Source organism: Cibotium barometz, chromosome 18, assembly GCF_041138505.1.
Source record: "Cibotium barometz isolate CiBa-2024 chromosome 18, ASM4113850v1, whole genome shotgun sequence".
NCBI lineage: Eukaryota > Viridiplantae > Streptophyta > Polypodiopsida > Cyatheales > Cibotiaceae > Cibotium > Cibotium barometz.
Window position 1 is genome coordinate 57234484 of NC_141063.1, and position 271256 is coordinate 57505739.

General features: G+C 43.0%; 2 protein-coding genes and 1 pseudogene across 2 annotated transcripts; 2 read left to right on the top strand and 1 right to left on the bottom strand.

Annotated features, from left to right (window-relative positions):
• The first annotated feature begins 44532 nt into the window (after window positions 1-44532).
• PDE318 (P-loop containing nucleoside triphosphate hydrolases superfamily protein) lies at window positions 44533-164596 on the top strand. The gene is made up of 15 exons (XM_086812774.1): window positions 44533-44766; window positions 53987-54126; window positions 55469-55589; window positions 55807-55871; window positions 56090-56203; window positions 56283-56357; window positions 91398-91436; window positions 91552-91623; window positions 105521-105634; window positions 105763-105834; window positions 105983-106019; window positions 106122-106234; window positions 140664-140858; window positions 163539-163672; window positions 163792-164596. The coding sequence occupies exons 1-14, from the start codon at window positions 44658-44660 to the stop codon at window positions 163620-163622; spliced, it is 1350 nt and encodes a 449-aa protein (XP_086668900.1). The 5' UTR covers window positions 44533-44657; the 3' UTR covers window positions 163623-163672; window positions 163792-164596.
• On the bottom strand, window positions 47842-52850 carry LOC147629516 (uncharacterized; annotated as a pseudogene).
• A 40773-nt stretch (window positions 164597-205369) lies between the features above and the next one.
• On the top strand, window positions 205370-208069 carry LOC147629517 (uncharacterized). Its single transcript, XM_086813023.1, has 3 exons — window positions 205370-205660; window positions 205807-205851; window positions 205957-208069. The coding sequence occupies exons 2-3, from the start codon at window positions 205846-205848 to the stop codon at window positions 208045-208047; spliced, it is 2097 nt and encodes a 698-aa protein (XP_086669149.1). The 5' UTR covers window positions 205370-205660; window positions 205807-205845; the 3' UTR covers window positions 208048-208069.
• The last annotated feature ends 63187 nt before the right edge of the window (window positions 208070-271256 follow it).

Sequence of the window (271256 nt, forward strand, 5' to 3'; positions counted from 1 at the left end):
TTTTTTTATTATAAAAGTGTTACTTTCACCAATATTGATTTTATGCATAAATAGATGCATAAAAGAATTTTTTTATTATAAAAGTGTTACTTTCATCAATATTGATTTTTATGCATAAATAGATGCATAAAAGAATTTTTTTAATTATAAAAGTGTGACTTTCATCAATATTGATTTTTATGCATAAATAGATGCATAAAAGATTTTTTTAAATTATAAAAGTGTTACTTTCATCAATATTGATTCTTATGCATAAATAGATGCATAAAAGATTTTTTTTATAAAAGTGTTACTTTCATCAATATTGATTTTTATGCATAAATAGATGCATAAAAGAGTTTTTTTTTATAAAAGTGTTACTTTCATCAATATTGATTTTATGCATAAATAGATGTATAAAAGATTTTTATTATTATAAAAGTGTTACTTTCATCAATATTGATTTTTATGCATTAACAAATGCATAAAAGAAATTTTTTTATTATAAAAGTGTTACTTTCATCAATATTGATTTTTATGCATGAACAGATGCATAAAAGAATTTTTTTCTTAGAAAAGTGTTACTTTCATCAAAATGGATTTTTATGCATAAATAGATGCATAAAAGATTTTTTTATTATAAAAGTGTTAGTTTCATCAAAATTGATTTTTATGCATAAATAGATGCATAAAAGGATTTTCTTTTATATAAAAGTGTTATTTCCATAGAAGTTGGATTTTATGCATAAATAGATGCATACAAAAAAAAAATTAATCAAAATGAGAGTTCTCTTTAATCATTCTTTAAATCCGATGAATATTGGTAAATGAATAAGTAAATACTTTGTGAAGGAAAATTCTACTGTTTCATATTCTCTAGGATGGTAATGAGAAAATTCAGAAGATCTATCGAAGTCGGGATTTTAGATAAATGATTAATTTATTCCTCATAGGAATACGTGTTTAGTTTTGAATTCAGTTAAGCAAAATACTCAATGAATGAAATTCAATAAAGTAGTAATTGAAATATTACCCTTCGAGAAAGATAGTTAAGGGAGAACCTTTCAAGACTCGAACCCTGAATAGACTATGACCATGACTTAATCTCCTTCGTTAGTTTCAAGAAAAGACGATGTGACCAGTTCAGGAAAATTCAATCAAATCACCCACCGAATCTGAAATTAAATTGAGACCTTTGATGCGGTGGCTAACCCATGGGCCGGATGGGGTTAGGCTGGAATCAATAGAGTTTTAATAATAAAATTGTTCAATAGGAATACGCTTAGAACTCGAGTAGTTAATTAAAAGCCTGAAGACTTCTCTCATGACGGTTGTGCCTGATTCAATTAGGAAAAAAGCGTTGATTCCTTCAAGTTAAGTCTGTAATAGTTTCCCTTCTATATCAGATGAAGGTTGGTTCAGTATCTTGACCTCGTTAGAGAAATTCGTTAAGAAAATAAAAATTGTGGGATTTTTTCCGTTTTTCGGGTAGGGGAAATTTTCTCGGTTTCGGTTTTCGGAATGACCACCAGCTTAGTCTCATGCCCGGACATTCGAGGGCGAGGCCTCGAGTGAGAAACCCTGCCCCGCGCAAGAGGAAGCTACTTTTGTTGCTACCATCTGAGAATCCGACGCGCAGAGGGGGCAGTGGGATCTCACAGAGAAAAATAAGGAATTGAAACATGAATTGTAGGATGCCACACCCACGCAAGAATACGCCAAAATTCTGAGGGAAGCCTATGAAGTGAGAGACAAAGAAAAAGCACAAGCAGAAGAATACAAGGAAACAAAATTTGAAATGGACATAATAAGTGAGTTTAATGCCCTTGAATTGGAAATGCAACACTATCTAGAAAACAAAGACCAACTCAGAAGAGAGAGGCCCGGAGACTGGGAAGAATACAAAATAGCCCTCTAGAGGCAAATAGAAAAGGCACGACCGGTGGTGGAAAGAGTGCAACAGACCTAGAAAATGAGATTGCAGTGGAAGCTGGAGTTGCAGGAAGCAAAAGAAGAGGTCGCCAGACTCCAAGCAAAAATTGCCAATGTGAAGGCCAATGCAAAACTAGCCACAGAAAGCCCAAAGATGCTGCTAGCCGGAGTGCCAAGAAAAGAGTGTGGAGAGTTACTGGTTGAGGTCTGGAAATTGTAGGATGCCAACCAAGCCCTGAATAAAGAAAATGAGCACCTTAAAGACCGATTGGTCAACAGCTTATTGGTCAACAGCTCAACTGCTCCATGGGCTAGCACATATAATCCATTTTTTGAAGCTTCTCATGTGATGTTCTCAGAGTTACTGAAGGACAACAAAGAGCTACCACAATACTTTAAAAATGTAGACAGAATAAAATCCATACTGATCGGGAAACCCCTCCCTCCGGAACATCCATGCTCTCATTCTTGTTCTCTCAGACTCCGAAGGGGGAGGAAATTTCCCCCAACAAGGATGCAATCACCAAGTAGCACTGATGCCTAGAAGTGGGATACCAGAGACCCAAATGCAGAAAAAACACAAAGCCCACTTCTAGAGAATTCAGAATGTTGAGATGTCAAGCTCAACATGAGCTGACACTCACGAGGCACATGATCATTTGATATTTAGGTGGAAGTGTGTTGTAAGATTCCTCCTCAGCCTGAATAACTAATAAGCCTCTAATACCTCAGCAAATTTGGTGTGCGGACCTCGTGAGTTGCTGTTGGACTCTGTGTCAGTGTTTACATCGAGTGGTTTGATGTGAACGTGAAATTTGGACTGCGGGCCGTTTATGAAATAGGCATTGGCGGACGAGGAGTCGCATGTGGGGTAAAATCATCGTTTGTCAACATCATGTTGGTGAACGGATCGTCCTCAGCCTTGAGCGTTTGCAAGGGCTCCTACCTGACTTGGTGCAGAAGTTCAGGTTCAATGGGGGATGGCGCCCACTCAGGTATGGCTCAAAGGTTATGAAAATGGGTGGCAGTTCAAGTTGAGATTAGTATTGCTCTACCGTGCTTGGGCCTCCTGAAGACATTGCTTCTCAAGGATGGCACTGGGATAAGTGGCCAGCCGTTTTTTCCCGTTTGGTGAGTTTTTGGTGCGCTGCATGGGGGAGTGGCAATTCGGCACAATCATCACTCCCTAAGAAGGAGGATGTGGTCTTTGTTAAGCTCGTGTGGATGCTAACCCAATCATCTCAATGGCCAACGTGCTTAGAGCGTTGTTTCTTTTGGAATGTGACCTTCTTTCGCTTGGCTTGCAAACCATGTGATGGTCAACATTCAATGGGACAATGGATATCTTCCCATGTTGAACACTCATGCCTTCGACTGTGGAATAAGAAACTGATTGTAAAGGGAAATCCTTATTATAATGGTCAATTCCACAGCCACATGACATTGTGGTTGCATTGGTATATGTTTCTTTTGACGGCATTCCACTAGTCTATGGGGTCCATGGCAGAGGAAACATAGAAGAGGTGGTTTCCCTCGGGTGCACCTATAGTGTGCACAAGTGGTTTAGGGCCATGTGAGGCACCAACAAAGGGAGATGAGGTGTTAGGGGTGCCTCAGGGATGGTGGAGCGCATGGGCTCCACCATGGGCATGACATTGTGGTTGCATTAGCAGATGTTTCTTTTGAGGGGTGCCTCAAGGATGGTGGAGCGCATGGGCTCCACCATGGGCATGAGATTGTGGTTGCATTAGCAGATGTTTCTTTTGAGGGCATTCTGCTAGTCTATGGGATCCATGGTAGAGAAAACATAGAAGAGGTGGTTTCCCTGTGGGTGCACCTACTATAGTGTGCACAAGTGGTGGATACAGAAGAAGGTACGTGAGTACTCGGGGCATCTATCCACATCGAGCTGCATGTATGGAGGGGCCCCACTAGATGAGGGCTCTTCAAAGATCGTTTCGCCCTCTCGACCAAACATGTGTGGCATGGCGACCACATGTGAACGTGCAATTGTTGAGGCCACGGTGTCGCCGAATGGAATGGAAGATTGGGGGCATGCAGCCATGACCGAAAGGTGTCCATGATGTGTGGGAAAGCTTACAAAAGCTTCAATGGTGCGCGCACAGGTGTGTATAAAAACGACCCTAGTGAGTCGGGGAGGTAGACCAAAAGCACCTCTAAAGATTTGGAAATTTTGAAAAAAAAATTATAAATTTTTTTGGGTTTAGTACTGCCATACGCTTATAAGCATACGCTTGTGGCTTTAGTATGGAACAGTGCAACAAGTCTGGAACAGCCGTTCGGATTTTTTTGGGAAAAAAATTATTTTTTGGGTTTGGTACGGCCATATGCTTACAAGCGTACGCCTATGGCTTTAGTATAGGACGGCTACAGAGCAAGTGTAGAACAGTCGTTTGGAATTTTTCTATTTTATTTTATTTTAAGCTTTTTAGGTTTGGTACGGTCATATGCTTACAAGCGTACACCCATGGCTTTAGTATGGAATGACCATTTGGGATTTTTTTAAGTTTTTTTGGTTTGGTACGGCCATACGCTTACAAGCGTATGCCCGTGGCTTTAGTATGGAACGATCATGGGGTAAGTGTGAAACAATCGTTCGATATTTATTTTTTTGGTTTGTTATGGCCGTACGCTTACAAGCGTATGCCCGTGGCTTTAGTATAAAACGGTTGTTCGAAATTTTTTAATTTTTATTTTTAAAAAAAAGTTTTTTGGGGTTTGGTACGACCGTACGCTTACAAGCATATGCCCATGGCTTTAGTATGAAACGCCCGCGGCAAATATGGAACAACCATTCGGATTTTTTTTTTTGAAAAAAAAAAGTTTTTTTGGGTTTGGCATGGCCGTACGCTTACAAGCGTACGCCTATGGCTTTAGTATGGAACAATCGGAAGCAAGTGTGGAACAGCTGTTCGAAAAAAAATAACGGGATTAAGCTTTTTTTGTACGACCGTATGCTTACAAGCATACGCCCGTGGCTTTAGGTTGGTACAGCCGTGGCAAATGCGGAACAGCCTTTACAAGTTTGAATTTGAAATTTGGAATTTGAATTTGAATTTCAAATTGGAGAGAAGTGAGTGGAAGACAACTAAGAACCCCTCATTAATGCTAAGTACGTGGGAAAGGGCTAAATTTAGAGACTATCTCTAAATTAGTGGATTTCAACTAATCTAGAGGCACTCTAGCTTAACTAAAGATTAATTCTCCTAATCCCACTCTTAATCACTCCCTAACCCTCTTCTTTGCCCTCAAATTACTCCTAATTGGTGAGGAGTTTAAGCATGGGATTTTGATAGGTGGATTAGCAATGTTTATGCTAATCCAAAAATATGATTACCCCAAAATAATTTCACTAATTAGGTCACTAATTAATCCACTCAAAAGAGGAAAAATTAGACAAAAGAGACCAAATTAGTGCTAATTCTTACCAATTAAGGCCTAATTGGAGTGAACTAAGCATAGATTTGAGTAAAGACAAGTGTTTATAACACTAATGCCACTTCAATTAGTGTAATTGCAAGAAATTAGGCTCAATTTTTTAGTTTTTTGCTCTCTTTAAGTCCACTAATCACACTAACCAATAGGCTAGTATGATAATTAGTGAAAATTAAGAGATAGTTTATGGTTTTTTTGTCTGATTAGTGTTCTATCTAGTAATGTTAACCTACCTATGCAAAGGGATTAAGCAAAAGAAAAAGGACTAAGCTAAAAATTAACAAAAAAGAGTCTAGGTTTAAGCAAAAGCCCTCTTGGTTAGGCTCTCTAATCACCCAAATCTCAAGTTTTTTCCACTCAAACAAGTGATAATCCTACTCTAAACACAAAGCCATACATGAATCTCAACAAAAACATCAAAAACAACCAAATAAAACATCAAAATACAACAAAAAATCAAAAAACCGCACCCTACCTAGCACCGGGCTATGGAGGCTCCATTAAATTCAAATCAAAGATAGCGTAAACAAGTAGCAGATGGCACTCCCCGGCAATGGTGCCAAAGATGTTAAGGAAACTCTACCCTAACGTGTCATGGAAATTTGCCTAGCCACCAAGCTCGAGCATGGCTCAAGAGCTCCACCATAGCTGCTAGTCACTGTTGTCCTTCCGCGCTCATTGTCACACCGAGGCGGTTGCTCTAATCCAGCAGGTGATGCAAGCTCTCTCGTGAAGATCATGTGAGATCTCCGTGGAAGAGGATTGCGTTGGTTAGCCTAATCTCACAAGAGAGAGAGAGAGAGAGAGAGAGAGAGAGAGAGAGAGAGAGAGAGAGAGAGAGAGAGGAAGCAAGAGAAAACAAGTGATTAGCATCACTCCCAAACCCTAACCCTAAACACACCACACATACTAGGTTAGAGTTGCAAGAGAGAACACTCCACTTCTATTGCACAAATGGAAGAAAGAGTTTCAAATAAGAGAAATTGGCTTTTATACTTCCAAGTCTTTCCCCACACTAGGCCGCTCGAGAGTAACTGAGCCGAGCACCCAAAACATAGTTACAAGGCTTTTCTCTATGGTTTGGCCAACTAACCAAGATCCTCTTGTTTTTCCTTTGAAGCTCAATACTTGGGAGCATCTTTAGGGTGTTGCCCTCATTAAATGACAGGATTTACAATATAGTACAGGCGCCCATTACATAAGTGTGCGAACATAGTTGTCATAGGAATGTGGTAACCAATATGTGGTTAAGAAAGTGGCAAAAGAGGCTCCTCTTTGAGGAGAACTTGCCAACTTCATTGAAAATTTAGGGTAGCCATAGTAGTCTAAGATGATAGTTGAGGTCCCACATGCATTCATGTATTGTTGCTTGTGTTTAATATCTCGTAGGTGTTTGTCATAATATGATGTAGTCTTGTAATTTTTCTTTGGAATATAATGGAAGTTTCATCTTTCTGTGGTGTCTTTGTAAAAGAGTAGCAATAATATTGTAGTACATTGAGGGAAGATAGAGAGAGAAAGATGATGAGTCCCAATAGTATTACAAGGTCTCAAATGCTTTCTTATATTATTGCTTGTGCTCAACATCTCGTAGGTGATGGTCATAATATGCAAAATTCTTGGAATATATTAGAAGTTTCATCTTTATATGTTTTTTTTTAAATGCTATAAAATCGGAGTAAATTGAGAGAAGAGAGGAAGAGAGAGAGAAAAAGAGTAAAGAGACACACAAAGAGTAGAGAGAGAAACCACTTGCCTTAAAACCAAAAAGAGCTCGCCAAAAAAATACAGCCCAAAAGATGCCTCTTTTGGTTGTTTAGGGGTACAAAGTCTAAATACGTCTCATTGGGTATCCATACATTGGTGTTGCAAGAGCTATTAGTACACTTGAGGCCCTATAGTCGTGGCTCTCAACTCTTGCGATTCCTTGTCCTAAAACGGAATTGATATTACTCATTCAACTGGGGTTACCGATCTATCTCTTTCCAAAGGCCTAATGGTTCTTATCCATGTGGAAGCTGAATGTTCCTCCCATGTCGAGTCTAACGTAGAGGGAAGCCTAACTTCAAATTTGGTTATGCGGGTTGTTTCCCTTGTGGAATAGAAAGAAAGTTCTCCTCTCACCTTGTTGTGCTTCCTGGTCTTGAGGTAATTTCCTCAAGAGAGGTCCTCACTTCATTTAGCCTCAAATTCCTATTCTCTTGATCTGTATTAGATGGAAAAACTCCCCCTATACCCTAGATCTTTCCATCCTTCTCACTTCCTCAATCATTCCTAGGTTGTTTAATCACTGATGAAATTATAACATTTGTTGAGTAGAGGTGCATCCATAAATTTGTGGTTTCCCTCTGCATCCCTCTATACGTGGGCCTTGGCATCCTAGTATTGGCCTATATTGCCTTGACTGACTAGAGCTCTCCTCAAAAACGATTTGACTATCACATTTGGGGTTTTAGTCACAACTAGCTCTATCCGAGCTCTTGAACTCTCAAGGAGTCTATGAGAATTTGTGCCCTATTGGCACACTAAATGATCAGTTACAATGAGGTTTTAACCATTGGCTTGTTAAATGGTCGGTTACTATGAGGTTCTCTTACCATTGGCATGCTAAATGGATGGTTACTAGAGGAGTCTTCCATAGAGATATACATATTTCCCTCTGGGTCTCTATAGAATTCATGTCCATTGCACAAATGGATGGTTACTAGAGGAGTCTTCCATAGAGATATATATATTTCCCTCTGGGTCTCTATAGAATTCATGTTAATAATCGTAATGCTATAGCACATTTCATTTGTAGTTTAGTTCAAACTTGCTCCCTAGCATTATCACTAAGGGGTCATCTTTCTCCACTAGTATGATGAGCTACTTGAGCTCTTTCAGGCCATCTTGATGATTCACCCATGAAAGCTCACTCATCTTCATTCTCACCTATACGGAAGCTCTACATATTTTTTACCCCACAATATTGATCTTGTGAATTAGTTTCTGGCACAATGAGGTCAACTCCACACGTGGTTTAGAACCACTTCCTAATGTAGGAGCATAAGAGACGTCTCGTAGTCAAAGGTTGGGTTAGAATATGATTGGGCAATGGTTTGACCTGATCGTAAATGCATAAGCACTTGATCTAGTGTCAAAATTTCTTGCGAAAGCTCTTTTTATGAGAATTTTATGATTTTTAAAGTTTTGTTAGACTTTAATGATGTTTTTTAATATTTTTCAAGGCTTTTGAGATGAGAAAACAATAAACTTACATAAGAAGAGAAAAAACATGCAAGATGCATGCAAACAATAAAATTATGAATTTGTTTTCTTATTTTTCCTACTCTTTAGGAATCCAATGAGATCAACAATCTAGATGTCAAATGTACAATTTGAGTTGGTGATGATCTGAATAACAGGCAGTGTAAATATCTTGACGGTTGAGATGTTGGATTAACGATCTAAATAGAGGCTGGGATCTAGATTGTAAACAATATGGAGATAGGATTGACGTTCAGATATGGCATGATCTGACTTTTGGAATTGCCATGTCTGAATATCTTGGCAATCTAACTTTTGTATGATGTGGTTTCTATGACTATCTTAGAGTAGGTTTTATGATCTATACTCTTGAGCTAAGATCCGCAAAATTAGGATATGCAGGCTAGGTCCACATATCTTGATTTTGGATCGATTATCCAACACTTGAGCTGAGATCCGCAAAATCAAGATACGCAGGCTAGCCAGTTTATATGTACTTTTTTAGGGGTCTTTACTCAACTTTATACCTTCTTACAAGAGAATATCTGATTGATACTTTGACAACCCTCTTTCTTAACACTCAAGTGTGCGGCAATGAAAATCATTTACCACCACACAGACAACCCCTCATTAACCACTTTTAATCCCTCGTCATCAACAATCTAGTTGCGGATTCAACGATTTGAATTTGATTTAAATCTAGACGATCTCGATCCTAGTTTATGCTCAATCACACTCTCACTCAAGCTAGCAAGCATACACACACTCAACACATTTCATCCACACATAAAAGCATGCATCCATAACCAAGCAAGCAAGAAGGTAAGAGATCAAGAGAAGAAGGAAGCTTTGCACTTAAGAAATGATTGACTTCCCCCCTTCACATTATCAAAAGTTGTATATATACAAATGGGCTTTCCCTCCTTCACATTATCAAAAGTTGTATATATACAAATGGGCTTTCTCTCCTTCACATTATCAAGTTTCCCTAGTTGCCTAACTTAAGTGGGTGCCCATTGCCTATCTTTGCCCATATATACAAGGCTTATGGGTAGCTTTTGGTGGGCCCATGGCCATACATAATATGAACTAATCCTAGGTTAGAAGTGGGGATTTTGGATGTATGAAAAGAGTTAGTTTGTCCATCAGGCCCTCACTCCATTGCAAACCGGAATGCTCCATAGCTATGCGAGTGAAGGACGAGCTCTCTTGACTAGATAGAGGTATGAAGAGAATGGCCTTCTCATGATGGTTCTCTATCACAAAAGGTGGATGGAGAAGAAGCTAATGAGAGGGAGAAGCCTATAAGAAAGCCTACTCAATAAAGCAATCCATCTGTTCATGTCAAATAACCTTATTGCCCTCATGTAAGGAATCATAGGATAGTCGAAAATGACTTATCTTGGATCATGAAAGTCCCAATAGGAGAGGCAAAAGTCCAAGAGGAGTGTCAATCCCTCTTGTTTTAACCTTCCTCTACTCTAAATCCTCCATCGCAACCCTTTCAATGGCAATGGTTAAGCTAGCAAGCTTGAACCACTCTCCACTCTAGTCTAGCTCAATCACTCTCTCACTCAAGCTATCTACACACCACAAGCAAGCAAGAGGGTAAGAACTTAAGAGAAGAAGAAATCAAGAAGAAAGCTTTGCAAGTGAAATTGATTGTTCTTCCCATTAAAATTTTTAAAACTTGTTTGTATACAAGGGGCTTTGCTCGGCCACCCAACTTAAGAGGGTGCCCATAGCCTATCTCTACTAATACATACAAGCCTTATGGCTAGGAATTTGTTACATCACTGGGGCCCATGGCCATACATAATGTGAATTGTTATTAGGCTAGAGGTGGAGATTTAAAAGTGTATAGAAAGTGTGAACACCCCCCCTTTCTAGCCTTGCTTCTGTCCTTAGAAGTTATGAGGAATGGTCTTTGCTAGTGGTAGCATCTTTAGCTTTATCTTTGCAAAGATCTCTATACATGAAAGTGTTACACCACCTTCAAGAATTGGAGTGGCTTGGAGAACATCTCTTGAAAGACTTGTATCTTGTAGGCTTTGTGAAACTAGCCACAAAAGCTTCAATAGTGCTTAACTCTCTTATTCTCACCTCTCCCCAATGAACCACTCTTAACTCTAGCAATTTATAGAGCTTGCTACTAAAACTCTCCCTCTTGCTCCTAATCTCCTCACTAATGTGCTCACACTCAAATGCACATTAATAACTCACTTATAATCTTAAGCTCTGATACCATGTTTGAGAATGAACAAGAATGAAGGCTCCTATGTGGACACACAAGCCACTACACCACTTAAGTGAAGTGCTAGTTTAATGGACAAGTGCAAATAGGTGATTAACCTAAGTGAAACACTTAATGAGATACCTTAAGAGAATGAGTTACATATGTGATTAGCAACATAAATGAACTCTAAAGTGGAGACATTAAGCACCTTAATGACCCAAGATAGACACAAGATGTAGCCCACAAAAGGGTAGGCACATAGCCCTGCCTTTATGCTTTTATTCAAGTGTTAATACAAGAGTCATCTAAGATGATTGCAAGAGCCTTTGTTGCCTTTCATTATATAGAGAGGGGCTTGATGAGGGCACCCAAATGAGTGACATCATCGATGATGCAAATGCCCCTTGAGAGCATCTAGAGCCACCTTCTAACTCCCCTCAGTTCGGGGTGCCACCTAGTACCATACCATGTGACTCCCTTGCCACCTAAGCTTCTAGAAATGACTAGCTTACCTAGTCCTTTTACTCCTTGTAAAAGCACCCACCACAAAGGTTAAAGATATATCAAAGCTAAATCATATTCTCAATAAGATTTATAGGACCTATTTGTAATAAAGTGAGCAATTTATGGATCTCTGAGGAGATTTGCCCTTTTTCCCTTCTGTGCGAGAAGATTTATCTTGGTTTCCCTTTTACGAGAAGAATTCACAATCCATCCTCTTCCAAGGATGATTCATTATGGCATTATTCTTGTGGTCATGAAAAGAAACTAATGAGATCCAAGTCTCATAGGTTATCAAGTTCCTACCTGCTTCTATATCCTATTTTGCAATCCATCCTGTTCCAAGGATGATTCCTCATGATGACAAAGAAACTACCTTCAAAACGGGATAAGAGTTAATGCGAAAATTACGCTTTACAAACCTTCACATTCCTTATACACTCCTAAAACAATTTGCACTAATACCTTTGTAGGCTCAAGGACTGGTTTCCCTAATGAGATCCAACTCTCATACAACATTAAGTTCCTACCTGCTCTCTTATGCCTAACATCGAAAGTTTGGCTATACTCTTTTCATTTGCCTTGAAGTCTAAGCAAAGCCTTATGGGCTTCACTTCTTCTATTATGTCATCATTGTTTACTAGTCTAGAGGTATAATTGGTCTTAAAGCTTGCACACTAAAGCCTTTAAGTGGCATGGATATGTTCTCTTTGGAAGAAATTTCTTCTCCCTTTATATCTATCATCAATTTTTAGGTTATGGAATCCCTTTCAGATGAAAGATTTAGTTCTGATAGGAATGATGTCATTTCCATCTTCGTCACAAAACTGTGCTCCTATAGTTCTTGGACAAATGCCCACTATAGCCAACATATGTATCCAGTTTTCCTCTTCATCAAGGTCAAGAAATGAAGCGATGGAAGTTTCCTCCTCATGCTCACACCTTTTACAACTATGTCCATTTACATGACATATGTTTATGATTTTCGAATGTGTGGTTGTATCAGTCCCTAATTCATCAATTGGCACTTTGGTTTAATCTCTGTATGAATGGTTCTTTAAGATCACCTTAATGGTACTATCATCTTGTGGGAGTGGATTAACATCATTTGATGCATGAATGGGCATCCAAGAATCACACCCTAAATAATGAGCCTTCGAAAGTCGACAACAACAAATGTATGCTCATAGGCTAGGCCACAATACATTGCTTCTATTTCCTTAAAAACTCCTATGGATGTGTTCCTAAGTTGCCATCAGCTAGTTTGAGGATAATTTTTAAAGGTTCGATGGGCTTCCTCCCCCATCTTTACCACATGTCTTTGGTGACTATGCTTACTCTTGGGCATTCATGTCATCACCTTCAAAATATTTACCCACTACACTGATTAGTATGTCTTTGTACATCTTCTGTGGGTTTTCCTCACTCTCATGGTCCGTCTCATTTAAGTCCCCTAATGGCTTGGGTTGATTTCTCATCCATTAATGGACTTCATTCCAAGCTCCTAGTTTCCTTGTCAAGTATTTAGCGAACCATAGTTATAGTCACAAGAGCAGAGAGGATTTCTCTCAAGGCTCCCATTACTTTTTAAAGATCTAGCCTTATCGAAGGCTATGGTTACAAACTCATTATCTAAGCTGATATATAGAGGCATGGTCTGTAATGAGTTTCTTTTAAATCATTGTGACACCCATGCCCATTCAAACAACACAATATCTTTGGTGTTCCCTTTAGCGCTCTCTCCTAGCATTGATTCCAACACAATATCTTTAGTGTTCTCTCCTAGCATTGATTTAAACACAATATCTGTAGTGTTCTCTACTAGCATTGATTCAAACACAATATCTTTAGTGTTCTCTCCTAGCATTGATTTTCTAAGCGCAAGTTGCCTCTCATGAAGCACTCGTTCCCTCAGCAAGTGGTCATGTAACATTTTCAGATACTCTACATCTTTGAGCTCTCGTTAGAGATTTCTTTCTCTTTTTCAAGATCTTTCATAGTTTCTTGAGTTTCCAGTGGTTGTCTTGAGTGTCTTTCCAGTTAATCCTTTTTTTATTCCTGGCTCAAGACATTACCTTCATGGAATACTTCTAAGACTGGCTTTATTGGTCTAGGTTTATAATTTTTGTGTGGAAAACAACAAGATTGGTCTTTTTGTTTCTAGTTGGATTTGCTGGCTCAAGACACTACCTTCATGGAATACTTCTAAGACTAGCTCTAATGGTCTAGGTTTATAAAACAAGATTGGTCTTTCTGTTTCTAGTTGGATTTGCTGCATCACTTCCTCTAATGGTCTTAATTTAGGAATTTTACGTGGAAACAACAAGATTGGTCCTATAGGTCGCTCTATTTCTAATTTGTTGCATCGCTTCTTATGTTTTGTTTAACCTTGAGATCTTCTCTCTTAGATTAGGGTATTCTTGAAATTTCTTTGGATGGGGTTCATCATATTTAGGCCTTATCTTGTAATTTCCTCCTTCCACTGCCTTCTTGGCCACCATTTCCAAGAGTTCATTCATCCTATCCCATCAGGATTGAACAATCATGCTGCTTTTCGTCCCTTGTTCCTCCTCTAGAGTGATTTGAATTCGAAGTTTTGGAACATATTCAATTTCACTGTATCCCAGATCATCTCTTGAATCCTTGGTTTGCATGCACCTCTCATCCCTATGAGCTTGTGATGCTTTTGGGTTTCTCCCTAAATTATTCAATTTGTTTGTTAGGATTGGCCTGTCTAGGTTTTCTACTCCTCAACCTTCTTCTAAGGTGATTTGAATGGAGAAATCTTGAACATCCTCAATCTCAAAATACCATGGAAGGTCCCTTGAATCCTTCTCTTGTTGTTTCTTTTTCTTCCTTAGGACTCTGAGAAGTCCTTGGTCTCATTGGCTTGGTTGGAGGCTCACTTCGGTTACCTTCCCTTTATTACAGTCATGTTTCTTCTTTTCCTTTTTTCCTTTTTCTTAGGGGATTCTGATGCCCAAGATATTGTGGATAGGGTGGCGTGATCTTGCAATTGGCTTGGACCCTTGTCATGACCTTCAATGGAACTTCCTTTTCTTTGTCCAAAGAAGACGACAGACATGTTACACTAACGATTCCCAACCTAGTGGTGGTGGTGGGTCAATGATGTATTCATTGGAGGATTTGAATTTGTTGGTTTAAGAGGGAAACCACAAATCAAATAATCAATGATATCCAATGGCAATGGGTTAGTCGTTGGCTTCTAGGATGGCTCTCATTGGGCAGTTAAAGCCACTCTGTAAGGGACTTGACATATAATGAAGCATGCTAAGGGATCTTTCCTTGGTGCATTGATGTCTCTTACTCTAGGGTTTGATTTTTTTGCGAGCTTTATTTGGTGAGCTTTTTGGAGATAAGAGAGTTTTATGCGAGCTTGTAAGAAAAATGATACATTTTGGTGAGCTTTTATATAGTAAGTATTTATGAAAGAGAAATAAATACATTCACATACATACATACATATATACATGCATATTCTCAAACACACCTACCTACCTTCCTTCCTACCTACCTTCCTACATATATACATGCATATTCTCAAACACACCTACCTACCTACCTACCTACCTACCTACCTTCCTACATATATACATACATACATATATACACACATTTGTACAATACATACATACATGCATGCATATTCCGAAACATATACATGCATGCATACATACATACCTACATACCTACCTACCTACCTTCCTACATATAAACACACATTTTATGTCAAAGAAACTTAAATATAGGCACAAACATACCTATCTATGTACCTTTCTTCCAATATTTATTTCAACACAAGTAAAAATAAGTATACCCGGCTAAGTAAAAACAAGTATACCCGGCTCATATTTTCTTACAAAAAGATTGAGTTCACATTTTCTTATTACAAGAAGATATATGGTTTGTACAACTCCTTTACCATAGCATCACAAGCTATGGTTGGTACAACTCCTTTACCATAGCGTCGCAAAATACCTACAATAAGACTTTAGAGTACGTGACAGTATACTCCATCCCAAAGCAAGACAAAAATATTGGGTTCAAATTTTCTTACAAAAAGATTGACTTCACATTTCCTTACAAGCTTAAGTAGGCACCAACATGAGAGGCTTGATTAAAGCTTAAGTATAGGCACAAACATCCTTGCTTCGAGGATGTGATAGTATATTGCCCACTTCCTCTGGTGATAGTGTCGGTTGATGCATTACCATATCCTCATTCTTATGTAATCCCAAAACTCGCAAGAAGACAAAATAGATATGTTTACATGCAACGTAAGACTTTCCTCTAGATTCTCTTCGCATGAAATCAGGACATGTATACCAAGGTTGTACCTTGATGTGTATAAATAGTCCTCTCCACTCTCACATGCTAAATGAAAAATAGAGTAGGGGGATGGCTGCATTGCACTCTCATTAAGGACTATCGCTGTCATGGCCTCGGCACTACCAATCCTCTTTTCTGCTTCTTTGGAAATCCAATGCCGCCACTTGGTTGATCTCTTTGTATTCTGTGTAGCATCATGTGGCCTCTTGTCACTTTCTTTGTTGCCCGCTGCTTGTGTGGACGTTTCTCTCACCCTTGACACAAAAGGTTCTTCATGAGTAACATCTAACTTGAACCCTGCCTTTACTAATTTCTCTACCTCTTGGCTGGTTATGTTGGTCCCAACATCCACTTTCCACATATCTGGGTATGATGGCTTGTATATTATGTTTGGATCTACATGCCATGTGTGTGAAACATCTGAAGGACAAAACCACATCATTTGAGCCTTTGGCCCTCCCGGACCAGGATGTCGTCGCTCTGAGTAGAAGCTAGGGGCGACAAGTCCAATAGAGCTTCCATGTATGTATGAGTTGCACTTAAGTCTTCCATCAATACCTCCCAAACATTTGACTTTTGAGTTCAATGGGGTTCGTCTAATGGCCCACATTGTGCGTCCAACGGCCTCTTCCTTTACATGCATTTTTCCTCCACTCATTGTGCCATAATGTTGTTTAGGCTCTTCATGTCCGACATCTTTATTTCCTCCAGTCATTGGACTTTTTGGTCCTCCCATTGAAGCGTGACTTGATGCACTGTTTGTTCTAGATCTATCTCCAAAACTTACTCTTCTTACTGTTCCCCGATTTTGACAATGTCTACTCTGCATGACATAACCTGGACGATGTGAGCATTGGTTTACTTCCGTTGTCCTCACCATCTTCCGTTGAATAGTCTCCTTATCTCCATGTAGAGGCCTTGATTCCTCATACATAGGAGTATTTGCTACTGTTTCATGGACCATGCGAGCCACTTGTGGTGGTGTCAGTCTTGACCTTGCTGCCATGAACGATGATTTCCTGTAGGCTTCCATTGGTCCTAGTAGCTTTCACTCCAGAAAGGGCATGTGATGAAGGCAGAAACCCTTGTAGATATCCATGACTGACAAGCGTAGTCTGGTGAAGAAGTATTAAAGTTTGAGATTTTTTGCTGCAGCCATCAAAGGTGACAGTGTACTCCATAGGGAAGGCAATACAAAGATGCAGAAAGTACAGGAGAGACGAAAATGTGAAATGAAAATATAAAAACGAAGGAACAGGTGGACTTTATGAAACAAAAATAGAAGATCAGGTATCTAGGTAGAGCAATCACGACGATTGAGAATGAAGGCGGTTGAAATGATTATACAAGGTGGAGCAATCACGATTGAGAATGAAGGCGGTTGAAATGATAAAACAAGGTGGAGCAATCACGATTGAGAATGGTCACGATAATTTTTTTTTTATAAAAAATATACAAATATATATGTATCTACAAATATATAAAAAATATACAAATATATATGTATCTACAAATATATAAAAAATATACAAATATATACATTTATTGGTAAGTAGTATTTTTATAAAAGGCTAGTCTCTTTGTAAATACACACACACACATATGTCTATATTTATATATTATATTGTATATATTTTAGGCTAAGAATCTATTAGGATATATGTATTTTAGTGTGTGTGTGTGTGTTTTACAAAGAGACTAGCCTTTTATCTATTTTAGGATATATAGATATATTAGACTATATATCTATTAGGCTACACACACACATACACATTTATTAAAATACATATAGCTTAATATGTGTGTGTGTGTGTGTGTGTGTAACCTAATAAATACCTAGACTAAAATATATATATACACATCAATATATATATATGTACATATATACATAGCCTAAACTATATTCTCTCTCTCTTTTGAGCCTAAATGTTTAAAAAAGTTTTAAAAGAGGATGATAATGGAGATGGTAAGAAGGTTTTCTGCAACCTTCGTATTAGAATATCCTTGAGTACATACACCTAAAATAACCTTCACATTAAACAACATCCATATAGATTGTTATGATTATAAAAAAATAATTATAAAATCTTAAAAAATATAGAAGGTATTGGATTTATGGTGATTCTAGAACCACAAGATGCCCACCAATAGTGATTCCTTTTCATGAAAATAATGTTGTTGAAGGGTTTTCCTAATATATACTATCATGCCTACTGTTAGTAAAAATTTATGAAAGCCTTAGAGAATACAAAAGGTAATTGATCTTACAACAAGGAAGTTTTAGAAAGATAATCTTACAATTGCATATCTTCCAAATGCATGCCACTTTTTCCAAGTCCAAGCATCCCTCTAGAGTAACCTTAGAAATATGCACGATGATAAGATCACATGAATTGGGGGCTTGTAAGATCATTTGTTGGACCACCTTGTTAGGTCTCATAGTACATAAGGGTAGATGAATTGAATGATGACAATGGTAATAAATCTACTTTTCTAATGTACCTTCTAAGTATACATGGTCATCACAAGTGATCGAGGCTCCCACTTTCATGTTTGATGATATTGAGTTATCTAAACATTGTGGAGAATTGACTAGGACTCCCAACATATTGGAGCATGCCTGAGTACATATACTTAAGATAACCTTCAAATACATATAATAACATCCATATTGGAGAATCCTTCAATACATATACCTAAGGGAGCCTTCATGAAAAACATAATAGCCTCCATATGGGATCTTATGGCTATCATAAAAGAATTGTGAAAGCCTTAAAGAGTATAGAGGTCAACTGATCTATGATAATTCAAGGACCGCAGGATGATACCCTTTCATATAAATAATGGTGTTTAATGGTCTCCCCAATATGGATTGTTATGGCTGATAGAAAAAAATTGTGAAAGGCTCCTTAAATAATATAGAATGTAACTGATATTACAAGGAATTTTTCTAAAAATATGCTCTTACAATGTCATAGGACTATTTTCTATATATCTAAATGCATGCCACTTTTTTCAAGTCCAAGCTTCCCTCTAGAGTAACCTTAGGAATATGTAAGAGCATATGAATTGGGGGCTTGCAAGATTATGTGTGGGACCGCTTTGTTGTAGCGATCAATTAGCTAAGTCTCTTAATACTCAAGGGTAGATGGATTGAATGATGACAATGTAGATGCTAAGGATGAAAATGGTATATTGAATCCTATTTTCCAATGTATTTTCAAAGTATACATGATGACCGTAATTGATGGAGGTTCCGACTTTCATGTGTGATGATATTGAGTATTCTGGGCATTGTAATCAAAGTGAAAATTTGACTAGGGTTCCCAACATATCTGAGCATTGTTGAGTACATATACCTAAGATAACCTTTACATATATACAATAACCTCCATATCAAATCATCTTTGAGAGAATCTTTAACCGGTCATGATGCCTCCCATGCCCCCGTTGCTCCAGCCACTCCAGGCTCCCGGCAGAGCCTGGAGTGGCTGGAGCAACGGGGGCAAGGGAGGCATTGTCCAAAGACCACTAGGATGGAGAGCATTAAAAAGACCCTATACAAAGATAAATATAAACTTGTCTATAAAGCTCGTCTCCTAGTAGCTAGTTTGTCTTTACATTCAATTCACGATGATGCAAATTCATATTTGTGAAAAAAAACTTATGTGTGAACTTGTAAAATTTACTACTTACACTCAATACATAATTGAAGACAAAGTAGATGTGTTTGCATGCCATGTAGACCTTCAATTGACCAAAAAGGGCTATATGTGAGTAAGTACCCCCTTGCTCCAGCCACTCTAGGCTCCCGACAGAGCCTTGGGATGGTCTGCGCTAGCGCAGACCATCCCAAAGCTCTGTCGGGAGCCTGGAGTCCCTCATGCGGAGAGCGCTGAGCGCAAGGTGCTGGTGTACGTCGACCCCACAAATGGCGTTCCTACGAGCAGCCATGTAGACCTTCAATTGACCAAAAAGGGCTAAATGTGAGTAAGTGCCCCCGTTGCTCCAGCCACTCCAGGCTCCCAACAGAGCCTGGGGATGGTCTGCGCTAGCGCAGACCATCCCCAAGCTCTGCAGGGAGGCTGGAGTCCCTCATGCGGAGAGCGCTGAGCGCAAGGTGCTGGTGTACATCGACCCCACCAATGAGGCCGTGCATTCCTACAAGCAGCTTCAGCAGAGTCTTTTGGGGCTGGGATGGCGCTGGTACCCTTACGAGCAGGCGGGCAGAGCGTACCTCAGCCTGAAAATCATTTTTTCCAGAAAACGCTTCGCGTTTCCTATCCTACGGGCCTTTCCCCGCCACGGTTAAATCTCCGGATTTTTTCTATCACCCGTCAATCGAGCTCGTTATGGTAGATACTTGCCAGTATTATCGGGGATATGTTATTTCCCTGCAGAATCTCTTTTTTTAAACTTCGAGTGGAGCTGATCTCAGTTTTTGAGACATAGGCCACAAAGAGTAAGATTGATCGGCCAGCATCTTCCAAACAAAGCTGAGCGCAACTGCTGGTGTACCGCCCCACCAATGAGGCCATGCGTTCCTACGGGCAGCTTCAGCAGAGGCTTTTGGGGCTCGCCGGTACCCTTACGAGCAGGCGGGCTATACCCTTTTTCTCTTCTAAATAAAATTTCACATAATATCCAAGCAAGGCCTAAGTGTTTAGGGGAGATAAGAGAGTAAGCGCAAATAATACGAGGAATACAATTTTCATTAAAACTAAAGTAGCTTATCTCTTAGTGCAACCAAACTCAAATTATTTGCTTTACTAGAATTACCATGCATAGCTATTTATTATCAACATGGAAAGCTTCACCACTAACATGATGTTGTCCATTCAAAATTAAGTACAATAGTCATAACCACCACTAGGATGGAGAGCATTAAAAAGACCCTATACAAAGATAAATATAAACTTGTCTATAAAGCTCGTCTCCTAGTAGCTAGTTTGTCTTTACATTCAATTCACGATGATGCAAATTCATATTTGTGAAAAAAACTTATGTGTAAACTTGTAAAATTTACTACTTACACTCAATACATAATTGAAGACAAATTAGATGTGTTTGCATGCCATGTAGACCTTCAATTGACCAAAAAGGGCTAACTGTGAGTAAGTGTCCCCTTTGTTCTCATGCCCCCCTCATGAGGAGTCACATCCTCATGCAAAACAAACCCCAAAATGAGCATCTTCGCTCTCTAATTATGTAGATCTTAACTTCTTTATGATATTCTAAAAGCAACAAGATCCATTCCCAAAGTTGAATGGTCCAAAATCCAAAATCCAAGTGTGACAAAATAAGCTATTATGTAAAGTCCTCCAGTCTCAATCCATTGTGATGTTATCTTCTACCTTTAAAGCATGACATGGCTAGCAAGCCTTGTGCTGCCTTTTTTCCAAGTACTATTATTGAAGTTCCATAAGGAGCATTGGCTTGAGCCAAGTAACCTAGTTACGTAATCATTTTATTGGACTCTAGCCTTCTTATAGCCTAATTAAAATCATTTTCTCCTATCATTCATACATGCCACATTCGTGAATGCCTTTTTATCTTATTGAAGAAAGTTTCCTTTTATCGAATGGCCCCCCTTTTTTGTCTTTATTTTAATACTTCTATCATCAAATAGTTTCTTCTTTATCTCAAGGGACTCCATGTAAACTTCTTCAATTATCACCATGTGTGTCAAGTCTACCAATTTCACGTTGGACGTAGAAGTTATCTCTATCGACATAAAATGCTCTCAAAGTTTCTCTAAGATTGGGTTTATCAACCAAGTGCATACATGTCAAATAGGAATCTCAATATGAACTTGGCATCTGACCATTCCTAGATCCATTGAAGCTTCATATATAAGCATATGTGCGTTCCAAATTATGAGTATACTCTAGGGTACTTTGTCTATGTCACATTATCAGTTAGTGGCAAATGCTTCATTCTCAAATGCCTATGAGGACCATCCTTTACAATGCAAAGAGCTCTACATCCTAGTGTGCACTATTACTACTCTTCAAAGAGGGTAAACTTGCCATCCCTCACTCACATGAGTGGTGTTGCACCACTTACATATAGGATATTTGTAAATGTCACATCAATTTAATGGTGTAAATTTCTACTTGTAACGCACGACTTTATGATCTTATATAGACGTACCTGCTTATTACATATATTTGCATGATCCCTCTTGAACAAATGAGGATTATTAGCACCCTATAATAAATAATACTCTCTATAAAAATGGGATATCTACATGTTATCTCAAAGTCTATTATCCTTTTTTTGAAAGGAATGTAATATTCTCCAGGCTTTCTTCAAGAGAGTAATGGTGGAGCTTAACATCTTTTGTTTTGAAAGGGATGTAATGGTGTCCAAGCTTTCATTGACCTCTACTAAAGAGTAATGGTGGAACTTGGCATCGTTTTTTTTGAAAGGGAGGTAATGGTCTCCAAGATTTCTTGGAGGCGGACTCTATTTTGGAGGGTTTATTGGTATATGATTATGTTATCTACATCCCACCATTTATGCAATGGGTGGTGCAAGAGGAGCGATCGAAACACATACCATGGGCCTTCCATGCGGTGTGGGCAAAGATTGAAAAAGTGAAGAAAGGCGAAAAGCAACCTGAGGTGGAGAATGCCGCAAAGAGGGTTATCTACAAGTATATATCTTCTAATGCCATTCTATTTTTGTAAAAAATACATATACGCATTTAAAAAAATGCAAAGGAGATGCTGTCCAAATTTTTTGCAAATTTGTACATATGTACATACGTACGTACATACATAGTTCATGTTACATTTAAGGTTTGGCATATCAGATTTTAAAGAAATGTTGTTAAGTTTTGATATATACATACCTACATACATATATATATAAATAGATACATATACCTACATACATATATATACACATACATATACATAGATACATACCTACATACATATACATATACATATGCATATACACATAGATATACATGTACATATACATATACATCTACATACATATACATCTACATATACAAAAAGGTCTGGGGATTTCTACCTTTTTACTAAAATTATCTTGATCTATTTCTTGAAGAATTTAAGAATTACCAATCTAAGCTTGAAAGAGAGCCCCCAACTCAAGAAGACTCTAGAATACCTTCCCCGCAGAGCAGCCAACAAACTTGACCCAGTCTCCAGTAGTTGGATCCTCGCGCATGGCCCCAAAACCATCCACACCACTGTCACGAGTGGCACAATCACACCAAGAGCATACATCTACATCGTCTCAAGTGCAACGTGAGAGGCGAACAAAGAGACGTCTTGACATTATGCATGATGTTCAAGAGAGAGACCCCACAAATGAAGATCAAGAGAGAGACCCTCCAGAGCATCTTCAAGAGGGGGAGGTGTTAGGAAAACGTGACATCATGGACATGACTAGTAAGAGTACTTTCCATCGCAAATTTATTTTGAGAAGTGTGTGCTTTCGAAATGCATCTCATTTTTTGTCTTGTTTACTTGCAGGTGAGAGATGTTCTTCACACATATTGCTGGTAGACGTCCACACTCTTTCGGAGGGCTCAGATAGGTAAAAAGAATAATTTCACCATATAATTAGTTTTCCAAGTTATACTTACCAAAACCAAACGTCATAAATCTTTTTTGTAGTGTGGAAGAATTCTTGATGAAGATTCCCAAGGCTCTATCTCATAGAGGTGCTCCCTCAGATACAGTGGCTCGCCTCGTATGGGCTGACTTTCCTATAGGTTTACAAGTTGTTGATGTAGATACAGATGGGTGTCCCTCATGGAATCAAGTTTCTTCATCATTGATACGTGCCACACTCAGTTTTGTTGGTTTGTTTGTGGGCTGATGAGGGTTGGTTTGTGTGTTTGAGTCTAATGGATCAACTTCCTAAAATATATTCCATGGGAAAGAAAGTTGGATTGGTCATGCATCGAACAATGTCTGTTTATGTGGAATTAAGTTATTTGTATGAGAATGGAGAACGGGTAAGTCATAATCTCTCAAATATTTCCCTTTATGTATACATGTTATGTGGTATGGATATCCAAACATAATGTTTTCTCGTTATGGTAGGTGGATACATTGGCGCTTAGTATGTTCTATCGAGTAAATTGCCATGTCCCTATTATTGATCATGAGGCTGGGCAAAATGTTTCAAAGAAGTTATTCAATGCTCAACGAAATTTCATTTTTGAGAAGAATAAGAAGTATCCATTCCAACGCACGATGGTCTTGGAGCGCTACATTCGAGGTGGTGCAGAAAGATCTCCTATGTTCTTTAGGTGAGACAATTTTCATTCTGTTCATTTTCATAGCTACTTTTTCAAAATACTTAGATGCACGTTTATGATTGCATTTCATTGTAGGTGGCTAGTGGAGACCTTCTCAAATGAAGGAGATGGTGTCTTGGACGTTTTTGCGAGATGTGGAGGCTTGGGACGTGCATGCCAAGAGTTAAAAAGGCACTATATGGGGATAGAGAATGACATGGAGATAGCCAAAGCATGTCTGGGAGATTTCTCATTAGGTCGGGATGACACGTAGAAGAATGCTACAATTTGTGGACCAAAAGATTTTGTAATCGAGATTGTCATGGTTTGGAAGTTTAAAGATCGATATATACATTTTTGATCTTTAAAAGATTGTGTTATATATTTAAGTAAGTAAGAAAGTATGTATGTAATGTATGTATATATGTTAGTGCTGCATAGGTAGCTCTTGTATGTATGTATGTATATGTATATGTACGAGGTGTATAAATTTAGGTAGATATATGTATATATATAATTATATAAATAAGTATGATGTGGATCAAAAGACTTTGTAATCGATATTTTCATGGTTTAAAGGATTGTTTTTTATATTTAAGTAAGTAAGAAAGTATGTATGTATATATATATGTTAGTATGTAGGTAGCTCTTGCATGTATGTATGTATATGTATATTTTGTATGTGTATATGTATGAGGTGCCTGAATTTAGATAGGTATATGTATATGTATATTTTGTATGTTGATCTTTCAAAGCTTGTTATTTATATGTAAGTAAGTTCTTGGTCCTTTACAAAGCTCATAGTAAGTTCATGGTCCTTTGCAAAGCTCGGACTCCTTGTTCATTGCTCCAAAAAGCTCGGCAAAAAAAGCTCACAAAAAAAATCCCCCCTTACTCTATAAGATCCCTTATGTTATTTGCATTAATGTTGTTAGGTGTGTGTCTAGCATCCAATGTCATGGCTGGGCCATGTGGTGCTTACTCATTGGGTGGGCTTCCTACCACTGATGACTCAAGGTATTCCACATAGAAACTGTGGCTAGGTCACTTTCTTCTCACTCCTTGGTGGGCTTCCTAATACTACCAAGCCAAGGTATTCCACATAGAAATCTAGTGGTTAGGAGGTTCTTCTATGATAGGTTCAGTCTCGGACTAGTCTTGTAGGAGTTGTTCCTAGTGGGGGTGGTTGAGGTAGGAACACTGAAGACGTGAAATCTCCATGTCTCTATAAGGATTCCTAATAATGATATGATTTCTATTGGCATAGGTTGTATCAATACCATTGGGAGATGGTGCTGGCAATGCTAATGGTTGAGGAGACATGTTGGTAAAGGTGGCACTCTCGCTATTCTCATCATTCTTTGGGCATGGTAGTAGTTAGATGATTTGTGATTTCCATATCTTCCAAAGTATCCACACCACCGGTTTACTTTAGCTCTTAGAATTGGACATTCATGATTTCCATATCTCCTGTAGTATCCATACCATTGGTTTGTACTAGCTCTTAGAACTGGACATTTATGAGCCATGTAGTTGCTTCTACAAATAGCACACCATGTCATTTCTCATCTAGGAGCCAAATGAGGATGGCCATTCTCTCTTAGAGAGCCACTTTGAATATCCCTTTGAGTCCCTTGATCATAGCATTTTCTATGTCTTTCGTACTCTTGGGCTCTTCAACCTTCTTTGAATCATAGCTTTTGACACAAGGCTTGGTTTTAGTGATGGGTCCAACCTTAAGCTATCTGTGGATGGGATGCCCATAAAGTTATTATCAAAGTCTATGGCATCCAAGCAAGAGTCCACTAGCGTTTGATGCATCTTGGCATATAATGCACCCTGTAGTTTTGTCTGCTTCTCAATCCTTTAAAGAACAAAGAGATTAGCCTAGTTCAGCTTGGTTTCTTCTTAGCAGGAGGACACTTGTTATTCACAAGTTCTTAAGATGATTGATATAGTCTCTCATTGTTTCGTGTTCAAGCTACTTGAATTGATATAGCTGTGTTGTAGAGATATGCTTAGCACCTCTCTTGGAGAAACTTGCTGTAAACGCTAGCTCCAAGTCTTCCACAGTTTATTTTTGTGGAACTTCTAGCATTTGAAACCAAAGCAAAGCATTACTTTCCACCAAGGTCAACAAGCCAAAACCATCTATCTTTGTTTTAGGATTGGTCACCACCTTTCGGTTGCTTTCTGCAGTATAGACTTGCATTTTTTGTAGTATAGACTTGCTTGAAAGCAAGTAAATGGCTATAAGGATCTCTCATTCTATCAAACTTGGAAGTTAGCTTGGTTATGAGAGAGGATCTTATCCTGGGATGGCTATACTTCACTTTCTCCATCATTCCCCTTGTGGGTCCAGAACATCGCATGTCGTTCTTCTCATTTCATGGGCTATGAGTTTGGGCCCTTGTTTTAGTAGGTTATGCTATTGGCTTAGGAGGAGTCATTGTAGCCACGTTCCTTAGTTCAACTCTTACAGTTCCCCATCCTAAATGGATTGGTACTAGTGGTTTGACTATGGTTACCGATCTGGTTCTTTCTAAAGGTGTAGTTTCTCACCTAATGGTTGTTCCTCCCATATAGGTTCTAATGTGGAGGGAAGCTTAACTTCAGCTTTGGGTCTGCAGGTAGTTTCCCTTGTGGAATATAATCAAAAATCTCATCTTGCTGCTGCTGCAGAGATTCTTGGTCTTGAAGTGGTTTCCTCAAAAGAAGCCCTCACTTATCCTCTAAGTTATATGCTCTAGGTCCGTATATTAGATGGGATGACTCCCCTTCCTAGACTTTTATGCACCTCTCACTTCTTTGAAGTTCTTCAATCGTTCTTCGAATGCATGCATTACCATCCTTATCCTCATACGTAGTTTGCTCACTGGTTAGATGATAATACCTCTACTATGACTAAGGGTGCATATAGAAACATGTGGTTTCCATCAAGGTTGCCAAGGGCATCCTCATATATGCCTATATCACCTTGATTTGCTCGAACTCTCCTCAAGAAGAATCTATCCCACTACATTTGGACCTTGAGCCTCGATAGCCCTACATGTGAGCTCTTAAAGTTTCGTGGACTTTATGAGGTCCTTGTGCTCTAGTTAGTACACCAAACGACGTGAAATTGGAGGATTTTAGCATGGGGATATACATGTTTCCTTTTATATCTACATAGAATTTGTGTACATTGCACATAGCAAAATGACAACTTTTGGGTTGTCAAGGATCTCCAATTCACAACCTGGCAATGCCAGAAGTGATCATCACTCCAAGAGTACCTCGTCATGGTCAATGTAGATTGGAACTTTTATAGTTTCATGATAGTCATAGCACTGTAACACATAGGTTTCAACACAGGTTTCACCAGCTCATTGACTTTGCACTCATTCCTTGCATTCTTAGTGATTTCTTGTCTCTCCATGGTTTTGGTGAGCTACTTAAGTCTTTTTTTAATCCCTTCTTGATGATTCACCACCACCAATGAATACCTAACACTCACGGACTTCAATCTTGCTAGTGGAAGCTCTACATGGTTTATACCCCATAGTACTGATCTAGTCTCTTTCATTGTAAAGGACTCTTGGCCTGCTTTCGAGCTAGTGTCTAGTGTAATCAAGGAGGCTAATTCTATGCGTGATCCAATACCACTCCCTAGCAAGCAGAGGATGAGAGACGAAGTGTAAGATTCCTCCCTCCAGCTTTTGAGGTGTGCAGGTGTAAGAACCTCCCCTTCTGATCTTATAATTATTCCCCTCTGAAATAAAAGAAAGATCCTATTTTACCCTAAATTGGCCTGGAGAGAGAAAATATCTAGAGGGAGGTAATTCGAAATTGAGATATTTTTGGATATCTAAAATGGTTTCCCCTGAAACAGAAATTCAAAAAGAACTTTCCAATGTGCAATTGGAATTAATTGATAATAGGTAAAAAGGACACCCTAAGGGTCCATATTTTTTAAAAAAATTGATTATGGTCCAATTAAGGTTCCTATGGACCAAAAAGATTAATCCAAATGTAGGGAGGAGAATAAAAGAAAAACCCCCAAAAATGAGTAAATGCTCACATAAGATGAAGAGTTGACTGAGTACAAGGTTATTAGTTAAAAATTAAGAGATATTTAGAGGAAATGATGCATTTTTGACACCTCAGTGTGGGGTTCTCCCCTCATGAAGGAGGCGCCTATTTCACATGTGTGGAGGAGTTTTAAACTCAGAAATAATGAGATATTTTCATCTCTCCTCTCTCCTATTTCAACTAGATCCAAAAAGTAAGCTAAACTGACCCAAAAATGGTCAAAAATTGACCAAACTGATCTGAAAAATTCTAGAATCAGTTTGCTTGGTTAGAGGCTCACTTTTTCCCATAAATAGAAGCCTCCCCCTTTTTGTAAAAGCTTAATGGTGTTTATGCACTGTTTCTCTACTCCTATACCCAGAGCCATTTACATTGAATTTTCTTGATAATTCAATTGTTTTTGGCTTAATCCTCTCCAAAGTAATTGGTGGCCACTCTTGCTTCAAACAAGAGTAGAACCCTCAATCCCTCAAGCCAAAGGAAAGGCTACAACTCCATGTAAGTTAAAATTTTCTTGCTTTTTAATTTTAAATCTATGGTTTTCTTGATTTTCTTGTTTCATAGTTGATTGAAGTAAATTCTAATGATATGCCTTGATGAAAAGGCCACCCCCTTCTCTTCTTTACAATTCAGCCCTTTTTTATTCTAGAATGATTAACATAAAGATTAATTAAACTTTTCTTATTGTTTACTCTCTTGAAAATTGAAAATTGTGTAGATTAGAGTCCTTTACATCTAATTGGGGTTAATTTAAGTTGAAAATAGAATGATAAAAATGAGAAATGGTCAGCCATACAAAGGAGGTTATTTTCTAGAATTTTGTGGAAAAGAAAGTTTATTTTTATGTTATTCTAAAAGAGTAATTCTCACCATTTGTGTATTCTAAAAGAAATATTCTAATTACTCCATGTACATATTCACCTATGAATATGCATGGACATCACTAATATTAATTATTAAAATTAATTTCTATGCATAGAAAGATGCATAATGGAAATTTTTATTATAAAAGTGTTATTTTCATTTTCATTGAATTAAATTTCTATGCATAGAAAGATGCATAATGGAAATTTTTTTATTATAAAAGTGTTGTTTTCATTGAATTTAATTTCTATACATAAAAAGATGCATAATGAAAATTTTTATTATAAAAGTGTTGTTTTCATTGAATTTAATTTCTATGCATAGAAAGATGCATAATGAATTTTTTTTTATAAAAGTGTTATTTTCATTGAATTTAATTTCTATGCATAGAAAGATACATAATGAAAATTTTCTTATTATAAAAGTGTTATTTTCATTGAATTTGATCTTATGCGTAGAAAGATGCATAAAGGATTTATTTTTATTTCAAAAGTGTTATTCTCATTAAAATTGATTTTATGCATAGAAAGATGCATAAAGGATTTATTTTTATTTCAAAAGTGTTACTCATTAAAATTATGTAGATTAGAGTCCTTTACATCTAATTGGGGTTAATTTAAGTTGAAAATAGAATGATAAAAATGAGAAATGGTCAGCCATACAAAGGAGGTTATGGCAAAATTTTCTAGAATTTTGTGGAAAAGAAAGTTTATTTTTATGTTATTCTAAAAGAGTAATTTTCACTATTTTTGTGCATTCTAAAAGAAATATTCTAATTATCCATGTACATATTCACCTATGAATATGCATGGATATCACTGATATTAATTATTAAAATAAATTTCTATGCATAGAAAGATGCATAATGAAAAATTTTATTATAAAAGTGTTGTTTTCATTGAATTTAATTTCTATGCATAGAAAGATGCATAATGGATATTTTTATTATAAAAGTGTTATTTTAATTGAATTTAATTTCTATGCATAGAAAGACGCATAATGGAAATTTTTTTATTATAAAAGTGTTGTTTTCATTGAATTTATTTCTATGCGTAGAAAGATGCATAATGGAAATTTTTATTATAAAAGTGTTGTTTTCATTGAATTTAATTTCTATGCATAGAAAGATGCATAATGGAAAGTTTTTTATAAAAGTGCTATTTTCATTGAATTTAAGTTCTATGCATAAAAGGATGCATAATGAAAAAAAAATTATTATAAAAGTGTTGTTTTCGTTGAATTTGATTTTATGCATAGAAAGATGCATATTTTTATTTCAAAAGTGTTATTCTCATTAATTGATAGAGTGTGACATCAAAGTGATCTCCAGCATCATGAAGACTCAACTTCAAACCTGTCTCCATTGGAGTAGTAATAGGCTTGCAGTCCTCAAGCCCAAATCTCCATAACAATGTCTCAATATACTTTGTCTGACACAAAGCAATACCTCCATCACACTGCTTAAATTGTATCCCCAAATAATGATGCAAATGTCCCAAATCTGACATCTCAAAAGAGGCATTCAAATCAGCCTTAAAATCAACAATATGGCTCTCATTTGGTCCTGTGAGCAGCATGTCATCGACATAGAGAGCAATGATTAGATGTACATCATCCACACGTTTAACATACAAGGTGCTTTCTGTTGGACTATTCTGAAAACCATGTGCAGTCAAATATGCATGCATCTTTTCATACCAAGCTCGTGGAGCTTGCTTTAAACCATATAAAGCCTTTTTAAACCTGCACACTTTGTTTTCCTGCCCTCTTTGAACAAAACCACAAGGCTGCGATATATACACCTCCTCATGCAAATCTCCATTCAAGAACGCAGTCTTTATGTCCAACTGATGTACATTCCAACCATTATGAGCTGCCAATGCACAAATGCTACGAATGGTAGTCATACGACAAGTGAGAGCAAAGGTCTCATCAAAATCAATGCCCTTTTCTTGAGCATAACCCTTTGCGACAAGTCTAGCCTGATAGCGATCAACACTGCCATCTAGCTTTCGTTTCAACTTAAAAACCCACTTACATCCAATGGCCTTTTTACCAATAGGCAAATCACACAAAGACCATGTACCATTCTTCATTATAGCATCATATTCACTTTGCATTGCAGCCAACCAATTTTCTAATTTTTGTGCCTCATCAAATGAAGGAGGTTCTTCCTCTTCACACATACTAGACACAGCCAAAGCATAACAATCTGATGCATAAGAGGCATGCTGAAAACCTAAACGAGTACGACTAGACATAGGTGTATCAATTTTACTATCATGCAAGGTTTGCACCAGCCATTTAGGCATACCTCTAGCCTGCTCATTTTCAGCCCTATCTTCAAAAATTACATCCTGTAAATCTGCATCAGAAATAGGCTGATCTATGATGTCGTTTGAAATCTGCATAGGCTGAATATTTGCCTCATTAGGACTTACATTTGAATTCCCACCTGTAAACAGAGGCAACAGTGTATCAAATACATCCCGTGAGCTCACACCTGTCTCTTTGGTACATGATAACAAAGGCTGCACAGCATCTTCCACAAAAACATCTCGACTAATCAAGATACGCTTTGACTGCGGCGGCGGATGATACAACCAATTTTCTACGTTGTTGCATAGGCACTAAAGCATAGGCCAAGCAACCAAAGACACGCAAGTGACCAATAGAAGGCTTCCTACCATGCCAAGCTTCGTATGGAGTAACAGACTGCAAGGCCTTAGTGGGACACCTGTTGAGTACATATTCAGCACACATGACAGCCTCAAGCCAAAACGCATGTGGCAAAGCTTGGCTCATCATGCCATCTCCATAAGTGACCTGTTTTTCCTCTCATCAGCAACACCATTTTGCTGAGGGGTATACAGCACTGTACATTGGTGTTTTATCCCATGACTAGCCAGAAATGCATCAAACTCTTTAGACATGTACTCCCCCCCTTGATCAGAACAGAGGGTGCCCACATTACAATTGGATACATTTTCAACCATAAGCAAAAACTGTTTGAAGCACAAAAACACTTCGGACTTTGCCTTCCATGCATGCCTTGAGTAATCATCAATGAAAGTCACAAAGTACAAGTGTTTACGAAATGACGGAGTTTGCATAGGCCCACATACATCACTATGTACAAGTTGCAATTTGCGATTGGCCCGCACCACAGAACCATCCTTTAGAAACGCAGAACGCTGCATTTTGCCCAAAATACAGCCTTCACAAACATGTTTCAATGGTGCCTTAAGAGGGGGCAATGAAGCAACCATATCAAATTTCTGCAAACGCAGCAAACTAGCAAAGTTCAAATGACCAAAACGAGCATGCCACAGTTTAGCATCTGAAACTGCCTTTTCATCAGAAACTGCATTTGTTGAATCTTCCACACACTTGTCATAAGAATTGAGCCTATACAGTCCACGAAACAAGGTGCCAGATACAATAATCGTATCACTAGAAGTCAAATCATGAACAGTACATCTGTCATCCACAAATTTGACTACAAGTCCAAGTCTAGCAAGCGCAGAGACAGACAATAGATTCTTCTTTATCCCTGGCACATACAAAGCATCTAAAAGTGTGAAAGCGCAGCCATTTGCAGCAGTAAGCATAATTTTACCAATGCCCTTCACTGGGTAAGAAGCATTATTGGCACATGTGACAGTATTCCCATTTGGGACAGCCTCAAGACAAGTGAACATATCACGATGCGAGGTAATGTGCTCTGTAAAACCACTGTCAAAATACCATACGTGAGAGTCAACAGAAACTGCTAAACATGCATCATGTACAGATGGATCATACTGGCAATACACGCTAAACGCCCATTCTATATCCTGCACAACATTTGCAGAATCTACATTTGTAGAAGCATCCGCTATTGTGGCTGCATTTGACTCTTTCTTCTTTGCCTCTTTAGCCTTTAGCTTAAGGCAATTCTTAATGACATGATCAGTTGCCTTACAATAGTTGCACCTGATCTTTTTCTTGCCTTTATCATCAAGAGCCTTCTCAGACTTATTGTTGCTACCTATGGAAGGAGAAGAAGTTGCAGACCTATAATAGGAGAAGAAACAGTGGAAGGGGCTACCTTACCACTTCTTCTCTACTGGGTAGCAATAAATGCCTGATCAACTGCACGCTGCCTAGCCCTGTTTTGCCTAGACTGCGCTTCTTGCAAGAGCTTGTTGACTAAAGTATCATACTTGACAACATCAGGTCTGTCCTCATCAGTAATAAGTCTCCACGTGGAAGCAAAAGTCTGATATGACTCAGGTAAAGCATCAAGAACAGTCTGCACAAGAGAATGATCAGGAATAATCTCACCTGCAGAAATCAATTGTTCCTTGAGATCTTTGATCTCAGCAAGAAAAACATTCATGTCATCATCTTCCTACATAATCTTCGATTCTAGCTCTTTACGCAGGTAAGAGATTTTTGTCTCGTTATTACGACCTGCATACAAACCAGCTAGAATATCCCAAGCCTGTTTTGCGGTTTTAGCTGAACGAATATGTGGGGTGATGTTACGTTTGACAGAAAGTGCAATAAAGGCATGAGCCTGCGTATCTTTACCATCCCAACGAGCTTGTTCAGCAGTGGGTAAAATAGTAGCAACAGTAGAGCTGCTAGAACCCGCAACATCCTCAACAGATCCTACATCCACAGAACCTGGACGTACATCCATACCTTGCACAATGTTCCACACTCCTTTTGCAACCAGAACATGCTCCATCATGTATGCCCAAAGTGGGTAGTTGCTGTCTCCATCCAATTAAAGAGATGTGATGTGACATGAATATATGTGGATATGAAGTGATAGATATGGATGTATGGATAGATGTGAGAAGTCGTACATGTGAACGATTGAATGGATGTGGATGAATGAGATGAGATGTGTATAAATGAGATATGATGTGGATAGAAGTGATGTGGATAAAAGTGATGTGATATAATGTAGATAGAATGTATGTGATGGGATGGTTATGAGAATGTATGTGGTGGATATGAACGAATGAATGTGATGGATATGAATGAATGTGATGTGACGTAAATGGAGATAGATGTGATGTGTGATGTGAACGAATATGATGTGATGAGATGTGGATATGGATAGATGCGAATGGATGAGATCTGATGAATGTATGTGGTGGATATGAACAAATGAATGTGATGGATATGAATGAATGTGATGTGACGTAAATGTAGATAGATGTGATGTGTGATGTGAACGAATATAATGTGATGAGATGTGGATACGAGTAGATGCGAATGGATGAGATCTGATGAATGAGAAAAGATGTGATGAGATGGAAAATGATGTGATGAGAATGAAAAATGATGTGATGAGAATAGGAATATATATGAAATAAATAAGAATTGATGTGGAACAACATGGAAAGACGAGAGTTCATTTATAGAAACTGTATTTATGACCTGTTTTTAAATGACTGTTTTATGTCAAGAATGCTGGGGAAGCATTTTGACCGTCTTGTGAATGAGGTCGTGGGGAGACCTAATCTGATAAAGTTGCAACAGCTGACGGAGAGTCAATGGAGGATGTCTCGCGTAGCAAGGTCGGCAAAGGTCTTGACCAACCTCGATTCGATTTAAATGGTGAGCTTCCGGTACGGTGGATGAGGGACCAAGGAAGCGGCCTAGGAGTGAAGCACTAGGTGACCTGCGAAGGATCCTAGAGGGTGTTGACCATACGGTGCTCAGGCTTTAGGTCACCGAAGATACCCACACGTGCGTCGTGGAAGATATTGGAACAAGGAGTAAGAGTTGTTTTCTGAATTCGGGCATGAATCTGGTTGATTGACCTTGCTGGTCCTCAACGGATAAGTCCATGGCTCTTTTATATGAATCTGTTGGTTGATCTTGCTGATCTTCAACGGAGATTCCATTTTGATTTTTATAAGTGAAAATATTGCCGGTTACTATGAGCTAGGAACTATCGAAAAGGCCCCTAAGTGGACAGGTGGTGAGCGTTCTGGTTTCCACTGATGCCATAGGTACACCGATGAAGGAAAATTTGGAAATTAGGATTCAACCGGATACTTTGGAGGAATGTGATCAGTTGAATGATTGTTTTAAAGACAGCTGATTCTGTGAAAAAGGCAATTTCATATTGGGTGTTTAAGTGGTGTGACTAGTTTTAAGTTTGCATGAATATCCGGCTAGGGGGCCTGGGAACTCTTTTCCCTAGTACCCGAGACAAAACCTAACCAAATTCTTAAATTGATCCCATCACTACAGTGGTTGGGCGGTTGGCTAACCCACGGGACTAGGCTGGACTGATGGATCCCTAAAATGAGACTCAATTCTGTTATGGTACGATAGATGAAGTAAATCTCAGATAAAAATTGTTCTATGGAAAAGAATCAACGGCTGTGCCACTCAATGAGGAAAAAAGCGTTGGTCTCTATGCTCCAAGTGCAATATTTTCCTTGATCTGACTATGGGACTTACGAGTTCAGTCACATCAGTTCATTTAGTTAAGGCTTTTGACTACGTTAGAGGAAAAATATTCTGGAGGAATTGCCCGTGCTTTCTGTGTAGCGAGGGAAGTTTTTTCGAGTTCGATTTTGGAAGAACTGAGGGATTAGTCTCTTGTGCGGATATCCATGGGCGAGGCCCCGAGTGAGGGACCCTAGGCCCCGCGCAAGAAGTGCTACTTCCGCTGCTAGCACCCCTGAATTTGTTGCGCGGTGGGGACAGGGATCTTTCAGCTAGTATTAGAGCAAATTTGGCTAATGTGGAGGATCAACCGTGAAGCCAAAAATGTCAAAAACTTATGAAGTAGCAGTAAAAGGTTGTAATTGTGTGATGAAATTCATAAAAATTGATATTTAGACTAGAATTCATAAATTAGTAATTGGGTCTTCAGATGGAAGTACCGTAATTGCATGGAATCTCTGACTTGCTTAAGGCCTAGACATAATGGTATTTACCTTACAATTCCAAGGACCGTGACTACTCGTATATACCGAGGATATAACTGCAGCTCTTTACTGGCAGTATATACGAGTAAATCTAAGACTTGAAATTATAAGCAAAAATGCTATCCAGATGATGAATTCGAATGTAGTTGATATGATTTTAAAAACTCTGGTTGAGAACTGATGAGTTGATTTGGATTCTGATTGAAAAATGATGATTCCTGAGTTTTGGTTCAAAGGCGATAAGCTGAGCAAAACCACAATGAGGATGAATGGGACGAGTTCCTGTGATGATGTTCGTAACTGGAATGATGATAATGACTTTAGCAAATCACTATGAGATTAGTGGATTGTGCTGAATGACTGCTACTGTTAACACTTGACCCAGTGGATCAAGTTAAGGGATGTCAAATTAAAAATCTGTATAGTTGAAATTCCCATGAAGGACTGTTCAGATGGAAATTTCGGTCTAATGAACCATTATTGTGATAAGGATTTGAATGATATGATTTGAGTGAAGTGTTATCTGATGATGAGTTCTATATAAGGGATCTTTTTCCCAAGATTATGTTGGGTTCACCCCAGACTACTATATGGACCCCAGAATCAATTGGATCTTAAGGGAAAGAGTTGTCCCTCTAGTTTGCGAGATGACATCTCGCGTTTTTTTAAGTGGGGTGGGATGTAAGATTCCTCCCTCCAAATTTTGAGGTGTGTAGGTGTAAGAACCTCCCCTTCTGATCTTATAATTATTCCCCTCTCTGAAATAAAAGAAAGATCCTGTTTTACCCTATTTTGGCTTGGAGAGAGAAAATGTCTAGAGAGAGGTAATTCAAACTTGAGATATTTTTGGATATAAAAATCCTCCTAGTGTCTAAAATGGTTTCCCCTGAAACAGAAATTCAAAAAGAACTTTCCAATGTGCAATTGAAATTAATTGAAAATAAGTAAAAAGGACCTTAGCCTAGGGGTCCAGATTTTCAAGATCCAATTAAGGTTCTTATGGACCAATAAGATTAATCCAAATGTAGGGAGGAGATAAATTGAAGAATAAAAGAAAAACTCCCAAAAATGAGTAAATGCTCACATAAGATGAAGAGTTGACTGAGTACAAGGTTTATTAGTTAAAAATTAAGAGATATTTAGAGAAAATGATGCATTTTTAACACCTGTGTGGGGATCTCCCATCATGAAGGAGGCATCTATTTCACATGTGTGGAGGAGTTTTAAACTAAAAAATAATGAGATATTTTCATCTCTTCTCTCTCCAATTTCAACTAGATCCAAAAAGTAAGCTAAACTGACCCAAAAATGGTCAAAAATTGACCAAACTGATCTGGAAAATTCTAGAATCAGTTTGCCTGGTTAGAGGCTCACTTTTTCCTATAAATAGAAGCCTCCTCCCTTTTTGTAAAAGCTTAATGGTGTTTATGCACTGTTTCTCTACTCCTATACCCAGAGCCATTTACATTGAATTTTTTTGATAATTCAATTGTTTTTGGCTTAATCCTCTCCAAAGTAATTGGTGGCCACTCTTGCTTCAAACAAGAGTAAAAACCCTAAATCCCTCAAGCCAAAGGAAAGCTTATAACTCCATGTAAGCTAAAATTTTCTTACTTTTTAATTTTAAATCTATGGTTTTCTTGATTTTCTTGTTTCATAGTTGATTAAAGTAAATTCTAATGATATGCCTTGATGAAAAGGCCACCTCCTTCTCTTCTTTACAATTCAACTCTTCTTTATCCTAGAATGATTAACAAAAAGATTAATTAAACTTTTATTATTATTTACTCTCTTGAAAATTGAAAATTGTGTAGATTAGAGTCCTTTACATCTTGGGGTTAATTTAAGTTGAAAATAGAATGATAAAAATGAGAAATGGTCAGCCATACAAAGGAGGTTATGGCAAAAAAATTTAGAATTTTATGGAAAAGAAAGTTTATTTTTATGTTATTCTAAAAGAGTAATTTCCACCATTTGTCCATTCTAAAAGAAATATTCTAATTACTCCATGTACATATTCACCTATTAATATGCATGGATATCACTGATATTAATTATTAAAATTAATTTCTATGCATAGAAAGATGCATGATGGAAATTTTTATTATAAAAGTGTTGTTTTCATTGAATTTAATTTCTATGCATAGAAAGATGCATGATGAAAATTTTTTTATTATAAAAGTGTTGTTTTCATTGTATTTAATTTCTATGCATAGAAAGATGCATAAAGGAAATTTTTTTATTATAAAAGTGTTGTTTTCATTGAATTTATTTCTATGCATAGAAAGATGCATAATGGAAATTTTTATTATAAAAGTGTTGTTTTCATTGAATTTAATTTCTATGCATAGAAAGATGCATAATGGAAAGTTTTTTATAAAAGTGTTATTTTCATTGAATTTAATTTCTATGCATAGAAAGATGCATAATGAAATTTTTTATTATTATAAAGTGTTGTTTTCATTGAATTTGATTTTATGCATAGAAAGATGCATAAAGGATTTATTTTTATTTCAAAAGTGTTATTCTCATTAAAATTGATTTTATGCAAAGAAAGATGCATAAAGGATTTATTTTTATTTCAAAAGTGTTATTCTCATTAAAATTGATATTATGCATAGAAAGATGCATAAAGGATTTATTTTTATTTCAAAAGTGTTATTCTCATTAAAGTTGATTTCTATGCATAAATAGATACATAAAAGGATTTTTATAAAAGCGTTATTTCCACTAAAGTTGATTTTTATGCATAAATAGATGCGTAAAGAATCTTTATATCAAAATTAGAATTCTCTTAAATTCTATAAATAGATGTGATCTGAATCAGATGGATGTGAATGAATGGATGGATAGATGTGATGTGAATAGAGGTGATGAGATATGAGGTAAATAGATGTGATGAGATGTGATGTGAATCAGATGGATGGATAGATGTGATGTGAATAGAGGTGATGAGATATGAGGTAAATAGATGTGATGAGATGTGATGTGAATCAGATGGATGTGAATGAATGGATGGATAGATGTGATGTGAATAGAGGTAATGAGATGTGAGGTAAATAGATGTGATGTGAATCAGATGGATGTGAATGAATGGATGGATAAATGTGATGTGAATAGAGGTAATGAGATGTGAATCAGATGGATGTGAATGAATGGATGGATAAATGTGATGTGAATAGAGGTAATCAGATATGAGGTAAATAGATGTGATGTGAATCAGATGGATGTGAATGAATGGATGGATAGATGTGATGTGAATAGAGGTGATGAGATGTGAGGTAAATAGATGTGATGTGAATCAAATGGATATAAATGAATGGATGGAAGGATGTGATGTGAATAGAGGTAATGAGATGTGAGGTGAATAGATGTGATGTGAATCAGATGCATGTGAATGAATGGATGGATGAATGTGATGTGAATAGAGGTGATGAGATGTGAGGTGAATAGATGTGATGTGAATCAGATAGATGTGAATGAATGGATGAGATGTGATGTGAATCAGATAGATGTGAAGGAATGGATGAGATGTGATGCCATGTGAATCAGGATGCAAATGAATGATATGGGATGTGAATGTGTATGTGAAGAATGGATGTGAATTTATATGTGAAGAATGGATGTGAATGTGTATATGAAGAATGGATGTGAATGAGTATGTGAAAAAATGGATGTGAATGTATGTGATGAAAATGGATGTGAATGTGTATGTGAAGAATGGATGTGGATGTATGTGAAAGAATGGATATAGATGTGTATGTGAAAGAATGTGATGTGATGTGACATGAATATATGTGGATGTGAAGTGATAGATATGAATGTATGGATAGATGTGGGAAGTTGTACATGTGAACAACTGAATGGATGTGGATGAATAAGATGAGATATGTATGAATGAGATATGATGTGGATAGAAGTGATGTGATATAATGTGGATAGAATGTATGTGATGGGATGGTTATGAGAATGTATGTGGTGGATATGAACGAATGAATGTGATGGATATGAATGAATGAATGTGATGTGACGTAAATGGAGATAGATGTGATGTGTGATGTGAACGAATATGATGTGATGAGATGTGGATACGGGTAGATGCGAGTGGATGAGATCTGATGCGAATAAATGAGAATTGATGTGGAACAATATGGAAAGACGAGAGTTCGTCATAGAAACTGTATTTGTGACCTATTTTTAAATGACTGTTTTATGTCAAGAATGCTGGGGAAGCATTTTGACCGTCTTGTGAATGAGGTCGTGGAGACCTAATCTGATAAAGTTGCAATAGCTGACATAGAGTCAATGGAGGATGTCTCGCGTAGCAAGGTCGCGGCCAAGGTCTTGATCAGCCTCGATTCGATTTAAATGGTGAGCTTCCGGTACGGTGGATGAGGGACCAAGGAAGCGGCCTAGGAGTGAAGCACTAGGTGACCTGCGAGATCCTAGAGAGTGCTGACCATACGGTGCTCAGGCTTTAGGTCACTGAAGATACCCACATGTGCATCGTGGAAGATATTGGAACAAGGAGTAAGAGTTGTTTTCTGAATTCGGGCATGGATCTGGTTGATTGACCTTGCTGGTCCTCAACGGATGAGTCCATGGCTCTTTTATATGGATCTGTTGGTTGATCTTGCTGATCTTCAACGGAGATTCCATTTTGATTTTTATAAGTGAAAATATTGCCGGTTACTATGAGCTAGGAACTATCAAAAAGGCCCCTGAGTGGAGAGGTGGTGAGCGTTCTCGTTGCCAATGATGCCATAGATACACCGATGAAGGAAAATTTGGAAATTAGGATTCAACCGGATACTTTGGAGGAATGTGATCAGTGACACCATGGTTTCATTAAATAATTATTTTAAAGACACTTGATTCTGTGAAAAATGCAATTTCATATTGGGTGTGTAAGTGGTGTGACTAGTTTTAAGTTTGCATGAATATCTGGCTAGGGGGCCTGGGAACTCTTTTCCCTGGTACCCGGGACAAAACCTAACCAAATTCTTAAATGGATCCCATCACTACAGCGGTTGGCTAACCCACAGGACTGGATGGGGTTAGGCTGGACTGATGGATCCCTAAAATGAGACTCAATTCTGTTATGGTACGATAGATGAAGTAAATCCCGAATAAAAATTGTTCTATGGAAAAGAATCAATGGTTGTGCCACTCAATGAGGAAAAAAGCGTTGGTCTCTATGCAATCTTTTCCTTGATCTGACTATGGGACTTACGGGTTCGGTCAGATCAGTTCAGTTAGTTAAGGCTTTTGACTACATTAGAGTAAAAATATCCTGGAGGAATCGCTCGTGCTTTCCGGGCGAGGGAAATTTTTTCAAGTTCGATTTTGGAAGAACCGAGGGATTAGTCTCTTGTCCGGATATCCGTGGGTGAGGCCCTGAGTGAGGGACCCTGCCCCACGCAAGAAGTGCTACTTCCGCTAGCAGTAAAAGGTTGTAATTGTGTGATGAAATTCATACAAATTGATATTCAGACTGAAATTCATAAATTAGTAATTGGGTCTTTAGATGGAAGTACCGCAATTGCATGGAATCCCTGACTTGCTTGAGGCCTAGACATGATGGTATTTACCTTATAATTCCAAGGACCATGACTACTTGTTTATACCGAGGGTATAGCTGCAGCTCTTTACTGGCAGTATATACGAGTAAATCTAAGACTTGAAATTATAAGCAAAAATGCTATCCAGATGATGAATTCGAATGTGGTTGATATGATTTTAAAAACTCTGGTTGAGAACTGATGAGTTGATTTGGATTCTGATTGAAAAATGACGATTCCTGAGTTTTGGTTCAAAGGCGATAAGTTGAGCAAAACCACAATGAGGATGAATGGGACGAGTTCCTGTGATGATGTTCGTAACTGGAATGATGATAATGACTTTAGCAAATCACTATGAGATTAGTAGATTGTGCTGACTGATTGCTACTGTTAACACTTGACCCAGTGAATCAAGTTAAGGGATGTCAAATTAAAAATCTGTATAATTGAAATTTCCATGAAGGACTGTTCAGATGGAAATTTTGGTCTAATGAACCATTATTGTGATAAGGATTTGAATGATATGATCTGAGTGAAGTGTTATCTGATGATGAGTTCTATATAAGGGATCTTTTTTCCAATTTTCTGTTGGGTTCACTAGACTATAAGGAACCCCAGAATCAGTTGGATCTTAAGGGAAAGAGTTGTCCTCTAGTTTGCGAGATGAGGACATCTCATGTTTTTTAAGTGGGGTAGGATGTAAGATTCCTCCCTTCAGTGAAATTATAATTATTCCCCTCTCTGAAATGAAAGAAAGATCCTGTTTTACCCTATTTTATCCTGGAGAGAGAAAATGTCTAGAGGGAGGTAATTCAAAATTGAGATATTTTTTGATATAAAAATCCTCCTAGTCTCTAAAATGGTTTCCCCTGAAACAGAAATTCAAAAAGTACTGACCTTAGCCTAAGGGTCCAGATTTTCAGAAATTTTTCAATTATGGTCCAATTAAGGTTTCTATGGACCAATAAGATTAATGCAAATGTAGGGAGGAGATAAATTGAAGAATAAAAGAAAAACCCCCAAAAATGAGTAAATGCTCACATAAGATGAAGAGTTGACTGAGTACAAGGTTTCTCCATTTCGTATTATCTTGAAGCTCACCCACAATGTATCCACCCCTACCACTTTATTACCAATCCCACAAGCCTCTTCCAATCCATCAAGGGGGATGGGAATAGAAACATTTGGATTAAGTTTAGAGAAATCAAGCTCAAGCTGGTAACTCACACCACACCAAGGTGGCATTCTATCGCTGGGTTTCCTGCCTCACTATTTCTCCATCAAATGATCACTCACCCGGAATTAACTAACTTGGAAGTCACAACTTTGCCAAACCCAATAAACCGATCGGATCCTAGGGTTTTCTCTAGGAATGAAGATCTGGTGTGATCAAAATTCGATAGGGATGGGCAATCCAAAAGTGCATTTAAGATAGCAGTCCTCATTGTACTTTCCATGTACAATAAGGGTCTTTACACCACTTTATACTCCCTTAAAAGAGAATATCTTATTTGTACCCTTGACACTCTCCTTTTTCTAGCTCAAGTGTGTGGAAATGAAAAATATTTACCACTACTTGTCTCGCAACTCTGGTCAACAATTTGGACCTCGAAGATCGATGATTTGGATGGTGGATGATTCAAAAATTGATCGATGATTCCTCCAGATAGCAGAAATACATAATTTTTTTAATGTTTTTGGCTTTTTCAGGCTTTTTGAACTTTTTTTAAAAACGTTTTCTAACATTATATCCATGCATAGCAACACCTTAATGCCACGATTATCTACTCAATGCATCTAAAAACAATTACTATAAAGATTAATGGCTAGATTAAGCTACGTTTGGCCAAAAAAAAAAAATACTAATGTACACTAATTACCTAATTAACTTAAGGCTAATGCTCATGATAATGATGAAAACACCAAATGGAGAGATAACCTATCTCAGTCACACTTGGGAGAGCTTGAGATAAAGAATAGATCACATTAACAAAGAATAACAAAAAAGGTTAGTAAGAAAAGCTACTCTAATCTAATCATACAAATCCATTCTCATGCACACAAATCACACACACTAACACTCTAATCCACTCAATACCCTACTCACCAAGATTAATCACACACACTAACACTCTAATCCACACAAATCACACATAGTAATAATCTAATCCACTCAACACCCTTCTCACTAAGATTAATGCTTCCTCGGTAGAGTGATGCCATTTGGCATGCTAAAGAACCTTCTTACCCCCATGCAAGGAATCATAGGATAGTGGAACACCACCACAACCCCATTCGCCACGCCCTATGAGCATCCACAAATTTTTTTACAAGTACAAATTTGAAACCATGTTTAATCAAAATTTTGAAACCATGTTCAATAAAAAATTTTCAACACTTTAAAATAAGCGAGCATAGCATAACATGCACAGTCCACATTGCCTGGCACGATAATGTTAGTTATCTTTTGAAATTAATGTGTTCACTTGTGTTAGAGGACTTAATGAATCTCTCATCAAGTTCTAGCATTTACATTAAATTTGTACATGCTTGTGTATTGTTTTGCAAATTAACAGGCCTAGACCAATTTGTTTCAATGTCATGAGTTGTGATTGTAAGCACACTTTGGTGCTACTTGTACATCTGGGTTCCACTTAATGAAAAATTATCTCTACTAGTTCTATTCCTAAGGGTGTTTACAGACTATGGGCCTGCCCACAAAAAAGGTTGCGAGCTGTGGGCAAACACCTTTTTGATAAACAATTGCTGGGCGACAATACTCTTTACAGACTGCAGGGATGCCCACAGAAAAAGAGTCCTGCAACAACTGAGAGCTGTGGGCAGGCTATTCTACTCTAAACTGGAATGATGGTTGTTGGGGCTCCAATCAACAAACACATCAACGTTGAGGGTGGATAGGCATGGTCACAATCTGTAAAAAAACGTTGAGGGTGCATAGGCATGATCACAATATGTAAAAAAATGTCAAACGGGCAGGTGATTGTGGTGATCTAATTGGTTGGGCAAAACTTTTTCGTGGCCTTCCACCACCCAAGTGTGTAAACACCCTAAGCTCCTTTATATATGTACCAAAATTGAGTTCAGCTTCAGAGAAGGTTCCTTCCTTTGTCTTAACACTCGGGCCTACATGAACCGAATGTATATATTTTCAATGGCAAAAAATAAGGAACGCTAGCGTTCATTTGATTATACCCCGTCAATTGGTTGAAGACATGATGTTCTGTATGAAGATGGCTGTGGCATCGCCCTGTCGTCTCGCTCCGGCAAATACCATGCTTCTGGTTCCTGCACTTGCCAAAATGCAGCTCAGATTCCGTCTAGGTTTGTACTTGCTCGTTTGTGTGTGGTGTTGAGATGGAGAGAGAGAGAGAGAGAGAGAGAGAGAGAGAGAGAGATTGCTTGACGTCTTTGAAAGGCCCAGAGGGTCTCTGAGACCAAAAAGCGTAAAATGTATCCATGATGAATACTGAACCATGGAAAAGATAAACTGAAGCTCCAAAGTCTTGAAGATTTTTTCTTGGTTGGTTGATTTGTGTCGTGTGAAATGCTGTTTTCATTATGTATGTAGCTTGCTAAAGTATCATTCTCAAAGCTTGAAAATACCATTAAAATGGGATATCTCTCTCTGATGGCTGCATTTGCATACATAATGCTCCTCACTCTCCACCTCCTCTCTGCACAATCTGCATACCCTCTCCTCTGAGGGGATCCGTGCTGCTCTGCCAGTCTCGATCTCCAATCGATGTGATGAGACTCTAAGCTGACCAACAGCTACTCGGGAGCCGTGTGGTAAAAAGCCCTCCATGTATCTAGGCCTCTTTTTAAATCCATCATCAGTGATGAAGTGATCTCTGGAGTACAGCATCTTCAGTGGAAGAGGCTGTGTAGGCGATATCCATGTCTCTCGTGTATAGAGCTGCCATAGGTCTTGTCTCAATACTCTGTTCCTCTCACTATGAGAGAGACGGATATGTGGTGCATCCCTGTCATACTGGAATGGTGGTAGATGATCCATGTCTAGGCCATGCTGTGAGAACCAATGTGTGACCTGTGCATACCATGATCCTCTGTCTCCTGCCTCAGCCAGTTGTCTAGATGCCTCAAAAGCTCTGTATGACAATCTGTCCTGTGGCATCTTTCTGAATCTCTCTAGCAGGCATATAGTCTGGAATATGGCCTCTACCATCATAAGAAGCGCAACAAACTCTGCTTGGATAATGTCATGAGGTACCGACGGTTTGTTGCGTATCATGCGTGCCATCATGAGGGCCTGTGGTCTCTCTATGTGTGTCCACCAATGGGTAGCAAGGCCTGGCGCCCATACCGCTGCTCCATACATCAGTGCCGGTGTGACTAATGTGTCAAATAGCCACCCCTTTGTCCGGGGCTCGTGAAAATGCGCCTAGTGGCACTGTCTCTCTAGCATAGCCAATGCTGCATAAACCCGTGTCAATCTAGCTCTGGCTGCTGAACCCATGGTGAAGCGCATGGCTACTGCAGAGAAGGTAACCCCTAGGTACACGTATGATGTCACCACCTCCACCTGGCGTCCTGCGAGAGTGAATGTCAGCTGACTCTTGCCCTGTCTTGATGTATGAAAGACCATAACCTTGGTTTTCCCAAAGTTCACAGTAAGATCCCTCTGTGTGCAGAAATCATCGAGTGCATGTAGATGCTGCTGTAGACCTCCTGGAGACTCAGACACTAATACAATATCATCAGCATAAAGCATAATATGTACTAAGGTACCTGCTAGAACAACTCCATCTCCGCCTCCCCGTGTAATGAAGTCAGCCACCTCATCAATGTATAACCCAAATAGCGTGGGGGAAAGTGGGCATCCTTGCTTCACACCAATGGTGCTAGCAATAGTCTCGGGCATACCTCCTGGGCATCTGACTTGCCCAAAAACCTGCTCATATAATGCATAGATGCCCCGTGTCATATCTGTTGGTATGCCAAGAGACTGCAAGCGCTGAAAGAGCCTCTCTCGTGGTACTGTGTCAAATGCCTTGCGGAAATCCACAAAGCAGCAATAGAGCTTTCTCTTCCTCACTCTGGCCTAATCAATCATACATCTCAAAGTGAATACATGGTCAGTGGTAGAGAAAGCTCTTCTAAAGCCTGCCTGCCCTGATGAGCGTAAACCTGCTCGCTCAGCATATAAGCTAAGCTCTTGCCCCAACACTGCACCATAGAGTTTGGCCAACACGTGGCCAACCATAACTGTCCTGTAGTTACTCGGATCGAGCATATCCTTTGTTTTGTGGATCGGCACAATGGTGTGCATCGTCCACTCCGTGGGCAAACCCTCTGCTAGTGCCCTGTTAAACAGGTGTGCAAGAAAAGGACCCAAAGAATCTATTGTATATATGAGATGCTCACCCTGTAGGCCCATATGGTCGGCGGCCCGTCCATGCTGTAGGCGGCGGATAGCTTCCTTTACCATCGAGTGGGTAAAGAAGCTAGCTGTGGTAGGTCGAGGCTCCGGCTGAGGTATAGGTGGTTGCTGTGGGGCATGGTATAGGCCCTGTGCATATGTGTGCCATGTCTGTGGGTCTGCAATGGGTGTCGGTGTTCGGGGCTCTCTGAAGTGCCGCCATGAGATAGGGCTATCTCTACTCATGAAGAAATGGAAGATGTCTAGCTCCTGTATGTCTACGAAGGCCCGCCTTTTGCGGCGAGTAAGTCTCCTTATCTCTCTTCTTGACTCCTGCTCTGTGATGGCTCCCAAGGCTCTTTGTATACGGAGCCGTGAGTATAGGGCTCTGCACTCGTCATCATACCATTTGTTCTGGGACAGTCCCAGATCTCGCTGGCTCTCCTGAGTGGACATGATTTGGGACGCTCTGTAATGCAGCTGTGTATAGGAGTGATGCCAGCTGGGTTGTAATGGTATCCATAGGTGCCAGGGGATCCATGAGTAGGAGCCCATCCCCTACTCTGCCAGTGTATATGTTTGCCATGTCATGTGTGAAGTAGATGGTAGTGTGTGGCGTCGATATGTGGTGGACTGGTGATACTGGTGATCCGGCTAGTGAAAATGCCAAGTATGTATGATCTGCCCCGATAGGACGAGGTGGGATGGAGAATGAGGTGACAAGCTGTGATGCCTCCAAAGACCCCATAATGTAGTCTACCACCGTGCCTCCGGTCCGTGTATGAACAACATGTGGGAAACATGTCAGCCCTCCTGATCCCGGCCACGGTAGCATCCCGTTATAAATAACGAGACGATGCCTGGCTCCCAACTCTAGTAAGTGGTCCCCATAATGTCCTCTGATGCCCGACTAGCCCCTATCTTCTCTGGATCCACAGGGTGGAGGATCTCCATGTCATCATAGTCATACACCTCACACTGTCTGCTTTGTGTGTGGGCATTGAAGTTACCCGTAAGAAATACCTCCCCTAGTGTAGAATAATGCATAATCTTCTCTGACAGACAAGTGTATGGCGAGGCTCGTCTCCTCCTCCTGTGGCATGTCCTCTGTAATGACATAGGAGGATCCTGATGGAGGAAAGTAACATAGGGCTATGTATATAACCCTGTCCTGTGAGAGCTGTAAGCTGATCCACATGTATCTGGCCTCTGGATCCTGTGCTACCACTCTCAGTCTCCCCTGTAGCTCCCGTCTGAATAGAACTGCTACTCCCCCCGACCCTCTCGAGGTACCCTGGCGTGTGGTCCTCCTGTATGCTGACTCCCACTGGAATCCCTCTACTCAAGGTAGCCCTCTCTCTGGGCTCTGATGTGTCTCTGTCTGAAGTATCATGTCTCTCCTCACCATAACATGCTCCAGTCGTCCAGGCTGCACCCATAGTGAACCATTACAATTCCATACTGCCATGTGTATCTTTGTCAGTGGCTTGGTCTGTGTCCCACAGGCCCCAAACCGCTAATCCATGGGCCGGCCATCAATGATGACCCGACCATCTCGATAGAAGGCCTTCTTGCCTTCTCTCCTCGTGTGTAAGACTTGTGGCATGCAAGCTCTCCTATGCTCTAGTTGCATCCTCGTGAGATCATCATCCAAGAAAATAGGAGCTCCCTCTAAGCCTCGTAGTATGACCCTCTTCCTCATGAAGATGGTGCGTGCCTCCACATCCCGAAACTGTATGATGAGAGCTCTCTTCTTTGTCATGTCTTTCCCGGCCCTCCAAGCTTTGAGGAAGGGGGGGGTCCCTCATGTGAGTATCCAAGTCGTGTGCATAGTGTCCGCCCATCCCCCTTGGGGGTAGAGTCGGCTACCTCGAGAATCCTTGTGACTCTCACATTGAGTCTACGAGCATGTCGCATCCGCTCCTCCTCAATGGTGGTGTTGATGATTTGGAGCCCTTCTTTTTGGGCATCCTCCTTACTTCCTTTTTGATGTTCCTCTTCACCACTTCTACCCAACCCTCCCTTGTTGCCTCCATCTTACCTTCTAGGCTCTTGGTGATTGCCTTGGTGAGTTCCTCTTTGATGGCCTCTTTGTCAACTTCCACAATCTCCCCCTCCTCTCGTGGTGGTCGGTCCCGTAGAGAGATCACCTCCGTTTTGAGGATGTCGATTTCCTCCTTCATAGTGTCCCGTTCCTTCTTCCATCCCTCTTTCTCCTCTTTCTATGCTAAGATGCTTCTTTCTCCTTCTTCCCTCCTTCCTTCTCTTTCTCCCTCTCCTTCTCCCAAGTCTCCTTCTCCCTTTTCCAAGCTTCCTTCTCTTTTTGTAAAGCTTCGATCTCCTTCTCGACTTTGGAAAGTCGGTTGATGATGTTGTTGATGGCGGAGTCCGTCGTCTTCTTGTTTTCTCTGATGGAGATGTTCAGCTTATCCTCCATTTTGACTATCGTCTCTTTGCTTGCACCCTTTATGTTGATGTACCTTGGAGAGATAGAACCCTAACACTTATGTTGCTGCCTTGGAGGCCTGAGCAAGGGCGTGTGGGGAAAGGGTAGCGAACATAACCTGGATTGGCCGGGGCTTCACATGGCGGCAGCAGTAGCACAAGCGGCGACCAAAACGAAGTGACGGGGAGAGAGAGAGAGAGAGGCGACGGGGAGAAATGAAATGAAATGAAATGTAATATTAACGTCTTCAAAAGGCCAAAGTGACCGAAGGTGACGGGAGAGAGAGAGAGAGAGAGAGAGAGAGAGAGAGAGAGAGAGAGAGAGAGAGAGAGAGAGAGAGAGAGAGAGAGAGAGAGAGAGAGAGAGAGAGAGAGAGAGAGATGGGAGGGGATGCGCAGGTGGGAGAGAGAGAGAAAGAAAGAAAGAAAGATTTTATTAACGTCTTCCAAAAGACCGAACTCGGCCTATGAGACAAATGAGAGAGAGAGAGAGAGAGAGGGCAGGGGGGTTGGTAGGAGAGATGGCGGAGGGAGGACTGGCACAGAGAGGGTTGCTCGCGGGAGGGGGGGCAGAGGGGGGCGAGGGGCTGGCGGGAGCGGGCGTAGAGGGGGGCTGGCGCGGCAAAGGGGGTTGCTGGCGGGAGGGGGGGCAGAGGGGTCTCGCACAGAGGGGGGCAGAAATGAAATGAAATGACATGATATATTAACGTCTCTAAGAGGCCATAGTGGCCTATGAGACCAAAACTGAGAGTACATCTGAAGCTGGTGTCTCATCAAAGAGAACAACTAAATGAGACTAAAAAGTACAATAAACTGATTGTCCTACAGTTATAAGAACAGAACTGTAAGACTCTGAGATGATACTGAGTAGAAAATACTGGAAAATACTGAAAAATGTATATCAGGTAGATCCATGTATGCTGATCAGTTGAAGTGTTGCCCTCTCCTTTTAGATCAAGTATCTCCGCCATGGGGTTGTCTAGAATGGAGAGGTCGTAGAAGCGAGGTAGGCGCCTCCGATGCCGAGCAATAATGGCTCTGATCTGGCGATGGTAAGGATGCCGTGGTCGGGATCCTGGTGGGCGTGGCCGACGAGCACGACATAAGATAACTGCTCTATCAGTGGTGACTCCCTGGGAGCGTGGTCGGTGCCCTGATGGCCCAATGGAGGAGGTATCAGGAGGTGTGTGGATTGGGTTGCTGGTGCTGGTGCCGAAGAAATCTGTCAGGGTCCTCTGTCTAGGTACATCATGGCTCGGCCTCTTGTCTGCCAAGAGGGTCTCTCTGTGTCTCTTGAGCTCAAGTAGAAACAATCCAAGGCATCTCTGACTCCATGACCCTGCGTAATGGCCCAAAACCCTCTTGGAAGAGGCAGTGATATCTCCCTCGGATCTCATAATAGACTGTACATTGGCAAATCTCCTGGTAGCATAGCTGACAAATGCGGTCATCCACGATCTGATGCACATATCGCCTTGTCTCAATCCGCAGCTGGTATGATGAGGTCCGGATCTGTCCAATGCACAACGTATCCCATGTGATAGGTGTACATCCATGTATGTTGGGCAGGTGATAAAATCATCCGGTGAGAGGTGTAGAAAATGGCTCTTGTAATGAGCCATTTTCGTGCCCAAGGGCTCAAGGGGGCTAGTCCATGTTCTTTTTGTGTCCACTCTGATGATATCCATCCTGATCATGCGGATTTACTCTGAGTGGGTAAAATCCAAAAAATGGACAATCCAGACTGTACTGAAAGGGTGGTAGTGCCTCTATACGCAAACCATGTAGGTCAAACCATGATCTCATCTGAGTGTACCAACAATGAGTATCTCCATCCTCTGCCAACTGTATGGATGAGGTCAATGCCAATCGGGAGTACCTCTGCTAAGGAAGCTCCCATAGCCGCTGTAAAAAGGTAACTGCCTGCGGGAGTACCTCTGCTAAGGAAGCTCCCATAGCCGCTGTAAAAAGGTAACTGCCTGCGGGAGTACCTCTGCTAAGGAAGCTCCCATAGCCGCTGTAAAAAGGTAACTGCCTGGGATAGGGCCTCGGTTACTACTGGTGGGGCACCCAGCTCAGCCCGAACAATCTCGTGTGGTACTGATGATTTGCTCCGAATCATGCGAGCAATCATCATAATTAGTGGTCTCTCCATTTGCCTCCATCCCTCATCTGTTCCTCTCTGAGATCTGTGATGTATACTGGGCCCCCAAATTGGAGCTCCGTATAGGAGGGTCGGTGTGACAAGCGTATCAAATAGCCCGGTACTCCGATTACTACACCTGAGGATGGCATACTTATGCTAGAGAGCTATATGATGCACCAGGACAGCCCCCCACCCCCCCTCCACTGGGAGCTAGACCGCCTAGTAGCACCTTTTTTACTATGCGGATGGTGGTAGATGCGATAGACAGGTTACAGAATGGAAAGGCACAGGATCATGATGGGCTAGTTGGAGAGCACTTCTCATATGCACGAGACACTTTGGCTCCGCTCATCGTACATGTGTTTAATCGTGCCATTTGTGAGGGTTTCTCGGCAAGCTGGACAGAGCATATCATTGTACCACTCTTTAAGGGTGGGGACCCCATGGTACAGGCAACTACACGACGATCATGATTGGTCATTACTTGGCCAAATTATATGGCTCTATATTGGAGTCGGAGCTGAGCCGATGGGCAGAGAGACATGGTCATCGAGCGCATGGACAAGCTAGCTTCAGGAGAGGATTTACTACCTTGGATCACATACTGACACTTCGGGCACTTATTGAAGAAGGCAGGGCACAGAAGAGAAGGATATACTGCTGCTTTGTGGACTTCCGCAAAGCCTTCGATACCGCACCACGCGCCAGGCTTATGCACAGATTGCATGACATTGAGGTACCTGAGGATATGCAGTGGGGGATATATGCTTTGTATGAGTCTGTATGACTATCTGATAGGGTGACGAGCATGATAGGGGTGAAGCACGGATGCCCACTATCGCCCACCCTCTTTGGACTGTACATTGATGCGGTCTCTGATTATGTAGACAGATTGGGAGGCCCAGGGGCATGCCTGGCAGGGGTGTTGATACCCATCTTGTTATATGCTGATGATATTGTTCTAATCTCAAACTCTCCGGAAGGATTACAGAGATAGCTGGAATTTGGATGCATTACAGGCTTTCTGTGCGGATAGAGATCTGACAGTGAACCTTGGGAAAACCAAGGTTATGGTGTTTAACACCACACAGGCATGGGTGACGAGATCAGAGCCTCAGTTCACTTTTCGAGGGGAGCCGATAGAGTACGTTAGGTCATATGTCTACTTGGGAGTTACTTTCACAGGACCGCGTTTCTCCCTGAAGGAGGCAACAGCAGCTAGATTAGCTCGAGGGCATGCAGCCTTGGGGGCACTTGAGAGGTAGTGTGCACACATACAGTCTCATCCTGTGCTGATCTCTGCAACCCTACATCCTCTGTCATGATCTCCCGGTACATAGCCTCTTGAGTATCATACAACTCTGTCTGCTCTGTGCCTGTACGTGCATTAAATTCTCCCAATAGTAATATGTCTCCCATGTTGGCAAACCTCATGATATCATCATATAGTTGGTATATAGGGTGACTCTCCTAATGGTGCAAACCTGGAGTGGGTTGGGGGAAAGTAGCATACCGCCACATATAGCTCGCGGAGCCCCCCTCTGCATATTCGGACCCACATGTACCTCGCATCTGCATCTTTATGTACCACATGTATTTTGTCACGAAGCTCCTCTCTGTCAAGTATTGCCACTCCTCCAGATCCTCTGGTACCTCCCACTGTGCGTGGCTGAGGGCGGAAAACTGATTCCCATCTATAACCCCGGACGTCAAGAATCCTCTTGTTTGTGCACTGATGGGTCTCCGTATACATAGCAATATCACTGTGTCTGAAAGTATCCTCAAAGTATCCTGCATCTGTTCTAAGGGCTCCGTTGCAATGCCACACCGTGATACGCAAGGAATCATAGGCCGCGCACCGTCAAGCGGGGCTTCTCTCCGTAATGATGACTCGGCCATCTCTGTATACCGCCAGAGAAAGAAAGAAAGAAAGAAAGCTGTATTAACGTCTACTAGAGGCCGAACTCGACCTATGAGACAAATCAATGTACAACTGTCAATGTCTTCTGGATGTCCAGAAAAAAAAAGGACAAAATGAACATGAATTAAAGTATGAAAGTACTGAGCTAGTGGGGGGGTGTGATGGATGGAGCACTACTGCCAGAGGCTCAGTATGCAACCTATATGCGTAGGGTATACAAGAATGCAATGCAGATCTGTCTAGCTCCAACCAGTACCATAATGGGGGTGTAATATGTGATACATAGGCGATGGCGAGGGAAAAAGAGAGAGAGAGAGAGACCCAAGGGTCTATGAGACCAAAAGTAATGCATGTGATCTCTGGGTAATTACATGCCAACAAAACCATGAAAGGAAGAAGACGAGCTACTCAACGATTAGGACCCACGTACTACATGGGCATTGCATGCTCAATGTGGCCACGAGAGAGAGAGTTGTATTAACGTCTACAAAAGACTCCAAAGGTTCTATGAGATGTTAAAAATGTGCTACAATAGTTTCATGAAGGAACTGATTCATGGAAAATAAAAGAATAAACTAACTAGCTAGCTGTACAATGGTAATCACGTGAGAGAGAATATGAATTTATCAATGTGAGTTGTTTTGGACAGGGTCCATGACTTGTGAGTCAAGTGAAGTCAACAAGATTGGATTGGCAGAAACTCTCAAAAGCACATTAGTAGCAAAGGATGTGGAAAGATCTAATTTGGCATATGATGAAGCATTCATAAAGGAGGAGCCATTGAAGCAAGTATGGTCTATCAAATCACTTGTGCTTTTTAAGGTTTATTGAAGTTTGATTGAAGTTGAATGTGTCTTTAATATGAGTAGAACTCTCAGGTCTTTTTTTTAGTGAATTGTTCTGTAGGCTGTTTGTTTCAGAAATCAGTGATCCTTTTTTTAAATGATTTGCATGGGTTTTGTCTCGCTTGTCTAAGGCTCTAGTTATGAGGAGAGACCAAGTTTGAGATCATAGATTGGATAAATCTGTGGAGATATCTAATGATAGATGCATGGTTGCATTCTGTACTCGTACTCAACCTCATGTTCTGTACAGTACATTGTGTACCGTACAAGCATTCCGTACGCTGTCCAAAATGTACAAAATTATATATTAATTTTGAAGTTCTTGTTTGTCCTAGACCTTTTTAGGCGGCCTCTATTCCTCATCCATGCATCCCGTATGCTTTCCCATACTGCCTGCATGCATTATGTCTACACAATTGTTTTGAATTTACCATATTTCTACTTGTATTCAAACTAGAAAAAATGTGACTAACCACCTTGGGTAGATGATGGTGCTGGATGTGCACTCCTAGGACCAGCGGGAGAAGTGGATATAAGTGAGGGCTTGGCACATAGGAGAGATCTAGCTGGCCAGATTGCTTCTGGTTGACCAACATAAATGGCTAGTGAGGCTGCCAGGTAGGCCAGCATCATGTTAAAAAATGCAGGGAACATAGAGGTCCTATATACAGGCTCACCGCCTCCTCACTTCATACATGTCTCAAACCTCAAATGTGTGATACAAGAACCATCCATGCTCAATGCTATTAGAGGGGCTTATTTTACAAGTGCAAGTGATTTAAGTGTGGCTTTCATTGGCATAGCGGGTGGCATTTTCATGGACAAAGCATCAAACAGCTGGCTTCTTTAGTGAGGGCTATTCATTTTACCTTTTGGTTGTCATGATTTTTAATCTTCCAGCACATGTTTCTTAAACACTTGATGTGGTCTTGCTTTTACGATCTACTTATCATGTTATTTAAAGTGGTCTCTTTGGACCCTCATGTATCAATAAGGGCTTTGTTAAAGTGAATGTAGTATGAGTATCATATGCAGGCACAGTAAAGATGGAACCTATTTTGCCTCCTGAAACTTCTTTGACGTAATATGGCAATAATTAGATGATTAAGTTTATACTAAAGTTAAAATTTCATTGACCCCATTTAAGTGCATGAAGTGAAAGGTAAAAGCATGTAGCACATCATTGGATGTCCTTTCTAAAGTCAACAGCTCATAACTTGCCATCTTTCTATGGTGGTGTTTTGAGATCACTTTGTTCTTTGATTAAGCTTTTTGATTGGTGACAGGACCCAGTCAAAGTTCCACCAAAAGAACTAGGCGCTTTCCAACACATGCCCATGGTGCTTTGCTCAAGTGAACTCCTTGGATCTGCATTGAGGAAGGCCAGGAATGTGGGACCCACAAGAGGTAAAATTATTAGCTTGTTTGACTTCTTTTGTTAAAATTTGAGACATATGGGTGTCAGGGTTCAAATTAACATCCCCTTCTGGGCAGTGTGTTGTGATGGTGGCTTGGGCAAGCTTTTTTTATTTTTAAACTATGCGAAAATGATGATACTATTAAGTGTGAACATATAGAGGTGTCATGGATGGAAATTCTAATGTAAAGTTTGGACTTGTGTCAGGCATAGCGAATATTGCAAAGCGGGAACGGAATAGAGGTGCCAAGCAGCTAGATGCTTTGACCAAGGCAAGTGATAAATAGTTATTTGCTTTGCATCTCGTTTTTGAGTTTAGGGGCTTTACAAACTTTTTCCCATTCCCACCATTGGATAGGCAGGGGCTGGGTGGGGAAAGATCCCATGCCCATTTGAGATGAGCGGGTGAGATTTTACCTTTTTCTGGGAGCGCATGATGTGTGCAAAGCCTTTCATATCAGCTGTGCTAACTTATGGAAACTGTATGTAGGAGCTTGCGCTTCCCTTGAGGGTGTACATCGAGAAGTTTCCACGAAAGCACCACCTGCATGCATATGAGTACTCTCTCATTGACCTGACGTTTGGAACCGGCAAGTATGAGGAGGTATAAATGTGTGAATGGAAAGATCTTTAGAAGCTAGAATAACATCAACGACAAACTTATGACATTTTGGGGTAAACAGGTCTTGGAAAGTGTGAATACGTTTCGAAAAAAAATCCTTGATGTGGGGAAAAATTATGCGTCTCTATGTGCCAAGGTATGACTTCAAAGCCTACGCAAGAGAGCGTTGTTGCTGAAGCTGTATGTTCTTTATTCTGGTTATTCATTATATTCTTCAGTACAAGGGTGCACTTACATAGGCAAGGTTAAACATTTGGACCATTGGTACACTGTTTGTATACAAGTGTGCAATTTGTGAAGGTGATCTGAAAGTCAAAGAGCTTACCCCTGCTTGCTTCCATGGGTGGCACGGGGATTGAATACATCAGGGCAGTGACTTTGAATTTAAACCAATTTCCATGCTTGCTTTTGGGATCATGTATGTGGTCCTATGAGAACACCGTCACTTGGAAAGCTTATGTACTTTGTAACGTTCATCGATGATTACTCCAAATTTGCTTGGTTATACCCTTTCAAAGCAAAATCAGAGGTTTTTATGCGTTTTCAGCATTATGTTGCAAGGGATGGAAAGTTGCAAAGTGCAAACCCTCCGTACAGATCGAAGGGGGGGGGGGGGGGGGGAGGGGGGGGGGTGTAGTAAATGTCTGATGCTTTCAAAGCATACTTGGCTGAAAAAGGCATTAAGCACGAGTGTACCATGCCATACACACCACAATAGAATGGTGTTGTAGAAAGGAAGAACAGATTCTTCATGGAGATGGCCATATGTATGGTTAAGGGCAAGGGTTTGCCTCATAAATTGTGGAAGGAGGCAATCATGTGTGCTATGCATGTTTTGAACAGATGCCCTACAAAAGCATTGAAAACCATCACTCCATATGAGTCTTGGTATGATAAAAAGCCTAAAGTTGATCACTTTGGGGTTTTGTTGTCTTGCATATGTCCATGTGCCTCAATAGATGTGAAGAAAGTTTGATGACAAGGCAACAAAATGTATTTTTGTGGGGTACAATAGTGGTAGCAAAGGATACTGTCTCTATAATCCACTCAGTCGGAGGATTTTTGAGAGTAGAGATATGATGCTCCTATTAAATGTCCTAAGCTATGGGGGCTTGAAGAGCATCATGGCTATGGCTGTGTGAGCAGCAATAGGGAGAGATAGAGTTAGAGAGAGGAGACAATGCTCAAGATGGAAAGTGTCCTACATGACTCAATGATGGGATTGTTATGTATTTGATTCAATACCTTTATAGGTTACAAAGGTTGCCTTAGTGACATCGCCGATTATGTCATAACACACAAATATCTAGATATTATTATTATAACTCCTTTAAGAGGTGGTTTACACACAAACATACTACTTGGCTTATAAGAGTGGATTCACACAGGTAAGACCTTGATTCCCAACAAACTCCCTCTCAAGGGATTACTTCATACTCTCATGCCAGATTTCCTAGTCAAAGATAAATCACATGGCTCTAATTTCACAGGATCCCATGAGTAAGGACGAGGTAAGGACAAATAAGAATCAAGTCACACACTCACAAGAGAAACAACATAGAATTGAGCAGAAAACAACACATAACTTGGACTTTAAAAAGTCCAATCATCACAATAATAGTTTGCTTCCTTTGGGGAAAGCTCTGTCTCCTCCATGATATTGGTCTGTACTTTTTTGTAAAAGCAGTTCTTCTCATTGTGGTATTTTTCCCACAATGTTTGCACGGCTTCTTTGAGTAACAATCTTTTTCTGTATGATTGTTCCTACATAAAGTGAACATTTCATACTTTTGAAGTTCTTTGTGAAGGAGTTGTCCTTTCCTACTCCTTTGTTCATCTTCTTCTCCTCTTCCTTGAAGGAGGTTATGACCCCTTCCAAGGTAAGATTGGGCAAGTTTTCGAGATGGATCTTCACAGAGATGCAGGCCCGCGGTTTTAGTCCAGCTTTTGAGAAGAGATTTGCAGCCGATTTACTTTAAGCCTGGGATCACCTCAGGCCGGCCCTTAGGCAGATTGCTCCAGTAGCCTTAGAGGAGCAGCTTAGGTAGCCATTGGTCTAGAGCCCCGTGATTCGTTTACCCAGTGGCCACATGTTTGGGGATCGACCTCAATGTTTCATGGGGTGCGTTGAGTACAGGACCTGCTAGGTCCCTTGGCGATTGGATCGCACACTGGCAGTTACTCCCGGAGGTGCAGGAGAGAGGCCTAACAGGGATTGTAAAAGCTCAGAAGAACATATCGCTCGCTGAAGCTACGCTCCCCCCTTCCTGCCCGCGCTTGACTGCACGCCTTCCCCCTCTCCCGCCATCGCGTCTGCTCACCCCCCCCTCCCCCCCCGCCTGTACTCGCGTTTGCCCCCCTCCCCCGCCTGGCTATCCTGCGCGCCCTAGCGTTGCAGCGCCCGCCCCCTGCTCCTTCTCCTCTACTTCGCGCCCTCCCGCTTTTCTTCAGCGCCCCGCCTCCCCTTTTTTCGCCGCCGTCGCCTTATCTTCCCCCCCGCCCCCTGCTACGCGCTGTTTCCGCCTCCCCCCTTGGGTGTTTTTTGTCTTCGCCGCCTTTCCTCCCCCCCCCCCCCCTTTTTTTTTGATTTTTCCGTCCCCTGGGGTCTTCCTTTTTTTTAAATTTTTGCCTTCCGCCTTCCCCCTCCGTCCTTTGTGTGCAGCTCGGCTCTTGCAGGACTCTCCGCTTTCACTCCGCCTTCGACTTAGCTTCAGACAGTGATGGAGGCTCCTCCCGCCCCACCTCAGAGGGACTCTCCCGCAGCCCCCTCACCCGCCCCTGAGGATACCCCCATCAGGCTTTCTCTTTCGCCAGAAGAGGAAGCGAGCCTCGCCGCAGAGGTGGAACGCCACCAGGCACACTCCACCATCTGCCGTATAGTCGGCACTCGCCCCAGTAGAGGGGAGATCCGGGATCTTCTCCAGGCCCGCCTTCTTGCAGATGTGGGCAAGATCTTGGACGTTCAGCTACTGGGCTGTGGTCACTACCAGATCGAGTTCGAGATTGCCCAGAGCGTGGCCAAGGTCCTAGCCATGAGTCCCCTAGACATCAGGGGTGCTCGGGCATTCTTCGGACCTTGGCAGCATGGCTTTGACCCATCATCAGCCGAGCAGGGAGAGCGCCTTTTCCATGTTACAGTTTGCTTCCCTGGACTCCACCGTGAGTACCTGCCACTCCTTTCTAGGCTAGGAGCATTGGTGGGTTCGGTGCTAGAGACTGGCCCCACAGCAGCTTTAGTGGTGGCCAGAGCAGCTGGCCACCTTCCGTCAGAGTTTTGGTTCCTGACATCTCCTCCCTTCCGAAGGTCATTCAGCTACCTAGGATAGGGGGGGGATGGATTGATCAGAGAGTGGAGTTCTCGGGGCTCCCGAACCAGTGCTTTATTTGTAGGCAGGTCGGCCATCTGGCCAAGGCCTGTCCTCGCAGGAGACCCCGACCCTCACCGCAGCAGCAGGCCCCTGGTGGCCCGCCCACAGATGCGGCTCGGCAGGCAGCCTCCGGGACACCTGCTCAGGCCACAGAGACCTCGGAGTGGCAGCCTGGACAGGGGCGCCGTCGAGGGAGACAGCCACAGCAGCACGCCCCGAGACCGATGCAGTAGCAGCCACAATCCCAGCATCACTGGTTCCCGTGAGGAACAGCTTTGCTCCCCTATAGGAGGAGACCCCTGCGCGACGACTGAGGGCTAGGAGATGCCAGCACCCCCTCCTTCACCCCCCCCACCCCCATCCCCCCCTACCACCTCGCTTCCACCTTCCCCGCCTCCCGTCCCCGCTCCGGTTTCAGGAGCGGCTCCTTCTCCACCTCCCTCGCCCCCCCCCTCCTCCCTCCCCGCCCACCTCAGCTCCCCGGGAGGCCCTGGCAGTCCCCTGGCGTTCACCTGCAGTCAGGAGGGCTCTGAGCACCGATCTTGATCGAGCACCACAGAGGAGACTTACCATGCCGATTCGGGCTTCACGGATATCATCTATCCGCAGTCGGCTAAGTAGACAGCGCTCGGAGGCTTTTGATTACTCCTTCACACGGCTTTTTGGAGTAGAGGGCCCTCATGAGCCAGCACCCATCCGAGTTCATGTAGTGATACCTCCGGCCTGCGGGGAGGAGGCACTTGATTCAGCGGTGGCCTTCTCGTTCCCTCTCTGTGGCCCATGTGACCGGGAGTGGACTCTGGAGCTCGCTCTTAGCACCTTGAAGACTTACGCAGTTGAGTTTTCTCACCATGTGAGCGATCTGGAGGTGACAGATGTGATAGGCCGACTATGGGAGTTGGCTTATTTTTTCTTGGATCCCGGGAGTGTGGATGCCTCAGGGATTCGTCATTTGGTCGTTCGCATAGTGGCAGACTTAGCACGCGATCCTGGATATGTATGTATACACGAGGTTGCTCTGTCTGAGCGGGAGGCAGTCGCCATGGGACACAGCCACTGGCGCCTGATTCGTGATTCTTGCAGTACACCGGGTGGGCAGATTCGCAGCCGCTCGGATGGGGACTACTCTCCATCCAAGCCGCTTGCGAAGGCCCGCCGTACGGCTGAGACAGCATCCACCTCAGCAGGTCATCCATGAGGATCATCTCATGGAATGTACAGGGCCTTGGCGGAGCACATTTTATATGCTATCGTGGTTGCTTGAGGCAGGAGCTTCAGAGATGCCTGGTTGGTGGCAGCATTGATATTTTGATGATGCAGGAGCACCACTTGGGTGAGAGCAGGATCCGGAGATATGGTTCGGTGATGCCTGGTAGATGGGACACCTTTTGGTCTGCAGGGTTTGGTCCTTTGGGTGGACAGGGAGGGGTATGCATGGTCATTGCAGATGTATGGCGGCAGGCCATTGTGGATCGAGGGATCATTGTGCCTGGTAGAGCACAGTATGTCATTCTGAGGATGCATGATGAGCTATTGGGCGTGCTCAACGTCTATGCGTCCAACCATGCTAGTGCCAGAGCAGAGTTCTGGACCCAGGTTACGGATGCATTGCCAGAGGCCGCACATTGGTGTGTCGGGGGAGACTTCAACATGCTTGAGGATCCGGCCGATAGGGTGGGAGGCAGTCATGTTATAGTGCATGTCACCATTTGGCCACCCGAATGGTTCACTCTTGCTTTCACACTATGTACATATTAGATTGGTGTCCATGGCTTATGGAATGTGCCTATGCATGTGATTGACACGTGTCATGCTGTATAGTTGGATATGATATTCCGCTGGGACTTGATGTTATCATGCTCGGAATATCTGGAGGACTTGGCTTTCCGCTGGGACTTGTGCCTTTGTGTACATGCCCGGAAACGCCTGGAGGACTTGGCTTTCCGCTGGGACTTGTGCCTTTGTGTACATGCCCGGAAACGCCTGGAGGATTGGCTTTCCACTGGGTCTGGTATCGCATATACTTGCTTGGAAACGCCTGGTCTTATATGGTTTCATGAACGGAAATTGCTCATGCCAATGCTGCATTGCATAGCATCTTTATGTGCTTGCCTGCAAATGAAATTGCATGCTGTTTTCATGCCTGCATGACCTATGTGTAGTTCCGGGCTAGGGGACGCCCGCCCATGAACCGTGCGTGTGAAACTATCTGCTGACATGGTTGTGTGGCATATGAACAGGTGGTAAGTATTACCCAATCTAGGCTCAAATAGCCCTTAGGACTTAGCCAATATTTATAAGTGAGTGCGTTCCCATTTCATTAAAGTTTGGGCGCCCAAAAGTCACTTATAAATTATGACCGCTTCCAAGTTCACACTCACTGAAGTCCCGAGGCGGACAAGACTCAATGTCCAGGACTTGATCCTCCCCTTTTACTCATAAATGGGCATCTCCCCATGTCCCTTCACCTGGTTGGACCCCAATTCACTTACTTATTAAGAGAAATTCGTGTTTTCTCTTCATGAGGATTTTTGGAGGCTGAAAACTCTGTTTTTCCACCATTTCTCTCCATTTCCAAGCTCTCCATAGCCATACCCAACTTGCTAGGGTGTTTTCCAAGCTTCCAAGAGTGTTTCCAAGTGCTAATCACTCTCCTACTCACTCCCAATGACTGAAATTCAGCAAAACAGCTCTCATTTTTGTTGTAATTTCTGGTCTTTTTGCTGAAAACCCTAATTTCAGTCTTCCTTTCTCAAGTTGAACCATAGGGGAAGCTTTCCCAGGGTTCCCTTCATCCTCTTGAAGACTTTTGTCGCGAAGGATTGCAGCAAATCGAAGATATCAACACTTCTAAAGCTTCCAACGCGAAGGCTTCCGCTTGCAACAACTTCTATGAAGACTGGTAAGCTAATTGGACAATGTGTTGTCATTACTTACTCAGTAGAAGGACAGGACTCCTTGTTTAGCCGCCCTGTGTAGTATTTCTCTTGTCCTATGTGCTCTTGAAGATGTTGCTACCTTGCTTGGTAGAACATAGAGCCAATGGTAGAGAATATGGGCACTGAAGTCGGGCCGGGCATCAAGGCAGCTCCTTGGTGATCTACATCGACATACCATTGTTTTCTAAATGCTGAATTTCATATGCATTGGCATGGAGGATTTGGCAATGGATGCCCGTGAAACTATGTATTGAATTTCTCCAATAGTAATACAATTTACTCAAGGGAGGGGTCGGCCGTTCCGGCTCATTGTGTGCCTCTTGTCAATTCAGCAATTTACTTCTTGTATTTGAGCAAGTGTCCTTCAAATCTTAGTGTATTTAAGTGTATTGATTAGCATTGTGTTCAACCAAGTTACATTGGTATCAGAGCATACGGTTCTCTTTCACTTCTATCGTGAGAGACGATCACCGTGAACACTAGCTATCTCTACACTTGGAACATTATGGACAGCCATACAATGAATGTTGGAGATGCTAATACAAGAGGCAGGGACAATGAAATGCATGCCTCCAATGCTTTACAGGATGAGCAAACTCATGTGGTGCACAATAGGGAACATGAATATGTGGGACAGCCGTCCCGTGGCAAAGAGAAGATGCAAGAAGAAGAGTCCATAGTCTTGAGGGCTGAACTTACTCGTATGCAGGCTCTTCTCCATGCACAACAAGAAGAATTGAATCTCTATCGCCGCAACATGACCGTTTGAAGGCCAAGAAAGCTGAATCTTATATGGATCATGCAATGGCAATGATTGCTCAAGAGTTGCACATGCAACCGAGGGATGCAGCACGTGCATACTTGGCTCGTACCGAGGATGCCTATGCAGAAAAGGCAACCATCCCACATGTCTTGGAATCCCCACAAGTGCCCGAACAAGAAGTTATGTCTAAGAGGATGAATCTCCATGCTATGGGAGAGGAACAATCAGTGACTTCACGCCATGCAGGAATACCTCATGTAGCCCGTGAAGGATACAATGTTTATGGCAGTGGTCAAAATGTATGTCAAATGCCATTGCCGGCTGAAAATGTACATGCACAACACATGCAACATGGGCTGCAATTTTCTGTTGGTGCAGGTATTCCGCGTATCTCTCATGCCACTCATGCCTTCGAGTGTGCTCGTGAGGGAGAAGCTATGGCTGAAAATGTATCAATGCATGTTGAGGGGCCAGCCATGCCTCATGCTTACAGGGCACATGTATCTATGCCTTATGCATCACCTTTTGGTCCAAAAATGATGCCAATTACAGGGACTGTCCCAATGGACAAACATGGGGGAAAACATGTTGAGATGCACACACATGCATCAAAGTCTCGTGACTTCAAAGCCGGAGACAAATCTGTGAAGTTTGACACATATCATGGGGAATACGATGCATCAAAGGCACTTGCTTTTATTGCCCAGTTTGATATTGCTTTCAGTGATGAGGATTTCACTCAGAAATCCATGATCCGGCATGTAAGCATGTTCATGAAAGGCATTGCTGCCCATTGGTGGCTCACGGAGAAGCTCTCACCGAATCCCGTTAGATCATGGGAAGAGTTCAAGGAGAGGTTTTATGCTCAATTCTTGCCTCCCAATGCATTGAATGAGATAACAATGAAGTGGGATTGGGTAAAGCAAAATGAGGGGGAATCGGTAAATGCATATGTACAAAAGTTTTGGAAAGTGCTTTTGGAGGTGTCTCCATTTATGCATGTCACCGAGGCGGAAAGGAAGAGAAGGTTTCAATCGGGATTGCAACCCGTGTACAAAGCGGGATTACAAATGTATCCTGGTCATACCTTACACCAATTAATCGCAGCCGCCACCGCCACCGAGCAATTGGAACTCAAATTGAGTCGATCCAATAAGGCTAAACCCTCATTTCAAGGCAAAGAGAGGGCTGTCCAAAACCTGCAAAATGATGGACAGCCACCTAAAAGGGACCAAAACCAAGCCAAATCAAGTCCAAAAGCTGAAAATAAGTTTGCTAACAAGCGTCCTTATAAGCCGGCAAACTTTGGTCTTAGTGCTGAGAAGAAGGAGCAATATATGCGTGAAGGGAAATGCTTTACTTGTGGCAGCACTGAGCACATGGCAAAAGCATGCCCAAATAAGAAGAACAAAGCTGAAAATGCTAATGTACCGAAGCCTAATGTGCATATGGTTCCAGATGTGCAGGGCAACACTTCACATGATAGCAAAGATAGGGTTGTATGTAAAGCTTGGGGACAGCTCAAAGATCAGCCCGCTTTGTTCATGTTTGATGATTGTGCATCTGAAAATTTCATATCCACTCAGATGGCAGCTGCTTTGGGTATTGAAGTGGAGGACATGGGTCCTCAAATTGAAGCAGGGGCTGCCTTTGTTGGTAGAGAAGTGCAGGTCATGCCTATTTTTGGCAAGTTGCGCATACACATTCAAGGCTATGTGGATCATGAGGATTTTCTTGTGGCGTCTTTGAATGGCTGTGATGTATTGCTTGGAAAGCCTTGGCATACACGTATTGATCCATGCAAGGCTTACAAGACTAACAGGATCACCTTCATGCATAAAGGCAGAGAACATGTAATTGATGCTGGTGAAGAGGGTGATACTATTCCCCTTGTATCTCATGTACAAATTAAGAAAGTAATGAAAAAGAGTGTTTTTGCGTACTTGATTTTTGTACGAGATCATGTTGAGAAAAATAATGTACATGTAAACACTCTTAGTAATGATAGGCTGAAATTTTTGCAAGAGCACAATGATTGTTTTGCTGATGAGTTACCAAATGAGTTACCACCTGTACGACCGGAAGATCATCGCATTGATCTTGTGCCGGGTAGCTCACCGCCTAATAGGCCAGCCTATCGTGTAAGTGCATCCCAAAAAGAGGAGATCATGAAGCAAGTAAATGAGCTTCTTGAGAAGGGTTTAGTTCAGCCAAGCTCTTCCCCATATTGTTCACCCGTCCTCTTAGTTCAAAAGAAGGATGGATCCTTTCGTATGTGTGTGGATTATAGAGCTTTGAATAAGCTTACCATCAAGAATAGGTTTCCGATTCCATGCATAGACGACATCCTTGACAAGTTGGATGGATCGGCATGCTTTAGCCGAATTGATCTCAAGAGTGGATATCATCAAGTGCGTGTAGTGCCTGGGGATGTACACAAAACTGCTTTCAGGACAGCATTTGGGCTTTATGAGTATCTTGTTATGCCTTTTGGTCTTACAAATGCCCCGGCTACATTCAATAGAATGATGGATCGCATATTCCGTGGGTACAGGAAATGTACAGGTGTCTTCTTTGATGACATCCTAGTCTTCTCGAAGACCGAAGAAGAGCATAAAGCTCATTTGGCTATTGTTTTTGAAGAGCTCCATAAGCATAAACTCTTCATAAATGCAAAGAAGAGTGAGTTCTTCTTGTCAGAGATACATTATCTTGGACATATTGTGTCCAAAGATGGAGTGCGGATGGATCCTGCAAAGATTGACACAATACGGAATCGGCCCGAATTGAGTTAGGTGCATGAGATCCGTAGTTTTCTTGGATTATGCTCTTACTACCGCAGGTTCATTCGGCACTTTGCATGGATTGCTTCTCCTTTGCATGATTTGACAAAGAAGAAGGCCGTGCTCAAATGGACTAATGTAGAGAGAGAGGCATTCCTCAAATTGAAAGATGCAACTACTCATGGTCCAGTGTTGATCGTTTCGGATTTGCAGAAGCCTTTTTGTGTGGAATGTGATGCATCTGGAAATTGCATAGGGGCTGTCCTCAATCAAGAGGGACATGCCGTGGCTTATGAGAGTCGTAGGTTGCATGATGCGGAGCTATCTCTTGGCATATATGAGAAAGAGCTCTTGCCTGTAATTCATGCACTTACTATATGGAAACATTACCTTCTTGGGGCTGATTTCACTGTGAAGACAGATCACCAGAGTTTGAGGTATTTTCTTACTCAAACTAAGTTGTCAGAGAAGCATATGAGGATGGCCAATTTCCTCTCTATGTTTCATTTTCAGATCTTGCACACCCCGGGAAAGAAGAATGTAGTGGCCGATGCATTGTCACGAAAGCCGTATGTAGCAGCTATCTCGGTTGCCTCTCATGGGGACTTGTCTACCATGCGTGATTTGTATCATACGGATGCTGATTTTGCCACTATTTGGGCTGATTTGATGGCTGGTCATGCACATGCCTCATATGTGATCAAAGAGGGTTATCTCATGAAAGATAATTGTCTATGTGTGGTGTCTGACATGAGGCAAAAGGTTTTGGATGAGTGCCATGCTCCTCCATATGCTGGTCATAGAGGCATAATGCCTATTACGCACATGATTGAGCGGTATTTCTTTTGGCCAGGTATGCGGAAGGACATAGAGGCACATGTACGTGCATGTATCACCTGTCAAAAGGTCAAATTTGATAGGCAAAAGGCACCAGGTTTGCTTTAGCCATTGCCTATTTCTACGCAGCCATGGGAAAGTATTACAATGGATTTCATTATGGACTTGCCACGTACCCAACAGGGTAATGATGCAATTTGGACAATTGTGGACAGGTTTAGCAAGCAAGCTCATTTCTTGCCGGTCAAAAAGACCATCAAAGCTGAGCATATGGTTAAAATATATCTTGCAGAAGTGTTCAAACATCATGGAATGCCGAAGTCCATTGTGGGGGATAGAGATCCCAGGACTACAAGTCTCTTTTGGCGGGTCTTATTTGATAATATGGGCACCAAATTGGACTTCTCATCAGCTTATCACCCTCAAACGGATGGGCAAAGTGAGGCTGCAAATTCAGCCGTGTTGGATCTCTTGAAATGTTATGTGGCGGATCAGAAGTCTTCTTGGGAGAAGTACTTATCCCTTGTGGAATTTGCATACAACAACACGGTGCATGCATATACGGGAAAGGCCCCGTTTGAGATTGTTTATGGTAAGGTGGTTTTGCCACCCATCCTTTGCACAAAGGATGAGATATTTGCAGCTGATGGGTATGTAAGAGACTTGGATATTGCTTTTGCTCAGGTGCGGACAGCCATTGCAAGGTCACAAGACAAGCATAAAAAGACTGCCGACAAGCATAGAAGGCAATTGGATGTTAAAGAGAATGATTGGGTATTGCTGAAATTTGAGAAAGCAAGACTTGCAAAGAGGCCTGGCAAAGAGGGTGTATATCCTAAGCTTGCAACCAGGTACTATGGGCCTTTTCGAGTGATCGAGAAGATCAATGAAGTGGCTTTCAGATTGGCATTACCTAGTCATTGGCACATACACAATGCTTTTCATGTGAGTCTCCTTCGAAAGTATGTAGGGCCGGAGCCCAGTGAAATGGTCATTGAGGATCCACCAGAAGTGGATGAGCTTGAGGAGATCTTGCAGCCAGAGCAGATTGTGTATCACAAGGAACGCAAGCTTGCTGCAGGCAAAGTTGTGAGGCGTTACCTTGTGAAGTTTAAGAACTATCTTCCCATTGATGCTAAATGGGTAGATGAAGAGTTCTTCAAAGATTGCCCGCATGTGCTTCAGACATATTTGGATGCATTTCAGTTGCGGACAACTGTTTAGAAGCGGGGGGGAATGTCACCATTTGGCCACCCGAATGGTTCACTCTTGCTTTCACACTATGTACATATTGGATTGGTGTCCATGGCTTATGGAATGTGCCTATGCATGTGATTGACACGTGTTATGCTGTATAGTTGGATATGATATTCCGCTGGGACTTGATGTTATCATGTCCGGAATATCTGGAGGACTTGGCTTTCCGCTGGGACTTGTGCCTTTGTGTACATGCCCGGAAACGCCTGGAGGACTTGGCTTTCCGCTGGGACTTGTGCCTTTGTGTACATGCCCGGAAACGCCTGGAGGATTGGCTTTCCACTGGGTCTGGTATCGCATATACTTGCCTGGAAACGCCTGGTCTTATATGGTTTCATGAACGGAAATTGCTCATGCCAATGCTGCATTGCATAGCATCTTTATGTGCTTGCCTGCAAATGAAATTGCATGCTGTTTTCATGCATGCATGACCTATGTGTAGTTCTGGGCTAGGGGACGCCCGCCCGTGAACCGTGCGTGTGAAACTGTCTGCTGACATGGTTGTGTGGCATGTGAACAGGTGGTAAGTATTACCCAATCTAGGCTCAAATAGCCCTTAGGACTTAGCCAATATTTATAAGTGAGTGCGTTCCCATTTCATTAAAGTTTGGGCGCCCAAAAGTCACTTATAAATTATGACCGCTTCCAAGTTCACACTCACTGAAGTCCCGAGGCGGACAAGACTCAATGTCCAGGACCTGATCCTCCCCTTTTACTCATAAATGGGCATCTCCCCATATCCCTTCACGTGATTGGACCCCAATTCACTTACTTATTAAGAGAAATTCGTGTTTTCTCTTCATGAGGATTTTTGGAGGCTGAAAACTCTGTTTTTCCACCATTTCTCTCCATTTCCAAGCTCTCCATAGCCATACCCAACTTGCTAGGGTGTTTTCCAAGCTTCCAAGAGTGTTTCCAAGTGCTAATCACTCTCCTACTCACTCCCAATGACTGAAATTCAGCAAAACAGTTCTCATTTTTGCTGTAATTTCTGGTCTTTTTGCTGAAAACCCTAATTTCAACCTTCCTTTCTCAAGTTGAACCATAGGGGAAGCTTTCCCAGGGTTCCCTTCATCCTCTTGAAGACTTTTGTCGCGAAGGATTGCGGCAAATCGAAGATATCAACACTTCTAAAGCTTCCAACGCGAAGGCTTCCGCTTGCAACAACTTCTATGAAGACTGGTAAGCTAATTGGACAATGTGTTGTCATTACTTACTCAGTAGAAGGACAGGACTCCTTGTTTAGCCGCCCTGTGTAGTATTTCTCTTGTCCTATGTGCTCTTGAAGATGTTGCTACCTTGCTTGGTAGAACATAGAGCCAATGGTAGAGAATATGGGCACTGAAGTCGGGCCGGGCATCAAGGCAGCTCCTTGGTGATCTACATCGACATACCATTGTTTTCTAAATGCTGAATTTCATATGCATTGGCATGGAGGATTTGGCAATGGATGCCCGTGAAACTATGTATTGAATTTCTCCAATAGTAATACAATTTACTCAAGGGAGGGGTCGGCCGTTCCGGCTCATTGTGTGCCTCTTGTCAATTCAGCAATTTACTTCTTGTATTTGAGCAAGTGTCCTTCAAATCTTAGTGTATTTAAGTGTATTGATTAGCATTGTGTTCAACCAAGTTACATTGGTATCAGAGCATACGGTTCTCTTTCACTTCTATCGTGAGAGACGATCACCGTGAACACTAGCTATCTCTACACTTAGAACATTATGGACAGCCATACAATGAATGTTGGAGATGCTAATACAAGAGGCAGGGACAATGAAATGCATGCCTCCAATGCTTTACAGGATGAGCAAACTCATGTGGTGCACAATAGGGAACATGAATATGTGGGACAGCCGTCCCGTGGCAAAGAGAAGATGCAAGAAGAAGAGTCCATAGTCTTGAGTGCACGGCACGGAGCTTGCAGCTTGGGAGCGATTTTGCATGTCACTGAGGATCACTGATGCATGGCAGCATGGGGCCTTCTCCCGCTCTCAGGACAGTCTTAGTTCCTCTCGGTCGGATCGCCGGCAGGGAGGGACTAATCTATCACGGATTGATCGCTTTTATGTGGGCGACTGGTTAGGGGAGCGAGGGGAAGCCCAAGTGTGTGTCAAGTCCTTGTCCAAGTCCTGGGCAAATGTGTTGTGCCAAAGTGTCAAAAGGCAGCCATTTATATGGTCAAAAGCCTTAGTCTTTGGAGGGGCATGTGCCAGCCCATGGGCACCCTTGGTGTGGAACAAAAAGGGGCAAAGGTGGACAGTTTATTGGGCTGATAGAGGCGCCAATGGAAAGAGACTTTAAGGGCACGTCTTTTGTGAGAAACCCTAGCACTTGATGCCTATAGAAGAGCAGCCAGCCAAGGGCATAAATCATCTTGCAACCTGTGACTTCAAGGGTCAGCCTAAGCATGAAGAGGCACCCTTGAATAGCTTGCATAAGGGGAGCATAGATAGAAGGCTGTCCAGCCAGCCTGTAGCCCTAAAATGCAGCTCATCAAGAAGGCCATCTCTGGGGCCCTAAGGTGCCCTGAATCAGCCCCAAGCTAGAGGCTCCATGCAGCCCAAAACAGTCCCCAAGGTGTCTCTGTTCACTGTTTAGTGGACAGCCAGCAAGTCAATCTTGTATTTCATTTACGTCTTGCGATACATAAGCAAATACACCTGGCAAACAGGCAGGGGCCTTTAAGAGGGTGGTTGTGTGCTATCTCTATCTCTCCATCATTTCTACAAATTGTAGCAAGAACTTTAAGCAATCTCTTCTGTATTCCATTGAAAGAATACTTCTGCATAAGTTGCATATCACACTGGTATTAGAGCTTCATCTTTGGTAAAAGAGAGTGCTAAAATTTTTCTTCCTTGTGTGGTTGGTTTTCAGGCTCTAGGGGGACACCCAAGTACCGGAGTGTGGCTCCCATCCCTTGTAGGTGGTGGGTTTACTAGCCTACCAAGAAAGCCCCTGAAATAGCTTCCCTCACCCATGGTGGATGGTTTTCTTGTGCTTGGGCTTGAACACTTGCACTCCCACCATGAGTAATCTAGAATACTCAACCTCACCACGGTTGCAGCTCACTACTCCCCTTGATTTCATCGTCTCCACGGAGCATCCTTCTTCTCTGATTGTCTCTTCATGTGGACCTGAGCCTTCCATGACTTCCATTTTTTCCTTGATACAACAGCAGATGCAGCAGCAACAACCATAGATGCAACAACAGAAACAACAGTAATAGGACATACAGAAGTTACTTATTGCCGTCCTTCAGCCTTCAGCTGAGGTATCCCCGCTACATCGAGATCTGGAAGCCGATCGTCAACAACGAGCATCCACCCCCGGCGCCCGCTACTCCCCTGGATTCATCTTCTCCCACGTAGCGTCGTCCTTCTTCTCTGATTGCCTCTTCATCTGGACTTGAGCCTTCCATGACTTCCATTTTTTCCTTGATACAGCAGCAGATGCAGGAGCAACAGCTGCAAATGCAGAAGAAGATACAACAGTAGTAGGACATGCAGAAGTTACTTCTTGCCGTCCTCCAGCCTTCAGCCTAGGTATCCCTACTACATCGAAATCCGGAGGTCGATCGTCAGCAAAGAGCTATGGAGTTGGAGTAGTTCTGTCACTCTCTCCAGGAGGAGTCCCGTGTAGTGGAGGAAAGGCGTGAGGTGGCCGCAAGGGCCGATGCATTTCATTGAGAGATCGAGCTTGAGAGGCTGCGGGCTTCCCTCGCAGCTGAATGGGCTCAAGAGCAAGCCATCGTTCAGGAACATTTTCAGCGGTTGGAGGAAACTTGGCAATGGGAGTTCGAAGCCTTGTTTCTCACTGTACGACCCGAACTGGCAATGACTACAAAGACAACCAGCATTCACGAGCGGATCCGGTTCAGTAAGTATGATGGTAAGATGGATGCCAATGTTGTTCATCTTCATGGTTGCATCAGTTTACTTCTTATTTTTCTGATGTTCCGAAGGATGACCATCATGAAATTGTTTTAGCATCGGTGTGCCTCGCAAGTGATGCCACCATTTGGTGGAATGACTGGCAAGGCGAGCATGTCGAGGGGGGGCGTACTCACGGCAAAGTGGGAAGCCTTTATGGAGGATTTCAAGACCAGATTTTTAGCTCCACAGTATTTGGATGGGTTGGCAGACGAGATTTGAGGTCTTTGCCAACAGTCAGTCCTTCAATACACCAATAAGCTAACGCAGTGCGGGACTCAGCTTCAGAAGTCCGATAAAGAGCACCTTGGTGTTTTTCTCTACGGGCTTGATCATCAGATTCAGTGGGATGTGCAGGCCCTCCGGTCCAAAACCATGTTTGATGACTGCCAGCTTGCCCAAGATATGGAGACAAAATACAATCATGGGAAGCCTAAGTAGTCCCAGGGCACTAGTAGCCAGTCTAAGCATCAACCGGAAGGTAAGAAGACCATAAGTCCTAGGTGGCAAGGGTCCTCCCACACCCAAGCCTAGTCATCCGACACTCAGGGCGCCAAGTCCAAACCCAAGGAGGCTCAGTCTAATCTGACGCCTGTTGACAAGAAGCATGCTCAAGGCATCACAGGGGGCAAGTTGTCTCCTATTGAGATAGGCCAGCATAGCAAAGATAACCGTTGTTTTTCTCTGCCATGGTAAGGGACATACCAAGGTCCAATGCCCCAAGAAGATGGTGGCATCTCCATACGTCTCCATGGCTTCAGTTTTGGCCATTGCCACTCCATCTGCTCCTCCATCTACTCCATCATTGTTTGGACATATGGTTCACAATAGTATTATTAGGGAGTTGCAAGATAAACAGGAGGGCGTTCTGGCCAACTATGAGCCCGGTGATCTTTTCAAATGTTATGGGTTGGTTGGCGGACAAGGTGTCATGATGTTGTTTGATACCGGCATCACATAGGATGTTATCACGGAATAGGCCACTCAACGTGCCCGTTGTGGATTGTTCTGTTGACCATGAGATAGCTAGATAGCTGGGTTTGGGGAAGGCATGAGTACCCATGTAAAGTTCGAGGCCTGGGGGGCGAAGCTCCTCATACAGTAAAAGTCAAGATCGTAGGGATTTGATCATTGCCTCTCTCGTAGAGGTTGTGACATTATTCTTGGTATGAAATGGTTCCATAAGTTTCAGCCCATTCCCAATTGGGAGCATCATTTGTTTTTGGTCCATGCCGATGCTTCCAAGCAAGTATGCTTGAAAGGGAACCAGGCATTCCTAACTTTCTTCTCATTTCCCATTTGTAGGTGAAACGAGAGATTAGAAAGGGTGCTGACTGTGCTGTTGCGAGCATCTTGGAAAGGTGCCAAGCACACTAAGACAAGTTCCACAAGCTTTTCCTTTGATGACTGCTTATCTACCCGGCTACCACCATCTAGACTGGAGGATCATCGCATTGGTCTCCTCCTAGGCTTGGATCCACTGAACAGGTTTCCTTATCGTCTTAGCAAGTCGATGGAGGAAGAGCTTGATCATCAGCTTCATGAGCTTTTGTGTTCGGGGTTCATTAGACCTAGTGTTTCCCCTTTTGCGGCTCCCAAGTTATTTGTAAAGAAGAAGGATAGGTCTTCACGATTATGTGTTGACTACCAAGCATGGAGCAAATTGACTATCAGTAGTTGGTTTCCCATGCCTTGCATTCGATCAAATTGCCGAGCGGTTGAATGTGTCAGAATATGCAGCGGAAATGATAACCAAACTTGGGTAGACAAGAGCAAGTGGACGGCAGAAAATAAACAGCACAAGAAACACAGAGAGATAGGTGTGTAAACTCTTCTCTGTACACAAGATCCCGGAAAAACTGAATGAGGAAGTGGTGGGGGCAAGGGGCCTATATATACATCCCTGGGAGAGCAGTCGGCCAGCATAAAAGATGCCCACGACTGCTGAAAATGGTCCCACGACTGCATAAATGCAGTCGGCCAGCAGACAGGTGCCCACGACTGAGAAACTCCAGTCGGCCAGCAGCCCAGTAGCCCACGACTGATAAACATGCAGTCGGCCAGCACTGGAGTGCTCCTGGCATCCTCTGGCAACCCTCCCCACCACTAGGAAAATGGGAAAAAATAGGGAAAAATACGGGGAGTGTGGAAAAATGATAAAACACCTTATACAGGGCGGGCACACCCACAACAGAGGCCTTGGTGTATGAATATAGACAGGAGATGACTTCTAACACCCCCTCTCAGCTCCTGGCTATGAAACCAACCCAAGGGAGCTGGAGTGCCGCCTGAGCGTAGCCTGAGGTAGAGACTTCGTGAAGAGGTCTGTCGCATTGTCCTCCGTCGAACAATAAAGTAGCAAGATGTCACCAGCCAAGATCTTCTTACGTACAAAGTGATACTGTATCTCTATATGCTTGGTCCGGGCATGGAAAATCGGGTTCCGAGCAATAGCTATACAACACTGGTTATCGCACTGGATGACTGTGGGCTCCTTCTGTGGAAACCCAATCTCGCCTAGCAACCTCCGCAGCCATACAACCTCACAAGCAGCCTGATACTCTGCCTCTGTCGAAGAAAGGGCAATAGTTGGCTGTCTCTTGCTGCTCCAAGAAACTACTCCTGAGCCGAGGGTAAAACTGTATCCTGAAGTAGATCTCCTCGTGTCTGGATCTCCTCCCCAATCTGAGTCACTCCAGCCTTGGAGCTTGACTCCATTCCCTGCTGTGTAAAAGAGTCCCAGATCCTTCGTACTCTGCAGATACCGCAAGATGCGCAATCCTGCGTCCCAATGAGACTTCAATGGCGTCTGCATAAAAGAGCTCAACAGCCCCACGGAGAAGCTCAAGTCCAATCTGGTGTTCAGCAACCAGATCAATGAACCAACCAACTTCCGGTACTGCGAGGCATCAATTGGCTCACAAGGATCTGTAACGGTTAACTTTGTGTTCGGGTCCATCGGCGAAGTAATAGGCTTGCAGTTCTCCATCCCAAAGGCCTCAAGCAACTCATGAACATACCGTTGCTGAGAGACGAAAAACCCCCTCTGGGTCTGCCAGATCTCCAATCCCAAAAAGAAGTGGAGTAAGCCTAAATCGGTCATCTCAAACTCCTTTGACAAGGCAGCCTTCGTCACTCCAATGTGCTCCACATGACCGCCGGTGAGAATGAGATCATCCACACAAAGGATGATAAGCGTGACCATGCCGCGTTCTCGAAAGAGATACAGGTTCGGATCTGCAACCGATCTCTGAAATCCAGTCCGAATAAAGAAGGAATCAATCTTCTGATTCCAAGCCCAGGGAGCCTGCTTAAGACCATACAAGGCCTTACGTAACCTGTAGACCATCCCCTCCGATCCTGGAACAATAAAGCCGGGAGGCTGCTCAATGTACACCTCCTCCTGCAGGTCACCATTAAGGAACGCAGATTTTACATCCATTTGATACACAGGCCACCTCTGAGAAGAAGCAAGGGCAAGAACGGTCCGAATTGTGGACATCCGCGCTGTCGGTGCAAAGGTATCCTCGTAGTCGATGCCTGGCCGCTGAGCATAACCTTTAGCCACAAGCCTGGCTTTGTGTTTGTCCATCGACCCATCAGACGCATATTTGGTCTTAAAGACCCATTTGACACCAATGGCTGACCGCTTCGACGGCCTCGGTACCAACTCCCAAGTGTTGTTCTTCTCGATGGCATCAAGTTCCACCTGCATGGCTTTCCTCCAAGTATCCTGTGAAAGGGCTTCCTTTACGGAAGTGGGCTCTTTATCCCGCATGATACGAGACATCAAAGCATAGTTCACCTGAAGAAGCTCCGCCGTGTTGCTTTTATCTCGGACTCAATGTGATCTTCGAGGGCCGTCCTCTGTGGTCCACTCGGAGGGTAGCTCCGTGACACCCGACTCCCGAAGGGTGTCTAACAACCACCTAGGTACTCGAACAGATCGTGGAGCCTCCTGTGATCGCGGGGGCTCAACTCCAGCTGCGGGCTCAACCTTCTGTGATGACTGAGGTGGATCAACTGGAATGATAGTCTGGGAATCATCATCAGACTCCTCTGGATCTCCAAGAAGTGGCGGCTCCTCGACAGTGGATGCTGGAACATGCTCGTCAAAGACCACATCCCGGCTGACAACAATCTCATTCCTATCTGGATCATACAACCTGTATCCCTTGGAAAGAGAGTTATACCCCACAAATACCAGCTTGCGGGACTTGGAGTCAAGCTTTCCCCTTTGCTTCTTCGGAATATGTACATACGCGTCACTCCCAAAGACACGGAAGTGCGAGACATCGGGTTTCCTGCCAAAATATGCCTCAAATGGAGTCATATGGGGTATTGAAGACGTCGGAGAGCGGTTGATGGTATGGACAGCCGTTGCCACAGCCTCACCCCAAAGTGGACGAGGAAGATCACGATGCTCCAGCATGGTCCTCGCCATCTCCACCACAGTCCTGTTCTTACGTTCAACAACTCCATTCTCCAAAGGCGATCCGGTATTGGCCAATTCCCTTTTGATGCCATGATCTGCACAAAATCTGAAAAATACAGTCGAGGAGAATTCACCTCCTTTGTCAGCCCTGAGAGTCTTGACCTGAAATCCAGACTCTGTCTCCACCATCACGTGCCAATCCTTGAACCGAGCAAAAGCCTGGTCCTTCTGGGAAAGAAAGTAGACCCACGTGAATCTGGTACAATCATCAACAAGCAGCATAAAGTAGAGAGATCCTCCCATAGTCACAAGGGACGGGGGACGGTGACGGGGGACGGGGACGAGGACGGGGACGGGACGGGGGACGGCCATAAGTAGGGAACGGGGACGGGGGAGGGAACGGCACTCAAAAAATACTTTTTTTAAAAATTTTCTACTCTGCACTTATTCTACTTTGGAAGCACATCAAAATGAGCACAAATTTACACTAAAATGCTAAGATTTTGAGTCATATTAATATTTAAGTAGATACAAAATGAGTCATGACTCAAGAGTCAGGACTCAGGAGCCTTAAGGAGGCAAAATGCAAGGACGGACTCAAATGAGTCAATGACAAAAAAGTACTGAAGACTAGAGGCTAGAGGCTAGAGCTAAGTAGTAAGGCCCATGAATCATGATCCATGAATGATCATCCACGTGAAGTGCTCGCCTCATGGTCATGGGTAGCTTGTGCGGCTGCCAAAGAAGCATCAAGCTCATTCTCAGTCTCATCCTCACTGGCATGCTGCTCCTGCACCTCATCCTCCCGTTACTCTTCTTGTTGACTCATCTCCCACTCGGCTCTGCTGGGAATAAATCATCATACTCACTTAACCATTCCATTTCTTTAGCTTTTAATTTTGTGTCTACCGCTAGAGGCAATGTGGCTGTAGGTACTCCAAAGTTGCTCCAAGCAAGAGGAGCTGACGGCCTGGCTAAGTATGCGGATGGCAAGCTGCTGCAGCTCCGGTCCATCTGAACCAAAGTCCTCCCACCATAGAGCAGCACCAACTTTGGAGCGGTCAACCTGTGCATCATGACAGCCATAGGAGCCATGAAACGACCTGTACATCGAAAGCTGGTCCCTGATCTTGCGCCTAACCGATGCATCAGGCACAAGACGATCCAAGATGATCCTCCATCCAGCGCTCACCTCCCGGTCGCTCTCCTGCTTGTTGCCTTGGAATTCTGGGTCCACCACATAAGCTGCTGCATGCAATGGAGAGTAGTAGGAATTCCACCTTCCTAGACACAAGGCATGGATCTCCTCGTATCTGTCTTCGTCAGGCACGAAGTCTTTCAACTTCTCTATCATGCGATCCATGGCCTCGTAGACCTTGCCTATGCATGGCTGCATAGCGTCTACAATCCTTAACAGGTGGACTATGGGCCTCACCATAGCATCTGTGGTCTTCACACGCTCCCACCAAGAGGCGTCATCCGCCCGTAGCCTACACTCTTGGCCAGTGTTTGTATGGGACTCTTGCATGGCGACAAACTCGTCGCTAAGGAAAAGCCCCCTCAAAGCACCACTACAATCCTTCAACCGGCCCAACATGAGAAAGTTGTAGGCGAACCGGGTGTCGGAATATTTGAGAAGAGAGAGACAGGACCTCTTGTTGAACTCATGCCGAAGTCTTTGGTGGTTGAGGACAAAGGAGACCATGGTGTTGGCCTCCTCAATGAGCGGGCTGATCCATGGTAATGCCCCGATGTCCTTGAGGAGGTTGTTTAGGCAACGAGCCATACAAAAGGACACCGTGACATGTCCATACATACCTTGGAGAATAGCTCCCGCCGCCCTATTGGAAGGCTCCCCATCCGCAACAAAGCCCACTACATGCTCGGGGCCAACGATCTCCATGGTGGTAGCCCACTCCGCCGCAAGCACATCCGCGCTCTTCCCAGTGCCGGATGCATCATGAGATGAGATGAAGTACATCTCTCCACGGGAATATGCAACCATGCCGTGAATACTCCTCTTGCGGGTGTCACTCCATCCATCCACAATGAGGGAGACTCCGTTTCTCTCCCATTGCCGCTTTGTGTTGTCGGCCGCTTGCTCTACAATGCGCTTCTCCTTCTCGAGCAATGTAGTGCGCAAGCTCTCGGATGAGGGGGGCGTATAGGTTGAGCCATACTCCCCAATCTTCTTAACCATTACCTTGAAGTATTCCGACCTATTCAAGAAAGTAATTTACTAATGAGAAGGAGACTAGGATGATGAAAACATGAATGATGAATTGGCAATGATCGATTGCACTTACCTAGCCGCTTGAAAGGCAATGTGGTCGTGGAAGAAGAAGCGGGCCACCGCCATATCCACCTCCTCCTTCAACTTGGGGTTCCAATTCTCCCCAAGTGTAGATTGTCGCCGTGGGCCACGTAATGATTGAGAGGCCGTGGAGATGGAGGGTGCCGGTGTCGTGGATGGAGTAACATTCTGACTTGATGGCGAAGGTGATGGTGTGCATGATCCCGATCCACCACATGACTCCATGGTAGAGGCTTGAGTTCCTCTCCCCATCGTCGCGGGATCCACGGCCACTCGTGGTGTCCTTCTTGTCGCTTCGACCGCCGTAGACGCTAAGCTTGTCAAGAAGTTCCCGTCTCTTCTCGGGCGTGACATTCGTGCAAAACCTCACCTCATGCCCACTCTCATGCAAGAGGTGGGCTCGCACTTTGTCGGCGCCACCCGTTCGCCGGTACGGGCAAAGCTTGCATACCCATGGCCGAGAACCGCCTCCATGAACGGATGTGGTGTAGTTTACCTCCTCCCACCATGTCCATCCCGTTGTCCTTCTACGAGAAGCCCCGGCACGTGAGGAGGATGCCATGGTTGAAGATGGCTTGCCGCTTGACTCTTGAGCCTTGAGGAGTGAGAGAGAGAGGAGAGATAGAGATAGAGAGAGAGGCTAGAGGAATGAGAGCCTTGAGGAATGAGAGAGAGAGAGAGAGAGAGAGAGAGAGAGAGAGCCTAGAGGCTTGGAAGTTGGAAGAGTCAAGACTCAAGAGGCTTGAGGGAGAGGTGAGAGCCTAGGCCCTAGAGCTTGGAACTTGGAAGTTGGAAGAGACTCGAGAGAAGATTCAAGAAGCTTGAGCAATGAGCAATGAGCAATGAGCAATGAACTTGTGTGTGGCAGCTTGTAGCCTTGTAGAGGTGGGCTCTTATATAGATAGGCAAGAGAGAGAGAGGGCCAAGGCCCAACAGCCATAAACGGCTAGTAGAGCCCAAGCCCAACAGCCATAAACGGCTATAGTGGCAGGCACGCGGCAGGCAGGCGCAACGGCCAGAAACGGGCGCAGGCGACGCAGGCGCAACGGCTATCTGCCGTCGCCGCATAGGCCGTCCCCGACAGCCGTCCCCCGTCCCTGCGCCGTCCCCTGCGCCGTCCCTGGTTTGAAATGCCAGTCAGGGGACGTCCGTCCGTCCCCGTCCGTCCCCGTCCCTGCGCCGTCCCGTGTCGGCGTCCCCGCGTTCCTAGGCACCGTCCCCGCCGTCCCCTGTGACTATGGATCCTCCCAAAGATGGTATCTGCTGAGGTCCACACAAGTCAGTGTGAATCAACTCCAATGGTTTCGAAGCCCGCTTGGAAGCCTGCTTCGGAAAGGATTCCCTGTGCTGCTTACCACGTATGCAAGAACTGCAACGTCCTTCCCTACTACCAACATCTGGCAAGCCAACCACCATCTGGTCCCGGAAGGCGCGCCTCAAAGCATCCACATTTAAGTGGCCAAAACGAAAGTGCCACAAATCTCCGACCTGAGAACCTGTCAATGTGGAGAGTGCAGAGAGCTTGTAGATGCCATTCTCCACACCGCCTTCCCAGACAACTTTGCCAGTCTCACGGTCCCTTAGAGCAATTGAATGCTCCTCAAATTCCACCTGAAAGCCAGTCTTGCATACCTCATGCACTGACAGAAGATGAAAACCCAGAGCACGGACATAAAGAACACGGGAAGCATGCTTGCCCCCCTTGCCGTCGGGAATAATCTCCATCCGGCCCTCACTATGTATCGGAATAGTGGAGTTATCGCCAATAAAGATACGACCTGACTGCCGTTTCAGATCCAGAAAGAAGTCACGGGATGGAGTCATGTGCTTGGAAGCACCACTGTCGAGAATCCATTCCCGGGTATCCTTCGCGGTAAAGCCAACTGCCTCCTCGCTCGAAGATGATGAAGCATCGGAGTCCACCATCTCTAAGTGCACAAATGCCGGAGTCTTTGCAGCTGAGGCTGAGGAATCAACACTCTTCCCTGTCCGCTTAGGGCACTTCCTCCAGTAGTGGCCTTTCTCGCCACAATCATTACAAGATCTTTCGGCCTTCAGCTTCTCTCGTTCTGGATCAGGCTTCTTCTTAGAAGACTTCTCTGGTGAAGCCTTCCCTTTGCCCTTGTTGTTATTCCGGCCTTTCGACCGTTGGCCAGTTAAGGCCTCCGAACCTCCGCCGTGAGGAGGGTTCGTGAAACGTTCCTCCTGGTCCAAGACCATTGGCACAAGCTCCTCCCAGGTAATGGTACTGAGCCTGCCACTCGTGATCAACGAGGAATAGAAAGCAGAATACTGACCAGGCAAGTGGGAAAGCAAAGTGATGGCCATATCTTCAGATGATATCTCTTTCCCAGCTTGTAGGACTTCCTGCTGAAGCGCCTGCAGCTTGTTAATGTGTTCCCGCATCGTCGAAGACTTTGCAGGGTTCATAACCCGCATCTGCACTTCCAAGGAGATCCGTTTCATGGGGGATACCTTGTTATACAAAGAAGCCAAGTGCTCCCATATGCCTCTCGTCAGCGTCATGTGCTTCACATGATTGATCACTTGTGGTGTGCAATTGAGGAAAATAAACGACCGGACCCTGGCGTTGACACGGTCCCGCATGCGTACCTGTGCCTCTCGGTCCTTCCTCGTCGACAGTAACTCCCCTTCCTCAGCTTCCGGCCGGGGAACCCCGATGATGATAAAATCAGCAAGGTCATATGACTCCAGCACCGACTCCATCATGACCTTCCAGATGCTGTAATTGGACCCGTCCAACTGACGATCCACTGGGAACGTGGGAAGAGTAGGAATCTTCACGTGCTTCTCAGCCATCTCTAGTAAATCTGCCATCGCGGAGAGTAACCTGAAAGGGTGGGTGGGTGGGGAAAAAAAATCTGTAAACCTGCAAGTGGCTGTCCAGCACCTTGGCCCGCCTTCCTCTTGCACCTTCTCTTCCCGTTTGGCCCAAAACAGTCCACCAATCAGCAGCCTAACGCTCCCCCTCTTACGCCCAAGATCTGTCTAGAGCCTAGGGCTCTGATACCATGTCAGAATATGCAGCGGAAATGATAACCAAACTTGGGTAGACAAGAGCAAGTGGACTGCAGAAAATAAACAGCACAAGAAACACAGAGAGATAGGTGTATAAACTCTTCTCTATACACAAGATCCCGGAAAAACTGAATGAGGAAGTGGTGGGGGCAAGGGGCCTATATATACATCCTTGGGAGAGCAGTCGGCCAGCATAAAAGATGCCCATGACTGCTGAAAATGGTCCCACGACTGCATAAATGCAGTCGGCCAGCAGACAGGTGCCCACGACTGAGAAACTCCAGTAGGCCAGCAGCCCAGTAGCCCACGACTGATAAACATGCAGTCGGCCAGCACTGGAGTGCTCCTGGCATCCTCTGGCAACCCTCCCCACCACTAGGAAAAATGGGAAAAAATAGGGAAAAATACGGGGAGTGTGGAAAAATGATAAAACACCTTATACAGGGCGGGCACACCCACAACAGAGGCCCTGGTGTATGAATATAGACAGGAGATGACTTCTAACAGAATGGTGCCAATTTTTTTTCTAAGTTAGAACTTAAGAGTGGGTACCATCAGATTCGGATACGCGCTAAGGACATCCATGAGACAACATTACAGAGTCCGGACCGAGAAGGCCCATTATGAGTTTCTCGTTATGCCATTTGGTTTGACGAATGCTCCGGCCTCTTTCAATCATATGATGATGCGTATCTTTGTGGACTTGATTGGCAAGCGTGTATTCGTCTTTTTAGATTATATCCTTGTTTTCTCCTGCTCTTTGGAGCAGCATGATTTACACATCTAGTACGTCTTTTAACTTCTTGCACGGAATGAGTTGTTCATCAATGAGAAGAAGTTATAATTTTATTTGACAGAGAACCATTACCTTGGTTATGTTATTAGCAACCATGCCATTGGGAGGTGCTGCAACAAGATGGATATCCTGTCACTTACATGAGTCATAAGCTGGACCTCGTAGAACGCTATTACTTGGTATATGATAGAGAACTCCTGCTGTGATCCAAGCCATGAAACATTGGAAATATTTTCTATATGGGCACGAACACACCGTTCGCATAGTTCATCAAGCACTTAGATGGTTATAGACCATGCCTAGTGCTAAGAGAGGAGTGATTGTTAGGGTGGCTGGTGTTAGATCTTTGAACAGTTTGATGGTATGATCAAGTATCTTCCTGGCAAGGCCAATCTAGTGGTGGATGCATTGAGTCGGAAGGGAGCTACATCAATCATATCCCATGTGTTCTCCACCTTGCTAGACCTCGAGGGGAACAATCTTCATGAGATGTATGGGTAGTATTAGGACTCAGGCGAGTTCGGTGCTTAGCAGGTGACAGTATTGGAATAAGGGGTCCCCAGGCTATGGAGGCTTATAGAGCACCATGGTGGGTATGTAGAGAGGGATGAAGCTTGAAGGAGAGAGGAGATGGAACTTCAACCCATGGCAGTGATGCACAAGGATTATAGAGGGGAGAGAGAGAAAGAAGAAAGTTATATTAAACATCTTCAAAAGACCCAGTGGGTCTATGAGACCAAAAGTACAAAAGACTAGAGCTATGAGCTTGAATGTGGTCTGGTATCACATATACTTGCCTGGAAACGCCTGGTCTTATATGGTTTCATGAACGGAAATTGCTCATGCCAATGCTGCATTGCATAGCATCTTTATGTGCTTGCCTGCGAATGAAATTGCATGCTGTTTTCATGCTTGCATGACCTATGTGTAGTTCCGCAAATCCGAGCCATATGATACAAAATGGGACCATCCTATGGAGCTAACTCCCGGGTAGGAGGAGGGGGCCATCAAGGATATCAAGCGTGGGGGGGGGAGAGAGAGAGAGAAAGAAAAGAAAGAGATATATTAACGTCTACAAGAGGCCAAAGTGGCCTATGAGACAGAAGTACCAATACATCCAAAACTCAAGGAAACTAAATGTCTTGAGTAGAAAATAAAAAGCATAAACTGAAAAACAACTAGCTATAACCTGTGGCCAAAGAGGAACTAGTGGCCTGATACAACTGCCAGAAAAGGCATATCTGATAAAAGTGTGGAACTGGAAAAATGATAGGCTATGGGAAGCAGTTGAGTAGACTCATCCCATAATGTCTCCCATAGGTTGATCCAACATAGACAAGCTGAAAGAGAGAGAGAAGGAAAGAAAGATATATTAAGCGTCTACTAAAGACCCAATAGGCCTATGACACCAAAGTGATACAATAATGTCCATGGCATATCTCATCATGGAATGGAAAATAAAATAGAAAGAAAACATAAACATAGCTATCTCACTGGGGTGATACAAAACTGTCCATTGAAACTCATCATGGAAATACTAAGAACTTACAAAACATGAGAGCAACATCAGCTCCGAGTAGATGGTATACCACTCTCCAAAATATCAAGCATGCGGCTAATGAGTATGGCCGAGAGGTCTCCCTCAGCTATGTCACATGGAAAGGTAGCTCGACAGTGGTGGAGCATGTCCTGGATCTGGAGCTGATGAGGTGATCGTGGCTGGAGTGCGGAGGCTCGGTCTGAGGTAACTCCTCTTGGGTGAGGTAGGTCAGAGCAGCTCGTGGGAGGGTCCACAAGATTCACTATATTGGTGTCCTCCACCTCTTGGGTCCGGAAGAAACTGGTGATGGTTGGATGGCGAGGGAGGGGGCGGGGTGGCTGGGGCCGAAGCTCTCTCAACAAGGTGTCCCTGTGTCTGTGGAGCTCAAGTAGGAAGAGGCCTAGGCAACGCTGGTCGCGGAAGTCAATGATCCTGGAGAGTGGACCAAATCCCTCACGAAATAGACAATGAAACCTCCCGCAGATCTCATAGGATACTGGGCAGCGGCATATGTAATGCTCCTCCGTCTCAACCTCTGTGGGGGTGTCCGTATGAGCTTCCCGGCTCTGAAGATGCGCTCAGCTCTACCTGTTTTACTTTGAGGCGGTGGGATGAAACCCGTATCTGCCAATCGCAATCTGCATGGCATGGGACATGTGAACACTCAAGTAGCGTGGCTGCTGGATGAATCCATCCTCAGCGAGTGTGAGGAAGTGATATCCGTAGAAGTGCATCTTCGTGGGGAGCTCCGAAGGTGTGTTCCATGTGCAATGGGTGTAGAGGCTGAGAAGATCTAACCAGATAACCCGGTTGGTATCCTCGTGAGAGAGCCGGAGAAAAGGGTAGTCCAAACTATACTGAAGGGGGGTAGTTGGTCCATGCCGAGCCCATGTACTGAGAACCAAGTGGAAACTAGTGCATACTATACTCCAGAGTGGCCCTCAAGTGCTAGCTTTCTTGAGGACTCCAGGGCAAGCCTTGGGTACCTGTGGGGATCCATGTGACTGATGTGATGGAGGTATGTGACTCTCTGGAAGAGTGCATCCTCTACCATCGGGGCTTAAGCAAACTCTGCCTGGATAATCTGGTGTGGGATTGATGGTTTGTTGTGGATCATACGGGAGAACATCATGACTTGGGGCCTCTCAACTTGCTGCCAATCCTCATCGGATAAATCGGTTCCCCAGAAGGCTGCTTCATACATCAAGGTTGGTGTGACGAGGGTGTCAAAAAGCCAGCCCTTGGTCCTGGGCTCTTGGAAATGTGCCTGGAAGCACTGCCGCTCAAGCTCAAGGCTGCATAACCCCGTGTCACTCTGGCATGTGCTGTGGGAAGCATGGAGAAGTGTGGGCCACTGAAAGTGACACCAAGGAAGACATAGGATGAGACAATCTCCACAGGATCCCCTTTATATGTGAAGCTCAATCTGGATGTGAAGGGGCAAGAGGTATTGAAGATCATTACCTTGGTTTTACCAAGGTTAACAGAGAGATCCCGCTGAGTACAAAAGTCTTGTAAGGCAGCCAAGTGTCTCCGAAGCCCCTTGGCTGAGTCTAAGAGTAGGACAATGTCATTTGCATAAAGTAGTATGGATCAATATGCCTGCCAGTGTGGGACCAGCCCCGCCTAGTCCATCAATGAAGCTCGAGATCTCATCAATGTAGAGGCCGAAAAGAGTCGGTGATAGAGGGCAGCCATGTTTCACCCCAATAGTGCTGGAAATCTCCTGTGATGTACCTCCTGGGGCTCTGACTCGTCCGCTGACGGACTTATAGGGGGTGATGATGCTCCAAACCATGTTAGATGGGACTCCTATCTGCTGTAGACGGTGTAGGAGGCGTGCTCGGGGTACAGTATCAAAAGCTTTGCAAAAATCCACAAAGCAACAGTAAATCCTCTGATGCCGTGCTCTCCTCGATGATGGCACGGAGGGTGAAGATGTGGTGAAGGGTAGAGTAGCTCCTCCGAAAGCCATTATGTCCTGAGGCTTTGCATCCTTGGCTCTCTGCAAATGAACTAAGCTCCGCCTCTAGCACTGATCCATAGAGTTTGGCCACCCTCATCCATATGCTCAAACTCAATCTTCTTGCGAAGATAGCCAACATGGGCCTCATTGCGAACCTGATACAAAGAAGCAAGTACATCCCCTGCACCCTTAGAAGAAGTGCATGAACAAATGTGCGGTATAACCTGCCTTCTGCATGAAAGGGCAATCAAAGCATGTGCCTGAGCATCCTTGGCATCCCATCTGAGCTGTTCTGGAGTGGGTGTGGCAAAGGTGCAGAAGATGTAGCACCACCTGAAGATACATCATCACCTGCATCAATGGTTCTTGAAGTACTTGCTGCTCGTGCAGGAGCAATGGGCCTGACATTAGCCCGTGATACATAAACCCACAAATTCTTTGCTACAAGTACATGTTTCATCATGTATGCCCACATAGGATAGTTGGTGCCATCCAACTTATCCTCAACGGAAAGCATACCAAATAAATCACCAGTGTTTCCAGACATGGTGGTCACAAGTGTGTTCAAACAAGTAGTAATGCTGCAATAATGCTGTAACTCCCAAAAAATTTGGGGGAAATGCTCCAATGCCAACCAAATGTGCTTGCAATACCCAAAATTGCCTGCAAATAGTGCCAATTTTTGCAAAATCGAGTCAATTTCTCCAAAATCCCCAAATTTCTAGTGCAATTATGCACCAAATCTGCTGAAATCAATGCTAATGTGTGCCAGTTTTGCAATTGCAGGCTCAATTGTAAAAAGCCCCAAATTTGAACAGGCAATGTGTTCAATTTCAGGTCAAACCTTGCAGATCTGGAATTTGAAGTTGATTTGGGCAGTGGAGAGTAGGCACAGTTGTAGGTACAATTGTCCGGTACAGGCGCAGTACGGTCGTACGGCGGTGGGCGACGGCACAAGTGGCGGTGCTCAGGGTAGTAGACGCAGGCGGCGGCGCACAGGCAGCTGAGGGCGGCGATGGTGTCGAGGCAGGTACGGGCGCAGACGGTTACTGTCGTAGCTGGCGCTGGGCGCCTAGATCTGAGGCGCAGTGGACGGGCGGCGCCAGATCTGGAGCGGCGCAGGCGGCGCGAAGCAGATCTGGGGTGGCTGGGTGCGACGGTGCACAGGGGCGGCGGTTGCGGCGGCGGCAGTGCACAAGGGCGGCGGAAGAGCCGTACAGTACGACATACGGACAGAGTAGCGGGGGCGTGCAGAGGCGGCTGAGAGCGGTGGCAGGGTGGCTGAAGGCAAAACCCTAACCCTAACCCTAATGCAGCAAAACCCTAATTCCAGATGTGTGCAATAGGCTCAAGCTCTGACGGGCAGTAGGGGGCAAACCCTAATGCTAACCCTAGCCAAGCTCTGATACCAATGTTGGGTAGGAGGGAAGCTAGCCTGCACACACATACACATACACACAACCTCAAGCACAGAGAAACGTGAGAGTGCTGGAAAAGATGTACTATATAATAATATGAAAGTACAATGTGAGTACATAAAGTAGCCTAGGGCAAGGTGCCCAACACACATAAGTGTGTTCACACGGGGAAAAAAAGTGTCGAGTCACAGGGAAAAAGTGCCCGTGAGTAAGCTGTGTTCACACCTGAACTAGCCGGGAGTGGTCATGACCAACATTGGGTGCCTGAGGATGTATCAGATGAGGCTCAGACAGAAGTGGAGGAACTTGATTAGGTTCTTATTCCCGAGCAGATACTGGCACATAAGGAAAGAAAGGTACGAGGTAAAGTTTCCCGTTGCTATCTTGTGAATTTCAAGAATTGTTCACCGATGGATGTGAAGTGGATGGAGGAGGGTGACTTAGCAGATTCACCTGAAGTATTGAAGCTTTATATTGATGCCTTTGAGTTGGAGCCGACTCTTGTGACGACTCATTCAGGTTCAGTAGAGCATAGGTTTGGAGCCTTGCCTGATGCTCAAGAGGGGGGTAGCACCTCCGCTCCCTTGTTACAGACAGGCTCAGTCGTCATCTAGGAGTCGCTTGGTGACATCTTTGTATTCACCCGAAGGTATTGAGGCGTGATTAGTGAGGTGTGGTGGCTGGTTTTTGCGTCCAACATTTGGACCATTTCCTCCTGCATCTTGCTTAGCTGAGTTGCCATGTATACCTGCATGTCTGCCTTCCACCTATCCATCTCCTCTTGCATGGAGGCACGCAACTCACGCCTGAGGTCATCACTATCCTTGTTCTCCCCGAGCTTCTTTTGTAGGTGCTCAATGTCTGCTCCTGCATTTTTCATACTTCTCTCATGGTGGTCAGGCATGTTTTGATATGGGGGTTGCTGATCTTCTGTGTGCTCGCCCAAATCGAGCTGTATTTCCTCTCCTTCTCACCTCTAGTCCTTGTTGCCCCGACGAGCTGTCCATGTTGGACTGAAGGGGTCCCCCTTCTAGTACTGACTTTGGTCCTCAGTTGGTGGCCCCCATAGGTGGCCAGCTGCAAGTGGGGAGGCAAGTACATGCGACAAGAGGGAGCGTGTAGATAGGATTATGTTGCTGCCTGGGGGGCCTGAGCAAGGGCGGGTGGCGAGAGAATGACTGCAGGAAGGGGGGCAAAGAGAGAAAATGAAATGAGATGAAATCTGTATTAATGTCTTCAAAAGGCTATGAGACCAAAAGTTACAGGCGAAGAGAGAGAGAAAATGAAATGAGATGAAATCTGTATTAACGTCTTCAAAAGGCTATGAGACCAAAAGCTACAATAATTTGGTCAGATGAAGTACAAATGTCAGTGATGTGTAACAGAAAAAAGTGAGAAAAGATCTAAAGATCTAAAGATCAAGAGTAACATGGGAAAATGGGAAAGATGGGAAATCTGGGAAGCTACTAAGAGGGGACGAAAGTGTCCACACAGAGACATCTCTGGGCGCATGAGGCTCATGAATGTGTGAGGGTATAGACGGGCCCTCAGTGGATGAAATCCCTCATAGGTCGCTGAAGTATGAAGACAAGCTCCTTCGGGGTGAACTGCCCGAAGGGTATCTGCAGGTGATTTGCGATGATCTCTCTAATCTTTCCATGCCATATGGATGTGCTATACCCCGAGGTCTAGGGCGTCTGTCCCGACATAGCTGAGAGGCACGCTTAAGAGTGACCCCTGTGGATGTGGATGCGGCTGTGTCTTGACCCTACCTTTGCTGTGCTGAAGTGGTGCTCCCAAAGAAATTAGTAAGCTATCTCTGCACAAGACCTGTGTGTGCTACTCCTCCACGTATGAGTCTATCTATGCCGACGTATCTCTACTAGAAAAAGTTCTAGGCATCTTTGGTCATTGTAGTCCATCACTCTGGCAAGGGGGCCAAACCCCTCTCTGAAAAGGCAATGGAACCTCCTTCTAATCTCATAGTACACGGGGCATCGGCGGATGTAGTGCTCCTCCGTCTCTGGCTGTAGCTGACATATACACTGCTCTGCCGGTACTATTTGTGGTCCATATCTACCTGTCTCAATCCTCAGCTGATGAGAGGAAGTGCGGATCTGACCAATAATGCATCTGATGCCATGTGACAAATGTATGTCCATGTATCTCGGATGAGTGATGAAACCATCCTCTGTGAGGCGTAGCAGGTGATCTCTGTAAAAACTCATCTTCGTCCCTAGAGGGCCCATTGGTGATAACCCATGTCCTCTCATTGTCTAATCTGATAATATCCTGCCCGATGATTTTGTTTACCTCGCAGTGGTGCAAAGGTAGAGAAGGGGTATCTAAAAAGTACTGAAAAGGTGGCAATCTATCCATCAAGATCCCATGTAGACCGAACCATGTAGTCATCTGTGCATACCAGCATGTCTCATCTCCCCTTTTTGCAAGCTGTCGTGATGACTCCAAAGCGAGCCTAGCATATCTGTGTCGAGGGAGCTCCCATAAACTATGGTGGAAAGATACTGACCTGGTAACATCTACAAAAGGCCAAAATGACCTATTAGACCAAAAGGTTACATCATAACCTTGGAATACGTCATAATGGTTACTAAAAGTAGAAGAAAGGAACAAGAACTGAAATGCCAAAGCTGATCCCAATACAAAGAGCGTCAAGCATCTCTGCTCGCACAATCTCATGTGGCATTGAAGGCTTACTCCTAATCATGTGCGAGATCATCATCACTAGGGGCCTCTCCATTGGCTTCCACCCATCGTATACCTCTTCCGTATCTGTCTCCGCTGGCTCCTTCCTCTATCTCCTTCCTTCTATCTCCTCCTGTGGTACAACTGGGACCCTAGATGGGATCTCCATACAATAGTGCAGGTGTGACTAGTGTGTCAAATAGCTAGAGCTTCGTCCTCCGCTCATGAAATTGTTCGTAAGCATTGCCTCTCGAGTGAGCCCAGGGCTGCATAGCCACACATCAATCTGGTTTCGGCTGCCTTCCGCATAGAGAACTGCGGTCCAGCAAAAGTGATCCCAAGATATACATAAGAGGTCACATGCTCCACGGGCTCCCCACTATATGTAAACTACTGTGCGGTCTGCCTATCCACTGCGGGGAGGTATTAAAGATCACAACCTTGGTCTGCCCAAGGTTCACAGTGAGGTCCCAGTCCTCGCAGAAGGCCCGTAATGCATCCAAATGCCTTTGTAGCCTGTCTGGTGAGTCAGTGATAAGGACAATGTCGTCTGCATAGGTATCAAGACTCTTGCCAATCACGCTCCTGGTCCTCCCTGTCTATGTAGTCAAATATCTCATCAATGTATAGCCCGAATACAGTAGGAGACAAGGGGGCAGCCCTGTTTCACCTCGATAGTGCTGTGTATGACCTGTGAGTCAACCCCTGGGGGGCTTGTACTCGGCCAGTGACAGACTCGTAAAGTGTGAGGATCCCCCAAAGCATATCTGTTGTACTCCCATAGAATAGTATGAGTTTAGATGTAGGTTTACTGTCTTGTTTGGGTTTTGAATGGTACGAGCCCTAGTGGCAATGCCTGTGATCAAGCAAGGCGTGTGAATGAGCAATTGAAGACCTTCTAGCTAGTCTTGCTTGGTCTAAGGAGTATCATGTATGCCTGCACTATCTCCATTATCTTACCATGAAACAAGAAATAATTTGCATGCAATTACAAGGGTGATCACCAGTGTTGTTTTATCAAGATGGACTTCTATCAATAATGTATGCATCAAGTCTAATGCGTTTTTTCACTTATGGTGGCAGTCAACCTCAAAGCGTGCCGCCGAGGAGGTGTTGAAAGAGGTTTTTTTAAAGCCTTTTTTTTCCATGCAATTTATAGCCTTTTGTTGTGAAGTGCTAAGCATGTTGCCATTGTATGGCATCTCTACTAATGAAGCTGACTTGCTTGATTATTTAGGGCTTTTCAAAGTTAGAAGAACATTTTCACAAAAATGGAGGTGTTGTTGATGAGCTTGTTACTGTTGCCAAGGTGAGTCCCCTCTCTTTCCATCATCATGATATTCGGAAAGAAAGAGATGCATGTAGTACCAGGATGGGCAGGAATCGGTTTAAATGTTTTTGTCTTTTTTTTGTGCTTTTATCAATAAACTACTGTTAATCATATGGTTTTGACATGATAGGTAAGTTTCCCCTGAAAAAGGTAAAACCATAAAGTCAAAAAAATAAGGGATTACCTTGAAGAACTAGAACGCAATCCCAAATCACATAGTTTCTGGGGGTGTGGCAGTCCATGGAGCGGATGAGGGTAGTGGTTTGCTCACTTTCTCTATTGGTCCCCATGGCAGATTAGAGAGATCCCAGCTCCCCTTGGAGGATTTTAGTTGATGCACCTTACAGTGTGGGTGAGGGTGATTGGATTAAAGTTACATGAGTGGCAATTAGCCCCGCCACAGGCCAAGGTGGCTGTGGATATGGGAGAGCCGACCCCTCACGTGTCTCCAGTGGGACCCGGGAGAGTGGACTTGGCACGATCCCACTGATCAGGAAGAGAGACTCTAGATCTGTTACGACCTTGTGTTTTTCCCTTTGGACAACAAGCAGGTGGGCACGGGCACGGGCACGGGATGGACAGTGTGAACAGGCATCGGTTTGGATATAAAAAGGAAACCCATAGATGGTGGCCAGCCCAAGTGTGAAAGGGGACAAAAGGGATTTTAAAGTTTATAAGGTTTAATAACCTTTGAAGGCTTAAAATAATATTATTTGGAAGCATGCGTTTTTGCTGTAAATCTTGCTTTCTGGAAAGCGAATTAAATTGCATCTTTATAAAAGGCGAAGGGTGGCAGGATTCCGAATGACATGGTGTCGTGTGGTGTGGCGCATCACCATGGCGATCACAGGCTGACTCTCTCTCTCTCTCTCTCTCTCTCTCTCTCTCTCTCTCTCTCAGATGCAGAGCGTATACAGCCATCACAGAGAGATATCCGATTTTATTCAGAGAGCTACATTCCCTACGCCAGATCTTTGAGGCAGCAGACCAGCGCATACTGGGGAGATTCATTCTAGACATACAACGCCACAGAGAGACATTATTACAGGCTCAGACAGCTCCAGAGGGGGGGGCGACAGACACAGATTACTACATTTTTTCAGAGATCCATCCCCCTCCCAGCCCCTACACGGCAGGGAATTACTCTCCAGAGAGCAGAGACACTTAGAGCCCGCAGGAGACAGAGGACACCTGGCTTTCAGACACCACGCCTATACCAGAGAGAGATGACAGAGATCAGAGCTCAGTTTCACAGAGAGGGTGCGGAGCGACTGGCTCGCTTCAGAGCACACCCAGGCATGTTCTTCAGGGAGCTGTGGACACCCCCTTCACTGATGTATACCATTTTATACCCCCAGTATGGTACAGGATGGAGCTAGCTAGGTTGCATATCATGATTGTATACTCCATGCATATAGCTTTGCATTCTCCTAGTAGTAGAGCTCCATCCCCTGCACACCCAGATTCAGCTTTTTTGTTCAGTACTTTTTCATTTTGTTGGGATGACAGAGGATACCCCATACAGGTACTCTGATTTGTCTCATAGGCCGAGTTCGGTCTTTTGGAAGACGTTAATAAAATCTCTCTCTCTCTCTCTCTCTCTCTCTCTCTCTCTCTCTCTCTCTCTCTCTCTCTCTTGCTTGGATGTATGCGGGCTGGATTGGCAGCAACAGGTGCTTTTCTCTCTCTCTCTCTCTCTCTGTCTGGCGACTGTTGGGCTACAGGATAGGAGGCAAGTTGGACGGCACGAAGGCTGTGATTGAGGAGGCGAGATGTGGCTCGCGCGTGAGGCCGCGCTTTTCCAAATCTGTGTCTCTCTACGTGTGTGTGGCGATGGCCCCGGGCAACAGCAAAGCTGATCGAAAGGCCGCTCTGGATGTGGCGACATGGATGTTTAACGTAAGCACTTCCGTGGGCATCATCATGGTCAACAAGCAGCTCATGGCTGTCCATGGCTTGAGTTTCGCCACCACATTGACAGGGTTTCACTTTGGCATGACGACACTTATGACTTTTGCTTTTCGCTGGCTCGGTTACGTTCAGTGCTCAAGTTCGCTCTATGTGCTAACTTCTCCATCGTCGGTATGAATGTCAGCCTGATCAAGAGATAGTGGAAACTATAGGGACTCTTGTGTGTGAGAGGTTGAGGCATGGCTCTTGGTGCAACCGCTGAGCAAGAAAGAGGACATGTGAACTTCTTGTTGATGGCTGAGAGCTGCTTGGCTTATGGAACAGTTTGGAAACAGGAAGAAAGCATTGTATTTTGCAGAAAGTTTTCATCATGTGTCAGCTGAGCTATTTGGCTAAGAACATGGGCATGAGGCTGAGCCTTCGAGGACACGTGGATGGGCTCATGGAAGAGACGGGCTGTGGTCCTATTCATGCTAGTGAGCGCGGCACTTCTTCTCTTTGTCTTCAGTTCCTGTGTACCTGGCTGGTTTGAAGTGCTCTCTTTCTGAGACATGTCCTCTATCTTTCTCTCCTTAGGTTTTGGCAACCGTGCTTGGATGGTATATCTATCATGGAAACAGGACACTGGTTTTTCGAGAGGAAACAGAACTTTAGTATTGAGGAAACAGGCCTATGGTTTATGGGATATAGGTCTATGGTTTATCGGATACAGGTCTTTGGTTTCATGTGGAAAGCATGTCTCTGGATTCATGTGAACAGGTTGTAGTTTTCTCGAGGTTACATGCGAGCTGTGACTATAGGGAAGGACATATGGTTTAGTACAGCCCTATTGGTGTTTGGGAAAGGGTTTGAGAGATCCATGGTAGTTGTGGAGAAGACCTTTTCAAGCAGGGAGGTGTTGTACAGGTGTGCCTTCTCTATGGAATGCTTTGTTGTAATAACGAGAGTTCTTAATTGAAAGTCCTGGGTGAAAGCTTCGAGGGATCCTATTGGTAGAGGATTCTACGAGTTGTACTTTATACTCAAATTTTGATCAAATAAAGAAATACCGCAAGGGGCGCCACTGCGTTTTGGGGCCAATCGGTGTCCTTGTACTATTTGCACGAGCAACTAGCTCCCCCTGTTTTTTCCTTTTCCAGGTCTCCATGGGTGATGAAGTGTTTTGTGTGCAAGTGTTTGTTTCAACGCCCGTCAGATTTCTGAAGGCCGGTTTCAAGATCCCCCATTTTCTGCATATACAGTGCGGCCAGGCCACAAGATTCAGATGCTAGAGATTGATGGCACCCCGACTGTTACGTCCCAAGGCTAACTAGGGTTAAGATCCTCGGGTTGGGTTAACCATAGCCCAAGGTTAGGCATCTTAAGTGGGGGAATTAGTAGTTTTTATGAGACATGTGCTATATTTGGCTCTTGGTTTATAGGAGGCCTATATAAGAAGTCACTTTATGGGTCAGTTTGGAGAGAGAGCTCCTTAGACCTGGACTCGAGGCCTTGAGACTACTCCGTGCTTACATCCGATGGGTGTGTACCGGTGGTGTGGGATGCTAGGGACCTTGCACGTGGAGCCATGTCTCGGATGCTACTTTCCCCCTTGCTCGGGGGTGAGCTTGAATGGCTCTATGGTTGGGCGGTGAGCTTGATGCTATGTCCTTTTGTTTCCATGTTTATGCTTAATCGTAGGGTTTATCTGGTTGGGATTTTACATTGGTATCAGAGCTAGACCTACTTCGATTAAGCGTGGAAATCTCCGAAAGGAGGAGAGGAGAAAATCCGTGCCTTGGATCTTCTGGAGCTTAAGTCATCGGGTTGCTTTTTCGCTTTCCAAGGTCTGGGTGGTATGGGATGCTTGGACGGAGGGCGGGGAGTAACTGGGCTGAAGGGAGAAGATCAGTGTGGTTGGATATGTGGGAGTTTTGCAAAGAACTCCATATCCATGTGAAAAAGCAGAGAGAAAAGCATCGTGCTTTTGGTGCTTTTTTGAGTTTTATGCGGGGGAATTCTTTGCCCTAAAACCTTCTGTCTGTAGCCATGCTTTTGCATCTCTAGGCTTCATCTGACAGCTTTTTTCTCCATGGCTGAATTATCAGGGTTTTCTGTGCGGACTGGTCACCCTGTCTGCGAGGGGTATGCGTAGATTTGAGGTTGATCTAGGGCTGCTGTGAACAGTCCTGCTGGTCGCCATGATACAGGAGGAAAGAAAGAAAGAAAGAAAGAAAGAAAGAAAGAAAGATTTTATTAACTTCTTCCAAAAGACCGAACTCGGCCTATGAGACAAATCAGTGTACCTGTGTGGGGTATCCTCTGTCATCCCAACAAAATGAAAAAGTACTGAACTAAAAAAGCTGAATCTGGGTGTGCAATAAGTACAATGAGTGGGGGAGGTGATGGAGCTCTACTACTAGGAGAATGCAAAGCTATATGCATGGAGTATACAATCACGATATGCAACCTAGCTAGCTCCATCCTGTACCATATTGGGGGTATAGAATGGTATACATCAATGAAGGGGGTGTCCACAGCTCCCTGAAGAACATGCCTGGGTCTGCTCTGAAGCGAGCCAGTCGCTCCGCACCCTCTCTGTGAAACTGAGCTCTGATCTTTGTCATCTCTCTCTGGTATAAGCATGGTGTCCGAAAGCCAGGTGTCCTCTGTCTCCTGCGGGCTCTGAGTGTCTCTGCTCTCTGGAGAGTAATTCCCTGCTGTGTGTGTAGGGGATCGGAGTGGGGTGGATCTCTGAAAAAAATGTAGTAATCTGTGTCTGTCGTCCCCCCTCTGGAGCTGTCTGAGCCTTTAATGATGTCTCTCTGTGACGTTGTATGTCTAGAATGAATCTCCCCAGTATGCGCTGGTCTGCTGCCTCAAAGATCTGGCGTAGGGAATGTGGCTCTCTGAATAAAATGGGATATCTCTCTCTGATGGTTGTATATGCTCTGCATCTGCATACATAATGCTCCTCACTCTCCACCTCCTCTCTGCACAATCTGCATACCCTCTCCTCTCGGGGGATCCGTGCTGCTCTGCCAGTCTTGATCTCCAATCGATGTGATGAGACTCTAAAGCCCTCCATGTATCTAGGCCTCTCTATAAATCCATCATCAGTGATACTCATGAAGTGATCTCTGTAGTATAGCATCTTCGGTGGAAGAGGCTGTGTAGGTGATATCCATGTCTCTCGTGTATAGAGTTGCCATAGGTCCTGTCTCAATACTCTGTTCCTCTCACTAATGAGAGAGATGGATATGTGGTGCATCCCTGTCATACTGGAATGGTGGTAGATGATCCATGTCTAGGCCATGCTGTGAGAACCAATGTGTGACCTTTGCATACCATGATCCTCTGTCTCCTACCTCAGCCAGCTGTCTAGATGCCTCAAAAGCTCAGTATGACAATCTGTCCTGTGGCATCTCTCTGAATCTGTCTAGAAGGCATATAGTCTGGAATATGGCCTCTACCATCATAGGAGGCGCAGCAAACTCTGCACGGATAATGTCATGAGGTACTGATGGTTTGCTGCGGATCATGCGTGCCATCATGAGGGCCTGTGGTCTCTCTATCTGTGTCCACCAATGGGTAGCAAGGCCTGGCGCCCATACCGCTGCTCCATACATTAGTGCCGGTGTGACTAATGTGTCAAATAGCCACCCTTTCGTCCGGGGCTCCTGAAAATGCGCGTGGTGGCACTGTCTCTCTAGCATAGCCAATGCTCCATATCCCCGTGTCAATCTGGCTTTGGCTCCTGAACCCATGGTGAAGCGCGTGGCTGTTGTGCAGAGAAGGTAACCCCTAGGTACACGTGTGATGTCACCACCTCCACCTGGCGTTCTGCGAGAGTGAATGTCAGCTCACTCCTGCCCTGTCTCGATGTATGAAAGACCATAACCTTGGTTTTCCCAAGGTTGTAGACCTTCCTCGCTCAGCATATAAGCTAAGCTCTTCTTCCAACACTGCACCATAGAGTTTGGCCAACACGTGGCCAACCATAACCTTCCTGTAGTTGCTCGGATCGAGCATATCCCCTGTTTTGTGGATCGGCACAATGGTGTGCATTGTCCACTCCGCAGGCAAACCCTCTGCTAGTGCCCTGTTAAACAGGTGTGCAAGAAAAGGAGCCAAAGAATCTACTGCATATATGAGATTCTCACCCTGTACGCCCATATGGTCGGCGGCCCGTCCATGCTGTAGGTGGCGGATAGCTTCCTTTACCATCGAGTGGGTAAAGAAGCTAGTTGTGGTAGGTCGAGGCTCCTGTGGCTAAGGTATAGGTGGCTGTTGTGGGGCGTGGTATAGGCCCTCTGCATATGTGTGCCATGTCTGTGGGTCTGCAATGGGTGTCGCTGTCCGGGGTTCTCTAAAGTGCGGCCATGAGATACGGCTATCTCTACTCATGAAGAAATGAAAGATCTCTAGCTCCTCTATGTCTGCGAAGGCCCGCCTTTTGTGGCGAGTAAGTCTCCTCATCTCTCTCCTCGACTCCTGCTCTGTGATGGCTCCCAAGGCTCTCTGTATGCGGAGCTGTGAGTATAGGGCTCTGCACTCGTCATCATACCATCTGTTCTGGGGCATAGTCCCAGATCTCGCAGGCTCTCCTGAGTGGACAGGATGTGGGAAGCTCTGTAATGCAGCCGTGTGTAGGAGTGATGCCAGCTGGGTTGTAATGGTATCCATAGGTGCCAGGTGATCCATGAGTAGGAGCCCATTCTCTACGCTGCCAGTGTATATGTCTGCCATGTCATGTGTGAAGTAGATGGTAGTGTGTGGTGTCGGTATGTGGGGGGCTGGTGATACCAGTGATCCGGCTAGTGAAAATGTCAAGTATGTATGATCTGCCCCAATAGGACGAGGTGGGATGGAGAATGAGGTGGCAAGTTGTGATGCCTCCAAAGATCCCATAATGTAGTCCACCACCGTGCCTTCGGTCCGTGTATGACCCCATGTGGGAAGCATGTCAGCCCTCCTGATCCCGGCCACTGTAGCATCTCGTTATGAATAACGAGACGATGCGTGGCTCCCAACTCTAGTAAGTGGTCCCCATAATGTCCTCTGTCTGGTCCAGTGTCCTCTGATGCCCGACTAGCCCCTATCTCCTCTGGATCCACAGGGTGGAGGATCTCCATGTCATCATAGTCATACACCTCACACTGTCTGCTCTGTGTGTGGGCATTGAAGTCACCCGTAAGAAATACTTTCCCTAGTGTTGAATAATGCATAATCTCCTCTGACAGACAAGTGTATGGCGAGGCTCCTTTCTCCTCCTCCTGTGGCATGTCCTCTGTAATGACATAGGAGGATCCTGACGGAGGAAAGTAACATAGGGCTATGTATATAACCCTGTCCTGTGAGAGCTGTAAGCTGATCCACATGTATCTAGCCTCTGGATCCTGTGCTACCACTCTCTGTCGCCCCTGTAGCTCGCGTCTGAATAGAACTGCTACTCCCTTCGACCCTCTCGAGGTACCCTGGCGTGTGGTCCTCCTGAATGCTGACTCCCACTGGAATTCCTCTACTCGAGGTAGCCCTCTCTCTGGGCTCTGATGTGTCTCTATCAGAAGTATGATGTCTCTCCCCACCATAACATGCTGCAGTCGTCCAGGCTGCACCCATAGTGAACCATTACAGTTCCATACTGCCATGCGTATCTCTGTCAGTGGCCTGGTCTGTGTCCCATAGGCCCCAAACCGCTAATCCATGGGCCGGCCATCAATGATGACCCGACCATCTCGATAGAAGGCCTTCTTGCCTTCTTTGCTCGCGTGTAAGACTCGTGGCATGCAAGCTCTCCTATGCTCTAGTTGCATCCTCGTGAGATCATCATCCAAGAAAATAGGAGCTCCCTTTAAGCCTCGTAGTATGACCCTCTTCCTCATGAAGGTGACCCTCTCCGTCTCTCTTGCAAACTGTAGGATGAGTGCTCGCTTGCGTGTTGAGTCTTTCCCGGCTCTCCATGCTTTGGTGAAGGGGAGAGGGTCCTCTTCCCTGTAGCCTAGCTTCATGCATAGAAGCTGTCCATGTTTCTCAGGAGTGGAGTTGGGTGTCTCGGCTATACCTGTGACTCGAATGTTGAGGCGGCGGGCATGCCTTATCTTCTCCTCCTCAATGGTGGTGTGAATGATTTGATGTTCTTCCCTTTGAGTCTCCTCCCTCACTTCTTTGCAGATGTTCTTTTTCACCACCTCAACCCATCCTGAGTGCTTGGCTTTGAGTTTTCCCTCCATGTCCTTTGTGATCTCCTTGGAGATCTCTTCTTTGGTGGCCGTGAGAGTGTTCTCATTGATCTCCCCTTCTTCCTTCTCGGTGTTCTTGACGGCTACCAGTTCCACTTTCAATGAGTGCTGTGTTCTCTTGTTCAAGGCCCGTGACCCGTGCTTCGAGGGCCATGATGTGCCGGTGTAGTTTGTTCTCCACCTCATTGAGGTTGGAATCGGATGTCTTCTTATTCTCCTTGATTAGTGCCATCATTGCCGTCTCGAGGGCCTTGAGTTTCTCTTGGAGACAAGGGGCCATTCCTCGAGATTGAGGAGAGAGAGTTATGTTGCTGCCTTGGGGGCCTCCCTAGCGGAGAGGGAGGGGGGCGAGCATATTGTTAGCAGTACTGGGCGAACAGAGATGAGCGGAGAGGGAGGCGGGCCAGCATATTGCCAGCAGTACTGGGCGAACAGAGATGAGCGGAGAGGGAGGCGTGCCAGCATATTGCCAGCAGTACTGGGCGAACAGAGATGATCATGCGTGGAGGTTTTGACGTGTAGAGAAGGCTGTATGGGCACTGCCCAGAGCACAGAGAGAGGGGAAAAGCACTGCTGTGGGCCGATTCAGGCTGTCCTGTGTGACTGCCCATGTGTGGCCGTGCTACCCATGAGTGGGCATGCCCGGGTGTGAAGGGGGACGCCCGATAACCAGGCTGGATGGCCAGAATATGGGCGCATATCAGCAAGGCCCGAGTACTCTATATGGCTGGTAGGTGCGTGGTGTGTGTAAAAAAGCACACGTGGTGCTTTTTGCCAAAAAAAACAGGTCGATTTTTTGGTGGGCGCATATCTGAGATGCTTTATTTGGCATCAAGTATGCTTTTTCGGGTGTTTGGTCACTTACGCACACAAAATTATGAAGAAGACCAGAATTTGTGCCTTTTAACACCCTGAACTGCTTGCTTTTGATCTCTTTTCTGTGCATCACCTCTGCTCTTGCCTGTTTAGACAAGTTTACACCTCCACCTCAAGCTTTTACTTTCTTTACAAGTACTCTTTCTGGACAGATTCATGGCTGAATACATCTGAATACATGGGTACCTTGGTTTCATCTGTGGAGGTGTTTGGACCTTTATCAGCCTCTCTTGCAACAACTCAACTTGGGGTAACTACAATATCGATTGCTCCTACGCAGGATGGTGATACAATTCAACCTAGTATACCATAGGTGTTCCTTCAGTTTGTGGGACAACCTATACCCGCTTTACAAACAGATGTGGATCCCAATTTTTTACATGCTTTTTCACAGTTTTCTACTCTGTATTCTCAGTATACGGGTTATGTACAACCTCCTCTACCTTCGACACAACCTTCTCCTATTCCTCAACCTCTTGCATCTCCACGAGTGGATACTTTCTATGCCACTGTGCTTGATCGACAACGGCAACTCACGGAGCTACGCTCCCAGGCTCCCCAAGCTTCAGCTAGTAATCCTCCTTCTCTGCAAGTGCCTTTTCATCCGGAATCGTTTTCCGGTCAGAAGAAAGAGTGTGAGGAGCTTTACTTGGATAGCTGGCTTGCGAAGTGGATCACCTTTTTTGATCTGTACAGATACCTTGATGCTCAGCATATTAGTCAGATTCAAATTATGCTTCAGCATAAGGCGTTTGCTTGGTGGAAGGACCTTCGTGAAAAGCCGATAACATGGGCTGATTTTCAGCAAGTGTTTAAACAACAGTTTGTCTCCATCAACAAAATTGAAAACTTTCGTAAGTTGTTCAAATTGGAGATGGGAAAGAAGAGCCTGGACAACTGTTACTAGGAGTTCAAAGACTCGGTGAACCGTTGTAAGGCCCTTGAGGAGCCTCATGTGTTGGTGTATATGCTTTATTTATTCGGACTACCTCCAGATTATCAGAATGAGGTTCTACTGAACCGTATTCATTCTTGGACGACATCTACCGTATGCCAAGAATTTTGATGACACCCTTGTTGTCAGAAGAGGTGGTGAGCCTGCGGGTGAGTCTGCATGCAAGAACCAAAAATCCTCTAAAGAGAAGAAACGAGGTAGTTTTGCAGCATCCTAGGATGGTCAGTCGTCACAACGCAATCCCAAAAAGCGCTCGAGAGGCAAGAAAAGATCTGCTCCGCAAACCAAAGAACAGTGCAACCAGCTCGGTCATCACTATTGAGATTGTCCGAAGAAGAAGTCTGCAGGGGGTAAGACCTCGGTACATATTACGGAACTACAAGGTAACTCTTTGATCTCTTCTGTTGAAATTCATCATTTGGCCTTAAGTAGTCGCTGTGGATATCAAATAAGTGAATCTGCTTTCAGTCCGCATGATCTCCTCTGAGTTGAGGGATCTGTAGGCGGCCAAAGTGTGCGGATTCTATTTGACAACGGTTCTACTCACAATTTTATTTCTTCACGTTTGGTATAGACACTCCGGCTACCCATGGAGGCAAGTGATCATCGATATGTGGTCAACCTTAATCGGGGTGCAGACGTGGAAGTGTGGGATCGAACGGTGCCTAGATTGGAGGTCCAGATTCAGGACTACCGGGAGGCTTTGGACTTCCATATCATGAACCTTGATAGGGTAGATATGATTTTGGGAATGTCCTGGTTTTTTGACAAGAGCGAGACGATAATATTAGATTATTGGACTCATAAGTTCTCACTTGTTCATGATGGTGAACTCTATGTAATCTGGGGTGATGTCCTGCGTGGATTTTCTGATGTAAACTCGACTCAGGCTTTGGCCGAGGATATATATATGAATCACTTTTTGATCCAAATTCTGTGTCTTTTCTTGTTTCTATGATCTTTTCAATTCTGAAATTTGTTAAGATCATCTGCTTTAGAATGTAATTCTATCTCAAGCAATAGTTGTACTAAAGAACAACAAATTTTGGACAATATTTGAAAGGGGTTTAGTGATGTATTTCCTTAAGAGTTAGCAGATGGTCCGTCACCCGAGCGGGGTGTTGACCATGAGATTGAGCTATTGCCTGGTAGCCATCCCGTCTCCCGGCAACCTTATTGGTTTAACGAGAGGGAAGAGGACGAGATTGCTCGACAACTGCAAGAGTATCTCAATAAAGGTTTTGTTCAATCTAGTAAGTCTCCATGGGGTGCTCCCGTTCTTCTGTCACGGAAGAAAGATGGTAGTATGCACATCTGTGTGGATTACAAAGGCTTGAACAAGCTCACTGTCAAGAACAAGTATCCTTTACTTAGGATGGATGACTTGGTGAATCGTCTTTAGGGTGCTTAGTATTTCACCAAGATTGATCTATGGTCAATCTTGAATGGCCTATTCCAAGGACGATTAGACAAGTGAAATCTTTTTTGCGATTCACTGGCTTTTCGAGAAGTTAATCGAGGCCTATGCCAAGATTGCCGCCCCTTTGACTGAACTCTTAAAGGGGGTGAGAAGCAAGAAAGGCAAGTTAAGTCCTCCGGTGGTTTGGAGTGACAAGTTGGACCAGTGTTTTAGAGCATTGAAGGAGCTTGTTACCTCAGCGCCTATGTTGCTGATTGTGGATTCCAGTAAACCTTTTGTGGTTGAAATGGATGCCAATGATTATGCAATAGGTGCTGCCCTATTCCAGGATGGGAGGCCCATAGCATTTGAAAGTAAAAAGCTTTCAGATGCACAGATGAGGTACCCTACCCAGGAAAAGGAGCTTCTGGCAGTTATCCATGCGTTGAAGATGTGGAGACACTATTTGTATGGGTCTTGATTTGTAGTCTGGACAGATCACCATTCGTTGAAGTATATTTGTGATCAGCCTGATCTGAGAGGTCGGAAGGCCAGATGGGTTGACCTCATGCAGGAGTTTGACTTTGAGATCCGTTACCGTAGGGGAACAACCAATCGGGTTGCTGATGCCCTTAGGAGGATCCCCGAGGTTAATGCTATCTCTTTTGCTGAGATAACGACTGACTTCTATCTATCTCTCAAGGGCGTTGCCAACAAGATTCCCATTTTGGTCGAATTTGGCAATTGGTCCAGGCCGGAAGCAGCCTGCGAGATCCGAGTGTTCCGGACACTCCGGTGAGTGTTGCTGAGAGAAAGATATTGGAAAAGTATTCCACTAGAGGTGGATTACTGTTTAAGGACGGCAAGGTTTGTGTGCCCAGTGATCTGGACGTCCAAACTTTGATATTGCATGAGTGCCATGATGCACCTAGTGCAGGGCACCCGGGCATACATAGAACCTTAGCCTTGGTTGGCTGTCATTTTTACTAGCCGCGCATGAAGTCCTTTGTCGAGGATTATGTGCAGAAGCGTTCCCAGTGCCAGCTTAACAAAGCTGAAAGGCTTAGAGCTGGAGGATTGTTACATCTTGTGCAAATTCGTGAGAACAAATGGCAAAGTAACTCGATGGATTTTGTAGTTGAATTACCCCGGACTAATAGGGGCCATGACTCAATCTGGGTTGTTGTAGACCGATTGACGAAGATGGCAAGATTTATCCCTACTAAGTTGATGGTGAAGAGTCACGAGTTGGCTCAGCTCTTTGTGGAGTAGTTGTACAAGCTTTATGGACTACCTTAGGAGATTGTGAGTGACAGGGATCCCAAATTCACTGCACAATTTTGGCAATCCGTATTTTCCAAATTGGAAACACGCTTGAGTATGTCATCTTCAGATTATCCTGAGTCGAATGGTCAGACAGAGAGGACTAACCAGACTATGGAAAAAATGTTGAGTGCGTATGTCTCCAAGAGAGTCTGAGTGGGAAAGGTACCTCCCACAGATTGAGTTTGCTTAAAATAGCAGTAAGCATGTAGCTACTGGTTATAGCCCATTCATGCTTATGTATGGTTATGAACCAAAGTCACCTATAGCCGTTGGGTTAAGGGGAGTCAAATTGCAATCAGCAGTGGACTTCTTGCAAGATATGCAAGACATGCTGAAAATCGCAAGGGAAAGCATAAAGAGTAATTAAGATCGCGCTCAGTTTTACGCCAACCAACGACAAACTTGGGAAGAAAGGCAAATTTGGTGAATATCCTGGTTCAGGATCCATGACTAGAGACATTCCCAGTTATTATCATCCCTTGGACAACTTGATCTGGTGGAATGCTTCGGAAGCATGACATGCCAAATCTTCTGGAATGAATTCGGAGCATGCTGTTGTGTATGAGTTCGTTCAATTTAAGAAATAGATTGGTTGATTGGACGGTCCAGATGTCATTTCTGTCAAGGGAGGACAATTACTGTACATGGACATGTAGTTCCACCTCTTCTTCTTTTGCGAACTGCAGTTGGGCGGCAAGGCAAATTTGGTGAATATCCTGCCCAGGATCCATGACCAAAGGCATTCCCAGTTATTATTGTCCCTTGGACAACTCGATCTGGTGGAATGCTTCGGAAGAATGACATGCCAAATCTTCTGGAATGAATTTGGAGCATGCTGATGTGTATGAGTTCGTTCAATTTAGGAAATAGATTGGTTGATTGGACAGTCCAGATGTGAGTTCTGTCAAGGGAGGACAATTACTGTACATGGACATGTAGTTCCTCCTCTTATTCTTTTGCGAACTGCAGTGCATTTTTCTCTGTGAAGAAAAACTGCATGTCATCCTCTAACCTCGACACAGTAACCCTCTTGCTTACTAAATGTTCCTTACCACCTAAGAAGTACAACTAGTAAAACATTCTCCATGTATAACTATGCTGTAGGTCTTTGGAAAGTTGCTGATACTGCTCAAGCCTATTGTGTGTGCTTTTGTAATTTTAAATCGCTTAAGGTGATCTGATCTGCAGACTTTGCGAGCCATGCCTGTTTTCAATGTTAAAACTCCAACACTTTGCCTTGTTGGAGCCCCTAACGTTGGAAAAAGCTCTTTGGTACGGGTGTTATCAACTGGAAAGCCAGAGGTAGGATCTCACTTTGTTTTTCAGAACATGTTATTTGAGTCCATATTGATAGATGGTGGTGTTGTATTGCCAATGAAGGTAGGTCCTTATGTGTGTCACTGATTTTGAAACTTTGGATGGATGAACAGGTATGCAATTATCCATTTACCACACGAGGCATATCAATGGGGCATATTTTTGTTCACACGGATGTGTATCAGGTCGTGAATCTCTCCTTCATATGCATCACTTGGGTTTTCTTTTCTGCGGGTATACACACCTGCTCATGTGCATGTGCACACCCCACTTTGATTTTAGGCATATTTATCCTCAAAGGTTTATTATATAGCTAGACATTCTGGTTTACAGGTGACAGACACTCCTGGATTGCTTAGGCGGCCTGATGGTACAGCCCATATTGGCTTGGAACTTGATTGCTTATTTTTGCAAGAGGAAACCTTAATGTACAGTTAAGTTTATGTCTTTGTTTGTTGTTTCTGTTTTTTAGAGGAGAGGAACAGTATGGAGAAGCTAACTTTGGCTGCCCTTTCTTACTTGCCAACTGCTGTCCTTTATGTACATGACCTGACTGGCGAATGTGGGGTTAAGGTTTCTGATCAGGTGAGGGAGGATTTGCTTGATCTGAACATGATCTTTTTATGTGAAAAGCATCCTTTTAGATTCAATTAATGGTCCAGGGGATGTTCTGTTTTTGGTTAGAGGCATCAGATGGTTTCGCCACATATAGACACACCTACCAAACATGTTTGTGAGGGGTGCATATTGGGTGAAATGTTGGGTAAATTGGGTGTATATTGTATAAATTGTGTAAATTGGGGTTTCCCAATGCCACATTTAGACACACCTGCCAAACATGTTTGTGAGGGGTGTATATTGGGTAAAATGCATCAGAAACCATTCTCAAAGGATGGTTCAGTCAGGGCTGTCTGCAAATTACAGTTCATACATTCTGTTTCTGGTCCCATGAGGATACCATCCTTGGGAGGACACGTGTACTTTGTCACATACATTGATGTTTTTTCTAGATTTGCTTGGCATACACATCTTAGCAAAACGGTGTGGTTGGAAGAACATGTCTCTTATGGAGATCGCACCATGCATGGTTAAGGCTCATAAATTGCCACATAGGTCTTGGATGGAAGTTGTTGGTTGTGCTGCATATGTGCTTCACAGCTGTCCAACCAAGCCATTGAAGACAATCAGGCCTTATGAAGCTTGGTTTGAAAGGAAGCCCAAAGTTGATCATATGAGAGTGTTTGGATATTTGGCTTATGCTCTTGTGCTTGAACAACACTGTAACAATCTTGATGACAAGGCTGTGAAATGCATATTTGTGGGATACAAGGAAAGCAAATGCTATTGTCTCTATCATCCCGTTACATGGAAGATTATTGTCAGTAGAGATGTTGTGTTTGTTGGAAATTCAGTTCAGCCCATGCTTGAGTGTGGAAATCACTCATATGTAAGCTCATATGACGTGTTTGAGGGTTTACTTCCCATCTGTGTTCATGAACAACTAGATGAAGATCTTGTGCCTCAAGAAAGGGCTGTAAATAAGCCATTCCAGCAGTTGGAATTCGCCCATTATCAATGCTCAAAATCAGCTTGTTGATTAGGGGGCTATTGATGATGCAATCAGAGATGAAAGGGCAGCCATACAGGAGACCCGAAATGTGCCTAGATGGCTGTTGGCAGTTGCAAACACTGCAAGACAGCCGCCTTTCAGCTCCCATTTTTGGTAGAACCAAGGCTGATTCAAAACATGCTTCTGGGAATTATGTTGATTATGCCTATGTTAGCATGTAGTGTGATGATGAGGAGCCTGTATCTTTTGAAGATGCACATGAAAATCAACATTGGGTGAGTGCCATGCAAGATGAATATGATTCCATGCAACATGATGACACTTATGCATACTTGATTGGTTAGGGCTTCCGTAATAGCCCATTTGAAGCATATAGAGGGTGTTCACACTTGAAAAGCCATTCCCACCTACTAGACTCTGAATATCCAACAAACCCCCCTTCGGAGTGGAGGAGGTGTTGTCTAGGAGACCTTCAATAGCCATGGCAATTTGGGCTCTAAACTGCAACACGTGATACAAAAGAACACATTGTGCCAACACCTGAAACCCTCTTGCCAGGCTTGATATAAGAGCTTGACCACTAATGATTCTGCCTACAGAACAAACCCCCTGGCTCTAAGTAGAGATATGCGAAAAATGCGGAGCTTTTTATAAAAACAAGGCTTACAGAAAAACACAAGATGATTTATTAGATTTTTAGGGCCATCCCGGGCAGAGAACCTTTGACTCATACAAAGTAGGAAATTCGGAAAGCCCAATCATAATCTTCCTCTTCAAGAGAAAGATTAGTCATAATTGCGAGGGCTTTTTCCGGTGCTGTGGATGTATCTGGTACATCTTCATCTTCGTCTTCTTCTTCTCCTAGTTTTGCATGATCTTCAGCTTGCTCCTTGGCCATCCGCTTGAAATATCTAACTTCAGAGTGTCCAAGCTTTTTTGCAGTAAGTGCACTTTTTGATCTTGCTTGGTTTGCCTTTTCCTTTCATCTTTGACATAGGGTCTTATCTGCATCAAATCTAGCGTCAACTAGCTCTTTGAGAAGATGGTCCTCATCAATGAGGATGACGATCATTTTTGGTATAGCATCTCATGGGCCACCCTAAGAACAGTGAGGGTCTCTACATGGTTGGGAATCTCTTCTATATTGGATACTGAAGAACCAAGCCTAGGTTCTTGCAGAGTTTGAGATGCTTTCATTTTCATATTAAGTAAATTTTGCTTGAGAAAAACTTTGGAATTATTGATTTGTTTCCGAAGAGGTTCTTAAGCTTTTCCCATACCTCTTTGGCCGGCTTGTCTAGGTCAAGATGATGTATGAGGTTGTTAGCTAATCCCAAGTCAATGTGCACGAGTGCTTTGTCATTCTTGTCTTGCCAAGCTTGCACTATCGGGGATCCCTCTTCTCCTTTCGGCCCTTCTTTAGTGCCCTTGACCACACTCTAGACTTCATCTCGCATGAGAAGAAGTCGGATCTTGGTTTGCCATCTTGGGAGGGGAAAAAGGAGACTTCTATTAAGTATGAATAAACCTTCCAAAATCACAGTTGGAAGCCGGAACAAAACAAAATCTCATCTCAAAATGTAGGGCGATCTCAACCAATATGAGGCACAAAGGTGCCCAAAGAGTCTTGTGGGGGTCATTGAGAAGAAAATTCCCTTGATCCCACTCCCTCATGAAAATAATGTGCTTTGCATGCGCATATCTAGAGGTCCCTGCATACGAGCCCATGTGGCCACAAGAGTGTGAATAATATCTCCCCATATGGTACACATGCACTAAGTGTCGTATATCTAAGTGCCCTCAATAGCCTCTATGCATCTGGCCCTCCAAATTTGCCAAGCTGTGATAGTGGCAATGAGCTTCCAAGTAGTATCAATCCTATACTATGTAGAAGGAATATCTTGTAGCTTGCAACGTTGGTCCACACCACGACTGAGTAAGGTCACTAGAACGTGAACCTGCCATGTCTACCAATCCCATCATATCATTATGGCAGTATGCAGATCCGTGCCCTCAAAAAATATTTGTGAAGCAGACTAAGTGAGCCAAGCAACAACGCCCCAAGTAACATAAATGGTCTCTCCTCAATCTACACATAAGCTAAGCTATAGAGCCCCGAATCCTCTGAGCACCTGTACACTCCCATATTTAATGTTGCACTTTCTCATAGGCTACTTGGCATATGGGGTAAGTGGGGTCTACTCCAAAAATATCACTCCACTGATTAGTGGGAAGGCCACCATGTAAGAATAACCAAGAGAACTGGGAGATCTGGCTCCTTTGTATGAGTGCCAAAGTTTGTGCCAAAATCTCTTTCGAATCAATGGGGTGATGTTATAGCTTTCCCACTGCGGCGTGAGAGGAGTCGTCCTTTGAATCTGCCCAAGCAGTCCTCTAGTAGCGTAGCAGAAAAAAGCTTACTCTTCATAAAATTGGCTCCATCAATCCACTCCCACTCACTAGGATCCCAATGAAGATATCTAATAGGACATCCACCATTTAACCATAAGAACCAAGACCCATGGGTCACAATATCAAGCAGAGAGTCAACATGCCATTGCTTTGTTGAGCGGCTAACTACTCTTGCTGGATGGGGCAGTGCGAACAATAATCTAGAGTGTGTCACATTTCAACAATCTCCATCCTGGTTGGATAGAATAAAAAACACTATCTCCCTCCTCATCTTGATCTATGAAGGTTAATTAACACTTGTAACGGCACTCTTGTCCTGGAGAAAACTCCCAGCCACCTAGGATGATGTTGATCGTGAAATGTGCTAGTAATCCACTCATGCGGTATAGTTGCATCAATTTGATCGATCCATCTAAGACTCCCTCTCAGGTGTTGGGTAGATCAAGTCTTTGATCCATAGAGAGACTTGCAGCTGTCCTCTCCGATGGATCTCTCCCAGCAGCACCCCTCGCCCGCCCCTCCACCCCTCCGCCCTCCCTCACCGCCTCCCCCGTCCTCCTCCTGTTTCGTCACTGACTTTACCCACCGCGGTTCCCCCCGTCCCGCCCTTATCTTCCACGCCCCCCCCCCCCCGCCCCCCTCTTTCCCTCCAGAGCACTCTCGTCGCCCCCCAGCAGCCTGCGACCCAGAGAGGAGGCAGTCGGCAGGATCCAGCCTGCGACCCAGAGAGGAGGCAGTCGGCAGGATCCGTCCGTCGCTTGATTCACCGGTTCTCTGAGCCGGTAGAGATGACCATTGCCGTTTCCCCCGTGAGGGCTCTTCCGCGAGAGTCCCTAGGTGGGGCTCCTAGGATCCTAGGAAGGCCAGTGGATTATAGTTTCTTCTGATGTCTGCGATGGAAGGGACCGACATTTTCGAGGAGATAGTAGCCCCTGTTCGGGTATGTGTGGTTTTTCACCACTCCAAGCCCTCTACGCCAGATAATGGTGTGATGATCTTCTCTTTCCCCTTCAGTGCAGCCCCCGGAAGAGTGGAATCCCGAGATGATGGCAGATGCCATCTAGGGACAAGCAGTTGAGCTCTCTTAGCATCTTGAGGATCTTCGCATCACCGACATTCTCGCCCATTTCTGGCCCTTGGCTAGGATGGAGCTTGGAGGTTTTGCTCATCGAGGCTAGGGCGGGGAGATGGTAGTCTCCAACTTGGAGATGCTGCTTTTTGTCTTCATGCATAATTCTGTCGCGGTACCTCTTCCCCCTCTTACAGATACCTCTATTGTGACAGATGGAGTCTGGAGCATGCATACGCTTGCACTCGTATCGAGTGGCACTACATGGAGGACATGATTAGTGCCCACCTGGCGCGCCTTCGCCCCCACACGGATTGTGATTATTCCCTATCTAAACCCTCGCCCAAGACTCTCTGAGTGGAGTGCAGTTCCGCTAGTGTTGCATCACCAGAGAGACTGATATGTGAATTGTTACATGGAACATTCACGATTTAGGGGGCCTTAGTGCTTTCAAAGACGAGGTGTCCTACGAGGCGAGCTCCAGAGAGCCATGGTTGGGGGACCCAGACATTTTATTCCTCTAGGAGCATCACCTCTTAGAGGGGCGCACCTGTAGATGCGGGAAGATTCTTCCACGTAGGAGTCACACTTTTTGGTCCCCATCTTTCGGCCCCTTTGGGACGTAGGGAGGGGTGTGTATTTGTGTCAGTGAGCAGCTGCTGCCGGCAGTGATGACTGGCTCAGGAGTCATCGTCCCCGGGCGTGGGCAGTGGATTACCATCACTATTGCAGAGGATAGCATTGGCTTCCTCAACGTTTACGCTTCGAACGCTGCCGCAGGTAGAGCCCTCTTTTGGAGCTCCGTATGGCAAGCCCTCCCTCAGGCTGACTTCTGGTGCTTGGGTGGTGACTTCAACATGATAGAGGCAACAGAGGAAAGACCTGCGTGGCGCAGCCATAGTTTGAGGAGCAGAGTACTCAGCCTGGGAGGAGATGATTCTTGCAGTCCGGGGACAGGACCCTCTGCATCTTCCATAGTTTGGGTGTAGCCATGGGAGTCTTCGCTTCTCGAGATCGGATAGGAGGAGGATGTAACTCGCGGCGGGTGCCCAGGGGACTAGGGCCTTTGACACACTTGTTGATACCATCAATGCATATTAAAACACTTAAACATGGCCACAGCCTTAACACATATCCATCATCACTTTGCATAAAACATAAAGCTGGACAAAACATCCACAAATGCTGAAAATGGATCTTGCACATGTGACACCACATAGAGGCCGGAATGGGCCGACTCCCCCCTTGGAGTATTTTATTACCCAAGGAGAATAATATCATGTACAAGCTTTGAGGGCCTTACTCTCCCCACGGGAGATGCCGGATTATCCATATACAAATGCCATAACACGAGGCAATCAAGCCGGAACATAGGCTGTAGAAATGCCGAGCCAACAATATAATCCATATACCTCCGTGTGGGTACTGATTCTTCCCCAAAAACCACGGGTCTTCATGCAATAGAAAGGGTACAGCAAGTACAACTCTCCATTCAGCCGATACAGCAGGTATAATGGCTGGTACAGCCGGTACAGTGGCTGGTACAGTAAGTACAGTGGCTGGTACAGCAAGTACAGCAAGTATAGAAGCTGGTACAGCCGGTACAATGGGTGGTACAGCAAGTACAAAAGTTGGTACAGTCAATACAAGGGCTGGTACAGCCGGTACAGCAAGTACAGAAGCTGGTACAGCCAGTACAAGGGCTGGTACAGCAAGTACAAATGCTGGTACAACAAGTACAATGGCTAGAAATCATAATAAATGATTAAATACCCTTGCCTTCAGTATTTCTTCGCGATGGAAGCCTCCAAAACAGTCCCCAACAGCCGGTATTCTTCATGGGCAGCCTTCAAGAGAGAGAGAAAGAGAGTAGCCATCATTAGGGCAGCTTGTAACGGTGGTAGAGGCTAGTGTGCAGCAAGAGAGCCTCCATTAATGAAGAGAGAGGGCTCCAATTTATAGATTTAGGCCTCCCATGAGCTAAAATGGCAAGAGAAGGCTACAATGACAAGTGGAGAGCCACACAATAGCTGAAGTGACAAGTGTGAGGCCACTTGTCTCACTTTGATCCACTTTATAACAAGTGTCAGGCCACTTGTCTCACTTTGGTCCACTTTCTTGCCACATGTCCCAATCTAAGAGATGGGTTCTTCCATAATCTTTACCTCTAAAAATATCCCAACTGGTAGACATTCTGTCATAGGCACTTTGCCAACTCTTGGTATCTGCTCAATTCCAAATGTAATGACGCGAATAGAACTTCCATCGGAGTCGGGCCAAAAATAGCAACTCTCCTAAATTTTAGGAGTGTGGTCCTTTGTATTCTAGGATAATCCCCCATTCCCAAAGCTTGTACTTTCCAAATATTTTAACATCCTGGAGTCCACCGGACCCCTTTCAGACTGGGAAATGTCCAGGCTGGTGACAGAGGACTGGCCCCAACCTCTCTAGACTTGACAGATTTTACGTGGATGAGTGGGCTTGCAGGAGGGGGTATGATTGGTATTTTGGCAGGCACTACATTTTCTGACCATGCCTTGGTTATTTTGTCCTTAGAGGACCTTTGGAAGCATGACAGGTAGATGAGCTCAAGCATCCTAGACAGCCTCATTTAGGACCTAGAGGTTTGCAGCAGGATAGAGCAAATATGGGTGGGATTGGATTTTCTTTCAGGCTCTGCTGTGTGCACAATGGATGAGGGCTTAGGGGAGATCAACTGTTTCTTGCAGGAGGCAGCCCAAAGCCGTTTAGAGGGTTTCTGGGAACATGAGAGCCATCGCCGTGGACTTTTTTCGATCCCTCCTCACTGGTGCCCTAGTATCTCCACAAGTGGTGGAAGCACGTGAGAGAGTCTAGCGGCATATGAGGGAGGTGGTTCCCCCTTCTCTTCGGTCATTCTTATTGACACCTTTTACTATTGAGGAGTTGGTGGAGGTAGTGACGGCACTTCCCAGGGGCAAATGCCCGAGGGCGAACGGGCTTCCAGTCTCTTTCTTTCTTCACCATTGGGACCTCATGGAAGGTGGCCTTCGTGCTGCCTTCAATGAGATTATGATCACAGGTGCCATGCCAGAGAGGCTCTCAGAGGGTTTGATTCACTTGCTTCCCAAGGAGGGTGGTGATAGAGGGAGATCCGGCAATGGAGACCCATCACTCTTCTAGGGACAGCCTATAAGATCTTGGCCAAGGCCATTAGCAGGAGACTCCTTTTCTCCCAGACTTGATCCATGACACTTAGGCCGGCTTTGTTCAAGATTCGAGCATTCTGGACAACATCTTCACCTTTTGGGAGGCGACAACTTCGGCCAGGATGCGGCAACAGGATCTCATTGTGCTACTCCTTGACTTTGAGAAAGTTTACGATAGGGTGGATTGGAGCTTTCTAGAGGGCACTATGAGCCGGATGGGATTCCCCATGGAGTGGATTCGTGGAGGATCAGGTCTTTATTCAGCCTCACATAGCCAGGTTCTCATTCAGGGAGCCCGTGGCGATAGATTCCCCCTCCCCCGCTCGGTTAGATAGGGCTGTCCTTTGGTACCTTACCTCTTCCTATTCGTCGTCGAGGCCATGAATAGTTTTCTCTCTGCCCAGGAGACTGGGCTTCAAGGATTGTGTCTTCCACTCCGCATGCAGGAGGAGCTGCTGGACTCAGAGTTTGCAGATGACACAACAGCTTTCCTTGTAGGAGATGTGGAGAATTTACAAAGATTTGCGGTGGCGATCGAGGCTTTCTGCCGCGCTTCAAAAGCACAGATCAATTGGTACAAGTCGTGTGATTTTTGGGTAGGCTCAGCACCCGCCCTGACTTGGCGACCAGTTGAGGATTTTCAGTGGATCTCGAGGGGCATTCCAATTCGATACCTTGGCATAGATATCTCTCCAGAGCAGCAGCTTGACCTGCTTCTTCTAAGTATTCGGAAGAAACTTCTATATTGGAGCTCGGCGAGGATCTCCCTAGGAGGCAGACTGGTGGTGGCGAACCAGGTACTGCTAGCCACCATGTGGTATATCACTTCGTGCTGGGTTCAACGGTTGATCTGGAACTTCTTATAGGCCAGAAGTGAGGGGAGGCCACCCAGGGCCAAGGTGGCATGGCGAGTGATCATTCAGCCACATACCAGAGGGGGGCTTGGACTCATCGATCTTGCTATTTAGAGCCGTGCCTTGGTGGGCAAGTTGATTGTGAGAGGACTCCTTCTTGGTGGTGAGCCTTGGAAGGATTTCTTATTGGCCCAGATTTCAGCCTGCACTCCGAGCCTTGGGGGCCCGTGGCCGCAGAGTACTTCAATGGATCTTCATAGAGATGAGAGCCCATTGTTGTAGCCCAGCTTTTGAGGACAGATTTGTAGCCAGTTTACGTCGGGCTTGGGATCATTTCAGGCCAGCCTTGAGAAAGCAGTTGCCTTACAGGAGCGGCTTCGGAAGCCTCTGGTCTGGAACCCCTACCCAGTGGCCACATGTTGGGGGCCCGGCCTCATGTATCTTGGGGAGCCTTCAGCATGGGACCAGCCAGGTCTCTTGGAGATTAGATTGCACACATGCAGTTACCCTGGAGGAGCAGGAGAGACGCCTGACAGGGATGCGGGGTCTAGATAGGCTGAGCATCGACCTTGACTCAGCTATCCTTTAGGAGTGGTTGATGCCTACCGACCCCCCCAGTGTGGTTAGGAGTGTTTACCAGACACAATATCCTCGTGGTGATCCACGGAGCATATGAGGACAGTGGTCTGCTCACTTTTTCTATTGAATCGCATGGCAGACTAGAGAAATTAATGCTTCCCATGGAGGATTTCAGAGGCTGTACCTTGTAGAGGGTGAGGGTGATTGGTTTTCGGGCACGGGAATGGGACATAGATCCAACAGTAGCCAAGGTGGCCAGGGAGAGACCATGGCGGCTATGGATTTGGGAGTGCCAACCTCTCATGCGGTTGCAGGGGGACCTGGGAGAGTGGACTTGGCATGATCCCGCGGATCTGGAGGAGACTCTGGATGCCCCCTTCTTTGCATATACAGTGCGGCTTGGCCATAGGATCCAGATACCTGAGATAGATGGCACACCGGCAGCAGTAGCACACTGGCAATCCTAGGGCCTATCACAACGCTTCCTTTCAGATTTCTAGAAGAGGCTTTGGGACAGCTTTCGGTCTAGGAAGATCACTCTCTTTCTTTGGCTGATGGCACACAGGAGTTCGGTGGCACACAGGAGTTTGGCAATCGGTGCTTGGCTGGTAGTTGGAGGTTGGTCAGCAGCTTGCCCGCGTTGCGGCCACCCCCAAGAGTCTCAGTGACATTGCCTTTGGGATTGCCCGAAGGCTCAACAGATTTGGCAGCGGATTCTCCGCATCTTTGCCATGGATAGGGCATCGACCTGGATCATCACCTGGGGCACTGTCGCTTGGGCCACCGAGGCTGGACTGGTCAGGACTTATGAGGAGGATAGGGGAGGACTAGCGCTTCAGGTCTCCCATCATTGTATTGTAGCAGTACCTGTCACAACCCCACCTACAGGCGACTGGCAACCAGGCTCATGCCAAAGATGGGAGATTTGCAGTAGCATAGCAGCCTGGCACATTTGGCGTGCTAGATGTAGTGAGGCCATCGAGGGTACCCACACTCTGCCGGTTGAGACCATCAGGTGCATATGGCTTGATATCATTCACACCCTCTGCAGTCAGTGGGGGAAGCTACATGGAGGTTCTGACCACATGCGGAAGCAGCGGGAAGCCTTGTTGAGACTTTCGAGGCCTGGCCCTTTCGTCACGGATAGAGGCGGTGACCCCATTTGGCATTACTGACCACCTGTGTGGTTGTTCCCCCCCCTCCCCTTGTATGAGATAGCCTTCTCCTCATAGAGCGGCTAGTCGGAGGAGAAGCATCTCTTCCCCTTATGGTCACTTGTTTCCTGCCCTTATATGAGGCGAGTTGGAATCTAGCCCGTCGTGGTTGTACGTAGCCCTTTGTGGCTGTTTTCTCTTTAACTAATTGAAGGATCTTTTTCCCGGAAAAAAAAAACCACTACACAATGATCAGATTTGGAGGTGCTGGGTTCTATGAGTGTATGTCCTCCCCTATGAAAAACCCAATCATCAACATAGAAGCGATCTAAGCATGCATAAATGCAACCTGCATCCCTCCTATTAGACGAACAAAAGAGGAGAGAGGATGGCCTCCTCTGAATCTCAAGCCAACAATCTTTGCCATGTATAGAAGGAATAAGCCTCTCCCAGGAGGCTCTCTCAAGTGGGTGCACCATACCCAATTGTCCTCCTCTTTTGGTTGCGGGTTGCTTAACCATATGAAAATCACCCCCAATGATCCAATTATCAGCATGAGGAAGCAAGTCAATGAGGGCCTTCCAAAAAGCAATCCGCTTCCCTCTATGATTAGGTAGATACATGTTCAGAATACCAATGCGTCTGTCATCCTACATAATGATGATCCTCTGTGCTCTAGCAGGCAGAATGACAACATGGGCAAGGCAAGATATGGGATGACATTGAAATACATACACCACCTGCAGCTCTCGACCACAAGGTGGACTGGATAATAATTTGCTAGATCTACCACATTGGCTAGTATCAAGTTTATGCTCCTGCAAGAGCACAATTTCCATAGAACCTTCCGTGACTGTAGAGTGAAGCTGGTTCTTGATAAGCATTTCCGTTGACGCAAAAAAACACCACCAAGCCCCTGTATGTTCCATGGGACAATCCTCATGAAGACAAGGATTGAAAGCTATGACCAAATCTCGTGGTCGATGAAGAAGGACCCTCTTTCAAGGTGGGAACACGTCTTGCATAAGGAGGGAGGGGAAATTCTCCAAGGAGAGGTCCACCTTTTTTTTAGTGAAGATGTATTTATATTAATAATATGAAAAGAGTACATATAAACTGTGGGTTAGTCTTCTCAAACAATCAAGAGAAGTACTACCCACAGAAACTGCTCAAGCGAATATCCTCTTAGTGAGTAGTTTCATTGTATCTGTGACTCCCATCTGTTTACACTCACTAGACTCGCAATGTTAGCTTTCACTAAACAGATAACCTTCTTAGGATGTACACTTTGCATGCCATCATTAACAAAGACCAGAGTGTTCCTCGTAGACCAGATCTCCCACAGGCATGTAAATCTTGCAAATCCAAAAAGGCTATTACTCTCCTCTGCTGGACCAATCTTTTTACCCAAAACCCAATGGGACCATGTACATTGCAGCCCAAAAATCTCTCTCCCCCCCACCTCCATCTCCACCCCTCCCCTCCCCCCCTCCCCCCTCCATTTTGAGAGCTGTGTCCACCTTTTCTTCCCATTCCAGGGAGAAATCCTTTCTTTTCTCAAGAATGGGAGAAGGGGAGCGCAATCTAGCATCATCATTACAATCCGGCTGCAATGCATAATGTGGTGTATCATCATTATTATATTCCTTTTGCAATGCATCCTCATCACCGTGACAACCCAACTGTAGAGCATCCACATCCTCCTGTGCAGAGTCATCACCATGTGTAGCCAGATATGCAAAGGGGTTAGGGCGCTCCCCTAAGTGCATAACTGCCGGTGCAGGGATGCGGGTCCTGGGATGCCTGCCATCCCTAACCATCACCCATTGCTGTGTAGTATGCTGAGGTGCACATGTGGCAGTAGGGGGAGACATCTGATGAACATGTCCACGACGCCTCCTATTGCAGCCTCTGGATCTAGGACAATCTCTAGCAATATGACCATGCTGGCGGCAAATATGACACTGACCTGCTCTGCCAGCAATGTCCATCCTCTGTTGAAAATGTGAGCCATTGGGTCTGTGTAATAAGATGTATCCATCAGTGATGGAAGGGTCAGGAACCAGAACAAAAACTCCGGGTACTCCATCAGAGGTAGCGGTAACCTCTGTGGAAGCAGATGAGGGTAGCCATAGAAGGACATGTACTTCCAAGACATGACCAAAAGCATGGAAGGCAAAAGGTTCCAAAAAACCCGAGGAAGAGCAGGAAATCTGAGAGAGAGGGGTCAGGCACTCGAGAATGTGTGGCTCGATGAGGCTGTGGGTATGCCATCCATGGCTGGTGGGGTGTCCTCTCGTGGTCCGGTTCTTGTCATCCTGAAGAGCAAGATGAATGGGGATTCTAGGTCATCCCGAGTCCCTGCCTCGTGAACCACGTGTATACTCGGCTATACCATGACTCGTGCCCATCTGTTGCTAGCTACTGGGAGGACTGTAGGGGGAGCCTCGGGAGTCTCCAGGGGCCATGGCACTGATCTTCTGAATGTATGTGACTGTATGGAAGAGTGCCTCTACTACCATGGGTGCTGTAGCAAACTCTGCCAGGGTAATATCATACGGGAGAGCATCATGACCTGAGGCCTCTCTATTCGGCCATTTGGCTGCTGTAAGGTCAGTTGCCCAAAAGGGTGCTCCATACATCATTGCCGGAGTGACCAAGGTGTCAAATAGCCACATCTTGGTCCTCGGCTCTTGGAAATGGGCCTTGAAGCATTGTCTCTCAATGAGAGCAAGAGAAGCATACCCTTGCATCAGTCTAGCCTCTATAGCGTGGCTCATCGAGAAGACCGGTCCTCTAAAAGTGACTCCGAGGTACACACGAGTGTGCGATCTCTACGGGGCTGCTCATGCATGTGAAACTTAGTTGAGATGTGAAAAGAGGGGATGTGTTGAAGACCATAACCAAAATCGTGTCAATGTAGAGGTGGGAGACAGTGGGCATCCTTGCTTCACTCCAATGGTACTGGATATCTTCTCTGATAATCCTCCTAGGCATATCACCCGCCCTATGACTGACTCATATAATACTATGATCCCTGAAATCATGTTTAATGGTACCTCCAAATCTTGGAGTCTTTGCAATAGTTTGGCTCGAGGCACCGTATCAAATGCTTTGCGAAAATCCACAAAGCAACAGTAAACCTGTCAGTGTTGTGCTCTGGCCTCTTCTATGATAGCTCGGAGAGTGAAGGTGATTCAAAGTGGAGAATGACTTGCGGAAGCCTGCCTGCCTTGATGCTGTGTGCCCATGTCTCTTTGCTAGTGTGTTGAGGTCAATCTCAAGTACTGACCCATAGAGTTTGGTCGGTGTGTGGTCAATCATAATAGTCCGCGAGACTGCTCTAAAAGTCTCTACCCGGAAGAAGTCTATAAGTGTCGTAAGTGCAGTTAAACTCAGTCCCCTCACTGTTGCTGGCCTGTGGTGTTGTAAGCCCAGTGGGGCATGCCGTGACAGATTCAACCACTTGTCCAAGAGATAAGATAGAGAAAGAAAGAAAGATATATTAAGCTTCTACTAAAGACCCAATGGGCCTATGAGACCAAAGTGGTACAATAATATCCATGGCATATCTCATCATGGAATGGAAAATAAAATAGAATGAAAACATAAATATAGCTATCTCACTGGGGTGATACAAAACTGTCCATGGAAACTCGTCATCAAATACTAAAAACATAAAAACATGGGAGCAACATCAGCTCCGAGTAGATGGTATACCACTCTCCAAAATGTCAAGCATGGGGTTGACGAGTATGGCTGAGAGGTCTCCCTCAGCTATGTCACGTGGGAAGGTAGCTCGATGGCAGTGGAGCATGTCCTGGGGGTCGAGAGAGAGAGAGGGGAGAGAGAGAAGGGTAAAGAGAGAGGGGAGAGAGAGAGGGGAGAGAGAGAGAAAGGTAAATAAATCTTGCACAATACACCACACTGAGCAGAGAATAGGCCCTGCCCCCTTTCAAGAATTTATTCAGGAACAATCTACGGGCACGCTGGCCAGGATCAATACAATCAATGAATACAAAACAAATAGATATGCCGATGTAGGATATCCAAGTCAATGTCGAGGCACAAGATCTCTTATGCCAAGCACACCACGAGGATACCCACAAACATGGTTGTCACGGTACGAAAATACGATACCGTACGGAAATTTTTGGTACAATATGAAATTTTCGGATACCGTACGATAAAATACGGTTTTTATTTTTTACACTTACAAGCTATAGAGCTTCAAGCTTGAATGTGAGGGAAGGTTGGGAGGGGAGGAGTCTACAGTGCTGGTCTCCCAGTGTAGCGTTTATGACTAAGGGACCGTCCTTGCACAAATACGAGGAGTGCATCTAGGGTGATAAGTTTAGGGACTCCTCTCTAGATCAAAATGGCCATGTCCAAATGTTCTCCCTCGTGCATAACTTGAGAATCTAATTGTCTAGCCTACCTATACCAGGCATACACAAGTGATGTAGCAAGATTCTCTCATCCTACCAATCGAGTGTACACTACCAGTCTACCTCGCTAGATTTTTTAGGTCTCTCCACAACCCCATATGGAATACCGAGTGGACACGAAAGTTGCGAAGTATTGCGAGCATTTGGGATCTTCATAAAGCAGGGTTTCTATTTTTTTTTAGCATTTGGAATTTTTTTTCAAGGGAAAATTTTTTTTGGGGAAAAAGAAAACCAACTCGTACCGTACGATATCGTACGAATTCGTACGGTATCGTACCGTACGACTCGTACGTACGAACCTGTTCGTACGCGTACGAGAAACAACTATGCCCACAAATATCTCTTACCGGACTAGTGATAGATCCAAAATCCAAGTCTAGGTCGAAGTTCCAAGTCCAAATCCCAAGTCCATTTCCAAGTCCAAATCCCAAGTCCAAACTCTAAATCCAAATCCAAATCTTGAATTTCAAAGATGGGCGGCGGCGGCTTAGGACTGGCTGAGCCGGCGGAGGTGTAGCTAGAGGTGAGGTAGATGATGAAGGTGATGATCTCCACAACTTTATGCACTTGATCCAAGAGAGACTCAAATTGTTTTTTTATATTTGGGGAGGCCCGCTTTTGCCAAAAAGCTCTAACCAAGCTTTGCTTTTGTCTTTTTGTTTTTATATTTTAATAATAATAAAGTATTACTCATCTTTTGCCAAAGTTCTTGAGTTATGCTTTTCTAGCTTCAAGGCCTTGCTTTTTTGAAAAGCGGCTTGTAGCTTTTTGGTTCGGCTTAGTCTCCTCTTTGCAATGGTGCCCTTGGCTCCCAGTCAACTTAGTTTGACTTTTTTGCTTTTCCTTGCTTTTGACCAAAAGTGGTGCTTTTTCGTGTGCCAACTTCATGAACCTTTTTTCCATGCTTTCATCAACCTGTCCATGTGTCCGGGCATAAGTTCCCTTATGTGAAAAAGAGCTAGGAAGGTCAAATAGTTACATCCCTCCCTCTTATATTGCAGTTGTCCTCAACTGCGAGTGTTTCAAATATTTTTCAATACTAGCCCTGTTGGGTGAGCTTGTGCATGTGGTCTTTCCCCATATCTGTGGTGTCATCTGCTCATCTGGCAATATCTCTATGCCTTATCTTTGACTTATGTCTTCGTTCTTGATGGTACTTCTTCAGGGCCCGTCACATGTGTTAGATATAATAAATGCATACTTACCCTCTGCAAAAACTAGATAGAAGCTAGTCAACAAACAAGTATGTATCATTCGCGTCTACTGGGTACTCCAAGTACTGGCCAACTAGTCTAGAGCCTAGTGGACTATCACATGCCATAAATCCAAGCATTGTCCACACATCAAAAACAGCACACAAAGTCAAAGGAATTCAAACATACATTAGTATTCAATGCACAAGTAATGATCCTCCTGTTCATGGATTGTCCTATTTGGTTTCTGATGAAACCATGCTGAGCTATCTGGCTCTCGAGGGACACTGCTTAGACTATCGCTCAAGGCCATTTGGTCATTAAGATTGCCCAAGAGTTCGCTCAAGGCCATCTGGTCATTAAAACTACCATCTGGTCACTAGGACCGCCCGAGAATTCGCTCAAAGGCGATTCGGTCACTAAGACTGCCTGAGAGTTCATCAATAGTCATTTGGGCCATCTAGTCTCATTGATCGCCTGACTATGAAAGCCAATATAGTCATCTGGGCCATTTGGTCGCAATGACCGCCGGACTGTGAAGTTTAAGATATCTGGCATCGTTGTCGTTCAATGGGTTATCTGGCATCGTTGCCTCCCATATACAAATCTCGTTCTGGCGTCGTTGCCGTCTAATGGGTCATCTGGCATCATTGCCTCCCATATACAAATCTTGCTCCTTGTGCTATCGGACATCGTTGCCACCCAAACTAGAGCATGTCCAAATAATCATTATATAAGCAAAATAAAAATCAATTCTAGTCCAATATATATATATATATATATATATATATATATATATATATATATACACACACACACACACACACACACACACACACACAATCAAGAGGGTAGAGACACCATCCCTCCCTCTTGAATCTGTTGTGATCGCAAGACGTCCATATCCGTACTTCAAATACATCTAGACCAACCACTTCCTGATAAGCTCGTAGTATATCTGGATAGTCCTTGAAGTACTTTTCTGGCATCCATTTCACATCCATTTCTAAGAGGAATTTTTGACCCATTGTCTTTCCTCTTTTTCTCATAGAATAGAACACAATCTGTTTTGGCTTTTACACCCCCGGTGGATCCTCCAAAACAAGCTCGTTTGGGGGTAACCCGTACATGGTTTCAATAAACTTCTTGGTTTCGTGAAGAGGTCCATATACCGTCATTCCCGGACTTTGGCAATCCAAAGATAAAATCCATAACAATACTCTCCCATAGAACATTCAATGGGTGCAATAATCTGTTAGCTTTTGTCGGTGAGACTTGACCTTCAAACATTCTTGAACTTTATGTTCTTTCTGCTAGGCCATTGTAGTAGCTTCTCTCAAGCTTGTGTTGTAGATACTTTTGGTCTTCAAGTCCTTTGTTACACATGAACGGGTTTACTTCATAATAGAATCTTTCTTGATGACAAGAAAAAGTCACAAAATTTTCATTCTAAAATCCGTTCCAATACAATCGTTGAAGTCCTCATCAAAGACTTTCATAGGCCACACAATAGCCCTCATGGTATAAGACCGCTCCAATGAAATCTCCTCTTGACAAACTTCCTGGCAAAATGTCAATTTGATGATCTTCTAATATGTCTGGCTTCTTGCTTTATCTTGTCAAGACAATTTGCAGCTATCTGTCCCTTGTTTCCACATTGGAAATAGTTCCCTTCGTTGGTGTATTCCTCACGTTGCGTGAGGCACAATCTTCTTCGAAAGAGTAGAGGTTTGTTCTCACTCCTCTCCCTCTTCTCTTGAGAGTCGGCTCTTGATGGGGATCGGTCTTTAAACTTCTTCCTTTGAGGTGGATTCCGGTTATCGTTCTTTGTCTTGCCGTCTATCCAAGGCATGTACAAGGCCTTGGCTTGTAAAGTCTTGTCTTGGGATTCTTCCAACGTTTTCGGTCCAGCCATATAAACTGCTTGCATAAGCTTAGGTTGCAATCCATTGACAAACTTATGCATTTCCATTAGTGATGGAATGGGAGTATATGAAGTAAACTTCAAAGAAATTGCTGAAAATTGTTAAGGTAAGATGCCATATTCTCACCAACTTTTTGCTCTACGTCATCCCATTCCTTCTGCACGTCTGCTTCAAAGTTTGCGGGTAGGAACTTCTTGTTGAACATAGTCTTGAAGTCGGTCCATGTCTTCGGCTCGGTCCCTTCCTGTACTACTTTTAGCCACCAATTCAAGGCGGCATCCTTAAAATGCATGCGAACCATGTGAAGCTTTGACTTTTCAAAGTAGTCACTTCTCCAAAAGCGGCATCAATGTTTAACAAAAGATAATGCTTTTTGTGTATCCGGCTTTCCATGAAAAGCATCAAACTTGACGCTCTTCTCTCCTGGTTTGAAGTCCATCTTACCGATTGATGAAGGCTTCTTTGCCTTCCTTTCCTTTACTTGTCCCGAAGAAGGTGCATCCGAGAGAGTGGGCCTAGGGATAGTCTCTTTGTTTCCCCCCTTGAGAAATTGGCTGGGTAGGTGACTCCTCCACGAGAAATTGACTGGGTAGCTTTGGATTCTTTTGCAGTGGTGACTCCTTTGGCTCGAAGATAGGCTTTAGTAGCTTCAACTCCTTCGGCTTCGGTGGCTCGATCAATGCTGCATAGAAACACGTTTCGTATAGGTTTGAAACGTACGAAACTTTTCGTCCTGTACGAAACGCGTTTTTTGTTCATCCTAGATATTTTAATACCCTACAGCCCGTCACGTCACATCGTTTCGTACGTTTTTTGTGCACATTTCCCAGTGGCGGCTGCCTATACTTTTTCGCCGTTTTGTGTGCCAGCTTGCCATCAAATCAACGCTCGTGTCAGCCTGCCTGCTCCTTGGAGTCCTTGGGCCTTGTGGAGGTCTTCTAAAGGGGTAATGTCATGTTTTGCTTTGTGTTGGTTTTCTTTGCAGCAGAACTCACAAAGCAGCACGTTTTGTTCTCTTCCATCGATAATTATGGCATATCTTCCTCCCCGTGCTCTATTGAGGCCTAAGGGTACCTACCTTCTCTTCCCCTTGCTCTATTGTTGGCCAAGATGACAGTTAAATTCATGAATCATAAAATGAGATTACTTTATGTTATGTCGCACTTGCAGGCCCAACAATTTGCATTTATCCCCGCCTCGTAGGATGCCTCAAACATGTGATTCTCTTTGGAACAATGTCACCTTGGAGTCTAGATATGGTGGCTCGGGCTTCGGAAAGTGGAAATGCAACTTTTCTGCTGATAAGCACCATGGCTGTGTCACCAAGCTGAAGGCACATTTGTCACAAACAAAGGGTTTTCGCATCGGGCCATGTAAGCATGTGCCACAAGAAATCTATGATAGCCTAAAGGCTTGAAAGGCCATGCAGCTAGGTATCCCCCTCGAGGATATCCCCAGTTTGGGAGAGCCTGAAGCACGTCAAAGTGTCTCCAAGAGGACTCGCACTATCAGAGAGGAAGATACCAGTAGTGATGTTGCATGTGGTTCTAGCTCGACACCTCGAGCCAAAAGAACTAGTCTTCCAGTGTTCAAGAAAGGACATGTGCAGGCAGGGATGCAGAAGGCTGCCATGAAAGAGGCAACGAGGGAGTTGATGAAGTTGTTTATTCAATATGGATTATCCTTCCACATTGTTAGGACTCCTCGATAGAAGACGGCAATGAGAGCTATCTCCCGCATTGGGTGTGAGTGGGATGGCCCCTCCTATGAAACATTGTGCGCTATTGAGCTTCGCAAGAAGCAACTGGCTGTGGAGATAGAGATGGAGCCTCTCAAGGCCACTTGGGCAAAGTATGGTTGTACTTTGCTTTGTGATGGATGGATAGATGTGCGGAAGAGAAATTTGTACAACATTCTTGTGTCCTCCTGCAAAGGCACAATGTTCATTTGTGCCATAGATGCATCGGTGCCAGGGACAGTGGTTACAGGGGAGTTCATTATGTCCCACATGCGCCAGGCAATCAATTAAATTGGCCCTGATAACATTGTGCAGGTGATCACAAACAATGGGTCCAATTGTGTATCCATGGGCAGGATGTTAGAGGAGGAGTTTCCCAAGATTGTGTGGACACCTTGTGTAGCACACAGCCTTGACTTGATGATTGAGGATGTGGGGAAGCTTGATTGGGTGAGCCATGTATTTTCAGCTACATCTAGCATGGTGAACTTTGTCACAAAGAGGCCAAAGGTTTTGAGCATGTATAGGGTCAATAGTGATCTTGAGCTTCTAAAGCCCTCCAAAACTCGGTTTGCATATATGTTTATTGTGGTGGAGAGACTAGTGAGAGTGCGACATGGCTGGTGTGTGTGTGTGCGTGTGTGTGTGTGTGTGTGCGCGCGTGCGCCCGCGTGGGTGTGTGTATACTGTGAGAGAGAGACCTTGCGTGGTCCATCAGCCTCGACTGGACTCCATCGTTTGCTGCTCCCGTGAGCACCTGGTTCCCTCGCAGCTTCAATTCGTCGCCGAAATTGCTCAGCAGACTGGCTCGCCATTATCCCAATCGCCCAGTTTTGCATTTTGGTCGCCGGATTCTGCTTCTGGAGTGCCCGTCCCTGCTCGTGGGTCCACTGCGACTGTTCGCTGGTGCCCCTGCAGCGCCCTCGATTCTCTGTCCAGCTGTCTTGATATCGCCTTTCTGCACCGACTTTACCTAGTGCCTATTATCTCATCATGGCTTCTCCTACAAAATATTATGCTCATAAAAAACAAAAGCAGGCTGTAGGTCAGGATGACCCTGTGCATGAAACGCCCGAGGCTGGGCTATCTATGAGGTAATGCATGAAGGATTTCAGGATACACGCAAGAATTGGAAAGATCCTGTTCCTATGGTGGGACTTGCAGTGGATGTGGATGAAATCATAGATCCCATTCGAGAATATGCGAAGCATGCTGTGATTATTTTTTTTCCAGGCAGGATGCCTGTTTTTGCTGCTGATGTCGGGAATTGCTTGACACGGACATTGGGTGGTTGTTTTGTTCGCAAAGTCCACTATGTGGCAAGAGGTTTCTTTGAGGTCATTATGGTGGATGAGCACCATAAGCAAACGCTTTTAGAGCACTCCCCTCTCTTCTATGGACAACAGATGGTTCATGTATTGCCATGGTCCCCCACCAGAGACTATCAGGCTTTGATTAAGCATTGCTGTCCTGTTTGGGTAGAAGTGGTGGACTTCCCCCAATGTTTGGCCTCCTTGTTACCTAAAATTGCAGCATCTCTAGGAAAGGTTGTATGCCCTCCTAGACCAAATGGCAACTCAAATCGATTCTGTATTTTATGGGACACGGATCAGCCCACTCCGGAATCTTATGCTGTTACCATAAATAACGTTTCCATGGGGAGTGCTTTTTTCAGACTCAAATGGGGTCTTTTTGCAGGCGCATGCTTTGAGTGCAAAAAGTTTGGACATATGGCATCTCAATGTCCTCTGGTCCTCCATAAGATGCCGCCTGATGCCTTGCCCATCCCAATGCAGAATAAGGACACTCCTGGTCCTTCAGGGGTTAAAAACAAAAGTCTAAAGACTCCTGTTATGCCTCAAGAAAAAGGCAAAATGCCAGTCTCTTCTAATATGAATGTAGCTGTGGCTAATCCCTCTACTTCTTCGCCAAAAGGAAAAGAAAAGACACTTCAAGAAACATCTCAGCCACCGCGCAGGACAATTATCCCTAGGCGTCCTTTGCCTTCTAGAACTTGGAATGGAGCCTCCTCTAGTGGGCATACCCCAGAAGAAAATTCTGGAATTGGCATCACCTGGGCTACTGTAACTGCAGGTCGTACTCTGTTTCCCGAAGAAGAGGCTGCTAGCTTGCTAGCCACCCGTCTCATAGATATTCCTCCTCCTGATCGGGGTGCAGACCCTGTGGAGGAAATGCAAGCTTGAGCTACTTTTTTGTTCATACTGATCATACACTATAAATATGATGTCATATATCACAGTTTTGACTCTCAATGTACAGGGTTTGTGTGACCCTAAAAAGTGGAAGATGGTTTGGGCATATTTGAAGCGTATGCAGCCAGATATCGTTGCTCTTCAGGAACACAATCAACATCACTACGCTGGACAGCAAGGCCATTATGCTGGTTATGATATTTTTTATGCAGGCCACCATGCCTTTTCGGGTGTACTTTTTCTTGTGAAACATCATTTACAGCCAGTCATGGCATTTAATGACCTCCAAGGCAGATGGATGGTTATGCAATGCTTTATTCAGGGTGAAATCTTTGAATTTGCATCAATATATGCACCTCAATCCTCTCAGGCTAGAGGACAGATATGGCAACAAATGAAATTGTACCCTTGGAGACAGAAAGCATTCATATGTGGAGATTTCAATAATGCCCCTCAACCTGGTGATAATACATCCGGTCGTACACATATGCTTGCTACTGAGACGTCTTCGTGGGCAGATTTTGTAGCAACGCTTAATCTGATTGATCTTTGGAAAGAATCTCAGCCCTTGATGCCTGGGTATACCTTCCAACATAATGCACAATCCACTTACAAAGCTCGCTTGGATCGATGGTATCAGCTTGATCCGTTTCATTATGATACTCTCACGACCAAATTGTGGGTGGATTATACATTTACATATTCAGATCATGTACCCTTATGGCTCAGAGTTCATCTGCACGACATGCCTGAGGACAGATTGCCACTTCGAAGGTTGCTTATCATCAATAATAGTTACTTGGAGCATGATGCATTCAAAGCACTGATACTTGAGGCCTGTCAGCCACTCTTTCCTCAATCTTTCATTGACTTGGATTATGCATGGACAGCTTTTATTGCTCGCATGCAATCAGTCATCCGTGATTATGGTAAACAGTATCTGGAAGGTTGGAGACAGACTGTTGCTTATGCTAAGCAAACATGCCAATCGTTAATCGAGCTTAGTCATCTTCGCTCCCTAACTTTGGCTGAAGCCACTTCTTTATGTCAAGCTCGTCACTTTCTCTCTAGTATCACCACTCTGCCTCCTCTGTGAAATGCTAGCTTCCCTTTTTCTCTGGCTGCCCTAATCTCCAGCATGCACTCCCTCATATGTGCTAGCTGTGCCAAGGTGAGGTCATGTTCTAAAAAGATGCTCGTTTTCTTAAGGGCGGAGTGCTTGGCCAAGAAATCCTTCTTGGCCTCCAAGGTGGGAAATCGTAAAATTAGAGCTCTCCTTCGAGCTCTCTCCTCCATTCTTGTCTTTCTTGCCCACTCTCCAAGCCCCCGTGTGTGTAGGCCTCGAAATGCCCATGCGTGTGTGTAAATCTTTGGCTTCCTCCTCTACATTGTCACTGTTCTTGAGACCCGTGATCCGCACATGAAGTTCCCTTGTCTTTCTTCTTTGTTCCTCCTCAATGGTTAGGTTGATAATCTTCGAGGTAGATGTGCTTTCGGCCTCCTTGTTCTTACCTTTCTTGACCACTTCTATCCATTTCCCCGCTTCATCTACTTGCTTTTGCATCTTCGTCATAGTCACAAGGGACGGGGACGGGGACGGGGACGGGACGGGGGACGGCCATAAGTAGGGAACGGGGACGGGGGACGGAACGACACTCAAAAAATTCTTTTTTTTTAAATTTTTCTACTCTACACTTATTCTACTTTGAAAGTACATCAAAATGAGCACAAATTTACACTAAAATGGTAAGCTTTTGAGTCATATTAATAATTAAGCAGATACAAAATGAGTCATGACTCAAGAGTCAGGAGTCAGGACTAAGCCTTAAGGAGGCAGAATACATGGACGGACTCAAATGAGTCAATGACAAAAAAGTGCTGAAGACTAGAGGCTAGAGGCTAGAGCTAAGTAGTAAGGCCCATGAATCATGATCCATGAATGATCATCCACGTGAAGTGCTCGCCTCATGGTCATGGGTAGCTTGTGCCAAAGAAGCATCAAGCTCATCCTCAGTCTCATCCTCACTGGCATGCTGCTCCTGCATCTCATCCTCTTGTTGCTCTTCTTGTTGACTCATCTCCCACTCGGTGAAGGAATCTGCCTTCTTGGTCACTCTCTTGCAAAGCATTCGCAAGTTCGCGCTGACGAAGACAAGGTCATTGGCACGCTCTACCCCGAGTCGGTTCCTCTTCCTAGAGGCAATGTGGCTGTAGGTACTCCAAAGTTGCTCCAAGCAAGAGGAGCTGACGGCCTGGCTAAGTATGCGGATGGCAAGCTGCTCCAGCTCCGGTCCATCTGAACCAAAGTCCTCCCACCATAGAGCAGCGCCAACTTTGGAGCAGTCAACCTGTGCATCATGACAGCCAACCTGTACATCGAAAGTTGGTCCCTGATCTTGCACCTAACCGATGTATCAGGCACAAGACGATCCAAGATGATCCTCCATCCAGCGCTCACCTCCCGGTCGCTCTCCTGCTTGTTGCCTTGGAATTCTGGGTCCACCACATAAGCTGCTACATGCAATGGAGAGTAGTAGGAATTCCATCTTCCTAGACACAAGGCATGGATCTCCTCGTATCTGTCTTCGTCAGGCACGAAGTCTTTCAACTTCTCTATCATGCGATCCATGGCCTCGTAGACCTTGCCTATGCATGGTTGCATAGCGTCTACAATCCTCAATAGGTGGACTATGGGCCTCACCATAGCATCTGTGGTCTTCACATGCTCCCACCAAGAGGCGTCAGCCGTCCGTAGCCTACACTCTTGGCCAGTGTTTGTATGGGACTCTTGCATGGCGACAAACTCATCGCTAAGGAAAAGCCCCCTCAAAGCACCGCTACAATCCTTCAACCGGCCCAACATGAGAAAGTTGTAGGCAAACCGGCTGTCGGAATATTTGAGGAGAGAGAGACAGGATCTCTTGTTGAACTCATGCCGAAGTCTTTGGTGGTTGAGGATAAAGGAGACCATGGTGTTGGCCTCCTCAATGAGCGGGCTTATCCATGGTAATGCCCCGATGTCCTTGAGGAGGTTGTTTAGGCAACGAGCCATACAAAAGGACACCGTGACATGTCCATACATACCTTGGAGAATAGCTCCCGCCGCCCTATTGGAAGGCTCCCCATCCGCAACAAAGCCCACTACATGCTCGGGGCCAACGATCTCCATGGTGGTAGCCCACTCCGCCGCAAGCACATCCGCGCTCTTCCCAGTGCCGGATGCATCATGAGATGAGATGAAGTACATCTCTCCGCGGGAATATTCAACCATGCCGTGAATACTCCTCTTGCGGGTGTCACTCCATCCATCCACAATGAGGGAGACTCCGTTTCTCTCCCATTGCCGCTTTGTGTTGTCAGCCGCTTGCTCTACAATGTGCTTCTCCTTCTCGAGCAATGTAGTGCGCAAGCTCTCGGATGAGGGGGGCGTATAGGTTGAGCCATACTCCCCAATCTTCTTAACCATGACCTTGAAGTATTCCGACCTATTCAAGAAAGTAATTTACTAATGAGAAGGGGACTAGGATGATGAAAACATGAATGATGAACTGGCAATGTTCGATTGCACTTACCTAGCCGCTTGAAAGGCAATGTGGTCGTGGAAGAAGAAGCGGGCCACCGCCATATCCACCTCCTCCTTCAACTTGGGGTTCCAATTCTCCCCAAGTGTAGATTGTCGTCGTGGGCCACGTAATGGTTGAGAGGCCGTGGAGATGGAGGGTGCCGGCGTCGTGGATGGAGTAACATTCCGACTTGATGGTGAAGGTGATGGTGTGCATGATCCCGATCCACCACATGACTCCATTGTAGAGGCTTGAGTTCCTCTCCCCATCGTCGCGGGATCCACGGCCACTCGTGGAGTCCTTCTTGTCGCTTCGACCGCCTCGTAGATGCTAAGCTTGTCAAGAAGTTCCCGTCTCTTCTCAGGCGTGACATTCGTGCAAAACCTCACCTCATGCCCACTCTCATGCAAGAGGTGGGCTCGCACTTTGTCGGCGCCACCCGTTCGCTGGTACCGGCAAAGCTTACATACCCATGGCCGAGAATCGCCTCCATGAGCGGATGGGGTGTAGTTAACCTCCTCCCACCATGCCCATCCCGTTGTCCTTCTACGGGAATCCCCGGCACGTGAGGAGGATGCCATGGTTGAAGATGGCTTGACTCTTGAGCCTTGAGGAATGAGAGAGGGCCAAGCCTCAAAGGCTCAAGGGCCAAGGCCCAAGCAAGCGGCAGCTGGAAACAGCTGGAAATGTGACTGCAACGGCTATAAACGGCGGGCGCAACGGCTGCAAACGGCTCCCCGCCGTCCCTTCGCAGAACCATCCCCCATCGGCGTCCCCGTTCCTGAGCCGTCCCCGTCGTCGTCCCTTGTGAGAAACGCCTCTTAGGGGACGTCCGTCCGTCCCCTGCCGTTCCCGTCGCGTGTCCGTCCCGTTTTGGCGTCCCTCCGTTCCAAGCAGTTGTCCCTTCCGTCCCCTGTGACTATGGTCTTCGTGAGCACCTCCACCCACGAGGAGGTCTCCCGGGCCTTCTTTTCTTCTCCCTCTTGAAGTGTTCTCACTTGGGCCTTGATGGTGTTCAGCTCCTCCATCATGATGGGCTGAATTTCACCTTGCTCGAGCTTATGTTGAGCACGTGCTTCTTCTATCTCCTTCTTGAGATTTGCGATCTCTACATCTTGGGCTGCTATCCACGCTTCAAGCTTCTTGACTTTGTCAAGAAGGCTCCGGTTGACCATATTAATTGTCTTTCTTGTGTTGTTGGATGGCTGCCTGGATCAGGTCTTCAATGTCGATCCTCTCCATCTTGTCTTGGGCTGAAGAGAGAGAGAGAGAGAGAGAGAGAGAAGAAAGAAAGCTGTATTAATGTCTAACTATAGGCCGAACACGACCTATGAGACAAATCAATGTACAATTGTCGATGTCCTCTGGATGTCCAGAAAAAAAGGACACAATGAACATGAAATAAACTATGAAAGTACTGAGCTAGTGGGGGGGTGTGATGGATGGAGCTCTACTACGAGAGGCTCAGTATGCAACCTATATGCGTAGGGTATACAAGAATGCAATGTAGATCTGTCTAGCTCCAACCAGTACCATAATGGGGGTGTAATATGTGATACATAGGCGATGGCGAGGCAAAAATCCCTCGGTGCATGATCTCTGGGTGTGAGTGTAAGTGAGCGAGCCGCTCCTGGATATGGTGTTGATGTCGAGCTCGTATCTCTGTGATCTCCCTGTGATGTAGGCTAGGAGTTTGGTAGCCTGGTGCTCTCGGTCTCTGTCTGGCTCGGAGGTCCGCAGTGCGCTGAAGTGTAACCCCCTCCTATGTCAAGGTAGGCATTGGGATAGATCTCTGGAAGAAATCAGTGAGCTGGAGGTGTCATCCACCTTTCCCTGTGGTATGAGTCCGTAGCAGTGTCTCTCTGTGGCGCTCTCTCTCTAGCAAGAACTGGCCAAATCTCCGCTGGTCCGCGGACTCCATGATCTAGCGGAGTGAGGGATGTCCACTGAAGATGGTGGTGTATCTCTCTCTAATGACACTATATGCTCTGCATTTGCATACATAATGCTCCTCACTCTCAACCTCTTGCTGGCATAGTGTGCATATCCTCTCTGCTTTGGGGATCCGTGCTGCCCTACGTGCCTCAATCTCAAGCTGGTGTGAGAAATGAAATGAAATATTAACGTCTCTAAGAGGCCATAGTGGCCTATGAGACCAAAATTGAGAGTACATCTGAAGTTGGTGTCTTATCAAAGAGAACAACTAGATGAGACTAAAAAGTACAATAAACTGATTGTCCTACAGTTATAAGAACAGAACTGTAAGACTCCGAGATGATACTGAGTAGAAAATAGTTGAAAATACTGAAAAATGTATATCAGGTAGATCCATGTATGCTGATCAGTTGAAGTGTTGCCCTCTCCTTAGATCAAGTATCTCCGCCATGGGGCTGTCTAGAATGGAGAGGTCGTAGAAGCGAGGTAGGCGCCTCCGATGCCGCGCAATAATGGCTCTGATCTGGCGATGGTGAGGATGCCGTGGTCGGGATCCTGGTGGGCGTAGCACGACATAAGATAACTGCTCTATCAGTGGTGACTCCCTGGGAGCGTGGTCCGTGCCCTGATGGCCCAATGGAGGAGGTATCAGGAGGTGTGTGGGCTGGGTTGCTGGTGCCGGTGCCGGTGCCGGTGCCGAAGAAATCTGTCAGGGTCCTGTGTCTAGGTACATCATGGCTCGGCCTCCTGTCTGCCAAGAGAGTCTCTCTGCGTCTCCTGAGCTCAAGTAGAAACAATCCCAGGCATCTCTGATCCTCAAACTCCATGACCCTGCGTAACGGCCCAAAACCCTCTCGGAAGAGGCAGTGATATCTCCCTCAGATCTCATTATAGACTGTACATTGACAAATGTAGTGTTCCTCTGTCTCTACCTCCTGGTAGCATAGCTGACAAATGCGGTCATCCAAGATCTGATGCACATATTGCCCTGTCTCAATCCGCAGCTGGTGTGATGAGGTCCGGATCTGTCCAATGGCACAACGTATCCCATGTGTGAGAGAGAGAGAGAGGGGAGAGAGAGAAGGGTAAAGGGATCTTGCACAGTACACCATATTGAGCGGGGAACATGTTCTGTCCCTTTTCAAGAATTTATTCAGGAACAATCGACGGGCACGTTGGTGAGGATCAATACAATCAATGAATACAAAACAAACAGATATACCGATGTAGGATATCCAAGTAAATATCAAATGTCGAGGCACAAGATCTTTGATGCCAAGCACACCACGGGGATGACCCACAAGTATCTCTCACCGGGCTAGTACTAGATCCAAAATCCAAATCCAAGTCCAAGTGCCAAGTCCAAGCTCCAAGTCGAAATCCCAAGTCCAAATTTAAATCTCGAATCTCAAGGATGGGTGGTGGCGGCTCTGGGCGGCTTTGGCCGGGCTGAGCTGGGTGGTCAGGCGCAAGGAGGTGTAGCCGGAGGTAAGATAGATGATGAACATGGTCTCCACAAATTTATGCACTTGATCCAAGAGAGACTCTAAAGTATCTTTTTATACTCGGGGAGACCCGCTTTTTTGTCAAAAAGCTCTAACCAAGCTTTGCTTTTGTCTTTTTGTTTTTATGTTTTAATAATAATAAAATATTACTCATCTTTTGCTGAAGTTCTTGATTGATGCTTTTCTAGCTTCACGGACTTTTTGGCCCTAGAGCTGCTTTTTGGGAAAGCGGCCTCTAGCTTTTTGGTTTGGCTCAGTCTCCTCTTTCCAATGGTGCCCTTGGCTCGCGGTCAACTCAGTTTGACTTTTTTTGCTTTTCCTTGCTTTTGACCAAAACTGGTGCTTTTTCTTGTGCCAACTTCATGAACCCTGTTTCCATGCTTTCATCAATCTGTCCATGTGTCCGGGCATAAGTTCCATTATGTGAAAAAGAGCTAGGAGGGCCAAATAGTTACGGGTGTAGTAGGGACTCTGTGTATGTGGAGCTCCAAGAGGAAGAGTCCTGATTCCTATGCATCTCTGATCATGGTAATACATGGCCCTACAAAGTGGACCAAATCCACCACGGAATAGAAAGTGGAATCTCCCCTGATCTCGTAGTATACCGGGCACCGACATATGTAATCTATCTCAGCCTTTGTGTGGCACAGATCACATATCCGATTTGCTGGTGCAATCCTCACTGGTTCATATCTAGCTGTCTCTATTCGCAGAGCTGCTGATGGGAGGATGTACAGATCTGGCCAATCGCACATCTCACTCCAAAAGTTAGGTGTGTATACATGTATCTCGGCCATGTGATGAAGGCATCCTCTGTGAAGTGAAGCATGTGGTCACAGTAGAAGCTCATATTTGTTCCGAGGGGTTGTGTGGGTGACCTCCAAGTGCTTTGAGTATCAAGCTTGATGATATCTTGCTGGATCACTCTGTTCTGCTCTGAAAGAAAGAAAGAGAGTTATATTAAACGTCTTCAAAAGATCATAAGGTCTATGAGACATAAGGGATTACAAAGATTATATGTTACAAAAAACTGGCAAACAGATGAAAAAGACAAAAAATTGCTACCTAGTTAAACATCAATGCTTTGGGCCTTGGGGCCTGTGTACAGCATGTAGCTGGTGTGTCTATGCCATCCACATCTATATCGATGAGGTGAGACATCCATTGCTAGGGGACCATGGTTTTGAGACCGCTCACGTATGCCCCGGATCTGGAGCTGCTGTGTCGAGGATCTGCACCTGGGTTGGCCTGGACGTTCGGGGCCGTTGGATCTGGCATGCTCTCTCAATGGTGACCTCTCGCTGATGGGTGCTCTAGGCAAGGCACTGGTGGCCCATATACATGTCCCGCCGGTTACCCATCACGAGCTTCTTTGCACCCACCTCTACCAGGCGCCAGAGAGAGCCATCTGAGGATGACCAGCCGGTGAGACAGACCAGGCAGTGTATACGGGCGGTGAGGTTCCCCTTGGGGAGAGCTATTCAGATCCGGAGATTCAGACGACCACAATCGAGAGGACCAAGAGTACCATCCCCTCGCTAGCTCCAGCTTCGAGATATCCTTCAGCGATACCGGACTGCACCACCCTGAACTGTGGACATAGACAGCCAGTACACAGTTTAAGATATGGAGCCTATTGCCCCGTCAGTGACCACCCTTGACACTTTACCCTTCCACACACCTATTGCCCCCGTGGATTGTATCTCTATTTATGAGGATGTTGAGCCCAGGTGTAGCACATAGGGCTTTCTTTGACAATTTTGACAGTGATAGCTTAGTTTTAGTTTAGTTCTTGTTTCATTTTCAGTTTGTTATTCCATGATTTAGCTACTCATGGATTCATTGTAACTTTTGGTCTCATAGACCCTTGCATTCTTTTGCGGATATAATATATCTTTCTTTCTTTCTTTCTACCACATGTTTTTTGGCAAGGAATGCAAGGAGGCTTGGAGGAAGATACTCCCTTGCCGGGACCCCACACCCATTACCTCTCCTGACACTCGGTACCTTCACACCCACTCTGTCTACTCCATCCCCAACCAGCCACCCCTATCCCACCCTTAGGATCCTTGCCCCACCATATCCACTTTCTTCACGAAGGCAATGGTGCTCAAAGCCATCAAACGACTTAGGAATGGTCAATCCTTGGATCACGAAGGGCTTCTAGCATAACACATCTCTCATTCTGCAGATGCATTGGCCCAACTCGTGTCTCACATGTTCGACTGTGCCTTATGTCAAGGTTTCCCACTCACATGGATGACCAACACCATCACACCCATCCTGAAGGCGGGAGGAAGCTTGGGCGGCATACTGATCCCTCTACTGCTATATGCAGATGACATGGTCCTCATTTCAGATTCAGTGGCTGGATTGCAGAGGCATCTCGATTCTCTACAGGAGATCTGTACAGAGTGGGACGTAACCGGCAACTTGAGCATGGCCAAGGTAGACTGTCTTCCACACTTCTCCGGCACACCTCAGGGACCAGAGCTGCACATACAGGGGAGATGCATTCTGGTCTCTGAGTCACGGATGGGACTACAGCACCATCTCCATGCACTCGATGACTTCTGCACACAGAGGGGGCTTATAGTGAACCTTGGGAAAACCAAGGCCATGATTTTCCACACCTTAGGGCCGGTTCGACGACATGCCATCTTGACACTAGCAAGAGGACAGGTAGAGGTGGTAGACTCATATGTGTACCTGGGGATTACATTTACGACTCCGCCAGGAAGATTTACTATGGCACAGGCAGCCAGGGATAGACTCACACGAGGGTATGCAGCTCTGGCCATGCTAGAGAGACAGTGTCACCAGGCACACTTCTAGGAGCCCCGCATGAAGGGGTGGTTGCTTGACACACTAGTCACCCTTGCTTTGATGTATGCTGCAGTAGTATGGGCACCTGGGCTTGCCACCTCCACATGGTCTTAGATAGAGAGGCCTCAGATTCTCATGCTCTCACGGATGATCTGTAGCAAACCCTCTGTCCCACATGACATTGTCCGGACGGAATTTGCTGCACCTCCTAGGCTAGTAGAGGCCCTCTTCCAGACAATTTGCTTCATACAGAGGATCAGAGATATGCCATCAGATCGACTCTCACATAGCTCTCTCAGAGTGTGAGGAACAGAGTCCTTCGGCAGGATTTATGGTAGCGATACACTCAAGAGACTTGGATTACAACCAGTCAGCCTCTACCGCGGAAGATGCTATACTACAGAGATCAGTTTATGCGTATCTCAGCGGATGGATTCATACAGTGGCCTGGATACATGGATGTGTACACGCCTCACAGTGCCCGAGTGGCGATTGGCCACCTCAGAGTGTCATCACACCAGCTTGAGATTGAGGCAGGTAGGGCAGCACGGATCCCCAGAGCAGAGAGGATATGCAGACTATGCCAGGAGGAGGTTGAGAGTGAGGAACATTATGTATGCAGATGCAGAGCATATAGTGTCATTAGAGAGAGATACACCACCATCTTCAGTGGACATCCCTCACTCCGCCAGATCATGGAGTCCGCAGACCAGCGCAGATTTGGCCAGTTCTTGTTAGAGACACAGCGCCACAGGGAGACACTGATACGGACTCATACCACAGAGAGAGAGGTGGGCGATAGCTCCAGCTCACTGATTTCTTCCAGAGATCTATCCCAGAGCCTACCCTGACACAGGAGGGGGTTACACTTCAGCGCGGTGTGGACCTCCGAACCAGACGGAGACCGAGAGCACCAGGCTACCAGACTCCCAGACTACATCAGAGGGAGATCACAGAGATACGGGCTCGACATCAGCACCATATCCATGAGTGGCTAGTTCACTTACACACACACGGAGATCATGCTCCGAGGTATTTTTGCCTCGCCATGGCCTATGTATCACATATTACACCCCCATTATGGTACTGGTTGGAGCTAGACAGATCTGCATTGCATTCTTGTATACCCTACACGTATAGGTTGCATACTGAGCCTCTAGCAATAGTGCTCCATCCATCACACCCCCCCACTAGCTCAGTACTTTCATAGTTTATTTCATGTCCATTTTGTCCTTTTTTTCTCTGGACATCCAGAAGACATTGACAGTTGTACATTGATTTGTCTCATAGGTCGAGTTCGGCCTCTAGTAGACGTTAATACAGCTTTTTTTCTTTCTTTCTCTCTCTCTCTCTATTTTCCATTTTCAGTTCTTCCGTGGCTAAGTATATCAATGGCACTTATGGTCTCGTAGACCGTTGGGGTCTTTCATAGACATTAATATCACTTTCTTTCTTTCATTCCTTCTTTCTCCCTCGTGTGCTCTTTTCCATACAGGCAGTCCCATGGCCTTGCAAGTTTCTAATCAGCCCTCAACCTTTTAAAATCATTTCTAAGCCATCCCATTGCACACAAACAATAGGCTGCAGCAAACCCTAAAAAGACCGAGTTTTTGTGTGTGCTACTCGCATAGAGTTTGCGCACAAACTCATGCCAATAAGGTAACCAGCTCTCTGTACATGATGTCTGGACAGCCAAACCCTCTTCTTAGGTTAATTAACAGGCCTCGCAAGAAACCCCTCACTCGCATGCACCAAAGTCCTGTAAAGCACCATGCAACTCGACATGTACACAACAAAAAGTGTTTCATAGATATGCTGCGGTATAGAGACCGCCTCAGGCATATCTCACCATGCTAACCAAGCCATCTTTCCGGCTTACATCTGACTTTGCCTTGTCTTCCGGCCTAAGTGTCCCATACCATTGGGCCGTGGAAGACAAGAAACCAGCCCAGAGATTAGAGCCTAGAACATCGAGGCGATGGATTTTCTTCTCTCTGCCTTTCGGAGTGTTCCTCCGGACTTAAAACCAGCAGGTTTGGCTCTGATACCAATGTAAGACCCTTGTCTAGCAGACACCTGTGATCAAATAAAACACGTAACACGTTTACATTGGCATCTAAGATCACTGCCCAACCTTAGAGCTATTCCGGATCACCCTCGGCTCACCCTTGCGAAAGGAGGTTAGTAGCAACTGACCACCAAGACACACCCCTCCGGTGTATGCAGGGAGTAGTCTCATGGGCCTCGAGTCCAGATTTGAGGAGCTCTCCATCAAACTGACTCCAAAAGTCACTTATATAGGCCTCCTATATAAATGAGGATCTATATTTAGCCTATGCCTCCTAAATATCTCTAACCCCCCCATAAGATGCTTACCCCACAGTCCCTGGTTAACTGAACCTGAAGTTAGACCTGTTAAGCCTGCTAGGAATTAGGGATGTAACACTATCCTTATCACTTAACTTTTGCAGTTGTATTGCAGCACAATCCAACCTTGTTGTAGGACTTCGAGGGACATGGCCTCTTGAGCTAATGGCAATTGCCCACATCCTTTGAGGATTAGGCCTAGCCCATTTGCACCTTTATGTTTCATGTTGGCAAAATAAAACTTATAGTGTGGCAACGTTTTCAAAATTTTTATACAAAGCATTGGATGGTAGAAAAGAATCATGAAATGGGGAGCTTTTGGTGCTTGGGGGCTTGGTTCAAATAATCCTTAACTAAGTTGTAGAATGAAATCTTGATCATCTCTAATACTGTTTTACTTAATAGATGTCTTAAAAGGAATTGTTTCATTTTCAAGTTAAGAAGGTAACATTTTTAGTTTGAAATTTGTTTGAAGCTCCTACTATACAAGGAAATGAAGGACAGGTTTCAAGAACGCCCGTGGTTAGATGTTGTGTCCAAAGCCGACCTTCTACCTCAGAATTCTGGCAATAAAGATGTGTTACCGTCAGATTCAGAGGAGCTCTACAAACTCTTTGGTCCAGAAGGTTCGATGCATGTTTCCGTGCAAACTGGTCTGGGCATTGATCAGGTATTGACACCCTTATGTGTGAGACATTGCTTGGTAATGTTAAAATTTGAATATGTAGCAACACATCTACATGCTTGTTTGATGGACAAAGCTGAAATCAAAGAAAGCGTTAAAGCTTCATCTTGCATCAATTTAGAGGCAATTGACCACAACACACATCTGAATGCTGTTAGGTATTGCCTAATGTTTCCTAGAAAGGGTATGCTATGGCCGAGTTCAGGGCAGCCCCCCTGGTGGTAGATGCATTTTTCCAGAAAGTGACATACATACATGGCCTCCACACCCTGGAAAGACAGGTTGCCGAGTCTTTCTTGGTAGTCCTCTAGAGACAGTTAGTAGAGTAGGGGCTTAAATGGGTACGGTATGTCAGAGTCACCCCTGGTTCCTCACATGGGCTTTGCTTACAGCCTTTTGAGTACAGCTTTCATGCTCCCTCCCTCTGTCTCTTCTATAGGATACCAGCTCATGTCATTTGATGTAATCTTCTCAGTCTTCACACCCACACCACATGGCTTGCACCCCCGGAGCTACCCATGAAGATGCAGTTATAGAGATATTCATAGGCCAGAATACCTACACAGATGTATGTCACATATTGTGACTGGGCAGATTCGGGCCTCATTTCACCGCCTTAGGGTGGAGACTGGGAGAGAAGAAGGTATTGCCAGGGAGAAGGTATTGCTCTACAGAGGACGAGCCAGAGGAGCATTACATTATAGATGCCCAGTTTACTATGAGATCCTGGGGAAATTCTACTGCCTCTTCTGAGATGGATCTGGCCCATTGTCCAGCATCATTGATTTCTTGGACCAGGGATGGGTGAGACTCTATTGATAGAGCTGAGCAGGCACAGAGACTCGCTCCTCAGATATAGCAAATCCTAGCCTCGGGGCACCTCACAGCTGACCATTACTAGCTTCTTTGAGGTACAACATGGCAGCACCAGTCGGCAATCTAGAGAGATACCTGAGCTAACAGGCTTACAGAGGAGGATCAATCACCCTACTGCAGCACCTCTGTGCCACCATAGGGATGTGAGGGTCGTGTGCATGTCCTGCACTTTTCTGTCATGCTTGTCCCACACACTGATGTAACCCTCTTGAATGATGTATTGATGTTCCGGGCACTTTTTAGGTTTGTAGCCGATGTACGGGCATCTGTGAGAGATGTAGGCCTAGGTAGAGGAGGCTTCATATTGTGAACCCATCATTAGCGTGGTAACTAGCAATATCCATTAGGGTTCTGGTGGCTTTTTGGGGCCATGGGCTGTGGAGAGCCCATTGCCAGGCCAAAGGGACAGGTGGAACAAGGCCGGCCATATGGGGTGCCCATGCATAGGCATGTCTTCTCTCTTTCATTTGTGCATATGAAATAGTCATGTTGAAGTGCTGAATTTGTGCTGTAATCAAGTTAACTATTCATCTTCCACATGCAACATTATTTTCACATGCGTTGCGGAAGCATGATCTGAATTAATGCTAATCAAGAGAGATTAACACTAATTCTATGTTTAGTAAACACACAAAACACGAGATGTAAGCCTAATCTAGTGTACATTCGAAAACATGAATACGTATTATGGTTCTTGGATCTGCCATTTCGTGCATGGTATCCTATGATGCATACCAAAATCTCCTGCTGTCCTTCACTTGCTAACACACAAGAGAAGTAGCTCATGCTAATCCACAAACATGTCCTTGTTGCCTTGCTTTTAGTCTTGTAGACTCTGGTTTAGGCTGCTGGAAGTCTTCAATTATGCTCTTCCTTCGCGGTAGACAGCCCACTTTCCAGCTTGGTGGGCTTCTCGAACTTTAGCAAGTTCTGCACTTTTGTTTTTGAGCTGCATAGGTGTAAGTAAACTCGTCTGCTAGCCACACCTTGGTGTATTGGAGTGCCTTGGATTGTCGCAAAACCTTGATCTTGTCCTTCTTGGTTTCATAGCATAGGACGGCCTGTCCCCCTTTCGGGGTAATGAGATATGGATTGCCTATGTCGGTGGAGGGGAGAACCCTGCTGATTCTCCTCTTCCAGATGTCGGTATCGGGGATGTAGTCATCTGCATCAATCTCGGTTTGCTCCCTTACCTCTTGCTTGGGGCATCTATGCATTATATGAGCAGGTTTTTGGGCGAGTCAGATGCCCTATTTGTGTTATACATTGATGAGGTGGCTGACTTCATTACACGGGGAGGCGGAGATGGAGTTGATCTAGCAGGTACCTCAGTACATATTGTCATACAGAGCTTTTGAGGCATCTAGACAGCTGGCTGAGGCAGGAGACAGAGGATCATGGTATGCACAGGTCACACATTGGTTCTCACAGCATGGCCTAGACATGGATCATCTACCACCATTCCAGTATGACAGGGATGCACCACATATCCGTCTCTCATAGTGAGAGGACCAGAGTATTGAGACAAGACCTATGGCAGCTCTATACATGACGAGAGACATGGATATCACCTACACAGCCTCTTCCACCGAAGATGCTGTACTGCAGAGATCACTTCATGAGTATCACTGATGATGGATTTACAAGAGAGGCCTAGATACATGGAGGGCTTTTTACCATACGGCTCCCGAGTAGCTATTAGTCAGCTTAGAGTCTCATCACATTGATTGGAGATCGAGAGACTGGCAGAGCAGCACAGATCCCCCGAGAGGAGAGGGTATGCAGATTGTGGAGAGAGGAGGTGGAGAGTGAGGAGCATTCTGTATGTAGATGCAGAGCATATACAGCCATCAGAGAGAGATATCCCATTTTATTCAAAGAGCCACATTCCCTACGCTAGCTCTTTGAGGCAGTAGACCAGCGCATACTGGGGAGATTCATTCTAGACATACAGCGTCACAGAGAGACATCATTAGAGGCTCGGACAGCTCCAGAGGGGGGACGATAGACACAGATTACTACATTTTTTCAGAGATCCACCCCACTCCCAGCCCCTACACAGGAGGGAATTACTCTCCAGAGAGCAGAGACACTCAGAGTCTGCAGGAGACAGAGGACACCTAGCTTTCGGACACCACGCCTATACCAGAGAGAGATGACAGAGATCAGAGCTTAGTTTCACAGAGAGGGTGCAGAGCAATTGGCTCGCTTCAGACCAGACTCAGGCATGTTCTTCAGGGAGCTGTGGACACCCCCTTCATTGATGTATACCATTTTATACCCCCAGTATGGTACATGATTGAGCTAGGTTGCATATCATGATTGTATACTCCATGCATATAGCTTTGCATTCTCCTAGTAGTAGAGCTCCATCCCCTCCCCCACTCATTGTACTTATTGCACACTCAGATTCAGCTTTTTAGTCAGTACTTTTTCATTTTGTTGGGATGACAGAGGATACCCCATACAGGCACCCTGATTTCTCATAGGCCGAGTTCGGTCTTTTGGAAGACATTAATAAAATCTTTCTTTCTTTCTTTCTCTCTCTCTCTCTCTCTCTCTCTATATATATATATATATATATATATATATATATATCTTGCTCTCTCGCTTGAGCCTCACTCCCTCACCTGACTGCTGTGCTGTAATGGTATCCATAGGTGCCAGGGGATCCATGAGCAGGAGCCCATCCTCTACTCTGCCAGTGTATATGTCTGCCATGTCATGTGTGAAGTAGATGGTAGTGTGAGGCGTCGGTATGTGGGGGGCTGGTGATATGGGTGATCGGGCTAGTGAAAATACCAAGTATGTATGATCTGCCCCAATAGGACGAGGTGGGATGGAGAATGAGGTGACAAGCTGTGATGCCTCCAAAGACCCCATAATGTAGTCTACGACCGTGCCTCCGGTCCGTGTATGACCCCCATGTGGGAAGCATGTCAGCCCTCCTGATCCCGGCCACTGTAGCATCCCGTTATAAATAACGAGACGATGCGTGGCTCCCAACTCTAGTAAGTGGTCCCCATAATGTCCTCTGTCTGGTCCAGTGTCCTCTGATGCCCGACTAGCTCCTATCTCCTCTGGATCCACAGGGTGGAGGATCTCCATGTCATCATAGTCATACACCTCACACTGTCTGCTCAGTGTGTGGGCATTGAAGTCACCTGTAAGAAATAGCTCCCCTAGTGTAGAACAATGCATAATCTCCTTCTACAGACAAGTGTATGGCGAGGCTCCTGTCTCCTCCTCCTGTGGCATGTCCTCTGTAATGACATAGGAGGATCCTGATGGAGGAAATTAACATAGGGCTATGTATATAACCCTGTCCTGTGAGAGTTGTAAGCTGATCCACATGTATCTGGCCTCTGGGTCCTGTGCTACCACTCTCAGTCTCCCGTGTAGCTCCCGTCTGAATAGAACTGCTACTCCCCCCGACCCTCTCGAGGTACCTTGGCGTGTGGTCCTCCTGTATGGTGACTCCCACTAGAATCCCTCTACTCAAGGTAGCCCTCTCTCTAGGCTCTGATGTGTCTCTGTCAGAAGTATGATGTCTCTCCTCACCATAACATGCTCGAGTTGTCCAGGCTGCACCCAAGTGAACCATTACAGTTCCATACTGCCCTGTGTATCTCTGTCAGTGGCCTGGTCTGTGTCCCATAGGCCCCAAACCGTTAGCCGAGGCCATGAGTAGTTTTCTCTCCGCTTACAAGACAGGGCTCTAGGGGAGTGTCTTCCCATCTGTGCGTAGAAGCTGCTTAATTTTGAGTTTGTAGATGACACAATAGCATACCTATCCGGAGATAAGGGAAACCTCCAAAGATTCGTTGAGGCGATAGAGATCTTCTGTTGGCATTTGGAGCGAAGATCAACTGGCACAAGTCGTGTGATTTTGGGTTGGCTCATCGCCTCCCTCGACTTGGCGTCTAGTTAAGGCTTTTCAATGGATCTTGAGTGGCACTCCAGTTGGTTATCTTGGATGGTAGGTGGGCATCGATATCTCTCGGGAGCAGTAGCTAGCCCCTCTTCTTCTAAGCATTCGGAAGAAGTTGCTATATTGGAGTTCAGTCAGGCTTTCCTTAGCTGGCCAGGTCGTGGTGGCGAACCAGGTTCTTCTTGCCACCATGTGGTACATCACCTCTTGCTAGGCCTTGTTTTGGGCTTGCATTGGTTAGGTTCAGTGGTTGATTCTGGCGTTTGTGGATTTGGAAGGGTTGTCCTCTCACGTGCCTCCAATGGGACCGGAGGCAATGGACATGGCATGATCCAAATGACAATGAGGAGACTCCTGGTACCCGCTTCTTTGCGTACACCGCACGGATGGGATGCGAGAGGTTGAGGGCACTTCAACAGCAGCAGCAACAGTAGCATGACATCAGTAATCTCAGGGCCTCCCTCAATTTCTCTTAGATTTTTGGAAGAGGCTGCGGGATGATTTTTGGCCACCAAAGGTCACTCTCTTTTTGTGGTAGTTGTCACATCAGAGCTTGGTGGTTGGCACTTGGCTGGCGATAGGAGGTAGGCCTGCAGTCTGTTTGAGGTGTGGCCATCCCCAGGGGTCCCAACGTCATTGTCTTTAGGATTGCCCGAAGGCTCTGTAGGTATGGCAGCGGATTCTTCGCATCTTCACGATGGACCAGACCACCTCCCGCACAGTTACATGGGGCACAGCCCTTTAGGTGTCTCACCTTGGTATCTCTACATTGCCAATCCAAGCTCCATCTATTGGTCACGGGACTCAAGGTTCTAGCCCTACATCTGGAGTGTGGTGAAGCCATGGAAGGCACCCTCACCCCGCTAGTGGAGTCCGTTCGGAGCATGTGGCTTGATATCATTTATACCCTCAGTGGACAGTGGGGGAAGCTTCAGGATGGCTTAGGCCACATGCGAAAGCGTTGGGAGGCCTTCTTGAGGATGTGGCATCATGGTCACTTTCTCACTGACAGTGGTGGTGAAACCCACTTGGCATATAGACCACCTGTGTGGTTGTTTCCCTCTCCCCCATTGTATGAGATAGCCTTCTCCTCCTAAAGCGGCCAACGGGTGGAGAAGAGCATCCTCCCTCTTTTTTATGTTTCTTGACTCTCGCTTCCCCATGTGGAGCGGAGTTTGTACTTAGCCATTATGGATGTTTTTATTGGTAACTAATAGAAGGATCTCTTTGCGGGGGAAAAAAAGGAAACAACTCTTACATGTTTGTAAGTGTGTATGTGTGTGAATAGCCTTTTAGGCTGAGATATTATGTGTGTGTGTGTGTGACATACGCAGTGATGTCAATGGCCTTGCCATGTGACATTACTTACTCTGTTTGATTGAGTCAAAAGATAAGGCTCTAAGCCTACAAAAAACTTTGTACTCAATTGAAGTTAATCAATCAAACTATGAGCATTGAGTCGTGCAAACACTCTCTTATACCTTTGTTCTCTGTTTTCTCTCTGCCCGTCATCCCTGACCGAGGCGGCCGTCCCTTTCCTATCCTTTTGAGAAGCAGACCTCCAGCTTCTCGCTTCGACAGTCACATCCTTGGAGGCCTCGACTTTGGTATGCAAGATTGTTGGTAGCCATCTGGCATGCGGACAGCTCAGGGATCTTTTACAGGCTAGCCTCCTTGGTGTGCTTGGAAAGATTACAGATATTCATCCTTTGGGCGTGGCTACTATCAGGTTGAGTTTGACGCGCTAGCGGCGTCGGATAGAGTCATGTAGCTGAGCCATAGTCACATGGGACGAGGTCGGGGATGGGAAACAGCAAAAGGTAGGGAACGGGGACGGGGATAGCATATGGAATATGCAATTTATTGAAGTATCCTTACATAGACCACAAAGCACACTCACTTTGAACTTTGAAGGCATCACTTTAAAGTTTAAAGTTTTGAGTTATTTAGTAAATGCGCATTGCACAATGTAAACACCGAAAACGCCGGACAAGCGTTAATAAGTACACCGACAAACCAATATATAAGCATGGAATGATGATCACTATCAAAGATTACAGATATTCATCCTTTGGGCGTGGCTACTATCAGGTTGAGTTTGACGTGCTAGCGGCGTCGGATAGAGTCATGTAGCTGAGCCATAGTCACATGGGACGAGGTCAGGGATGGGAAACAGCAAAAGGTAGGGAACGGGGACGGGGATAGCATATGGAATATGCAATTTATTGAAGTATCCTTACATAGACCACAAAGCACACTCACTTTGAACTTTGAAGGCATCACTTTAAAGTTTAAAGTTTTGAGTTATTTAGTAAATGCGCATTGCACAATGTAAACACTGAAAACGCCGAACAAGCGTTAATAAGTACACCGACAAACCAATATATAAGCATGGAATGATGATCACTATCAAATAACAAAAGACTAGTGTCTACAATGCACATAAAGTGCCGAGTCAAGACTCAACAGTCAAAACAATGAAACATAGGGTAGAGCTAAGAGCCAAGGGCCTAGGCCCTAGGTTATTAAATCATAAATGAGAGAGCCTGCAACACTCAATCGGAGCCGGGAGCCTAGAGCCTGAGAAGTGCTGGCATCATGATCATGGCTGCCTACATGACCAGTCTGAAACGTAGTGGCATCATCCTCTGGGCTCTTTTGTGTCGCCGTCTACTCATTTTTCTCCTCCTGCTCCATCTTCCACTGGGTAAAGGGATCTGCCGTTGCAGTCGCACCCTTGCAAAGCATTCGCAAGTTTGCACTTACAAAGACAAGATCATTGGCCTTTTCTACACCAAGGTGGTTCCTCTTCTTTGATGCAATATGGTTGTAAGAACTCCAAAGCTGCTCCAAACAAGAGGAGCTTACAGCTTGGTTGAGAATGCAGATAGCCAACTGTTGCAGCTCAAGCCCATCTGAACCATAGTCCTCCCACCACAAAGCAGCCCCAACCTTCAACCTATCCTCGTGTGCATCCGCACAACCAAAAGCACCATGAAAGAATACGTATGCAGCAAGTTGGTCTCTAATTTTGTGCCTAATGCCTCCATCCGGCACTAGACGATCCAAGATGTGCCTCCAGCGATATCTCACCTCTCTATCACTCTCCTATCCATTACCCTAAAACACAGGATCCACCATATATGCGGCTACATGCATAGGAGTTCCATCTCGTCACACATAGGGAACGAATCTTCTCGTATATGTCCTGATTGGGCTCTAACTCTTGCAACTTCTCTATCATTCTATCCATCGCCTAATACAGCTTCCCGATGCATGGCTACATTGCGTCTACAAGTCTCAACAAGTGGACGATAGGCTTCACCATAGCATCAATGCGTTTCACATCCTCCCAAAAGGAAGTGTCCTCTGCATGCTCTCTGCATAATCTGCCTATGGCTGCTGAAGCCAATGTGGAAGTGGTGAACTCGTCACTGCTGAAGAGCTACCTCAATGTACCATTGCACTCCCAAAAGCGGCCCAACATCAAGAAGTTGAAGGCAAATCGGGTGTTTTGAGTATTTGAGGTGTGTCTGAGTATTTCTCGGAGAACTCGTGGCGGAGGAACTGATGGTTCAAGACAAAAGTTACCATTTGATTAGCTTCTTGAATGATAAGCTCAATCCATGATATCTTTCCAATATCCTTTAATAGATTGTTCAAACAATGTGCCATACAATATGACATAGTCATGTGCGGATACATGCCCTCATTGATAGCGACATCTGCCCTATTTGCAGCCTCTCCATATGCAACAAAACCCACCACATATTCCGGGCCAATGAGCTCAATGTGACTTGCCCACTCCGCTGCAAGCACATCCGCACTCTTCCCTGTCCCTGAAGCATCATGTGAAGCAATAAAGTACATCTCGCCACGAGAATATGCAGTGAGGCCATGGATGGACTGCTTTTGTGTGTCACTCTGGCCATCCGCATTGAGTGACACTCCATGCTTTGCCCATAGTTGCTTTGTGTTCTCTGTAGCTTGCTTGACAAGGCGCTTCTCCTTGTCAAGCAATGTGGTTCGCAAAGACTCCGATGATGGGGGGGGTGTAGATCGGACCATACTCCCCAATCTTCTTCACCATAGCCGTAGAGTACTCGGATACGATCATAAAAAGAAACAAGTGTCAACTTTAAAGAATGAAACTTAGAAAAATCATGTGAGTCGTGACATGAACAAGAGGGAAGAGTCAAGGCATACCTAGCAGTATTGAAGCTACATGGTCATGGAAGAAGAAGCGAGACATAGCTGTATCAACCTCTTCCTTCTTCTTAGGATCCCAACTCCCCTCAAGTGTACTCTGTCGTCGCGCGGGTGTGGGCATCGTAAAGGAATGTCGGGCATGTGGCCGTGGCGGAGACGAGGTAGATGCATCCCCTGACATTGAAACAGACCCCTCGGGCGGTGTCACAAATGCTGCAAGATCCACAGCTACATGTGCCGGCCTTGCAGCCCTCAAAGCCCCATGCCTGGCAATGCGCTCAAGAAGCTCCCTTCTCTTCTCCAACGTGATTCCCGTGCAAAATCGAACCTTGTGCCTGGACTTGTGCATAAGATGGGCTCTCACTTTGTCCGACCCACTCGTTTGCCTATAGGGGCAAAGCTTGCAAGACCTCGAGCGTGAACCTCCTCCAGCGGAGGATGCTTGTGAAGAAGCTGCCATGAGAGAGGATGAAAGTTGAGAGAAAGAAAGAAAGAAAGAAGGAAATATATATTAAGCATCTACTAAAGACCCAATGGGCCTATGAGACCAAAGTGATACAATAATGTCCATGGCATATCTCATCATGGAATGGAAAACAAAACAGAAAGAAAACATAAACATAGCTATCACACTGGGGTGATACAAAACTGTCCATGGAAACTCATCGTGGAATACTAAGAACATAGAAACATGAGAGCAGCATCAGCTTTGAGAGAGAGAGAGAGAGAGAGAGAGAGAGAGAGAGAGAGAGAGAGAGAGAAACGAAATGTTATATTACGTCTTCAAAAGGCCAAAGTGACCTATGAGACCAAAGTTACAACCATGAGAGAGAGAGAGAGAGAGAGAGAGAGAGAGAGATTTTATTAACGTCTTCCAAAAGACGGAATTCGGCCTATGAGACAAATCAGTGTACCTGTGTGGGGTATCCTCTGTCATCCCAACAAAATGAAAAAGTACTGTAACTAAAAAGCTGAATCTGGGTGTGCAATAAGTACAATGAGTGGGAAGACCCCAAGGACCTATGAGACCAAAAGTAATACAATGGTACCATGGATATACTGAGCCATGGAAAACTGAAAGAAAAAGTAAAATGAAAACATCTAACAGTACATGTGATCAGCAGATGATCTTGTGTAGAGTGAGATATGCTGTGATCAGCTAATGACGATACCCGCCTCGACCAGAACTGATCTGATGGTGGAGTGAATGTCAGACCTCTGTGATGGGAGCATGACATGTCAACGGAGAACCTCATGAATCCGTCTCTCTGTGGTGGAGGGTCCTGATGCTCTGGGTCGGGGACGTCTAGCTCGCAGAATGGATCGAGCTCTCTCACTAAGAACTCCTCTAGGGCGTGCAGCTGGAGCATGGGTACGGGTGGTGGGCTCTGATGTCATAGTAGAGGAACTGTTGTGGGCGGTTGATTCCGATGTGGATGTATGTATCGCAAAGAACTCTGTCATGGCTCTCTGTGAGGTGTCCTATCGGAGCCGGGGCTCTCTCTCAGCATGCTGCCTCAACACTACATCCCTCTGTCGTCTGGGCTCCATGAAGTACATGCGGAAGCACCTCTGATCCTCAAATTGTATCACCCGTGTGAGTGGTCCGAATCCCTCTCGGAAGAGGCAGTGGAATCTCTCGCGTATCTCATAGTAAGTCGGGTAAGTGAACATATAATGGGCGTCATCCCCTACTGCTCCTGTGATGCATACTGTGCATGTCCTCTCCTCATGTGGGATATCCTCAACTCTGCCAGTCTCTACTTTGAGGCAGTGGGAGGATACCCTGAGCTGGCTGATCGTGATACGCATGGCATGTGACATGTGTATCTGAATGTATCACCTGTAGCCTCTCTATGCTCCTCCAATGATGCTTCCCTAGGCCCGTGGGCAAAATGTTCCGCGCGTAGATCCTCATGATCTTTTGCTCTCCCATTATGCAACTTTTTAAGAGCCCTAGTGACATTGGGGGAATCAAAGAGATAAGATGATGTAGGCCTAGGGATGTGTGACATTTGTGGTATAGGCTGGTTTGGCACATCATACAACTGTCGTGCATAGGCTTCCCAAAGGCTAGGATCTGTGATAGGTGTAGGTGCTCTTTTTTCTTCCAGAATGCGCCAAGCTTCTGAGTTGTCCTAGTTCAAAAAGAGCTGGTATAACTCTTGTTCTCGTCTGGCAAGAAATGCCCGTTTCTTTCGGCGAGTGAATGTACGGAAGATGAGTTGCATCTTATGTGCTGAAATCAGCCCATGTTTCCTCTCGCGTAAGAGGCGAAGCCTGATAATTTTGCACTCTTCATCATACCATCCATTCTGGGGTTGGGATCCCACTGGCAAACTTGTTGTGGAGCATGTGGTGTAGGGGAAGCTGGTGTGAGCGGAGTCACGGATGATGGAGGAAAGTTGGGATATGATGGTGGAGATAGGGAGGGATAAGTCGAGAGCTGAAATGTGGCAGGAGAGGTGGTCCTCATAGATGTGGTCAAGATCATGATGGAAATGAATCTAGGTGAAGGTGGTGACAGGGGTGTGGGTGTGGGCGGTAAGATGGGGCATGAGATCGTGAAAGAAAGTAATGCGTGGTCAGCTAGTATGGGGGGACGAGGGATGGTGAAGTCTGAGATGTGTGGTATAAAAGCGGGAGATCCCATGAGGTAATCCACCATACTAGTGCCTCCCCCGTGTGGAAAAGATGTAAGGCTGTCCGACTGCGGCCGTCTGGACAACCCATTATATATAACCAGCTCATGCATAGCCCCCATCTCCAAGAAGTGTCTACCATATGATGTTGCATTCCCCATATCCTGGTTGGCCCTCTGGAGGCCCATCTCAACCAAGTCAATTTCTGACAACATAATGGCATCTCCCTGGAAGCATATGTCTGCACTTGTTCCCCTTTTGTCTCTGCATTAAAGTCTCCTAATAGGAGGACCTCTCCTTGCTGGGAGAACTCTGCAATGTTTGCAAATAATGGCACATAGGGAGGTTCCCCCTTCTCTGTCAACCTGCATGCATATTTTGATTTCTCTGGTGGGAAGTAGCATACTACAATATGCATTAGTCTCCAAGCCAAGCCTAGCTAATTGCATCCTCATAAAATAAGCCTCCTCATCATGTCTAACCATCGTGAGCAGGCCTCTCAAATGAGGGCGAAACAAGCATGTCACTCCTCCCTAACCACGCACCCTCCCAGTGGTGCGTGTTTGTCCTCTAAAAGCTGATTCCCATGTATAACCGTCCATTTTGGGTAGCCTTCTCTCAGGACTTTGATACATTTCTGTGTAGAAGATAATATCCCTATCTGTGTAAGTCTCTGTGAAGCCTCCTGTGTCCGACCATAGAGTTCCATTGCAATTTCATACTCCCATCCTCAGTGCATCTATGGTCTCATAGGCCCCGCGCCGTCATGTGGGGCGTTTATCCGTGATGATGACTCGGTCATCAGGATAAACGGCCCATTTTCTTGCCTTGTAGGCTTCTATAACCTGAACCATCCTGACTTTCTTGTGTTCCACCTATAGGGGGGTGAGGTCATCTCCAAGGTATATTTTGGTGGTTCGGAGGGTGGCCCTCTTCTTCAAGAAAGCCAACCGGGACTCCGTATCTTTGAACTTGAGGAGGAGAGGCCTCTCCCTCGTCAAGTCCTTCCTGGCTCGCTAGGCATCTACAAAAGGGGTGTCAGTGAGGCCCATCTGTCTACATAAAGTCTCACCGTCCTCTCTCGGTGAGTTGCCCGCTTGCAAGCGTGTTACTCGCACATTTAGAGCCCTAGATTGGCGACGCTTCTCTTCCTCAAGCGTGGTGGTCATGATGGATATGGCATTTGGGGTGTGGACTGTTTTTTGCTTTTTCACAACCTCAACCCATTTGGAGGTTTCTCCAACCTCTTCTTTGGCTGCTTCCATGTCTTTTCAGAGGCGTGCATGCTCCTCTAGGAATCCTAATTTGGCCTCTTGAATTTCTGGTCTAATTGCCTTGTTAGCCTTCTCTAGTTCCGCCTCAAGTTTGGCATTGGCGTCTCGCAACTGGGGAATCTCTAGAGCAAGAGCTTCTTGTGTGGCTAGCTCTCCTTCCTCTTTGCCATACTTGTGCATCTCTTCCTTGCATAATTCTATGCATTTCTCCATGCATCCAGCTAGGCATGCGTCCATCTAGGCTTCCATCTCTTGTCGCATCTCAGCTTGCAGTTGTTTGTACATTTCCTCTTTTCCCTGAATCTCAGTCCTGACAGCATGAATCTCCTTTTGATGCTGGTTCAATGTCTTGTCTATCAGTTTCTTTTGGCCTGAAAGGGCCTTTTGAGCCTGTTCTTCGAGCTTGTTCTCTCTGTCTTCAAGAGAGAGCACGATTGTCATAGTCACCCAACTCAAGCTGTGGTCAAGGACACGGCAGAAGACGGGAGCCAGCCTGATGTGCGATGGGGTAAGGGTGGGAGTGGCTTTTTTTTTTTTTTCTCTGCGAGAAAAAATCCTTTCATTAGTTATATAAAAACGCCCATAGGGCTACAAAAGATCCTCTCCTGCTCACAAGAAAAACAGAGCAGAGAACAAAGCTAGGCAGCCAGGGAGACTCTCCCTAGGTGCTGAAAAGTACAAGTATCAAGTACCAAGAACTGAGGGGCTATATCATACAATAGGAGGGGGGAAAAGCCAAACAGGTGGCCTGTAGTGCCAACAGGGGGACCCCGCGTGTAGGGTATAGAAGGGGCCGCTGTGCCAGGTGGTGTGAAAGGCCTGGCGCCGCAAGATCGCCTCATCCGAGTCGCCCCGGATGCGGTCATACTGTCCTCGCAAGGTGTGGATCAACTCCTGCCAAATCCCCCGAACAGTCTTTGCTGGTGGCTCCAATCTCCCCTGAAAGGCCCTGAAACACCAGGTCCTCCAGGTGAACCAGATGGTGATGGTGCTGAGGAGCTCCCATCGTAGATCCCTCTCCTGTGTCCAGCTGGCGGACGAGAAATCCGGTGAAGGAACAAGGCGAGGCTGGCCCCTAATGAATCTGATGGCCTGGCTGTCCTGCTCCGTCTCATAGCCCATAGCAGGCCCTGACGTAGTCGACCAAGCAGCGGCACCCCACGTATACGTACCCTCTGGAGAGAGGGGGGCCAGAATACGCAGCATCCGCAGCCAAACCTGCTGCGCCTGAGGGCAGTCCCAAAGGCAATGTCTTTGTGTCTCCATAGGGTGGCCGCATCGGACGCAGGCCGCCGGGAGACCGTTGTAGACAAGCCAGGTGCCAACTGCTGAGCCCCTGTGGGCGACCAGCCACTGGAAAGTCGAGATCCTGCGGGCCTGTCGACTAGCCCAGAGCCGGGCCCAAAAATCCTCCAGAAACTCCTGTGAGAGTCCCTGTAGCCGCCAGTGCCCCGCTGCAGCTGGAGAGACCATCCTCCTCGCCGTCAAAATATGCCGCCTCAATCGAACAATATACTGAAAAAAGGTAATCTCTGTGGCCTCAAGGGGTGCATAAGGATCATGCCACTCGTACTCACCAGGGTCCCACTGGAGCCGGGCCAAGGGGCGCGCTGCATATGCCCATATGCGCCAATCCGGGAGCACATCTGCAGGGTCTGGGTCAATATGCCACTTCCGAGAAGCGGCGGCCACTACCCTTATCCTCTGAAAGGTGCACTCTGCAACCAAAGGCGACTCCACCTCCACTCTCTGTCGACAGCAATCAGGATCTCCAACTATGTAAAGGCTCCCATCCACCGTGGGGCCACCAGCTCGATAGGCGTGAACCACTCCTCTGTGAGAGCCTCCTGAATGTCATCCCTCATAATCAACCCCCCTCTAAAGTGACTCAGCCTCTCCACCTGGATCTCCTCTGGGAGATTGCAGAAGGCCTGCCAGTCTCCAAAGCTACGTGCTGGGCCTGCCGCCAAAGGTCCCCAGGCTAGACGAGGCCGAGAACCCAGCATATGACCCTGCTCTGTGCGAACCGCTGGGCTCCAGATGAGCGGCTGTCTGGCCCGCTCCTCAACACAAGAAGGAGGTCGCTGAGAGAGCCCCGGTCTCAGCAGCTCCCAAGCTCTCAGGATGCTCAAGGCAAATCTGTCCTCCCATCCTCTACTAAGGCCTGTCCTCCTCATCTCTATGAAGATCCATCGAATCTCTGGTGCCCAAGGGTCCCCTGCTGGGGGAGACCGAGCCTGCAGCCGCTGCAAGAGAAGCTCTTTGCAAGGCTCAGCGCCTGGAAGCAGCCCCCGAACAATAAGCTTCCTCAATAAGGCTCTACTCTGATCGACTGGATCTATAATGCCCAAGCCCCGCTGAGCCAGCGGAAGTGTAATAACTGCCCATGCAACCTTTGCCCGGCCTGGATGACCGTCCCGCCCAGACCAAAGAAAGTTCTTGATCAGCCTCTATACCTGGCTGATGCAAGAGCTCGAGAAGATCCAGCAAGACGTAATGTACCACATGGTCGTAAGGGTGGGAGTGGCTTCTGGTTGAGGGTTCTACATTACTGCGCACAGAGAGGGGGCTGCAGCTGCTGCATAGAGCAGAGGGTGAATGGGCGGGAGCCAAGTAGAAACAGGGGAGGCGGAGGGTACAGAGCGCGCAGTGCAAAGGGGAGGCAAAGGGAGCCCAGCGCACAGGCAGTTCGAGCTCGTTTGAAACAGGGCGCAGAAGGTACAGAGCGCGCAGGGCAAAGGGGAGGCGGAGGGAGCCCAGTGCATAGGCAACGTGAGCCAGGCAGAAACAGGGCGGGCAGCAGGCTGGTGGCGCACATGCGTGAGCAGAAACATGGTGGCGGAAGAAGGTACAACAACACGTGTGAGATAGAAAGATATATTAAGCGTCTACTAAAAACCCAATGGGCCTATGAGACCAAAGTGATACAATAATGTCCAGGGCATATCTCATCATGGAATGGAAAATAAAACAGAAAGAAAACATAAACATAGATATCTCACTGGGGTGATACAAAACTGTCCATGGAAACTCATCCTGGAATACTAAGAACATAGAAACATGAGAGTAACATCAGCTCCGAGTAGATGGTATACAACTCTCCAAAATATCAAGCATGGGGCTAATGAGTATGGCCGAGAGGTCTCCCTGAGCTATGTCACATGGAAAGGTAGCTGGATAGCGGTGGAGCATGTCCTGGATCTGGAGCTGATGAGGTGATCGTGGCCGACGGGGGGGGGGGGGGGAGGGCGTCGGGCACGCTGGAGTGCAGAGGCTCGGTCCAAGGTAACTCCTCTTGGGCGAGGTAGGTCTAGAGCAGCTTATGGAGGGTCCACAAGTTCCACTATGTCGGTGTCCTCCACCTCCTGGGTATGGAAGAAACTGGTGATGGTTGGCTGGCGAGGGAGGGGGTGGGGTGGCTTGGGCCGAGGCTCTCTCAAGGTGTCCCTGTGTCTACGGAGCTCAAGGAGGAAGAGGCCCAAGCAACGCTGGTCCTGGAAGTCAATGATCTTGGAGAGAGGACCAAATCCCTCACGAAATAGACAGTGAAACCTCCCGCGGATCTCATAGTATACTGGGCAGCGGCATATGTAATGCTCCTCCATCTCAACCTCTGTGGGGCATAGTCGGCAGATCCTCTCCTCTCTAGGTCTCCGTATGAGCTTCCCGGCTCTGAAGATGCGCTCAGCTCTACCTGTCTCCACTCTAAGGCGGTGGGATGAAACCCGTATCTGGCCAATTGCAATCCGCATGGCATGGGACATGTGAACACTCAAGTAACCCGGCTGTTGGATGAATCCATCCTCAGTGAGAGGAAGTGATCTCTGTAGAAGTGCATCTTCGTGGGGAGCTCCGGAGGTGTGATCCATGTGCAATGTGTGCAGAGGCTGAGAAGATCTAACCGGATAACCCGGTTGGTATCCTCGCGAGATAGCCGGAGAAAAGGGGAGTCCAAACTGTACTGAAGGGGGGGTAGGCGGTCCATGCAGACTCCATATACTGAGAGCCAAGTGGAAACTAGTGCATACCATACTCCAGAGTGCCCCTCAAGTGCTAGCTGTCTAGAGGACTCCAGGGCAAGCCTCGGGTACTTGTGGGGATCCATTTGACTAATGCGATGGAGGTATGTGACTGTGTTGAAAGAGTTAACTCCATGATATCCCCATATAATGGTAAGTACGGTGATTGTGCATGTTGTGCGGTGTAAGGGGAGTGGCGTGGTGCAAAATAACACACAGCAATGTGGATGACTTTGTCAGTGCTAAGCTGTAGCCGCACCCAAAGATACCATGCATCCTCGTCCTTCCGGACGATGTTGAGAATCTGTCGGTGATGGGATCTAAAAAGGACAGCTACCCCCCTAGAGCCACGTACTACTCCTGATGTGCGGGTCTCGCCTCGAAAAGATGACTCCCACTCATACCCGGCTATGTATGGTAAGCCCCTCTCAGGGCTCTGATGAGTCTCTGTATAAAAAATGACATCCCTACCACAGCATGCCATTGCAGTTACTGCCAACCTCAGGTGTTTGTTCTCATAGACCCTGCGTCCCTATTTGGGATGGTGCACAGTGATAATGACTCTACTATCTTTGTAGATAGCCCACTTGCTTGCTCTGCGGGCCTCATGAACAGTCATCATCGCCTCTCGCTGGTGTGCCACCTGTGCTGGAGTGAGATCATCTCCCATGTACACCTGTGTGCCCTTGAGAGCAGCCCACCTGTTAAGAAGGCCTGTCTGTTGGTGGCATCTGGGAATCTAATGATGAGGGGCTGCTCTCGTGTCATATCCTTGCCTGCCCTCCATGTATCTGCAAAGGGGGGGCGATCCCGTCCACTCCTAGCATTTGGCAAAGCATCGTGGCATCCTCCTTGGGGGAAGCCCCCGCCTGTAGCCCCCATACTCACACATGGAGGGCCCTATCCTTCCTGCGTTTCTCCTCGAGAGTCTCATGTATGATGCTCTGTGGGGGTTTGTGCTTCTTCACCACCTCCACCCAATCTTTCTTAGTGGTCTGCAGTTCTTCCCGCAGCTTATCACTTGGAGCTTTCAACTGCTCCAAGTCAGTCCTTAAACCCTGCTGAATATTCAGTTCCCCTTCCTCCATTGTATGGTCCTTGACTGTAGCCTTTAGGGCTTCCATTTCTGCCCGGAGTTCCCCTATTATTGGGGCAGCCTCTGGCATTCCTGTTTGTTGCAGCTGGGTCTTTTTCAACATCTGAATCACCTCTTCCTGGTGGTTCACCTTGGCTGCGAGTTCTTCAATCTTTTTGTTCTTTCCCTGTATCTCCTTGCGGAGGCCTTCCAACTGTTTTTCATGTTGGTTCAGAACCCTGTTCAACACCTTCTGTTGTTCGCCCAATAACTTCTTGGTGTTGTCGTCCACTGTCTTGATGTATGCCTCCAGCTCCTGTAGGTTCATTGTGGCTATTTCCCCCTAGTTGCTGCCTTGGGGGCCTGAGCAAGGGCTGGTGCAAAAAGGGAGGCGGACACACCGGCGCAGCAAGGATTCAGCAGCGCGGGTGCAAACAGGCGCAGCACAGCAACGCAGGTGGAAAAAGGTACGAACAGGCGCGGTAGGGGCCGCCAGTGTGCAGCGTGAACGGAGGGGGGCGCGAAGAGAGAGACCACCAGCGCGCAGCGCGAGTAGGGAGGGGGGCGCAACGTCACACCATGGAGAGAGGTCTCTCTCTCTATATATATATACATATGTAGAAAGAAAGATATATTAAGCGTCTACCAAAGACCCAATGGGCCTATGAGACCAAAGTGATACATTAATGTCCATGGCATATCTCATCCTGGAATGGAAAATAAAATAGAAAAAAACATAAACATGGCTATCTCATTTGGGTGATTCAAAACTCTCCATGGAAATACTAAGAACATAGAAACATGAGAGCAGCATCAGCTCCAAGTAGATGGTATACCACTCTCCAAAATATCAAGCATGGGGCTAATGAGTATGGCCGAGAGGTCTCCCTGAGGTAGCTCGATGGCGGTGGAGCATGTCCTGGATCTCAAGTTGATGAGGTGATTGTGGTCGACAGGGTGGCCGGGGTCGTCGGGCACGTTGGAGCGCGGAGGCTCGTTCCAAGGTAACTCCTCTCGGGCGAGGCACGTTTGGAGCAGCTCGTGTCGGGTCCACAAGATCCACTATATCGGTGTCCTTCACCTCCTGGTCTGGAAGAAACTGGTGATGGTTGGCTGGCGAGGGAGGGGGTGGGGTGGCTGGGGCCGAAGCTCTCTCAAGGTGTCCCTGTGTCTGCGGAGCTCAAGCAGGAAGAGGCCTAGGCATCGCTGGTCTTGGAAGTAGAGTCGACCAAATCCCTCACGAAATAGACGGTGAAACCTCCCATAGATCTCATAGTATACTGGGCAGGGGCATATGTAATGCTCCTCCGTCTCAACCTCTGTGGGGCATAATTGGCAGATCCTCTCCTCTTTGGGTCTCCGTATGAGCTTCTCGGTTTTGAAGATGCACTTAGCTCTACCTGTCTCCACTTTGAGGTGGTGGGATGAAACCCGTATCTGGCCAATTGCAATCCGCATGGCATGGGACATGTGAACACTCAAGTAGCCCGGCTGCTGGATGAATTCATCCTGTGAGAGAGAGAGAGAGTCTAGGACTCTAGAGATGAGGGTTGAGTCTTGAGAGTGCTTGAGAGAGAGAGAGAGAAAATTATATTAACGTCTATAGAAGACGCTGAGACCAAAAGTAATACAATGGTACCATGGATATACTGAGCCATGGCAAATTGAAAGAAAAAGTAAAATGAAAACATCTGACAGTACATGTGATCAACAGATGATCCTGTGTAGAGTGAGATATGTTGTGATCAGCTAATGATGATACCTGCCTCGGCCAGAACCGATTTGATGGTGGAGTGAATGTCAGGTCTGTGTGATGGGAGCGTGTATGTCGGCAGAGAACCTCACGAATCTGTCTCTATGTGGTGGAGGGTCCTGATGCTCTGGGTCGGGGACATCGTCGGGGACATCTGGCTTGCAGAATGGATCGAGCTCTCTCACTAAGAACTCCTTTGGGGCGTGGAGCTAGAGCATGGGTATGGGTGGTGGGCTTTGATGTCGTAGTAGAGGAACTGTCGTGGGAAGTGGATTCCCATGTGGATGTGCGTACCACAAAGAAATCTGTGATGGCTCTCTGTGAGGTGTCCTATCGCAGCCGGGCTGTCTCTCAACATGCTTCCTCAACACTACATCCCTCTGTCGTCTGAGCTCCATCAAGTACATGCACAAGCACCTCTGATCCTCAAACTGTATCACCCATGTGAGTGGTCCGAATCCCTCTCGGAAGAGGCAGTGGAATCTCCCGCGTATCTCATAGTAAGTCGGGCAAGTGAACATGTAATGGGCCTCATCCCCTGCTGCTCCTCTCCTGTGATGCATATTGTGCATGTCCTCTCCTCATGTGGGATATCCTCAATTTGCCAAGTTTGTACTCTGAGGCGGTGGGAGGATACGCTGAGCTCACGAATCGTGATATGCATAGCATGTGACATGTGTATTTGTGTATGTATCCCGGGATCTGAAAGAATCCGTCTCAAAAAGTGATCTCTGTAGAACTCACACTTGTGATCAATCTCTGACGGAGACACCCATGTCTGGTGTATGTGTAGCCCAAGGAGATCTAACTTTATGATCCGGTTGATCTCCTGTCGTGAGTGGTCAAGGTAGGGGGAATCCAGGCTATACGAAAACAGGGGGAGATGGTCCATCTGTATGCCATGTGCATGAAACCACTCGACTACGTCAGAGTACCATGCATATATGTCGGTAATGGTGGTGGCCGTGTCGCTGAGGAGGAGGGCAGTCCAACTTGTCTCAATCGCTCTCTTGCAATATAATTGCAAGAGGGAGGAGGGCAGTCCAGCTTGTCTCAATCGCTCCCTCTCCCTCTTGCAATATAATTGCATAGAGGACTCTAGTGCTAGTCGTGGGAGGCGATCTCTGCCAAGTGATGGTCTGAAAAAGGGTATCTGTAACCAGTGGGTCACCCCAAACTCTGCATGTGGAATGTCATGTGCTTCGAACCCGCATCCAACGCTATGGTTGGCGTTTTAGGCTTTCCCGTGACAGTCTGTTTCCCGGGCCTTAGGAAGGAATACCTTCCTCTTCTCTTGGTGATAGCTGGTGCTATTAGGAGAGTGATGGAATCCCCCTCGACCGCTACTTCGGTTCTTGCTCGGGCGGTTGGGATTCCATCCCTTTGCATCTGCATAGCCTCTCTGGAGACAATGCCACACGCCATCTCTTCCTAGCCTCGCCCCTATTCTGCTGAGAGTCCAGTATTCTGGCCTCCCAAGCCAATGGTTCATATGTAGGGAGATGGGTTGCTAGAGCTTGTCATCATCGGCAGTCCAGGAGAAAACACATCCCCCCCCCCCCCCCCCCCCCAAAGCTCAGATCCTCTTCAGGGGAGTGGGAGGGAAGCTAGCCCTCAGGTAGAAGAGCACCAAGATCTAGCCGCAGCCGACACTGATGCCAGAGAGTGGCAGACGGTTGGCCCACGACAGAGTTGCTAGCCGACCTTTAGAGCTGAGCGGCGCCGCCGAGCGCGCCAGGCTAGCAGAGCATAGGAGGATACGGTTTTGTTAGAGAACCGTTTCGAGCATTTATCACAGCAGCCACCCGACGGCATCCCCCCCCCCCCCCCCCCCCCCCCCCCCCGGCGCCCGGGCTGCAGTTTGGAGGCCGTTATCCCGCCTAGATTCCTCTCCAAGTTCCTAGATTCCAGTGTGGCCTGTTGGCCTTCGGTGGAGCCCTCCTCGCACCCTACCTCTCTGGAGGATTCCTCCCATCTGATTCCCTCTCCCTCCACATAGCTTTCCCCCCCACCCCCCCGCTCGTCCTCCTCCCCAACCTCCGTCTCTGACCCTCCCCGCAGCAGCAGCTCCCCCCGCCCCGTCTCCTTCAGAGCTTGCTTTCCCCCCTCCCTCCACCTCTCCTGAGCATTCCTGCCGCCCTCTGGCCGCACCAGACCTGGAGCGGAGGCAGCTGGCGAGTTCAGTCTGCCGCTGATTCATTGCTTCTCGGAGCTGGTAGAGATGACCATTTCCGCCTCCCCGGTGAGGGCTCTCGTGCTTGAGTTGCCATGCCCCCCCACTCTCCCCCCCCCCCCCCCCCTCCCCCGGGCCCCCAGGATCCTGTGGCAGCCAATGGATTACAGTTTCTTCCGATGTCTCCATGTCGAAGGAACTTGCATTTTCGAGGAGACAGTGGCTCCCATTTGGATTTGTGTGGTTTTTTATCACTCCTGGCCCTCCATGCCGGAGAGTGGCACGATGATCTTCTCCTTCCCTTTAGTGCAGCCCCGGGGACGGATTGGGACACGGAGTTGGTGTTTGCCGCCATCCAAGGGCAGGCAGTGGAGCTCGTCATCATCTACATCACTGAACTGTTAGAATTTCTTCCTTGTATTATTCATTGCTGACCTCAAGGCATGAATACTTCCATTTGGATGTCATGTACGATTACCCTTGTACCTCGCTAGAATAAAATTGTTAAAGAGGAGATATTGTATTGGCAAAAACACTTGCATTTATTTTTATTTTTATTTTTATTTTATTTTTTTTGCATTTCTTTCTCGTATGTTCAATCCTTGCATTGGCAAAAACAATTGTTCTTTTTTTTTTTTGCATTTATTTCTCGTATGTTCAATCCTTGCCTTGTTGCTTTGCTAAAGAGTGTTTCTTTTTCTGTTATGTTGCAGCTGAAGCAAAGAGTTCTTTCACTCTTAAGTGAACACTTCCTAGAGCAAGGCAATGTTCCTGCACAAAGCCCGAAGTCAAGTTGAAGAGAAACAAAACAGTTCACGTTTTGGTACTCGCAGCAGTTATTTGAAATGTATGTTTGATGGATTCCATTATAGACTTCATGCCTTACAAGCCATTGCAGATTGAACCCCATTTTACCTGCGGCATCAGTAGACGACACTCACACTTTGTCTTTACTGCCATTGGCAGGTATGCTGTCAAACAAGTTCATCTGTATTTCCTTTCAACAACATGGACCCCACATGCTGGTCATGCTTCTGAAGCTTGGGAGACCTTGTATACGGCCACCGTCAACCATCGCCCAGAAAAGTCTTTTGGGCAAGCAGCTCAAATGTTTCACAATGTAATTGAAGCATCTAGGGTGCTCCATCAATTTCTGTACAGGAATGACAACCGAAATGTCAATGGTGAAAATGGTACGTATGCTGGTTTCTGTGGAAGCATGTGTAAGTCCAGGCTGTTTGTTTGTATGGGAGGAAATTGCAGGTGCAATCTGGGATAAAAGATTAGAAACAGGCTTGACGCGAGAAGAATGGACATCAAGGACCACATTAGAGGCAATCATGGCAAGGGTCCACAGGATCATAACAGCATGGGCTAGATAACCTCTCTATACATGGCCGCAAGGCGGGGCATGAAATATCAATTTTGATGAAAACCTTTTGTAGAAATGCTGCATACGGCCGTAAATCTGCAGTGCTTTAAGTGGTAAAACCATATGCTTAAATAAACAGAGCTAATTCCTCTCAAGCAATCTTTCGATTTGACATGGACACAGTTGCTTGTTAGACACTCGGTTTGTGAAGTGACACCTCGAAGCTACCTTTCCAGGTAACCCTTCTTGCCCACGTAATTTACTAGCTTCCTTGTAGAGCGGCCTTTAAATATTCACAAATTGAAGAACCGTATGTCTGCATCACCTAAGATCTAGGGCATCCATGGTGTAATTCCATTTGTTGTCACCTACATCTAATCATGAATGTCCTTCCACGAATCGTTGACTTGTGTACATGCTTTCACCCAAAACAAAAAAAAACAAAAAACAAAAGAAAAGGCAGTGCATTATGTCTTAGGAGACACATCATCTTGCAATGTGTATCTCACAAGATAATCTTTAAAGATTTTGACCTTTGAATGTTTAACAGCACAAGGTCTTAGTTTGATTGAAAAAGATGGAACTCTCGAAGTGAACACAATTGACTCATTGGGGATGTGCGTGTATGTACTTTGTGTATGAGTACATTATGCCTACTTTTTACTAGTCTTTGATTTTTTCAACTCATAGTGGGGTCATGTGTATATTGGAAGGCAAGGATGAGGGTGTTAAAGTACATCAAAGGCACTATTAGGTATGACAAAATAAGCAAGTTTTATATACATTTTATATATGTTTGCACTTATGTGATAATGGACGTAAGGCCTAGAAGTGAGATTTGAGGCATAATTGCGCTAAAATATAGCTTGTGCATTACATTTACCCGGGCATTGCATGGTACATTTTGTTGCTACACAACTTTATAAATAATAGACCAAAAAGAAGTTAAGTGTTAATTGTTAAGTTTCTCATTAGAAAAGACGGTTTGATTGTCATGTTACGAGTTTTGGAGGTGAATTGGAGCTTACCTTAGTTTTGTTTCATTTTGCATCATTAGGTCTTTCTTCTGAGCTGCAATGCAACTACCTAATGTGGGTACGTGCGCTAGCTGTTCTCTTGCGTCCTCACTCCATTGCCACACTTCAGCTTCCCTTGTTGCCTAGAAAAAGGAAGGAAGAAGACAGCCTTCGTAGTGGTTCTCTCTTAAACAAAAGGTGGATAGGGAAGAAGCTAAATGGAAGAGGGAATCCTACAAACTAACCTATCTAGCATGCATTCATCAAGCTAGCAAGATTTAATAGTATATGTAAGCAAGAGTAGAGGAGAGAAGATCTCACAAGATTCTCTTGCAAGGGAATGAATGTGTAATATGTATTGTCAAAATTGACTTATGTATAAGTGCCTAGTGTTCACACTAAACCAACCATTGGTGTGGCCACTACTACTAGTCTTAAGCGAATATGTACACAAAGTCCTTAGACTTTCTCTATATGACATTAAGCTCATGGTGGTAAGGGTGCTTTAGATATTCCAGCAATGTCTTGAAGCATATGCTTGCTCGAGTGGATGAGATGGTAGAGTGCAAAGCATCTCTTACGGTAGGTCGGGTGGTGAAAAACCTTGATTACGATGTTTCTAGATGAGTAGCCTATTTCATATCCACAGCTTGTATCTAGGCATCTAGATCGGCCAATTAAGGTAGAGTCGGTCTTTTATTGGTCATGATAGCACTTATTATAGAAATTTTCTAGACCCCCTAATGCTTGTTTGGTGATGGTCGGGTGAAAAGAATCAGGCATTCCACTAAAAAAAGGAAAAAGCAATCAAAATATCATCATATCACATGGGACATGGAATCACACCAAAATGGGACTGTTGAAAATAATCCGACCTGTTGGAAAAATGGATGGTTTTTAATTCAATAATATAATCAACAATGCCCCGGTGATTGGCTAACTGTATATTGCAAGTAAATTGTCAAGATAATGAGAAATGTAGGATAAAGAATAAGCATCAACAATCAAAACCCAAATGTAAATAAGGGAGGCATGCATAAGTGCCACAAAACATTGGAATAATTCGACATCCTCTATTGAAATAAAACCCTGGATGGTTGTTGGTTGGTAGGGGAAATCGCTTAATAATGACAAAACCATTATAAGGTTGACATTAAAAACGATGAAAACCAAAGGAAAATGGAAAAGTGAGCACAACAAGATCACCAAAAGTGTTGGTGAATGACCAACACATTGAAATTAATATATTTTGAACAATTGTGAGTGCACAATATTCAGACAATAAGAGATTAACAACCATACAAAGAAGATTGAGACAAGGATCATCGGACATTGAAATATATTGCCTTTGAATGAGTTTTGTGCTTACTTAGTTACATTAGTTAGGATATGAAAAGATAGTTCCTTTGTGCTTACATAGTTACATCAATTAGGATTTGAAAAGATAGTACTTTTGTGTTTACATAGTTACATCAGTTAGGATAGCACCCATTCACTTATGGCTTTTGATATCTAAAGATAAGTTCAAAATGCTACGAGTAAGGTAATGAAAGTATAAGTTGAAAATATAACTAAGGGTTGTTTCTTGGACTAACATCCATTAATCATGCATAATTGCATTATTGTTTTTCGTTTGACAACCCTCGTCCACTTCCCCACACTGCACCTTGACATTACCAAATGACTGTGCACATACTTAAACTAAGGATTGTGCTACATAATAAGGAATTCTTAGTAGGATCCATGGTTGGTTGATGAGCCACGTCCATCTCATCCCGAACAATGCGTAGGGAACCTAGAAAGCGTCCTTTGGATCTTCCTAATCCATTTGCCAAAATGGAATTCACCATTAGGGGCAATTCATGCTCCCTCAACCCCAACATGCTCCATAAAGTCTGAGGATGACCCTTGATAATCACTTTAGGGTCACTTATGGATTGGTAGAATATCATGCTATTTTCCTACTACTCGAAGTAGTCTGCCCACCTTAACTAGATCAGCCTTGTAGCCTTCCAAAACCAATTATCATGGGATTGAATCTTTCTCTTAACACCCCTTGCACTTCATTGAATCTTGCCACACAATATGGACAATTCAGGGGAGGTTGAGATAATGGATGGGTCGCATCACCAGATTACTCACATCGAGGATCTCATTAAAAGATCTGTACACCTATAGTGTCTTAACAAAAGTTCAAAGCAAGAAAGGAGCCATGGCTGAGGTTCGGCACACGTGGTTACCAAAGGTCTCAATTCCAATGGGGGCAAATCTAGAGACATCTTGGTCCCCAAATTGGTGTCCTTAGCCTGTGTGCTCACTTTCCTTAATCATTAGAAGGCTAAGGATTGACACAACATGGCATCGCTCACCATCCTAGCCAAGCTACTTTCATGCCAACCAAAAGATTGGATGCAAGCCTTTTCCCCAATGAACTCCAAGGCTAGTGCAAGAATTCGGCAAAACAACAGGTAAGGTACAATGTGTCCACACGCTTTCAAAGGTCCTTCATCATGTCATAGACAAAGAACTTCCATCCCCTATGCCTCACGAGTCCTATCTCTCTTGTTGAAGCATCGTCTTTTTGACAACCCAAAGCCCAAATTCCTTTGAAGAGAAAAAAGTTGGAAACATCTCGAAACCCCTTAGTCTCCTTATTACTGAGGCCTCCCATGGAGGAACCTTTAACCACCCACATGCCTCTTGCCTAAGAGTAACCACAATAGCTTCCTCTAGAAGTCACAATCTCCATCCCACAATCCACTCGACGTATATTGTATCTCTGCAAGTGGTATGTTTGAGACATAGGACTTCATGCGCATGGACCATGTTAAGGAGTGTGGTGTTTGGAGCCCAAGCCAAACGATGCACACCAAGAAAATCAGTAAGTGATCCCTAAATGAGCAGGCTCCCCCTTGTTGAGAAGTGTGGTGCCATAGAGCACATGTAGAGACATGGAGTGAGTAGGTGATGAGGAAGCCATATGGCAGAAGTGGATTATCCTACATGCAAGCACCAAGCAAAGATGTACTCTACCCATATAAAAGGGATCATTTTCAAGCAATGGAAGTACAAGTACTTGCACACATCTCAAGCCTCTTTATGAGTACAAGTCTTCATCTTGTAACTTTGTTATGCTTGAGTCTAATGCATACACTCATCATTATGAGTGCACTTAGACACCATCCACCTTCGGTTTAACTTAATCATGTGTCATTAGTATGTGCTTAGTGTATCATTAGGCTAATTAGCTTCTTTCAAGAGGTACCATGAATCTTAACATGGTATCAGAGCCTCCCTGTCTCCTTAGAGCTTCTCCTAATCACTTCATTTAGTCAAAACTTAGCTCATTAGTGTGTTTAAGAAGTCACTACTCACAAGCTTATCACTTCTTCCCCATTTGTGGCCAAGATTTGAGCTCTTGATTCTCCCAATCTCTTTCACCGTTGCTAAATCCCTTTTAGACACTTCCTGTTGACACCATTGCTAAATCACAGCTTCAAGGGCTCACTCAAATTCATTGAAAATTGCTTGGTTTTTGCGCTTCTTTTGTCGATTGGTTATGAGCACCATTCTTCGTATATGCATTTAACTAGGCCAAACCCATTTAGGGTGCCTTAGCAGCACTATGATCTACTTCTAGCCAAGGTTTGAGTCCATTTCGTCAACCGGTCGCGGCGTGAGAAGGCAAAATGTACTATTGCAAATCAGCAAAAATCCGCCATTCTCAGTGAGTTTCAGCTAGTTTTTTCACTCAAAGACTTGATTCCCATCAAGGGTAATATCCTTGTGCAAAAACCCCCTTCAATATCCACTTTCACAAGCTCAAATGGAATCTCCAAGATTCAGCTCACTTAATCATTGTGATTAAGATTAATCAAGGTGGTTAACATATAATTAGCAAAAAAATGGTGTAATTAGGGATACAAGTGAGTAATTATAGTTGCATTTAGTGTGTTTACATATCAAAAGCACTAATTTTGCATTGGGACTACCATCAAAAATCTCTAGAAGTTTTTTTTTAAAAAAAGAATTTGGAAGCACACGTACTAGCATTTTATCCTATTTAAAGCATCCACATTTGCCAAGTTACATTTGCCAAGTTGTACGAGAATAGAAACTGTCAATTGAAGTATCATAAGCTCATTGGCAAGACCTTCTCATTATGGCAACATTAACAAGCATTACCTCGCATTGTAGAGAAGTTCAATGGGGAAGGGTTTCACACTTGAGCTACACAAATGAAGTATCTCCTAATGCATAAGAAATTGTGGAAAGTCACTATGTCGAATGTACCATGTGAAGGGTGGGTTGAAAAATATGAGCAAGCATTGTCACTCATTGGTTTACATCTTCACACAAGGCTTATTTCTCACATTGACTTTAGGAACACACAAAAGATGCATGGGATACATTAAATCTCGTGTTTAGAGCTAAGGCAAAGAACTAGGAAATTCACTTAAAGATTGAGTTCTATGGTCTAGAAATGAACTTCAATAAATTTTTGTGCTCAGTTTGTCAGTAAAATAAAAAGCATCATGATCCAGTTAAATAACATAGATGCTAGGATTGGAGATAAAGATGCAGTTGCAATAATCTTAAAAAGCATGCGAAAGGAATACAATGCACTTGTCACAACCTTGAAGAATCTAGCAACGCTAACATTTGATGGATGTGTCCCCTCTTTTGGAGAAAGAGAGAGAATTAAAAGGAAGCAATCCCAGCACTATTGAGCATGCATTGTTTAAGAAAAGAAATTTGAAGTGTCATAATTGTGGTAAGAAAGGACACGTTCAAAATAAATGCAAGTTCAAAGACAAGCCAAAGTGTAGCTTCTACAACAAGTTCGGGCACAAAGAAGAAGATTGCAGATTGAAGAAAAGCGAAGGCATCTTTATGGGGACTACTTCTATCAGCAAGTATGAAGAGACCTCCCAGAGAGAGATAAGCTCTTCTAAAGAGCAAGAACCATCACTATCCTAGCCATCTATTATAAAAGAGGGGTCACCATCCGAGTAGACACCCATCTTATCATCTTCTTTATTGTATGTATCTACCCGATCACCTGAGAGTAGCCAGTTGAGTACCCAAGGAGGGTAATGATTGTTGTAACTCATACCCGACCACCTGAGAGTAGCTAGTTGAGCACCCAGGGGGAGTAATGATTGTTGTAACTCACATTTGACCACCTTGAGTAGCCTAGAGATATGGCACCAAGGGAGTGTTGAGAAGTGTGGTGCCATAGAGCACATGTAGAGGTAGGGAGTAAGTAGGTGAGGAGGAATTTATATGGAAAAAGTGGATTAGTTCACATGCAAGGACCAAGCATATGAAAGGGATCATTTTCAAGAAATGGAAGTACAAGCACTTGCGCACATCTCAAGCCTCTTTATTATGAGTACAAGTCTTAATCTTGTAACCTAATTGTGCTTGAGTCTAATGCATACACTCATTATTATGAGTGCGCGTAGACACCATCCACTGTAGGTTTAACTTAATCATGTGTCATTAGTATGTGCTTAGTGTGCCAATAGATTAATTAACTTCTTGTAGGAGATACCGTGAATCTTAACAACTCTTTTACAAATCCATCACCCATTCTCATATCCCAATCTCTATAACATCTACTTGGGTCGGCCTCCCACCATCAAGTCCAACCTTTGCCAAATCCTTAAGGATGGCATAGATTGATCTCTCATAGATCTTCTTTTTCCACAGGACCCAACCCATAATGACCTAGCTCTCCCAAGGACTTCAAAATTGACACCCACCAGTGGGTCGAGCCCAGTGGGTCGAGCTTATCGACCATGTAGTGGAGACCTCCACACGACACACCCTTTATCCCACAACATGAACTCAAGTGCCATGACAAGAAGCATCGAAAACTTAACCACTCTCAACAATTGCTTTAAGCTGCCAAGCTAGAATTCGATCTCAAGGAAGAAAAATGAGAAGTTTATAGGCTTTAGAACAACCTCGTTGTTACTCAGGTCACATAGGTAGTAGCCAACACTCACAAGAAGTACACGGGATGCCCTTTGGCTACAACACCAAGCGCTCTGGAAGCAACTAAGATTGTTGCAGGCTAGGTACATGAAGCCCAAAGGGACCAACTTCTAAAAAAGGTCAAGCAAGGTAAAGATAAAAAATTCCAAGTCATTTGTGTGGTTAACCAGTTTTGCAAAGGAGTGTGAAGATGCCCTCGTATAACAATTGAGAGGCAACCAAAGGCCTTACCAAATTCCATGAGGAGTATAAACAAGCCATGACCAAGTGGGCAGCTCAAGAAGTAGCCTACTAAGAGCTCCTCCACATAAAGAAACCCTCATCAACCAAGCACACATTAAAATCTATAAGCTGGAATCCATTGCCTTAGATGATATCCCCTTGAAAGGACACGAGTAAAAGAAGCCATCTTAGCTTGTATCAACTCCATATAGCAACCAACTCTTGTCATCATCTTCTTCTTTAACTACACCATCTTAGCCCGCATCAACTCCACATACTCCGTCACCCTCTTCTTCTTTAACCAAGCCATCTCCTTATTGGACACCATAATTTTGTACTCCATTGAATCCAGTCTGATTGTGTCCAACCTTGCCACACAGTGCCACTTGTTCTCTGCACTCTTTACTAAGAGAAAAGATCACTTTCTTGAACTTATAACACCACCCAGCCTCACTTCTACATTAATGACGATATTCTTCACTCGATCATGGCAAGTCATGAAGACCCTCATCCGTCGAGGAGTGAAATCAACCTTTTGCCATCTTTGCCACATGCCCAATAACTAATATAACTCACATCACATCCTCCCACTATATCAAATAGTCTATGCTTACCTTGAGCAATGAACGATCTGTTTACTTAGCCATGGCACCATGAGGACCCTAGTTCGTTTGTGATGAGTGAAGTCACTCTATCGCCATATTTGTCACATGCCCAAAAACTAACACAACCCACAGGGCATCCTTTGCTGATGAGTAAACGATCTGCTTCACGTATTTGCCGATAAGTGAAGAAATTAGTCACATGCTCAAAAACCAATACAACCCACAGGGCATCCTTTGACTTTATCAAATAGTCTACACTTGTAAGTCCTCACCATTGAAGATGCTACCATTGACACCATCCATATGGCTTACACATATGTCTTTTTCCAAATCCACAAGCCTACACATGAAGAGGATGACCTTAAAGATCCCTCCGAAGATAAACACAGTGAGACAACCCAACCTTAAAGATCCCCTCCGAAGGCAAACATGGTGAGACAACCCAACATCCTAGAGAAGAAGATCCACAAACTAATGAGGCACACTCTTTTTAATAGTTTAGGCGACAAAAAAATCCCTAGGAGAAGAAGCCAACCCTGGCCATGAGAGCGATCTCGAAGCCACAGCACCCATTCACCCATCACCCACTCACCCACCATAAAGGGTGTTGGAGAGGGGTGAAGGGGAAGGGTCCCTATTATATTATATATCAGTGACACCTTGCCATCCATGTGGAGCTTTCTTGGCGGCGCTACTCAAATACCCTCCCTCGATGGCAAGCTCGCAACCATGCCTGCACTTGATAGTGCAACTCACTGGCAACAAGTTCCTCTTCTCGCTCGTCAGCCATTGCCTCCACCACCGCTGAGGTAGCTAGAATTTTTTATACCTGCTACCCATGATGTCCACTAGTAGGCACACTAGCGCTCGCAGCTCCAACCCAAGAAGCAAGGGAAACAATGTAAACAACCATGCAAACTCCATGCAAGGCAAGTGCAAGACCCTCCCTAGCTCTGATAACAATGTTGGTTCAGAGTTCAGTGCAGCAAACACTTGCAAAGGACGCTTGAGACATGGCGTAAGGGGCACCCCCACCCTCCTTATCCCATCATCCGCTCACCCATAAAGGGTGTTGTTTGAAGGAACGAAGGGGAAGGGCCCCTATTACATTATACATATATGTTTAATTTGAACCCCAAAATTCACAATGTGGGATATATCAACCAACTGCTCCGACACCTTGCCATCCACATGGAGGTTTCTAGACGACGCTACTCCAATCGCCAAACAATTAGGAAAAGAAGCCAGTGAAGACAATTGGAAGGAGCCGGGGTGTCCTTGCCTATCCATGAATAAAAACTCACATACCCCACCGATGTGTAGGACCTCACTTTCTAAGGAAACTTCGATAATAGCCTTGATACAGCCTTTGACCTGGCCGAAATCCCTCTGGTGAAACACATGGATCACATGTTTACTCAGTGGAAGATAGACAACCCGCAGCAAAGGCTTTATTGATCCAAGGAATTACATAGTTGCAAGTCATATAAGAGTACAACCCAAGTAGTAAAACCAGAGTGATGTCGCATCATGCACTGTGTCCTCAATGATCAAAGGTGGCAAGAGTACATGGCCACACCTAGAGAAGTCTACATTGACCCCAGGTTCATGCCAACCAAAAGGTGGTTCTAGTGTAAATTTTTGTACATGGAAGGAAAGAGACCCATCTAGATATATTGTCTGACCCATATCACTCACCAACATAGAGATGCACCTTTGAATGAAGAGTTTTAATGAGCTCTACTACACCAAGGTCTCCTCAATCCTGCTATAGTGGCCACATGCTATTTCTTCCAGCTCATCATCCTCATTTGTCCGGAGGTGCCTCCAAGAACCCATGGATAAGAAAAGAGCATATGGTCTTTGACATCAATGAAGGTTCCACTTCTTCTAAATAGATCTTATGGCATGGGTGAATAATTCCACGGCCAACAAGGTGGTCACTTTCAAGGACATGCTAGATATCGGGTTTTGGAAACACCTTTGATGTCAAGTGGTGATCCGGTCATTAGCTTTCCTACAAGCCCTTTATCATGTCCTTCTATGCGATTGGTAGTATCTTTGGAACCAATGCAGGTTGGTAAGTAACACCTCCATTCTAGGCCTCATCTACTACTTTCTAATGGTTTATATGTCTCACCTCCAACCTCATCTAATACTTTTTAATGGTTTATATGTAAGAAGTTATTACAAAACCCTTATCCAGGGGTGCTGCAAAAACAAGATCCATATGGTAAGAGTTGAAGAAAGTAGAAAAAAAAGGTGGTGGGGTTCTCATTGTAAGGAGCTCCACATGGGCACATCTTTAGTCCTAAACCCTTTCAAGACACGTGAAATATACACACGGGCACTCCATTTAGTAGAAACATCCAACAGGAATAGGCACACCTACCTCAACCAGCTGGACCACTTAGCCTTGTCGTCATCATGAACAACACCTGTCCAAGCATATTTCTAGACGGGGGGGGTATACACTACAGGTATGTGTGTGTCCTAGGCTGACAATGTACATCCCTTTGATGTCAACATTACACTTAGTTGAGGCATCCCTTGTTTACACCATTATGAGTGCATAAGAATAGAAAAATTAATAGATTTACATAAAATGCTAAAAAATTAATCGAGTAGGCAAAATTACAAAGTGGAGGGATGAAGGGAAAGGGTCCCTATTACATTATAGATATATTTAATTTGAACCCCAAAGCTCACGATGTGGGATATATCAACCAAGTGCTCTGACACCTTGCCATCCACGTGGCGCTTTCTTGACGACACTACTCCAATCACCAAACAATTAGGAAAGAAGCCAGTGAAGACAATAGGAAGGCCCAGGGTGTCCTTGCCTATCATGAACAAAAGCTCACATACCCAGGACCTCACTTTCTAAGGTAGCTTTGATAATAGCCTTGATACACCCTTTGACCTGGCCGAATCCATCTAGTGAAACACATGGATCACATGTTTGCTCAGTTGAAGATGGACAATCCACAGCACACCAAAGGCTTTATTGATCCAAGGAATTATACAGTTTCAGGTCAGATAGGAGTACAACCTGAGTAGTAAAACAGGAGTGATGTTGCATCGTGCACTATGTCCTTAATGATCAAAGGTGGCAAGAGTACATGGCCACACCTAAAGAAGTCTACATCGACCCTAGGTTCACGCCAACCAAAAGAAGGCCATCCTACTGCAAATTTCTATTCATGCAAGGAAAGAGGCCCATTTAGATATATTGTCTCACCCATATCACTCACCACCATAGAGATGCAGCTTTGAATGAAGAGTTTTAATGAGCTCTACTACACCAAGGTCTCCTCGATCCTGCTATAGTGGCCACATGTTATTTCTTCCAGCTCATCATCCTCATTTGTCCTCCAAAGGTGCCTCCAAGAACCCATGGATAAGAAAAGAGCATATGGTCTTTGACCTCAATGAAGGTTCCAACTTCTGCTAGATAGATCTTATGGCATGGTCAAATAATTCCACGACTACCTCAAGCACCTACACCACTAAGCCTTGTCGTCATCATGAGATGAACAACACTTGGTTAAGAATATTTCTAGATGGGCGGGTCATACACTGCATGTATGTGTCCTAGGTTGACTAATGTGCATCCCTTTGATGTTCGCATTACACTTAGCTCAACATCCCTTGTTTACACCATTATGAGTGCATAAGAATAGAAAAATCAATAGATTTACATAAAATGCTAAAAAATTAATCGAGTAGGCAAAATTACAAAGTGGAGGGAGGAAGGGAAAGGGCCCCTATTACATTATATATATATATTTATTTAATTTGAACCCCAAAATTCACGATGTGGGATATATAATCCAACTCCTCCGACACCTTGCCATTCATGTGGAGCTTTCTTGAAAACGCTACTCCAATCGCCAAAAAATTAGGAAAGAAGCCAGTGAAGACAATTGGAAGGACCGGGGTGTCCTTGCTGCCTGTACATGAATAAAAACTCACATACCCACCAATGTGTAGGACCTCAGTTTGTAAGGCAACTTCTATAATAGCTTTGATACACCCTTTGGCCTGGCCGAAATCCATCTGGTGAAACACATGGATCACATGTTTGTTCAGTGGAAGATAGACAACCCGCATCACACCAAAGGATTTATTGATTCAAGGAATTACACAATTGTGTTGCAGGTCACATAAGAGTACAACCCAAGTAGTAAAATGAGAGTGATGTCGCATCATGCACTATGTCCTCAATGATCAAAGGTGGCAAGAGTACATGGCCACACCTAGAGAAGTCCACCATAGAGATGCAGCTTTTAATGAAGAGTTTTAATGAGCTCTAGTACACCAAGGTCTCCTCAATCCTGCTATAGTGGCCACACGTTGTTTCTTCCAGCTCATTATGCTCATTTGTGCGGAGGTTCCTCCAAGAACCCATGGATAAGGAAAGAGCATATGGTCTTTGACCTCAATGAAGGTTCCATCTTCTCTTAGATAAATCGTATGGCACGGTCAAATAATTACACGGCCAAAAAGGTCCTCACTTTCAAGGACATGCTAGATATCGGGTTTTGGAAGCCATTTGATGTCAAGTGGTGATCCGGTCATTAGCTTTCCTACAAGCCCTTTATCATGTGCGTCTATGCGAGTGGTAGTATCTTTAGAACCAATGCAGGTTGGTAAGTCTCACCTCCATGCTAGGCCTCATCTACTACTTTCTAATGGTTTGTATGTCTCACCTCCATGCCAGTCATCTTGTACTTTCTTATGGTTTATATGTAAGAAGTTATTACACAGAACCCTTATCAAGGGGTGTTGCAAAAACAAGATGCAAATGGTAAGAGTTGAAGAAAGTAGAAAAATATGAGTTAAAGAAAAAAACAATGTGGTGGAGTTTTCATTGTAAGGAGATCCACATGGGCACATCTTTAGCCCTAAACCCATTGAAGGCACGTGCAATATACACAAGGGTTCTCCATTTAGTAGAAACATCCAAGAGGAATAGGCACAACTATCTCGAGCACTTGCACCACTAAGCCTTGTTGTCATCATGAACAACACATGTCCAAGAATATTTCTAGATGGGACGGTCATATACTACACGTACGTGTGTCCTAGGCTAACTAATGTACATTCGTTTGATGTCGGCATTACACTTAGCTTAGGCGTCCCTTGTTTACACCATTATGAGTGCATAAGGATAGAAAAATTAATGCATTTACATACAATGGTAAAAAATTATTCGAGTAGGAAAAATTACAAAGTGGAAGGATGAAGGGGACGGGCCCCTATATATATATATAAATAATTTGAAGCCCAAAATTCACGATGTGGGAGATATCAACCAACTGCTTGGACACCTTGGCATCCACATGGAGCTTTCTTGACAACGCTACTCCAATCGCGAAAAAAGTAGGAAAGAAGCCAGTGAAGACTATAGGAAGGAGCCGGGGTGTTCTTGCCTATCCATGAACAAAAACTCACATTTCCACAAATGTGTAGGACCTCACTTTCTAAGGCAACCTCGATAATATCCTTGATACACCCTTTGACCTGGCCGAAATCCATCTGGTGAAACACATGGATCACATGTTTGCTGAGTGGAAGATAGACAACCCACGGCACACCAAAGGCTTTATTGATCCAAGGAATTACACAATTGCAGGTCACATAGGAGTACAACCTGAGTAGTAAAACCGGAGTGATGTCATATCATGCACTATGTCCTCAATGATCAAAGGTGGCAAGAGTACATGGCCACACCTAGAGAAGTCTACATCCAGTGTGCTAGTGCAAATTTTTGTGCATGGAAGGAAAGAGACCCATCTAGATTTTCTTTGGAACCAATGCGGGTTGGTAAGTCTCACCTCCATGCTAGGCCTCATTGACTAATTTCTAATAGTTTATATGTCTCACCTCCATGCCATGCCTCATCTAGTACTTTCTAATGGTTTATATGTAAGAAGTTATTACAAAACCCTTATCTAGGGGTGTTTGCAGAAACAAGATGCATATGGTAAGAGTTGAAGAAAGTAAAAAATAAGAGTTGAAGAAAAAACGAATGTGGTGGAGTTTTTATTGTAAGGAGCTCCACATGGGCAGATCTTTAGCCCTAAACCCATTCAAGACACGTGAAATATACACACAAGCTCTCCATTTAGTAGAAACATCCAACACGAATAGGCACAACTACCTTAAGCACCTGCACCACTAAGCCTTATCGTCATCATGAACAACACCTGTCCAAGCATATTTCTAGATGGGGTGGTTATACACATGTATGTGTGTCCTAGGATGACTAATGTACATCCCTTTGATGTCGACATTACACTTAACTCAAGCATCCCTTGTTTACACCATTATGAGTGCATAAGAATATAAAAATCAAGACATTTACATAAAATGCTAAAAAATTAATCGATTAGGCAAAATTACAAAGTGGAGGGATCAAGGGGAAGGACTCCTATTACATTATATTTAAATCTCGAAATTCACAACGTGGGATATATCTGTGAGGTCCCTATCCCCACCGCGCAACAAATTCAGGGGTTCTAGCAGCAGAAGTAGCACTTCTTGCGCGGGGCAGGGTCTCACACTCGGGGCCTCGCCTACCACAGATATTCGGACAAGAGACTAATCCATCGGTTCTTCCAAAACCGATCCCGGAAAAGTTTCCCTTGCCCGAAGAGCACGGGCGATTCCTCCAGGATAACTTTTCTCTAAGGAACTGAACTGATCTAACTGAACCCGTAAGTGTCCCAAATCAGATTAGGAAAAAAATTACACTTGGATCATAGACACCAATGCTTTTTTCCTCATTGAGAGGCACAACCGTTGATTCTTTTCCATAGAACAATTTTTGTCTGAGATTTACTTCATCTATCGTACCATAACAGAATTGAGTCTCAATTTAAGTATCCATCAATCCAGCCTAAGTCCCGTGTGGGTTAGCCAACCGCCCAACCACTGTAATGATAGAATCCAATTAAGAATTCGGTTAGATTTTGTCCCAGGTACCAGGGAAAAGAGTTCCCAGGCCCCCTAGCCGAATATTCATGCAAACTTAAAACTAGTCACACCACTTACACACCCAATATGAACTTGCATTTTTCACAGAATCAGCATCTTCTAAAAACAATCTTTTAATGAAACCATTGTGTCACTGATCACAATCCTTAAAATCTCCGGTTGAATTCTTATTTCCAATCATTCCTTCATCATCATCAGTGTACCTATGGCATCATTGGCAACCAGAACGCTCACAACCTGTCCCCTCAAGGGCCTTTTCGATTGTTCCTAGCTCATAGTAACCGGCAATATATTCACATATCAAAAATGGAATCTCCGTTGAAGATCAGCACCAACGGATCTATATAAAAGAGCCATGGACTCATCCGTTGAGGACCAGCAAGGTCAATCAACCAGATCCATGTCCGAATTCAGAAAACAACTCTCACTCCTTGTTCCAATATCTTCCCCGACGTATGTGGGTATCTTCAGTGACCCAGAGCTCGAGCACCGTATGATCAGCACCCTCTAGGATCCTTCTCGGCAGGTCACCTAACGCTTCACTCTAGGCCGCTTCCTTGGTCCCTCATCCACTATACCGGAAGCTCACCATTTAAATCAAACCGAGGCTGGTCAAGACCTCGGCCGACCTTGCTACATGCGAGACGTCCTCCATTCACTCTCTGTCACAGTAGTTGCAACTTTAACAGATAGGTCTCCATGACCTCATTCACAAGACGGTCAAAATGCTTCCCTAGCATTCTTGACATAAAACACTCATTTAAAAACAGATTTCACATACAAATACAGTTCCAACAATATTTCTAATTTTTTCTCATCACTCCACATTCTTTCACATTAGTCCCCATCTTTTCTCATCTTCCCATTAAAAAAAATTTCTTCATCGATCCCTATCACATCATATCATTCCCACATCAAATCACATCCAATCGCATCATCCACACATCAATCCACATCATCCATACATCCATCCACATCATCCACACCAATCCACATCATCCATACATCCATCCACATCAATCCACATTATCCACACATCCATCCACATCTTCCATACATCCATTCACATCAATCCATACGTCAATCCACATCATCCATACATCCATTCACATCCACATTATCCACACATCAATCCACATCATCCATATATCTATTCACGTCAATCCACATTACCCACACATCAATCCATATCATCCATACATCCATCCACATCAATCCATATCATCCATACATCCATCCACATCATCCACATCAATCCTTATTATCCACTCATCCATCCATATCAATCCACACGTCAATCCACATTACCCACATATCAATCCACATCATCTCCATACATCCATCCACATTACCCACACATCAATCCACATCATCCCTACATCCATCCACATCACCCACACATCAATCCACTTTCATTTCATAAGTATTTTCATTCTCATCTAATCACATCTTTTTCTATCTCATCACTTATTTCCTCATTTATCCTCATCAGATCACATCTACTTCATCTCATCACTTCACATACATTAACATCTATCCAGTTTACATCGCATCTTATCACATTCATTTCACATCACATCTCATTCATTTCACATCACATCTCATTCATTCACATGCTAACACATTTATTCATATCCCTTATCGTTCATTCACATCTCGATTTACATGTTATCACATTCATTCACATCCTATATTATTCAGTTACATCCTCATTTACATGACATCACATCTCATCTATTCATTCACATTTATCTGATTCGCATCACATCTATTTACCTTTCATTCTCATCACTTCTATTCTCATCACATCCATCCATCCATTCTTTCCCATCTATCTGATTCGCATTACATCTCATCACATCTATTCACCTCACATTCTCGTCACTCCTATTCTCATCGCATCCATCCATCCATTCATTCCCATCTATCTGATTCGTATTACATCTATTCACCTCACGTTCTCGTCACTCCTATTCTCATCGCATCCATCCATCCATTCTTTCCCATCTATCTGCTTCGCATCTCGTCTCATCACATCTATTTACCTCTCATTCTCATCACTTCTATTCTCATCACATCCATCCATCCATTCATTCCCATCTATCTGATTCGTATCCCATCTCATTACATCTATTTACCTCTCATTCTCATCACTTCTATTCTTATCACATCATTTATAGAATGTAAGAGAATTCTTATTTTTGATATAAAGATTCTTTACGCATCTATTTACGCATAAGAACAACTTCAGTGGAAAATAACACTTTTATAAAAATTCGTTTATGCATCTATTTGTACATAAATTTAATTTTAAGGAGAATAACACTTTTGAAATGAAAATAAATCTTTTATGCATCTTTTTATGCATAAATTCAATTTTAATGAGAATAACTCTTTTGAAATAAAAATAAATATCTTTATGCATCTCTTTATGCATAAAATCAAAATTGATGAGAATAACTCTTTTGAAATAAAAATAAATTTCTTTATGCATCTTTCTATGCATAAAATCAAAATTTGATGAAAGTAACACTTTTATTTTAAAAAAAATCTTTTATGTATCTATTTATGCATAAATTCAGTTTTAAGGAGAATAACATTTTCAAATAAAAATAAATCTTTTATGTATCTTTCATAAATTTAATTTTAATGAGAATAACTCTTTTGAAATAAAAATAAATTTATTTATGCATCTTTCTATGCATAAAGTCAAAATTGATTAGAATAACTCTTTTAAAATAAAAATAAATTTCTTTATGCATCTTTCTATGCATAAAATCAAAATTGATGAGAATAACTCTTTTGAAATAAAAATAATTTTTTTATGCATCTTTCTATGCATAAAATCAAAATTTAATGAAAGTAACGTTTTTATAAAAAAAATTATCATCTATTTATGCATAAATTCAATTTTAAGGAGAATAACACTTTTGAAATAAAAATAAATCTTTTATGCATCTTTCTATGCATAAATTTAATTTTAATGAGAATAACTCTTTTGAAATAAAAATAAATTTCTTTATGCAATCAAAATTGATGAGAATAACTCTTTTGAAATAAAAATAAATTTCTTTATGCATCTTTCTATGTATAAAATTAAAATTTGATGAAAGTAACGCTTTTATATTTTAAAAAAATCTTTTATGCATCTATTTATGCATAAATTTATTTTTAAGAAGAATAACACTTTCGAAATAAAAATAAATCTTTTATGCATCTTTCTATGCATAAATTTAATTTTAATGAGAATAACTCTTTTGAAATTAAAAAAAAATCTTTATGCATCTTTCTATGCATAAAATCAAAATTGATGAGAACAACTCTTTTGAAATAAAAATAAATTTCTTTATCCATCTTTCTATGCATAAAATCAAAATTGATGAGAATAACTCTTTTGAGATAAAAATAAAATTTTTTATGCATCTTTTTATGCATAAATTTAAAATTTGATGAAAGTAACGTTTTTAAATTTACAAAAAAGTATGCATCTATTTATGCATAAAAATTAATTTTTATGAAAGTAACACTTTTATAATCAAAATATTTTCAATATGCATCTTTCTATGCATAGAAATTAATTCTAATAAAAATATCACTTTATTATAAAAATATTTTTGATATATATTTTTCTATGCATAGAATAAAAATAACACTTTTAGAATACACAAGCGGTGGGGATTACTCGTTTTGAATAATAAAAGATAAAACTTATTTCACAAAATTTAAGAAAATTTTACCATAACCTCCTTTATATGACTGACCATTTTTTAATTTTTTTCATTCTCAAGTTACTTAAAAATTATCCCAAATGATTTAAAGCATTCTAAACTAATTAAATTTTATTTTTTAAAGAGGAACAATATGAAAAGTTTAATTCTAACAATTTGATTACACATCTAGGATAAAGAAGGGCTGAATTCAAGAATGAAGAGAGGAGAAAAGCCTTTCCAACAAGGCATAGCCATGTTGGAAAGAAAAACAAAAATTAAAAAAACCATTAAATAGAATAAAGAAAATAAAAATTAAAAAACCATTAAATAGAATAAAGAAAAAGTAGGATTTCTAGCTTACATGAATTTTTGTGAGCTTTCCTTTGGCTTGATGGTTTGAGGGATCTACTCTTGTTTGTAACAAGAGTGGCCACCAATTCTTTTGAATAGGAAATGGTAAAAAAACTAATGAATTATCAATAAATTCATTGTTTTTGGCTCTGGAGAGAAGTAGAGTAACAGTGCATAAAACACTATTAACCATTTACAAAGGGGGAGGCTTCATTTATAGGAAAAAGTGAGCCTCTAACCAAGCAAACTGATTCTAGAATTTTTTAGATCAGTTTGGTCAATTTTTGATCATTTTTAGGTCAGTTTAGCTTACTTTTTGGATCTAGTTGAAGCAGGAGAGAGGAGAGATGAAAATATCTCATTATTTGTGAGTTTAAAACTCAACCACACATGTGAAATAGGCGCCTAAATTTTATTAATGCTTATTTTAAACCACAAAAATAAAAAAAATAGCATTAAACTCACAAAATTTCCCCTTCATGAGGGAAACTCCCCCACACTGAGGTGTCAAAAATGCATCATTTCTTCTAAATATCTCTTCTTTTTTAACTAATAACCTTGTCCTTAGTCAACTCTTTAGTCAACTCTTCATCTTATGTGAGTATTTACTCATTTTTGGGGGGATTTCCTTTTATTCTTCAATTTATCTCCTCCCTACATTTGGATTAATCTAATTGGTCCATAGGAACCTTAATTCAAAAATTTCAGAGAATGTGGACTCTTAGGCTAAGGTCCTTTTTACCTAATTTCAATTTATTCCAATTGCACATTGAAAATTTCTTTTTGAATATCTGTTTCAGGGGAAACCATTTTAGACACTAGGGGAATTTTTATATCCAAAAATATCTCAATTTTGAATTACCTCCCCCTCTAGATATTTTCTCTCTCTAGGCCAAAACAGGGTAAAACAGGATCTTTCTTTTATTTCAGAGAGGGGAATAATTAAAAGATCAGAAGGACAGGTTTTTACACTTGCACATCTTAAAAGTCGGAGGGAGGAATCTTACAATATCAACCAGTTTCTCGGACACCTTGCTATCCACGTGGAGCTTTCTTGACGACGCTACTCCGATCGCCAAACAATTCGGAAAAAAGCTAGTGAAGACAATAGGAAGGAGCCAGGGTGTCCTTGCCTGTCCATGAACAGAAACTCACATACCCACCAATGAGACTAGGACCTCACTTTCTAAGGCAACTTCAATAATAGCCTTGATACACCCTTTGACCTGGCCGAAATCCATCTGGTGGAATACATTGATCACATGTTTGCCCAGCAGAAGATAGACAACCCACGGCACACCAAAGGCTTTATTGCTCCAAGGAATTACACAATTGCAGGTCACATATATAGGAGTCCAACTTGAGTAGTAATACCGGAGTGATGTCGTATCATGCACTATGTCCTCAATGATCAAAGGTGGCAAGAGTACATGGTGACACCTAGAGAAGTCTACATCGACCCAGGTTCATGCCAACCAAAAGAAGGTGGTCCTAGTGCAAATTTGTACGTGTGGAAGAAAAGAGACCCATCTAAATACATTGTCTGACCCATATCACTCACCACCATAGAGATGCAGCTTTGAATGAAGAGTTTTAATGAGCTATACTACACCAAGGTCTCCTTGATCCTGCTATAGTGGCCACACGTTGTTTCTTCTAGCTGATCATCCTCATTTGTCCGGAGGTGCCTCCAAGAACCCATGGATTAGAAAAGAGCTTATGGTCTTTGACCTCAATGAAGGTTCCAACTTCTACTAAATAGATCGTAATAAGGCATGGTCAAATAATTCCACGGCCAACAAGGTGGTCACTTTCAAGGACATGCTAGATATCGGGTTTTGGTAGCCATTTGATGTCAAGCAGTGATCCGGTTGTTAGCTTTCCTACAAGCCCTTTATCATGTCCTTCTGTGTGCGAATGGTAGTATCTTTGGAGCCAATGGGGGTTGGTAAGTCTCACCTCTCCATGCTAGGCCTCATCTACTACTTTCTAATGGTTTGTATGTGTCACCTCCATGCCATGCCTCATCTATTTATTTCTCATGGTTTATATGTAAGTATTTATTACAATCCCTTATCCAGATGTGCTGCAAAAACAAGATGCATATGGTAAGAGTTGAAGAAAGTAGAAAAATAAGAGTTAAAGAAAAAGACAAGGTGGTGGAGTTTTCATTGTAAGGAGCTCCACATGGGCACATCTTTAGCGCTAAACCCATTCAAGAACGACACGTGCAATATACACACGGGCTCTCCATTTAGTAGAAAAATCCAATAGGAATAGGCACAACTACTCAAGCACCTGCACCACTAAGCCTTCTCGTTATCATTCATGAACAACACTTGTCCAAGAATATTTCTAGATGGGCGGGTCATACACTGCATGTATGTGTGTCCTAGGCTGACTAATGTGCATCCCTTTCATGTCGACATTACACTTAGCTCAAGTATCCCTTGTTTACACCATTATGAGTGCATAAGAATAGAAAAATTGATAGATTTACATAAAATGCTAAAAAATTAATCGAGTAGGAAAAATTACAAAGTGGAGGGAGGAAGGGGAAGGGCCTCTATTACATTATATACATATATTTAATTTGAACCCCAAAATTCACGATGTGGGATATATCAACCAACTACTCCAACACCTTGCCATCCACGTGGAGCTTTCTTGATGATGCTACTCCAATCGCCAAAAATTTAGGAAAGAAGCCATTGAAGACAATAGGAAGGATTGGGGTGTCCTTGCCTATCCATGAATAAAAACTCACATACCCACCAATGTGTGGCACTTCACTTTCTAAGGAAACTTTGATAATAGCCTTGATACACCGTTTGACCTGGCTGAAATCCATCTGGTGAAACCCATTGATCACATGCTTGCTCACTAGAAGATAGACAACCCACGGCACACCAAAGGCTTTATTGATCCAAGGAATTACACAGTTGCAGGTCACATATAGGAGTACAACCCAAGTAGTAAAACTAGAGTGATGTCGCATCATGAATTATATCCACAATAATCAAAGGTGGCAAGAGTACATGGCCACACCTAGAGAAGTCTACATCGACCCTAGGTTCATGCCGACCAAAGAAGGTGGTCCTAGTGCAAATTTCTGCACATGGAAGGAAAGAGGCCCATGTAGATATATTCTCTGACCCATATCACTCACCACCATAGAGATGCAGCTTTGAATGAAGAGTTTTAATGAGCTTTACTACACCAAGGTCTCCTCAATCCTGCTATAGTGGCCACATGTTGTTTCTTCCAGCTCATCATCCTCATTTGTCCAAAGGTGCCTCCAAGAACCCATGGATAAGAAAAGAGCATATGGTCTTTGACCACAATGAAGGTTCCATCTTGTGCTAGATAGATCTTATGGCATGGTCAAATAATTCCACGGCCAACAAGGTGGTCACTTTCAAGGACATGATAGATATCGGGTTTTGGAAGCCATTTGATGTCAAGTGGTGATCCGGTCATTAGCTTTCCTACAAGCCCTTTATCATGTCCTTCTATGCGAGTCGTAGTATCTTTAGAACCAATGCGGGTTGGTAAGTCTCACCTCCATGCTAGGCCTCATCTACTACTTTCTAATGGTTTGTATTTCTCACCTCAATGCCATGCCTCATCTAGTACTTTCTAATGGCTAATATGTAAGAAGTTATTACAAAACCCTTATCGAGGGGTGCTGCAAAAACAAGATGCATCTGATAAGAGTTGAAGAAAGTAGAAAAATAAGAGTTAAAGAAAAAAGCAATGTGGTGGACTTTTCATTGTAAGGAGCTCCACATGGGCACATCTTTAGCCCTTAACCCATTCAAGACACGTTCAATATACACACACGGGCTCTCCATTTAGGAGAAACATCCAACAGGATTAGGCACAACTACCTCAAGCAGCTACACCACTAAGCCTTGTCGTCATCACACCATTAGGAGTGCATAAGAATAGAATAATTAATAGATTTACCTAAAATGGTAAATAATTAATTGAGTACCCACATACCCACATACCCACCAATGTGTGGGACCTCACTTTCTAAGGAAACTTTGATAATAGCCTTGATACACGCTTTGACCTGGCTGAAATCCATGTGGTGAAACACATTGATCATACGTTTGCTCAGTGGAAGATAGACAACCTGCGGCACACCAAAGGCTTTATTGATCCAAGGAATTACACAGTTGATTGCAGGTCACATAGGAGTACAACCCAAGTAGTAAAACCGGAGTGATGTTGTATCATGCAAGATAGACAACCCGTGGCACACCAAAGGCTTTATTGATCCAAGGAATTACACAGTTGCAAGTCACATAGGAGTACAACCCAAGTAGTAAAACCGGAGTGATGTCGTATCATGCACTATGTCCTCAATGATCAAAGGTTTCAAGAGTACATGGCCACACGTAGAGAAGTCTACATTGATCCTAGGTTCATGCCAACCAAAAGAAGGTGGTCCTAGTGCAAATTTCTGTGCATGGAAGGAAAAAGACCCATCTAGATATATTGTCATCTAGATATATTGTCTGACCCATACCACTCACCACCATAGAGATGCAGCTTTGAATGAAGAGTTTTAATGAGCTCTACTACACCAAGGTCTCCTCGATCCTGCTATAGTGGCCACATGTTGTTTCTTCCAACTTATCATCCTCATTTTTCTAGAGGTGCCTCCAAGAACCTATGGATAAGAAAAGAGAATATGGTCTTTGACATCAATGAAGGTTCCAACTTCTCTTAAATAGATCTTATGGCATGGTCAAATAATTCCATGGCCAACAAGGTGGTCACTTTCAAGGACATGCTAGATATCGGGTTTTGGAAACCCTTTGATGTCAAGAGGTGATCCGGTGATTAGCCTACAAGCCCTTTATCATGTCCTTCTATGCGGTTGGTAGTATCTTTGGAACCAATGCAGGTTGGTAAGTCTCACCTCCATGATAGACCTCATCTACTACTTTCTAATGGTTTATATGTCTCACCTCCATGCCATGCCTCATCTAGTACTTTCTAATGGTTTATATGTAAGATGTTATTACAAAACCCTTATCCAGGGGTGCTGCAAAAACAAGATGCATATGGTAAGAGTTGAAGAAAGAAAAAAAAGAGTTAAATGAAAAAACAATGTGGTGGAGTTCTCATTGTAAGGAGCTCCCCATGGACACATCTTTAGCCCTAAACACATTCAAGACACATGCAATATACACATGGGCTCTCCATTTAGTAGAAACATCCAATAGGAATAGGCACAACTACCTCAAGCACCTGCACCACTAAGCCTTGTCATCATCAAGAACAACACTTGCCAACCACATGGAGCTTTCTTGATGACACTACTCCAATTGCCAAAAAAGTAGGAAAGAAGCCAGTGAAGACAATACAAAGGAGCCGGGGTGTTCTTGCCTATCCCCATGAATAAAATCTCACATACCCACCAATGTGTAGGACGTCACTTTCTAAGGCAACTTTGATAATAGCCTTGATACACCCTTTGACCTGGCCGAAATCCATCTGGTGGTGAAACACATGGAGCACATGTTTGCTCAGTGGAAGATAGACAACCCGCGGAACACCAAAGGCTTTATTGATCCAAGGAATTACACAGTTGCAGGTCACATAGGAGTACAACTTGAGTAGTAAAACCGAAGTGATGTCGTATCATGCACTATGTCCTCAATGATCAAAGGTGGCAAGAGTACATGGCCACACCTAGAGAAGTTTACATCGACACCAGGTTCATGCCAACCAAAAGAAGGTGGTGCTAGTGCAAAGTTTTGCACATATGGAAGGAAAGAGACCCATCTATATATATTGTCTGACCCATATCACTCACCACCATAGAGATGCAGCTTTGAATGAAGAGTTTTAATGAGCTCTACTACACCAAGGTCTCCTCGATCCTGCTATAGTGACTGCATGTTATTTCTTCCAGCTCATCGTCCTCATTTGTCCGAAGGTGCCTCTCCAAGAACCCATGGGTAAGCAAAGAGCATATGGTATTTGACCTCAATGAAGTTTTCAACTACTGCTAGATAGATCTTATGGCATGTTCAAATAATTCCACGACCAACAAGGTGGCCACTTTCAGGGACATGCGAGATATTGGGTTTTGGAAATCCTTTGATGTCAAGCGGTGATCCGGTCATTAGCTTTCCTACAAGCCCTTTATCATGTCCTTCTATGTGACTGGTAGTATCTTTGGAACCAATGCGGGTTGGTAAGTCTCACCTCCATGCTAGGCCTCATCTACTACTTTCTAATGGTTTATATGTCTCACCGCCTCATCTAGTACTTTCTAATGGTTTATATGTAAGAAGTTATTACGAAACCCTTATCCACGGCTGCTGTAGAAACAGGATACATATGGTAAGAGTTGAAGAAAGTAGAAAAATAAGAGTTGAAGAAAAAAACAATGTGGTGGAGTTTTCATCGTAAGGATCTCCAAATGGGCACATCTTTAGCCCTAAACCCATTCAAGGCACGTGCAATATACACACGGGCTCTCCATTCAGTAGAAACATCCAATAGGAATAGGCACAACTACCTCAAGCACCTGCACCACTAAGCCTTCTCGTTATCATGAACAACACCTGTCCAAGGATATTTCTAGATGGGGTGTCATACACTGCATGTATGTGTGTCCTAGGATGACTAATGTACATCCCTTTGATGTTGACATTACACTTAGCTCAAGCGTCCCTTGTTTACACCATTGTGAATGCATAAGAATAGAAAAATTAATACATTTACATAAAATGCTAAAAAATTAATCGAGTAGGCAAAATTACAAAGTGGAGGGAGGAAGGGGAAGGGCCCGTATTACATTATATATATATTGTAGTTGAACCCCAAAATTCATGATGTGGGATATATCAACCAACTGCTCCGACACCTTGCCATCCACGTGGAGCTTTCTTCACGATGCTACTCCAATCGCCAAAAATTTAGGAAAGAAGCCAGTGAAGACAATAGGAAGGATTGGGATGTCCTTGCCTATCCATGAATAAAAACTCACATACCCACCAATGTGTGGGACCTCACTTTCTAAGGAAACTTTGATAATAGCCTTGATACATTGTTTGACCTGGCCAAAATCGATCTGGTGAAACACATTGATCACATGTTTGCTCAGTGGAAGATAGACAGCCTGCAGCACAACAAAGGCTTTATTGATCCAAGGAATTACACAGTTGTAGGTCACATAGGAGTATAACCCAAGTAGTAAAACCGGAGTGATGTAGCATCATGCACTATTTCCTTAATGCTCAAAGGTGGCAAGAGTACATGGCCACACTTACAAAAGTCTACATTGACCCTAGGTTCATGCCAACCAAAAGAAGGTGGTCCTACTGCAAATTTTTGTGCATGGAAGGAAAGAGACCCATCTAGATATATTGTCTGACCCATATCACTCACCACCATAGAGATGTAGCTTTGAATGAAGAGTTTTAATGAGGTCTACTAAACCAAGGTCTCTTAGATCGAGCTATAGTGGCCACATGTTTCTTCCAGCTCATTATCCTCATTTTTCGAAGGTGCCTCCAAGAACCCATGGATAAGAAAAGAGCATATATTCTTTGACCTCAATGAAGGTTCGGACTTCTCCTCGATAGATCTTATGGCATGGTCAAATAATTCCACAGCCAACAAGGTGGTCACTTTCAGGGACATGCTAGATATCGGGTGTTTGAAACCCTTTGATGTCAAGCGATGATCCGATCATTAGCTTTCCTACAAGCCCTTTATCATGTCCTTCTATGCGACTAGTAGTATCTTTAGAACAAATGTGGGTTGGTAAGTCTCACCCCCATGCTAGGCGTCTTCTACTACTTTATAATAGTTTATATGTCTCACCTCCATGCCATGCCTCATGTAGTAATTTCTAATGGTTTCTATGTAAGATGTTATGACAAAACCCTTATCCAAGGGTGCTGCAAAAACAAGATGCACACTTTCAGGGACATGCCAGATATCGGGTTTTGGAAACCCTTTGATGTCAAGTAGTGATCCGGTCATTAGCTTTCCTACAAGCCCTTTATCATGTCCTTCTATGCGATTGTTTGTATCTTTGGAACCAATGTGGGTTGGTAAGTCTCACCCCCATGCTAGGTAGGCATCATCTACTACTTTCTAATGGTTTATATGTCTCACCTCCATGCCATGCCTCATCTAGTACTTTCTAATGGTTTAGATGTAAGAAGTTATTACAAAACGCTTATCCAAGGGTGCAGCAAAACAAGATGCATATGGTAAGAGTTGAAGAAAGTAGAAAAATAAGAGTTGAAGAAAAAAGCAATGTGGTGGAGTTTTCATTGTATGGAGCTCCACATGGGCACATCTTTAGCCCTAAACCTATTCAAGACACATGCAATATACACACAGGCTCTCCATTTAGTAGAAACACCCAACAAGAATAGTCACAACTACCTCAAGCACTTGCACCACTAAGCCTTGTCATCATCATGAACAACACCTATCCAAGCATATTTCGATATGGGGGGTCATACACTGCATGTATGTGTGTCCTAGGCTGACTAATATACATGCCTTTGATGTCGGCATTACACTTAGCTCATGTGTCCCTTGTTTACACCATTATGAGTGCATAAGAAGAGAAAAATTAATAGAGTTACATAAAATGCTAAAGAATTAATCGAGTAGGCAAAATTACAAAGTGGCCCAAATGAATAGATTGGTTGATACCGATCACTGAAAATGACTTTGGATGATTCATTAAATATGTGTCAGAGAAACCTATCAAATATGTTTTGCCTCATTAACCACTATTAAGTGGCTAATGTCCACCTTGGTTGGACATTATTACAAAGCACCAAAAATTTATATTACTCGTGCACGTTTTTCTACTACTCAGGTAATAATTTGTTTTATAAGGCCCACCAAAGTCTTCCACCTAGTTAATCACCAAAAATGGGGTTAACATCTCCCCCTGCTTGATATGTAGGTCAATATGGAAAGCCCTTGCACCATAGAAAGAGTGCAGGGACCAATGTCATGGGTATTTTCCCAACCACACTTGGGAGCATAAAATAGCTCAACTGAGAAGCCAATGTTCCATGACCTAGCTCACAAATGTAGGGACAGGGTTTGTCACTCACCTCATGAATTCTTGTGCTTAGGATCCTTGTAGGTTGCACCACCCCTGTAGGAGCACTCGAGAGCTCCACTCTGCCCCGCCGCCGCCGCTGCCTCCCTTGCAACATAAGACGACAATGTTTATTAGTTTTTTCACGACACAAGGTTCTTCCCCATAAGAAACAAGGAATCGGTCGTAAGGTACCATCACTAGTAACCCAGAGTCTGACCAAGATCCTATATGCTGATAGTTACCTTCTTAGGCTTTTATGTTTATTTATTTATTTATTTCTTGTCTTTTCTATAATTTTTTTGTTTATTTTTTATTTTCTCACCTAAAATTGAGCTAAAGGTCACTAAAAGCTAAGTGAGAGTACTTCGCATACTCCATTGGCATAATTTAAGGTCAGTCAGGTAGGAACATTACTAAGTCTAAGAAAGAATATAGCCTTAAAGTTTTTCTAAGTGGTACTTAGAAATAAAATTTTGCCCAGTTATAAGGTCTTTTAGTTCTATGAATGTATGTAATGATATGCAAGAATAGTTTCAAAGTTGAGAGTGAGTTAGGATACACCTGAGCAAGTGGAAAAATCCGGTCCATATCGAGGTTTTACATCCAATGTAAGTTGTAAATGTAGATTTGGTCTACATGACTGCACCTCAATAACCTGTAAATCAAACTCATCTAGTATGCTCATTATCATATAACCATAGCTCGTAAGCATACTCTGATTCGACGTCACTAAGTTGATTTCTCCCCTCACTTGGGTTTGCTTCTAATATATATGTCTCCTCTAGTATACGAGACAACGGTCTAAGTTTATCCTCACTGTGATATGGCATGGGTGTGAGCTAGGTGGCTACCGCTAGCTAAGCTGTCTAGGAAATGATCCACCAGGCTCTAGAAGAGATAAGGAGTCGGTAACATTATTTCATAGAATGATGGTGTAAGTGCACAAGTTCTTGCCCTCCTTCCCTGCTCTACAAGCTCTTCCTATGCATTTCTTACTTGATAGGGTTCTCCCACTAGATAAAGTACACTCACGTTATCATGTTGTTGTGGTATATCTCCTACCATGGACTATAATAGTCATGCCCCATAGCACCTAAAATAAGTTCTACGGTGCCAGCATAAGTAGGACATTGCGTACAACATGCAACACTCATCACGGGTAAAACATGGTGCAAGGGGATGAAACTGTAGGTAGAACAGGTCCACAAAGGTGGCTCCACAACATTGCTCCTCTAGTGGTGCATAAAAATAGCGTGAGTGGGTTTGGAAAGGAGGAATACTTAGATTCCCTTGACAATACCATTCCAGATAATCCGGGTCTAGGATAGGTCACTCAAAATCCATGAAAAGTCCATGCTCATGGCCTCTAGTCACAATAGAGTCATACTTCATTCTCTTATTTTGACATGTGCTCTTTCTCATTATCTGTTTAAATTTTTTTAAATGGTTAGTTAGATTTTTAGTATATGTATAGGTGCTATATTGCTATACACTGTTGGTGCAAGCTATATTGTCATGGGTTAGCTTTTTCCAATAGGTGCCCTCCTGAGATATGGACATGAAATTGGTCGGGGAGCATAACTTAGGGGTAAAGATTTAGGCTTTATTGAAACGCCCCCTTCCTACTACTGGCAGGTCATCACTAGACTTCATGGAGGCTTATGTAAGATTTCTGTAGCCATCCTCTCCAGCTTTTATCCACTTGAGACCACTCTTGCTTTGGTGTGCACTTGGTTGTTGATGTTGTTTAGTAATCAACACTTAAAGGCGGTAATATGCTTTCATAAGCATGGATAGGACTTGCACGTTGACATTGATGTGAGAACTTGTTGGGTAGCATGCTTTTCCTCAAGTACTAGGCCTTCCTAAAGTAATTTTGAAAATGGAGATTAAGTAGGCATTGAGGAACTTGTAGAGGTCGCATGGGAATTGGAGGCTTTGTGAGAGTCTTCTTTTCTTAAGGGGCAGGCCATCTTTTGAACAACTTTCGAAATCAAAATCTTGTGGGATCTAAATCTTGTGGGATGTTGGCAATGAAGGTATATCATTTTGTTTTCCCTTGTCTTCTCTAATTGATTGGCCATGACATATCTTTCTATGAATGATGAGGCTATAGACATCTACATCCTCTTCGGCACCCAAATCCATGTGTTACCCTTGTAGTATCCTTGAGCTTGAAGAAGACAAGTTGGAATTCATCAAGAGGAAATATGTGGTTTGGATTAATTTTTGTTGTGAGGGGCCTCCTGGTTTTTTTGATAGTGAGTTAGTGATTTGAGAGCTTTAGGGACCCACTTTAAGGGTAGGTTGTGGCTTTCTTTGTGTTGATGCCTTACCAGTAGTTAGTTTGGTATGGAAGTAGATGCAGATATGCAGCTTGAAGATGAAGAACCTTGTGGTGGTGAAGTGGATGTCGATGGGGAGGGAACGACATTGGATCATGTCAATGTTAAGGCTTTGTTATTGTGGCATTCAAATTCTTATTGGTAACACATTTGATGTGGAGGCAATGTTTGTCGAGTGTAAAAGTGTAGGGTTAGAAAGTAAACCTAATCTTGAGTCTTCTTCTTCGAAGAAATCAAGCGCTTTCCCTCTTGGTACATGAAATAATTATCTACATCCAAAATCCTCATAAGTTTCTAAGGTGCTATGTCTTTCTTGAATACATGGAGAGGGTAAGTTTCCTTGAACACTACCTTCCTCTCCTTCGTGTTCCTCTTTCTACTTTCTCTTTAAATAGGGCTTGCGTCATGTTGATAACCCTTGTTGTCACTTGAAACTAATATGTCCCAGTATGAGGGATCGTTCTCACTTATACAGGGTGTACTCCTCGTAATTCGTCCTTGTTTAAATTTCTAAATGCTCATGATGTTCGTTTATGTCTTTCCCCTAGTAGTTCGTTTAACTCTTCCAAACACTCAACAAGTCTCTTATTTACATGTTTCCCAATGTTCTTCTCTTTCTCTATTTCTCACTTCTCTACTGGTTTTACCACTCATCCATCTAACTCTAACTATTCTCTCCTTAACTCCAATCTATCTTCTCTTCTATGTAACTAATCACCTCATAGATTGTTGGTAAACACTCACAAGACCCACTAACAACACTTTGTAAAGGTTGCACTACACTAGCAAAATTACTTATGATCTGTCTATAGTATGCTAATCTCCCTATAGTGATCCTAAGTTTTGTCTTACTAATGGGCCTATCAATCAAAATGAGAATCACTCTATTCACAAGTGAGAAGCTCATTCATCCTACAACGTCTCTAGGTCCTATAGCTCTTTCTTGACTCTTGGGAAAAAGCCTACCTTCATACCATTGCACAAAATGAAATATTTCCTAAGATCTTTGTAACATTTTGTGTTCTAGGGCCTCTCTCAATATCCACTGCAAGTGGAAAATGCAATGGTCTCTAGTTCTAATTTGTCTACCAAACCCTAGTGTGTGGTAGCTAGTTGAATGGCTAAATGGCTAGGTTTGTGTTCTAAATCGGAGATGTTCACACAAAGAGTTAATTTCTCTTTAGCTCCCTGCTCAGTCGTTTCTCCCTTGTCTCGTCACTTAATTCTTGTATTACATCTTCTTCTTCTTGGGTTTTCTCACTAGCTCTCTTCTTCTTCTTCTTTGGATACCTAATATATATGCTATAGGTCTCTCTAAGTAGGCTATTGACTATGGACAAGTTTACATTGCTTGGTAGCTCATCTATTCATGCTAGATCTAAGTCTTCACTAGTTAAGTCCTTGTTAATGCTCATGCTAATTTACCCTTTTGTAACAAGTGCTAGCACTCCTTGAAAGAGCATATGCAGTGTGAAGAAAAAGATCTTGGTGTCGTCTGGCAAAGGTATAGTTGGGTACATTTGCATCACAAGTATCATTTGCATTAGCATGAAAGGATAAGCATAAACATGCTATGGCTCCTTCATGATGGCAATGATGACAATGACATGTCTGCTTTGCTAGGAAGGGCGATGGTGGTGACGCTTCCATTGGTTGGGCTACCTGCTCTTCATCTCACGATGGTACATAGTTTTCTTAAAGGTTCAGAGGTGCAGACACGAAGATAATATTATTAATAACTTTAATTTATGTGCCCTCCTTCTATACTATGTTCATATGCATTTCTTTTCTATGCTTTCCAAGCCAAGAAACCAAAACCCACCTATACACAAGAACCCATATTAACATAATAAATAATGATGCCAGTAATACAGCTTAGGTTTTCTTTTTCCAGCATCATAAAAAGAGAGTCAAACCTCTTTCCTTTTTAAAATTGGGGATTCACACACATAATTAAAATCCGAGAGGAGGGCTTCATCTTTGATTCATTGTGAGGGTGTACTAATAATATTTTGTGAGATTTCAACCATGGTTTAACGCATGGTTTGTTTAGAGAGCTTCATAGAAGGTGGGTTTCATGTATTCTTTGCCAAAGTTATGGGTATCATTGAGTACATTTGGGAAGGTTCTTTTACCTTGCTCTTTTTAAAGCTAAGTAGAACCTTTTTAGAAGTGTTGGTGTGAAGAAAAAAGTGACGCTCAGATGTAAGTGTGGAAGTGTGTGAAGAAGTGTTGGAGTTTTCAATGAGTAGTACAGATTGAGGTGGTTCAATTTGAAGTGATAAAGTCTTTGAGTGGTTTCTTCATCGACATGTTTGAGGTGCTTATTCCAAGGCAAAGTGTTCTTTCCAATTCTCACAGAACGTTCACAAGATAAGTGATTTTGGATTTTCCTTGATGTTTTTTGTGATTTTCTTTTTCTGGGTGGATTGAGCTAACCCCAAGCTATCAAATGATCCCTAGAATGCTTGACAGAACCTATTGACCTAAGATTAAGCTACTTATGTAGTTTTTATCTGATTTTGAAGGAAACAAAAATTATTGAACTTCAAGAGCAAGATTAGGCACTTTACTTGTAGCTCTCGCTTTTGACGAAGACTTTAAAGCTCTTCATGCTCCATTTAACTCCATTTATCAAAGAGAAACAAGATCAAATCAAACAAACAAGCATAACAAAACATACTCCTACCGGTGGATTTGCTTTCCAACCGGGCAAATCAAGACTCTAGTAGTGATAGAATGTGGAGGATCCTAAGCTAAATGCCTCGGCATTGACGTGAAATATGTTCACCTAATCAAACATGATACCTTGCACAAAGAGAGGGAGAGAGTAAGAGAAAGAAGACCATGCAAGGATTGGTTCAAGGACTAGCACTTAGCCAACCCTAATGAGAGTTAACTCTCCTATGTGATGCCGCTAGGGCTCACTCCACCTTCACTTGTGTCACTCAAATGGAGCTTTCACAAGCTAGGTATAAGCAAAGAGGAAGGGAGCCTCTACTCTATGCCTTCATATGTGCAAGAGTGATATGAGGGAGAAGACAAGAAGAGGATGAAGAAGAAGAAGCAATACAAGAAGCCATCACCTATATGCACACAACAACAATCAAGTAAGAAAGCATAAACCTACATGCACACAACAATAATCAAGTAAGAAAGCATAAACCTACATGCACATAACAACAATCAAGTAAGTAAGCATAAACCTACACAAGCCTACCACCATAGCCACAAGAGAGTAAGAGAGAGAGAGAGAGAGAAGGAAAACTTAATTGCGATAATGGGATTTTCCCTTTTCATATTTCATAAGTCACTTATATCCATGAGCTATCTTTTCACAATGGCCAGCCTGCCCATTTCATAGTTGGGGGCCCAAAACTCATTTCCTAGCTCTAGTTACCTAGGTTTATTCCTGTGGTGGCCGACATTACACAAGTCGTAAGCTCGATCATCCCATATATCTTTTACATGAAGCGCTTAGCACGGTTACATAAAAATGAGTTACAATAAGCGTAACCATGCTTAGAAATGATGTTAACTAGTGTGGGTAACACATAAAGATGGCTTTAACACTGACTTCTTAGAGTCAGATAAACAGGGAAATTCTTCACTGATATTCCTCATTCCTTAAGGAAACACGAAAGGTCTCAAATTATAAGTCATTTGAAACGTAATTCCATCCCTAAAAAAATAAATCGCATGTATGTTGAGATATTGAGATCAACTAGTGCAGATATGGGTGGTATGCCGAGATGAAAGCTCCACCCCACTAGCATGGTTAGTGAGGTTATGGTGGGTGATATGTCACGAGTGGTTTAAAGGCTATGTGATTTGTATATTAGAGTTATGGCATAGTTATAGTGCTAACTCATGTAGCGAACCCAACTAGATGAGTTGGCATAGCTTTAGTGCCAACTCATGTAATTGGGTTCACACTATGGATCGACCTTTGTATGTTATAGTAAGAGAGTACATTTCCTTATAGTATGTACTCTTATCTTTATGTTGTGGTTGTAGAGAAGAGAAGAGAATAAAATAAAGACAATGAGGTGATAGCTCAAGTGGTAGATATGTTTGATCAGTACCAAGACATCTTCGGTTTAAAACCCCACATGGTGCTTTCTCAATGGCCTCACCTACGTACAGATAAAAAAACACCTATATGGGTGGTGAAAATGGTAAATATGGGAGGATCTTGGGCCTAAAGCCATATGAAAAAATGAAGGGAAAACAAAGAGACTAGAAGAAAATTTAACCATCCATATCTCCTATGTGCTTATCTACTCTTGTTTGTCTGTGTGTGTGTATGCTTGTTAAGAAGCGTAATCCCACCCTCTTCCCCACATTCTTATTGTGGTATTAGAGTGTTTATTTGCATAAAGATATCAAGGCAAGAAAAGGAAGTGGTACATGGGTAAGGTTAACTCATTCTCTTTCTCTTTAATGTGGAAGAAAATCTTTGTAAGCAGCTAGGCAAGAGCAGAGCAGGCATGCACAACAGTACACATCTTGAGCCACCTTCTGTAGTGAAGCAAAGGGACATTGCATTATGTGGGTAGTAACATCCAGAGGACCTTAGTGATTTTAAAATTTGGATTTGAGGCCATTTCAAGTCCCGTTTTAGCTCTAAAAATTTTCTACAAAGCACTCTGTGAAAGTGTTGATTTTGAATGTGGATGTCGAATTTCTGGTTTGGTGTAAGTTTGCGAAAAAAAATTAGTGCAAGAAAGTATGTGAAGAGAATGTGAGATTTGAAAGTTTTTGGTAGATTTATATTTTTGTGACTGGTCCATATATATCTATAGTATAACACATTTATAGTACTATAGGAGCTCAATGTGTGAGATTCAAGTTTGTTGTAACTGTAGAAGTTTCTACAAGCACTGTTTAGTAAGTTAATGATGTAGATAATCATGTCTAATAATCTATCCCAGATTGTGAGTGAGAAGATGGATAAGAACAACTTCCAAGCATAGAAGTTTGGGATGAGAGACTTCCTCCTGGGAGGAAAAGGATACTAGGAGTTTATTTCACGTGATGAGAAGGAGCCAGAGCTTCTAGAAGAAAATGTCATTTCTGAATAGGCGGCGGAGGCCTTTAAGAAGTTATGGTATAAGAGAGTCAGCAAAGTGATGTATTGGTTGTCTATTAGCATGTCACATGCTATAATTGACCATATATAAAAGGTGCAACAACACCTAAGGATGCATGGGGGATACTTTTGGCTAAGTTGTATAGCACAAGTATCAAGGCAAGAAAGATGAAGTTGAAGAAAGATGCTATAATTGGTCATATATACAAGATGCAATGACACCTAAAGATGCATGGGATACCTTGGCTAAGCTATATATAGCATAAGTATCAAGACAAGCAAGATGCAATTGAATAAAGAGATACATAATGTGCAAAGGAATAAAATGAGTATCAATAGTTACTCATTGAAAGTTAAAGGGCTTGTAGATCTTGGACTCTATTAGAGCTTGTCTTGATGACAATGACTTGGTGTCGGTCACATTGAATGGGCTTGGCCCCCAAGAGTATGATCAATTTCAGACATCTATCCAAACTAAGGAAAACTTTCTAAAATTTGAGGATCTTATAGCCCTTCTTTTTATTGAGGAGATGAATGCTAGGAATAAATCATCTACTAGAAATATGCAAGAGAATACATGGACACAAGTAGAGGTAGAGGCAGATTAGTATCAAGGTACATGCCATTTTAGTGGGTCAGTAACAAATAACAAGAATCTAACAAACACGTGGAAGCGGCTCCTCTAGAGATAGGGGGAGCAAGAGAGACCAAGGTGGGTGGCAAAGAAATCAGAGCGGAACTAGAAAGGAGTGCTATCATTTGTGGCAAACTAGGTCATACAGCAAAGGATTACCATAAAAAGCACAATTTGACATTAAAAGTGGGAAGTTGAGCAAGGAAACTATGCATCTTCAAGTAAGCAAGCCAAATGTAGAAGTAAGCTTTTTGTGATACAACTTACTTCCATGACTACATATGCAAAAAATCCTATAAATGTGTGGTGTGTTGGTTCATGTGCTTCTAATCATATGACCAGTCATGGTGAGTGCTTTAGAGATACATAAAAAATGAAAAAGGTCATGTGAAGATATGTGATGATACTGCACATTCTATTATGCATGTTGGTAAGGTGCCGTTATCTACAAGGATGAAAAAATAAAGTACATGGTTAATGTACGTCATATTAAAACCATTAAAAATGGTGTGTTGGTTCGTGTGCTTCTAATCATATGACTAGTCATGGTGAGTGCTTTAGAGATACATAAAAAATGAAAAAGGTCATGTGAAGATATGTGATGATACTACACATTCTATTATGCATGTTGGTAAGGTGCCGTTATCTACAAGGATGAAAAAATAAAGTACATGGTTAATGTACGTCATATTGAAACCATTAAAAATGGTTGAGAAAGGCTAGTAAGTGAGGTTTAACCTTGGTAGATGTTATGTAGAAGGTTTCAATAACCAATTCAGCATGGTTGCAACGGTCAATAGAATTAGAAGAATGTTTACATTGGATATAAACATGCCTAACGTGAAGGCTAAATGGTATAAATAATCAATGGTATATTATTTACACATGGTATAAATAATTAGTGCAAAATTGGAAGAATATTTACGTTGGATATAAACAATATGCCTGAAGCGAAGGCTATATCATTTGCACATGGATATTTTGTAGAAGGTTTTAATAACCAAATTGAATGCAGCATGGTTGCAAAGGACAACATAATTGGAAGAATGTTTACGTTGGATATAAACATGTCTAACGTGAAGGCTATAACATTTGGCATAAATGCATTGGTCATGCTAATATTCAACATGGCAGAAATATGTAAACTCAAAGCATTGTTTTATAGGATTATTAAATTTGAAAATGTATGGAAGGCACAATGTATGTGAAGTATGCCAATTGCGAAAATAGTGTAAGCATTAATTTCCACATGTGAGTGAAAGACCATTAGGTGTGGTGCAATATTCTGATGTTTGGGAAAGCCAGATTTAGTACACTTGAAAGTGTTTGGGTGCATTGCATATGTACATGTACCATATGGGATGAGAAGAAAATTAGATCCCAAGAAAAAAAAATGTATTTGTATTGGATATTTCCTTTAGTTAGCATAAAGGTCATAGATGATATTTCCCCACTATGTGTGAGATGTGAGTGAGTAGGGATGTTTTTAAAGAGATGATAGTTGGTACTACACACTAGTGAAGGATTCTATAGAGGTTGATGTAAAAAATAATGTGACTGGTACTACACACTAGTGAAGGATTCTATAGAGGTTGATGTAAAAAATAATGTGACTGGTACTACACACCAGTGAAGGACTCCTATAGAGGTTGATGTAAATAGTAATGTGGCTACAACGAATAGAGAGCATCAATCACATGTGCTTAGTGGACCTAAAGAGTCATCTAGTAGTGGATCTATTATTAGACCTTGGTCAAGAAGGTTGAGAAGGAGTGCAATGAATTCTAACACATGATTTGGAAGGTACTACATGTGCTGAAAATTTAGCAAATTCACATGTATCACGTAAAGGAAAAGAGAAGGAGGATTGGCCTTTCATAATGCCTGATGTTTCAGCATGTCATTCATTTGTTGATGAAAATAGTGGCTCAAAACACGGCCTTGATGAGGAGCTTGGGATATCGGTTATTGTTCCACCAAGTGTAGAAAGAATCAAAGTAGTGTTGCTCAAGAATACCTTGTAGTGATCCCAGGACCTATACATAGGTCTACGAGGGAGATATCCAGTTGATAGGTTGAGATATGAGAGAGATATGATGGTTATATAACCCATCATTATGCTTATATGGTTAAATAAATACAAGAGATAGAGCCTAGATGTTTTTAAGAGGCATTAAGACATAAGCATTGGGAAGATGCTATGGATAAAGAGATGGCTACATTGGATGCAAATGGGACATGGGAGTTGGTGCCTTTGCCTAAGGAGGAGAAGACGGAAATTGGATACAAGTGGGTCTATAAAGTAAAGAAAAATTTAGATAGGTATGTGAGCAAGTACAAGGCAAGACTGGTATGCATAGACCTAAGAGATTGACTATGAGGAGACTTTTTGCCTAGTTGATAGGATGACAACCATGAGAGAAGTCATTGCTATAGCTGCAACTAAGGGATTGTCTTTACATCAAATGGATGTGGGTAGTCCAAAAACCTATGTCCCAGACTGGTTTACAACCGATTGTTTGTGAAACACTTATGGCATAGTTAGAGAAGCAAAACAAGTTCATTAAAGCTTATTAACATTTGAAATGTCTAAAAAACAATAAAGAAGTTACTGAATATAACTTATTATTCTATTATATGTACTAATAGTGGTCTTATTCCAGCAATAGAAACTAGTGATAGCAATCGATTGAAACTGTGCCACCTTATCATGCTTTCACCCATGTAGCAGATGTCATTTCTTATATGTTGATTTACAAGAGGAGGTCTATATGGTGTAGCCACCACGATATTAGGGACCCCGAGTTTATTTGTAGGTTGCGTAAATCCTTCTATGGCTTGCAATAAGCATCTAGAGCATGTTCATACAAGATAGGAGACTATCTTATCACTATTGGATTTCATCAAGTTTTTCACTATATGTAAAAAATACTGACAGAGGATTTGTTCTAGTAGTATCATACTCATAGGGGACAATGATGTTGACATTCATGAGACGAAGATACTCCTTAAGAAGGATTCATGTGAGCTACGATACTTCCTAGGTATTCCTAGGTATAGAGGTGATTAGATCATGTGGAGATCACGTGGTGGGATTTGGCTTTAGTAGAGGTAGTATACTTTGGACATTTTGTTGAAGGATCCAAGTATGGAATGATAGGCTTTAAGCTAATCTCAGGGCCATTGGGGAGAAGGACATAAATTTGACTGATATACACCTAGTGATCTTGTGGAGGATCTTAGTATGTACATGCACATTGTAAGTTTTTTGAGCTATTCTATTTGGTTGGTGAGATCTTATGCAAGCCCCTGATCCCACTTGGATGCGGGTAGGAACTGGTACACTATGGACTTTCTCTGAGACTAGAGTACAAGTACATATACATGGATATACAAATGTAGATTGAGCTAGTAGTGTCAAATGTACACAAGGAGGGGGTCAAGGATGTGCCTCCTACACCACTCGGCTCCTGCATGCCAAGTTTTGAGGTGGACAGAGGGGCAAACGGCCTTCATCTGGCATCGTGCAAGGACAACTTGATGCATGCACAGGCAAGCTTGGATATTGTAAGGCCGAAAACAAGCCAAGCAAAAATGCTCGAGACATACCCGACGAACCCCCTGAGATAGGTATACTACCCTTGCTTGAAGCCATTTTTAAAATAAATATATAAAAATTACAAAAAACTATGCAAAGTTTAAATCCAACAATAAATTGCAAAAACTGTGCAAAGTTTAAATTCAATAATAAATGAAAACTGTTATGGAATAAACAAATGGAACCAACTACCCGAAGTGTCTTGGAGTGTGTGATAACCCTTAATTCGGCTATTTTTAGCCTTATTTTCGTATTTTGGCCATTTTTACTAGTCTTAGCACTTAATTAGCTTATTTTTAGCAATTTAAAAAATCTAGTTTTAGAAATTAGATTTGTTACTTGTTTTTGGGTTTCATTAAGGTTTTCATGCCTATTTTTAGGCATATTGGTTATTTCTAGTAAAATTTCATGTACATTGGAAATTTACTTTTTGGCAATTTTAAATAGATAGTGCTTGTGGATTGTGTTGCCTTGCAGAGTGACGGACTCTAGATATATAGTAGGATGTAGATGGATGCAATATATGAGGTTTATGTGTGCATAGGGGCTCCCGAGACCAAATTTTGGGCTGGCTAGGAGCGGCCTCACATAGGGGAGTTAACCCTCATTAGGGTTAAAGTGCTATCCATGAACTGACCCTTGCATGGTCTTCTTTCTCTTCTTGCCAAACTGCCACAAAGAAACCAACTTATCATGCTACTACCCTGGGATGATTGGTTATTGCATAAAAGATCTACATAAGCCTCATTACATGCAATATGGCGCATATGAGTGAAAGAACAAAGTATGCTTCACTCCCACAAACATTTTCGATAGGGTATTGATGTTTTAGAAGGTCAACTTAAATCATCCTATAAATAATAATTTTTGTACTACAATTCAGAAAATGATCAAGACATAAAAAATTTATCCACCATCTTCTAATTGGATCACCATAGCAATGTAGAGAAATGGAGCTAATGAAAATTGATGCTTTACGGAGGACAATGGTATATCCATCCATAATAACAATGAAAGATATCTACTATGACATTTTTATTAACAATTAAAAATTTGATGCTTCACATCCAAGATCATATTGGTTTATCAATAAGTAGAGAAGAAATGAAAACGAAGATGATGATCCAAGGTATGCATACGAATTTGATGAAATTATAGTAGAGAATATGAACAAAACTACCCAAAAAAAACAATTGAAATAATAGAGCAAAAGAAAACACATAGACATGCACATGAGAAAAAGCATAAGAAAATCATTGATATAGAAAGTGAAGATAATGAGCTTGCCAATAAAGTCAACATCCACAAGCTAGAGTATATTTCTTGTGTAAGAAGAAAAATAGTGCTATTGTAAGCACATGAAATTATAATAAATTTCATTTTTAATATGTTTTTTTCTTTCAATTTTGAATCCTTAGGAATTATTGTCTATCACTAATAAAAATATGTATGGTTTTTTTTTTCCGAGATGAAAAATTTCAAAGCCAACGACAGGTGAAACGACGTGTTCGGGTTATCTCCGCGGGCCGTGTAGTGACTCTCCTCTGTCTCTGTCTCTGTCTCTCAAAAGGCTATGATGCCAGAATGCTAATGCTACGCTAAGTGTGTAGTGAGAGTGATTTGAAGTTTGGCGTCTGCGGGGCGCCCATTCAAAGCAGGCGACGTTTCATGCAACGAATTCTAGTGCGTCCACTGCTTGATTTATTTGTACGTTTGCGCTTTCAAACGCTCATTTCCAAAGACTCGACATTATACGATGTGATCTCTCGTCCCTCGCAGGTAATGCCTGGTTTCGGGTGAAAATTAAGACGATATTTGAGCTTTTTCTGATACACAGGAACATTCCGATGAACGCCTTCACACTACTATTTTTGGTTCTTTGGAGAGTTCTTTTAACTCTAAGAATCATGATTTTGTCTTTGCAGGTTAAAGCAAAACTCTGTAAAGACTCCGTTTGAACGACTATGGCGGTAGGTTACCGCTTGAAGCTTTTTTCTTACCACTTCATTTCATACCTGCATTTTTTTTCCCCCCCTTTGCTCAGTTTTCCTATTTATGTCGTGTGATCGGATAAGCCAAAGCGCGGACGACCGAGGAAGGATCAATCGGCTCCAAAGGAAACAGATGGGGCTGCTGCTGGTGGTGGTGGCAGGGGACGTGGCAGGGGACGGCCAAGGAAGGATCAGTTAGCTCCAGCCGAAGAAGAAGATGGAGGTCCTGCTGGTGGCAGGGGAAGTCCAAGGAATGATCAGTCGGCTCCAGAAGAAGAAGAAGAAGAAGAAGATGGAACTCCTGCTGGTGCCAGCAAACGTGGCAGGGGAAGGCCAAGGAAGGTTCAGTCGACTCCAGAAGAAGAAGAAGATGATGGAGCTGCTACTGGTGGCACGAAACGTGGCAGGGGAAGGCCAAGGAAGGATCAGTCGGCTCCAAAGGAAAAAGATGGGGCCCCTGCTGGTGGCAGCCTCGGCAGGGAAGGGCCAAAGAAGGATCAGTTAGCTCCAGTCGAAGAAGAAGATGGAGCTCCTGCTGGTGGCGAGAAACGTGGCAGGGAAAGTCCAAGGAAGGATCAGTCGGCTCCAGAAGAAGATGATGGAGCTGCTGCTGGTGGCACGAAACGTGGTAGGGGACGGCCAAGGAAGAATCAGCCGGGAGATGGGGCTGCTGGTGGTGGCCGGGGACGGCCAACCCCTGCTGGTGGCCGGGGCCGAGGCCGAGGCCGAGGGCGGGTCCACGGCGACTTACTAGATGGGACAGATCAAGCCGACAGTCAGGCAAGTCAGCGTGGACATGGCAGCTCACCTGCACTTGAAGGCGCACAGGCAGAGACAGAACGTGACATAATCCCGGCCGTCCAAGAACACACGGAACCTATTAAACGCAAACGTGGCAGGCCAAGAAAGCAGCCGCCTCCAGCCACCACCACCACCACGGTCACACCAGCTCCACGGAGAGCGATGCCAACTGCGCCGAGAGCGACGCCGCCTCCGCCTCCCCCTCCCACCCAACTATCACCTCCCGCTTCGCAGCCACCGCCTCCTCCTCTTCCTCCTCCTCTTATGCGCGAGTGGACGCCAGAAAAGTTCGAGTCGCGTCAGGTGTGCAACATACAAAAGGAGGTTATTCAAGTTGATGGTACAACTGAACGGCGGCCGCTTGTATATGGATGCAGCTGGCCCGTGCACACCTTTCAGCGCTTTTACCGCCTGCCGGCCAAGCGACGGAGGCGTGGCAGAATTCCAACCGTTGTAAACACACAAGCACCAGTCGGAGGAGCAGCTCCACAACCAGGCCAAGACGATCAGATGCAATATGAAGAAATGGATTCCAACACCTTGGATGGTGGGCAAGAGGAAAACGGCATGGCAGGGCAAGCAGGATTCCAAGGGCAAGGGGGTCATGGTGGCCATGTCAGCCATCACACGCCAATACCTGGGCTAGCTATTAACACTCAAACAAATTCCTTGATAAGTAATCCTAACGACCCAGTGGAAGAAATCCCAAGCAATATCCTCGGTCCCCTAGAATCACAAGACCACCAAGCGCTAGGATCCCAACACCAACAAAACCTAACCTCCCCACCCATGGAATCACAACCCCCCTTACCAAACCTAAACGCCTCCACCCATGATAGACGTCCTCAGCTACAACCACAACAACAGCAGGCCTTAGTAGGACGAGAACTGGATGACAAGCAATGGGACGCCCTTTGTCGAGACTGGGTCCCGCAACCACAGGACCCTCCTCGCATGCTGCAACATCAGCAGGAGCGTGTGCCACACATGGACGGACTTCGCCAGGGTGTGGCGCCTGCAGGATCTCAAAACCTAAACGCTCCCACCAATCATTCTCAGCTAGAATCACAACCATATTCACCTCTACTAGGACGAGAACTTAATGACAAGCAATGGGATGCCCTTTGTCGAGACTGGTTCCTAGACCCACAGTACATGCAACGTCAACAACAGGATCCAACAATGCTGCATCGTGTGCCACGCATGGAACGACAATTACAAGTAGGATGTAACCAATGTGTGCCGATAGAATCTCAACACCAACCAAACCTGCACCCCCCCACCGATCGTCCTCTAGAATCACAACAACAGCCCTTAGCAGGACGAGAACTTAATGACGAACAATGGGATGCCCTTTGTCGAGATTGGCACTAAGCATTTACATAAAAACATCACAAACAACTTTCTTTATATGCATTCTTTTTTTCTTCTTCTTCTCTTCCCTTCTTGATATAGGACCATGATGTGACGATTAGGAATTCTTACTTCATAATCCCTTTCAAGTGAAAAAAAAAAAAACTAGCTTTCTTATGAATGGGACTTGAATTTCAAACTTGATCACTTCCTAACATGATAGAGTAGGTTACACCACAATTTAAAATGGTGGAGATTTGTCTTCATGAAGATCGAGAAAAATATTGATTAGAATTGCCTTTGATTTTTGGAAATTTGTTTATACAAAGCCAAATTTCAAAGATAAGGAGCACATAGTAAATAGGTTTTCCAACCCCCACATATAGTAAATAGGTTTTCCAACCCGTCAAGGATCTAGCCATTCTCAAAATTCTACATCGCTCCTCAAATGTAGAAGAGAAGTTGTTTAGGAGTTAGAGCTTTCTCAATTTCCATGTGTACATGTTAGCTACTTATTAGGAATATAAAATTATTCACATACCTTTTATGGATAACAATGACTAGGATTTGAAGCTTTCTAGAAGAGAAGTTGACTAAGAGTTCGGAGCTTTCTTAATTTCCATGTATATATATCTTGGCATCTTATAATTAGGAATACAAATTATTCACATATCTTTAAATATGGCTAATGATGAAATAACTCCCTAATGAATGCCCTCCTTGACTGGAACACTACTAGATATCAATCACTTCTAGCGATGTCAAAATATTAAAAATTATGCACAAAGTGTCTACCGTCATTCCACTAAACACATCATATAAAAAAATTGATTGCAAAAGCAACATTTGTTTTAGTCACATAGTGACTATAAATTACAATGCATAACAACACAATTACGTTTTTCCCCAAATAAAAACTTAATCATTTCTTCTCTCTCTCTCTCTCTCTCTCTCTCTCTCTCTCTCTCTCTCTCTCTCTCTCTCTCTCTCTCTCGCAATCATAATTCTAGATTGTGCCCAAAATATATGTATATTATATATTTATTAAAAAATGTAAATAAAAAGGAATACATGCCATGGAGGAGAAACATGGAGCTTGATATAATATTTTTGGTACATAGGAGATCTTCTTTGTTGGAGTAAGCATGAGATATAGGGCCTTCCATTAGATTTTCTTTTATGACATCAATCATGACATTCTAGATTTGTACTTGACATTTCTTGTATATTATGATGGGTCATGAGATGACCTAGGGAGTTTCACTCAAGAATACATAGGATTTTTCAACAGAAGGGATTTTATTTACTTGTGGAATTACATGAAATATACATACATGAGGGGGCTTTTATTTAAAAAGCTAAAAAAATTGATAGAGAAGGGGTACTTTATCATCTAAAAATTTATAGAAGGGCTATAATTATAAAAATATATAGGTACGGGGTTATTTAATTACCTCTTGAATGCACATGCTATATGGTTTTTTACATAGGAAGCACCCTCAAATGATGACATTATCTATATCTTGTTTAATTACCCCTTGAATGCACATGCTACATGGGTTGCTTACATAGTGAACACCCCAGGATGTTGACACTATTTATATATTATCTTGTTTAATTACCCCTTGAATGCACATATAGTGAACACCTTGGGATGATGTCAGTGTTTATATCTTTTGTATTATCTTTTAGTGTAATGTTAAATTGCCATTTAGTGTTTATCTTTTAGTGTATTATCTTTTAGTGTTTATATCTTTTGTATTATCTTTTAGTGTAATGTTAAATTGCCATTTAGTGTCTTATTATGTTATTGAATTCATGTATTTTCTTAATGGATTTATGTATTGTGGGAGCATGACCTCACTGAAGACGTAAGTGCACGATCCATCTTACTTTTTAGGAGTTCCGCACAATACTAGTGGAGGAGATGCATTTTAAAGCCAGAGATGGTAGTGATGCTCCGTCCTGTATAGCTGCAAAGAACAGCAAGGGAAAGAGATCAGGTAACCCCAATTCTTTTTAGGAGTTCCGCACAATACTAGTGGAGGAGATGCATTTTAAATCCAGAGATGGTAGTGATGCTCCATCCTATACAACTGCAAAGAACACCAAGGGAAAGGGATCAGGTAACCCCAATTCTTTTGGGAAGAATAAGATATCAAAGACAAAGTGTTTTTGTCACGACAAGCCTAGTCATGTGATTAAATCTTATAGGCTGAAGCTCCGGGGGGGGTCACTCGTATAAATATGTAAGTATCACGTGGGTTCAACAGAAGGACATTTTAAATATTTAAAACTTACAGAAATATATTTAGAGAGGGGATTTATTTATTGTATTTTTAAAAAAATTACAGATTTGAATAGGAAAGGATACATTATATTCACTAAAAAATTCACAGATAAGGGACTTTTTAAATAGGCCTTGAACGCATGTGATATAGAGGATTTACATATAGTGACCCCCCCGAGGGCTGAAGGAAGAAGAATGGCACTTTTCAAAGCCTTTAAATAAGGAATTAGTGTGAATAGTGCTAAAGAAGAATTGGATTTGTTTGTGGCAATCAAGGAGATCTATGCAAAGGTAGAACACTCCTCAGCATCCTATGGTTGGATCTAGATATATGACTAGTCAAAAGGACTATTATATATCTTCCTCAAGCCTATGGGGGAGTCTACCCTGGTAATAGTCGAGAACGATGCCAAATGCTTAGCCATAAGTTTAAGTATTTCTTTTATTTCTAGTAATGGTGCTATAAAGAAGTTTTTCTATGTCCTTTATATGTGCTAGACATCAAAAGGAATCTCTTTTCAATTGGTTGAACTATGACTTGAAGGTTCTTAAAGGTTCTCTTCATCAATAAGGCTAGTGTAGATGCAGTAACATTATTATAGAGAGATAAATTTAGTGTAATAACTTGTATGAGCTATCGATTTTTATAGCCCAAGCAAATGTCAATACAAGAAGGCTATGGCATGAAAGATTTAGGCCTATGAGCACCTCAGGGAGTTCACTATTTGTTGTAAACCTAGTATATCATGTGCATTCATGGCCTATATCTAAATCTCCTTATGTGTAGATTTTGCATATTTAAAATTAACTCTTTTTCAATACAAATCTATAACTTTTTTTCAAAATCATATTAATGGAGCCCTTTTGTAAATAAATTTCTCTTTAAAAAAATTAAATAAAAATGTCCTTCGGTTAAACTCGGTAATAGGTTACATGCTTTATAAGTGAACCCCCCCGAGATGAGCACTTTATAGTCTTAAAAGAGATACAAAGGACTAGGTTGCATACTTTATAAGTGAATCCCTTGCGATGAGCACTTTATAGTCTTAAAATAGATACAAAGAACTAGGATTGTGGCACATCTACCAACATTTTTAAGGATGTAAGATGTAGCTGAAGCTTGCATGAAGGCAAGAAGCATAATCATGCATTTCTATTCAAAACAAGACTCATACAAAGGCTTCTCTAGATCTTTCTGGTAAAGTGTAAACCACTGCATTGGGTGGTTCTTCCTACTTTATTATTGATGGCTTTAGGAGGAAGATGCAGGTGTATTTTCTTTGGAATAAGTATAAAGCTTTTAGAAATTTCAAAATATGGCATAGCTTGGTAGAGAACGAAACCAGAAAGAGGAGACAAGAAAGAGGTTGAGAAGATGTTTCCAAACAAACCAAGGAGGATAATTCATATCAAGTGAATTCAATGCCTACTGCAAGGAGCACGAGATCAAGAAAGATTTGACAGTTTCTCATCCTCCGTGACAAAATGGTCTTACAAAGTGCAAGAATCGCACAATTATGGAGATGGTGTGGAGTATGCTCAAAGGGAAAGGAATTTTGGGATGAGATAGGTAGCATTGCAGTGCATATCCTTAACATGAGTTATACAAAGGTAGTGAAGGGCATGATACCTTAAAGTCTTATTCTCGTAAGAAACCTTCAGTTGTATATTTCACGACATTCGGTTGTGACTAATTTTTGTATATTATAGGACTCATCTAGAACAAAGTGTTGGAAATTGGAGGCCACTTCTTGGTTGGGACGTCACCCATCGCAGTAGTGTTCATGCCACTGCATGCTTAATCTCCACCACTCTATTCCCTTCCAAGCCATAAAAATTGGTAGAGAAGGGATGATAATGGCCCTAGTCTTCTATTATTTATGTATGATCTCATTATCCTTGGCACTATATATGTGGTATATAGACAACCATGCCATGACCTTCTAACACCCTCGCTAGCCAAGATATAGCGTACCCAGAGGCGCTCTAACAACACTTGGCTTAGAGGTCTACCAGTTAAGAAGTGTGGATCAAGATCTCCTAAAGATAATCAACTTCCTAATGAGATGCTAATACTAATCTAATGATAACACAATTAATATGACTAATCTAAGGTGGGTGATACCTAAGTGAACTCATGATGAAGAGTGTGTGCTAGTTAAATTACACTCAAGTTAATTAGAATCCAAGATATATTAGCTTGGACACATAGAGAAACTTGAGATAAGTGCAAGTGATATGATTCATTACTTCAATGTGGGATAATTCCCTTTGCTCATGTGGCTTCATGCTAGACTTTTCTTTTCTTTGGTTTACTCAATTCACTCCCTATCTCTTCCTTGTGCTCTTTGACACCACATTTCTCAACATTGCCCTCTCATAGAGATGTTACCCAGCTATGCTAGTGATTACTCCAGGCATACTAGCACGTCGTAGCCTTCTTAGTCATACACGAGAGGCATCGACAAGTCAACTAGGTCCGCTAACAACATCCCAACATGCCCTCCCTAGCTCTAATACCATGTTGCCAGTTCTCGGGAGGTCACCCATCCCAGTAGCCTCCACCACTGTATGCCTTTCCAAGCCATAAAAATTGGAGGAGAGATAATAATAGACCTATTCTTCTATTATTTATGTATGGTCCTAGGTGAACAGGTTCCTCATACATATGCAAGCATAGTGCAGGGCCTCGGACAAGGGCATGTCAGTGGACTTCCCGTCCTCCACCATTATGAGAGGCGTCGTCAGGCTGCCCATCGTCTTCTTAGATCGGGGCCAAACCCTCTTCTCTTCCATGAGAATCGTCTCATGGAATGTTCAGGGCCTTGGAGGGCTTCCCACACCCATGGTAGGAAGCACCTTTTGAAGGACCAGCTTCACCCTGCTATTACAAGAGGGTTTATGGATGTGCTTTTGTTGCAGGAACACAAATTGGATAGATGTCAGTGTGGCAAAATTGGTAAGATGCTTTCTGGCCACACCTTCTGGTCCTCGGCAGTTGGGACTAGAGGGGGTGTTTGTGTTTCAGTGGCAGCATCTATTATACCTCATGTTATTGGGCACGATGTTATCATCCCTACTAGAGCGCAGTGGATCTTGATCATGCATGAGGGTTAGAAATTGGGAATCTTGAATATCTATGCGCCTAACGTGAGAGGTGAAAGGTGGCCTTTTGGGACACCATTACAAATGTCATTCCCCAGGTTGATCATTGGATAGTGGGAGGAGATTTTAATATGGTTGAGCAACCTTCTGACAAGAAGGGTGGACGCGAAGGGGGTTTACACCCTTTGGAGCGAGCCTCATGAGAGAGGTTCACGATGACTTCCAGAGAAGGCCAAATTCCTTATCTTTCTCTTGGCATAACCGCAGGAGCAGGGATGAGAGCATCTTTGCACGTCCGGACAGGTTTTATGTGGATGATTGGTCCTTGGACGACAGAGGAGGCACCATTGCTATTATGTCTGGCACCACCAAATCCGATCATTGCCCCGTTGTTTTGTGTCTCAGGGAGCCTAGTGCGCTCACTTGGCCTCTCCCCGTATCCGTATCCCTGACTCTCTTTATCTAGATGCTGACATTTCCCTTGAGATCAGAGAGATATGGAGATCTTGTGATGGTCCTGATCCTCATCATAATATTGCGCTAGCTCTTGAGAGGACCAACCATCATTATCATAGCACTACCTTGTCTAAGAAGAAGGAGGCTCTGGAGAACAAGGAGAGAGCTATTAGTAGGCGTAGGATTGCTGCTCTTCAGAGGGAACATGAAAAGCATCCACATGCGACTTGGATTACAGACCTCTTGACCACAATTAGAGCAGAGTTGCAGTTGGCCATGGACAGGAGGGCTGAGTTGGCCTTTCATGCGAACGAGGCCTTTTGGACTCAGATGGGTGGCAGATGCAACAAAGAGTTTTTTTCAGCACACAGGCCTTCCCATAGTAGCAGGGATTCTGTGAGGTACTTGCAGGATTCACAGGGTGAGGTTCAGATTGAGCCTAATAAGGTGAGGGGTATTGCTTCAGAATTTTATCGGTCTTTGTTGACTGCAGAGGTGCCCTCCCCTCAGAGAGATGTGGCACGGAAGAAAGTTTGGGAGTGCATGCCCAGGCTCATTACATATGTTATGTGTTCTTCCCAGGATGCCCCTTTCTCAAAGGATGAATTCCTTCATGCACTGCATGCTCTTTCCCCGGTGGTTCATGCCCAAGGGATGATGGTCTTTCTCCCACCTTCTTTATTCTTTTTTGGGATCATATTGGAGATGCTATCACTGTTTCCCTTCAGGAAATGTGGTTGTCGGGTATGATGCCTCCATACCTCACAGAGGGGCTGATTCACCTTATCCCCAGAGTGGGGACAAGACTGACATCAAGCAATGGAGGCCCATCACCCTCCTTGGATCTGCATATAAAATCTTAGCTAAAGCCTTGAGTATAAGGTTGCAGCCGATTCTCCAAAGGACTATCCATGATAACCAGAATGGGTTCCTCCAAGAAAGGAGTATATTTGATAACATCTTTTCTTTTTGGGAAGCTGTCGAGTGGGCAAAGTCTAGTCAGCAGCCTCTTGCCATTCTTTTTCTTGATTTTGCAAAAGCTTATGACAGAGTGGATTGGGATTTTTTGGAGGGCACTATGGCATACGGGTTTTCCCAAAAGTGGATCAGAGGTGTGTCTTGCCTATACTGGGAGGCTCATAGCATTGTTTTAGCCTGTGGGGGGCGCGGTGAGCGTTTTCAGATTTCCCTTTCAGTGAGGCAGGGCTGTCCCCTTGCCCCTTTACTGTACCTCATTGTAGCTGAGGCTATGAGCAGGTTTCTTTGGGCTGCCCCTAGTGTTGTGGGTCTCAAGCTGCCTTTATGTATGGAGGAAGAGTTTTTGGACTCTGAGTTAGCAGATGATACGGCGTTGTTCCTTGAGGCTTCACATGCTTGCTTATGTGCTTTCCGGACAGCCTTGGAGGCCTTTTGTTTGGCAGCAGGAGCTTCTATCAATTGGCATAAGTCAGTTGGTTTTTGGATTAGTGATTCTCCTCTTGCAGATTGGGGTACAGATGTTGGTTTTACTTGGATTGAGAGAGGATGCTCTGCCAGATACCTTGGTTGTCAGGTGGGCATTGACATCTCCCCTGCACAACAGTTTGCTTTAGTGCTCTTAAGCATTAAAAGCAAACTTCATCACTGGAGTAGGAGGAAGCTCGACTTGGCCTCTAGAGCTTTGGTGGTTAACCAAGGTTTGCTAGCCACGACTTGGTTTATCACTTCGTGCTGGATTTTTCATAAGGGCTGCATTGGCTAGCTTTGTTGCTTTATTCAGAACTTTCTTTGGTCAGGGCTTGATGGAAATGCACACACCAGGGCGGCTAGAGTTGCTTGGGAAACCATTATCAAGCCTAAGCAGGAAGGGGGATTGAATATCATTGACCCTAAGGTGCAATGTAAGGCTTTGCTATGTAAGTTGGTTGTTAGGGGCTTTCTTCCAGGCACTAAGCCGTGGAAGGACTTTCTCATACAGCAGATCATGAAGTGTGTCCCTGTTTGCGGAGGTGACTGGACTCTCAGCTCACACTTTATTTTTTCGGATGCAGTTTACCGCTCCCCTTCATCCCCCTTGGTTAGGTCCCTCCTACGGGCCTGGGACTACCTGAGGAGTTTTTTGGTACACATCCCCCCGCATTCAGTGGAGGAAGTTAACTGGCAGCCCATTCTGTGGAATGATTTGATCTTAGATGTGCATGGTAGGACTCTTGGGGGAGCTATGCATATTCTTTGGGCTGGCTGGGAGACCCTTTACCCCACAGTGTTTGCTTAGAAGACATTTCAGAGCCTCACCAAGGTATAGAGATTGGATCTCACGCAGCATTTGAGAGGCTCTAGTCACAGAGGATTACACAGATTGATGCAGCCATTCCCAACCATTGGATTACTGGATCTTTTTTGGAAGACCGTCATCATTCTTGGTTTGGAGTTTTTTCTGGGGGGACAGGTGTTCCTCTTCAGGTTATGGGTCTCCCCTTGCCTAGGGAGGATGATGTACCGGTCTTTTTTTCTCTACAAGATGGATGGCAATTGGAGAGATGTGACATACAAGACCTTATTGAGGGCCCCCAGATTCATCCAGTTGTCAGAGTTGTTGGCAGGTTAGGGAAGCACGTCTTTGTTGACCCCCCCAGGGATGATCACAGAGAGTGTTAGCCTTTGGTTGTATATAGTGGCTGCCCTATCAGACATTAGCATTGGGACCCCGGTGAGTGGGTGTGGAAGGATGCTTGTAACCCCTTGAAAAGCATGCCTTTTTTCAGTTATACGGTGCGGAATGCTAGACATCTTATCTTGGGACACATTCAGAGTGTCCCTACTCTTAGACCCCATTGGGAATCTTACGGCATTTTGACTGACATTCAGAGGGTTTTTTAGCAGAGATTGTGGCATTCTTATAGGAAGCCACAGATTTCCTCCTTTATCTGTGTTTCTCTTCATGATGGTGGTGGTCTGGCCACCACCACCAATCAATGGAGGTCAGTTACTAGTGCTTGCCCTAGATGTGCAGGAGTTTTGGTCTGCCACCACCAATCAATGGAGGTCAGTTACTAGTGCTTGCCCAGCTTGCCCTAGATGTGCAGGAGTTTTGGAGTCAGTTTACCATTGTTTATGGGAATGCAAAGAAGCACAGAGGGTTTGGTCTACGATTGCACACCTCTTTGGTAGGATTAAGAGGGATGCTATCATTGCTTTTGGTTCTATCATTTGGATGACACAATGTGGGCCTCAGCTGAGATTCGAGGGGACTGACATGAGCTTGGTCTTTATGGTTAGGCAAGGAGTTGCTCGGCAGTGTTGTCTTCAGGATTTGCCACTTTCACACTTTGTCCCTCCAGCACAAAGGTTAGACAGCTCTTGGGAGATTATTGCTAGCATCTCAGCCTGGATATATCTGGAAGGCTAAATGCACCGAGGCCATTGAGGGTACTCCCGTTCTTGTTTCTTAGTGTCTTTGTTGCAGGATTTGGAGTGATATTATTCACACCATCATGGCTACCTGGGCCAGAATCCAGGGATCGAGGGCTGCGGTGGAGAGGAAGCGTGGCCAGTTTATGAGAGAGTGGGACATTGGTATCTTTTTCACGTCCTCTCACTCGGGACCCTATTGGCAGCACAGGGCTCCTGATTGGTTGAGATCTCCACCCTTCTTGGTGTGAAATCTCCATTTTGTAAAAAATTTTCATACTTAATAGAAGTCTCCTTTCTGAAAAAAAAATAATCTCAAGGGTGCTTCTAATCATGAACAATCATGGAGAGCGATTTAGAGATATGTAAAAAATAGAAAAAACTATGGTATGTGAAAATAGGTGATGATAATACACATCCTATCACAAAACAAAAATGGCATGGACTGCTATTATTTATAGCAAACTAGGTCATATAACAAAGGATTGCTATAAAATGTAGAATGGCATTAAAAGTGGAAAGTTATAACAAGGAAAATATGCATCTTCAAGTGAAAGATAGAAGTGAGAAACCTTTTGTGATGCACCATATGCTTAGTTCCATGACTATAGATGTACAAAATCTTGGAGATGTATGGTTTATTAATTGAAGGGTACTAATCATGAACAGTCATGGAGAGTGGTTTAGAGATATGTAAAAAATAGAAAAACCAAGGTATGTGGAAATAGGTGATGATAATACACATCCTTGGTAAGGTTATATTGACTATATAGGATGTCAAAATGAAGTACCTGGCTGATGTTATTCATATTCTAAGCATTATAAAGAACCTAGTTTCTATTGAAAAATGGTTAAAAAGGGGCTTAGAAAGTGAGGTTTATCCCTCATGTATGTTATGTAGAATATTTCAACAACCAATGCCACATTGTTGTAAAGGGAAACATATAACTGGAAGAATATTTATATTGAATGTAAAAATGCTTAAAGTGAAGATTACAATGTTTGCATATGGTACAAGTGTGATAGAAAACATTGACATTTGGTATAAAATGGATTGTTCATATCAATATTCAATAGGCAAGTAAAAACTATGTAGGCCCAATTTAAGTATTGTTACAAGTTTGCTAAAGTTAAAAGTGGATGGAATGCACAAATTATGTGAAGGATGCCAATTAGAAAATATTCTAAGCATGTGTTTCCACATGAAAAGAATGTAATTCAAAGACCATGATGTAATGTTTGGGGACCAACGAAGATGACGCCAATCAAAGGATGCCACTATTATGTTTTTTTCATTGATGACCACACTAGGAAGGTGTGGATATACTTCATAAGTCTTTACGTACTTTGAGAGCTTCAAGGCTATGGCTGAGAAAGACCAAGACATGAACATAAAATGCCTAAGATTAGATGGTGGGGGATAATATTTATCCAATAAACTCAATGATTATCTAAGACAATATGGGATAAAGAGGCAGTTTGCATGCAGGTAGTGACCCCATAGAAAAATGTGATTATAGAAAGGAAGAACATAAGTCGTTTGTACATTCATGTGATTGAGAAAGAAATGCCTCACTATTTTTTGCCTAAATCAGTAGCAACTCCAAATTTTACATTATAAATAGAACCCCACTTTAGCAGTTCATGGCATGATGTTTAAACATAGATGTTCTTTATAAAAAGTTTTAAATGAAGGATTTGGATGAGTTGCAATACTTCCTAGGTATAAAGGTGACTAGATCACATGATGGGACTTGGATTTTCTAGAGGAAGTATGCTTTGAACACACTGTCCAAGTATATAATGACAAGTTGTAAGCCAATCTCAATGCTATTAGAGTAAAACATTGAATTGGCATAGATACATGTGATTTCTTCAGAGAGGACCCTGCTATGTACGCATTATAGGGAGTTTCATCTACATGACTATTACTAGGTCAAATTTGAGCTATGCTATTGGATTGGTAAGTTGGTTCATCTACATGACTATTACTAGGTTAAATTTGAGCTATGCTATTGGATTGGTAAGTTGGTTTATGCAATCCCCAAGGAAGCCACACTTGGGTGCGGCAACATTAGGAGACTACTCAGGTATATAAAGTCCATAGTACACTATGGACTTTCTATGAGGCTACAGTAGAAGTACATGTACATGGATATACAGATGCAAATTAAGAAGCTGGTAGTGTTTCAGATAGTACACTATGATATATGAAGTCCATAGTACACTATTGTATATAAAGTCCATAGTACATGTACATGGATATACATATACAGGTAGTATCTGAGAGAAAAGATCTACTAGCAGCTTTATGTTTTCTTTTAGGAGTACTACTATTAGTTAAAGTAACAAAAGAAGCAACCAATGGTTACTTTATCAAGTATAAAGGCTAAGTATAGGGGTGCTGCTATGATAACATGTAAGGTAGCTTGGTTGTATAAGCTACTTTTATAAATATGGGTAATCCCATGGATAGGGTGGTGGTAACCTAGTGTATTATGCTAGGATGAAGCACATTTTGAGGTGCATAGCAGATAATGTGGATTTGGTGATGTCAATATAGAGGATTAAGTAGATAACATCTCACAAAGAAAAAAAGGTTACAGAGAAGCTCTGTAGGTTCAGAAGCTTACTTGAAGTGCGTGATATAGAGTTTGAGCTCAAGGGGGGAGTGTTGAGATATCAAGCTCAGCTATAGTGTAGATATGGCTCAGATATGGGTGACACAGTGAGATGATAGCTCCACACATACCACTTGCATGGTTTACTAAGTTTATGGGTAATATGCCACTAGAAATGGTTTATAGGTTGTGTCACAACCACCTTGGTTCACAGAGTTATGGCATAGTTATAGTGCAAGCTCATATAGTCAGGTTCACACTATATGGACTGCTGACCTTTGCATATTTAGTAGGGATATTCTTTCCCTTAGAGTATATACACTTATCTTTAAAAGTTTTCACACTATGGATTGGCCTTTGTATGTTTTGATAGAGAGATTACTTTCCCTTATAGCAGCATGTACACACATCTTTAAGATATCGTATAGAGAAGAGAAGATAATAGAATAAAATTAAGCCATCCATCTCTCTTGTGTGATTATCTACTCTTGTGTGAAAATATAGGGGGGAGGAAAGAGAGCCTGAGCTCTTGCAAAGCAAACACAAAGATGGTAGGCTAAAGTCTTCTTCTTCTTTGTACTCTCAAAAAAGAAGGCTACAAAAGATGAGTGAAGACCCAACGTAAGTACTAGAGTACTATACACAAGTGATCCATAAAGTAAACATGTTAAATAGGTGAGTTGGCAAGATAAGTATGCCATAACAACTTGGTTGGACTTGTTAAATTTGCAGCAATGTGATGAGCTATAGTGGATCAAATGCTAGAATCAACATCATTAGAAAAGAGATTAGATGATAATTAAGACGTGATTAGTGAACAATTAATTGATAGCTTAATGTAGGCATGGATAATCAAAAACCAGCAAATTCTCATTAGGCCAATGCCTCAATTTATAGGGTTTACATCCAAGCATCTAATCCCACTGATTTGTCGTTGATTCACTCCACCTCTTTTGCTTGATTCTCTCCACCTCTTCCCAGAATATCTCCACACCTCCTAAATCTTCTCATGCTACCCTTTATTCTCTCCCAGTAGATACTTCTCACCTTTTCATAGCATCTCTCACATTTACAGATTCTCTTTTACAGCCTCTTGCTAAGGGCTTGTTCTTGCACACACCCTATTCACTTGTATATTTCAACAGGACTAGGTAGGTGTAGTCCAACTATAGAATAGCTAGCAAAGATCCATCGTGCTTGATAAAAAGACATTGAACTAAAGTAAATAAACAGCCTCAGGGTTTGGTTGGTAGCCGAACCTTAACAAGGTGTCAAGGTTGATATCCCATGAGAGCATCATGTCTAACGTCCTTTGGTTGTGCCCATGGGGACTAAAATGGGGCTTGATAAAAAGATATTGAACTAAAGTAAATAAAGGTCCCCCAGGTTTGGTTGGGTATCCACATGAGATGATCTTTTGCCAAAGGTCCCCAAGGTTTAGTTGATGAAGGGTATCCACAGGAGATGCTCCTTTGACATAGAGGTGAAGAGAGAGCTCTCTATGCCTAAATGGAGACAGACAGAGGTGGTTCTTCATGAGAGGTGGTCCTCCATGATATTATTGAGAAGCTTTGGGTAGCCCTAGAGAAGAAGTTAACCTGGTAGGCTCGGGTGAATATCCGAGGCCTATCTACATAGGGGATGACCTCTCAGCCGAAGAAGAAAAATATCTGGTCGCTCTCCTCATAGAATTCTAAGACTGTTTCACCTGGAAGTACATAGATATAAAGGGTGTACCTCCCAAAGCAATCAAACATACCATCCCTATGGTAGGAAGAAAGACCAGTAAAGCAAAGAGCATACCCGATGAATCCTAAATACTCCAAGATGGCCCAGAAGGAAATTTACAGACTCATAGATGCCGAATTTGTTTATGAGATAAAGTACATAGAATGGGTCTCACCCATAGTGATAGTTCCCAACAATAAGAATGAAAAAATGTGAGTGTGCGTAGACCTTAAAAATATCAATGCCGCCACAATATGGGATCACTATCCTTTGCCCTTACGGAGCATGTGCTTGAGAGAGTCGCGGCGGGGAAGGAAGCCTACAGCTTGCTTGATGGATTCTCTGTATATAACCAAGTGTTGTGATCGATCAGCATAAGATAGCCTTTGCGACTAAATGGGGCATGTATGCATACCGTGTCATGCCCTTTGGGCTAACCAATGCCCCAAGCACCTTCCAGTGCCTAATGTGCACAGCAGCCTACAAGTAGTATCTATGGAAATTCTCTAAAGTCTTCATGGATGACCTCTGTGTGTCAATTCCACTTGGAAACCACACCTAGAGTGTTTACGACAAGTGCTAGAGAGATGTCGGCTCTACCGAATCTCCCTGAATCCTCTCAAATTCCAATTCTGGTTTTGGCATGGAGTCATATTGGGACATATTGTCTCAACACAAGGAATCTCCATAGACGAAAGCAAGATGCGACTCATCCTTGAGCTTCTACCACCAACCAACTTCAAAGGAGTCCAACGCTTCATGTGACATGTTGGGTACTATCGGCATTTCATCTTCATGTATGCCGACATTGCTTGCCCCCTTGCTTGCCCCCTTTATGGACTTCTAATCATCTTTGAGTGGACAAAGGAATGCCAATAGTTATATAACACCCTGAAGAAAGCCATGGCAAAGTGCTCCCATATTGAGATCCCCCAATTGGGACATCATATTTCACATCCACATCAATGCCTCCACCTTTGCCAATCGGTGTGTACTGGCTCAACCTGGTAAACACAATAGGGATTTCCCCATTAGCTTTACCAATCTCGCCAACTCAACGAGGTAGAACACAACTATACTACCATTGAAAGAGAGAGGTTAGCAATGGTCTACACAGCCAAAAAGTTTTGCCATTACCTTCTGGGGCAACTCAATTCATCTTCCTTGTAGACCATCAAGCTCTCCTTTATCTTGTGAACAAACCCTATACAACCTGTAGGATCACTAGATGGTTGCTAATCTTGCTTGAATTCAACTTCACTGTCACGATGCAGAAGGGCTCACAGCATCTTGGGGCTGACCACATGTCACACATCTCCAAAGGAGAGCCACCACCGATGGGAGTCAATGATGACTTGCTAGATGCGGCCTTGTTCCAACTATGCTTAATTCCTTAATGGTGGGGAGAGGAGATTGCACACTTCCTTGCCAACGGTGTTGACCCACTCCTCCTCAACAAAGATCGAGCAAGGCACCTCATTAAAAAGGTGGTCCCCTACCAATTCAATTGTGGGACAACTCTACAAGTAAGGGAAGGATATAATTGTAAGATGTTGTATCTGCAAAAACAAGAATGTCTTCCTTTTAGAACAGGGCCACTCCACCTATGCTAGAAGACACTTTGTAGCAGACATCACTGCTCGCAAAGTCCTCACAGCAATAGAGCTATTGTGACCCACCTTGATGGCAGACGCAGCAAAATATGTCAAACAATGCGATGAATGCCAACGAGTGGTAATCCCGTGCTTTAAGGATAGTATGCCCCTGAACCCTGCCATGTCCTTACAACCATTTGAAAAATGGGGCATTGATTTCATAGGACCCATTAGTCTAGCGGCTCGATACACTCAAGCTTGATATATCATAACAGCCACAGGAGTATTACACTAAATGGGTTGAAGACAGGGCTACCCACAAGGTTGACACGAGATCCACTGCTACATTCCTTTATGAATCAGTGATCACTTACTTTGGATGCTCTCTTAAGATTGTGAGTGACAATGGTAAACACTTTGTTACTCAAGTGATACAATTCTTGTTACAAGAATTCTTATTCACCCAATAGAAAATATTCCCCTTACTATCCCTAAGCCAATAGCCAAGCTGAGAGCACAAATAAAGTCCTTTATGAGGCTAGTTGCCGCAATGATTGGAATAGAAGTTGCCTACTGCACTCTAGGCATATCACACATCCTATAGGACAACCACAATTGCAACACCCTTTAGTTTAACCTATGGTACTGAAGCGGTCATGCCTATGGAGTTCTTGGTACCCAGCTTATGAATTATGCTCATTCATACAAGCATCCATCATGTATGTATCATGATCCTTCATTTGAGCATGCATCGGGTAACCAAGTTGCTCCTCGAGCTTCATCTTTGGTGTCATGGGGTTGTCCATCCCCCTTTGCTCATCTAGATCGGCATCATCTTTAATCTCAAAAAGAGCTTGCTGCTCCTCAACAAGTTCAAGATTGCCTACATCATTTACCACAGCTGCCAACCGGGGCCTCTCCATGTGGACTACCAGCGCCATCAGGTTATCATCAACCAAATTGAAAATATCCCAGGTCAAGCCTTCCCCACATACATCATGTGCATCTGAAAGAAGAGCCTCCTCTTCGGGATCATCCAGTAAATTTGGCATCAACTATGTATAGGATGGAGACTCTACAAAAGTTTGCTTTGACAGACTGTTGGCCATAGGATGTTCATCTTGATGTACATAATTGTCATCCACGACATTGGAACATTGTCCATCCGGCAACACCTGGAACATGGATTGTTGGCCATAGGATGTTCATCCTGATGCACATGATTGTCATCCATGACATCGGCACCCGGAAATGCCTGCTCCACGGCTAGGATGAAACCTAATCCGGATTGATCATGTGGATGTCAATATGTAGGAGGTACAAAACCAAAAATTGGAAACATCTCAACAGCCCAAGTGTTCATGACCTCTACTACCCCGCTTGGTGAGGACATGTGCCATACATCTAGTTCATTATGGATATGGGCTTCTTTCGGAAGTGATACGTCATCATCCTCCTCGGGAAATGGGATAGGCTTCTCATTCAGCTTATGCCATGTACCATCACTAACATGGGGAGGTAAATTGGGTATCATTCACTCATTTTAATGCATGTTTGAATAACTGAGCATGAAGAAAAAAATAGAAGGTATCAATTGCACACTCATGATCTGGAAAAGTTCACATCTCGTGAGACAAATCCAAAAAAAAGTTCACACCGTGAACCAATCCAAAAAAGTTCACATCGTGAACTGGTTCAAAACAGTTCACACCGTGAACTGGTCTAAAATGCTTTACATCATGAAACGGTCACTTCTCACATAGGCCAATCACAAGATGCCACATGGCATCCTTCATTAAGGCAGCCGCCCAGTCCAATGGTTGCACTATAAATTCAAAATATCTTTCCCTTTTCGTCATTTCGCATCCAACGCAAGTTGCCGTCCATCTTGAGCTCCCACGTTTTATCATGCATCGCTTTCCCCGGTTCTTCTAACTCTAATCGACATTCACCCATTAAGGTGGGAGCTTGGACCTTTTATTGTTTTCTTTTCTTTATCTTTTTATGAAATCAATCAATATCATGCTCTTGTGGTATCATCACTTGCACTCATTGAATCTTAAACTCCCCTTGCAGTATCATCGCTTGCGCTATCTTTCGATAGACAGAAACATAAAAACGTAAACATCACAAAAACCTGCAGTTTCAAGGAACTGGCACGAAACTGTAGTTTCACGAAACAGTAAAAAATTGTAACTTCACACTTCCAAAAAATCTCATGGGATTCTGTCTCACGGAACTCCCTTTTCACTTCTTTAACTTTCACGTCACAAATTCTCATGGGATTCCGTCTCACGGAACTCCCTTTTCTCGTCTTTAACTTTCACGTCATAACTTCTCACGGGAAGCCGTTTCACGAAACTCTCTTTCATGTCACAAATTCTCACGAGATTCCCTCTCACGAAACTCCCTTTCACGTCTTTAACTTTCACGTCACAAATTCTCACGGGATTCCCCCTCATGAAACTCCCTTTTCACATCTTTAACTTTCACGTCACAAATTCTCATGGGATTCTGTTTCATGGAACTCCCTTTCACATCACAACTTCTCACGGGATTCCCTCCTCCTCACACGACCTGTAGGTTCACAGGACTACCAAACTCCTGCAACTTCACGCCACAACATTCACATGTTAAATTAACACACCTTGTTTAATTCTCCTATGCTAACACAATTCTCACCTCAACTAACCATCTACAAAAAAAAAAAGGAGAAAAGAAAAGACAAGAAAAGGAGTAGTACCTACCCCACCAGTCTAGAGATTGATTTTCTTTTCATGTACAGATGTCGGCCTCAAACACTAAAGCAGTGGAGACCCCCGCAGTCACCCAAGCCAGCGCTACAGGCTCCCCGGTGAGTTAGAAGAAGAAACCAGTGCGGGCACCAAAGATGAACTACTTGGGCCCATATGCCCAAGCCTTCCATGGATCGATCATCAGCAAGGAGATCCATACAGCCCATAGAAAGGTAGCACTGCAATATCAGAGCACGGAGTGCCTCCAAATCTTGGAAGAGGCAGAGGTTTTAAAAAAAGCTGGAGAAAGTGGGCCTAGGGAGAATGGAACAGATTCTTCCAAGGAACATCGACACGAAGCTCTGTGCGGAGTATATAAAGACTTATGACAAAGTCACCAAGCATGGCACCGCGAAGGCCGACCTCACAACAGAGCACGTCAATCACAGAAGAACTTATCCGTGAAGCTCTGCAGCTCCCACTAGTAGTCAAATAGAAGCCTTCCCCTTTGTTGAAACTCAATAGTGTTTTGCACTGTTACCCTGCCTCTCCCAAGTGCCAAAAACTGTGAATTTTACTCATAATTCATTAGTTTTTGACCTTCCCTCTTCTAAAAGATTGGTGGCCACTCTTGTTTCAAACAAGAGTAGAACCCTCAAACCATCAAGCCAAAGGAAAGCTCTCAAATTCCTTTGTAAGTTGGAGATTCTTCTCTTTTCTATTTCTTTTATGGTTTTTTATGATTTTTGTCTTCTCTAAAATGAAATGATGTTATGCCTCATTGAAAAAAAGGCATTCCCCTCTCTTCTTTAGTAAATCCAACTATTCTTTATCCTTTATGAATGATTAATGGATAAAATCAAGTTTTTCATAATGTTTCTCTTAAATAAGTAGAAAATGTTTACTTTAGAATGATTTAAATACTCTTGGTGAACTTCTAATTAATTTTTGAAAGTTAAAAAATTGAAAAATGGTCAGCCATATACAAAGGAGGTTATGGTGAAATTTTTCAAAAATAAGCATTATCTTTTATTATTCTAAAAGAGTAATCCTTATGGTTTCTATATCCTAAAAGTGTCATTTTCATGCATAGAAGATGCATTTTGATTATTTGCATAAAAGAAATTTATTTATATTTCAAAAGTGTTATTTTTATCATTATTGATTTTTATGCATAAAAGTATGCATAAAAGATTTTTTTTATTATAAAAGTGTTACTTTTATCATTATTGATTTCTATGCATAAAAGATTATTTTTTATTATAAAAGTGTTATTTTTATCATTATTGATTTTTATGCATAAAAGTATGCATAAAAGATTATTTTTTATTATAAAAGTGTTACTTTTATCATTATTGATTTCTATGCATAAAAGTATGCATAAAAGATTATTTTTTATTATAAAAGTGTTATTTTTATCATTATTGATTTTTATACATAAAAGATTATTTTTTATTATAAAAGTGTTACTTTTATCATTGATTTCTATGCATAAACATATGCAAAAAAGATATATTTTTTATATTAAAGGTGTGATTTTTATCATAAATGATTTTTATGCATAAAATATTTTTTTTAATTAAAAGTGTGATTTTCATCATAAGTGATTTTTATGCATAAAAGATATTTTTTTATATTAAAAGTGTGATTTTCATCATAAATGATTTTTATGCATAAAAGATTTTTTTATATTAAAAGTGTGATTTTCATCATAAATGATTTTTATGCATAAACATATGCATAAAAGATATTTTTTTTATATTAAAAGTGTGATTTTTATCATAAATGATTTTTATGCATAAACATATGCATAAAAGATATTTTTTATATTAAAAGTGTGATTTTCATCATAAATGATTTTTATGCATAAATGGGTGCATAAAAGATATTTTTTTAATTAAAAGAGTGATTTTCATCATAAATGATTTTTATGCATAAATGGGTGCATAAAAGAAATTCTTTCTTGTTAAAAGAGTGATTTTCATCATAAATGATTTTTATGATGATAAAAGTGTGACTTTCATCAGAATTGGATTTTATGCATAATTAGATGCATATAGAATCTTTATAATTAAATAAGGGTTCTCTTTAATCCTCTGTTAATTTTCGTAAAAATTAAAAAAATAAATAAGTAAATAATATGTGAGAGGAGATTCTACCGTTTCATATTCACTAAGATGGTAATGAGAAAATTCAATTAAACTATCGAAGTCGGAGATCGAGATAAATGATTATTTTATTCCTCATAAGAAATTCATGTTTTAGAAATCTATAATCAATATTCGTCAAACGAAATTTAGAAAAAGAGAAATTGAAATAGTACCTTTCGAGAAAGATAGTTTAGGAAGAACCTTTCCAAACCCAAACTCTGATTCAGACTATTGACCAAGACCTAATTCCTTCGTCAGTTTCAATCAAGGATGATGTGCCCAGTTCACGAAAAATGCACTCAAAACACCCACCGAATCCGAAACTAAGTTAAGACTTTTGATTTTAATCTGAGGATCAAGTTAACAGAATTCGAGGAATTCTGTTTGGAATTCAGACCTGGATCTAGAAGTATTGAGATACGGATTTAAGATTATTCATGGTTTTCAAACAAATCAAAACTGTAAACTTGCCTAGAAACCCTGTTTTCTTATAAAGGACTATCTTACGCCAGAATGCTGGAGGGAGCATTTGGGCAACTCCAGAAGGAGGTTACCCACAAGCTCACAGCCCTTCATGCCCAGCAAGTACAAGAACTTCAGCACAACTCCATGGCCAAAGAAGAGGAGCTGCAAAGCCATATCCGAGAATTATCCTCAATTCTGAAAGAAGTGAAGGCAGAGCCACTCACTTCAACAAGAAAGAGAATAATCAAACAAGGCACATGTAGAGAAAGTGAGAGCACTTAACGATGCCATTAGTGCCAGTCAAGTTGAGATGCAAAGGATCGTGTTAGCACACCAAGAGGCAATGGCACAAATCACGCAGCAGTTACAAGACAGTCAGAGGCTAGTTGCTAAAAGGCTCTAGAGAATCACAGAAGCTCAAGAAAGAGAGGCTACAGCTAGTCGTGGCCAAGAGGAAGCAACCCAGAGATTCAAGGAGTTGGATGCTGCAAGGATGGTCCACGAAACTGTAATATCAAACCTCCTCAACAACAATGACTCTTATCTACAAGAGTTGGAATGCCAGTTTGGCAATACAAGACCAAAGTCAACGGTAGGAGCCTACGGATGACATGCACCTACTCCTTGAGCGAGCCTCAGAGTAAGGTCAGTTGCTAGTAACCCCTCGGCTCCTCCTCAAACTCTTACTCTATTTTTGTCCACACTAACCCTCTCCTTACTTCAATACAATATAAATCTGTCTGAGGACCTAGGCCTAGGTGAACTAACCCTCGTTAAGAAGAATACTGAACGCGATGCTGACCCCACAATTATAAAGGGAATTTTATAGCGGGGAGATATAGCATAAACTAATCCACAAGATACCTTATTTTGTCCTTTACATCCTATTGTGTTAAACCTTCATAGGTAATGTCAAGTACTACAAAACTCTGACATTCTAGACAACAGTGTCGAAAAATTAGACTTGTTTGTTCCAGATGACATTCCCGAGACACCGACCAACTACGAGGTGGTAGCACATAGCTATCAGTGGATTATAAGCCATGGGTGGCTCGAAGTCTACAATACTCACCAACATGTAAACTTATGTGAGTCTACCTTATATCACCCTTTTGGAATTCTAAAACTATACTCTAATATCTACAAACACTTAGAATCCATGTTAACCAATGTACTCTACACTTTTAATGTCACCCATATTGAATATCCTACCATAAATCCTGAGGATATCCTTGACCTTCAAGAGTTTATGAAATCTCACAAACTTAGCCACCCACCCCCTAGCACAGGTCATGGTCAGGAAGAGGCATTGTCTTCATCTTCCATCTCCACCTACCTCTCATATATTCTAATGTCGCTAGTAAACTCCTTAATCCCTATCCTAATGCCCCACCTACTAACACATCTCAGGCCGACTGCATATTTTCTACTGTCACTCCTCAGCAGATAGATTTTCCCACTAACCCTCTTGCCCCTGAGGAGATATTGGCACCTCATCCATCTCCCCAACGGCAACCTCAGGAGGTACGCTATACTGTTCCCCAAGACAATATTAAAGCTTTTACTGATGATATAGTTTTGGAGTCATTATCTAGTGCAGAATATGAGGGCTTCATTCGAGTTGGCAATCCACTATTAATGTTCAAAGTATTAATGCAAGTAACACCTTTTAAACCAACTCGAAGGATTCTATTAGAAGCCTACACCGAGGTCACGCCAACTAAACAGCCTCATGTACCATACCCTCTACGAGCGCCTCGCCCTGATTTAGAAGAACAACTCCCCTTGGCTGGAGAGGGTACATTGTGGGCTAATGTGGTGTGGCACACCAAATTATCCAATCCCCAATTGGTCGACCTGTTTAGAGATCAGAATTGTCACTTTCATAATCAGTTATTGCTTTCACAGGTAGAGAAGGGCTTACCCCGTACACACAAGAGGCAGCTATGCCACTATTATCACAAATGAGGCACATCCCAAATTAGAATATTTTGGAATACAATTGGACTGGCGAAAAGAATACTTAACAATTCTAGAATACAGCCAAGTCTATATGTGTGCGCCACCAACTCAGCGTCATTGACCCATTATACATGCCACTAAAGAGAAAATGGACTCCACTGGAGTTTCAGGAGGCCAAGCAATGCGACTCCCATGTCTGTTACAATTTCCTAGTCTTCATGCCAGCAACCTTTACAGACATATGGGAGCAAAGGAAATAGATGCTCACTTAGATACAAGCATGGCACCGTATTCTGGACCCAACAATCATGGCTAGTGTTTGATTTTTGAAATTGCTCGTGGTCCTGATTGATCAACCCAAAGAGCCCCATGATGGCTATGAAGCTGAGAGCAACTGCAATTCGACATGAATCAAGGCCCATCTGACCAGGGTATGATGTTGTATTACCATCATCTACGGTATCTTCCAGCTTACACATGCATGTCATGGTCAAAGACATGGTGGACATAGGGTTCTGGTGCTCACACTCAGCATTCAGACGAATCCTCAGAAAGCTTCAGTCACGCGGAAACTTCTACCGACATGACCAGATCTTTATACCTTAGTAATAGGTTCTAAGGACATAACCTACATCAAGAAGGGGGGGATGTTAATCCCATTTTGGATTAACAAGTATGATCCTCCAATTGAGGACATTAATAAGTGTCATGAAAAGGCACTATAAAAGTTGTACATTATGAGATATTAGCCACCCAAGGCCTAGTTAAGTTAAGTTTTGGGTGCTCAAGTGTAAATAAGGGCCAAATGTATATAAGGCATTTTCTCATAATAAAAAGACACAATCCCTCTTTGTGCTATTGAGAGCTCTTCTTTGTAGAGAGATTGAGAGCTCTTCTTTGTAGAGAGATTGAGAGCTCTTCTCATAATAAAAAGACACAATCCCTCTTTGTGCTATTGAGAGCTCTTCTTTGTAGAGAGATTGAGAGAGAGCATTCTAGCATTTGTGCCTCTTCTATGCTTGTATGATTCATGCTTGTGTGGGAGAGTGAGAGAGAGTGATTGCCTTATATGCGACAGTGTGAGCGACTCTACGGTGACAGCATAGAGGTGGAGCTTGGAGGTTTGGAGCTTAACAAGTGAGATTGGAGGCCTCAAGGGACTTAAGTTCGAAACATTGGTAACTGCCCTACGACAGTTGTGTTCTATTGCTCATCCTTTAGGTGAATGCATTGAGTTCCCTCTTGGAGGTGTGGTAGCCCAAACAGCTTGGCATGGTAGAAAGCCTTCTGTGGCTCATTTGTATGTTTTTGGTTGTCTTGCTTATGCTCTTGTGCCTGAGCAACAACGCAGTGAGCTTGATGATAAGGTAGTTAAATGCATATTTATGGGATATAGTTTAGAAATCTAGGGATATATACTCTACTGTCCGGCCTCAAGGCGGATTTTGGTAAAAGTAGAGATGTTTTTGTTGTTGAAAACTCAGTTCAACCCATGCTTTCATATAAAAAATAGCAGAATGTATGCTCACATGACATGTTTGATTTGCTCCTACCTTTGTTTAATGGAGGGCAGCCATATGTAGAGCAATTGAATGCTCAACGAAGTGTTGAAATTCGGCCTTTGCAAGAGCAAAATTAGTCTTTTGATGATGCAATTACTGAGGATGTAGTGGATGAGGAGAGAGCAGCCATAGAAGAATCTAGGTGTATGCCAAAATGGCTTGTGCCAGACACTGAGGAATAGCGCAGCTCCTTTAGCAGAACTCATGTAGGTTCTCATCATGCAGATTATTCTCATGTGGATCATGGTCTCATTTCTACTTTATGTAATGAGGAGTAATGAGAGAAGGAACTTTTTTCCTTTGAGGAAGCACAGGATGATGATCATTGGATGCATGCTATGCAAGATAAGTATAACTCTATACTCAAGAATGACACTTGGTATTTGACAGATCTACCTCATGGCAAGAAGGCCATTGGTACTAAGTGGGTTTACAAGCTAAAACACAAAGCAGATGGTAGAATTGATCGCTACAAGGCCAGACTTGTTGCAAAGGGGTATTCCCAACAAAAGGGCATTGATTATGATGAGACCTTTGCACCCACATCTTGTGTATAACTACCATTAGGTGTCTCATTGCTTTGGCAGCACATCATGGGTGGAATGTACATCAGTTGGACATTAAGACCGAATTCTTAAATGGTGGTTTACATGAGGAGGTGTATGTATCGTAGCCTCCAGGTTTTGTTGTAAAAGGAGAAGAGTCTAAAGTATGCAAGTTGAAAAAGGCTCTTTATGGCCTTAAGCACGCTCCTAGAGCATGGTATGAGAAGATTCATGCATACTTGGTTTGCAACAGTCCAACAGAGAGTACCCTCTATGTGAAGAGGAGTAAGGACACATGGTCATCGTTCTATACGTTAATGACATGCTGCTCACGGGACCTGATATAGATAAGATTTCAGCCTTTAAGATTGATTTACAGTCATCATTTGAGATGTCAGATTTGGGGCCCTTGCATTAATATTTGGGGATTCATTTTACGTAGCGCAATGATGGCATTGTTATGCTGCTCTGTAGTCTAAATATATACAAAAGCTATTGAAGAGGTTTAATCTTGAAGACTGTAAACCTATGACTACACCTATGGAGACAGGTACTTGACTTAGTCTTCAAGATGAAGGAGACTCTTTTGATGCTAGTTTGTATCAGTAGGCTGTTGGATCCCTTCTTTATGTGTGCAACATGAGGCCAGATATATGGTATGCAGTCTCACAGTTGAGCAGATTTATGCATAGCCTAGGTACGAAGCATTGGTAGGCTGTTAAGCGGGTTTTCCACTATTTACAGGGCCCTCAAGATTTTGGATTATTTTATCCAAAGGGTGGTGAGTCACAGCTACATAGTGGTTTTGTCGATGACGAGGCTTTTGAGCATGTGGTTGTCTCCTTTGGTGAGGTTTGTCGATGAAGAAGCATAGGCTCCGGGTCTTTTCCTTTGAGTTTCTTGTTAGAGATAGATGGTTAAGCTATGGAAACTTCTTCAGGAATAGCTGTTGATTGCAAGGTTTTGGCATCGAACTTCATAGATGAGGATGGGGTTGAAGGTGTAGATGCTCTAACGAAGTCGTTTGTAGGCGCAGATGGTAGGTCATTGTGTAGAGGGGCGCCTATGGAAGAGGTTTGTAACTTTTTGCATTCAGCATCATAGAAATCCATTAAAGTTGGATCCTCTTCCTTGTAGTATGGTATTGTCAACTTTTTGTCTTAACCATCATGATGACTCTATCGCTAGTAAAGCACAGTGGGGTGCTTAAGCAACAATAGTCCATTTTTGCCCAAAGATCAAATCTGCTTCCAACACATACTCAACCACAAAAAACTTGCAAGTAAGGGGGTTAGTTTCTATATATATTGTATGTTCAAGTCTTGTGTAAAGTTTATTCTTTCTATATGGGCTGTGAGTGTTGGTGGTTGATACCTAACAAATCCCATAGCTCGAGGGTCATGAGATTGTGTTCTCGTGTTGGATAAAGCTGTGCTATTTTATGGGAAATTTCCAATCCAACTAGAATCCTAGGAATCTTTTCAGTGAGATATGTTAGAAGTTCCAGCTCCTCCAAGGTCTCTTCCTCCTGTAATAGCAATTGTACATTGCCTGCAGGAGTGTTCAAGGTGACTATTTGCATGGATTTATCTATTGAATACAACAATTCACCTATCCAAGTTTCACCAAGGACGACATCATACTCAAGGGAATCTAGGATAACATGGAATGTGAATTCCATATCGCCATCGATTGTTTGAGTAGTATAGTTAAAGTAACCTAGAACTTCAATGTTTTGTCCATTGGCTCCTCTTGCAAGACTATTGTCTGTAGGGATGATTTTAGGTTGTCCCAATGTCACCCAAGTGTCTATTGTCATGATGTTATAACTAGCGTGAGGGCTAATCAATGCGCATTTACGCTTAACATCATTGCATGTAGGGAAATCCAACCATACCATGATAGAATCTTCCAAAGGAACCATGGATGTTTTAGTTTTTGTTTCGGCTTCAAAACCCGTTTCTATTTCATACTCCCATTCACTTTCATCCTCATTTTGGCTCTCAGCTTTTTCAAGAATACCCAATGTGTGCACTGGCACACTTGGCCCTCTGACAATTCTTAATGAGGTCTATTTGAAAACTTGCTAATCCTCATAGTCCTATTCTATGGAGTTCTTTATGTCTTGGTATAAGCCCTTAAAGGTGCAAGTGCGGATGTTATGCTAGCTTCATCATCATGAGAGAAGAGCATTCCTCCAAATGAGGTTTTGAGAGTGTTTTAATCTTGTAAGGGAATTATCAAATTCCTCGTGTACTTTCTCAAGCGTATAATTTGTGTAATCCATCTTCTGTAGAGAGTATGTCTTCCTCTTGAAAGGGGAAGCGGTACTCCTCTGGGCTTTAAGCATGCTCTCCTGAGCTTGCTTTTTGCATTCCGCATATGTCATGTGACCATTATTATCTATTTGGGGTGGTTGGGTGGGTTCTAGTTTCTTGATTGGTCTATGTGGTGCACTGAGTGAAGAGTTAGAACTTGTTTCATCCTCACTTAGTGATGTACTGGAACTTGTTTCATTTTCTAACTTTCTTTGGATTGTCAGTTTTTCATTATGCTTGCCCATGCGATGAGATCAAATTTTCTTTTGGACTTTTGTATCATGTGTCGCACTTATGGGTTTTGAGGTTTGTGTGGTGGTCTTTGAGGTGTATGCTTCTGCATCATGTATAGCTTTTGGCTCTTTTGGGTTCATGACCCCGTTTGGGTTTATGTCCTCTATAGGCTCCTTTCCCTATCTTTTAATTCAACCTTGGTTTCGATAGTTTGTAGTCCCTTATCTTTCTTGGGTTTAGAAGGTTTGGTTTTCTGTTTTGGGTTCTGCTTTAAAGCATGTTCTTCTACCCATGTTGAGATATTGTCTTTTGTGTTCTTTTTTACCATTTCTCGTGCCTTGGCTTGTAACATGTAAGCACATTCAAGGGTATCGTGGACAATTGCCCATTTTGTACACTTAAGATGTTAAGAGTTGTATTTTGTGGGGCAAGTTACATTGAAGCAACTCGTCTTGGGCAATCTTGGAACATGTGATCAATGCCACATCGTTCACACATGGGTTGCAAGGTGTCAGTGACTATGGGCATGGAAGTATTCCAAACTGTGGAGTCTACCACCTCGTGAGGTCCACGACAATAGACACACTGAAGTGTTCGATTAATTGCTTCCTGAGTTTCTACCCTTTGGATTGTTTATGTTTGGTGCACGGGAGATGGAGGTTTTGAGTCAATTGTGGATGAAGTGGTACACTTTTTAGTATCATGGTCAAAGGTTTTACAATATATATAGTATAGAAAAATAGGTGCCTTGTATGCACAATGTGAATTGGGATGGTCGTAGTGATTGCACTCAACACAAGGCATTTTGTTCCTCACTTGTAGAGGCATTAAGGATGTCTGGTTTTGAAGGAGTTCATCCTCTCTTAGAGATGTCAATTGGAAGGTTTTAAGCAAGGCTACATAGAATTCAGGGAATGTCAATTTTGAGATCGATCTTTCTTGAATTCAAGGGTGCTAGCAGCAGAAGTAGCACTTCTTGCACTGGAGGGTCCCTCACTCAGGGCCTCGCCCACCACCACGGATATCCGAACAAGAGACTAATCCATCGGTTCTTCCAAAACCGAACCCGGGAAAAACTTCCCTCACCCGGAAAGCACGGGCGATTCCTCCAGGATAAAATTTACTCTAACGTAGCCAAGAGCCTTAACTAACAGAACTGATCTGATTGAACCCGTAAGTCACATAATTAGATCAAGAAAAAGATTGCACTTGGACCATAGAGACCAATGCTTTTTTCCTCATGAGAGGCACAGTCGTTGATTCTTTTCCATAGAACATTTTTTTAATCCGGGATTTACTTCATCTATCGTACCATAACAGAATTGAGTCTCATTTTAGGGATCCATCAGTCCAGCCTAGCCCCATCTAGTCCCGTGGGTTAGCCAACTGCCCAACCACTATAGTGATGGGATCCATTTAAGAATTTGGTTAGGTTTTATCCCGAGAGTACCAGGGAAAAGAGTTCCCAGGCCCCCTAGCCGGGTATTCATGCAAACTTAAAACTAGTCACACCACTTACACACCCAATATGAAATTGCCTTTTTCATAGAATCAACTATCTTTAAAACAATCATTTAATGAAACCATAGTGTCACTGATCATAATCCTCCAAAATATCCGATTGAATCCTAATTTCTAATTTTCCCTTCATCGGTGTACTTATGGCATCATTGGCAACTAGAACGCTCACCACCTATCCACTCAGGGGCCTTTTCGATAGTTCCTAGCTCATAGTAACTGGCAATATTTTCACTTATAAAAATTAAAATGGAATCTCCATTGAAGATCAGCAAGATCAACCAACAGATCCATATAAAAGAGCCATCATGGACTCATCCGTTGAGGACTAGCAAGGTCAATCAACCAGATCCATGCCCGAATTCAAAAAACAACTCTTACTCCTTGTTCCAATATCTTCCACGATGCACGTGTGGGTATCTTCGGCGACCCATAGCCCGAGCACCGTATGGTCAACACCCTTTAGGATCCTTCGCAGGTCACCTAGCGCTTCACTCATAGGCCGCTTCCTTGGTCCCTCATCCACCGTACCAGAAGCTCACCATTTAAATCGAATCGAGGCTGGTCAAGACCCCGGCCAACCTTGTTGCGTGAGACATCCTCCATTGACTCTCCGTCAGCTGCTGCAACTTTATCAAATTAGGTCTTCACGACCTCATTCACAAGACGGTCAAAAATGCTTCCCCAGCATTCTTGACATAAAACAATCATTTTAAAAACAGGTCAAAAATACAGTTTCTATAGCGAACTCACATCTTTCCACATTATTCCACATCAATCCACCTGATTTAAATCACATCCATTTCATATGTATTCCCATTCTCATCTAATTACATCATTTTCATCTCATCACATCTTTCCTCATTTATCCTCATCAGATCTCATCCACTCGCATCTACCCATCTCCACATCTCATCACATCACATTCATTCACATCACATCCATTCATAACTACCCCGATCCACATCACATCCATTTTACCTCACATCTCAATCATTCACATCAATCCACCTGATTTAAATCACATCCATTTCATATGTATTCCCATTCTCATCTAATCACATCATTTTCATCTCATCACATCTTTCCTCATTTATCCTCATCAGATCTCATCCACTCGCATCTACCCATCTCCACATCTCATCACATCACATTCATTCACATCTCATCCATTCATAACTACCCCGATCCACATCACATCCATTTTACCTCACATCTCAATCATTCACATCTATCCCGATTCACATGACAACACATCTCATTTATTCACATCCTGATTCACATCACATTCACTCATATCCATCACATTCATTCTCATCACCATCCCATCACATACATAACATCACATCACATCTATCCACATCATATCTCATTCATACACATCTCATCTCATTCACCCACATCCATCCAATCGTTCACATGTACGATTACCCACATCTATTCATACATTCATATCTATCACTTCATATCCACATATATTCATGTCACATCACATCTCTTTACATCACATCACATTCTTTCACATACACATACACATCCATTCTTTCACATACATCCACATCCATTCTTTCACTCATATCCATCACATTCATTCTCATCACCATCCCATCACATACATAACATAACATCACATCTATCCACATCATATCTCATTCATACACATCTCATCTCATTCATCCACATCCATCCAATCATTCACATGTATGATTACCCACATCTATTCATACATTCATATCTATCACTTCACATCCACATATATTCATGTCACATGACATCTCTTTACATCACATCACATTCTTTCACATACACATACATATCCATTCTTTCACATACATCCACATCCATTCTTTCACATACATCCACATCCATTCTTCACATACATATCCACATCCATTCTTTCACATACATCCACATCCATTCTTCACATACATAACCACATCCATTCTTTCACATACATCCACATCCATTCTTCACATACATAACCACATCCATTCTTTTACACACACATTCGCATCCATTCTTCACATATACATTCACATCCATTCTTCACATACATAACCACATCCATTCTTCACTTATACATTCATATCCATTTTCATCACATATCATCCACTCATATCCCATATCATTCATTTACATCCTGATTTACATGACATCACATCTCATCCATTCATTTACATCCTGATTTACATGACATCACATCTCATCCATTCATTTACATCTATCTGATTCACATCACATCTCATCACATCTATTCACCTCACATCTCATCACCTCTATTCACATCACATCCATCCATCCATTCATTCACACCTATCTGATTCTCATCACATCTCATTATATTTATTCACCTCACATCCATCCATCTATTCATTCACACTTATCTGATTCTCATCACATCTCATTATATCTATTCACCTCACATCTCATCACCTCTATTCACATCACATCCATCCATCGATTCATTTACACCTATCTAATTCTCATCACATCTCATTACATCTATTCATAGAATTTAAACATAGAATTTAAGAGAATTCTAATTTTGATATAAAGATTCTTTACGCATCTATTTAAGCATAAAAATCAACTTCAGTGGGAATAACACTTTTATAAAAATCCTATATGCATCTATTTATGCATAAAAATCAACTTTAATGAGAATAACACTTTTGAAATAAAAATAAATCCTTTATGCATCTTTCTATGCATAAAATCAATTTCAATGAGAATAACACATTTGAAATAAAAATAAATCCTTTATGCATCTTTCTATGCATAAAATCAATTTCAATGAGAATAACACTTTTGAATTAAAAATAAATCCTTTATGCATCTTTCTATGCATAAAATCAATTTTAATGAGAATAACACTTTTGAATTAAAAATAAATCCTTTATGCATAAAATCAATTTTAATGAGAATAACACTTTTGAAATAAAAATAAATCCTTTATGCATCTTTCTATGCATAAAATCAAATTCAATGAAAATAACACTTTTATAATAAAAATTTTTCATTATGCATCTTTCTATGCATAGAAATTAAATTCAATGAAAACAACACTTTTATAATAAAAATTTCCATTATGCATCTTTCTATGCATATAAATTAATTTTAATAATTAATATCAGTGATATCCATGCATATTCATAGGTGAATATGTACATGGAGTAAATTAGAATATTTCTTTTAGAATGCACAAAACGGTGGGAATTACTCTTTTGGAATACCATAAAAATAAACTTTCTTTTCCACAAAATTCTAGAAAATTTTGCCATAACCTCCTTCGTATAGCTGACCATTTCTCATTTTTATCATTCTATTTTCAACTTAAAACCCCAATTAGATGTAAAGGACTCTAATCTACACAATTTTCAATTTCCAAGAGAGTAAATCTACACAATAAGAAAAGTTTAATTAATCTTTTTGTTAATCATTCTAGGATAAAGAAGGGATGAATTGTAAAGAAGAGAAGGGGGTGGCCTTTTCATCAAGGCATAGCATTAGAATTTACTTCAATCAACTATGAAACAAGAAAATCAAGAAAACCATAGATTTAAAATTAAAAAGTAAGAAAAATTTAGCTTACATTTCCCATCAAGAAGAGCCACCAATTCCAAGTAGTAAGAGGAAATACCTTGCCCATGTGTAGTGGCCTTACCCATTCTTGCTCCCATCAAGAAGAGTCCACCATGGTGCTAGACCCCAACGAGTATCAAGCACACACTTCTATGGCACCACCAAGAAACCCCAAGGGTCAAAAATATGACCACGATTGCACAACACCTCTATGTGCCACATCTCGCAACACCAACTCGCCAGCTATTAGAACTAGAATGATAAAGCTCAATCAAGCGTGCCAGCAAAGCCAGTGCGGGCACAAAGCACATACATACCACACATCCCCACTCACTTGCATGTGCACCCATAGATACATATATGAATGTACACTCAACCCCTTCTTTAGGCCCTTTTAAATCCCCCTTCCATGCCCTTTTAATTTTTATCCCCCTTAGACCCTTTAAATTTCTTCCCCTAAATTTTTGAAACAACCCCTCTTTTGGAGAAAATTTTCACACCCACACACACACACACACGAGACAATTACCCCACACACACACACACACACAAAACTTGAGAACTAAAAACAAACCTTGGAAAAAAATATGAGTCATCATGTAGGCTCACATGTGCCACATCATCCCGCAAAAAAATCTTTTTAAAATCACATAGGCTCACAGGTGCCATATCATCAAAAAAATATTTTTTTTTAAAACCACATCATCACATAAGCTCACATGTGCCACATCATCCAAAAAAATCTTTTAAAAACATCCACGTAATCACATAGGTTCATGTGTGCCACATCATCACGAGATAAATCCTTGAAAAAAATAGTACCACATGGTGATGTAGACTTACGTGTGCACATCATCACACACAAAATTTCTTTTTAAAAATATTATATTTTTTATTTATTATTAAATTTAAAATGATATTTAAAAAACGAGTAAAAAGAAAGAGAAAGAGAGAAAGAGAGAGTGAAATCGAAAGAGAGAAAGAGAAAAGAAGAGAAAAAGAGAGAAAGGGAGAGAAAGAGGGCAAAAGAGAGCAAGCATGAAAACCTCCCTTGAGAAGAGAATATAAATGGCAAGAAGAGCCAGCAATGCAACCAAAGCTAACAAAAGCCCAAGACTCAAAATTAGTCTCTACCTCTCTCTCCAAGATACTCACAAAAATGCCAATCAAACAAGGTAGACATATGCGGGTCACAAAGCTACATCCCACAATCTTGACATTGTCCGACAAGCTAGCCACCATCACTCATAGTTTACCAACATACATTTCCTTAATTCTTTCATTCTCATGGACAACCTAACCACCACCTTATTTAACATCCTTGCTACACATCAACACTCAATTCCCTATGTGTAAGAGTCGAGAAAAGTAGACAAAAATAACTATCGAAGAAAGTGGTGTTGGAGTTTTCACTAAAAGTAGCTTCTACATGGGCCCACCTTTTTCCCAATGGCCATGCATGACACCTGTAATATAGACACAAGATTTTCATCTAGTAGACACATCAACAAGCACCTGTATTATTAAGCATTATCATCGACAACCATTCACTTACATTTTTGGATAGGGAAACCATGGTAGGTGCAAGCTCGGCCTATGGTATGATCCATCACCTGGACCTTCCTAAAATTAACGAGAACCTTCTATGGCCTCTTCTTCTGCCCCACCACCCATTGATCCACATTGCCTCTATTCCCACTAGTACTCACTCACACCAAATCCCTCGAGCCACAATGGCCACCCTGCTCCATTGCAACTATGAGCAAAGCCAGCTATCATGCATCAACAACCTAATGATTTTGACTCCCAAACAAAAAGGAAATTTGAGAAAATGTCAAAGAAAGCAGCAAAGCGAGTTGAAGAAATTTGTTGAGTTGGAGAAATCTTCAAGTTGCAGTGCACATAGAGGGACACACCTTCGGCCCATTGGCCATGCATGTCACCTACATATTTCACTAGCATCACATTTGATTTTTGTTTCTCACATCTCGGGGAACACACAAACACATGCACCTGCAACTAACCTTGTCTAACCCTCCATGTATAGTTTTAGATTGGGGAACTATGTTGGGCATAAGAAGCTTAGCCCATGGTACAATCCATCACCTAAAGAACCCTCTACTCTCGTTTGAAGCAAGAGTGGCCACCAATTACTTTGGAGAGGATTAAGCCAAAAACAATTGAATTATCAAAAAAATTAAGATTTTACAAAAGGGAGAGGCTTCTATTTATAGGAAAAAGTGAGCCTCTAACCAAGCAAACTGATTCTAGAATTTTCCAGATCAGCTTGGTCAATTTTTGACCATTTTTGGGTCAGTTTAGCTTACTTTTTGGATCTAGTTGAAACAGGAGAGAGAAGAGATGAAAATATCTCATTATTTTTTAGTTTAAAACTCCTCCACACATGTGAAATAGGTGCCTCCTTCATGAGGGGAGATCCCCACACTGAGGTGTCAAAAATGCATCATTTCCTCTAAATATCTCTTAATTTTTAACTAATAAACCTTGTACTCAGTCAACTCTGCATCTTATGTGAGCATTTACTCATTTTTTGGGGGTTTTTCTTTTATTCTTCAATTTATCTCCTCCCTACATTTGGATTAATCTTATTGGTCCATAGGAACCTTAATTGGAGCATAATTCAAAAAAATTTAAAAATCTGGACCCTTAGACTAAGGTCCTTTATACCTATTTTTAATTAATTTCAATTGCACATTGGAAAGTTCTTTTTGAATTTCTATTTCAGGGGAAATAATTTTAGACACTAGGAGGATTTTTATATCCAAAATTATCTCAATTTTAAATTACCTCTCTCTAGACATTTTCTCTCTCCAAGCCAAAACAGGGTAAAACAAGATCTTTCTTTTATTTCAGAGAGGGGAATAATTATAAGATCAAAAGTAGAGGTTCTTATACCTGCGCACCTCAAAAGCTGGAGGGAGGAATCTTACATTTCTTTTGCCATTGCTTCACTTGGTCTAGATGAGGAACACCTCGTAGCATGATCATCTTCCAGCATGTTGTCATCTAAACGTATTGCTTCTTTACAACATTGATTAAATGTTTTTGGATTGGATACAATAATCAAGTTGTGTAAGCTATTATTATTCAAGCCCATCATGAAACATCTCTTCAATTGAATATCGTTTAATTTTTTCCATGAGTCCAAGTGTTTTATCCAAAGGATAAAATCTCTAAAGGATTCATTTGGTTGACGCTCAATTGAATAGAGTTCTGTTGCTGCACTACTCCACCGATCACCTTGTCTAAAAAAGCCATGTGTAAAGGTCGATTTCAAGGTTTTGAAGTTGGTCTTGATCGCGCAGGCATCAATGTGACGAACCATCGACTAGCTTTTCCCACTAAGCATAGGTTCAACGCATGTACCTTGGTGGGACAATTGGGATTTCCAAAGGCTTCACATCTCTGTTCAAACATTTGAATGAATTGAACAGGGTTTGTTGTTCTGTCGTATTTGCCCATAATTATGGAAATTTGTATGGCCCTATTTCTATATGAGTCACTGAGACCGTATGTGAGTGCTTTTGTTGGGAGAGATTCACTGAGTCCTTGGGCTACCCCCCTTCCCAGACTAGTCAGTATGTCGAGGGTGTGAGCATCCAGGAAAGGGTTGGTACCTATAGGATTTGTGAAAATGTTAGGTAAAATGGTATTGGGAGGTGCATTTGTGGCATAGATCTCAATGGCTCGAAGATGTCAGCCATTGGGTTTAGCCCTTGTGTGATCCCTGGCAATCCCTCTATTGTGGCCATGTCGGAGTGCCTAAATGCTCCTTAAAATGAGCAAACATGGGTTTTTTTTTCTTTTTATATTCTCTCACAGCCCATTATAGCCTCAAAAGGCCTGGCATTCTCTTCGTTGGGCCAAACAGGTGTCTGTTCGCCCTAATTAGCTTAGGCGCTATACCCATGCGAACGATCTCTTAGAGATAATTTTTCAGAAAAAGTGTGTGCTAGTAACTTCCCAAATGGAAGAGGAGGTCCTAAAACCTATTTTCCATCATTGTCTCAAGACGAAAAAAAAATTGAGAATTTTTTCCTTGTTTCGCAGCAACACGTTTTTAAGGGTGTTGTTCGAAAGGAATTTTGAAAAACTCTGTATGAGACAGTTGTAGTATTTTTGGAGTACAACTTTGTTTCCATGATTTGTCCGTGATTTTGTCATTTAGACCCTCAAAAAGTAGCTCGAATATGGTTCATCATTGTTTTCACGCTGTTTTTTGTGATTTTTCATGGTTTTTGGGCTGATTTTTGCCTTGCTTTTTAGGTCAAATTTTGAGGCTGCTAGTCGGAGGCCAAAATGGTCGATTTTGACTTTGAATGGCCGAGTCCAAAGTCGAAGAGCTTGATGTTAGCTGATGAGCCCTAGAGCACCTTCATCGGATATATGGTTTAGGAGACACGGGCCTCCAAACAGGGGGTGTTTTTTTTTGTCGACGGACCCCTTTTCACGCTGTGAAGCAGCGGACTTCACAGATTTTATAAATTTTGATTTTTTTTTTTGTGTTCGCGTGAACAAAGGGTCTCACGCCGTAAACCCTTATCGGTTCACATCGTGAACCAGACTTCATGAAAAGGTTAAATTCGTTTTTTTTTTTGTCGCTCGTGAACGAAGGGTCTCACGGCGTGAATTGGACTTCACGAAAAAATTCAATTTATTTATTTTTTGTGGGTTGCGAGGGCGTGAACCCTTAGAACATGAACTTGCAAAAATGGTTCATGCGTGAATTGAACTTCATGAAAAAATTTAATTCATTTTTTTTTAGCGTGGGTTTTGAGAGCGTTAACCCTTAGGCCGTGGAGTTACAGAAATGGTTCACGCATGAGCCGTACTTCATGGAAAAATTAAATTCAATTTTTTTTGCACGAGTTACGAGGGCATAAACCCTTAGGCCGTGAAGTTGCAAAAATGGTTCATGCGTGAACCGAACTTCACGAAAAAATTAAATTCGATTTTTTTAATTTTCTTTTTTGGCGGCGCAGGTTCCAAGGGCATGAACCGTTAGGCCGTGAAGTTGTAGAAATGTTTTACTACACATGAATCGGACTTCACAGAACAATTAAATTTTTTGCACGAGTTCCGAGAGCGTGAACCCTTAGGCCGTGAAGTTGCAGAAATGGTTCACACCTGAACCGGACTTCACATAAAAATTAAATTCATATTTTTTTGGACTCTAGTGGGAAATACAAATTTTTCTTTTTGGGGGGCATATTTTTTTAATTTAAAATGAAAGAGATATGGCATTTTTCCAAAAAGGTAAGTGGGAATCAAAAAAGTCAACCTCTTTATGACACCCCTTATACCCTTACACCCTTCATAAATGACCCCAAAATGGACAATTTGACAACTCATGAGCATGTACTCATTGAATGCTCATTAGCCTGAATGAGTTATGTTAAAAAATGATTAAGAATTAATCCAAGATTAATCTTTTCACTAATCTTTCTCTCTTTTACACTAATCAAGAACTTTAATTAACCACTAATCCTTAATTAATTCACACAATTGAGCACATCATTGGATAGAGCAAGGAAATGCTAATCTTTATGCATCAACAAATATGTAAATTAATCTAAAATAGAAGATTAATTAGACTCTTAATTGTGGTCTCCTCTTTTAAGATAAAATTAAGTAAAGAGAATCAAATTTCTCTAATTAATGAAAAAATTAATATAATTAGGTGTTTTGATACATCTAGATGCTCTCAAAACACTCAAAAATACCAATTTCGACTACTCAAAAATACCAATTTCGACTACTCATATGATCAATTTAGATCCCAATTAACATATTTTCTCTCTTTTTTGTCTCTTGAGCAAGATTAATCACCCTTAATGACAAAAACTAGTCTATTAAAAGAAATTAGTCAAATTCAAGGGTTTTTTTATGGTTTTAATTTTTTTTAAAAATATTAAGCTACTCCTAATGCTTGCTAACACTCTAATGTAAACAATTTCAACAACAAATACACAATTAAGGTAAAATTAATGATCTTAGTTCTATGTTTAACACTAGGAGAGCTAACATTCACTGAAAATTACATTCTATTGCATTGTTTGATGCAATGGATGCAAACTAAGCCTAATACAAACTATGTGCAAGCCCTAAGAACATGAAAAACCACAATAACAACAACAAAAACAACAAATTAAGCTAAAAATTAAGCAAAAGAAATTCTTTTCAAAAACAAAAAAGAGAGCTATTCTACACCAAATCACACACAAATCACCATCAAATCCACATCTTTTTTATGGAAAATCATTAATCAGGATAATGGGTAATGCATAGATTCGAGGAAAAACAATTGAAAAAGCCAAGGGATGGCTCCCGGGCAACGGCGCCAAAAATGTTAAGACTCACCCTAACCCTCCTTGAAACACATCCAAAAAGAGATTACCTGGTGAACCACAACTCTCGTGAGGATCTTTTCAATGGCCGAGCTCGTAACCCTTGAGGTCTCCAAGCCTTTACAACTCCTTGAGAAGTAATTCCACCATGCCTCCCATAGCGTTATCACACCGCCATGTTGCACTACGGGTACTCGTCCCTCCTCTCACCTCATTTTACTCTCACACACACACTCACTAGCATGCATTAGGGAGAGAGATTAGCAAGAGCAAGACTCAATTACACAATGGAAGAGTATGTTGTATTATGAGAGAAATTCACTTATATACATGGCCATAAGTGTTCAGACTCACTTAAAATTGTGTCGACCGGGCACTTTAGGCTCATAAGAGGCCTAATACTATTACAATGACTACTCACATAATATATCCATGAAGTACATCACTTAGAACTTTATCCTAACTTGCTACCACACACTCTTGAAGCAGGAATTGCCATAAATACTTCTTCACACCATTATGGGCACCTGTCCAAGTTGTAGCTTTGGACACCATTGCTTCATATCATGAATGTGTGACCCTTTGGTGTATCTATCGTGACTCCTTGGTGTAAGATAATGGCGGTAGATCTTGTTAACCCTAGAATTGGGTTAACAGATGCTAGCATCAATATTCATCTTGGAAGCTACTAAGAGAACGGCAAATCAGTCAAGTGCAATAGAAATATGCTCTCCAAGGGAACAATTGAAGTATAGAATTGCAAACGATAGATGTATGAAGAGCCACTTTCGAATACACTTGTTTAATTTAAAGCTCGTAAAGTCATTGCTTATATTTTTTCTTTTGATCAAGATTTTGTAGCTATTTTGTCGAGAATGAAGATTTTTGTGTAGGTTTCTGCTATTGTAGAAGAATTTGTTATTGCATCATGATAAACCTGAAAAAAATCCTCAAGGAAGAGACTATGAAGTACATGCCTACTTGTCATTGATTAGTACTCTCTTCTCTTACTTTTTTTGTGGTATTTTTGTGATTATGAAAGAAAAAAATAATGTTTAATCTATGTACAAAGTATTAATGCTATACATGTTGGGTCAATACCAGTTTTTATGGTATTAAATTTTCCAACAAGCTCCCTCTCTCGATGTGAACATGGTGAAATGTTAGGGAGCAAGGATCTCCTTGGACCACCACCTCGATTTTTTCTTTTACTCTTTTTGGTGTAAGCTTGATCTGACCATCCTTTCCAAATGCTATGTTGAGAAGGCCTAGGTGATGGTACACATGTGAGTGCTTGAGAAGTGCTTACATCGAACTGAAGAGGTGGCAGTGTGCTTACATGTGAGTGCTTGAGAAGTGCTTACATGTGAGTGCTTACATGTGAGTGCTTGAGAAGTGCTTACATGTGAGTGCTTGAGAAGTGCTTACATCGAACTGAAGAGGTGGCAGTGTGCTTACATGTGAGTGCTTGAGAAGTGCTTACATGTGAGTGCTTGAGAAGTGCTTACATCGAACTGAAGAGGTGGCAGTGTGCTTTCATAAGAGTGAATTTGGCTTAGGTACTCTTCATAATGTACTGGCATGTCTATTTTCTCTTGAGGGGGTGTTGCACTGAAGATTTGGAGTTCAGCAGCATCGGTTGATGCTTTGTGAAGAAGCCTCTTGACAAGGACGTCTATGGATTTTTGATGTTGAAGCATGGTTTGACTCCCCCCTTCCTGAGCTATGTTATACCCTCAAAATCTTTTTAGGTAGCCAAGTTTGGAGAGGTGTGGATGTTGTAGACACATCCATAAGTGCCTTGCCCTTGTCTACTTTCAGTGAAGCAATTGCCTTTGGTGGTGGTGGAGTTGTCACAGTCTCTGTTTGGATAGGTTTCCTCTCCAAGTGTGATTTGGGCATTTAGGCACATTGATTATGGTCATTGATGAAGAAACCTTGATGTACTTGGGCTGGGGTAAGATGGTAGTTTGCTTTTGCTTCAGGACCCAAATCCAAGAATTTTCTTTATAAAAGCCTTGTGCTTGTAAAAGCTCTTTTTGGATCCACCGAGGAGTATTTTGTAGCCTTGACCTCCTCCATTTTCTGTTGTTGTTTCTCCTACTTCTTACAAGCTTTAGTTTTAGTGGAGGGAGTCAATGGTTGGACAAACTATTGGAATTTCTTTGGAAGTCTGGCCCCTAGTAGATTCATATGTAGACTCTATAGCATGTTTTGGTTTTCGTTTATGAGGTCTTCGTTTCTTCTTTTGTGGAGTAGTTGATGGATGAGTTGAGGTCGATGAATCTTCCATTAACAATGGTGTAGAGGGGTTTGAGAAACTAGCTTCAAATCCATTTAATGGTAAAGCTCCCTCCTTGTGATCATCCTTGAGAGCTAGCAACTTTATTAAGTAGGTAAGGGACCAAAGCTTGGTGGGATTGAAGTGACATGGAGTATAAAACCCAATGACATGCTTGTTATAGGCATGGGCAATGGTATTGGGAGGTGCATTTGGAGCATAGATCTCAATGGCTCGAAGATGTCAGCCCCATTAGGTTCAGTCCTTGTGTAATCCTGGCAATCCCTCTATCATTGCCATGTGGGATTGCCTAAATGCTCCTTAATGAGTAAACACATGTATTTTTTTGTTTTATTTTTTGTTTTTTATATTCTCTCGCAGCCCGTTAATAGCCTCAAGGGGCCTGGCGTTCTCCTCGTTGGGTCAAATGGGTGTGCATTCGCCCTAATTAGCTTAGGCGCTATACGCACGACGCGAACAATAGAAATAATTTTCCAAAAAAAGCGTATGCTAGTAACTTCCCAGATGGAAGAGGAGATCCTAAAACCTATTTTCCATCACTGTCTCAAGATGGAAAAAAATTCAAGAATTTTTTTCCTATTTTTGTAGCACGTTTTTTAGGGTGTTCCAAAAGGAATTTTGGTATGAGAGTTGTAGTATTTTTGGAGTACTACAACTTTGTTTCCTTGAGTAGTCCATGATTTTATCGTTTAGACTCTCAAAAAGTAGCCCGAATATGGTTCGTCATCGTTTTCGCACTGTTTTTTACAATTTTTCGTGGTTTTTTGGTTGTTTTTTTCCTTGATTTTCAAGTCAAATTTTGAGGCTGCTCGTCTGAGGCCAAAACGATCAGTTTTGACTTCAAACAGTCAAGTCCAAAGTTGAAGAGCTCGATGTCAGCTTTTTGATGAGCCCTAGAGCGCCCTCATCGGATATACGATTTAGGAGATACAAGCCTCCAAACAAGGGTGTTTTAGTCTTTTTTTTGGGGGGCCGACGGACCGCCTTTCACGTCATGAACTAGCAAGGTGCAATTCACGGCATGAAGTGGACTTGATGAAATTAATAAATTTTGATATTTTTTAGGTGACGTGAGGGTTTCACGTCGTAAAACGTTAGGATTTCATGTCGTGAAGCGAATTTCATGTCGTGAAGCGGACTTCACAAAAAGTTAAATTCAATTTTTTTTCTCGCGTGAACAAAGGGGTTCACACCATTAATCCTTAGTGTTCACCCCCAAACTTCACGAAAAAGTTAAATTTGAATTTTTTTTTGGCCACGTGAACGAAGGGTTTCACGCTATGAACTTCACGAAAAAGTTAAATTCATTTTTTTTTTCACGGGCTCCTAGTTCGGCGCGAACTCCTAGGGCCTGAAACCTTAGGCCGTGAAGTTACAGAAATGGTTCACGACGTGAACCATTTTTTATTTTTATTTTATTTTATTTTTTCGGTACGGGCTCCTAGGACATGAAACCTTAGGCCATGAAGTTACAGAAATAGTTCACGATGTGAACCATTTTTCAAAAAAAAAAATTTGGAGTCTAGTGGGAAATACGAAATTTTTTTTGGGGGGATATTTTTTAAATTTAAAATTAAGGAGATATGGGTATTTTCCCAAAAAGGTAAGTGGGAATCAAAAAAGTCAACCTTTTTATGACACCCCTTACACCCTTCATAAATGACCCCCAAAATGGACAATTTGACAACTCATTGAGCATCTACTCATTGAATGCTCATTAGCCTTAATGAGTTTTTTTTAAATGATTAAGAATTAATCTAATATTAATTATTTTACTAATCTTTCTCTCTTTTACACTAATCAAGAACTAATTAACCACTAATCCTTAATTAATTCACACAATTGAGCACATCATTGGATAGAGCAAGGCAATGCTAATCTATGTGCATCAACAAATGTGTAAATCTAAAATAGGAGATTAATTAGACTCTTAATTGTGGTCTCCTCTTTTAAGGCAAAATTAAGCAAAGAGAGTCAAATTTCTCCAATTAATGAAGAAATTCATATATTTAGGTGTTTTGATGCAACTAGATGCTCTCAAAACACTCAAAAACACCAATTTCGACTACTTGTGTGATCAATTTAGACCCCAATTAAAACATTTTAAAAAAAATTTACCTTTGAACAAGATTAATCACCCTTAATGACAAAAACCAATCCATTAGGAGAAATTAGTCAAATTCAAGGGTTTTTTATGGTTTTTAGAATATTTTTCTGAAAGATTAAGCTACTCCTAATGCTTGCTAACACTATAATGCAAAAAATTTCAACAACAAACACACAATTAAGCTAAAATTAATGATTTTAGTTCTATATTTAACACTAAAGAGAGCTAACATTCACTAAAAATTACATTGTTTGATACAATGGATGTAAACTAAGCCTAATACAAACTATGTGCAAGCCCTAAGAACATGAAAAACCACAAAACAACAAATTAAGCAAAAAGCATTCTTTACAAAACAAAAAAGAGAGCTATTCTACACCAAATCACACACAAATCACCATCAAATCCACATCTTTTTCATGGGAAACTATTAATCAAGATAATGGGCAATGGGTAATGCGTGGATTAGAGAAAAAACGATGGAAAAAGCCAAGGGATAGGTCCCCGCAAAGCGGCGTCAAAAATGTTATAACTCACCCTAAGCCCCCTTAAAACATATCCAATAAGAGATTACCAGGTGAACTGCAACTGTCATGAGGATCTTTCCAATGGTCGAGCTCGTAACCCTTGAGGTCTCCAAGCTTTACAACTCCTTGAGAAGCAATTCCACCGCGTCTCCAAGCTCTACAACTCCTTGAGAAGCAATGCCACCGCGTCTCCACGAGAGTTGTCACACCACCGTGTTGCACTACGGTTCCTCGTCCCTCCTCTCTCGCCTCACTTCACTCACACACACTCACTAGCATGCATTAGGGAGAGAGATTAGCAAGAGGATTAGCAAGAGCAAGACTCAATTGCACAATGGGAGAGTATATTGTATTATAAGAGATATTCACTTATATACATGGCCATAAGTGTTCACATTCACCTAAATCAAAATTTGAGGATATGACCTTGTTTTCTATCCTCCAATTTTAAAATGCATACAAGGATTATAGGTAGGAGAGAGAGAGAGAGAGAGAGAGAGAGAGAGAGAGAGAGAGGGAGAGTACAAACTTTATATAAAGCAAAAAATTATTTTGTGAGAAAAAGAATTATTCAAACGATGCACACCTACTGAGCACTTTAGGCTCATAAGAGGCCTATTGTTATTACAATGACTACTCTCATAATATATCCATGAAGTACATCACTTAGGACTTCATCCTATCTTACTACCCCACGCTCTTGAAGCGAGAATCGCCCCTAAATACTCCATCACACCATTATGGGCACCCGTCCAAGTTGTAGCTTTGGATACTATTGCTTCATATCTTGAATGTATGACCCTTTGGTGTATCTATCGTGACTCCTTGATGTAAGATAATGGTGGTAGATCTTGTTAATCCTAGAATTAGGTTAACAACAAAGCCCTAAAAAGACATATTTATGTCCTATTAAGCCACCAAACTAGTGTCCTATTAAGCCAAACTAGTGTCCTATTAAGCCACCAAACTAGTGTTAAGAAAAACACCACACAAAACTCTTTCTCCAATGAGGGTTGAAGCCGACATTACTCTTCAAGGTGCACTTTGTTGCCATATACATATAGGCAGTGATGTGTGTGAACACACTTAGGACCGCCGGGGCACTTTTTCCCTCTTTAGGAGGTTTTTTCCCCCGGCTTGTATATACGCCCATCCTTCTAGGGCTAACTTATCTTTTGTACATTGACACAATCTAATACACTTTGTGTTGTGTGCATTCTTGCTCCTTCTTCTCCAAGCTTTGTGTGCTTTCCTGCAACCCTAATTCCAACAATTGGTATCAGAGCAGGCATCGGCTCACAGGGCTACGCCGCCAGCACCCTCCGACTCACGTTCTCCGATTGAGGTGAGCTTTCACGAGTGCTTCCAGGTCCCTATACTCTGCAAATAAGCCCGTACGGCTTGGTGTTCTCAGAAATCGCATTTGAGGTCGTTTCGGGCTCCGTTTTTGCATTTCAAGTTCTGCACAGGTGTTTTTGTCATTTTCTGCAGAAATTTTGACAGTGCAGTTTTCTGCAAAACAAGCATACGTACTCTATTGTGGACCGTGCTACATAGCACGAGTTGTTTTCTGTTCAGTCTTTGCTTCATTACAAGTAGCTTCATCAATTTCAGTCAGTTTTGCCATGGCTGATAACAACAATGATGTATTTCGCATGTTATCTGCTGATGACAAATTGGATGGAGACAGCAACTACCCACTTTGGGCATACATGATGCAGCATGTTTTGGTTACAAAAGGAGTGTGGAACATTGTGTAGGGTATGGATGTACGTCCAGGTTCTGTGGATGTAGGATCTGTTGAGAATGTTGCAGGTTCTAGCAGCTCTACTGTTGCTGCTGTTTTACCCACTGCTGATGAACAAACTCGTTGGGATGGTAAAGATGCGCAGGCTCATGCCTTGATTGCACTTTCTATCAAACGTAACATCACCCCACATATTCATTCAGCTAAAACAGCAAAACAGGCTTGGGATATTCTAGTTGGTTTGTATGCAGGTCGTAACGAGGCAAAAATCACTTACCTGCGTAAAGAGCTAGAATTGAAGATTATGCAAGAAGATGATGACATGAATGTTTTTCTTGCTGAGATTAAAGATCTCAAAGAACAGTTGATTTCTGCAGGTGAGATTATTCCTGATCATTCTCTTGTGCAGACTATTCTTGATGCTTTACCTGAGACATATCAGACTTTTACTTCCACGTGGAGACTTCTTAATGAGGACAGACCTGATGCTGTCAAGTATGATACTTTAGTCAACAAGCTCTTGCAAGAAGCGCAGTCCAGGCAAAACAGGGCCAGGCAGCGTGCAGTTGATCAAGCATTTATTGCTGCCCAGCAGCAGAGAAGAAGTGGTAAGGCAGCCCCTTCCACTGTTTCTTCTCCTATTAGTAGGTCTGCAACTTCTTCTCCTTCCACAGCAGGTAGTAACAATAAGTCTGAGAAGGCTCTTGATAAAGGCAAGAAAAAGACCAGGTGCAACTATTGTAAGGTAAATGATCATGTCATTAAGAATTGCCCTAAGCTAAAGGCTAAAGAGGCAAAGAAGAAAGAGTCAAATGCAGCCACAATAGCGGATACTTCTACAAATGCAGATTCTGCAAATGTTGTGCAGGATACAAAATGGGCGTTTAGCGTGTACTGCCAGTATGACCCATCTGTACATGATGCATGTTTGGCAGTTTCTGTTGACTCTCATGTATGGTATTTTGACAGTGGTGCTACAAAGCACATTACCTCGCATCGTGATATGTTCACTTCTCTTGAGGCTGTCCCTAATGGAAATACTATCACATGTGCAAATATATGCTTCTTACCCAGTGTGAAGGGCATTGGTAAAATTATGCTTACTGCTGCAAATGGCAGCGCTTTCACACTTTCAGATGCTTTGTATGTGCCAGGGATAAAGAAGAATCTATTGTCTGTCTCTGCGCTTGCTAGTAGACTTGGACTTGTAGTCAAATTTGTGGATGACAGATGTACTGTTCATGATTTGACTTCTGGTGATACGATTATTGTATCTGGCACCTTGTTTCGTGGGCTGTATAGGCTCAATTCTTATGACAAGTGTGTGGAAGATTCAGCAAATGCAGTTTCTGATGAAAAGGCAGTTTCAGATGCAAAACTATGGCATGCTCGTTTTGGTCATCTGAACTTTGCTAGTTTGTTGCGTTTGCAGAAATTTGATATGGTTGCTTCATTGCTCCCTCTTGAGGCACCATTGAAACATGTTTGTGAAGGCTGTATTTTGGGCAAAATGCAGCGTTCTGCGTTTCCAAAGGATGGTTCTGTGCGGGCCACTCGCAAATTGCAACTTGTACATAGTGATGTATGTGGGCCTATGCAAACTCTGTCATTTGGTAAACACTTGTACTTCGTGACTTTCATTGATGATTACTCAAGGCATGCATGGGTATATCCACTGAAGGCAAAGTCCAAAGTGTTTTTGTGCTTCAAACAGTTTTTTCTTATGGTTGAAAATGTATCCAATTGTACTGTGGGCACCCTCCGTTCTGATCGAGGGGGGGAGTACATGTCTAAAGAGTTTGATGCATTTCTGGCTAGTCGTGGAATAAAACACCAATGTACAGTGCCGTATACCCCTCAGCAAAATGGTGTTGCTGAGAGGAAAAACATGTCACTTATGGAGATGGCACGATATATGGTCAAGAGCCAAGCTTTGCCTTATGCGTTTTGGCTTGAGACTATCATGTGTGCTGCATATGTACTCAACAGGTATCCCACTAAGGCCTTGCAGTCTATTACTCCATACGAAGCTTGGCATGGCAAGAAGCCTTCTATTGGTCACTTGCGTGTCTTTGGTTGCTTGGCCTATGCTTTAGTGCCTGTGCAACAACGCAGAAAATTGGATGATAAGGCTGTCAAATGCATTTTTGTTGGTTATAGTGCTGAGAGCAAGGGTTACAGATTGTATCATCCGCAGTCAAAGCGTATCTTGATTAGTCTCGAGATGTTGTTTTTGTGGAAGATGCTGTGCAGCCTTTGTTAGACAGGTATGAGCTCACGGGATGTATTTGATACATTGTTGCCTCTGTTTACAGGTGGAAATTCAAATGTAAGTCCTAATGAGGTAAATATTCAGCCTATGCAGAGTTCAAACGACATCATAGATCAGCCTATTTCTGATGCAGATTTACAGGATGTAATTTCTGAGGATAGGGCTGAAAATGAGCAGGCTAGAGGTATGCCTAAATGGCTGGTGCAAACCTTGCGTGATAGTAAAATTGATGCACCTATATCTAGTCGTACTCGTTCAAGTTTTCAGCATGCCTCTTATGCATCAGATTGTTATGCTTTGGCTGTGTCTAGTATGTGTGAAGAGGAAGAACCTCTTTCATTTGATGAGGCACAAAATTCAGAAAATTGGTTGGCTGCAATGCAAAGTGAATATGATGCTATAATGAAGAATGGTACATGGTCTTTGTGTGATTTGCCTATTGGTAAAAAGGCCATTGGATGTAAGTGGGTTTTTAAATTGAAACGAAAGCCAGATGGCAGTGTTGATCGCTATAAGGCTAGACTTGTTGCAAAGGGTTATGCTCAAGAAAAGGGCATTGATTTTGATGAGACCTTTGCTCCCACTTGTCGTATGACTACCATTCGTAGCATTTGTGCATTGGCAGCTCATAATGGTTGGAATGTACATCAGTTGGACATAAAGACTGCGTTCTTGAATGGAGATTTGCATGAGGAGGTGTATGTATCGCAGCCTCGTGGTTTTGTTCAAAGAGGGCAGGAAAACAAAGTGTGTAGGTTGAAAAAGGCTTTATATGGTTTAAAGCAAGCTCCACGAGCTTGGTATGAAAAGATACATGCATATTTGACTGCACATGGGTTTCTGAATAGTCCAACAGAAAGCACTTTGTATGTTAAACGTGTGGATGGTGTACATCTAATCATTGCTCTCTATGTCGATGACATGCTGCTCACAGGACCAAATGAGAGTCATATTGCTGATTTTAAGGCTGATTTGAATGCCTCTTTTGAGATGTCAGATTTGGGGCATTTGCATGATTATTTGGGGATACAATTTAAGCAGTGTGATGGAGGTATTGCTTTGTGTCAGACAAAGTATATTGAGACATTGTTGCAGAGATTTGGCCTTGAAGACTGCAAGCCTATTGCTACTCCAATGGAGACAGGTTTGAAGTTGAGTCTTCATGATGCTGGAGATCACTTTGATGTCACACTCTATCAGATAGCTGTTGGTTGTCTCATTTATGTATGCATTACGAGGCCAGACATTCAGTTTGCAGTCTCACAGGTGAGCAGGTTTATGCATAGCCCACCCAGGGTCTCAGCATTGGAAGGCAGTTAAACGCATCTTTCGCTACTTGAGTGGCACCATACATCTTGGGTTGTTTTATCCCAAGGGGGGATCGTTGCCGCCAGATTTACATGCTTTTTCAGACTCAGATTGGGCTGGTTGCTATGACACAAGAGTGTCCACAAGTGGTTTTTGTTTCATGCTCGGTAGCTCATGCATATCTTGGTTGAGTAAGAAGCAACCTACTGTGGCCACTTCTAGTTGTGAAGCTGAGTACAAGGCAGCTTTCACAGCTACGGTTGAGTGTGTGTGGCTCAGACGGCTTATGGACTTGGGTGTTGGGACAGGAGTCTGCCACCTCTATCTTCACTGACAGTCAGAGTGCATCGGCAGTTGCGAGAAACCCAGTTTTTCATGCTCGCACAAAGCACATTGAGGTGCATTATCACTATGTCAGGGAGAGACTCTCAACAGGAGAGATCAGCTTGGCCTATGTGCCAACACAGGACAACCTCGCCGATCTTTTGCTTCCTCGTGAGAAGTTCGAAGATTTCCGTAAAGCTTTGGGCTTGCTCCCCTTTGTGGACTGATCTACTTCGGGCATGGCACTCCCCTATACATGAGTGCCAGCTCTCGTTCACACCATCACTCCCAGGGGGGATTTGTTGCCATATACATATAGGCAGTGATGTGTGTGAACACACTTAGGACCGTCGAGGCACTTTTTCCCTCTTTAGGAGGTTTTTTCCCCCGGCTTGTATATACGCCCATCCTTCTAGGGCTAACTTATCTTTTGTACATTGACACAATCTAATACACTTTGTGTTGTGTGCATTCTTGCTTCTTCTTCTCCAAGCTTTTGTGTGCTTTCCTGCAACCCTAATTCCAACAGGTGCACTTGCCGAAAGGGAATAGGTTACTTATGTCAGAAGAAAATTTGTTGGTGGGTGAGGCATTATCAAAGATTTGGGATTGATTGCACTTGATGTCTACTTTGCTTTGTGTTCCCATGGGTGTTTCTTGTGTTCTCTCCTCTTTACCTTGCTTCTACATAGTTCTACTCTTTGACTTGGTTATACTCTTTCTTGCTTTACTTTATGTGCACTTAAATTTCTCTCTCTCTCTCTCTCTCTCTCTCTCTCTCTCTCTCTCTATTGTGGACGAGCACGAAAAGAAATCCCACTTTCTCTCTTGCTCTCTCTTGCTTTCTTCTGCTTTTCTTCAAAGGCAAAAAGGATGGGAGAGACACAAAAAAGTGAAAAAAGCTTACTTTCCCCTTCTCTTAAAGAAAAAGGAAAAATCACTCTCTCTAACACCCTCTACTTCTTTTCTTCCTTTTTTCTTGTTCCCTTCATGCCTTCCTTTTTTGCAAGGACCTACCTTTTTTATGCAGCCCTTCTTCTTCTCTCTACCTACTCCTCTTCTTGAATTCTCACTTTTCTCCTTGTTTCTTTCTTTATTTTTTTCTTCTTCTTGCTTCTTTTAGTTATTTTTTCTCTTGATATCTAAGTATCAAAAGTTGTGAGGTTTGGGATTAATATCATGTTATTCCAAAAAGGTTCGGACCATCGTCTACCCATGCAAATCATTTATGTTGGCCTTGATGATATGTTCACTAACCAAAAGGTCTAGGCCTCCATGCATGGACCGTTATGACATAATGGTTAAGTGCAGCATGTAGTAGCCTATTTGACAATGTAATCCAACCATGAATACGAGAATGTTGGATGCTCAAGCTACTCTCATCACCATGGTTGTTCCTCATAATCAGGGCCATATGAATATAAGTTAACCGATAATATAATATTATTGAGCTAGTGTGGATATGAATGACACCCCGAGATGATAACTCCACACTTACGCCACTGACATGGTTGGTGAGATTATGGGTGATATGACACCAAATGGTTTACAAGCTGCAAGACATCCACTTTGGTTCACTAGAGTTATGGCATAATTATAGCGGAGTACTCTCCCTTGTAGCATGGAGTCTTATATCTATGTTATGGTTATAGAGAAGAGAAGAGAATAGAAGAAAAGCATCTTTCTTATATGCTTGTCTACTCATGTGAGTGTGTGTGTGTGTGTGTGTGTGTGCGTGTGTGTGTGTTTATTTGCAACAAGGCCTGAAGGTGTCACATGCAGGACCTTTTCTCTCAGTATATGCCTTGAATAATATAACGGAGAAGAACAAATTGAACATAAGAAAAGTAACCAAAGCCATGCTTTTGTACCAAGACATGAACGGAATCATCAAAACACCACCAACTTAAGACAACACATTGGGTTCAATCTCCCCCTCCATGTGTGAGGCTCCCTCGTGAGACATGGGTTTTTTAATCATATTACAAAATTTAGCCCTTGAGCCAATAATAGAGTGCACGTATAAGAAGATTAGGCTTTCCTTTTACAAAATTGGCAAGGTACTTATCCTATTTACACATGTGTGCCTTCCATCATCATAAACTTTATTAACGTGTACATATAATTCAAGTGTCCATGCCTATACACAAAAGGGGCAGGTAAAATATATACATCAAAATCATGGCACATTGCTATAAAATACCATATGAAACAATAATCTAAGTTGACACAAAATAGGATCGTCAATGGGGAGACACACTCACACCGCTCATCACCTATCTCACAAATGTAAACATATTGGTTGTTCTAAATAATGGTTACATCTTAACAATTAATCCCAATATCAAATGTTGATAGGCACAAACACACACACTCACCACTTATTACACTCTAATGAGAGTATCCACTATACATATCATCTAACATGGCATGTCTTTTGAAAAACCATTTGTAATACTCAGATCATGTAGTTATCTAGCATAGTCCACTTATTACACTTCGACAACAACAGTCGTCAAGAACAGTACTACTTGTTGCACTTTGATAACATACAACCATCTAGCATGGTCTCAAGCATATACCAATAACACTAGGTAACTAGTATTCAATGTGGGGTCACCCACATCACAATACCAATTCTCAAGCTACAAATGCTAGTACTAGGTCTAAGTCAAAAGATCAAAATGGTAGAGAGTTCTCTATGGGTTTTTTTAAATGAGAAAAACTAATGTATTGTGCTAAACAATTCGATAATGCATTTAGAAAATAATAAAGAGATAATGTGCATGTTACCTTAGGAGTCAAGATACTCTTGGTTATAGATTATATTATCTTCAATGTCGTCTTCGACCATATTGATCTAGCCAATTGATTCTTTGACTTTTGTGGACAATTTGATGTGATATGTCCAATCTCATTGCATTTGCAATACTTCTTTAAATCATCCTTGTTGGCTTTATTGGAATTGTCAACCTTACTTTCTCTACACTTGTGTTACTTTCATTGGGAGGTTTGGTCTTCTCAAGAGGTTTGTCAAAGGGTTTGTAAAACGTTTTAGGCTTCAAAAACTTCAACATCAAGGGTTTAGTTGTCGTTGTTTCCTTTGGGATACCATTTTTCCTTTCACAATTTATGCCTAAGAAAATAGCTGAGCTAAGAGAGTGTGATCGAAACATGTTCAATTCTGATCGAATTGTGGGTTTCAAACCTACTATATAAACTTCCTTCTTTGATCCTTACTACAAACTTTCTCAATTGCCTATATTTGTAACAACGTTTGCCAAAATCTATCCACATAAGTGGACATACTCTCCTCTCAAGCTGTTTAAAAATGGCCCATCGTTGTCTAGCCCTAGCTTTGTACTGTGTGGGTAAGAAATCCTTCTTGATGAGCTTTTGAAATTCCTTCCAAGATTTGGGTTTGTGCTACTGGTTCTAGTCATGTTTCACCATGAAGCTACAATGTCCACCACCACCAAATGATTACTAGCACACTTGATTTTATCTTTCTCAGAGAATTTATCCCCTGAAAAGTAATCATCAAAGTAATCATCAAGTTGGCTAATCCATGAGAGAATTACGCGTGCATCCTTTCTGTCATTAAAATTTTGAAAGGTGAAAGCTTTGCAACTAATCTTGCTTTCCTTTTTCATTTCATGTGCTTGGAGAGTAGCATGGACTATCTTGCATATGTGATCTCCCTCAGAATCTATAGAATCAGATATGTGATCTCCCTCAGAATCTATAGAATCAGATATGAAAGATGACCTTCTTCGTTTCTTGTGTGAAATCTTTATTTGTAGTTCTTCTCTGATTACACTCATTGATCACATGAGCTAAGCTTGAAGAGCATTCAATTGCTCTTGGAAAGTGGATGGTTGAGGATTACTTCCCATGGTAGTGATAGAGAAGTGAAAATAAAAAAATATTTGAAGTTATGAAGATATTTAATGAGATAAGCAATAAATATTTCTTATCTATCACCCGTATGTTGTAGTAGAGATAAGTAGCTCGTCCCAAGTCAATGCTTGTTCTCAAGGTGAATAAATTTAGCCCCAATTGTTCTCTTTATGTGGCCAACTATAAGGAAAAGGAAGACTGTTAGCGAGTTGGCCATGTAGTCCTTTGAGATTTGAGCTTTTGAATCACTTTAAGCTTTAAATATTATAGATCTTTAAGCTTTCAAGCTTGCAAAATGAGCTTAATAGGCTTTATAACATAAAGCTTGTAAAGCTTATATAGCTTTAAATATTGTCTATAAAGTTGGCTAGCACACAGTCGTGCCAATAGGAAAGAGAGAGGAAGGGATAATTCATTGGCCGGACGACAGTCAATGAAGAGAGGGTAAACACCCAATGAAGAGAGAGAAGGAGGAAGGAGTGGGCGGTGATTTGCGATGAGAGAGAAAATAGATAAAGCTAGTAGCACACAAATAGGGAGGAAGAGTTTTGAAGAAATTTTCTTTGAAAAATCATTGAAAGAATATATGGAATCCCCTCCACTGTTCAGTTTCCAAAAATCTCTATTGTGAAGCTTCTCCAAAATTGAAAATAGAAGAATGATCCATAAGATTTGCTGAATCCACCCATAGCTCTTGATCTTGAAGAGGATGGGGGAATCAAAAGATTGTTTTCTTGGAAGAAGGGTGGTTTTCTTACACAGAGGTAGTTTTGGGAGAAAAGGTGACATGAATTCACACCCCTTTATCTAATTCTCCATCCAATGGCCCACAAAAATCATTCAACTCCTTAGGGTCTCCCCTCATAACCCTTTGGATATTAGTAAGCTTTTCTCTTTCTCCAATGTAAGTGCTTGTTGTTGCAGGCTTTTGCAAGCCTTCCTCTTCCAGTGCAAATTCTTTTTTTTTTTAATTTAATGAAGTCCTTGAAAATTTTCAAAAATGCTTTTCCCATGACCTATGTGCTCTGAAATCCTTGAATCAAAATTAATTTTGTTTTATCTTCTTACATATATACTTGTCCAAGCATATGTACTTAGCCTTTGCTCTGATGCCACTGTCACATGCAGGACCTTTTCTCTAAGTATATGCCTTAAACAATATTGTATTGGGCGGCCTCCGTGTGAATAGGATAGGAAGCGACGCAACCAGTCATAGTGAAACGTCATGCGATGCATGTAAACTCTACTATATAACTTTAAGAAGAACATAATACAGTTTTTATTGTGCAATCGTCTATGTGTGTTTTGAAGAATTTGTCTACTAATTGCTCTAACATCTGTATTTGTAATTATTATGCTTAATTTCTATTATCTGTATTAATCTATCGATTAAACATCGTAGATAACACATGGCGACCACGATCTTCGGATCCTCTTTTCACGCGCTCTCAATGACTGCCATCACTAATTGTTCCTCGTATATCGGTCGTGCACGCCTGTCTCGAAGGGGCCGCAGTCTCATTCGTGCTGCTGAGGCGATGGCATGACATCCGAGGAGGCTGGAACTGCAGGATAGTGAGACCAAATGGGAGGAATCGGTGGCATACAACCAACCGTCGAAGAGCTTGGTCATTGCCTATGGTGGTAAGTTGGAATCCGGAACCAGGTTCACTATCTATAGCTGCTGCGAGGCAACTGTTTCCACTTCCATCTCCAATGGCTATAGCAACTGTTCCCTATAACAAATTTCGTGGAAAGTCAACGAAAGACCCTAATGCTCATGTCAGACAGTTCGACAAACACTATGCATTAAACATGACGAGGGTAGTGGTGGATGCCGCACGTAAAAGGAGGCGGTGTTTAAGACAACACATACAGGGTAAAGCAGCGCGCTGGTGGCTAGGCAGAGTATCCAGTGGATCACTTCCCAACTTATGATGATGTACAGAGGGCGTTTCTATGAAGATTCAGGAAGGAGAAGATAGCGTCACAGATCCTAGAGGGCCTAAGGGGATTAAAGCAAGGCTGGAAGGATGTGGAAAATTATGCAGCCTATTTTAGAATCTTGTTGCACAGAGGGTTTCTGCTGCTCAGCGACCAACTCCGAAGGTGTTAAACTCTTACTTTGTGTCTGGCCTTACTAAGGACCTTTGGACAATGATGGCAACAATGGATATAATAATTGTACCCTTGGAAGATGTCATTGAGCAAGCTGTACAGGTAGGCCACTCATTAGACACTTATGGGAAAGCCAAGGGTAGCAAAGCCAAAAAGAAATCCAGAAAAGGGAAGAGTAAAGACAGTGACAGTGAGGATTCTGATGATAGTTCAGATTCTGATTCTGATGACAGTGTGAGGACTTAGAGGATGAGGAAGCCCAGAAGTCCAAGAAAGGGCCAAAAAAGGGGAAAGACCATAAACATGAGCACCATGCGGAGCACTCGCATAGCACCTCCAACCAGAGTGTAGTCGTCAGAAGAACAGTTGGCAAGGGAATTTGGTGTGGAACATGCAAAATCTCGGGGCACCCTGCACACGAATGTGCCTCGAATAATCAATGCTGGTGTGAGATTTGCAAGTCTTCTACCCACAATGCTACGGAGGATGGAAAGTAGGTAGAGGGGGTTGGCATGGTACGAAATCATCTAACTCGACGGTCTCTTTTGCGGTCTCTTTTGCAAAAAGAGACGCAGCAAGAGTCTCATGGCGGCTCATCCAGGGGAGGTGGAGGTGGAGGAAGAGGGCAAGGTCGTGGGACTACCGCACGCCCCAAAACTTGTTTATTCTGCCTGGAGGATGGCCACTGGTGGTCAAAATGTCCGAAGGCAGCAGCTTATGATGCTCAGAAGAAAGGCAGAAAAGCAAGCCAAAGCAACAAGGAAGATGCTAGTAGCACTAGATGATCTGGTGCCAAGGTGAAGGCACGAACCATTAACGACAAGAACCCAATTGACTGACCACAGTAGGAGGTAGTAAGTCATGAACTAACAACTTGGGTTGCCAAGTAGCCTCCACTATTTCCAGAAGTAGGGAGGAGTATGGTCCCTATCACATAAATCGGAGAAAGCACTACCGGTAGAGAGAGTGCCATGAAGGGAGTGGATACACCAGATAATGCCGATCAGCAAGGTGAGTTTGGAGGAAAGGAGGATGCCAAGACACCGAGCATAAATCTGGAAGTCCCATCTTTATGGAAGTTTCCCATCACCATACCGCTGGGGCAATTGTTGGAGCTGGTGCCCGCATTTAGGGATCAAATTATTAGACCAAGGGGACAGGTTCCTGTGGATCCAGCAGCCCATGTAGTCCAGTAGATGAAAGGACCGATGGATGCTATACCACTGCCAGATACTTATATCCCGGCTACTACCACAGTAAAGTATAGGGGGGACTTGATCGATCAAGTGTTGTTGGATGGTGGGTCTAGGGTCAATATCATTACCACCGCAACTTGTCGAAAATATGACTTAATGCAATTGGACCTGGCACCGTTCCTGGTTCGAATGGCGGATCAAAGAAGGGTGCACTCCTTTGGAATTCTTAAAGATATGGTGGTAGAGATGGCTAGAATTTAGTTTCAGCTATCCTTGGTGGTACTTGATATGGAAGGAGCTCAGGCTGATTTCAATATGTTGCTGGGGACGACCTTGGCTCAGGCAGGTGAGAGTTAAGCATAACGGGGAAACTAATGTGCTAACGATCCGCTGAGGCAACAAGAAAGTTAAGGTGACTTTGGAGGTACGATGTTCGCTGCCAGCTACTGTCAGACCAATTATTGGTGGAGACTGATAATATGGTGGAAGGCCTGGAGGATGAGGAGGAGGAAGATTTTTGGCAGCCAATGAGGATTTGGTGTCACTTTGTGTCATTGATGTAGAAGAAATTCAGCAGAGCTGTATCAACATTCAAAGGGAACCAGCCATGCAGCAAAAGTCAATGTGACAGAGTCAGGAAATGGTTGAGGAGTTGGCTGAGGCTGACATTAAAGAGAATCTTTTGTAGGAAAGGAATTTCGAAAAGCAGATGCAAAAGGTGACTAGGGCTAAGGAAGAGGAACTATAGACGGTAAATTTGGCGAAGGAAAAACCGGTGAAGATTAGTGCCTCTCTCCCGGAGGAGTTTTGAGAGGACTTGATCAGCCTGCTTTGGGAATTCAAGGATGTGTTTGCATGGGATTACTTTGATATGAAGGGTTTAGACCCGAAGTTTTATCAGCATAAGATCAACTTGAAGCCCGATCTAGTACCAATTAGGTAGCAGAGATATAGAATGAATCTGCATGTGGCCAAGCAAGTTAAAGAAGAGTTGGATAGATTGTTGCGGGTTGGATTCATTGCTCCGGTGGATAAAGTTGAATGGATATCGCCCATTGTGATAGTTCCCAACAAGAACAATAAATTGTGGATCTATGTGGATTACCACAAGCTTAATGCGGCCACCATCCCCGATCCTTTTCCCTTGCCATATATTGATAGTGTTGCAAGCCATGAGATTTATTCTTTCTTGGATGGTTCAGTGGATATAACCAGGTGCAGATGGCACCTGAAGATCAGGCTAAAATGGCATTTATTACAAATTGGGGAGTATTTATCTATACAGTCATGTGGTTTGGTCTCAGGAACGCACCATCCACATTCCAGCGGGACATGCAAGAAATTTTTGGAGATTATCTCTTGGATTTTATGAGGATATTCCTGGATGACTTCAGTGTTTTCAGTGAATTATGTACACACTTACTGCATTTGTGGCTGTGTTTGTTAAAATGTCGGGAGGCCAAGTTGAGCCTAAATCCACTGAAAAGTGTGTTTATAGTAAAAAGTGGCATGCTTCTTGGGCATATCATCTCAAAGGACAACATTGCAATGGATCCCAGTAATGTGGGTTCCTGAGTCCACCATGCGTGTCAAGTGTATTGGGCGACTGCCGATATGAATAGGATAGGAAGTGACACAGCCAGTCATACTGAAACGTCATGCGATGCATACAAACTCTACTATATAACTATAAGGAAGAAGAACATAATATAGTGTATCTTTATCGAGCAATCATCTGTGTGTGTTTTGAATAATGCTTTGTTCTCCAATCTTATGCAGATAGTTGTCTTGTGCAGTGTTTATCATTTGTCTACATAATTGCTCTAACATCTGTATTTATAATTATTATACTTAATTTCTATTATCCGTATTAATCTATCGATTAAACATGGCAGATAACAAATATAACAAAGAGAAAAAATTGAACATAAGAAAAAAAACCATAGCCATGCTTTTTGCACCACGACATGAACGGAATCATCAAAACACCACTAACTCAAGACAACACATTGGGTTCAATCTCCCCCCCCCATATGTGAGGCTCCCTCTCAGTGACATCATATTGCAAAATTTAGCCCTTGAGCCAACAATAGAGTGCACATATGAGATTGGGATTTCCTTTTACGAAATTAGCAAGGCACTTATACCCATGTGCCTTCCACCATAAACTTTATTAATGTGTACGTACAACTGAAGTATCCATGCCTATACGCAAAAGGGGCAGGTAAAATATATACATCAAAATCATGACGTACTACTATAAAATAACCATATGAAAAAATAATCTGAGTTGACACAAAATAGGATCCTTCATGTGCGATACACTCGCACCGCTCATCCATATCTCATAAACATAAACATATCAGTTGTTCCAATTAATCGTTCTCAGTAATTAATCCCAATATGAAACATTGATAGGCACAAACACACACTCACCACTTATTATACTTTGATGAGAGTATTCACTATACATATCATCTAGCATGGTGTGTCTTTTGTAAAACCATTTGAACACTCAAATCGTGCAATAACAGTCATCTAGCATAGTCCACTAATTACAATTCTATAACACATAGTCATTAAGCATGGTACTACTTGTTGTACTTTGATAACATACACCTATCTAGCATGGTCCCAAGCTTATACCAATAACACTAGGTAACTAATATTTAATGTGGGGTCACACAATACCAATTCAATAGCATGGCACACTAGCGTCATGGGGCATCCATGTTTAGCCAAAGGGTGGATACTATGTAACACAAGCCCACCCTCTCCCCTACATTCTTCTCATGGTATCAATGCACAGTGCCATTTTGTGACGAGAGCTCAAGAGGCAAGAAAAGAAAGTGGTATATATGGGCAAGGGTAACTCCATCTCTTTCCCCTTGATTTGGAAGTAAATCTCTATAGGTAGATGCTAGTCAAGAGCAACATGAAGGCACAATAGTAAGGTGCACTATAAGGGCATTATATTGTGTAGGAAGGGTCCATAGGATTGTCATATTCTCTGATTTTAGATTCAAGGCCATTTTGGGCGCCCCATTTCAGCTCTACTGTAAGCAATTTGTGGAGGTGTCAATTGCTAGATGTATATGTTTATGTTCTTGATTCACATACAGTGGTAGTATAAATAAGCATAATAATAAGATGGATCAATGGAATAAGAGAGTTGTTTTTCATGAGATTTGTGCCTCTTTATATAGGCTTTGGAATACATTGATTTAGATAAAAATCATTTCTTAAATCGGTGGTAGCTTATCACTGTTCATTTCACAAAAGAATTAAAAAAACACACTTTTTTATGTAAGTAATCATCTAATCACATGCAGTTTTACTTCCAAAGCTAACATATAGCTTTAGATGGTTGATATGTGTATCATTGGGTTTAAGACTATGGACAAAACCATAAGCATATTTTTTGAGCTCAATTCATGAATCGTAGACTTGTACCTATTTTTTGAGCTCAATTCATGAATCGTAGACTTGTACCTATTTCTAAGTTAGATCCGCATTACTCTTCATCTTTGTAGCATCTTTGGAAAGCTTAACTAGTCTTATCCCTAATTTCATAATTTCTTGTTCAATTATTTCCTTGTTAACTTTTGCTTGTTGCTCAAAGAACAACTTACTCGTTATTATTGTTACCATGCAGATCATCCCAAGCCTTGATTTGCTTTCCTCCTGTGACCTCAAATATTCTTCAACCACTTCTTCCAAGGACAGGATCTGCTTCAGGAAGGGGGGCATGTTAAGTACTATCGAAGGCACACTGACACCGCAGTCGACCACCATATATTTTGGCATTCATTGACCTAGGCACTAGAGAATTCATATTTCTCTTGTAATGGATTATTTTACATGCGTGATCGCTACTTGTATATGAAAGGCACGCCGTGGGATAATAAGGTTAGAGTTACTAGCTAGGGTAAGGTGTTTATGCTAGTGTAGGTATTCTTGGATGCACTAGGACCTCATTTTTAACATTGACTGGCCAAGTGTGAACACTATGAGCCAAGTATAAAGGACAAATTGTAACTCTGAATCTATGCACTTTTGTATGCTCTCAAGTGAAGATAGTGCTCTATTCTTCTCTCAAACCTTGCCTATCTCTTACCTTCAATGCTTGTGTGAGCGTTTGTGTGAGGGAGGGAGTGAGAGAGAGCAATGGCTACACTTGATACTACGTGGTGGTGGCGGCTTTGTTGAGCTACTTTGGCGTGCTTCCATTGACATAGCTACCACGAGGAGTCCGCAATTCAAGCAAATGAGATAGAGGTAAGTGAGAGTAACCTCACTAATGCATTGCATGTTTCTCCCATGACACATTGGGTTCGGGTTGGAGTCTACCCTCCCTGAGGAGAATTCCCATTCAGTGGCCCCGCGAAAGGGCCGACAAAGACAATCTATGGTAAGGCTTTGCCAATCCCTACAACTCGTCTTTCACATTCTATTGAGGTTGTAGATTCTTTTGTTAGACACTAAATTCATGAGTTAGTGAAATTGAACATTCAAAAAGCTCAAGAAAAGTATATGAAATATGCAAATTGTAAATGTAAACATGCCATCTTCAATGAAGGCGACTATGTACTTCTTTGCATTGAGAAAAGGAGACTTAAGTCCAGAGAGACCAACCTTGTGGTAAAGTTAGCTCGTAGATTTTATGGACCTTTCAAGATTCTTGCAAAGATAAGTGCAAAGATAAGTGATGATACATTTAAGTTGGAGCTACCATCCAATTCTCATTTTCATAATTCTTTTCAAGTTAGTCTTTTGTTGAGACCTTTTAGATAACCTCTACCTTCTCATCCTATATTAGAAGAACCTCCTGAGTTAGTAGATGAAGAAGAAAAACTTGTGCCTGAGTCTACCATGAGACTACCACTACATTCACATGCAACACTTATGTTAAGTATCTTGTGACTTTCAAAAATCATCCTATTGAAGATGCTAAATGGATGGTGGAAAGGTTTTTCTATTATTACCAAAATCTCATCCACTCATACCATCCACACAATTGAGGTCAATTACAACCCAAGAGGGAATATTAGTCATAACCTCTATGGTCAAGTGGGGACACCTATGCGATCATTACTTAAACATGGGCATGTGGATGATGCCATTATTTAATTCTATATATGACGTATGTTTTGTTAGTATACACTCAATGCCTGCCTCTTAGCATGTATTTTACTTTGATGTATAATGCACATTTGTTAGGCCCCCATTATGGAGTAGTCATGGTGCATATGTCTTTAGTGGGAACCCCAACTTAGATGCCGATAGGGTCATTATTGTGACCATTGATGATGATTAGGAGATGGTAAGAGGCACGAGTGTTAGTTGGGGGGGCCCAAGGCAGCGCCTCGGCTGGGAGGCCCTAGGGGGGCTAGGTTGGGGATTCCCGCCCCCCAGAGGTAACATAATGAGGAATATTCCCTAGAATATTTCTTCAAATACCAGGTCCATCATTAGTGGGCGGTGGTCAATGGTCAATGGGCCGCATTCTTGATACGCGGGCGGTGACTGTGTCTATGTAGTGTAACCGTCCTCGTTGTATACGCATCCTACCACACCGCCTACAGTACTATTTACGGACATGGTTGCCATGAGCTAAGGCATCTAATGCTTGTGAGTATCCACCCCTTTCTACACTTCGTACATCCTCCATCCAGAGTCTATCTAGATTACAATCTAAGCTTTACTTGTTGAGAGCGTACAAGTGGACAACACCATCACTTGTACCTCTTTGGTATAATCAGAATTTTTAAATTCTCTCCATTATGTATCTATTGCATTGTCTATTGTGCTTTGTCTTGCTATCTCTTTCCGCCGCTGTGCCATATTCTTATATGTTTATCAGGATTATTTTATATGTGGGATGCCCCTTTTATTTATATCGTTTTGTGTTTAATCAATTGTGTGTGCTTGTATGATATAGTTAGGATCAATGTGTTTAATCAATTTTATACACTAACTAATATTATTTTGATGTATGCAATGATTGAGTTGTTAGTCTTGTAGATGGAACGTTTGTTGGACCACAATGAGATATCTTGGAATACATATGAACACCTATTATGGTACATATTTTGGTATCTATATTTTTGGAAGGCGAAGGCCTCAAATCTTTGTATATACCCAAGACTTGATAATTTTAGATTACTATATTTTTAGAAGAGCTTATACAATCAAAAACTCAAAAATCTCTTAAGGTTTACTTTTAGAGTTATCTTTTTGAAAAGCAAGCTTTAATACATATAAATGTGGATGAGTGGTATGAAATGCCACACTCATCTAGGGGAAATTGAATCCAATCTTGTGTCGACGGCGGTGATCTCTCTCTTATTTTCAAGCTTTCATGTTTGTTTATTTGATATAAATTTGTTTTACGTAAGGCTCATGCTTTTAATTTGTTTTAAGTCTATGATTGCTCTAATTTTTGTGTTTGAGAAAAATAATTCTTCTCCAAGTGTCATAGAGGTCCTGACAATAGGTATATATGTGATTACCTAAATTTAGGAGTTCTAATTGATTTTTGAGTCTTACATGGATTGTATTACACAATAGATATGTTTGTGAAGCAATGCACATCTAAAAACCTTGGAAAGAACTAAGAAATTGGCTAATTAAAGCCTTTGATCTAAACGTAGCTCAAAACAGCTCTACGTTACGATTGTAGTTTGGTGAATAAATTCTTATGGAATTAAAAAGCATAGAGGTTAACCAAATGCGATATGAAAAAAACCCAATTTTCCTTCACTAATGATATGAAAAAGAGAACCTTTGATTTTTACCATTCATG

Coding starts and splice junctions, on each gene's coding strand:
- PDE318 (XM_086812774.1), top strand. CDS start 44,658: ATGATGTTCTGTATGAAGATGGCTGTGGCATCGCCCTGTCGTCTCGCT. Junction 91,437..91,551: donor CCGAGGAGGTGTTGAAAGAG/GTTTTTTTAAAG, acceptor TTGATTATTTAG/GGCTTTTCAAAGTTAGAAGA. Junction 106,235..140,663: donor GGGTTAAGGTTTCTGATCAG/GTGAGGGAGGAT, acceptor ATTTGTTTGAAG/CTCCTACTATACAAGGAAAT.